Source organism: Lotus japonicus, chromosome 3, assembly GCF_012489685.1.
Source record: "Lotus japonicus ecotype B-129 chromosome 3, LjGifu_v1.2".
Lineage (NCBI taxonomy): Eukaryota > Viridiplantae > Streptophyta > Magnoliopsida > Fabales > Fabaceae > Lotus > Lotus japonicus.
In genome coordinates this window covers 94205511-94484155 of record NC_080043.1, presented here as the reverse complement: position 1 = coordinate 94484155, position 278645 = coordinate 94205511, and the positions used below count along the sequence as shown (strand labels likewise).

The 278645-nt window shown below is 35.4% G+C and overlaps 40 protein-coding genes, 1 long non-coding RNA gene and 5 other non-coding genes across 76 annotated transcripts in view; 18 read left to right on the top strand and 28 right to left on the bottom strand.

Annotated features, from left to right (window-relative positions):
• The window catches only part of LOC130747671 (MAP3K epsilon protein kinase 1-like), a 21879-nt gene extending 457 nt beyond the window's left edge, over window positions 1-21422 (bottom strand). The window contains exons 1-24 of the mRNA XM_057600675.1: window positions 21162-21422; window positions 20238-20372; window positions 20030-20050; window positions 19382-19455; window positions 19200-19290; window positions 19029-19112; window positions 17350-17451; window positions 16863-16994; window positions 16711-16782; window positions 15629-15732; window positions 13660-13747; window positions 13131-13520; window positions 10184-10525; window positions 10051-10095; window positions 8250-8429; window positions 8053-8136; window positions 6103-6194; window positions 5934-6017; window positions 3634-4466; window positions 2620-3008; window positions 2386-2520; window positions 1573-1979; window positions 779-893; window positions 1-15 (exon numbers count right to left, since the gene is read on the bottom strand). The exon at window positions 1-15 is cut by the window's left edge and continues 457 nt beyond it. Of these exons, the coding sequence (XP_057456658.1) occupies window positions 1-15; window positions 779-893; window positions 1573-1979; window positions 2386-2520; window positions 2620-3008; window positions 3634-4466; window positions 5934-6017; window positions 6103-6194; window positions 8053-8136; window positions 8250-8429; window positions 10051-10095; window positions 10184-10525; window positions 13131-13520; window positions 13660-13747; window positions 15629-15732; window positions 16711-16782; window positions 16863-16994; window positions 17350-17451; window positions 19029-19112; window positions 19200-19290; window positions 19382-19455; window positions 20030-20050; window positions 20238-20372; window positions 21162-21221 (4074 nt within the window). The 5' untranslated portion in view covers window positions 21222-21422. The remainder of the gene's footprint in view (window positions 16-778; window positions 894-1572; window positions 1980-2385; window positions 2521-2619; window positions 3009-3633; window positions 4467-5933; window positions 6018-6102; window positions 6195-8052; window positions 8137-8249; window positions 8430-10050; window positions 10096-10183; window positions 10526-13130; window positions 13521-13659; window positions 13748-15628; window positions 15733-16710; window positions 16783-16862; window positions 16995-17349; window positions 17452-19028; window positions 19113-19199; window positions 19291-19381; window positions 19456-20029; window positions 20051-20237; window positions 20373-21161) is intronic.
• A 1480-nt stretch (window positions 21423-22902) lies between these two features.
• Window positions 22903-26695, bottom strand: LOC130747669 (GTP-binding protein BRASSINAZOLE INSENSITIVE PALE GREEN 2, chloroplastic). Its single transcript, XM_057600671.1, has 3 exons — window positions 24000-26695; window positions 23682-23849; window positions 22903-23528 (listed from the first exon to the last, which is right to left on the bottom strand). Exons 1-3 carry the CDS (start codon window positions 25206-25208, stop codon window positions 23181-23183), a joined length of 1725 nt encoding a protein of 574 aa, XP_057456654.1. The 5' UTR covers window positions 25209-26695; the 3' UTR covers window positions 22903-23180.
• On the top strand, window positions 25618-28272 carry LOC130745067 (uncharacterized). The gene is made up of 3 exons (XM_057597213.1): window positions 25618-25656; window positions 25812-26558; window positions 28264-28272. The coding sequence occupies exons 1-3, from the start codon at window positions 25618-25620 to the stop codon at window positions 28270-28272; spliced, it is 795 nt and encodes a 264-aa protein (XP_057453196.1).
• Window positions 28273-28875: 603 nt separating this feature from the next.
• On the bottom strand, window positions 28876-35741 carry LOC130747670 (MAP3K epsilon protein kinase 1-like). Of its 3 annotated transcripts, none has more exons than XM_057600673.1 (11): window positions 35399-35611; window positions 34475-34609; window positions 34267-34287; window positions 33619-33692; window positions 33437-33527; window positions 33266-33349; window positions 31587-31688; window positions 31100-31231; window positions 30948-31019; window positions 29878-29981; window positions 28876-29298 (listed from the first exon to the last, which is right to left on the bottom strand). In XM_057600673.1, exons 1-11 carry the CDS (start codon window positions 35456-35458, stop codon window positions 29256-29258), a joined length of 918 nt encoding a protein of 305 aa, XP_057456656.1. In that variant the 5' UTR covers window positions 35459-35611; the 3' UTR covers window positions 28876-29255. The 3 variants fall into 3 exon arrangements, with proteins under 3 accessions (XP_057456656.1, XP_057456655.1, XP_057456657.1); XM_057600672.1 differs by having other exon boundaries at window positions 28877-29302; window positions 35399-35741; XM_057600674.1 differs by lacking the exon at window positions 28876-29298 and adding an exon at window positions 29398-29449.
• Window positions 35742-51308: 15567 nt separating this feature from the next.
• Window positions 51309-52755, top strand: LOC130743061 (F-box/kelch-repeat protein At3g23880-like). Its single transcript, XM_057595164.1, has one exon. It carries the CDS (start codon window positions 51466-51468, stop codon window positions 52549-52551), a length of 1086 nt encoding a protein of 361 aa, XP_057451147.1. The 5' UTR covers window positions 51309-51465; the 3' UTR covers window positions 52552-52755.
• A 2529-nt stretch (window positions 52756-55284) lies between these two features.
• LOC130745066 (F-box/kelch-repeat protein At3g23880-like) lies at window positions 55285-56373 on the top strand. Its single transcript, XM_057597212.1, has one exon. The coding sequence runs from the start codon at window positions 55285-55287 to the stop codon at window positions 56371-56373; it is 1089 nt and encodes a 362-aa protein (XP_057453195.1).
• A 4018-nt stretch (window positions 56374-60391) lies between these two features.
• LOC130745065 (LOB domain-containing protein 24-like) lies at window positions 60392-61107 on the bottom strand. The gene is made up of 2 exons (XM_057597211.1): window positions 60952-61107; window positions 60392-60646 (listed from the first exon to the last, which is right to left on the bottom strand). Exons 1-2 carry the CDS (start codon window positions 61105-61107, stop codon window positions 60392-60394), a joined length of 411 nt encoding a protein of 136 aa, XP_057453194.1.
• Window positions 61108-66605: 5498 nt separating this feature from the next.
• Window positions 66606-69220, top strand: LOC130747668 (KIN17-like protein). Of its 5 annotated transcripts, none has more exons than XM_057600667.1 (2): window positions 66606-66745; window positions 67684-69220. In XM_057600667.1, exon 2 carries the CDS (start codon window positions 67753-67755, stop codon window positions 68947-68949), a length of 1197 nt encoding a protein of 398 aa, XP_057456650.1. In that variant the 5' UTR covers window positions 66606-66745; window positions 67684-67752; the 3' UTR covers window positions 68950-69220. The 5 variants fall into 5 exon arrangements, with proteins under 5 accessions (XP_057456650.1, XP_057456649.1, XP_057456652.1 ...); XM_057600666.1 differs by having other exon boundaries at window positions 66617-66745; window positions 67693-69220; XM_057600669.1 differs by having other exon boundaries at window positions 66623-66745; window positions 67746-69220.
• A 1134-nt stretch (window positions 69221-70354) lies between these two features.
• On the bottom strand, window positions 70355-87371 carry LOC130747666 (alanine--tRNA ligase-like). Its single transcript, XM_057600664.1, has 23 exons — window positions 87062-87371; window positions 86434-86672; window positions 85675-85815; window positions 84836-84982; window positions 84542-84694; window positions 83633-83762; window positions 83167-83263; window positions 82800-82920; window positions 82547-82610; window positions 76180-76226; window positions 75990-76085; window positions 75735-75836; window positions 75011-75133; window positions 73725-73856; window positions 73534-73605; window positions 73370-73445; window positions 73155-73297; window positions 72973-73081; window positions 72707-72894; window positions 72013-72102; window positions 71695-71877; window positions 71357-71533; window positions 70355-70755 (listed from the first exon to the last, which is right to left on the bottom strand). Exons 1-23 carry the CDS (start codon window positions 87342-87344, stop codon window positions 70684-70686), a joined length of 2985 nt encoding a protein of 994 aa, XP_057456647.1. The 5' UTR covers window positions 87345-87371; the 3' UTR covers window positions 70355-70683.
• A 296-nt stretch (window positions 87372-87667) lies between these two features.
• Window positions 87668-90950, bottom strand: LOC130747667 (pentatricopeptide repeat-containing protein At1g32415, mitochondrial-like). The gene has a single exon (XM_057600665.1). It carries the CDS (start codon window positions 90908-90910, stop codon window positions 88688-88690), a length of 2223 nt encoding a protein of 740 aa, XP_057456648.1. The 5' UTR covers window positions 90911-90950; the 3' UTR covers window positions 87668-88687.
• A 2484-nt stretch (window positions 90951-93434) lies between these two features.
• On the bottom strand, window positions 93435-95323 carry LOC130747664 (40S ribosomal protein S3-3-like). Its single transcript, XM_057600662.1, has 4 exons — window positions 95177-95323; window positions 94172-94226; window positions 93954-94085; window positions 93435-93804 (listed from the first exon to the last, which is right to left on the bottom strand). The coding sequence occupies exons 1-4, from the start codon at window positions 95257-95259 to the stop codon at window positions 93628-93630; spliced, it is 447 nt and encodes a 148-aa protein (XP_057456645.1). The 5' UTR covers window positions 95260-95323; the 3' UTR covers window positions 93435-93627.
• A 2743-nt stretch (window positions 95324-98066) lies between these two features.
• Window positions 98067-98534, top strand: LOC130747665 (disease resistance protein RLM3-like). Its single transcript, XM_057600663.1, has one exon. It carries the CDS (start codon window positions 98067-98069, stop codon window positions 98532-98534), a length of 468 nt encoding a protein of 155 aa, XP_057456646.1.
• Window positions 98535-99425: 891 nt separating this feature from the next.
• Window positions 99426-103851, top strand: LOC130745064 (disease resistance-like protein DSC1). Its single transcript, XM_057597210.1, has 5 exons — window positions 99426-100484; window positions 100580-100870; window positions 101287-102423; window positions 102824-102904; window positions 103699-103851. Exons 1-5 carry the CDS (start codon window positions 99426-99428, stop codon window positions 103849-103851), a joined length of 2721 nt encoding a protein of 906 aa, XP_057453193.1.
• A 759-nt stretch (window positions 103852-104610) lies between these two features.
• Window positions 104611-118149, top strand: LOC130747663 (disease resistance protein RML1B-like). Of its 4 annotated transcripts, XM_057600660.1 has the most exons (7): window positions 104611-104739; window positions 104853-104930; window positions 105037-105203; window positions 113407-113888; window positions 114544-115645; window positions 115751-116038; window positions 116350-118149. In XM_057600660.1, the coding sequence occupies exons 3-7, from the start codon at window positions 105075-105077 to the stop codon at window positions 117883-117885; spliced, it is 3537 nt and encodes a 1178-aa protein (XP_057456643.1). In that variant the 5' UTR covers window positions 104611-104739; window positions 104853-104930; window positions 105037-105074; the 3' UTR covers window positions 117886-118149. The 4 variants fall into 4 exon arrangements, with proteins under 4 accessions (XP_057456643.1, XP_057456641.1, XP_057456644.1 ...); XM_057600658.1 differs by lacking the exon at window positions 104611-104739 and having other exon boundaries at window positions 104754-104930; XM_057600661.1 differs by lacking the exon at window positions 104611-104739 and having other exon boundaries at window positions 104754-104930; window positions 105024-105203.
• A 3094-nt stretch (window positions 118150-121243) lies between these two features.
• LOC130745063 (F-box/kelch-repeat protein At3g23880-like) lies at window positions 121244-122329 on the bottom strand. Its single transcript, XM_057597209.1, has one exon. The coding sequence runs from the start codon at window positions 122327-122329 to the stop codon at window positions 121244-121246; it is 1086 nt and encodes a 361-aa protein (XP_057453192.1).
• Window positions 122330-129896: 7567 nt separating this feature from the next.
• LOC130747662 (uncharacterized) lies at window positions 129897-135534 on the bottom strand. 7 transcript variants are annotated; one of them, XR_009022452.1, is made up of 11 exons: window positions 135399-135534; window positions 135120-135254; window positions 134690-134834; window positions 134356-134542; window positions 134042-134190; window positions 133845-133934; window positions 132527-133222; window positions 132205-132310; window positions 130651-130878; window positions 130416-130563; window positions 129975-130303 (listed from the first exon to the last, which is right to left on the bottom strand). XR_009022452.1 is itself a non-coding variant. In XM_057600657.1 (2 exons), the coding sequence occupies exons 1-2, from the start codon at window positions 130441-130443 to the stop codon at window positions 129912-129914; spliced, it is 420 nt and encodes a 139-aa protein (XP_057456640.1). In that variant the 5' UTR covers window positions 130444-130994; the 3' UTR covers window positions 129897-129911. The 7 variants fall into 7 exon arrangements, 1 of the variants encoding a protein (XP_057456640.1); XR_009022447.1 differs by having other exon boundaries at window positions 130675-130878; XR_009022448.1 differs by having other exon boundaries at window positions 129975-130255; window positions 130416-130878.
• Window positions 135535-137813: 2279 nt separating this feature from the next.
• Window positions 137814-138209, bottom strand: LOC130745062 (uncharacterized). The gene has a single exon (XM_057597208.1). The coding sequence runs from the start codon at window positions 138207-138209 to the stop codon at window positions 137814-137816; it is 396 nt and encodes a 131-aa protein (XP_057453191.1).
• Window positions 138210-138521: 312 nt separating this feature from the next.
• Window positions 138522-144868, top strand: LOC130747661 (uncharacterized). Of its 3 annotated transcripts, none has more exons than XM_057600654.1 (9): window positions 138522-138861; window positions 138958-139356; window positions 139689-139762; window positions 139876-140271; window positions 140562-141873; window positions 142169-142266; window positions 142865-143006; window positions 143312-144126; window positions 144519-144868. In XM_057600654.1, the coding sequence occupies exons 1-8, from the start codon at window positions 138681-138683 to the stop codon at window positions 143992-143994; spliced, it is 3285 nt and encodes a 1094-aa protein (XP_057456637.1). In that variant the 5' UTR covers window positions 138522-138680; the 3' UTR covers window positions 143995-144126; window positions 144519-144868. The 3 variants fall into 3 exon arrangements, with proteins under 3 accessions (XP_057456637.1, XP_057456638.1, XP_057456639.1); XM_057600655.1 differs by having other exon boundaries at window positions 138523-138861; window positions 142172-142266; XM_057600656.1 differs by lacking the exon at window positions 138522-138861 and having other exon boundaries at window positions 139201-139356; window positions 139689-139769.
• Window positions 144869-146772: 1904 nt separating this feature from the next.
• LOC130745061 (uncharacterized) lies at window positions 146773-147816 on the top strand. The gene has a single exon (XM_057597207.1). The coding sequence runs from the start codon at window positions 146773-146775 to the stop codon at window positions 147814-147816; it is 1044 nt and encodes a 347-aa protein (XP_057453190.1).
• Window positions 147817-148216: 400 nt separating this feature from the next.
• LOC130745060 (FRIGIDA-like protein 3) lies at window positions 148217-149588 on the top strand. The gene is made up of 3 exons (XM_057597206.1): window positions 148217-148727; window positions 149139-149311; window positions 149409-149588. Exons 1-3 carry the CDS (start codon window positions 148217-148219, stop codon window positions 149586-149588), a joined length of 864 nt encoding a protein of 287 aa, XP_057453189.1.
• Window positions 149589-153074: 3486 nt separating this feature from the next.
• Window positions 153075-158142, top strand: LOC130747660 (large ribosomal RNA subunit accumulation protein YCED homolog 2, chloroplastic). Of its 4 annotated transcripts, none has more exons than XR_009022446.1 (9): window positions 153075-153212; window positions 153298-153493; window positions 154684-154875; window positions 155236-155325; window positions 156062-156151; window positions 156397-156477; window positions 156579-156624; window positions 156781-156916; window positions 157685-158142. XR_009022446.1 is itself a non-coding variant. In XM_057600653.1 (8 exons), the coding sequence occupies exons 1-8, from the start codon at window positions 153202-153204 to the stop codon at window positions 156852-156854; spliced, it is 780 nt and encodes a 259-aa protein (XP_057456636.1). In that variant the 5' UTR covers window positions 153075-153201; the 3' UTR covers window positions 156855-157253. The 4 variants fall into 4 exon arrangements, 1 of the variants encoding a protein (XP_057456636.1); XR_009022445.1 differs by lacking the exon at window positions 157685-158142 and adding an exon at window positions 157021-157253; XR_009022444.1 differs by lacking the exon at window positions 157685-158142 and adding an exon at window positions 157005-157253.
• Window positions 158143-162014: 3872 nt separating this feature from the next.
• LOC130743060 (uncharacterized) lies at window positions 162015-165016 on the top strand. 2 transcript variants are annotated; one of them, XR_009021339.1, is made up of 6 exons: window positions 162015-162274; window positions 162350-162425; window positions 162518-162576; window positions 162692-162741; window positions 163633-164093; window positions 164824-165016. It is a non-coding gene; the product is annotated as an uncharacterized LOC130743060 (long non-coding RNA). The 2 variants fall into 2 exon arrangements; XR_009021338.1 differs by having other exon boundaries at window positions 162015-162425.
• A 1906-nt stretch (window positions 165017-166922) lies between these two features.
• Window positions 166923-168570, bottom strand: LOC130743059 (uncharacterized). The gene is made up of 2 exons (XM_057595163.1): window positions 168470-168570; window positions 166923-167653 (listed from the first exon to the last, which is right to left on the bottom strand). The coding sequence occupies exon 2, from the start codon at window positions 167609-167611 to the stop codon at window positions 167069-167071; it is 543 nt and encodes a 180-aa protein (XP_057451146.1). The 5' UTR covers window positions 167612-167653; window positions 168470-168570; the 3' UTR covers window positions 166923-167068.
• Window positions 168571-169672: 1102 nt separating this feature from the next.
• Window positions 169673-173825, bottom strand: LOC130747659 (anamorsin homolog). The gene is made up of 8 exons (XM_057600651.1): window positions 173668-173825; window positions 173373-173523; window positions 172286-172452; window positions 172113-172208; window positions 171217-171376; window positions 171005-171138; window positions 170095-170169; window positions 169673-169988 (listed from the first exon to the last, which is right to left on the bottom strand). Exons 1-8 carry the CDS (start codon window positions 173668-173670, stop codon window positions 169950-169952), a joined length of 825 nt encoding a protein of 274 aa, XP_057456634.1. The 5' UTR covers window positions 173671-173825; the 3' UTR covers window positions 169673-169949.
• Window positions 173826-174061: 236 nt separating this feature from the next.
• On the top strand, window positions 174062-177850 carry LOC130747658 (pentatricopeptide repeat-containing protein At5g15300-like). The gene is made up of 2 exons (XM_057600650.1): window positions 174062-177341; window positions 177716-177850. Exon 1 carries the CDS (start codon window positions 174932-174934, stop codon window positions 176558-176560), a length of 1629 nt encoding a protein of 542 aa, XP_057456633.1. The 5' UTR covers window positions 174062-174931; the 3' UTR covers window positions 176561-177341; window positions 177716-177850.
• Window positions 177851-178520: 670 nt separating this feature from the next.
• On the bottom strand, window positions 178521-183571 carry LOC130747657 (uncharacterized). Of its 2 annotated transcripts, XR_009022443.1 has the most exons (5): window positions 182043-183571; window positions 181366-181805; window positions 179665-181198; window positions 179010-179091; window positions 178521-178916 (listed from the first exon to the last, which is right to left on the bottom strand). XR_009022443.1 is itself a non-coding variant. In XM_057600649.1 (3 exons), the coding sequence occupies exons 1-3, from the start codon at window positions 183453-183455 to the stop codon at window positions 179731-179733; spliced, it is 3321 nt and encodes a 1106-aa protein (XP_057456632.1). In that variant the 5' UTR covers window positions 183456-183571; the 3' UTR covers window positions 179307-179730. The 2 variants fall into 2 exon arrangements, 1 of the variants encoding a protein (XP_057456632.1); XM_057600649.1 differs by lacking the exons at window positions 178521-178916; window positions 179010-179091 and having other exon boundaries at window positions 179307-181198.
• A 2444-nt stretch (window positions 183572-186015) lies between these two features.
• LOC130743058 (uncharacterized) lies at window positions 186016-187739 on the top strand. The gene is made up of 3 exons (XM_057595162.1): window positions 186016-186083; window positions 186665-186782; window positions 187299-187739. Exons 1-3 carry the CDS (start codon window positions 186019-186021, stop codon window positions 187434-187436), a joined length of 321 nt encoding a protein of 106 aa, XP_057451145.1. The 5' UTR covers window positions 186016-186018; the 3' UTR covers window positions 187437-187739.
• Window positions 187740-189696: 1957 nt separating this feature from the next.
• On the top strand, window positions 189697-191413 carry LOC130747654 (U11/U12 small nuclear ribonucleoprotein 25 kDa protein). Its single transcript, XM_057600648.1, has 4 exons — window positions 189697-189957; window positions 190057-190162; window positions 190268-190367; window positions 191059-191413. The coding sequence occupies exons 1-4, from the start codon at window positions 189768-189770 to the stop codon at window positions 191152-191154; spliced, it is 492 nt and encodes a 163-aa protein (XP_057456631.1). The 5' UTR covers window positions 189697-189767; the 3' UTR covers window positions 191155-191413.
• A 416-nt stretch (window positions 191414-191829) lies between these two features.
• Window positions 191830-208453, bottom strand: LOC130747653 (pre-mRNA-processing protein 40C). The gene is made up of 17 exons (XM_057600647.1): window positions 208279-208453; window positions 208075-208172; window positions 207881-207960; window positions 207650-207778; window positions 206209-206827; window positions 205952-206103; window positions 205536-205573; window positions 204287-204365; window positions 203408-203878; window positions 202735-202818; window positions 201883-202023; window positions 201664-201770; window positions 194767-194890; window positions 193748-193891; window positions 193289-193435; window positions 192633-192755; window positions 191830-192427 (listed from the first exon to the last, which is right to left on the bottom strand). Exons 2-17 carry the CDS (start codon window positions 208160-208162, stop codon window positions 192110-192112), a joined length of 2844 nt encoding a protein of 947 aa, XP_057456630.1. The 5' UTR covers window positions 208163-208172; window positions 208279-208453; the 3' UTR covers window positions 191830-192109.
• Window positions 208454-208947: 494 nt separating this feature from the next.
• On the top strand, window positions 208948-211996 carry LOC130747652 (pentatricopeptide repeat-containing protein At1g09820). 2 transcript variants are annotated; one of them, XM_057600646.1, is made up of 3 exons: window positions 208948-209225; window positions 209347-209434; window positions 210107-211996. In XM_057600646.1, the coding sequence occupies exons 2-3, from the start codon at window positions 209401-209403 to the stop codon at window positions 211822-211824; spliced, it is 1752 nt and encodes a 583-aa protein (XP_057456629.1). In that variant the 5' UTR covers window positions 208948-209225; window positions 209347-209400; the 3' UTR covers window positions 211825-211996. The 2 variants fall into 2 exon arrangements, with proteins under 2 accessions (XP_057456629.1, XP_057456628.1); XM_057600645.1 differs by having other exon boundaries at window positions 209334-209434.
• Window positions 211997-213088: 1092 nt separating this feature from the next.
• On the bottom strand, window positions 213089-220149 carry LOC130747651 (uncharacterized). Of its 2 annotated transcripts, none has more exons than XM_057600644.1 (8): window positions 219045-220149; window positions 218534-218775; window positions 217575-217593; window positions 216921-217126; window positions 215808-215917; window positions 215626-215724; window positions 213578-214028; window positions 213089-213456 (listed from the first exon to the last, which is right to left on the bottom strand). In XM_057600644.1, the coding sequence occupies exons 1-8, from the start codon at window positions 219863-219865 to the stop codon at window positions 213368-213370; spliced, it is 2037 nt and encodes a 678-aa protein (XP_057456627.1). In that variant the 5' UTR covers window positions 219866-220149; the 3' UTR covers window positions 213089-213367. The 2 variants fall into 2 exon arrangements, with proteins under 2 accessions (XP_057456627.1, XP_057456626.1); XM_057600643.1 differs by having other exon boundaries at window positions 213569-214028; window positions 219045-220146.
• A 2771-nt stretch (window positions 220150-222920) lies between these two features.
• LOC130747650 (delta(24)-sterol reductase) lies at window positions 222921-226021 on the bottom strand. Of its 2 annotated transcripts, none has more exons than XM_057600640.1 (3): window positions 225873-226021; window positions 224062-225324; window positions 222921-223613 (listed from the first exon to the last, which is right to left on the bottom strand). In XM_057600640.1, exons 2-3 carry the CDS (start codon window positions 225307-225309, stop codon window positions 223158-223160), a joined length of 1704 nt encoding a protein of 567 aa, XP_057456623.1. In that variant the 5' UTR covers window positions 225310-225324; window positions 225873-226021; the 3' UTR covers window positions 222921-223157. The 2 variants fall into 2 exon arrangements, with proteins under 2 accessions (XP_057456623.1, XP_057456624.1); XM_057600641.1 differs by having other exon boundaries at window positions 225878-226020.
• Window positions 226022-226909: 888 nt separating this feature from the next.
• Window positions 226910-232772, bottom strand: LOC130747649 (uracil-DNA glycosylase, mitochondrial). 3 transcript variants are annotated; one of them, XR_009022442.1, is made up of 9 exons: window positions 232453-232770; window positions 232149-232369; window positions 231920-232078; window positions 230870-230900; window positions 230517-230652; window positions 230114-230197; window positions 229093-229243; window positions 228594-228713; window positions 226910-227150 (listed from the first exon to the last, which is right to left on the bottom strand). XR_009022442.1 is itself a non-coding variant. In XM_057600639.1 (7 exons), the coding sequence occupies exons 1-7, from the start codon at window positions 232739-232741 to the stop codon at window positions 229177-229179; spliced, it is 981 nt and encodes a 326-aa protein (XP_057456622.1). In that variant the 5' UTR covers window positions 232742-232772; the 3' UTR covers window positions 228784-229176. The 3 variants fall into 3 exon arrangements, 2 of the variants coding, with proteins under 2 accessions (XP_057456622.1, XP_057456621.1); XM_057600639.1 differs by lacking the exons at window positions 226910-227150; window positions 228594-228713 and having other exon boundaries at window positions 228784-229243; window positions 232149-232363; window positions 232453-232772; XM_057600638.1 differs by lacking the exons at window positions 226910-227150; window positions 228594-228713 and having other exon boundaries at window positions 228784-229243.
• A 611-nt stretch (window positions 232773-233383) lies between these two features.
• LOC130747647 (60S ribosomal protein L7a-2-like) lies at window positions 233384-237025 on the bottom strand. Its single transcript, XM_057600637.1, has 7 exons — window positions 236918-237025; window positions 236718-236768; window positions 236421-236622; window positions 234197-234366; window positions 233976-234104; window positions 233788-233880; window positions 233384-233705 (listed from the first exon to the last, which is right to left on the bottom strand). The coding sequence occupies exons 1-7, from the start codon at window positions 236918-236920 to the stop codon at window positions 233574-233576; spliced, it is 780 nt and encodes a 259-aa protein (XP_057456620.1). The 5' UTR covers window positions 236921-237025; the 3' UTR covers window positions 233384-233573.
• Window positions 234708-234831, bottom strand: LOC130709683 (small nucleolar RNA snoR77). Its single transcript, XR_009010160.1, has one exon. It is a non-coding gene; the product is annotated as a small nucleolar RNA snoR77 (small nucleolar RNA).
• LOC130709680 (small nucleolar RNA snoR77) lies at window positions 235034-235157 on the bottom strand. The gene has a single exon (XR_009010157.1). It is a non-coding gene; the product is annotated as a small nucleolar RNA snoR77 (small nucleolar RNA).
• Window positions 235334-235457, bottom strand: LOC130709684 (small nucleolar RNA snoR77). The gene has a single exon (XR_009010161.1). It is a non-coding gene; the product is annotated as a small nucleolar RNA snoR77 (small nucleolar RNA).
• Window positions 235659-235782, bottom strand: LOC130709682 (small nucleolar RNA snoR77). The gene has a single exon (XR_009010159.1). It is a non-coding gene; the product is annotated as a small nucleolar RNA snoR77 (small nucleolar RNA).
• On the bottom strand, window positions 235986-236109 carry LOC130709685 (small nucleolar RNA snoR77). The gene has a single exon (XR_009010162.1). It is a non-coding gene; the product is annotated as a small nucleolar RNA snoR77 (small nucleolar RNA).
• A 2296-nt stretch (window positions 237026-239321) lies between the features above and the next one.
• Window positions 239322-243053, bottom strand: LOC130747646 (E3 ubiquitin-protein ligase complex slx8-rfp subunit slx8). The gene is made up of 6 exons (XM_057600636.1): window positions 242874-243053; window positions 242019-242370; window positions 241854-241908; window positions 241271-241386; window positions 240467-240690; window positions 239322-239714 (listed from the first exon to the last, which is right to left on the bottom strand). Exons 2-5 carry the CDS (start codon window positions 242331-242333, stop codon window positions 240469-240471), a joined length of 708 nt encoding a protein of 235 aa, XP_057456619.1. The 5' UTR covers window positions 242334-242370; window positions 242874-243053; the 3' UTR covers window positions 239322-239714; window positions 240467-240468.
• Window positions 243054-244553: 1500 nt separating this feature from the next.
• On the bottom strand, window positions 244554-248982 carry LOC130747645 (transcription initiation factor TFIID subunit 15). Its single transcript, XM_057600635.1, has 8 exons — window positions 248832-248982; window positions 248365-248527; window positions 247506-247870; window positions 247210-247395; window positions 247029-247112; window positions 245843-245921; window positions 245641-245767; window positions 244554-245018 (listed from the first exon to the last, which is right to left on the bottom strand). The coding sequence occupies exons 2-8, from the start codon at window positions 248473-248475 to the stop codon at window positions 244795-244797; spliced, it is 1176 nt and encodes a 391-aa protein (XP_057456618.1). The 5' UTR covers window positions 248476-248527; window positions 248832-248982; the 3' UTR covers window positions 244554-244794.
• Window positions 248983-250568: 1586 nt separating this feature from the next.
• On the bottom strand, window positions 250569-252735 carry LOC130747644 (60S ribosomal protein L7a-2-like). Its single transcript, XM_057600634.1, has 7 exons — window positions 252629-252735; window positions 252493-252540; window positions 252205-252406; window positions 251384-251553; window positions 251163-251291; window positions 250976-251068; window positions 250569-250890 (listed from the first exon to the last, which is right to left on the bottom strand). Exons 1-7 carry the CDS (start codon window positions 252629-252631, stop codon window positions 250759-250761), a joined length of 777 nt encoding a protein of 258 aa, XP_057456617.1. The 5' UTR covers window positions 252632-252735; the 3' UTR covers window positions 250569-250758.
• A 1694-nt stretch (window positions 252736-254429) lies between these two features.
• Window positions 254430-261896, top strand: LOC130747642 (uncharacterized). 2 transcript variants are annotated; one of them, XM_057600631.1, is made up of 12 exons: window positions 254433-255189; window positions 255731-255847; window positions 255934-256111; window positions 256470-256636; window positions 256741-256912; window positions 257611-257672; window positions 258378-258459; window positions 259155-259212; window positions 259386-259510; window positions 260305-260388; window positions 260476-260546; window positions 261310-261896. In XM_057600631.1, exons 1-12 carry the CDS (start codon window positions 254693-254695, stop codon window positions 261419-261421), a joined length of 1725 nt encoding a protein of 574 aa, XP_057456614.1. In that variant the 5' UTR covers window positions 254433-254692; the 3' UTR covers window positions 261422-261896. The 2 variants fall into 2 exon arrangements, with proteins under 2 accessions (XP_057456615.1, XP_057456614.1); XM_057600632.1 differs by lacking the exons at window positions 260305-260388; window positions 260476-260546; window positions 261310-261896 and adding an exon at window positions 259810-260208 and having other exon boundaries at window positions 254430-255189.
• A 137-nt stretch (window positions 261897-262033) lies between these two features.
• Window positions 262034-265528, bottom strand: LOC130747643 (uncharacterized). Its single transcript, XM_057600633.1, has 6 exons — window positions 265319-265528; window positions 264040-264322; window positions 263363-263497; window positions 263114-263170; window positions 262656-262790; window positions 262034-262410 (listed from the first exon to the last, which is right to left on the bottom strand). Exons 2-6 carry the CDS (start codon window positions 264313-264315, stop codon window positions 262345-262347), a joined length of 669 nt encoding a protein of 222 aa, XP_057456616.1. The 5' UTR covers window positions 264316-264322; window positions 265319-265528; the 3' UTR covers window positions 262034-262344.
• Window positions 265529-266244: 716 nt separating this feature from the next.
• LOC130747641 (DNA repair protein XRCC2 homolog) lies at window positions 266245-271402 on the top strand. Of its 3 annotated transcripts, none has more exons than XM_057600629.1 (11): window positions 266245-266577; window positions 266655-266797; window positions 266906-267012; window positions 267362-267417; window positions 267762-267824; window positions 268080-268223; window positions 268876-268975; window positions 269792-269828; window positions 269910-270194; window positions 270504-270628; window positions 271033-271402. In XM_057600629.1, the coding sequence occupies exons 1-9, from the start codon at window positions 266399-266401 to the stop codon at window positions 270056-270058; spliced, it is 978 nt and encodes a 325-aa protein (XP_057456612.1). In that variant the 5' UTR covers window positions 266245-266398; the 3' UTR covers window positions 270059-270194; window positions 270504-270628; window positions 271033-271402. The 3 variants fall into 3 exon arrangements, with proteins under 3 accessions (XP_057456612.1, XP_057456610.1, XP_057456611.1); XM_057600628.1 differs by having other exon boundaries at window positions 266247-266577; window positions 266644-266797; XM_057600627.1 differs by having other exon boundaries at window positions 266245-266797.
• On the bottom strand, window positions 271367-273597 carry LOC130747640 (BTB/POZ domain-containing protein At1g50280). Its single transcript, XM_057600626.1, has 3 exons — window positions 273359-273597; window positions 272082-273248; window positions 271367-271918 (listed from the first exon to the last, which is right to left on the bottom strand). The coding sequence occupies exons 1-3, from the start codon at window positions 273419-273421 to the stop codon at window positions 271514-271516; spliced, it is 1635 nt and encodes a 544-aa protein (XP_057456609.1). The 5' UTR covers window positions 273422-273597; the 3' UTR covers window positions 271367-271513.
• Between the last annotated feature and the right edge of the window lie 5048 nt (window positions 273598-278645).

The window sequence follows — 278645 nt, the reverse complement described above, 5'->3', positions numbered from 1 at the left end:
ATGCTCATAAACAGCCTGCAAAAACAATGTGCAGAGATCCATTGGATGTCACATTCATACATATTTTATACCAAGTAATGTCTAGGGGAAAACAAAATAACCATGTTTCACTCTATCTTGAGAGGATATCAAGATATGATTGTCTTTTAAGCCCATATGGTTAGATATATTTGAATTATTAATACGCTCATTCAATTTTAATATTCCACATTTTGGAGAAGGCTTATCTAATCTATCCACAAATCATCTATCAGGATCAAAAGACACTGGTGTTTATTATAAATGAAATGATAGCACCTTCGAATTTATATAATGACACTAGAAAAAAAAGGAACAAAATAGGAGCATGTTATTTGAAACCATATGTTGGAAACCTGAGATATCTGCATCAGGAGTTTACTTTCTCACGTTCGAAACTTAATACGCTCATTCAATTATTAAAACTTATCAAGTTAAATACAACTGCAGAGAAACCAATTTCTCAAATGAAGCTCTTATGGAATCACTACATTATTACTATCTAAAGAAATATGCATAATATGGATGTAGTTTAAGACTTTCTTCAGTATGTGAAGCCACACATACATGAACATCATACTTAAAAGGTTTATAGTTCTAGAAGTAAAATCCTGCACCAAAGTTTGGCCACCTTAGTTTTTTACCTTGTTTCATGACTGAATTTAAAGCGTCTTAGACTAAAGCAATGCTTAAGGTTGGTTAACGTGTGGTAGGGCGCACCAGAATTCTCAAATGTATAACAAATATCATATATGCATACCTTTATTAGCCTGAGTAAATTAAGACGAGCTATAGCATCCTGATGATCAAGCCTTGCAATGAGCAATGGTGTTAATCCGTTAACAGCCAATGTGGTATTGATCCGGGAAGATTTTCTGCAATATAATTATATGAAGAAAAGAAAGTAAGAATGATAACATTTGGAGAAAAAACATATAAAATGATTTTCTAAGTACTTATAATTCTCTGGGCTAGAAGTACGTATAAATCATCTCTAGTATAAACTATAAAAAAATCCCTTACTACCTGACAGTAAGCTAACAACAGTAGGCTAAGCTAATTGTGCAACAGACTAACAGTAGAGACTAGGCTATATCTCTAACGACCGGGGACCCAATCCTTGTAGAATGTTTGGTGCACATACCTTGAACAAACAGTTCTCTTATACTACATTTACTATATAAGTATTTGGCCTAAAGATAAACAACACTCTCATTTTGCCCCACCATATCTTATATTTCTTATTAATCATATGCTACTAAATCTAACTTCTAATGGCATCAGGTCCTAGATATAACAAGGCTGCCAATTTGGTGGAATCCTAATTCATTCTCTGCTATCCGTAAATTTAGCACCTAAAGTGAAAACTTGTCCATCTTACATCCAGTCAACTTCACAATAAGAAAAGAAACTTTGGTGCAACAACCTAGACATCCTTAGTTTATAACTTATCAAACATCAACCCAAAGACTACTTTATCAAATAATTAAAGGATCTAAAACCAAATACTTAATTAACTGGACGGAAGAAATAAAAGGACTTAGAATACTATACGTGATGATTTTCAAAAATGGCTCCAATATGTGTACAAAATGTTGCTCAGGACAGCTCTGGAAGAACTTCACAAGCTTCTGAACTGCGTCCTTTTTCAGCAATGATTGTTCAACCTTCCTGTTGTCATTGTCATGGGCTAAGCAAACAGCAATTGAATCTAGTGCTGTCACAGACCAAAGTTCATCCTCAAGAAGGTTCAAATAGACATCCAAACCACCATGAGCCCTTAACTGCTCCCTTGAGTTGCGAGATGCATGAGCCATGTCACATAGCAGAGGCAACGCATATTGTTTCAGGGGAGAATTTGATGTGATGAATTGCATCAAATGGGGAATGATTCCATTTTCAGCTGCTTGTTCCTGTCTTCTCTTATTTATCTTGCATAAATTGAACAGTGCGTTCAGAACCTGTCAAGAGTTGAAAGGTGAGATTCACGCCAACTTTGGATATCTGCCACAACATGACAAAGGACAAAAAAATCGCAGATAACCACACTTGTAAATTGGAAAAAACAGTCCAGAAGCCAATATATTTATGCTAGACTTCAATACTGTTGTCTTTTTTGGATGGTAAAAGTAAAACAAACTTTTAGTTGCTACATGACTACAGCAAAGTTTATTCAAACTTGTTACAAAAGACAGTGAGAAATAATTGAATAGAAAATTAATGAGTAATAAAAGTATGTTTTTTATTACCTACCAACTAATCACATTTGTTGACAAAAAGGTGTTCAAATATTGAATAGCACAATGAATAGAAGCTTTTAGTTCAAAACTAACTTTTAACAATATTAAGAAGGCCAGTAAGACTCACTTCATGATGTATCTCTGATACAAGAGTCCCTTCTTTGAGTTCAAGATTTGGTATCAAGTGTTTAATGGCTTCAGCACGCTGAAGATTTTCTAAGCAATTTGGATCAGTTGACAGATGATTGATACACTTCAGTATCTAGAAAATATGCCAATACATAAATGGTAAGAAATTATAGATGTAGTATATAAGCTAAAGTTGCTTAACAATAAATAGCAGATGAATTTTGTGTCACACCTTCAACAAAATAGGAGGCTCCACCCTATTGAACATCTGGAAAAGACGACTAAGCAAACTTTGGCTACACATGTACGACTTCACTGTTGTGTCAGCTTGTGCAAATTCAAGCAGAAGATCTGCCACTTTTTCCAGGTACTCTCTTGCAACATCTGCATTCAATGATGAAACCATGTGGGAAAGTAGCCCAGATGAAGTAGCACTACCTGGTCTAGCATTTAGAACACCTGAACCAGACAGTACACCTGATGCTGTCTGAGATACAATCCCAGATGTAGAAGCAGCTCCTTCACTAGAACCAAAAGTCCCTAATTTCTTGGGAGCAACTTTGTGAGACACTCTAGCACTGGAGTCAAGATTTCCATTTTCCCTCCCACGTTGAGAAACATCTGCATAACCACAAAATTACTGTGCCGTTCATAGAGAAACATAAATGACTTATAGTTTATAAACCAGACAAAGATAGCAGAAAAGAAGAAAATGGGGATTTTAGAATCATCTAATGTTTTAATAGCCATTTGACTATAAGGTACATGGTTTAAAACTATATCAGGAATGGAATACCTTTTAACTTTTAAGTATCAACAGTATAAAACCAAAACCTATTCTGTAACCAATAAAATACCCGTGTAAAAAATATTCAAGATACCAGACAAAGATATATTAGTCCAATTACGGCAATTATAAAAACTAGAAGCAAGTAAGCAACAAAGCATTGTTACTACACATTTGCACGAGCAGTCTGGAAACCAACAATTCTTTGTGATGACAGTTTAAACTTTAAAATTACCTATTCTTTTTGTAATTATTATGAGAAATGAGTATTCCAATAAAGGCTGAAGGGTCTTTAAAGTTTAGACAGCATATTTTAAGGGATTTGAAAAGAAAGTCAATTATAAAAAAATTAACCATGAAATTTACGGTGAATTTTAATGATGGTTTCTATAACATGTAAATTTTGGTTATACAAGTTAAAAAAAGCTTCATCAAGAGAAGCAGATAGATCCTTATTACCTGCAAATTCTGCCATCAAAAAGTCTAGTTCACCATTTGTTTTCTTTTCAGTGGCATGTAACAAAGGGAGTACACTTTCATGTCTCTCTAATCCTGAAAACTGACGGACATACTCAAGCTGTCCTGAAAAGCGTCCAGATGGAGGCTCTTTCTCCAACAAGCTAAGAAGAGGCCTAACTTGTTCTTGCTGTGTAGCTCCTGTCATTGATAGCCCATTCGAAGAAGGTTCTGCCAATTTTGGAGGCCTATCTGTTGATGTCCTGTTAGCAGAAATACTACTACGCTGCTGTCTGGGTTCAACTTCAGCCCGAGAAGGATCAGTTTTCCAACGATCCACATTCTCTCGCTCTTTCAATGCAACTACTGAAGATTCCCTCGAAGTGAGATTCAAACTCTTCCCCAGTGACACAGCTTCAGCTGCTGCATTGCTCGATTGAGGTCTATCAACATCCGTTGGGTAGTTAGCATCTGATCTTCGAGGATGGGAAGACGAAGCATGCATAGGCTCTAAGTGATGATCCAGCACACCACGCCTCACTTTAGAGAGATCTTGCTGATCTGCTGAAGATAGCTGTGCATCGTTCTGATTCATAAAAGGGTGTGCAGGATCCAAGATACCAGAACGTGGCCGTTGAGCCGAACCATCAGCCAGAAATCCACCCCCAGCAGACATAGAAGCTAATCGAGTTGACTCATTTAAGCTATAAAGGGTATTTATAAGCCTAAGGAGTATCCCATTTTTTGCAGCTATCCGACAAAAATCATTTCTAGGCGTTGTCTGCTGAAGTTTAAACACCTGCCACATGCCATCAATAGCCAGATGAACCATCTCCCTGAAGCAGAAGTTTTGTTAGTATGTTTTTATTACAAACTTTGAGAATAAAATACAAATTTGAAGCTCATATACACCAAGAGAAAAGAAGGAAATAGACAAAAACAGGGAAGTCTGTTTTTCACTCAAATTATAAAGGAAATATAAAATATAGTAATAACTTAATTATAAAGATTCATACATTATCTAAAAATTTACAAAGAGCATCAAATCAGAATCAAATCAATCAATAGCTTGAGAAATTTCAAGAAAGAAGAAACAAATAAACCCAAAAAACTTAAGCCGTTAGAAGAAAGCCAGCAAAAGGCTTTATAAGAAACAAATATCCTCACAAAAGCTCTGGAGCTTGAAGCAGGGACAAAGCACATGTTTATAATAAAAGGGCAACCGAGGGCTACTTAGTATACTTTCCTTCTTCGACTCCACCTTCTAGCGTGCCCATCGCCCTCCATAAAGGTAGACATTCTACTCACAACACTCATCACATTTATAACTTTCTCTCATATCATCCTTTGTCTCCTACCTACTGTATTTTTTTGTCTTTACTATTTTATCTATTATCATTCCCAACGACAGTAGAGGACGCTTTTTTTATCCAAGATGGTGATAACCAATGACTTATTGGATTGTGGCTCTAGAATCCAACAATGCAAGAGTGTTGGTTCCCCCTCCCTAGAGAAAATTTGCAGCTGGCTGTTTCGGATGATTAGGTGCACCAAAGGGTCTCATCTACAATGACCAAGGTCATACTCACATTGTTGGATACCCCAAATGCGGAAAAATAGGTGATGCGAGTGACATGCGCTCCCCTTCAAGATATTGTGTTTTTTCTCAGTGGAAATCTTATCCCTGGAAGACGCAGATTGTTGTTACCAGGTCAAGTACAGAAGCTTGAGTATTGGGCTATAGCTCACACAATATGTAAGCTCCTATGACTGAAGCAATTACTTCAAGAGTTGTGGTTCTCCAAGGTTGGTCCCAAGAATCTATTTTACGATAACCAGTTAGCGTTATACCTCTCCTCACATCCAGATTTCACAAGAGGGAAGTATATAGAATATACTACCATTTCCTCAAGAGAAAATCCTCTCCGGCATCATCAAAACTTCCTCTATTTGCTCCAAGGATCAGCTTGAGGATATTCTCACTAAATCTTCATGAGGGGCTAGGGTAACATACATTTGAACAAGCTGGATGCATATGATAGCTATGCTCCAACTTGAATGGGGCGTTGACATACTATAACTATTATGGTTTTATTGAGATTTGATTTTATCCTAGTTTCCTTAGTTAGCAGATCTTAATCCCTAAACTTAAGGGATTGATTTTCTTGACTTTGAATATACATAAATAGTGTACAAATTATGATTTGAAATACATTGAAAATTTTCATTTATTCATATTTAAATAATTTAATTTTAAATGTATAGTAGTTCCATATAACCACTATTTACAAACAACAACTAACCTGTACTTGGCATAATCAGCCTCAAGAAATCCCACCAAAACAGGTATCCCACGGCAAGCTATAAACATTTGTAATGTCAAAGAACTGCATCAAGTGTTAACAATTAATTCTTTGCTTTACTTTCAAAATAGAATGCAAGTAATGATAACAAAAAAAATACACTCAAGACCTTGACTGACAAAGCTGCTGTAAAAAATAAGCCGCTTCCATACGAATCTCTCGAGGACGATCAGATACTGCAAAGCTCATGACTGCCGGAATCTGCCATAGAAATTTTCATTAAATATAGCTGAACCAAAATAATTTAGGACACTAAGTGATACAATCAAGCATCAAGAAAACTCAAACTTCAATGCAGTCATGTTTCAGTATTTTGGCCTACTTATGATAATTGTTTAGGGTTATCAAAGACTTGAAAAATGTTACCGTAGATAACTTATATCATAATTCCCAGGAATACTTCACTGTTATTCATGCTCTCAGGTCATGGCATATTAATTTTTTGATCGAAAGAGACATTTTGTTAAAAGAAGTTAAGAAGATCACAAAGCCAGATGATAAGACATCGTCTGAAGAGAATTACAAAAGAAAAACCTAGAAACTAAGACATTGAGTTATGTAAAAATTCGTGAACAAAGCATCAGTAAATCCACAAGCAGAACACCACGAGCTAAAAAAGTAACACTGTCCAAACAAGTTTCTGATATTTAGGTGACACCATAGTAGTTAATAGCACGCTCGCTAAAGCGCAGAGTTGCGGCATGCAGGTTGCTTTCGCATCGCAGTGGGCAATAGCATCCAGAGCGGCCGCGTTTGCGGCCCAACTAGTGCGCGACATAGCGGTGCGACTGTTAAACTCCTAAAATAGAAGATAGACTCTTAACTAAAAGCTAAAAATAAAATAAACTAAACCTTTAATATTTAAAACCCTAACAGCAACTGTGAGGGGGGTAGGGATTTGACAAAAAAATCCTCACTCTAAAAACGCCGGGTGACCTTTTTTCGGAGCAAAATTGGAATGTCAAGGGGAAAAAACTTAGGTCAAAAACAGAGACCTGAGAAGTGAGAACTTCTCCCTCCCACGGCCAACATTTGTCCCTTCTTTTTCAACTTCTTGCCTGCAACCAGCCCCCTTCTCCGATGAAACTCTGTCCTGTCTCCGGCGAACACAGTGGGGTGACCTCCGGCGACTGCTGCTTTCAAGTGGGCTTGCTCTGTTTTTTCCCCTTTCTATTCCTCTCTGGGTTTTTATCTTTTCCTTTCTCTTCCTCTCTTTTTTCCCCTTCCTGTCTGTTTCTCTTCTTTGTTACCCACTTACCCTGTGATCCTCTCCTCTTCCCATCATGGCATCTAATTCTCAAGCTCAACCAGCCAACACTCCACAAGAGTTTTGACTTTTATTACTCTTATGAATGTTATGAATTTTAAGTAATATTTATCAGTTTTGAATATTTAAATGTATACGAAAAAATAGCGTAGCAGTCATCCCGCTGTGTGCTATGTGCTATACTACTATAGCATTTTTGTCATATAGAGAATCTAAATGCTAATGGGAATGGGATTCTATTCTCAATGCTTGTAGGATAAATTAAAGAAAATTCATTTAAATAACATCAATTTTTCCTTTAAAAGGAAATCATCATTCCATGAATTCTGTCACAAATAGCTTTCTTATTGGCTGTGTTACGCAATCATACAAGAGGTGCAATGTGACCCACCAAACTGAGAACCTTAAACCAGCAAAAAAAGATTGCTGGATTGCACTAGCATATGCACTGCAACAACAACAGAATGTCAATGATGAAAAAGACTGGATGAAGTTTACGAATTAAATATCCCTTCAGCCAGCAGCGAAACAGTGAACTTGCTCACTATTGGTTGATTTCTTATCCACTGAACTTGACAGTAGAAGATACGTAAAATTCTTCCTCAACACGTTATCATTGTAAAAAATAAAGGCCACTAAGGGGAACCAACAATTAACAGAATTAGCCTCCGCACGTTAATGAGATGAATTGTAATTTACAATTTAACCTAGTAATTAGTAAATAAGAAAGAATAAAAGAGAGATAAAGAGGGAAGAGAGAAGAGAGGAGCATACTATTTACAGCAGACTTACCAATCCAACAAGACATGCATTTTCTTGAAAATCAGTGTTGTCTTTAACTATTTGATTTATAAGCTGAAGCACAGAACATATGACCTGAAACATTCATTAATTTTAACATGTCATCTCCCTTTTACTAAATTTTCAGCTATGCCCATCAACAACAAAAATTCAAATGAAGTATCAAGATGGACGTTGGTGAAACATACGCGCGTTTTAGGAACTTCTAGCAAGTCAGTCAAAGGAAGTAAACCATGCTGGGTAACAAATACAATCTTCTGCTCTGGGCGTTGATGAAATATACCAATAAGTTTCTGACAAGCAGAGACAATCACGTCTTCTGATTCTTCTGTTCTTAAAGAACCAACTAATTTGCTGAACTCAACGGCCTACAATATCATAGAAAATAAATGAAAGTATAAGTACAAAGCATATCTAATTTCAAAATTATACTGCATGGAAGTATGTTTCACATGCAAAGGACGAATATTGAACATTTGAGGCCAAAATGGGGCAACAGAAAGAATTCGCCATAAAACCCAAGAATGTAGCAGAAACAAGTCATGGCGGAAACTTCGAACATTTTGAAACCATCATGGTAACATTCCAAAAACTAAAGCTTTTGGGATAATTGGTTGCTTGATATGGTATCAGAGCCTCTATGACTAAGTGTCCTAGAGTTCGATCCTTGCTGCCCCCAATTCTTCTAATTAAAAAAGATGCATTTCAGCATATGCTATAGGTGGGCTGTGCATGGTCCACGCTTCAAGCCCAAACAGGCTCTTGCGTAAGAGGACCTAGTGAAGGGCTTGTTTATATGGACAGGTCATACTAAAATCATTCCATATATAGATGCAGATTGGGAACTTGATACTAGTCAATGTTGGATCTAAACACAATAACCAATCAGCTTTGTATCTCTTCAAATACAATCTTTTCATGAAAAGACTGAACATATAGAAGTTGATTGCCACTTCAACAGAGAAAAAGACCCTCCTAGGTATCATCCAGACTACTTTTGTGAATTCCAACGATCAGCTTGCAGATATCTTAATAAGTCACTCCAGGGTCATAATTTATACATTTGTGACAAGTTGGATGTATATGATATGCATGCTCCAATTTGAGAAGGAGTATTAGTTGTAACCAGGCTTGTCAATAGTGCGCTATAGCGTAGCACCCTGGGGGTTCATCGCTACTCCACTATTCACCGCTATTTGTCGCAATAGCGCTAGAAATAGCGTTTTTTGGGCTTGTCGCTACACTACGCTATCCGACATTAACAACCCTGGTTGTAACCATGATTAGTATTTATTATTTTCTATTATTTCTTGATAGACTTTCATAGTTACCTACCATATATACCCTAGGCTTTTTTATTTGATTCTAGGTTGTCAATTGTGCGTGATCGCGTGAGATCCCTGCGGTGCCTCACGCCGCGACCATAGGTTGGGACGGCAAGCTCCACCGCGTCCCACTTCAGCGCTGCAGCCGCTATCGTCGCTCCTTTCGTGGCCCTTCGAGTGTGATCTCAACGCGATAGGGTTTAGGTCATGGACTGTACGAAAATCACCTTGACTTTAAAAAGTTAAGTGGTTATCTTTAGGGCTTTTTTGGAATTTCCATATGCAAAAACCCTAGATGAGAAACAGAGTCCTGCGCCTCTGGCTTATTTCATCTTCTTTCCCTCTCAAGCACAAACCTACAGAGACTTGGCCTTCTACCCGGCGAACCTCCGGCAACCACCATTTGGAGGCCATCCTGCTATCCACCATTTGTGACGCGTCGCGATCTGGGATTGACTACTGTGATTTGATTAGATCTGATCCCAAATTTTAGAGATCTTTGATAATGTCTCTTTTGTGATTGTGTGGGTGTGTACAACCCTTTGTAAATACTATATTCACAATAAACCATTATTCAGATCCGTTTCAATTGGAAGACTATATCAGATGTCAATATATAAATAAAATAAATAACACTGTGTGAGAGACGGAAAAGCCTTTGTACCTGTAGAGGAAAAAGGTTTTCTCCAGGAAGTTTGTCATCAAAGACCTGATAAAAAATTGAGATAATGAGGAGTCAAGAATATAAACATGGGATTTTAAAGAAAGAGCTTAATTATCCAGATTCATAGACATACCAAACCATCTATATCAATAACATCGTCTTTTAGAACACCTATCATCACTCGGTGTAAAAGGTTCCCACCATTGTTTTCCTGCCCAATTTCACTCTCCTTCTCCCATTGCTTTCGAGCAATTGTAGCCCTCAACTCTTTGGCAAGGTCATTCTTCCCACCATCATTCATAGATACATTACCTTTAGCTATATGTGAAGTAGATGTAGATGTGGATGCCTCAGCCACAACCTCCCCAGATTGCTTATCTGATGGATGAAATAAGTCATCTAAGTAGGCATCTCCTGGAGGGTCACTAAATCTACTCAGCTCATTTCCTTCCACAGGGGGCGGTATCTTCATTGCCTTCAGATAAAAATCAGAGAAGTCTGAGCTTTAATTTATATCCAAAAGAGAAATATTTTCAAAATGAATTATAGCATCAATAATAAATGCAGCGAAGCTTTAAGCCACGTCAGTAGACCTTATCTCATCTCATACCTAGTGACTCCAGAAAAAAAAGATCATCATGTTGGACAAAAACTATAAGTGTTGTTCGCAAGCACTAGATGTCTATCTAACTCAATTTCAAAGGGAGTACAACAGAAATGGAAGTCCATGCAACCTTATTATACATATTGTTAGGGTTTGATAACAACCAAGAATCAGGGGCAATAAGGTAATTTACTGATTTAAAAATACTGATATTATTTTTTAAGTGTTGCCAATCTCGAATAGGGGTGCGTAGCGACTGGCCACAAAAATGCTATAGCGATAACGGGATGGTTGCTATGATGAATTTTTTGTATAATTTATATAATATAACTATATACATGTAATTAATAAAAAATACTAAAAATTCATGGCACTCATAATTAACATTAAAAAGTCATAGGTATCTTAAACAAAACATACTAGTACCTACAGAAGTCAAGGTAACAAGGAGGTTTAGGTCTCTATTTCCTAAACTAAATTGTCTTGTTAGAATATAATATAAAACCATTAAGGTGACCCTTACCCAACAGCTTAAGCTTTTGGGTTAATTGGTTGCTTGACATAGTATCAGAGCTTCTATGACTTAGCGGTCTATAGTTTGATCCTTGCTCCCCTCAATTTCTAATTAAAAAGTGGAATTTAAGCACATGGTAGGTGGGCATTTTGCATTTATCCACGCTTCAAGCCCAAAGGGCTCTTGCGTGAGGGGGCATGTTAGAATATAATATAAAACCATTAAGGTGACCCTTACCCAATAGCTTGAGCTTTTGGTTTAATTGGTTGCTTGACATGCCTAAAAAATGAAAGTTCTAGATCAGTTCCTCCTCATCCTCGGCAAACTAGACCATTTTCAGTATGTTTCCGAAGAAAAACTCAGAAATACCTCCCAAAATACCCTAACATGATATTTTTAGGGTTCTTTTTGGGTTTCTATCAATTCCACCAAATAGCGGTCAAATAGCTGCTTTAGCGGCCACTGCACCACTACGCTACGACTAGGAGCGGCCAAGGGCCGCTACATACGGCTACGACACAATAGCACGCTATTGACAACCTTTAAAATAGGAAAATAAAAGACACAAAGGAAAATCCTTCTTTTACAAGGGAAAATCCTTCTTTTACAAGGAAAAACCCTTCCAAAGGTAAAAACCTTTCACTAAACTCTAATAAAAAACCTACCCCTAATGAGAGAGACTCTTAAACTAAAAGATAAAAATAAACTAAACCTAATAACTAAACACAGGCCAATAATCAACAGGGCCATATATTTAGGATCCTAACACATGGATCAGAAAAATGTTTCACTAAAATGGCTAATAATATCAAAAGCAGGAAAAGAAAGTGCATGATTGAAACCCAGTTAAGGTGATTCGGTCATGTTAGGAGAAGACAATTGAGGCATAGTTGCACGAAAAAAAATTGATTACATTATTAAAATGGGATGAAAAAGAATAATGAAAACTTTAGGAGAAACAATTAAAAAGACAATACTTAAATGGATTACTTGAGACTTTGGATTTCAATAGACCTAATACTCTAATTGGATGTGAAGATGAAAATGAGAGGAAAGAATATGAGCGAAAAGAATATAAGAGAAAAGAAAAGAAAATGAGGTGATTTTTGAGTTGTCTGGATTAAGAGAAAAAGAATAAAAGAATGAAAGTAAAGAAGAGTGGGTATAAGATAATGTTACTATTATACCCCTGTTTAAGTTTAATGAAGTTCCAAAAAATTAGTACAGAACTTTAAGATTTTATTTCACTAAAAAAAATTAATTAAATAAATAAATAAAAATGGAAGCAAATAACTGCATTTAATTAAAAAATACAATAATACACACATACTGTTTATCCATTATAAATACTATGTGTGATTTAATACCATATTAGACAGAATAAATAAATTAATTTCCAAAAACTTAGAACCTACATTAGCGTGGCTGATTTATTTAAAAGGAATTAAATAAGTGAATAAGTAGTCTTCAATTTTTTACGTTAAGTTTGAATAAGTACTAAACAAAATAATTGTGCACGCAGGCTACGGCAAGACCGCACCAAGAAGGGTGTTGTATAAAATCACAAGGATATTATTTTCTTTTGAACTAATTCTCTTTGCCTTTTCTGTTTTACTGGCAGGGTTGAGTGGAAAAGGAATTTGGCACTATTCACCTTCCATTTAACTTCCCCTCCATTTTATTATCTCTCCCAAACAGACTAAGATTCCTTTTTCCGTCTCTTTTCCCATCCATGCTTATTCCTTCCTCTCTTTTTTTCAAAATAAACAAACATTGTTTAAGTGTATCATTTGATCTACAATACCAATCTCACTTAATGAGACAAGGCTTGGCTTTATATTAAAAGATGTGCATAAAAAAATAATCATACTTGAAATCTGAAAAAAAGATGAAATCAATATTAACCAAGTCAATGCTCAACAAATCTTTCAATCAGCCAGCAAAAATATGAAGCAACTTTACCTTTAGGGAACCACTATCTTGTCCTCTTGGTTCAAAAGCAAATGGTTTAGTGCGATTATTGATAGAACTGTCTTTTCCTACAGCCATATTAGCCTTTCCTCTTGATTGTGGAGATTCAACTTCTCCATTCATTATGACTTCATGAAGGTCTTTAGCATTTGAAGTTTCAGTGCCAGTTGGCTCAGCACTAACCACTTCTATACTAGAAGAGAGATTGCCAGAACCAGTTCGTAGAAATGACTTCTCACGAATGGCTAAAGTAAGAACCTGATCTGATGGAATATCATCTTCCTTCTCTGTTCTCTCGTTGGAAAAATTAGAATCTGAAGCGTTGTCTTCATGAGATTTCCTGCTATTAGCTTCCCCAGTTGAAAACTCTTTTGCAGAGTCCTATAACATGCGAACTGAAGATGAGAAGATAATAAAAATATAATATAATGCATCCCATATGTAGATTCATCATTTATGGTTACCAGTTTCAATTCTTAAAATTAGTGGTATATTCTCACAGCTTCACATCAAAACTAACCTCTTTCTCCACAGAAGATCCTTCACCAGTGCTCTTATGGTCGCCACCAGAAACTTCTGCAACTGCAGAACCATCATCCTTTATAGTTCTGCAAGTGGTAGCATTCATCTTAAGAAGAAAAAAAACAATTGCTGAACTGAAAGTAAATGAAACTTGAGCATCATTCAAACAAAGGAATAACAGATATCAAAACAATAAGTATGTCCAAGAACTAATAGGCATTCCATTTCTAAAAGCACATGAATTTATTTCAGAAGTACCACCTGTAATTGGTAGGTTTCCACCACAGATATAATAGAAATCCAGTGGAACATTTCTGAAACATATAATGTGTTCCAAGTTACTTTTTCCCCATTCTTCTCAGAGAATAAGAACACTAACTAGAAGTTTATAAGCACCTATCCAATGCATAAAAATATTATTATGTCAAGCCCATCTGTCACTGGAATCAGACCAAAGCACTTCAAAGAATTCATAAAGAAAATGCAAAAAACTATAAGCAGAATGATTATGTGTGTGCATGTGTTCCCTTGACCAGGATAGTCCCATAGGCATAGCTGTGAGACTAACTCTTGGGCTAGGGTCAGGGATGATAGTATAGCAAATCCCTCACCAAAGTACTATCTGCGGAATTGATTACATATACTCTTTGAGAAAGAGTTTTAGAATTCTAAGAAGTAGAAAAGATATATATATATATATATAGAGAGAGAGAGAGAGTTTGATAATTGTGAATGAATTGTAATATTTCTTATTATCAATTTATTACAAAACTGAATACATTTAAAGTTTGACAATTCTGACTAAATCTTCTAACAGAAGCATGAGGTTGGTTACAACTAACCTAACCATTATTAAAACAGAATAAGCAAATCTAATGGATCACTTAACTATAGTTGGGTTAGGCCTAACGGTATTAAGAAGTCTGAAGAACATACTTCTAACAAAGAAAAACAGTTAAAGTATATCGAGTGTTGCCAATCCTGGATAACACATGCATCCCAAGCATGCAAGAATCCTATGCCAAAAAGACTTGGCCACCAATCAAAGATAACACAAATGGCAATTTAAATCTGAAATTTCCCCACATATATCAGGGGAGAAAGGGAAAAGGTTGGACCATGACCACGTATGGAACCTTAATTAGATGTTCAAAGTCCAAACAAACTTTTAGATGGAAAAGCAATGTTGTTGTTGCTCTCAAATTCAAGGTATAGACTTTCACTCACGAAACAACAGTAGTGTCATAACTTTCAACTTTTCATGCAGATTAACAGAGATAAAATCTCTTAAATTTTAATATGAAAACTGTTGGACTACTTGGCCAACAATTGCTACAATGGCAGTTCACCATCTGTAAGCAATAGCTAACGTTTGCAAGACAAGGCATCTTCCTAGCATGTTGTACAATAAAGACGAATAAGATTGGATGTATATAGTCATGTGGTCAGTATCCAAAAAAACAATATTATAAAAGACAGAGCAATGGAAAACATCGGCTCCTTTATTTAATATGATGCTTCTTCTGTACAACAAAGATACTGGAAGAATAAGATTGAACGTAAATTCATGTGGTCCGTACATACAATATAGGAAAAGATAAAGAGCAAGACCAATGGAAATGTCTTTCACTGCACTAACTGTCAGTCTCCAGGAAGACAAAGAAAGGAAAGACAATATTTTAAGAGTGTACAAGTGTACTGCGTAGGCATGGTTTCAAATTACTTTTTCTTTAATTCAGATAGAAATAATATTAGAAGACAAAAAGAAAGAAGCATAAGAACAGACCATTCCATGACTTTTAAGCCGAAATTGAAGTGAAATGGGTAGACAAGATAGCATCAATTGCTATCAGTACAACTAAAGCAGATTATGTGAATATTATGGACTACAAAGTCAAACAAAATATCTAGATGCCTAGATTCAACCATTTATATAATATAAAAGGGCAATATATCATGGTATCTACCTTAATGTTCCGCTATGACGAAGAGAAGACTGCAGGACACGTCTACAGTTTAGGATCCAGGGGTGAGACAGCAGCGTTTTCGCATCAGGCCTTTGTCTTGCATCCTTACATGGGAAAAAATTGGTATTTAAAACAAGTGTTAGTCACTAGTTTCATTTGAAATGATTCAAAGTCTGTATGAATACAAGTATCCACCTCGCCTGTCCTATCAAGCTAGAGTTAGAAAACTACATAGTCAATAATGACAGCATCACTTTACTTCAATCAGGGAAACAAACATACAAATAATGCACTAGTAGTCATCAACCTAAAAACTGATATTCTCAAGATGATCTCCATTTGTAAGACATGAAAAAATACATCAAGTACTCACATGCTGCTTCTTATCCCTGTTTTATTTTCTGGGTAAGTTTATCTCATACTCATAATAAAAAAAATATTTGTAAGTGAAGCAAATGCAGAAAAGTCATGCAGTAATGACAAGCCAAAGAACAACATTAAATTAAATATTTAGAAAACAACCTAAACTCCACTATACCTGCTGTGTCTAAACTCCACTCTACCTTACTTATATAATTTTTGGAAATATTTAAATTATACAGACATACAACTACGTGACCAGACTGCTGCCAGTACTTAAGAAAGAAATGTTCGGCACACATGGCCCCAAAAAGGTTAACACTAGATCTGTGTCATTTCATCTGTAGCTACCTAATATTATTAGAAATAATAGTGCAGTATTATTTCTGTAGGGTTTACGGTTCCTGTGGTAAAGCCAATTCTCTCCTTAACCATTATGTATCAATGAACGGTCTGACACAAACTATATACTACTAAACCATCTCTCAACTTTTTTGTCTTGTATGGAGAGACCAGTGCAGTAAAAAAAATCCTAAAACAGACAATGATAACTCAGTCAGGTCAGGAAGTGGGTAGGGACTGCCATATGGAACAAGATAGACTGAGAGAATTCAACGAGAGAATTCAACAAGAGAATTGACACCTGGCCACACTAGCATCTAAGTTAATATACCGTTTGCATTAATAAGCATTTTCCATTCATTAGTTAAGATCAAATTTACCTTCTTAAAGCACTGATGCAGAAAGTCAGTAATGTTAGGTGAAAGGCTATCAGGAATTGGAGGTTGCTCATCCTGAGAGAAAATTCAAGGGATATAAATCAAATTATGATTATTTAATTAGCAATAAAAGATAGAATAGAACATAAGCAAACCTGTACAATTCGGAAAAGAGCTGGCATAGGCTGCAAGTCATAGTAAGGAGGAACACATGTAAGAAGTTCAATAACCGTACAGCCAACACTCCAAATGTCAGAAGCTGCGCAAACCCCGGACATTTCTATAACCTGAAATATTAAACCAAAAGTATCAGTGGGGTCCCTAATCAAGCCCAATACATATTAAAAGACCCTTTTCAATCCACAATTGTCTTTATAAGTTTGCAAGTGCCAGTTAGGTTCTCAGCTGAACAAATAAGCTCCTTTTTTCATTCAAAAAATACATTATTCAAATGAGAGAAGGCACAGAGCATTTGGAAGAGGATGAAATATCCTCCTACAAAAAAGAGTAAGTTGCAAAAATGTAACAAAGTAGTCTAATCCCTTTGCATATCAGTTGGTGTTAGGAGACACTTTAAGTAAGGCAATGATCAAAAGTTCAAATGAAATGGTTCAGCAGAAAAATATCACAACTTTGTCACACCTCTGGGGCCATCCAGTATGGTGTTCCAACAACTGAATGGGTATTAATATCAGCCTCTGTTAATTTTGTTGCCACACCAAAATCAGCAAGTTTGACAAGACCCTGAAAGCAGAAGTTAAGATGTAATTAGTGTGAACTAATGCAAACTTTCTAGACCAAAACGAAGATGAAGGCAATAAAACAGAAAATTAGAGCATGGTAAAAAATGACAGGACCAAAAGTGATGTGGAAGAAAACCTATGGTGAACCTATGGTGACATTGTAAAACTAGAAAAAAAAGTTTATTAGAGTAACAAGTGTGGCTATAAGAAGTCTCACATTGTATAGATAAGCAAGTGTACAATAGTATATAAGTTAAAGGACCCACTCACCCATTGCCTTAGGGTTTTGTGATGAAAGTATGTGGATGATGTCCTAATCACTTATAGTAAATTCTATTAAAATAGACCATGGTAAGAAAATGGTTAATAAAAGAAGAAAAAATTTTATTGGAGGTAGAGGTACAAAAGGTTGGAGGATAAGAAATCCTCAACTAAGACAAAAAAAAAGGAGGAAAAAAAAAGCAAAGACAAAATCAGATTTCCCAGAAAAAAAAAGATAATGTAGGAGAGCTGTCCAGTCTCTTAACACCAATGTTTTTACTGTTTTTCTGTGTAGTTTTCCCCCCTTTTTTCCTTTGAAGAGGATGCCATATCCTCCATATTCCTTGCTACTTTCTTCTCTTCGTATTAAAAAATAAATATGCGGGGTTTTGATTAAATGCAAAATAACTAGTAGTCATTATAAAGCTCAAAACTCAAAAGGCTTCCCACCTTTTCTACTAATTTCCACAGCCTTATTTTGTAAGTAAAAAGGGTTAAATTCAAAGTTGACCCACATTCTAAATATCGAATTTCCTGGCATAGTTCAGCTAACTGAACCAGTGGCTCAAATAAAATAGTCAACTGTCTTTAATTAACTATAAAGGATAAACAGAATACCAACAAAAACAAGATTCAGCAGAGTAAAGAAGCATGATACAAATAGCACTTAAAAAAGCAAAAATGAATGCAGCAGACAATGAAACGGAAAAGCAATGATATGCAGATTGTACCTTTTTTCAGAGAGTTAGAGTGGGAGATGAGAGTTAGCTTGTTTGGTATGAGGGAGAGAAATAGGGGAGACAGAGAGAGAAAATCATGGGACCCACCACCTTTTATGAGTCTTCTCAATTTGTTGAGAAGAAAGTGTGGGAGAGAGTTGTTTTATTCCTCTATCATTATCATACCTATTAATAAATAGTTATATATTTATGGTAAAAATGACATTTTACACAAACAATCTTCTCACTTCTCACTTTCTATTCAACCAAACGAGAGGAGAGAGTTTCTACATCATTCTTTCTCTTCTCTGTCTATCATACCAAACAACCAACCAAATCTACTCTATTCCACACCTCTTTCTCTCTACTCATCTTCTCTCTTTTCTCTTTCTCTTCTCAACCAAACAAAGTCTTAGAATACCGGGAACAGCCATATACATCCAGATGCAATTAAGTCCGATCAAATAAATGGAGGCAAAACAGATTGCTCAGATGCATAGTGATGAAATCAATTTGCACATACACAGCACAACAAGAAGAATCGCCGAAACACAAAGCCCTGGCATATAATAGGATCCAAATAAAATAGAAATCTTGCCTCTTTAGTTGTCAATATGTTTGCACCCTTAATATCCCGATGGATAACACCTTGCTCGTGCAGATAAACCAAGCCTTCCAACACCTTTCTCATCATAAAATACTTTTAGTATAGAATTAAAAAATAACCAGGCCAGGAAAAGCAACAACGGACACTCTTACACAAACAAACCTGGGCAATATAAACAGCAACCAATGATTCTGGAAAGGGTCCAAATTTATTTGGCTTGATAATATTTGCAAGTGAGCCATTCTCCACATACCTACAAATTTGCGAGCATGTAGCAAAATCCATTAACTATAAATACCCTTCAAATGATGCTATAACAGCGCAAAAGAGTTGAATTCACTTACTCAAGAATTATGTGCAGGTGACTCTTTGTCTTTAAGGATCCAAGATACTTTACAATGTTTTTGTGGTTCAAATTCTGTAAAATATTAATCATTTCAAAAACATGAATGATGAATCGTATAGTAAGTCAATACCAATTATACAGGTGTTAAAAATCTCAAGCTTTTAAGCTAATTTAGTTCAAATGAGAGAGGAGAGAGGAGGAGGAGGAGGAGGAGAGAAGAGGGGAGTGATTTCAATTTTTATGATGATTGGATAGTAGGAGACGAGGGGAGGGGAAGGGAAGGGAAAATTCATGATTCTCTTCTTGTTTAGTTCATGAGGGGAGGGGAGGGATATCAAAACAAATTTACTTTCATTGCCCCTGCTTCCAAAATAGAATTTTTGATTTCAGAATATGAGGATTAATCTTTTAGTCACACAATTCATCTCCCCTCTAAATCCCCCAAAATTGGAGGAAAGCCAAAATTAAGTTAGGACTTAGGAGGGTTGTGGCCCCCTTAATCCCCCCCCCCTCTCCCCTCCTAAAGTTTTAACCAATAGCCTTACAAAAATGGAACACTTACAGACTTACTACCACGACAGATATTAACCAGATGAGATTTCAATTGATAATATAGTGCAAATCCAACATTGAGGAAAAGAAATACCTTTAACAAATCAATCTCTTGCTGGAACATTTAGGCATCACATGACAGTACAGCCACAAGTAAAAGAGCATCAGTAGATAGATAGATAGATAGATAGATATAATGTATTATGAAAGCAAAGCAACAAGCTTTCACGTTTATAATTACTAGCGAACATAAAATAGAAAATTGGAAATGAAAACAGATGGTTTTAAGACACATTCTATACCATAATGATGTTAAGATCCTCCTGAGCAATATTCTCCAAAGAAACTTGCTTAATTGCAACAAAATCTCCATTCTCCAGGTCCAAACCTTTGTACACTCGACCATAAGCTCCTTTCCCAATCTCATCTCCCAGCATCTGCTCCGAATCTCACATGCAGGCAAAGCAATCAACCATTAAAATATGAGCCAATCCCATATGAAATTTGAAATATATAACCAAGACAAGATGAACCATAAAATCAAACATTTGCAGATAAAATTCAACAACTACAGCATATATATAATCCTCTCAGTACACTCCCTATGCGAACCCTAAAAAATTAACTAAAACACGTAAGCAATGATAAAAAAGAATCAAAAACATCTAACAACCTAAGCAACTAGCAACTGCCACCATCAAGCACCATCCCCCCACATCTGGCCCTTGCCCAGCATACAGACCTTGTTTTAACCTCATCTTTGCAACCACCATCACTATATCATTTTTCCACCTCCCACCACCCCACATTACCCCTTCACCCCAACCCAACCCAATGCCGCGCTATCAGCTACACCACACCATCACCCTGAATTGACTAACCTTACTACCATCCACATTTCCTAGTACACAACCACTGCATGTCAAGTCTCAACTTCTACAGTAGCAGCCTCGCCTTAACTATAATCATCATCATTTCTTAGCTTCTAATAAATCACCCTAAGTTTCTTAAACAACATAAACCTAAAGCTTCCACTAATCAGAATTTTTCCAGTGCACAATTCAAGAGTCTAGAGAGCGATAATTCAGCAAATTGGACTCAAACAAAGCAATTAACTGTAACATTTCAAGCAGCATTTCTTCGTTTTCTTCTCAATTATTCAAATTAATCACGAAACCGTTGAGATCAACAGAGAATGAGAGTGGAAGAGGGAAAAATGGGCGTACATATTTGTTATCGAGCGTCTTCGATTTGGTGAACGCAGACGACGTCGACTGGCGCGACATCTCTGCGGTGGTGGTGGTGGTGCGGCGGAGATCGGAGAAAGCAAACCCTAGCAGAGATGACGACGGAGGAAGCCACGCATGGCAAAGGAATTGAGAATTGACGCCGGAGAAGAGAACGCACGTTAATTAATTAATTAATTAATGAGAATGTATATATATATATATATACACATAAACTGATAATTTAAAATGAAATGAAGAAGAAGAAGGAGATGATGAAGAAGAAAAAGGAAATATATATATATATATATATATTTCAATAAAATAGAAGTATGTTAAAGTGCACAATGGTCAAAATGGAATGTCTTAATTCCTCTTTCTCTTTGCTAGCTAGCTGGCATTGGGATGTCAAGGATATTTTCCATTTCTAAAAAAAAAAAATACTTTTTATGTTTAAAGAAACAAAGAAATTAAGAATAAGGATTTTTTTTTAATTTTACAGTTGTATCCAATCAATCTTAAGGATAAGATTATTAATCAATTATGGATAGTTTTTACTTTTTTTCCCTTATACATGTGTAATAGTTGTTATTATTTTAAGACATTCATGTTGTTTTTATAGATTTGGACAAAGCTTATGGAAAGAGTATTAACTATTAAGAGAGGTTTTATGGAAAGCTCTAGTGAAGAAATGAGTTTTGGATTATCCATATTAAAGCAATCTAAAATGTAGATAAAAGGAAATTTTGTGATTTATGGCAAGTATCGGGATGAATAAATTTTGCTTAAATAGAAATAAAAACAAAATATATGAAATGCAAGTTTAGAAAGAAAAACAACAAATCTAAGTTAAAGCTGTACTCATTAAAAACGTTTATCATGATTTGATGTTATTAAACTCTAAATAATTTGTATTTTATCCTTTAAAATTTTTATTGAATAAAAATATAGAAGTTTATAGTTAACCATCACTTTATTATTGTTTTAAATAAAACCAAGGCTTTTATAAAATATTTATATCATTCTCTCTTTCAAAAAAAAAATGTATTCTCTTTGTGGACTTTTATTTGTCCAAAAACAAATATAAAAAATATAAGACTTATATTGATAAAAAAAACTATATGTTAATCTTTTAATTTCTATTTTCAAAATTAAATATAACAAATGATGAATTACATGTGTGTGCACCTTAGTGTAAACAAAATTTGCACAGTTATTCAATTAAATTCCGTCACATCATAAAATATGTCTTTATTTTAATTGAAATGTTAATGTAAAACTATTTTACATCGTGTACATATCCATTAAACTCATAAATATTAAGAAAATATATATTTTACCAATAGATTTTAGCTGAATAAATATAAAATAAAATAAAAAACCACCAACCAACTTCTACTCTTCTTTAAAGCTTTTATTCTGAATTTAAATTAAAAGTATCTTAGCCAAACAAAAACTAGATCAAACACTACTAAGACTAGAATTAGTTGATTAATAGTTTACAATTACAATCTTAAGGCACGTTTATTGTAATATTTACTAGGATTTTTTCCCGTGCAGCGCACGGACTTAATTGTGATGTATTGTCACTGTACACAATTTTACAATGATTCAGCCATACTATGTCACATAAGATGTTACTACAAAACTTTCTTATGCCAAATTTGATCCTCACCCTAGCTTGAACCTGAGATATTGATAAGCTGGAAATTCTCTTTAGTTAGCATTCCTGAGTCATCTCTTGAGAAAAAACTAAATGGCAATTCAATTCAATTTGCTTTCTTTCAAACACCACCATCAATCTATCACGAAGCCTCCATCAAAACTCAAAAGTCAGTGGAGATGACTAAGAGTTCATTTATATACGCGTTTCCAGGCGTGTTTTCTGGAATCAATATATTGGAGCTTCTGGAAAAACGAGCGTCAAAGGTAAGAAGGATGCTCATACAAACCGTACATTAAACAAAACTGGACAAAAACATCAACTAACACTCGTACACTTATTGTTATTTAACAAAATTAGGTGTTCACAACTACTTCCGACTCAATTGCCTTTGCCTTTTTCTCGTTTCGTTGATGTGACTTGTTCATAGCTCGGTCAGAGTGCGACACTATCTTGGATACTGTAAATCCTGTATCTTCAAAAGTATGTGATCTGTAGGGTATTAAAGAATTGCGAAGAACAACATCAACTCCTTCATAAGTCCAAACACCTAACACTGCATCTCCTTTAAGTCCAATGGCAAACCAACCAAGCCCTGCAGCAGCTATGTCTACAGAACTCGAGTCCCAACTGTTCCCACTAACACGAAATTCCCTTCTCGCCCAATTCCCCAGTTCTTGAACTCGTTCTTTCCCGATTGGTGGCTGCACAAAGAACAATTCAGACTAGTGTTATAATAGAGGAAATGGTAATGTCCAATGAATGATCAATACTTGTGAATCAAAAGAGTAACTGGTGACTTTTACTTGCAAGGAATTGCTAAATATATAGTCAATTAAAATGAACATAGAGAATACCTGTAACTGGCGTCCAAAATGGTCTTGAAACATTTTATCTGCATTTTCTACTTTACCCATGTGCAGGGGAAGATAAGGAGATGCCCACACTGTGACATAAATAGTATCCAGAGACGTTTCTTCGATATCCAGTCTCATTAGACCGGCTATGTGAATCGAATGACCAGCCTACCACAATAAATTGGCAGAAGAATGAAGTTACAGTAGGTTTTAACAACAGACAAAACATACAAATAAAAACCACGGTGCATCTTAGCGTACATGTATTAACAAAAACATAAGATTCAGTACCATGAATTAGCATTTCAGTGCACTAACCTTAATTCTGTATGTCCTAGGTTTCAACTCCTTGCTCACGTGAACAAGCTTTTGCTCTTCCCTCGTCAACCTTGTTGTAATTTGGTGAGGATTAAGAAGGCCGGGTGTATCAAATAACTTTGCCTGACTTGGAAGAACACCTTCCACCCTAACAATGCCCAGTGTAGTCCCTGGAACAGGTGCTTCTGTAAGATGTGTAACCTTCCCTTCAACATAGTTCCCTATAGAATTTATCAGTGTACTCTTTCCAGCGTTCTGCGCCCCAACAGCCCACACGTTACCTCTAGGTCCAGCCAATTTAATTATATCATCTATAAGATTCATCAGTCCCCAATCTCTCAAAGAACTCACCATGTGCAAGCTAGTAATCTTATTAATCCCACCCTCTCTTGCTCTCTGCCTAATCCAGTGCTCAAGTCTTGTTGGTGACAATGAGCTAGGTAACAAGTCAATCTTCGTCACAACAAGTACCACTCTAGGTACATTCCCAGACTTACCCTTCTTCCACGCAGCAGAATTATCCTCAATCGTCTGCGAAACCAATTTTGCAACCTTCCTCGGAAACGACCCATCAAAATCCGCCGCATCCACAACCATAAGCACCACCGAACGAGCCCCCGTCGCGGACGCCAACTTCCTCCCAACAGTATGATCGAAATCAAAATCCGGAAGCAAGTTTTCCACGGTCGGATCCTTCACCTTCCCATAATGCCGCAACGAATGGCATCGTGCGCACACCACCGGCTTCTCCGGCTTCTTTATCACTTTCAAATCATCATCATTAAGCTTTTCCGGTTCGATAACAAGTCCCTTTTTAACCGAATTCGAGAACTCAGGCTCGTGCGCAACCGCTTCAAGATGGTTGTGCAATCTATAATTCATGTCTTTCTCAGAGGGTTTAACAAAATAACCAGGGTGTTTTGCATTACAATCCTGCATATAAACCCCACAACCAGGACAAACATGAAGAGATTGCGATGTTCCTTCATCATAATTACCCTCACGAGATAGGATCAACTTTTGCTTCAGAGCTGATTCTGCAGGCTGTGAAGAAAAAGACCTAAACTCTGGGAAGCTTTGGAAATGGATTTTCGAGCATGGTAAGATCGAGAAGATGCTTGACTTGGCATCGTTTTTGCACTCAGAAAGGAGTGATAAGTAAAAGAGTGGCTTAAGCTTCGAAGGGGAGAGTTTTCGAGCTGCGAGCATTTCTATCAACTGTTCAATAATGGTGAAAACACGTAACGGAAACTAACGAGAAGAGGCTTACAGAGTTTAGGGCGGAGGCGGCGACGGCGATGTCAGTACTCTCCGGTGCCGGTGGTGGTGGTTTTAATCACAGACACCGTGCGGCTTGGTGGTTCCGAATTACGAAGGCTAGGTTTTTCGTTTGACTGAGATTTTTTTTTTATTTGCATCAAAGAATCTGAGATAGAAACGGAAATGGATTTTTTTGTCAACTGGCTTTTTTTAACATGCACCAGTTTTTTTTTAACTCAGTGTCAGCCTCTAAGGCCCATTATATTTTTTTAACCAGCCTAACCCAAAACCGCCAGAGCTCCTCCTGAGGTTGATCATTATTGCACTGACCTCCCCTCTATTAATTAACAAGACACTTATGGAGAGGACGTCTTTGGCTGGCCTCACTCTAAGGATGGTCAATACTTAGTGAAGTCAGGGTACCAAATTGCTCAGGAAATAGCTCACCCTGATACTCCTCCCTCCCAACCTTCTGCTCCGGATGATTCCTCGATCTGGATTTATATTTGGAATGTACAAGTCCCACAAAAGATAAAGATGTTCTTATGAAAGGCCTGCTCAGATGCTCTACCTGTGAAGGCTGCCCTGTACAGAAGAAGGATTTCCCCCGACCCAACTTGCAACTTCTGTGGTCAGGATGAAGAATCTATTACTCATGCGCTACTCGATTGTGAATGGACCAGACCAGTTTGGTTTGCGTCCCAAATCCAGCTAAATCCTTCTGCTCTAGGTGCTTCCTCCTCTTTCAAAGGTTGGCTGCTGGGAGAGATCAAGATCCTAGAGACAAATAAAGATTTTTTCCAGCTTGGAATGATGATACTAGTTCACACTCTCTGGGGATCATGGAAAGAGAGAAATGATTGTTACTTCCAGAGAAGACAACCTGCTCCAGGAGTTGTGGCCATGAAGATTAACTCACACATCGAGGAGTCAAGCACCATGGTTTCTTCCACCTCAGGACGTGCACCGGATCTGAACAGTGCCATGAATGGTGGAAGCCATAGAGACCCGCAGTCAAGAGCAAACGAAAATCTCTCCCTTACTGGATACATAAGGATAAATATGGATGCTGCTTTTAGCAACTCTTCCTGCAGGGGAACACTAGGAGTCATTGTCAATGATGAGAGTGGAGCCCAAATCCTGACCCATGCCAATAGCTTCTTTGCTATTTCTCCTCTCGCAGCTGAGGCAAATGCTTTGAGAGAGGCTTTAGTTCTCGCCTCCAATCTACAGCTGGGCAAATGCATCTTTGCTTCTTACTACAAGGAATTGATCTCCTTAGAGCATCTCCAATGCAAGGTTGTTAGTTGAGTTGCTTAAACACTATTTTGGTGGGTCCAAGCTGCCACATAAGATTTAAGCAATTCATAAGCAATCTATGTTGATTTTGCTCCAATGCAAGGTTGCTTATTTTACTTTTAGTAGGGTCCCACTATACTTTATATTTATATTTTTTACTCCCACATTTAAATTTAAATATTAATTTAAATGTAACTGATTACTTTTTTTTAAATGTAACTGATTACTTAATCACTAATTAATTTTTTTATCAACTAATTTATTAATTGAGTTAAAGAAAAAACTAATTTATTAATTCAATACAATTTTTTCTTTAGGCCCAAATACTTACGAACCCTCATGCCTCAGCCTACCACGTTAGTTATTTTGCTTTGATTTTTTTAACATTATAATAAAAGCCCACTTGCTTTTGTGTTAATATTTAATAAGGTTTAGAAAACAAAACCTAATCTGATCTTCAACCCTTATCAGAAGTATCCAGAAGCAGTTTCTGCAAGAGAGAGGAAGAGACGAGAAGAAGAAGAAAGAAAGAAAATGGATCGTAGATTCAATCACCCCTTCGTCTCTCTCACACCTTCCTTCATCTCTCTCACACCCCTGGTCTCTATGCTTCCCACACAATGTTAATCAACTCTTCCAGCAACAAATCAGACCTCCCCAAACCCAGATCGAAGATTCAATCTCCATACCGGAGGTTCCAGCAACAAATCGGAGCTTCCCACAACCACATCGGAGGTTCAATCATGAGATTGTGGGTTTACAAAATAGATCGGAGACATGCAATAAGTCATTGTTGTCGGAGTCGTTGTTGCGCCGGCGGTGCTCACCTCACATATCTGTCTCCGGTTCTCTCTTCTCTTCTGTAACAAATTTTTGTTTTGTTTTGTTTTTTTCTTTTGTTTGGGACTTTCAACAATTTGTATTTTAAATTTATTAAATTTGTGCTCATCTCCCTTCTCTTCTGTAATAAATTTCTGAATTATTTTTTTTATTTTTTTCTACTGCTTGTGACCTTTATGGATTATCTCTGTTTGTTGCTTCTGCTTGTTCTTCCCTCTTCTTTTAACGAGAATTCTGTTGCTGGTTGAGAAAGAGAAAACAATTTTTTTAATAGCTGCAGCAAGTTAAGGAGCGTTGCTTATTTAAGCAACGTTGCTTAGCTTTGAGCTGTTAGCAACGCCACCTCAGCAAGCTCCAATAGGGCAGAAAAATAAGGAGCGCACCTTATTTTAAGCAACCCCATTGGAGTTGCTCTTATGCACTAACTTTGACCATCCATAATTAGATTTAACAGTCGTGATTTATTCTCATTTTCTCACATAAGATCATCTTTCTCATAGGATACATCCCCTATATATATATATATATATATATATATATATAATTACAAAACTACTATTATATATATAATTTAACAACTTGATTTGTTAATAATTCGATCATATTTAAACAATAAGATATCATATTTCTTTGCAAAGAGATATAAAACGGTTTTTTCATCACAAAATAATATAAGTCGCGTTTTGTTTTGCAAAAAAAATCCATCAATCAAGTTAGGTTATAACGTGTGTTTGAGGCAACAACGGGTTTGGATTTGGGAAAGACAAAACATGAGCTCGACCCGACCTGTTACCATCCCGAAACACGCCCCTTGAACTATGGTGCTTTTCTATCCGTTAATGTTTAGAGTTTTGTTTGTTATTAGGGTTCTTGAGGTGACATGCATTATTTGTATTGCAAATTATTTTGAAAAAGATTGTTATGACCAATTCATAGTATTTCAATTATTTTAAGATTTAAACTATTTTTAATTTGGACCTAAGTGGACTTTGTAAGACTGCCTAATGCTAACACTTTGATAATGTAACAAGTATAAAGCAAGCAACAAATTAATCAGCACATTATTTCAAACTACAAGTATCAACCATTGAACTATTTAGGGGATGAGAAATGAAGGGATTTGTAGGGTGAAGTGTCAGGGCTCAAACTCAGGTGAAAGAACTAATTTACTAACAATTAACCATTAACATTTGTCTATAAAAAAAAACTATTGAACTATTTCAAACATCTTTCAAAGGTTTCCCAAAATAAAAAAACTCCAAATCAATTGAGTTTCTAAATATGCGCATGTAACATAAAAGAATAAGATCGAGCAAACAATTGCTTTTAGACTATTGCAAAGCAAGGTTTTAATCTAACCATTATTAAAACAGAATAAGCAAATCTAATGCATCACTTAACTATAGTTGGGTTAGGCCTAACGGATTTAAGAAGTCTGAAGAACATACTTCTAACAAAGAAAAACAGTTAAAGTATATCGAGTGTTGCCAATCCTGGATAACACATGCATCCCAAGCATGCAAGAATCCTATGCCAAAAAGACTTGGCCACCAATCAAAGATAACACAAATGGCAATTTAAATCTGAAATTTCCCCACATATATCAGGGGAGAAAGGGAAAAGGTTGGACCATGACCACGTATGGAACCTTAATTAGATGTTCAAAGTCCAAACAAACTTTTAGATGGAAAAGCAATGTTGTTGTTGCTCTCAAATTCAAGGTATAGACTTTCACTCACGAAACAACAGTAGTGTCATAACTTTCAACTTTTCATGCAGATTAACAGAGATAAAATCTCTTAAATTTTAATATGAAAACTGTTGGACTACTTGGCCAACAATTGCTACTATGGCAGTTCACCATCTGTAAGCAATAGCTAACGTTTGCAAGACAAGGCATCTTCCTAGCATGTTGTACAATAAAGACGAATAAGATTGGATGTATATAGTCATGTGGTCAGTATCCAAAAAAACAATATTATAAAAGACAGAGCAATGGAAAACATCGGCTCCTTTATTTAATATGATGCTTCTTCTGTACAACAAAGATACTGGAAGAATAAGATTGAACGTAAATTCATGTGGTCCGCACATACAATATAGGAAAAGATAAAGAGCAAGACCAATGGAAATGTCCTTCACTGCACTAACTGTCAGTCTCCAGGAAGACAAAGAAAGGAAAGACAATATTTTAAGAGTGTACATGTGTACTGCGTAGGCATGGTTTCAAATTACTTTTTCTTTAATTCAGATAGAAATAATATTAGAAGACAAAAAGAAAGAAGCATAAGAACAGACCATTCCATGACTTTTAAGCCGAAATTGAAGTGAAATGGGTAGACAAGATAGCATCAATTGCTATCAGTACAACTAAAGCAGATTACGTGAATATTATGGACTACAAAGTCAAACAAAATATCTAGATGCCTAGATTCAACCATTTATATAATATAAAAGGGCAATATATCATGGTATCTACCTTAATGTTCCGCTATGACGAAGAGAAGACTGCAGGACACGTCTACAGTTTAGGATCCAGGGGTGAGACAGCAGCGTTTTCGCATCAGGCCTTTGTCTTGCATCCTTACATGGGAAAAAATTGGTATTTAAAACAAGTGTTAGTCACTAGTTTCATTTGAAATGATTCAAAGTCTGTATGAATACAAGTATCCACCTCGCCTGTCCTATCAAGCTAGAGTTAGAAAACTACATAGTCAATAATGACAGCATCACTTTACTTCAATCAGGAAAACAAACATACAAATAATGCACTAGTAGTCATCAACCTAAAAACTGATATTCTCAAGATGATCTCCATTTGTAAGACATGAAAAAATACATCAAGTACTCACATGCTGCTTCTTATCCATGTTTTATTTTCTGGGTAAGTTTATCTCATACTCATAATAAAAAAAATATTTGTAAGTGAAGCAAATGCAGAAAAGTCATGCAGTAATGACAAACCAAAGAACAACATTAAATTAAATATTTAGAAAACAACCTAAACTCCACTATACCTGCTGTGTCTAAACTCCACTCTACCTTACTTATATAATTTTTGGAAATATTTAAATTATACAGACATACAACTACGTGACCAGACTGCTGCCAGTAGTTAAGAAAGAAATGTTAGGCACACATGGACCCAAAAAGGTTAACACTAGATCTGTGTCATTTCATCTGTAGCTACCTAATATTATTAGAAATAATAGTGCAGTATTATTTCTGTAGGGTTTAGGGTTCCTGTGGTAAAGCCAATTCTCTCCTTAACCATTATGTATCAATGAACGGTCTGACACAAACTATATACTACTAAATCATCTCTCAACTTTTTTGTCTTGTATGGAGAGACCAGTGCAGTAAAAAAAAATCCTAAAACAGACAATGATAACTCAGGCAGGTCAGGAAGTGGGTAGGGACTGCCATATGGAACAAGATAGACTGAGAGAATTCAACAAGAGAATTGACACCTGGCCACACTAGCATCTAAGTTAATATACCGTTTGCATTAATAAGCATTTTCCATTCATTAGTTAAGATCAAATTTACCTTCTTAAAGCACTGATGCAGAAAGTCAGTAATGTTAGGTGAAAGGCTATCCGGAATTGGAGGTTGCTCATCCTGAGAGAAAATTCAAGGGATATAAATCAAATTATGATTATTTAATTAGCAATAAAAGATAGAATAGAACATAAGCAAACCTGTACAATTCGGAAAAGAGCTGGCATAGGCTGCAAGTCATAGTAAGGAGGAACACATGTAAGAAGTTCAATAACCGTACAGCCAACACTCCAAATGTCAGAAGCTGCGCAAACCCCGGACATTTCTATAACCTGAAATATTAAACCAAAAGTATCAGTGGGGTCCCTAATCAAGCCCAATACATATTAAAAGACCCTTTTCAACCCACAATTGTCTTTATAAGTTTGCAAGTGCCAGTTAGGTTCTCAGCTGAACAAATAAGCTCCTTTTTTCATTCAAAAAATACATTATTCAAATGAGAGAAGGCACAGCGCATTTGGAAGAGGATGAAAGATCCTCCTACAAAAAAGAGTAAGTTGCAAAAATGTAACAAAGTAGTCTAATCCCTTTGCATATCAGTTGGTGTTAGGGGACACTTTAAGTAAGGCAATGATCAAAAGTTCAAATGAAATGGTTCAGCAGAAAAATATCACAACTTTGTCACACCTCTGGGGCCATCCAGTATGGTGTTCCAACAACTGAATGAGTATTAATATCAGCCTCTGTTAATTTTGTAGCCACACCAAAATCAGCAAGTTTGGCAAGACCCTGAAAGCAGAAGTTAAGATGTAATTAGTGAGAACTAATGCAAACTTTCTAGACCAAAACGAAGATGAAGGCAATAAAACAGAAAATTAGAGCATGGTAAAAAATGACAGGACCAAAAGTGATGTGGAAGAAAACCTATGGTGAACCTATGGTGACATTGTAAAACTAGAAAAAAAAGTTTATTAGAGTAACAAGTGTGGCTATAAGAAGTCTCACATTGTATAGATAAGCAAGTGTACAATAGTATATAAGTTAAAGGACCCACTCACCCATTGCCTTAGGGTTTTGTGATGAAAGTATGTGGATGATGTCCTAATCACTTATAGTAAATTCTATTAAAATAGACCATGGTAAGAAAATGGTTAATAAAAGAAGAAAAAAATTTATTGGAGGTAGAGGTACAAAAGGTTGGAGGATAAGAAATCCTCAACTAAGACAAAAAAAAAGGAGAAAAAAAAAAGCAAAGACAAAATCAGATTTCCCAGAAAAAAAAAGATAATGTAGGAGAGCTGTCCAGTCTCTTAACACCAATGTTTTTACTGTTTTTCTGTGTAGTTTTCCCCCCTTTTTTCCTTTGAAGAGGATGCCATATCCTCCATATTCCTTGCTACTTTCTTCTCTTCGTATTAAAAAATAAATATGCGGGGTTTTGATTAAATGCAAAATAACTAGTAGTCATTATAAAGCTCAAAACTCAAAAGGCTTCCCACCTTTTCTACTAATTTCCACAGCCTTATTTTGTAAGTAAAAAGGGTTAAATTCAAAGTTGACCCACATTCTAAATATCGAATTTCCTGGCATAGTTCAGCTAACTGAACCAGTGGCTCAAATAAAATAGTCAACTGTCTTTAATTAACTATAAAGGATAAACAGAATACCAACAAAAACAAGATTCAGCAGAGTAAAGAAGCATGATACAAATAGCACTTAAAAAAGCAAAAATGAATGCAGCAGACAATGAAACGGAAAAGCAATGATATGCAGATTGTACCTTTTTTCAGAGAGTTAGAGTGGGAGATGAGAGTTAGCTTGTTTGGTATGAGGGAGAGAAATAGGGGAGACAGAGAGAGAAAATCATGGGACCCACCACCTTTTATGAGTCTTCTCAATTTGTTGAGAAGAAAGTGTGGGAGAGAGTTGTTTTATTCCTCTATCATTATCATACCTATTAATAAATAGTTATATATTTATGGTAAAAATGACATTTTACACAAACAATCTTCTCACTTCTCACTTTCTATTCAACCAAACGAGAGGAGAGAGTTTCTACATCATTCTTTCTCTTCTCTGTCTATCATACCAAACAACCAACCAAATCTACTCTATTCCACACCTCTTTCTCTCTACTCATCTTCTCTCTTTTCTCTTTCTCTTCTCAACCAAACAAAGTCTTAGAATACCGGGAACAGCCATATACATCCAGATGCAATTAAGTCCGATCAAATAAATGGAGGCAAAACAGATTGCTCAGATGCATAGTGATGAAATCAATTTGCACATACACAGCACAACAAGAAGAATCGCCGAAACACAAAGCCCTGGCATATAATAGGATCCAAATAAAATAGAAATCTTGCCTCTTTAGTTGTCAATATGTTTGCACCCTTAATATCCCGATGGATAACACCTTGCTCGTGCAGATAAACCAAGCCTTCCAACACCTTTCTCATCATAAAATACTTTTAGTATAGAATTAAAAAATAACCAGGCCAGGAAAAGCAACAACGGACACTCTTACACAAACAAACCTGGGCAATATAAACAGCAACCAATGATTCTGGAAAGGGTCCAAATTTATTTGGCTTGATAATATTTGCAAGTGAGCCATTCTCCACATACCTACAAATTTGCGAGCATGTAGCAAAATCCATTAACTATAAATACCCTTCAAATGATGCTATAACAGCGCAAAAGAGTTGAATTCACTTACTCAAGAATTATGTGCAGGTGACTCTTTGTCTTTAAGGATCCAAGATACTTTACAATGTTTTTGTGGTTCAAATTCTGTAAAATATTAATCATTTCAAAAACATGAATGATGAATCGTATAGTAAGTCAATACCAATTATACAGGTGTTAAAAATCTCAAGCTTTTAAGCTAATTTAGTTCAAATGAGAGAGGAGAGAGGAGGAGGAGGAGGAGGAGAGAAGAGGGGAGTGATTTCAATTTTTATGATGATTGGATAGTAGGAGACGAGGGGAGGGGAAGGGAAGGGAAAATTCATGATTCTCTTCTTGTTTAGTTCATGAGGGGAGGGGAGGGATATCAAAACAAATTTACTTTCATTGCCCCTGCTTCCAAAATAGAATTTTTGATTTCAGAATATGAGGATTAATCTTTTAGTCACACAATTCATCTCCCCTCTAAATCCCCCAAAATTGGAGGAAAGCCAAAATTAAGTTAGGACTTAGGAGGGTTGTGGCCCCCTTAATCCCCCCCCCCTCTCCCCTCCTAAAGTTTTAACCAATAGCCTTACAAAAATGGAACACTTACAGACTTACTACCACGACAGATATTAACCAGATGAGATTTCAATTGATAATATAGTGCAAATCCAACATTGAGGAAAAGAAATACCTTTAACAAATCAATCTCTTGCTGGAACATTTAGGCATCACATGACAGTACAGCCACAAGTAAAAGAGCATCAGTAGATAGATAGATAGATAGATAGATATAATGTATTATGAAAGCAAAGCAACAAGCTTTCACGTTTATAATTACTAGCGAACATAAAATAGAAAATTGGAAATGAAAACAGATGGTTTTAAGACACATTCTATACCATAATGATGTTAAGATCCTCCTGAGCAATATTCTCCAAAGAAACTTGCTTAATTGCAACAAAATCTCCATTCTCCAGGTCCAAACCTTTGTACACTCGACCATAAGCTCCTTTCCCAATCTCATCTCCCAGCATCTGCTCCGAATCTCACATGCAGGCAAAGCAATCAACCATTAAAATATGAGCCAATCCCATATGAAATTTGAAATATATAACCAAGACAAGATGAACCATAAAATCAAACATTTGCAGATAAAATTCAACAACTACAGCATATATATAATCCTCTCAGTACACTCCCTATGCGAACCCTAAAAAATTAACTAAAACACGTAAGCAATGATAAAAAAGAATCAAAAACATCTAACAACCTAAGCAACTAGCAACTGCCACCATCAAGCACCATCCCCCCACATCTGGCCCTTGCCCAGCATACAGACCTTGTTTTAACCTCATCTTTGCAACCACCATCACTATATCATTTTTCCACCTCCCACCACCCCACATTACCCCTTCACCCCAACCCAACCCAATGCCGCGCTATCAGCTACACCACACCATCACCCTGAATTGACTAACCTTACTACCATCCACATTTCCTAGTACACAACCACTGCATGTCAAGTCTCAACTTCTACAGTAGCAGCCTCGCCTTAACTATAATCATCATCATTTCTTAGCTTCTAATAAATCACCCTAAGTTTCTTAAACAACATAAACCTAAAGCTTCCACTAATCAGAATTTTTCCAGTGCACAATTCAAGAGTCTAGAGAGCGATAATTCAGCAAATTGGACTCAAACAAAGCAATTAACTGTAACATTTCAAGCAGCATTTCTTCGTTTTCTTCTCAATTATTCAAATTAATCACGAAACCGTTGAGATCAACAGAGAATGAGAGTGGAAGAGGGAAAAATGGGCGTACATATTTGTTATCGAGCGTCTTCGATTTGGTGAACGCAGACGACGTCGACTGGCGCGACATCTCTGCGGTGGTGGTGGTGGTGCGGCGGAGATCGGAGAAAGCAAACCCTAGCAGAGATGACGACGGAGGAAGCCACGCATGGCAAAGGAATTGAGAATTGACGCCGGAGAAGAGAACGCACGTTAATTAATTAATTAATTAATGAGAATGTATATATATATATATATATACACATAAACTGATAATTTAAAATGAAATGAAGAAGAAGAAGGAGATGATGAAGAAGAAAAAGGAAATATATATATCTGTCTATCTATATCTATATCTATCTATCTATCTTTTATATCTCTCCATAGGGCACATTAAATATTATTTCACTCAAACAAAAGAAAAACACATCACTAACCTTTTCCTATATAACTATATAAATTAGTCATAAAGCTCATTTAGAATGTGTACTTCACATAGTGTGTGTTGAGGTATTTGCTTTGATTTTTTCAAATGCTCAAAGTTTGAGTCATTTTGCAAGTACTTATAATGTATTTTTCAATGATTAGTTTAGTTTACCAGTTTGATATTGATTTTCCATCTTGATTTTCTCATAATTTTTTTCTTTGTTTTCATCCCACTTTTTCATGAACAAGAATCTCAAGGACCCGTCTTTCTTCAGCACGAAGTTAGTTGATCGAGAAAGCAAGGACTCATATAGAGAAAGGCCATGAGTAGATCGAAAAGGCCTCGCGAAGTCGGTAATCCTTTGTCCAGGCTCCTCTTGAACTGAAGAAGAAATAAAAAAATCTTTGTTAGTCTTTCATCTTTCTCCTATGCATCTATCTATCAATATCTATAACTATATATTATAGGGGTTGATGTTCTTCAACATCATCGTCCATCCGGTAAGATCTTCATTTTTCTTTTCCTTTTCTCTCTCACTTTTGAATTATTTATTATGATTTCAACATCATTTCTTCTTCACATTTGTTCTGTCTCAACATGTCTTCTTTTTCCATTCATTCTTCTCATTCCTCATTTTTCACTACGGTAAGAGATTCAGTGTTTATTCGTAATATGTATGTTGATATCACTAATTCAATCGGTGAAAGTTACCCATTTTATGTCACTTTCGTCATTGATGCATGTTTTGATAATTTAATCTTTAGTTGATGTAAGTTTCTTGAATTTTTTCCATTATTTTATTATCAACTTAATCAATCAAATGATTGTCCTTTCTTCTAATGTAGTTCAATGGAATCTATGTTATCCTCTTACATTTAACTGATTTCGTTTCCATTTTTTTCTTGCAAGTTTTGCAGCTAATGTTTCCGTTCTTCCAATGTATATACTATCTTGAAAACATGTAAGTTTCTTGCATTTTTTTTACTTTGTATTGTTTCATTGTCGAATTGGTCGATCAATGAGAGACATCTTTATTTTATTTAACAATTTTATGTGGTGTTGTCATCTTCATCGAGGTTCTTCTCTTCTAATACATTAAGTTTATTTCTACTTATGGCATTTTTAGGTGCCACTTACACTATGAATGTGGTCACTAATTTTACATTATTTTTTCAATTTTTGATTTTGTTATGCCTTCTTATTCCTTTTATCTATCAACACTATTTAATGAGGGTACTTAATTTTTGTTTATCTTTCTATTGAAATCAAATCCTTAATATTTTTTTAAAGAAATTGAAGGAATAATGAAATTCAAGTTAAATTATTTAAATTGTCCTTCAATTAACCATGACTCATGAATATATTTTTTACCGTGGATATTTTTGTAATTGTGTAGATTTATTTTATGGGAGACCAATCATGATCGTTCGTTGGTTTTCATCTTGAACGTTCTTTGTAACCTTAATAAAAAAACCAATTAGGAGTTAGATAGAAATTGTAAATTTCAAGAATGAATTTAAAATGTCAATTCAAAGTGTCAATACATCATTAAAAACAAAGAACTAAATCCATGAGGCAAAAAAAAAAAATTCCCTGCCCAACTTTATAAAACATGTGTAACATTTACATAAATTTAATTAATATCTAAAAAAACATTATAATATGACGAGTGGAAAATAAAAAGAATTAACAAATTAAAAAAATAATCTCATTTTTAAACTTAACAAAAGGAAAATTTCATAGAATTGTACTTCATTTATGTTCGCGGATAAACACACATAAAATACATATTTTTTTACATATCTATTAATTTAAATTATAAAAAAAGTAACAGTTACAAATTATGAATTTGAAAAGTAAAAAAATGAAAAATATATCAAAATTTTATTAAAATTAATCTTAAAATTTAATATTGTGAAGGCTTTAGAAATTTACATATCTATTGATTACAGTATATATTAATAATGGTTAATATTATGCATTAATATCATTTAGGAGTTACGTAGAAGCTCAAAAGGTAAAAATATTAAAGATTGAATTTAAATCAAATTTTAAAGTGCTTAATCATGACACAATTCAACATTTAAATTCATGAGGTAAAAACTTTTCCACTTCTACAAGTCCATTTACATGTGCTTACTATTATACATAATTCATAAAATTAAAATATATTCTTAACGTGGTACTTCCTTTTATTTGTGAATTAAAAAATAAAATTGAACAATAAGTTAATCTCAAATTTTAATTTAAAATTAAAAATATAGATTGAAATGATTATGAAATTCATCTAAACAATATATATTGGCTACACATCATTATCATAAACATAAATAAGTATTCTTTGCTTTACTCACAAAAAAAAGGACGGTTACATATTATGAATTAATGTCAATAAGTAGTTATATAGAAGTTGAGAAGTTTATAACTTTCAAGATTGTATTTAAATCTTACATGAAAGTATCAAATCATGACACCAAATTTAAGGATTAAGTCCAAGGGGCAAAAGTCATTTCACTTTTACATCTTCATTTCCATTTGCATCCTATATAAATGACTGAGATTGTTCATCCATCTCAATGTACGTATAAACTTCGTGCTCTTTGAAAAAATTTCTCTCATATAAATTATTTATCAATTCAATATCTTCATTAAAATTTGACATTATTTCCAAGCCTCTACAAGCCTTCAACAAATTAATATTACTAATGGTATGTTTCAAATAAAAAATCATCAAATTAAAATTTAGTTATATAGTGTCAGAATTCAATTAATTATATTATTTTTGTATATAAAGATTTGTAGGAAATACGAGAGGGGATCAAAACACACAAGTGCGTCTCTCTTATATAAAGTCTTAAGAGAAAGTAGTTTGAAAAATTGACAGATATAGTAGTCATGAATGTTTTTTTATCATGTATATCTCTCTAACTGTGTAGATTTTTTTATAGGAGACTTCATTAGTTTTCATCTTTGTTGTTCTTTGTAACCTTTTAAGTGTTATATAAAAAAACTGTTAGGATTTAAATAGAAATTAAGAAATTTGTAACCTTCAAAAATGAATTTAAACCTCACTTCAAAGTGTCTAATCATAAAAAAAAGAAATTAAATTCAAGAGACAAAAAAACTTTTCACATCCATAACTCCATATAACATGTGCAATATTTACATATATTTCAAAAAAAAAAACAGTGTTTCATATTATGCATCAATATCATTTAATAATCATAGACCAAATAAAAAAATCATATTTTTATGAGTTTAAAATAAATAAAAAACGATCCAATAAAAAGTAAACAATGTCATTTTAAAATAAAATAAAAACAATTCTTATAATGGTGTTTTACTTTGCAAGATAGAAACTTACTATGTAACGTAGAAATGAGTGCATTTAAAACAAAGATTATATACAAACAACATTATTTATAATGCAATAGTTTTATTACACTATCATTTATAATGTTGTAGATTTAAAACTTACTTAGGAGCAAATAAAAGTTTATGTATTTGCAAAAAAAACCACTTTATTGCAGAGCAACAACATGCCATTAGACGACTTCCCCTGAATGACTCAAACTGAGAACTTTTATTTGGAGAGAACAGAGAGAACTTTTATTTGGAGAACATTAACAACAGTTATAAGATCAAAACACGAAGAACCCATTACTCACAAGCATTATTTTGAAGTTGTAGACTGAATACCCGGAGATATTATAATATTTACTAATAAGCACAGTTTCAACCAACCTTTTGGAGGAGAAGTTGTTGTTGTGGAATGACAAGAACAACTGAAAGTTTCAACACAAATTTCAACAAAATATTAATTCAAAACAAAAATATGGACGCATATTGTATCAAAATTGACTTTCACCACATCTGGAGGATGTCGAGCACGTGCCGGGAAGGAAGCTCCCTGGAGGTTTTGGCGCATATGAGGTATTTGTTGTCACCAAATATGGACACAATGCAGTAGCATGTCACAACAAAAAAGCTCAATGTGACGAAACATATTATTTGGATCCTCCCGAATAGTGTAGAAAAAAGACATGAGAATACCTGCACTACAGTGGCGGAATGTAACGCCCCAATTTCTCAACTGAGGAGTCACATTAGTAACCTAACAAGTCTAAGGACTATTCTGTAATCCTAAGAAAACACAATATATTTTTTTCTTTTTGAAGCAACTGAACATAATTGAATATATAACATAGACTTTATTCAACAACCCATTCCCGACATAATAATAATAGTGTCTTACATCATCATGAACAAGTTTCCAAAATAAGTACGCTCACTTAGACAAGTGACGAAAATAAGGTTTGACAACAGAGTTTTCATAAGGAAAAAGAAACTCAGACATAGTCCACCAAAAAGGGAGAAGCAACTGCTTCATCCACCTCTACTCGACCGCCCACGATCACGGTCTCCAACTTGAACAACTAAGCTTCAGCGGAAGGCTCTCCATCGCCTAATAGCGTTAAGCGCCCAAACAACAAGTAGCAAATAGAAAGGGTTAACTCCATACAATGACCATGTATGAAAGAGAAAATCATGCTATTCAAATTTAACTACCTATCATGGTAAATGAACCAACAACATAACTAAACTCATTTATCAACAACCTAACATATAACATCAATTCGGATATCGGCAACCTAACATATAACATCAAATCAGATATCAATAAACTAATAACTAAAATCCAACAACATAGGGTTAGGTGTTAGTTCCCTATAATGCAACTATATGCTTCTACCAAAATGGATCGATCAGCAACGTCTCTCAAGACGGGACAATCACGCGGGACCACACCCACCTCATTGCCACTTAACGCCACTCCGGACGGGACAATCGCGTGGGACCACACCCACCCCATCGCCACTTTAGAACATCTCGAAAGATGGGACAATCCCGCGGGACCACACCCACCTCATTGCCACTTTATAACGCCCCGAAAGACGGGACAATCACGTGGGACCATACCCACCTCATCGCCACTTAAGGACCAAAGCCTATATGCCAAGTCAGTCAACAACAATGCCCAAACCAATGATTAATTCGGAGTAACCACATGTTATTCCTATTATCAACGAACATAACTCAATTCAATTGCATACCAACACAGTTCAATGACAGAAACCAGTAAACGGCCGAAGCCTCTCAGAAAACGGAGACACACGTCTCAATAAGTTTACTCGGCCGAAGCCTTCAGAAAACATTTGGCACAAGCCTCAGAAACAGTCAATATAAGCAAGCATACAACATTGCAAGCATAATAATCATAATCCAATGCCAATCAATATAAACATCTTCATCTCAAACGCATGCAGTGCGATAAAAGCAGGCAAGACTCAAAGACGCTCTAAAACTGAGTTACCCTTACCTTCGTGAGTAGAAGTTGGGCATGGAAGTTGTGAACCTAGAACAAGGAAACACAATCATCAACACAAGCTTCACTAGGAGCAACACGATCTACTAATACTAATCGAAATCGTAAAGAAAGCCTCTAAAGCTTCAGAGTTCCTATTTAGGCACAAATTGACAACGGAGACTTCGTTCGCTAAAACGAGCATAACTCGAGCTACAGAACTCAGAATGACACGAAACCGGCGCCAAAATTTCGACAATTGAAAGAGCTACGCAATGGCTCAGGTCATAGAGACCCAAAAATTATTTTTGGACACGGTACCCTAAGCAATAGGTTTCGGCCACTATGTAAAATAGGGTTCCCGAACTTTTCCTTCGATCTAAATCGATTTCTAGGTATTCTTAGGCGATATCTAGGCCAGGGAAACTCTCAGAAAAATTATCGGATCGAAAACTGTCACAGGGGTATTTTGGTCAATATTTTTAGCTCGGAAACTCAAAATCAGAATTTCGAAAAACAAATTAGATGGGGTCGACACCAACGACGATTATGACGACTAATCCTACTAACGCTAAGCTCAGTCGAGAGTTTTAAGCCCAAAGGACGGAACTTTAGCCAAAAATGGGTATTTCCTACAGAAATGAATTCCAGCAGCATTTCGGCGACATTCGGCAAAATGTAATCCGCTAGAAGTACTCTTGGGTACGAAGAGAATATATTTAGACACTAAAATCAACCTATTTGGACAGTTTTACAAAAAGCTCAAAACTTGGAGCACAGAAAGACATAACAAAAAGCGACGGAATTTAAGATCAGAAGAAAGAAATAACATCAGTACCTCGAGGCCTACGCGTAGCAACGAACAGAACGACGATCAGGCAAGAACCGGAAAAAAACTCTTCCTCCTTTCTCCCTCAAGCTCACCCACAACCAACAAAGAAAATGAAAAGAAAAAGAAAAGAAAGACCAGAGAACGTGGTCTGCAGAAGAAGAAGAAAGAAAATGAAGGTGTGATTTTTTCTTAGTTTCTGAAGTCCTATATATAGGAAATTGAAAACGCGAGAAAATGATTATTTCGCGATTCCGATTTTTCCTACTGATTCCAACGTATTTTAGACACGATATTCTTCCCGCTGAATCTTCTAATTCTTCAAAGAAATATCAGTATGATTTTTGGTTTTCGAGGCTTGTTTTTAATGTTTACTGGCTTAAAATGCACTTTATGCACTTTTTGATTTTGACCTCGGATGCAGAAACTTCCTTCTGAAGAAAGATTTGGAACGTCGATTAGAGTGGGCCTACGCGTGTGGAATCTTCGTTTGAAGCTCCGAATAGAAAAAGTCTTCATTGTCGGGTGATTCTAGGATTTTGAAATACTAGGGTTTCAGTTTCGGCAAACTTCCGATGATTGGAATCGGACGTTCGTAGATCCTAGAGTTTCGCCTCGAAACGATTGTGATATATGGAAAAAGAGAAGTTCTAACATTTCTCTGAAGATTTTTGGACTAAATTCCTACAGTGTTCCAAGGGTGGAAGATTGTTGGAAATTTTATTACTATAGTGTTCCAAGGGTGGAACATAGTCTTTTCCTAAGGTTCTTATCCTAGGTTTAAGCGAATCGATCGTGCTATACCTTTTTATCGATTTTGATACAATCCTTAGACTTTTCCTGAACTTTCTCCTTCATAAATTTATTTCATCCGATAAACTCTTGTTCAGGTTTTTCCTTCGCGATACATCAAGCCTAATCGTAAATGGAAGTCTCTTCCACTTATTCTAAGCTTAAAACTTGGGTCTTACACGGAACTTCAACAAGATTTATGGGGGAGATCAAATAAATTTAAATATATAAACTAGTGCTTTTTTACCCGCGCGTTGCACGGGGAATATGTCTATTGTATTTGATACATCGATTCATATTTTAAATTATAAATATTTAAGATGTTAAGAATATAAGAATAATCATAATAAAGATGTAGATATTTAAAGAGCACAAATTTTGAAAAACACAGAAGTTAATAAACCAAAAACTTTAATTTTTGCATATGTGAGGTATAACTGAATTTTGTTTGTGAAGATGTATACTCGTGTTGCATAAAGGGTAATGTTTTTGTGTTTTAGATATATAACAATACATAAATATATAATTATTTTTTAAATTATTAAAAATACACTTAAGTTATAGAAAATGAATTTTATTTTTTTTTAACTCGTACAAATTTTCATTTTCATGTAAAATGTTTCTCCTCGTGAGATCTCGTAACTCTAATTTGTTAGCACTAATAAATTCAGGTCATAATTTTATAGTCCATATGTATTAATATTTTGTATTCCTCGTACTTTTCTTACTATCAAATTATTATAGTTATATACTTATATAAATATACACTCTTTAAATTTTGAAAATAATACTAAAGTTAATTATATTAAATTTATTCTATTAAAATAATATCAATTAATTAGTTTAGAATATAATGATTGTATAAAAAAAGTATAATGATACTTTTTATATAAAACAAAATCTCACGTAGATAGCATTATAGTACTTTAAAATTAAAACATACAATTGAAAATTATACGCAAATACAAACAACAACCGCTTTTAGGTTTCAGAGCAGACTTAGATGCAAATCATCTTACTCAATGGATTCTCATTTATCAGAGAAACAAAATCTTATAAATTTCATAAATCAATATAGATTTAAAATTTTCAAATTAGCCAAGATAGATTTGTTTTGGAAATGAATTTTAGGTACAGAAATTTCTCCTCGTCATTTATACTCCCTCAGTCCCCTATTATAAGTCACTTTTTGTGAGTTTTTTTTGTCCCAAAATATAAGTCACTTTACAATATCTATGCAACATTAATTTTTTCTCTCCATGTGTTACCCTTGTAGCATTTAAAGAATTTTCCTACTTTCCAATATTTTTCTTTATTATCGAGGTCACTTTAATTTATATCTACTCAAAAAACTTCCAAAACTTATTTTTTATTGGTGGAAGGGGGTTTTCAAGATAGTGGAACATTAATATGGAGAGAGAGGTAGATGAGATTCATTGAATTGATATACTTTTAAATGTGGTCAGTTTAGGAAAAAAGATACAAATTTATTGTAACTAACTAATTCTAACCACTTTTCTTAATCCTAGAGAATTAGGTAAAAGTGACTTATAATAGGGGACGGAGGGAGTAACTGAATGCATTCGGTTGGTATCTCATTTGATTTTATTTGAAATTTGACATAATATCAATCAATTAGTTTAGAATATAATGATTGTTTAAAAAAAATATAATGATACCTTTTATATAAAACAAAATCTCACGTAGGTAGCATTATTGTAATTTAAAATTAAAACATATAAATTGAAAATTAAACCCAAATACAAACAGCAATAGCTTTTAGATTTCAGAGTAGCTTTAGATGCAAATCATCTTACTAAATGGATACTCATTTATCAGAGAAATAAAGAAGTTAACTGTATAGAGAAATCCTTGAGGTTTTACAAAATCTCACGTTACATAAATAAATCTCTAAAGTTAAAAAGAAGATTTTACAATGATAGTTTTTATATAAAACAAAATCTCACGTTACATATACATAAAAAAATCTCTATAATTAAAAATAAGATTTTAAAATTAATAATGATTGCATTCACATTAATAATGGTTGATTTGCCGGAGTAATATCCTTTCACCCTCCATAAATGTACATCAAACCTTATATGCAGTAACATATGAGCTCTAGTCCGCAGTTAATGAGAAACTCTGCCAAATTCACCTAGCAACCATCAAATCTCTGCGTGTCCATGGTAGCTCTGTGGTCCCTCAGCACTAGATCAGCTCCATTTTCCTGGAATTCACAATAAATAAAAATATGACAAATTAAGAAAAAATCAAGAATTAAAGTACCTAAATCCTAATCAAATCTAAAATTTAAAAATGTACTAATTAAATATATATAAAAACTCTCAAAATCTAGCAAATTACAATAAAAACTTATAAAATCATAAATTAAATAAAGACCTAAAATTCAATAAAGACACCATAAAAATTAATTAATACTCTCAAAATAAAATAAAAGATTCAAGCTAAAATCAAGAAATAAACAACTTAAATCTTAATCAAATCTAAAATTTAAAACGGTACTAATTAAAGATAGATAAAAACTACCAAAGTCTAGCAAATCACAATAAAAACTCATAAAACCCTGAATTAAATAAAAATCTGAAAATTCAATAAAAATACGATAAAAATTAATTAACACTCTTAAGGGAATATGTAACTATATGGTTTAGAACTTATGAAAGGTGCTGGTAGACTGGCGGTATGTTTTTCACGGGAATTGAAAACCTTTTACCATGTACATTATGAGAGGGAAGGTAACGTTTGGCACAAAGAAAACTTATATAAGAACAGAGAGGGAAATATTGAATGGTGACATATTAACCATGTAATCAATATTTTAATTGTAAACATAAACGGGATGCCAATCATAAATAGATAAATATTTTTAATTTAAATTCACTTTAAATCCTTTGAAATATTAATAAAATATACAACAAAAAGTTCATATGCAAACAAATAAATGTTCTCAAGATTTAGCTTAAGCAAATAAGGGACCATAAAATTCTAGAGAAAATTCACCATTCCAGAAAAAAAAAATGCAATTCAATAAAAATACGATAAAAATTAATTAACACTCTTAAGGGAATATGTAACTATATGGTTTAGAACTTATGAAAGGTGCTGGTAGACTGGCGGTATGTTTTTCACGGGAATTGAAAACCTTTTACCATGTACATTATGAGAGGGAAGGTAACGTTTGGCACAAAGAAAACTTATATAAGAACAGAGAGGGAAATATTGAATGGTAACATATTAACCATAATCAATATTTTAATTGTAAACATAAACGGGATGCCAATCATAAATAGATAAATATTTTTAATTTAAATTAACTTTAAATCCTTTGAAATATTAATAAAATATACAACAAAAAGTTTATATGCAAACAAATAAATGTTCTCAAGATTTAGCTTAAGCAAATAAGGGACCATAAAATTCTAGAGAAAATTCACCATTCCAGAAAAAAAAAATGCAACCTAGCAATAGGATTTGGCAATTCCAAATTAACACTAACCTATATGTATTCAGTTGTAGAAGAATCCCACCAAAACTATGAAAAAATCTAAATTGCAAGGTGAAATGAATCACACTACTTTTTCACATACCTCGATTAATTAAAAAATATATATTTTCTATTGTTTTATATGCACAATATTTTTTTTATTGATCTCAAGTTAATTATATTCTCATAAAAAATACCTTTTTAAATTTTAGATTTGATTAGGATTTAGATTTTTTATTTCTTGATTTTATCTTAATTTATTTTTGATTTATTTCTAGAGTATTAATTAAATTTTATGGTATTTTTAGTGAATTTTTCTGATTTTTATTTTATATGCACAATATTTTTTTTTATTATTCTCACCTTGCTTATGTTAGTCACTAAGACTATGTTTGTATAAATGTTCACATACATTCAAATGCACCTATATCTCAATCTTTGTTAGTAGTACATGCCTCAAATTAAAGTACGTACTTATGGTCATTAACCTTAAGATTTGGATAACACACTGCAGTAAGATCTGGTTAGCCTAATTCATAAGCTTACAACATCAAAGAAACTTTTAACCCCCCCTTAAAAAGTGAGAACAGATGGAAAACAATTCACCTTTCATGACCAGTGAGAACAGATAAATGTTGAAATAACATACATAACAATGAAAAAAAAATAAATTGGATGTTCATCTATCAATGTTAATTTTTTTTATCAACAAACACATTAATACATGAACATTACAAAACAATAATAATGAAACATAGAATGGGTTAAAACATGCTTTGGCAAACAAAAGACACTTCTAGAACTACATGAAAGAATCATTAAAATTGAAGAAGAAGGACTACCAGATATATGCGGAAAATGATATGCCTTTGACTTTTGAGTGATAACAATTCTTAGTCTACAAAGTCACAAAGCATTGTTTTTTACATACCAGAAACTATCTAACAAAGATACATAAAAACAAACAACCTAAATCCTAATCAAATCTAAAATTTAAAATGGTACTAAATAAATATACATAAAAACTATCAAAATCTAGCAAATCACAATAAAAATTCATAAAATTCTGAATTAATTAAAAATCCGAAAATTCAATAAAAATACCATAAAAATTAATTAATGCTCTAAAAATAAATTAAAAATAAATTAAGATTAAATCAAGAAATAAACAACCTAAATCCTAATCAAATCTAAAATTTAATGTGGCAAATAGGGCCAAGGTGGAAAAGCTGATGTGTAAATAAAATGAGAATTAATAGGTGGAAAAGCTGACGTGTAAATAATTAAGTGAGAATTAATCTCGGAGCGACACGTCACTAACTTGGCCTGTGAGAGCGACACATCATGCTAGAAGTTCTTCTTTTCTAATATATATAGATTTTGAAATATTTTGTTAACAATGAAAAAAATATTTCATAGAAAATCATATAAAGTGTTTTAATTTATATATTGATATATGAAATTATATACTAAAATCAAAATCACATAAAGTGTTGCTAAGCATAATGACATAACTAAATTTTCTTACATAAAGTAGCATAATCAAAGCCCAAGTTAAAAAAATTGGTGCTGTGATGTTGACATAAGTTTTATATTTTTTTCTTGTGTATTAAATTGCTCTCACAATTTAAACCCGTGTGTGGTGAAGGTTAAATATATTTTTAAAAGTGGGGCTTCTAAGAATCAAACACTCAATATATAATTTAAACAATAACTTTTTACCACTGCAACTGACACTTATTAGGTATTATATATGTGATTTTACATAGTATAATAAATATCCTATATACTAAAATATTTTTTTGCCAAATCTCTGACGGAGCTACGGCTCCCCTATGTCAACCATAAGGTCCGCCACTGCTGCACTACCAACATCAGCCAAAGTAAAAAAAAAACATATAAAATCCTGCATATAGGTAATACAATCCAATATATATATTACCAAAGCAACACACAAACGACAAACGACAAGGGTTTTTGTTTTTTGATAAGCCAAATTTGTATTGTAAAGAAGTACAAAACAAGACAAGTTAAAAGTATGTGTTATGTCGTCTTAGGGGAGACAAGACACCACAGACACATTAAATCTATTATCATGCTACAACCAAACAAAAAAAACACATCTATCAAAAAAAATTCTAATATAAAAATAATATATTAATACGAAAATATATTTTAGAAAATAACGTAAAAATCATAAAAACCCACAAAATAAATTAAAATGAATATCCCTGTGCATCGCACGGGTAAAAGCACTAGTATTTCAATAAAATAGAAGTATGTTAAAGTGCACAATGGTCAAAATGGAATGTCTTAATTCCTCTTTCTCTTTGCTAGCTAGCTGGCATTGTGTTGTCAAGGATATTTTTTCTATTTCTAAAAAAAAAAATACTTTTTATGTTTAAAAAAGCAAAGGAAATTAAGAATAAGGATTTTTTTTTTTAATTTTACAGTTGTATCCAATCAATCTTAAGGATAAGATTATTAATCAATTATGGATAGTTTTTACTTTTTTCCCTTATACATGTGTAATAGTTGTTATTATTTTAAGACATTCATGTTGTTTTCATAGATTTGGACAAAGCTTATGGAAAGAGTATTAAGAGAGGTTTTATGGAAAGCTCTAGTGAAGAAATGAGTTTTGGATTATCCATATTAAAGCAATCTAAAATGTAGATAAACGGAAATTTTGTGATTTATGGCAAATATCGGGATGGATAAATTTTGCTTAAATAGAAATAAAAACAAAATATATGAAATGCAAGTTTAGAAAGAAAAACAACAAATCTAATTTAAAGCTGTACTCATTAAAAACGTTTATCATGATTTGATGTTATTAAACTCTAAATAATTTGTATTTTATCCTTTAAATTTTTTATTGAATAAAAATATAGAAGTTTATAATTAACCATCACTTTATTATTATTATTATTTTAAATAAAGCCAACGCTTTTATAAAATATTTATATCATTTTCTCTTTAAAAAAAAATGTATTCTCTTTGTGGACTTTTATTTGTCCAAAAATAAATATAAAAAATATAAGACTTATATTGATAAAAAAAATTATACGTTAATTTTTAATTTCTATTTTCAAAATTAAATATAACAAATGATGAATTACAGGTGTGTGCACCTTAATGTAAACAAAATTTGCACAGTTATTCAATTAAATTCTGCCACATCATAAAATATGACTTTATTTAAATTAAAATGTTAATGTAAAACTATTTTACATCGTGTACATATCCATTAAACTCATAAATGTTAAGAAAATATATATTTTACCAAATAGATTTTAGCTGAATAAATATAAAATAAAATAAAAACACCAACCAACTTCTACTCTTCTTTAAAAGCTTTTATTCTGATGCCTTGCCTTACGTGGACGGGGGAATGAGTTTGGCTCAGGTATGGTTGTCCGAGATCATGAGGGGCTTGTGCTCGCTTCTGCTGCAGATTTTTCAGGTTTGGCACTGTCGCCAGTTGTGGCGGAGGCTTTGGCATTTCGATGGGCGATTATGTTGGCCACAAAGTTTGGTTGTCGCACCATTTGTTTTGAGACGACTTGTCTTCAATTATTTCAGCGGTGGAAGAAACCCCAGATGGTGGTTCCTATTTGTCTTCTATTATTAGAGATTGTACTTTGCTTTGTCGTTGTTTTGATTCGATGTCTTTAACCTTTGTGCGCCATCCAAGCAAATACTGTTGCAAATTTTTGGCCAAAAATACCTCCTCTTTCGCCGGGCTAGTGTGGAAGTTGTTCGTATTGTAACTGCGGACCTTTTGACTTCAATGCCAATTTATGCCTAATATAATGCAGATTTCCTTTAAAAAAATATTTGAAGATTCACACTATTTTAAATTTGGACCTAAGTAGACCCCCCCCCCCAAAAAAAAGAGCGCATAATGCTAACACTTTGATTATGTGACGGGTATAAACTATAAAGCAAGCAAAAATTAAGGGGTTGTCTAAATGACCCATGATAAAGTTTGAGCTAAATAACCCATCATCCAATTACATTGGAGATAAGTGAGTTAGAATTTCTATATTTTATTTATTAATTTATTTCCAACTCATTGCACTTTTGGTCCCTCAAACCGTTAGATTTTGGATGAAAAATATTAAAGGGACCAACATAGGGTAACTTCGGGGATACTTTTTGCTAATTCCTTAGTTGGGGGACGGTTTTCTCAGAAAGAGCAAAGTTGGGGACCAAAAGCGCAATTAAGCCTAATATTTATATATGTGAAAAATATATTATTTTTTTTTTCAAAATAAAAAATATATTATGTTAACTTCAATTTTAATGAGTATTTTAAGTATTAGAAGATTTGTTTATAATCGAAATAAAATGAATTATACTTTGATTTGTTTTATCAATTATTTCCTCATGTGTTTTTTTATTGTAAATGGATTGATTTATAATTTTTTTTATTCAAGAAAAAATTGTACATTGATCCTAGGAACACTAACTATACAAAGAAATATATCAATGTATACCTTTTTCATAAAATTCACTGGTTCATCGAGATTGGAGGATTTCGTTGGCTTAGGTTGATCGTGATAGGAACGCATCAGCGGATTGGCTTGCTCGTCAAGGGATGCTTTCTCCCATTCCTGACTCTTTACTTGTTTTGAATCCCCTCCTTCATAGCTTCAAGTTCTGTTGTTGAAGGATTCTCTAGGTGTTCCATAATTTGTTTGTTTATGTTGTTAATTTTCTGAAGCATAAAAAATGAGCTTGATTTTATTGAATTAAACATGCTGACTTGTGATTTTATTCTAATCATTCTAGATTTACCAAACACACAATACAAAGAATATTATAGGACTATATATTTTGTTATGATCAGTGGGTTCTGTTCAGTTTTGTTACAATTCTGTTTCCATATAGAGTGAGAATAAGAGCGGGGGAATTAATTAGGTTGGGATTAGGATAGAGAATTTCATAATATAAAAAAAGTAAATCTTAAGAAGATAAAAAGATTTATATATATTTTTTTGTCTATATCGGAAAATATAAAAGGATTTATGTAGAAAACAATAAGATTTGCAAAACAAAAAGATTATCTTAAAATTTTAGGATTATTTATGCATTGCACTGGATTAATTCCTTGCTATTTAATATCCTTTAAAATTCTAAAACCTAACCTATAGCATCGCTGCTGCAACAACATGGAACCGCCACAGTTTCTCCCTGAAGAACTCCGGCTAGAAATCTTGTCATGGCTTCCGGTGAAATCTCTGGTGCGATTCAGGTGTGTGTCTAAGTCATGGAAGTCTATCATCTCCGATTCTCAATTCATCAAACTCCACCTTCATCGATCATCTTCTACAACAAGAAACACAGATTTCGCCTACCTCCAATCACTGATAACTTCGCCACGGAAAAGCCGTTCAGCCTCCACTATAGCAATCCCCGATGACTACGACTTCTGTGGAACCTGCAACGGGTTGGTTTGTTTGCATTCATCCAAATACGACCGTAAAGATAAATACACCTCTCATGTCCGTTTATGGAACCCAGCTATGAGGTCAATGTCTCAACGTTCGCCACCTCTATATTTGCCCATCGTCTACGACAGCTATTTTGGGTTTGATTATGATTCTTCAACTGACACCTACAAGGTGGTGGCAGTGGCAGTGGCGCTCTCTTGGGACACATTGGAGACAATGGTGAATGTTTACAACATAGGCGATGATACTTGTTGGAGAACAATTCCAGTTTCCCATCTTCCCTCTATGTATCTTAAAGATGATGATGCAGTTTATGTGAATAACACTCTTAATCGGTTAGCAATTCTACCAAATGTTGAAGATCGTGACCGGTGCACAATTTTGTCATTTGATTTTGGGAAAGAAAGTTGTGCACAACTACCATTGCCTTATTGTCCTCAAAGTAGATATGACTTCTACCGCACTTGGCCAACTCTTGGGGTTTTGAGAGATTGCTTATGTATTTGTCAAAAAGACAAGAATATGCATTTTGTGGTTTGGCAAATGAAAGAATTTGGACTGTACAAGTCTTGGACTCTCTTGTTTAACATTGCTGGCTATGCATATGATATTCCCTGTCGCTTTTTTGCAATGTACATGTCTGAGAATGGCGATGCCTTGTTGTTGTCAAAATTGGCTGTGTCCCAACCCCAAGCGGTTCTCTATACCCAGAAAGACAATAAATTAGAAGTCACAGATGTTGCTAACTACATCTTTAATTGCTATGCCATGAATTACATTGAAAGTTTGGTTCCACCTTGTTGAAAATAAGTTAGTTATCACCATTAGACCACTTTCTTCTTAAATCATGTACTTTCTTCTTAAATCATGTATCGTTTTCAAATCTTCATTGGGAGAGATAAATACTGCTCAATAGACTATCTAAGTGCTTTTAGTGGTGCATTATGGGTTTATGACTAATTAGCATCTTAGCCTGTGTGCACTGCACGGTAAAAATAATATAGACCAAATTCTATGATCCTTGTTCTGGATTGCAACTACTTCAATGAAATCAGTTTTCTTTCTTTCTTCTTCAATCTTCAATGTTTGTTTGTATCAATTTGTTTTGTTTTTATCCAGATTCACATGTAAATTTAATTTCAGAGACTGTTACAGTGAAGGTTGAAGTATTTATAGGTCATGCGGGCAAGTTGAGGAGATAGTCTTAGGTTGTATTTTTTATACTATAGTATATGTTTGGTTGTATACGTTTTGGTTGTCTAAATTGTGTTAACTATACAGGTTAGGAAATGAAGCATCTATTTGGAGTTCATTTAAACAAGTGAACCATGATGAAGTTCTGAAACATCATCAGTTACAACTACCTTATTATTTGGTTCAATAAAACTATAATAGCTTGTAATATTTTCCTTGTATAAAGACTTTCAAACCAAATGACATCTTAATATGGTGTAAATGTGAATGGTCAGCAGCGCTTTTCTGGTTGCAAAATTTTGTGATGCTATTTGGTTTGACCATATTCTTTATTTACAATTAAGTATGGCTAAAACAAATAAGCATACCAAGTTTCCTTGACAGAACCCTGCAGTTTTAGCCATGCTTAATGATGAGAACATAGTAGGCTGTCATATTCACATCACTTAATAACATGGTTTTGTTCTTAATGCAATTGGGGCAGATTGCATATGGTTATTACCCACTTCAGAGTGTTCGCTTTTCTAATGTTACTGTTTTTTAGTGAATTCATTTTCTCTCATTCATTGTTGAACTATTGTGCAATTTTTCTCTCTCAATCTAGGCCTGATACCTTACATGGTATCTGAGCTAGCACAATCCAATTCTGCTACAACTCTGCATAGCTTCTCTAATCCAATTTCTTTCAAACTCCATGAAGACAACTATCTTGCTTGGAAGCGTCAGGCACAGGCCACAGTCAAAGGTTACAAGATTATCAGATTGGAGAATAATCTTTTGAAGAAGAAACTTCAGAGTTTGATTTATGGGAATGAATTGGCTCTTTCTTTGCTTCTCTCATCTATGATTTGTTTTTTCTGCAATCGTAGGGGTGAGCTGTGAAACTTCTCAACAGCTAATTCAGAATTAACATTTCTGAGTCTTCCATGAATTTCTCATTTTGATTACAATAACACATTCCTCCAACCAACCCAAGACTCATCTTAAAGGAGGAAACTGCATCCTACCCATTTTCTACTCTGCATTTGTACCAGCGAGAATTCAACAAGTAAATTTATATACCTGTTGATCCTCTAGAGAGGATAAACTACACTAACAACCAGAAGAGTTTCACAGCCTCCAATTGCTAGAGTTGTGTGCAAATTATCCTATTTCTTAAAAATTAAAAGACGACAAAATCCGAATATATGATTATTTTATTGATCAAAATCAATGACACATAATTTATTTTTTTCTGGGATCAATTTTGATTTTTTATTTATTTAAATTCTCCTTAAAAAAGTTGTGAAAAAACATATCTAAGCCAAGTAGAAAGTAGAAATTGAAAGAGCACTTAATGCCTAACACTTTGATAATATGACAGGTATAAACCAACCAACAAATTAATCATCACATTTTTCCATACTACCAAAAAAAACTCCAAATCAATTGTGTTTCTGAATATGTCTGCATGTAGCATCAAATTATAAGATCGAGCAAACAATTGCTTTTGTATCTATTGCAAAACAAGGTTTTAATTTAACCAAGGAAACTGCCCCATGCAGCTGATTTGTACTGCTTGCAAGTTTGTTCAGCTTCAACCTCTGAGTTTTGGAGCTGCTTATGACGAGTAATCTGAGTTTGAATTCTTGCTAGCTCAATTTCGGCACAGTGGAAAGAATTCCCACACACATAAACAGGGTCTTCAATCCTACATTTTGCTTCAAAATATAAACTATGTGCTGCTTGTTCTCGTAGATGAGGTATTTACTGCACATATGCAACATTAAAACGTATCTTTATAAAGATCTCAAGACATAATTTCAGTTTTTTTAGCACTTCAGAAATATAGTAGCAAGCTCCTCACACAAATTTCTTCTAATTTTAAAATTAATTATAATTTTTTTTAAAAAAAATTCACGATAACATATATATCATATATGACTCACATCATGTCAAAGCAAAGTCAACTTCGACGCTGGGTGGACATGGGAGGATGCAACTGGCTTTGGGTCTCGTGGCAAAGGCTCATGGTCATGGAGGTGAGTTTATGGTGGCGGCTACACAGTTAGAAGTCATAAGGCAGGAGCCATTAGTGGCCGAGGCAATGACTTTAAGGTGGTGTGAATTAGAGCGGGGGAATTAGGATAGTGAATTTCATAATTTTTTTTTTTTTTTTTTTGAAAGTAGTGAATTTCATAATATAAAAAAGTAAATCTTAAGAAGATCAAATAAAAGGATTTATATAGAAAACAAATAAAATTTGCAAAACAAAAAGATTATCTTAAAATTTTAGGATTATTTATGCATGGATTCCTTACTATTTAATATCGTTTAAAATTCTAAAACCTAACCTATAGCAACATGGAACCGCCACCGTTTCTCCCCGAAGAACTCCGGCTAGAAATCTTATCATGGCTTCCGGTGAAATCTCTAGTACGATTCAGGTGTGTGTCTCATTCATGGAAGTCTACCATCTCTGATTCTCAGTTCATCAAACTCCACCTTCACCGATCGTCTTCTACAAGAAAAGCAGATTTCGCCCACCTCCGATCACTGATAAATTCGCCATGGGAAAGCCGTTCAGCCACCACTGTAGCAGTCCCCGATGAGTACGACTTCGGTGGAACCTGCAACGGCTTGATTTGTTTGTTTACATTATTAAAATATGACATTGAAAATCATGAATTCTCCTACCTATTCCGTTTATGGAACCCAGCTACAAGGTCAATGTCTCAATATTCGCCACCTCTACGTTTCACCCGCCCTTGTTATTTTGGGTTTGGTTATGATTCTTCAACTGACACCTACAAGGTGGTGGTAGTGACGCTCCAAAGGAATGGGGTGAGAACGGTGAATGTTTACAACAAAGGTGATACTTGTTGGAGAACAATTCAAGTTTCCCATCTTCCGTTTATGTATCCTCAAGGTCGTGTAGTTTATGTGAGCAACACCCTTAATTGGTTAGCAATTCGACCAGATGTTGATGAGAACGATCGTGCTCAACTTATCAACTCGTACACAATTTTGACATTTGATTTGGGGAAAGAAAATTGTGCACAACTATCATTGCCTTATTTTACTCGACTTAGCGTCAGATTTATACCAATTCTTGGGGTTTTGAGAGGTTGCCTATGTATTTCTCTTATGGACACGAAAATGTCTTTTATGATTTGGCAAATGAAGGAGTTTGGAGTGTGCGACTCTTGGACTATGTTGCTTAACATTACTCTCTCTGAAAGCATTTTTCAAAATATTAATCTTTGGCCCGATTTCGCAATGTACATGTCTAATAACGGTGATGCCCTATTGATATCAAAATCGTGTCAGACCGCACCCTATGCACTTCTCTATACCCAGAAAGAAAACAAATTAGAAGTCACAGGCATTGCTAACGACATCGTTGATTGCTATGCCCATAATTACATTGAAAGCTTGGTTCCACCTTGTTGAAAGTAAGTTATGTTTTAGTTATCTCCATTAGACCACTTTATTCTTAAATCGTGTATCCTTTGGAAATCTTCCTTAGGATTGATAAATACTGCTGAAGACTATGTAAATGCTTTTAGTGGTGGATTATTAGTTTATCAACAATTAGCATCTTAGCCCGTGTAGTTGAAATATGATAGACCATATTCCTATGATTCTTGTTCTGGATTGCAGCGCATTTGGTGTGCTTATTCAACTATCCTGCTTTGTTTTTTGTCCTATTTTGTGTCTTCTTTGATATGCTTCCCATTAAGCTTTGCATGTTTTTTTGTTGAGTTGCATTTGATGATAGGCTCTTAATCTATGATGTTGTATATATTGTTTGAATGGATGTATGCCTCTTCAGTTTTCCTTTGAACAGAGGTCCATCCTTTTCTGATTGGTTCTGTTTTCTTGCAGTGTTGTTTTGTTACGAATATATGTTCTTTATGTAATAAGGACAAGAGGCTAACAGTTAAGTCTGTAGTTAAAGTACGCTAATTAGTTTGAACTTTGAATTATGAAAACACATGTAAAACTTCTTACCTGGTTGATGAGTTTGAGGTGTTTTTTGTCTGGTAGAAACTTGCTTGGCACAAAAAGAGTGACAACAAGAGAAATGCTAGTAACACTCAGTTTCACACTATCTCTTTCATTTTGCCTCATTTTAACTCTTTCAACCTAGATACTTCGGCCTCAACTTGACATTATAACTTATCTGTGAATTATGAACTATCAAGAAATATAATCATTACAATCAAAAAAACTAATAGCTCACACAATTGTTGAAGTCAAGGAACAAAGTGTTTGGTTCAGTTATTTCATATTCTAAAGCATCAATATTATAGGTAACATTTGTTGTTCTTAGATATGGGTATGGGGTATCCATCAAGTTCCAGAGCTCCAATATTGTTGTTGCAAGATCTTGGAGCTGCCAGCCATAAGTTATTTAAACCAAAAACCAGAGGAAAGAACACTAAATTCTTAATACAAATGAACACTTTATTTCAATACAAATGAAAATATTTATTTTTAAATCATTCTTTCCCATTCCCATTCTCTACAATTTAACTTCCCTCAGTTCTTGTATAGCCATAGCCAATTGTCGTATAGTATTATTACTTACACTCTTAGGTCCTTCAATATAAGTCTCCCAAATTCCATTGATTGTCTGCTAAGTCTAACCAAAGAGAGTTTAAAGTATATAGGTGCTGCAAATTTCTAGCTGTCTGCATAAAAGTTCAAGTACACCTTCGTCCATTCTACTTTGTATCCAATACTTGCAATCTGGTCTTGATAGTGTCAAGGGGCATGGTCACAATTGTAGAGACCCCAGTAGCCACAACCGTACTTAACCCTTGGACAGTTAAAATTTCCTTTGAATCATGACTAAAACCACACCCATTAAGAAAATAACTTTCATCCCTTTTTTCATATATATGGACCAAGCACACCTTAGAGAGCCATGAGCCTATGAACCATAGTCCATAGACTAAGAGGTCCACCAAACAGAATTAGATAGCGCATAAGTCAGCAATGAAATGCTAAATCCCCTGTAGAATCCAAAGTTAGATATGACAAAAAGACTAAGTTATAGCAAGTACCAGCCTCGCCCCACCAAGATGAACCATCCATCAATCATTGAACCGTTTTTCTTTTCCTTCAATTTCCACCCTGGTTTGCAAGTTTAATCAATGAGAGCTGGGAAAACAAAAAACAAAAAGCTTTAGAATAAAAAAAAAGAATAAACAATTGAAAGAGTACTCGAAAATTCATGTTTTCTTCTGCATTCCTATTGAAGGTTTCTTCTCCATGAACTCTGGCGCCTTCACAAGCACGTTTTGGAACGTCTCCTTCATCGTCCCGTGTAGATCAAATCTCGTAAGCTAGTTCCTCGAGAGTCAAGCCAACTAATTGACGCTGAACTTGTGCCTGTCACTGCAAACGAACAACAGCATGACATACTCCTCGGTTCCGACGAACGGTTTGGAGCGCTCCCTATTGGAGATTCTCAAACTGTGTTACTCACATTGAAAATCTTATTTGATTTTGTTGCAACTCATTGTGCTTGTGGTTGCCATTTTACTTTCCTCTGTTGTGAAAGAGAGAAACGTATCTCCTTAAGTTGAAATTTTTATTGGAGGTTATTGTTCTTTTATTTTCATTTCCCTCTGCTATGAAACAGAATAAACGTTTACGTTTCAATTTTTATTGCAGGTTATTGTGCTTGTCTGTGCACTTTTCTCTTCTGTAAAGTGAACCGTCTAAGGCAGTGAGGCTTTAGTTGTAGTACTTGAGAAGAATATAATGTTACACATCAGCAAAAATACTTAGTTGGACAATGTTGCAAGGAGTATAATTGATGAGGTGGCGGCCTTATATTGTGTGCTTCACAATTCCTATATTATGATAGATAGATAGATAGATAGATAGATAGATAGATAGATAGACAAGTGAACCAGAATGACGTTCTGAAACATCAGTTACAACTACCTTATTATTTGGTTCAATAAAACTATGATAGCTTGTAATATTTTCCTTGTATAAAGACTATTTCAAACCAAATGACATCTTAATATGGTGTAAATGTGAATGGTCAGCAGCGCTTTTCTTGTTAATTGCAAAATTTTGTAATGCTATTTGGTTTGAAACATTCTTTATTTACAATTAAGTATAGCTAAAACAGATAAGCATACCATAGTTTCCTTGAGAGAACCGTGCAGTTTTAGCCATGCTTAATGATGAGAAAATAGTGGGCTTAATGCACATCACTTAATAACATGGTTTTGTTCTTAATGCAATTGGGGCAGATTGCAGATTGATTTTACCCACTTCTGAGTGTTCACTTTTCTAATGTTACTGTTTCTTAGTGAATTCATTTTCTCTCATTCATTGTTGAACTATTGTGCAATTTTTCTCTCTCAATCTAGGCCTGATACCGTACATGGTATCTGAGCTAGCACAATCCAATTCTGCTACAACTCTTCATAGCTTCTCTAATCCAATTTCTTTCAAACTCCATGAAGACAACTATCTTGCTTGGAAGCGTCAGGCACAAGCCACGATCAAAGGTTACAAACTACTGGATTATCACACTGGAGAATAATCTTTTGAAGAAGAAACTGTGGAGTTTGATTTCTGAGGACATCAAGATCAATTGGCTCTTTCATTTGATTACGATAACACATTCCTCCTGTCAACCCAAGACTCATCTTAAAGGAGGAAACTAAATCCTACCTATTTTCCACTCTGCATTTGTACCATTGAGATTTAACGAGTAAATTTATTTACCTGTTGATCCTAAAGGATAGACTCTAACAACCAGAAGAGAGTTCCACAGCCTCCAGTTGGCAGATTTGTATGCAAATTAGCCTATGATCACCATGAAACAGTTTTACACTCAATTAAACAATATCACAAACGAAACGGCTATATTATTTTTTAATTTTAATTAAAATAAATATAGTTTTTTGATGTGGTCAGTTAGATGCATTTGTAAAAAAACATTACACTCACTGTGCATTAACTTTTTCTTATATATATGCGAAAGGTTCATTGGTTTTTTCATTGGTCAAAACACATAAATTTTTTTTTTTCAAGGAATCAATTTTGATTTTTTTTAATTTAAATTCTCCTTTAAAATTTTGTGAAAAAACATATCTAAGCCAAGTAGAAACTGAAAGAGCACCTAATGACTAACATTGATAGTATGACAGGTATAAACCAAGCAACAAATTAATCATCACCTTATTTCAAATATTTTTCAAAGGTTTCCCAAAACAGCAACAAAAAAAACTCCAAATCAATTGAGTTTCAGAATTTTTTTTACCAACAAAACAGATTTATTGAAAATGAATTGATCCATGAGAACACCCCTCTCATGGTAGAGATTAAGAGAAGAACACTTGAGAATGAGCCTCATTAAAACCTTAACAAGAAAAACCATTAAGATAAGATCGAGCAAACAATTGCTTTGTATCTTTTGCAAAACAAGGTTTTAAATTTAACCAAGGAAACTGCCCCATGCAGCTGATTTGTGCTGCTTACAAGTTTGTTCAGCTTCAACCTCTGAGTTTTGGAGCTGTTTATGATGAGCAATCTGAGTTTGAATTTTGGCTAGCTCAATTTCTGCATCGTGGATTTGTTGATACAATTTAGAAAGAATCCCCACACATCCATAAATAGGGTCTTCAATCCTACATTTTGCTTCAAAATACAAACTATTTGCTGCTTGTTCTCGTAGATAATGAGGTATTTCCTACATGCAATACAAACTGATTCTGATTTAAAAATCAACTATAAAATGATTTCTAAAATTTCAGTATAACATTTTCCATCTTAATATAATTTGAAATTGACAAATTCTTTCCATGTTATGATGAAATATATAGTAGTAACACATTTTCAGGATTGAACAAAATTTAAACAGGTTTACTTAATTAGAAGCTATGACTTATACATTAACCAGAAGTGATTCTATAGCATTTTCACCAAAAATGAAATCAGATATGGTAGATATTTTTTTTTTTGATAACAGATATGGTAGATATTAAAAGTACTTACCTGAAGCATTTTCCCAACATTGCTGCAACCATATATTCTGTGAACACAAGCAAATCTTTCAGGATATTGGGGAGGGAAGTATGGAGAGAAAATGCAATCTGAAGGACACCTTCTTCTCTGACTTCTACAAGCTGCACACCTACCACCAGAAATCATGATATCAAAATTAAATCTGGTCCTCTCAAAAAACAAATCAAATCCAAAGACAAAGATTTCTGAATCTTTTCTATATTTTGCTCTTAGCTTAGGGAATCTTTTACATATAGGAGGGATATTTGTATTGGAGAAGATCCTAGCTAACGGCTATATTGTATGATAACAATGCAAATAATTAAGGAAAGTTTCATGCATGAATGAAGAGAATGAAAAGAGAGGCCAAGCATCAATCAAGGTAATTTATGCATATAATGATGAGAATATAGTATATATTGACTGATAAAAAAAATTTGCAGGGTCAATTACATTGCTAGAATATAATGAGACGTGGAATAATGTTGACTAATTTAATTGCTTATACTAGAAAGTTATGGAATATATATTTTGCTCAGAATTGCATCTATATTACTTAATCATCGGCCAATGTGACGAAGTGGAATAATCACACTTCTAAAAGTGATAAAATTTCCCGTTATACTCTTTCATTCCTAAGTTAATTAAGACATATATGTAGTGAAAAAAAAAAGTTAATTAAGATATATATGATTCATCACATCATTCAACCTTATTTCTTATGTTGACTTTTAATCAATTTCTATGTAGTGAAATAGAACATCTACTTAGTTTCAAAAAAAAAAAGAAATAGAATATCTACTTTTAAAAGCGACAAAAATTTAATTTCCTACCATCCTATCTTACCTTTTTTCTTTATACATCGGAAATCTCCTATCTTACTATTAAGTAATTTTAAATTTAAATTAAGTTAATTAGTTTACAGTCTTAATAATTCATGATCTTTAAAAAAAAAAAGTATCAAAATTTCTCTTTTCCTTCGAACGTTGGTTACTTAATTTTTGTTTTAAACAGCTCGTAATATTTTAAGATGATAAAAATGAATCAATAAAAAAAAGAGCAACACAAGTAAGTGGATCATTCCACCACATATGTGAGGGAAACTCATGTATCGTCAAGGCTAGGCTAGAATATGAGCAACAAACACCATTAGTAGTTCAAATAAAATATGAAGTCAGACATATCAGTGGGGGCTAATCAATTAACTAATGGAGTGTTTCTCTAATCAAACAATTATTTGAGGAAGAAGCAAATGTTATTTGTTAGAAATGTTAGTAAATTAATTTTTTCTCTGGGTTCAAACCGGGGCCCTTCACCCTTCATCATCTCAACACAATCCTTATGTTCTTAACTCTTCCCATTTAAGGAAGACATAATGTTCCTATCTGCGCCTTCTAAAGGTGCTCAGAAAAAAATTTAGGTAGTATTTAGTAACATAACTAAATAGAACATAACATAACATAGTAATAGTGTTTTGTGTACTATGGTTGGTAATTAACTCCAGGTTATTAGAAAAAAATCACAAATTTAATTACATATATAACCTAATCTTGAATGTCTAATATTTAATCAACCATAAAACTTGAACTCAACATAATATATTTTTCATATATATATATATATTATAATAGAATCATAAATATAATTTTATAAACGTATAAAATATTTAAAACTTATTATTAATATTTCAATTTATAATATTTAAATCTTTGATATTTTAGTTTTGGTGGTTGCAATGGAGGCTATAACGGTCGCTTGACTCTGCTCTTGTTCCATTTTAGGGATGGCAACGAGTCAGACTCGGGTTTTGCCTATCTCAAATCTAAACTCTCATATTAAACTCAAACCCTTCGGGTTTATCAAAATGTAAGACCCAGGATTTTAGAATTATAATAAAATAATTAATTTCCAACTCACACATAGGATTATGTGTAAGCGTGAGAGGAACTTGACTCGTGTTTAATGTTTGGATTAGTATTATGAAGAAGAAAATTTAGGAAACGACATAGAATATTACTAAATTCGCTATAGGTTATAGCACGACTTTCATTCACTTTCGCCTTAGGGCAAAAACGTTAGAAAATGGCTAATCTGCTCTTAAAGCACTGTAGAAACGATATTCAAAAATATTCAGAGGAATATAACAATTTCTCTTATTCCTTCCCACGACGAGGGTTTCGACAAGAAACCCTGGATTGTACGAACGATCGATTTCGATTCTCGGAAGTTTGCCGAAACCGAGATCCTGTTAGCTCAAAAACCTTAAAGTAAACTGTTAATGAAGACTTTTTCTATTCGAAGCTTCAAATGAAGATTCTACACGCGTTCACCCATTTCTTTCGATGTTTCCAATTTTTCTTCGGAAGGAAGTTTCTGCATCTGACATTCGCTGCAAAAAGTAGTTTTTTCGGGTAAAATAGATTTACACCGACTTTGGATCGTTTGCTTTAATTCTGAGAAAACTGTTTTGAGTTCTGGAATTCTGTCGCCAGAACGTATCTTAGAATTCACGGAGGAATGTGCAGGAAAAATCGGAATCGCGAAATATTCATTTTCCCGCGTTTTCCATTTTCTATAAATAGCTTGAAAAATGAAAAAAAAAATAAAAATAAAAAAACATCACCACACACACACACGACCGTGGGGTTGCAAGGAGGAAGGAGGAGATTTGATTTTCGCCGATTCTTGTCTGATCGTTGCACAGTTCGTTGCTACGCGTAGGCCTCGACCTCTGATCGTAAATTCTGTCGCTTTTCTCTATGTTTTTCTGTGCTCAAAGTTTTGAGCTTTTTGTAAAACTGTCCAAATAACTTGATTTCTCTGTCTAAACTTATTCCCTACGTGCCCCTGAGCATGTTTAGCGGATTACATTTCGCCGAATCTCGTCGAATCGCCGCCGAACTTCAATTCTGCTCAAAATACCCATTTCTGACAAAGGTTCCGCTTTTTGAGTCAAAAACTCTCGACTGAGCTTAGCGTTAGTAGGATTAGTCGTCATAATCGTCGTTGGTGTCGACCCCATCTAATTTTTTTTTCGAAATTCTGATTTTGAGTTTTCGAGCTAAAAATATTGACCAAAATACCCCTGCGACAGTTTTCGACCCGATAATTTTTCTGAGAGTTTCCCTGGCCTAGATATCGCCTAAGAATACCTAGGAATTGATTTAGATCGAAGAAAAAGTTTGGAAACCCTATTTTTGAGGGTGGCCGAAACCTATTTGTTAGGGTACCGTGTCCAAAAATAATTTTTTGGTCTCTATGACCTGAGCCATTACGTAGCTCTTTCAATTGTTGAAATTTTGGCGTTGGTTTCGTGTCATTCCGAGTTCTGTAGCTCGAGTTATGCTCGTTTTAGCGAACGAAGTCTCCGTTGTCAATTTGTGCTTAAATAGGAACTCTGAAGCTTTAAAAGCTTTCTTTACGATTTCGATTAGTGTTATTAGATAGTGTTGTTTCTAGTGAAGCTTGTGTTGATGATTGTGTTTCCTTGTTCTAGGTTCACAACTTCCATGCACAACTTCTACTCACGAAGGTAAGGGTAACTCGGTTTTAGAGTGTCTTTGAGTCTTGCATGCTTTTATCGCACTGCATGCGTTTGAGATGAAGATGTTTATATTGATTGACATTGGTTTATGATTATTGTGTTGAACTGGGAAAATGTTTTCTGGAGGCTTCGGCCGAGTGAAATTATTGAGACGTGTGTCTCCGTTTTCTGAGAGGCTTCGGCCGTTTGCTGGTTTCTGTCATTGAACTGAGTTGGTATGCAATTAAATTGAATTATGTTTGTTGATAATATGAATAACATGTGATTATGTTAATTTGATTATTGGATTTGAGATTGTTGTTTGAGTGACTACTGAGTTGGATGAGATGTTTTGGTTTGCTTGAAGTGGCGATGAGGTGGGTTTGTCCCACGGGATTGTCCCGTCTTTCAAGGCGTTATAAAGTGGCAATGAGGTGGATTTGTCCCACACGATTGTCCCGTCTTTTGAGACGCCAAAGTGGCGATGAGGTGGGTTTGCCCCACGGGATTGTCCCGTCTTTTCGAGACGTTATAAAGTGGCGATGAGGTGGGTTTGTCCCGCGTGATTGTCCCGTCTTTTGAGACGTTAAAGTGGCGATGAGGTGGGTTTGTCCCACGGGATTGTCCCGTCTGTCGAGACGTTATAAAGTGGCGATGAGGTGGGTTTGTCCCGCGTGATTGTCCCGTCCTTTGAGACGCTAAAGTGGCGATGAGGTGGGTTTGTCCCACGTGATTGTTCCGTCTTGCGAGACGTTATTGTTTGATTGATATTGTTGAGGTTATTGATATCCGAGTTGATTATATTGTTTGTTCTATTGATATCTGGGTTGGTTTATATTGTTGGCTTGACGATATCTGATTTGATTTATATTTTGGGTTTTGTTGATATATGAGTTGATTTGTATTGTTGGTTTTGTTGAAATTTGATCTACATCTATACTGTTGAAGTTATTGTTATCTGAATTAATCTATATTGTTAAGTTGTTGATTCCTGAGTTAATCTATGTTAAGTTGTTGATATATGAGTTTAGTTATATTGCTGGTTTTGTTGATATCTGGATTAACTTAAGTTGCTAGTTTATTTACCATGCTAGGTAATTAAATTTGAATAGCATGATTTTCTCTTTTATACGTGGTAATTGCATGGAGTTAACCCTTTCTGTTTGTTATTTGTTATTTGGGCGCTTAACGCTATTAGGCGATGAAGAGCCTTCTGGCGATGCTTAGCCATGCTGAGATGGAGGAGGGATAGTAACCGGCGGAGCAAGGATGGAAGAAGCTGTATAGTTTCCTCTTAGTAGTTTATGCTTTGAGTCTTCTTCGTTATCTGAAAACTCTGCTACTAAAACCCTGTTTTCGCCACTGTTTAAGTGTGCGCACTTATTTTGGAAACTTGCGTATGCTATTGTAAGACACTATTATTATATGTCGGGAACATGTTGTTTAATTAAGACTATGTTATGTATTAAACTGTGTTTAGTTGTTTTGAAAAGGAAAAAAATTATCGTGTTTTCTTAGGATTACGAAATAGTCCTTAGACTTTGTTAGGTTACTATTGTGATTCCTCAGTTGAAAAATTGGGGCGTTACACAAAACATGTTGTAGCCTCAAATTCACGTCCTAACCTAACTTGATTTTAGATTTTTTTCCAAAACAAAATGCAACTTGTATTATTTTGTTGTAAAAAACTTTTATATCTTTTTTGCCAAAAAATATGATACCTTAATATTCAAATATAATCAAATTGTTAACAAATTAAGTTGTTAACATGATATGTAAGAGTAGTTTTGCAATTTCATATATATATTGTTCGGGTTCGGGTGCAAGTTTCATCAATACCAAACTCAATCATATCGGGTTTTACTCGTAAAATTGAGTTCAGGTTCGGGCGGGCTCCACAGGTTCAGGTTCCGTTTCCGTTTCCATCCCTATTCCACTTCCTTAGGGACTAAATGAGTGTTCCTGATAATGGATTGGAGTTCATATTTTCTCTGCCAAAGTTTTTCTTCTTTGTATAATTGATTGATTGTTTAACAATAAAGGACCTAAGTGAATAACGCAAAATACTCAGGGTCATTTTGGCATATTGCACAATTTAGGACCAAAAGTAAAAATATATTAATAACATGACCACATCAAATTTTCTTTTGGATTCGATTCCACCCAAATTCACAAGGCGGTGCTCGCGGTTAGGGTAGTTTCCTCCGGTGGCGGTTTCCACAGCCAACCATCGCGTTTTCCATTCACTCGCTCAACAGTTAGGTACCTTGCTCATCTTCTACTATTCAATTTGATTCGATTCAATTATCTTTTTCTATTCAAAATTCCTAGTTTGTTCTTCCTCTAATTTGAAGCTGAAATTGAAGTAATTCTATGGAATCATAGAGCCTTTCTGTATATTCATAACTTTACATGAACTTCAAATTTATGGGACCTTGTAATTGTGATTGTGATCGAAGAAAGCGCACATATTGATTTGATTTGAATTGATTGACACGCGTTGTTTAGGGTTTCTGTAAATTTGGGAATTCAATTCTGTTTAAGATTTTTAGGGAATTTTTCGTTCTGTGTCTCACTGTTTATATTGTTCTGTTAAGCCTGGTTCAGCATTTCCCCAATTCTTGCATTTGAAATGTTATTTATAGTGTTGAATGAATTTGGTCTATTTCATTGCGGTGGTTGGAAACAAGTAATTCAATGCTAGTGAGGAATTTGATGACTTCAACTGGAGATTAAGTTTAAAGGTATATCCAAGAAATTTTTAGTTGGAAATTATGTAGCTAAAGAGGAAAAGCTGTTAAGTGAGAGAACCTCATTTTCTGAGTTTAAATGAATATTCGAGAGATTGTCTATACATGTGGCAGCTTTATCAAGTTTTGCTCGTTTTCTTCATTCATTGCGTCCACCTTGCTTGTTATTCGAAACTGAAGTCACTTACATATTTCTATATGTCAATCACAGAAGGTAAAACAGATAGGTTCTAGTGCAAAGCAAATGTATTCATTTATCAGTGTACTTGTCATAGTTATCGGATATTTGCTGATTATAGCTGTAGTTCAGATGCTTGCTAAAAAACTCTACTATTTCTTGTTCTAGTGTTTTAAGAATATTAGCTGTTGTTCTGATGCTGATTTTGTTGCTGCTGATGATATTGCTGTTTTTGTGTTTTATGTTTTATTTTTTTTCTAACATAGTGTCAGTTTGTATAGGAGGAAGTAAGCACTAGGTGGGGTTACTTATAGCATTTTGACATTTCATCCAGATTTTCAATGGGGAAAAATGATTTTCTCACACCTAAGGCAATTGCCAATCGAATCAAAGCAAAAGGACTGCAGAAGCTTCGGTGGTATTGCCAGATGTGCCAGAAGCAATGCCGAGATGAGAATGGGTTTAAATGCCACTGCATGAGTGAAGGGCACCAACGTCAAATGCAAGTTTTTGGGCAAAACCCAACTCGGATAATTGATGGCTATTCTGAAGAGTTTGAGAAAACATTCCTTGAGCACATGAAGCGCAGCCACCGATTCAGCCGCATAGCTGCCACTGTCGTGTATAATGAATACATAAACGATAGACACCACGTTCATATGAACTCCACTGAGTGGGCTACGCTTACTGATTTTGTAAAGTACTTGGGTCGAACTGGCAAGTGCAAGGTTGATGAAACACCCAAGGGATGGTTCATAACATACATAGATAGAGATTCAGAAACCCTTTTCAAGGAGAAGATGAAGAATAAGAGAATCAAGGCAGATATGGCAGATGAAGAAAAGCAAGAGAGGGAGATAATGAAACAGATTGAAAAGGCTGAGCAATTGATGCAGCCACCCAATTCTGATTCTGATCAGACTTCACTAGCTGAGCCTCCAAGGGAATTTAATGTAGAGGATGGAGTTAAGATAGGATTTTCTCTTGGGACATCGGCAAGACCTGGGACCAAGGAAAAACTTGAAGAATCGAGGGTGACATTTGATGAGGTTGGTGAAGAGAAAAATGAGGAAAGAAAGAATGGAAACAATTTGAAGAGGAAAGAAATTGGTGGTGGAAAATCAGCTTTGGATGAAATGATGAGGGATGAAGAGAAGAAAAAGGAGAAAATGAACAGGAAGGATTATTGGTTGCATGAGGGAATTGTTGTTAAGGTTATGAGCAAAGCCTTGGCAGAGAAGGGTTACTACAAGCAAAAGGGCGTAGTGCGGAAGGTGATTGACAAGTATGTTGGGGAAATAGAAATGCTTGAAAGCAAGCATGTGCTTAGGGTTGATCAGGTTGAACTCGAAACTGTGATTCCACAAGTTGGTGGCCGTGTAAAAATAGTCAATGGGGCATATCGCGGATCACTTGCTAGGCTTCTGGGGGTGGATACAGATCATTTTTGCGCTAAGGTGCAGATAGAGAAAGGTCCCTATGATGGTAGGGTCCTTAAAGCTGTGGAATATGAGGACATTTGTAAAGTAGCCCAGTGAGTTTGATCAGTGATTCTATAAGTTGCATGAATTGGAGTTTTGTTCTTATGTACCACCTTCTTTTTATATAGAAAGGCCATGTAACAGGTATCATTTTTGCTTGTTGTCTTTGGAAATCAAACTGCATGTCATTTGAGTACTGTAAAATGGACATGTACTTCTCTTTTGTTTTTTTTGTTTTTTTTTTCTATTGGCTAAAGGACCAAAATTAATTTGGACTTGGTTTTGACTATAAGGAATTAAATCAAATATGTGCCTTTACATGGTTTAATACGTATTCTCTCCCTGTCTCTCTGCAGTATAATTTCGTTATATATTGCATATGGGGTTGTCTAAATCACTAACCAATTTTCGGTATGATGTGACCCAATAATATTTTGACACCCTTCTTAATATATTACATGTGTTCTTATTTTTTATTTCACAGTAACCCTTTGTTGAATATTTCATTTGCATATTGATCCAAACTAATAAAGATATAACAAAGAATATTTCCTCAACATACAGCGGAGAATTCTAATATCAATTTTTTGTCACGCAAATTGTGGGTGTTTCTCTGCTTCTCTTGAACACTTGGATGCATGGAAGTGTTGTGTTGTTTAATGGAACTCACCTGTATTGGAGAACTGGTCCATGGAATAGTAAGATCTTTATTGGGACAGCACCGTTTATGTCAATTGGCCATCGTGAATAAACAAGAGTGTCCTACAATTTCTAGTTTCAATTCACCACCATTTTTAAGCATTTGGTATGTAATCCTGATGAAGATTTCATAGCTTTGGAGTTCGGATGATTGAAATAGCTAATTACATCTACCATTCCATTGTTTTCTTATATTCTCACCGTTTCTATCATTACATTGTTTTTTTTTCTAATCTTGCTCTTTTTTTATCTCCAAAGTTTTTCCCAACTGAATCAATTCTTTTCGAGATATACTGAATACTAATACAAATTTTCCCATTTACAAAATCTGAAATCTACCTCTTATCAACATGTTTGTGCAGTAGTTGTTGGTATCTCTTTTATACAACCATATATAAAAGGTCGAGTGTGCAGTTGTCGGTATCCTATTTCATAAGATTTGCATAAATCAAACCCAAATAAAACTTAAATACAAATAACCTTGTCAATTTCGTTTGGATTAAAATATAAAAATGTTGATTATGTTTTACCTGTCTACGTGAAAGTTCAAATTCAATTCCGTGAAAACCGAATCATTAATAGAAATAAAAGACGTAAACAATTCCAGGCAGAAAATGCGCAATCAAATATCAAATACCATATTGTATCAAACTTTTGTTTTTGGGTCTATAATTTTATTGTATCAAACTTATTCTTGTACAAAACTCAAGCATCTACCTACTCGTTTCATTTTTAGTTTAAAAAATGAATATCAAATACCATATTAAATACAAAGTTTCTAATGGAAAAATTGCAATGAACACAATCGTTGATGTACAGTAAAATCAACATGTTCAAATCAAATAACAACAAAGCTAAAGGTTTAAATTTTCAGAATATCTGAAAATATATTGCCTGCTAACATCAAAGCAATTTCTAATGTATTGTGAAATAATACATGCTTCTATAATAATAAAAAAACTCTAAGGCAATAACCCAAGAAAATATCAGGCACAAAAATTAGAAATCTGTGATCTTGATCTAATAGTTACCACAAAGCCCCCTTCCTTCTGAATGATTATACGAAAGATAATGCATTCACCACATATACCATTAAGTTAATTTCATGGATGCAAATTTTGTAGCAAAGTCCATAGCCTCATTTACGTGTGAAGCATCGGTACCCTGGAAAACAATAGAGCGTAAGCAAAATCAGTATGATCTCTAATACAACATGCCACATGCGAAATTCATGTACATTTTCTACATGTTTGGTACGAAATAAGGATAACTTCCAGTCAACTCATATTCATGGTAAATTATATTAAGCCAATTTCAATTTAACATTTCTGAACCTACTAAGTAAGCAACCAAATTGCTACTATGATTGTTGAAATCAAGTCTAAAATACAATCGACAGCAATATCATGACCATATTCTTCATATCATAAGCAAGAAAGATTAACACAGTCCATGGCGGAATTGGAGGATTAGATCCCAAAAATCATTTAATCGAAATGAAAGTTGTTTAGGAGCCTAGTTAAATATTTGATGCTGATATACGTGAGAACCGTATTTTAGGGAAACCCCCCAACCCTTTTTTTTGAAGTTCCTCCTACAAGCAGATCCTGAGCACAATCCTCAAACCACTACTTCTAATGCTTAAAGTGGTATAAATTATTGAATATCAAAGATATATGCAAGAATTAAATATTCCCATACCATAATAGCAATTATTAGTATATTTACTAAAAACGTGACAATTTGTAATCACACAAATACTTACCTGTCCTGTTGCAAGACCACCTTTTCCTTTACCACATCTCCCTTTTAGTGGCTCCAAAGCATTACTCAGCCACTCTGACACATCTAGCTTACCTTTATCTCCTTTCTCCGGAACCCCAGCACAAATAACAGCCTTGTTGGTAGATTTATCAGTGCTAAAAACCATCACGGATAACCCCTGTTCATAAGCCAGCATAGCTACAAGTTACTATTTGAAGTTAACAGGAAATATAATTGCTGAGGACACAAGGTGACTTCATGGAGTTCCAAAACAAGACCAACATAATACAATGCTGAAGACCAAGATAGTTTCTAAATACATTAAAAATAAGCAAATACCTTCTGGTCCATGACTTTCGTAACGGCCTCACGAACTGCAGCTACATCCAGACCAACATCAACATGAGATATGCAGAATTTTTTCCCGTCTGAAGCAGCGAGTTCAGCCTTCTCAACTGTGATTGTTACAGCTTTACGTTTGTTCTCTTCGGCAACCTGCTTTTGTGCTTTTCTCACTTGATCCTACGTGAATTATGATATTATTATAATACAAGACTTCATTCATGAGCAAATGAAAGCACATCAATTAAAAAAGATACAATAGTGCAACAGGGGAGAAGGCATAAAGACCATAATTTATTCCATTATATATTATACCTGAAGCCGGGCTATCTTGGTCTTGATGTCAGCTTTCTTGGCTGCTGGAATTGATAATGTTTCCACATTGCTTTTCAGATATGAAACTTTCTGTGACAAAAGGGAAAATAGCAAGTCCACTAATTACAATTTTGGAAAAGAAGCATACTCTGCAAATCTGCCTGCTACAAAAATCAGTGTCAATAATGCAAAGAAAAAGAAAGAGAGCAAGAGAGAATCATGTGAGTGTGTTCAGGTGTTACCAGCTTCGGTCATCATACTCCCAAAGCCCAGCACAGACAAATCAATTAAAATACATGTTCGAATAGAGTAAAGGAGTTGGGAAAAAATGTTGAGTTTATTAGAATACATGATAGTCTAACTAGAATTGTTTAAAGGTTTTGTAAAAGGCTCTTGAAAAGAAAAATGTTTGGACTGGTTGTATTTGAGCAATCAAAGAAATGTATAAGGGAGCAACTACTAGTGTCTCAGGAACGCAAAACGATGAGGTTTTCATTTTCGTGAGTATTTCAATGCTTTCCAGTATATTGAAGAGGCTCCAATAGACCTTCTTCATCTTAGGTTCAGAGTTGTCATTTTATGAGTCCGTTTGAATTCAAGGTCCAATTGGTTGAACAGGCCAAAGCAACTAGAATGGGAAAAAACACAAGCCTAATGCAATAGAACAAAAAGAAACCACACACAAGACACCAACCTCTTCCAGCAAACTTCCTTCTAATTTAGCTGCATGATCTACTTCCTGCTCAAATTCATCGGCCGTTTTCATTGCGTCATAAGCACGCTCAGTTGTAACAGCTGTTATTCTGCGGATTCCTTTTGCAATTCCCTCCTCAGACAAAAGTGCAAAGGCTTTAGCCTCACGTGTGTTTGAAATATGGGTACCTAGATCAAGTAAAAATGAAATCTCAAACAGAAACTCAGAAAGGAAGTTTCAAAGGAAGTATTAGCTATCATATTTACCGCCACATAATTCTGATGATATCGATAACCATTTATCATTCCCGGGATCAGCAAGGAGATCCTCAACTTTTTCTCCAACTGATACAACTCGAACCGGATCAGGATAGACCTACATCAGAGCAGAATATTGAAGAACAAGATCCTGGATGAGCAACAACGTTCAGTGAAATTATGTTACTTACTTCTCCAAAAACAGCTCGCAAACCATTGATTCGCTTGGCATCGGCAAGAGTAACCTCCTTTGCATTTACATCCAATTCAGCTTTTATTTGCTCATTAACAATTGACTCGATTCTCCTCAAGTTATCAGCATCAACAGGCTTGCCTATTATTGCAGCGTAGTAAATAATAACTCTTCACAGTCACATTATTCTAACACCTACTGAATAAATCTTACCATGAGAAAAATCATATCTCAATTTTTCAGGAAGAACAATAGATCCTTTCTGGTCAACATGATCACCTAGTACTTCCTGCATTCATCATTTGAAATTTCAACAATCACCACACAGGTAAGTGAAAGTATTAGTGAGGCTTCATTGAAGGGCACTTTCAACATACCCGAAGAGCAAAATTTAAAATGTGTGTGCAGGTATGGTTTGGGGCTATAAGGGCACGTCTTCCATAGTCAACCTGAAACAGCAATGAAAGATCATACATAAATAAAGACAACTACAAACCATCAAAAAAGTAACAAAAATAACGAAAGAAAGAGGAATTTGAAGCAAAACGGGGAAAAGGAAAAACAATACCTTACATACTACTTTGTCACCAACAGAGATACCAGTTCCATTACCAATGTGAAGGACAAAGCCTCCAAAAACTTGAACATTACGAACTTGAAATGAAGCATGTTGACACTCAAGTGATCCAGTGTCAAAAATCTGAGTAAATGAAAAGGGAAAATGCATCACATACATAATATTGATAAATTTTGGGAGTGGAATATTTTCTTTATGTTTTTCAACTAGTGGTCCTTTGTCAATTTGTCCACATTGAAGAATATAGCCAATTTGCTTAATTTCTTTTAGCAAAATCAATAGTATCCTGATTTATCATAATTCAAAACGTCTTATAAACTTATATTACAAATGTTTTAGTTACATTTAAGTTTTGCATTGCCAAAACACTCTTCTATTATATTACAATGATTTCTATTGCTTGAAATTTGCTACGTTAATTGTTAAACTTAAAATCTGTTTGTGTAAGCCTTTTTCTCGAAAAAAAAATATTAAAAAATTTGTTTTGAAATTTTTTAAGGTGTCTGGATAAGCTTTATTCAATAAGATACTTTGAGTAGTTTTCAGAAAAAAGCTGTTACAATATATGAGAGACAATATTAAGGGGAAACCATATTTATTATAATTATAACAAAATGTAAAATAGCTTTTGGTTTACATAAATATCAAAGAAATAAATCACTTTATATACCATAATCATTAAATCCTTTAAAAGATGAAATCTTGATGAAATAACTTCTACACCAAGTATCCAATTATTACTTTCTTCTATCATAAACGATGTCATACTTACTAATTTTCCTCTAAACTTAGATTTTTATAATAAACTCTTTAGCTCATCATACAAGCAAGGTAATGGATACGAATAACCACAGTAGGCCAGCCATTGTCCTTCTTAAGATTCATACTCATGCATCTACACTATTTCATGAACAAGAAAGCAAAATGCTACACACAAAGATGGCTGACAGCAACACCTATACCATTCAAAGAATTTGTCAGCCATTCAATATGATTCCCATTATATAATATATTATGCAGCTGTTAGTAAAATCTGTTGACTGACTTCATCAAGAGGAGGAAGTTAGATAAATTTGAAAACCAGATGGATTAAAACTATGTATAAATTGTAGAAGAAAACAAAAATTTAAAAATAAAACAAATATGTTCCAGAAACTTCATCATATTTAATTGCCAAAAGTAAGTTTATAAGTGAACAAATGACTAACATAACTTTTAATTAAAGCAAATCAAACGAACATGCAAAATAAATATAAACTATTTGCAAGGCTTAATACCTGACCACCTTGCTCAGCATAGAAGCTTGTAGATTCCAGAATAACACCGATGTCACCATCAGTATTAACAGAATCCACAAACTCAGAACCAGTATATATTGCTTTTACCCCACTCTGATGGTCCTGAGAAAAGAAATGGAGAAGACTATATATCAATGGAAGGCAGGGTAGTCGGTTTATAAAGAATATCAAGTGGATAAACAGATAGCGTGGAGTCTAATGCAACGGCTCAACCTATAACCACAAGTCAATACATAGAGAAGATCAAAACCTTCTACATCTAGTATACCTTCACGCTTTTCTATATTCAATAGCTGATATATAATAGAGAAGATCAAAAGCGACTTCCTTTTGGTAAGGGGCTGGGATTTGGGTACTAAGAGCAACATTAAGTAAATTGGGAGGCTAGTTTTAAGTCCAACAAAGAAAAGGATTTTGGCTAGAACAAGGGGCATAAAAACTTCAGTTCACGTAAATGCAGTACTCATAATTGACTTTGGTGTCAGTGGCTGAAATGGAGTGCTTGTAGTTGTATAAGTTAGGCATTCAGAATTGTTCTAGTGATGTTCACATTACGTGAATTCAGGAAGCCTCTTATGTATGACTTCACTCTTAAATTTTATGGTATGGTTATAAATGGAAAAAAACTGTTCTTATCCCTTGGTCACCTCCTTCACTATTAAATTGTCTTAAATCCCCCTCCTAAAAAAAACAAAATTCTTACCTTGAACCAAACATATTTGAAGCTATCATCTGTTGGGAGAATGCCTTTTTTGTGCAATGCAGAGGTAGCATCAGCATCCATGACAATGGCACCACCAGCTTGCTGAAAATAACACAAGAAAGTTTGAAAGGGAGCAGGGGAAAAAGAATGAATGAGTTTAATTTTTAGTCATTTTTTTTGTTTATACTTGAGATTTGATGAGTGTCTTAAAAATTCAGAAGAAACTTCAAAGATAAATTCAAAAAACCAAGATACCTTTGTTTGAGCATTTCTTGATCTCTCTCTTGCAGCTTCCATGGCACTATTAAAACCTTCCACATCAACAAGTAATCCCTTTTCTTCAGCCATCAACTGACAAATAGAAAATTGTTAAGGAAAAATAATAAGGCATAGTAGATCTACAATTCCAATTCCATATGTTATTACAGTGAAACAAACCACCTACCTGAGTCAGATCTAACGGGAACCCAAATGTATCCCACAAGACAAATGCTTCCTGTAATCAAGAGACAGCTGCATGAGAAATAGCTTAGGGTGGGCCTATTCACAAAAAACTAAGGAAATCAATATATTAAGTTATATGACACATTGACACTTATTCAAATGGAATCAAACACTTGTGTAATCATGCATTATCAGGTATAAGATTCAACTGCAACTTCGTCACCAATATGATAAAATATGTGCAGTTGTATGTTTTGGATAAAACATCAAAAAAAAAATCTGTTATACTCAGGGCCAACATATGGGAAAATTATAATGGCATAAACCCTGGAATCAGAGGAAGACACTTGCCAAAAATTTGCAACAATTAGAGAAATGTCTGTTTCGACAATTTGTTAACAACACAACGTTATATTTTGATTTTATTATGGGGGGATATCTTGACATCTTAATTGTACTTTCCTTGCTGTTGAAAATCTTCAACTGAATTTCATTGATTGAAAAGATGATGAATACAAGAGAGATTACAGTATTTATACTATGAGATTTGTTAGCTTGCAGAAGAAGCTAACTCTAACTAACCTTGACAGCTAAGCTTTGACAGCTAAGCATGTAACTAACTCTCTAACAAACCTGCCAGCTAGGCATAACTAACTGAACAGAACACAGTCAGCATTTACCTAATAACACTAAACAGTAACACTAACATAGCAGTCAGCATTTACCTAATAACACTAAACAGTAACACTAACATAGCAGTAACTATATTACTCTAATAGGCCCCCTCAAACTCAAGGTGGGGGAGAAAGTGATTTCTCAATCACATTGAGTTTGTCACGAAGAGTTTCAAAACGAAGTGGTGATAGAGCCTTGGTAAACAAATCTGCCAGCTGATCAACAGAAGGAATGTGATGCACAAAAAGAGACTTGTTGAGAACTTTTTCCCTCACAAAGAAGATGTCAAGCTCCATATGTTTAGTGCGAGTGTGAAGAACTGGGTTATGAGTCAAAGCCACTGCACCCATGTTATCACAAAACACCCTAGGAGGAGAAAAAGGAATCTGCAACTCCTGCAAAAGAGACTGAACCCACAACAGTTCAGCAGAGGTATTAGCTAGGCTCCTGTATTCGGCTTCAGTACTCGATCTAGCCACCAGGGTTTGCTTCTTGGAGCTCCAAGAGACAAGGTTTGGACCAAAAAAGACACAAGAGCCTGAGGTGGATCTCCTGTCATCAGGATCTGATCCCCAATCTGCATCACAAAAGGCCACAAGAGGGACTGGAGTGTGCAAACTACAAGGCTTGAGGTGCAGGCCATGAAAGAGAGTACCCTTAAGGTATCTTAGGATTCTTTTAACAGCCTTCCAATGCTCTTCTAGAGGCTGACTTAGAAACTGACAGACCTTGTTAACTGCAAAGCTGATCTCAGGTCTTGTTAAAGTTGCATATTGGAGAGCACCAACTATTGATCTATAGAGAGTTGGGTCAGCAAAGTAATCTGCTCCATATTTGCTGAGTTTTGCTCCACTAACCATGGGAGTAGAGATCCCCTTGGCCTCTCCCTTTTCTGCCCTTTCAAGAAGGTCAGTTATATATTTAGTTTGTGTCAAAAGCAAGGACCTGTCCTGAAGATGATGCACCTGAACACCAAGAAAGTAGTCAAGTTGGCCTAATTGCTTCAAGGAAAATTCAGAGTTGAGGTTCTGCACTACTTTCTGAACCAGAGGCAAGGAATTGCCTGTAATGATAATATCATCTACATAGACTAGTATGTAGATGCAGCAAGTTGGAGTGTAGAAAGTGAAGAGAGATGGATCACATCTACTTGGTTTAAAACCATACTTCACAAGGGCTGACTTCAATCTGTCAAACCAAGCTCTTGGGGCCTGTTTAAGGCCATAAAGAGCTTTGTTAAGTCTGCAAACAAGAGATTTGTCTTCATGCTGAAATCCACTTGGTTGCTGCATGTATACCTCCTCTTGAAGAGCTCCATTTAAAAAGGCATTATTCACATCAAGTTGATGAATATGCCACCTCTTAGTAATGGCCAGGGAAAGAATGAGCCTAATAGTTATAGGCTTCACCACAGGGGAAAAGGTTTCTGAATAATCAAACCCCTTGACTTGATGGTAACCTTTGGCCACAAGTCTGGCCTTATACCTATTGATGGTGCCATCTGCATTTTCCTTCACCCTAAAAACCCATTTACAACCAATTGGCTTCCTATCCCTGGGAAGTGGAACCAATGTCCATGTATTGTTAGCAAGCAATGCATCATATTCAGCCTTCATTGCAGCTAACCACTTAGGATCTTTGAGTGCTTGCTTGGTGGTAGCTGGTTCAGCTTGAGTAAGCAGTAAAGTTGGAAATAATCTGGGCATGACTATGCCAGATTTTGCTCTTGTCTGCATAGGGTGAGTATTTCCCACTGGCTGAGGAAGAGGAGCAGAAGAGGAAGAACCAGTTGAAGCTACTTCAGTGGCAGTAGCTGCTGGTGTAGGTGGAGATTGTTGCTGAACAGAAGCTTCAGCCTGAGAAGAATTCCCAGAAGAAGAGGCTGCAACCGAGTCTTGACCTTGAAAGGGCTGCTGGTGCTGAACAGGAACTTGAGAAGCTAAAACAGGAATTTCTGAAGTGATTCCATGTGCAGATGAATCAGACCCAGCAGAGGAAAACAGGGTAGGATAGGGGAATTTAACTTCATCAAAAATAACATCCCTTGACACAAAAATCCTACCATCACCATCCATGCATTTGTACCCTTGATGAGATGATGAGTAACCAACAAACACACATTCCTTGGACCTGAGTGACAGCTTAGAGTGTGTATAAGGCCTTAAGTGAGGGTAACAAGCACAACCAAACACCCTAAGTATCTTGTAATCAGGAAGAGTCTTGAACAACTTGAAATAAGGACTCTCATTGGCCAAAACAGTAGTAGGAAGACGATTAATAAGAAAAACTGCAGCCAGGAATGCATGATCCCAATATTGAGAAGGCATTTTAGCAAAGGCAAGTAATGAAAGGCCAGTTTCTATGATATGGCGATGCTTCCTTTCAACACTACCATTTTGATGGTGTGTGTAGGGGCAAGTCAATCTATGCACTATGCCAAGCTTAGCAAAATGAGATTGTAAAGGTTTAAATTCAGTGCCATTATCTGTTTGGACAGCCTTAATTTTCAGATTAAATCTTAACTCTACCATAGCTTGGAACTGAAGAAAAACAGGGGAAGTTTCAGATTTGTGCCTAAGTGGATAAATCCATGTGAAACGAGAGTAAGCATCAACACAAGTTAAAAAGTAAGAGTAACCACAAGAAGACTCAATGGAGGAAGGGCCCCATAAGTCAGCAAAAACAAGCTCTAAAGGTGTAGCATAAACAGTAGTAGAAGAGGAAGAGGGTAACTTGTGAGACTTTGCTACACAACAAGCTGAACATTTAGAAAATTTTGCTTTATTAGACAAGGATATATTACATTTGGACAAAGCAGAATGTAAAGCCTCATGATGAGGATGACCTAGCCTACAATGCCACAAATCATAGGCAGTAGGATCTACATTATTAACAGAAGACACAAGAGAAAATGAACTAGCACTAGGTACACTTGAAGATGAACTAGCACTAGATACATTTGACAAAGGAACTGAAACAGAGAAGACAGATGGAGCAGCTACTGGTGAAACAGATGTAGATGAAACAGATGAAGCTGGAGGAAGGGTTGGAACATGCATCCCTTCAAAATTGTATAAACCATCAGGACCAACAGTTCCTTTGAGCAAAACCCTAGAAGTTTCCTGACATTTGACAACACAGTAGGATGAGTGAAACTCAAAAAAGACATGATTATCTCGAGCAAACTTGCTTACACTAACTAAGTTCTTTGTGATGTTAGGAACTAGAAGCAAATTATTCATAGTGAGTGTGGTGTGTTTATGATAAGGAGATGGAAAAGAGGCATGTCCAACAGAAATAATAGGCAAACCTTGTCCATTTCCCATGTAGATATGATCATTACCATTTAGGGAAACACTGTCAGAAACAACTGAGGCATCATTGGTAACATGATGTGTAGCTCCAGAATCTGGAAACCATGAGCTAAGATTCGCTGCAGCAGGAGTGTGAGAACCAGTAGTAGATGAAGTAGGTCCAGTAAGCATAGCCTGTGGAGCTCTAACTGGAGGATTTCCAGGTCTTGATCCACCAGAAAACTGAGAAGAGTTCCACTGTGAACCTCCAGATGGTTGGAAACCAAACTGCTGAGCAAAATTTCCCATGCCTAAACCTTGAGGAAATTGACCAAACATGTTTGGAAAGCCTCCATACTGTGATGTACCAAACTGAGAAGGTACACCAAACTGTGGAACACCACAAAAGGGAGAGAATCCAAACTGAGGCATCATCTGAGAATGCATAGGTAGTGGCATACCAAAACCAGTTGGCTGCATGCCAAACATGCCAGTAGAACCAGTAGAACCAGATGATGAACCGCGATGATAGCAAACACTAGCATCATGCCCATACTTCTTGCAAATCTGGCATTGAACACTTCGATTTCCTCCTCTTCCACCGCGAGAGTTGTTACTGCCATTGCGACCACCATAACCACCACGAGAACCACCATAACTGCCGCGATTATCATAGGAACGATCATCGTAGGTGTTTTCAGAGGAACCTGAAGCATAGTTAGCCTCAGAGGTCGCCGGCGACGACGTTGATGAAGAAGACGACGACGCCGGTGCAGGTTGCGTCGCCGGTGGCGCAGCTTGAGAAAGGAGCGCTGACGGAGGATTCGCACTCAACTGACGCGTGCGAGAACGCTCAAGACGCGCTTCATGCGAGATAACCATAGCTTCAGCTTGCGAGATCGTGCAAGGGAACTCGCGACTGTAGATGATAGTCATGAGATGACTATATTCATCGGGAAGACCATCAAAAATCGCTTCAAGGTGCTCGCGAAACGATACAGGATCTCCGATCGAGATCAGAGCATTGACGATGGCCTTGATTCGCTTGAGGAACTCAGACGCAGTCTTTGATCCCTTGGTTATGGATCTCAATTCCGATCGCAACTGCGTCGATTGTGCAAGCGATTGTGCTTGAAAGAAATCAAGCACAGCTTCCCAGATCTGCCAGGACTGAGTGCAGTTGACAACAGTTGGAAGCACTGATGAAGACAGAGACGAGAGAAGCCAGGTGAACAAAGCAGAATCCTGTTGATCCCATACCTGATATGCAGGATTCTCTACTGCATTCACGCGATCCTCCTCACTGAGAAATCGAGGAGGAATATCAGGATGAACAAGAAAATTCTGCAATCGATGAGTTCTAACGATGCCTTCAACGTGCTGCTTCCATGAGAGAAAATTGGAATCATCAAGCTTCAGAACAAGCTTGTGAACCAGAGAAGAAGAGGCCAATTGTGGTTGAAGAACCGCAACTGGAACAGGAACTGCAGTTCCTTGTGCATGACCTTCATCAGCCATGGTGATTGAAGAAGAAAGAAGAAAAACGAAAATCTAGAGAGAGAGATCTTCAAGGATCGTACTCAGCTCTTGATACCATGTTGAAAATCTTCAACTGAATTTCATTGATTGAAAAGATGATGAATACAAGAGAGATTACAGTATTTATACTATGAGATTTGTTAGCTTGCAGAAGAAGCTAACTCTAACTAACCTTGACAGCTAAGCTTTGACAGCTAAGCATGTAACTAACTCTCTAACAAACCTGCCAGCTAGGCATAACTAACTGAACAGAACACAGTCAGCATTTACCTAATAACACTAAACAGTAACACTAACATAGCAGTCAGCATTTACCTAATAACACTAAACAGTAACACTAACATAGCAGTAACTATATTACTCTAATACTTGCTCTTTCATTACAACAGTCTTATACTACCCAAAAAATGAACTCATTAACACAGCCCTGGAGAGAACTGAGAAGTTATCTTAAGAATTTGGGCTAGGTCAAGCTCTATACTAAAAGCTAGCTTAGGGGCGAGAATCCTCTTGCCCTTTATTAGGACTACTTTGGCAATATCCCTAGTCAATGTAGGATCTTAACAAGTTATAAGCATCAAATTATTAACACCTAACTGCAGTATGCCAAAAAGCAGTACTGATCCCTAAAAAAATTAGAATTTCATTTAATTGACTTTCCAAAGACAATAAATATTAATACACTATAAAAAAGTAGAGCAAAGAAAAATTTCAGAAATTTATTTGTTTGATTAAAGATTAAATGTTTTCTGCATATACTTGCAAAAACCCAAGAAAAATAAGTAACTAGGAAAAGTGAAAAAAAATGTAAGAAAATAAGCAAATATGACAACTAAGTAGCACTGAAAATACAGATTCTACTTGCCTCCCCACTCAGAAGCTTTCCCTGAACATGTCGAACAGATGACTCAAATTTTTCAATCCCCTGGAGAAGTAAAAACAGTTAGGTTTTGCTTTATTTTTACTTTTTAAACATATAATGAGTAAAGGAAAAATCAGAAAACAACCCACTGACAAATGGTAAAACATCAAGTTTTCAAGAAACTAAATAATGACGTCAAGGATATTGACAAGTGAAAGCCCATATAAACATCTTGATGTATATGCCCCTCACCTTAATTAATGTTCTGCCAAAACTTTCCTCCTCCTCTTTAACTATGTCCCTAATGTGCGCTTCCTGTTGTTTTAGCTCAGTAAAAACATCACCCATCACATTCACCACAACGCTTACAAGCCTAGAAACAGCAAAATTGAGGACAGAAAAGCATTTTACAAACAGAATGTATGTTAATAATTTTATGCACACCTGGAATCAATGATCAGATACCCATAACAAAATGGATTTTTTAAAACAAATAAATTTACAATAACAGATAATATAAGTTTCCACTATTCATATATCACTGGGATGAAGGATCAGGCAAGAACGTTTTAGATCTAGATTCTGACAACAGCTTGAAGTGCTTAACCCTTGTACATACCCATTGAAAAATCCCTCTTTAGCTTTTAGCACTTCACGTCCATACCGAACAGCTCGACGGAGTATACGCCTCAGAACATACTCACGGCCCTCATTACCTTCAAAGAAAAATAAATAAATAAATAAATAACATATTTAAGATGGGAAGTCCCTCTATCATTAAAAAAACATACAAGGTAGAGATGCTAATCTTCAAAGAAAGAGAGTTAAATAAAGTTAAACAGACAAACTGTTCTGCAGCTTGTAACATAGACAACTAAAAATATAGAGGTCAAAAGCTTAAATAAATGGGTTAAAGGGAATATATCATATTAGTGCATCTCTTTACAGGGTACAACACTATCTTTGAAGAACAGGCCTCGCTCAAGACGAGGGGGGGCAGCAAATTGATGAAGCCAAAAAGTCGAAATTTATGAACTGTGAAGGGAAAAATTGTCAGCAAAGGTAGCAGGTCTACAATAACCTACCAGGGCGAGACCCATCAGCAATAGCAAATGACAGAGTTCTGATGTGATCGGCAACAACTCTGTATGCCATGTCAACTTTATCTGCATCATCTGCTCCAACTTTCCCAGAATATGGCCGAGCACCAGTTGCCTTTAAATGTTTTACACAAAAAAAATTCAAATAAAAAACCATACAACCATTAATGGAATTTGAAAAAGTACATTGAGTTATAAGCCACGACTTGTCAAAACAATTGAGTGTCAACTATATATATAGGTAGCTAATAACACTGAAATAATAAGGAGCATTTGACAATAGCAAGTAGAATTTACAATTTGCTTAATAGATTCTCTTTTAAGGTAGACTTTAAGAAGCTGTACAAAGATGTAGAAATATCACAAGAGGCAGCAAGAGTGAATGCAAAAGTAAATCTAGACACAGGTAGTGTAGTAAAATGTAAGTTGTAACAAGGTTCCACAGACAGAAAACAATGAGAAAATCAGGCATGGAACTTATTGTGGTTCGACCTACGGGGAACTACATGTTTTTTATGTCCAAGACAAAAAGCTGCTAAACAGGGGAAAAAACATGGTGACAAATGAAGATTACAAGGAGTATGAGCTCAACACTCATGTAATTACTCGTTTATATCACTTCAAATAAACTTGCAAAGATTATATATTTGAAAGTTTCACTAAAACTTATTTCGGGAAAGGAATAATTGTTGGTCCAGACAAATCTGGAAATCCTCTCTCGGCTCTCTACCATGTATATACTATATACACATTGCTTTATCAAGGGCAATAAGTAACACTCCATTACAAGAATTACAATTCAAAATTTCAAATTCAGATATCATACAGTTAAAGGCTAAACAAAATTACTGATAAAAAAATGTAAGGAAAGTTTTAATGCCTATATCAACTTACCAGCTGAATAGCATCAAAGATAGGCAAGAAGACGTCGGTGTCATAATTGCTCATTTTGTTCTGTAGTATAGAGGTCAATCGTTCAAAACCCATTCCTGTATCAACATGCTTTGCAGGCAGAGATTTAAGAGAGACATCAGCCTCCCTATTGAACTGTAAGAGACATACAAAGAGAAACAAATTAGATGCATTTTACAGGGATTGAAGAAGTTGCATGCTAAAATGGATTCTAGTAATACAAACTTCTAAAGTACATTTGAGGGAGTAAGTCCCCCCTATAAATCAATTAAATACCTGAATAAAGACAAGGTTCCATATCTCAATGCAGGTAGGATCATCATTATTAACCAATGATGCAGCGTCACGGTTACCGATTCTGTCAAAATGTATTTCTGTGCAAGGTCCACAAGGACCAGTATCACCCATCTCCCAGAAATTGTCCTATCAAAACATACAAACCTAGTTATATATAAAGATACACTCCAGAGACAACTTAGTATCAAAGTGAAACTTTTTTAACACAAATTTAATCCCAGACACTACAAATGGCTCTAAAACTGGATTGGTTTGTGAACTAGTGAAAACCCTGTTATTACTATATATTATATATTATATTAAGAAATAAATTAACATGAAATATTAAGAAATCAAGCCAAATCAAAATTTAAAGTAATATAAAATGAGCATATTGCATGTCTTATAAGATAAAAATCAATAATCATGTCGTCGTATCTTGGCATTGCATTGGACATTTATTTGACTGCAAAACATTTTAAGTTAAATTAAAAGTTGAACTGATTGGTTCAAACCAGGGCTGAACCACCAGTTTCCACATATTGTGGACCATTTCTGACTGAATCTGAATCAACCGGTTTTTTTGAATTAAATGGACCAAATACCTAATCAGTTCCTAGCTTAACCAGTCGAACCGGATAGTCCAATCCAGTTTTGATAACAATGCTTATGCGCAGCTTACAAGTTACAACAATCTTTTCAAATATAGAAATTGCAAAGTATTTTATCAAAATATTGCATATAATGTTCACCATAATATTAAATATAACTTGCATGTGTTATCAACATATTCCACTCTACATACTTAAGAGAAAACATAGTGATTAACGAAACCATACTTTACAGCCAAAAGGAAGCACCCGTCCAGGTGGCAAAAACTGTAACCATATATCTCTAGCCTCAGTATCAGGGGCAAGACCAGCCTTCTCATCACCACCAAAATAGGTTGCATAAATCCGATCTGATGGTAATTTATAAACCTGCAAAAAACAAGTAAAAGATACAATCATACATTACATGAATTGAGGTATTAAATAGCTATCAACTTCTCCATTTGGTTATATTGCATACGACACTACCACAAAAAAAAGGTCACCTAAAACAACAACGACTAGCGAGCATATCAAATTGAATAGAACATTCTAACTAACATTTTATTTGGATGAGATTACTAATTTAAACACAATTAGCAAGTGAACATAAAATTCAATCAGGATTTACAATTTCCCAACTGATATTGATCATTATCGTATATAAGTCACAAATGTCATTCTTCCTCAAATGAAACCCAGTGCAGTACAGGTAGGCATGGTGCAATTGGCACAATGGAAGTAGAGGTTAGTTACACAATGATGCAATTACCAATTGAAGAACATTACTACTAATGAGATCTGAACACCAAAAGGCATTTAAGCAGAACAAAAGCCTGGTAACATAGAAGAATCAACCTACATAGCCCATTATGGTTAGCTTCAGTTACTAGCTACTAGTTCCTTAGAAATCATTCACAAGCACAGAACACCTTCTGTCGCGAAAGGGATCATAATTCAAGAAAGCAAGATTTAAATCCCAAAAAAAAACTAATTGATAAAGCATACTTTGGTTAGAAGTTCCCACGCCCAGCCAATGGCTTCTGTTTTAAAGTAATCCCCAAACGACCAATTGCCGAGCATCTCAAAGAAGGTGTGATGGTAGGTATCTTTTCCTACATCGTCAAGATCATTGTGTTTACCACCAGCTCGTATGCATTTTTGGGTATTGCAAGCACGAGACAGCTTGCTCAAGTCAGTGTTTGGATCAGCAGTTCCCAGAAATATTGGCTTGAACTGGTTCATACCTGTCATTCCACGACGAATCCTTAATAATCAATACTGTATATATTTTTTAAAAAATTAACAATATACAATCACCAATGCAAGCTATCCACAACAAATTAATACAAAAGGAAATCCTCATCCCAAAATTGATTTTGATAAGCTTCTTCCCATAATCAATTGTAGAACTAAAGTATTTCCAAACATGCCACAATTTACACAGAACACAAGGCATGATTACTAAGAAGCTAATAGATTATCATATACCAATTCAGGGTACGTTACACGATTGACACAGACTTTGGAAAAACAAATAGAATTCTGAAAATCGACATAGTTAATTCATTTCATTCAGTCACACACACAGACACATGAGAGTGATGCAATAACAGAGGGAAGAGAAGAAGAGTACCAGCGTTGGCAAAGAGGAGGGTGGGGTCGTTGAAGGGAACGACAGGGCTAGACTGCCAGTACACATGGTTCTTGCTTTCCTTGAAGAAGTTGACGAAGGTGTCTCTGACGCGCTTCGCCGGCCACTCCAAATCGAGAGCGTCTGGTCCAGGCATGGCGGTGGCCGGAGATCTGGAAGAGGAGGAGACGCCGCGAAAATGGAATGAAGGTGGCGGCGCTAACGGAGGAGGGTTACGGTTACGAAGAGAGGATATGAGCAGAGTCAAGTAGTGTCCTCTTTTCATTCACTCGCTCATAATGTGGCCTCTGTCTTAATTTGCGTTTTTATTTTTAACGCAAAGTGAAAACGTTATGGAAGTGAATATATTTTCATTAATTTTTAACATTCTCATATCTTGGTTTTAATTGTAGTGAAAACATTGGAGAATCCTTTCAAATCATTTACTTCTATATTTTGCATAATTTCTCTCCTTAGGTAATGTTTCTCATAAGACAAAATGGTATTTTGCATCTGTTGTTTTTGTTCGTCGTTCAGGTAATATGGTCGCCGACTCTCTAGCCCGATATACATCTTCTTTTCCAGGATTTGTCTGGATTAAAGAGGTTTCGGCGAAGATTCTTCCGTTAGTAACTACAGATGTATAGGCGTTTATGTCTTTTATCATTTAATCAATATATTTGATCTTTTTTTTTAAAAAAAAATCGATACAAATGGGTGGTTAGTTCTTGATTCCCCTTAAGCAAGTCATTTTTCATACACATGACGAAAGTTCTAAACCTTACCTGTATGTTTCAAGGGTTTCCGATATTTACCTATAGTGTCAAACTATGTTGATAGAGTTAACTCATATTTTAGTTCTTCAAATATATATTTTTTCAAAAGCAAAGCGAGATATATATTGATAAAAGTATAACCCTCAAAAAAAGATTTTAAAATACAAAGCCCCAACGAGTTACAATCTATAATGTAGATCAGACAAAAATACAAACCACGAGAGATGAAATGTCCAAATAAACAAAAAAAAAAAACCTAAAAAAACTAATGAATCGTAAAGTAAGATCCAACAAAAAAAAACCCTACTAGCATGAACGCATGATTCAAGCCAAATAAAACTTAAAGTCAAAAATCCAAAATGTTTCCGCCAACCACTAGGAGAAGGCCTCCATTCGGTAACAAAAGACGACGACAAGTTCAACCAAAACTGGATCATACAAGACGCACCAAAGTCAATAAAAAACAGAGACCCTTTCCAACAATGAAAACACGTAAGAACGACAACGTAACATCGAAACAACGATAGAGAGTTAAGAAAAAAACAAAAAAACACAAAGAACCAGAAGAAAAAAACGAGACATACAAATCGAAAAAGCCACATTGAAGTAGCACCATCGTTTTCACCTTCTACGCCTCCATCATCTACACATTCACCATGCTACTATCGTTCTCCAAATATATACTACCATTTATCACTTTTATTCTTAAAAGATAAAATTATAAATTTATGTGCATCAAAAGCGTAAAAAGTTTTCCACAAATATCAAATTTAACTCAAATTTTGATTTTTTAAAACAATGAAGTTATGATAATTGAGGGGCGGATTAAGAGTCCAAAAAATCATTTTCTATCTCAAATTTGTAGTAATATATCTTCTACATGTGGTTCTAATCTGTCTCCTGACGAGAAAACATGAACTCTACCCTTAACTAATATCCAACTACACCCAGGTGCCTTCCTTACACCTTTTATCCTCATTTCTTTTCTTAAACTTGTCACCTCAATATGTCTATCATTTGCAGCATATATGTTACAAAGGGTAACATGACCCGGTGCGTTCAAAGGATCCAACTCAAGCAGTCGTTTAGTTGCACGACTAGCAACATCTGCATCAGTTTTACTCAACCCACAGACCCCAACCAATGCCCCCCATATCGCATGATTTGGTTCAACAGGTAGCCTCAACACAAACTCCTCTGCATCCTTCACCTTCCCAGCCCTACCCAGAAGATTGATGATACTAATATAATGGTCAAAGCCAGGTTGAAGTCCATAAGAATTGACCATAGAATTAAATAACTCCCACCCTTTATCAACAAGACCCGCATGAGCACATGCTGTTAGGACACCTAGGAAAGTAACAGTGTCAGGGTAAAGTCCAAATTCAAGCATAGTTTCATACACCGTTAAAGCTTCACTGGCCCTCCCGTGGTCTGAGAGGCCCATGATCATGGAGTTCCATGAAATTTTGTCCCGATAAGCCATGTTTGAGAATATCCTATAAGAATCATCTATCTCCCCACATTTTGCATACATTGAAACCAGAGAGTTCTCAAGAATCAAATCATATTCATATATTGTCTTCACCTGCATACCATGTAATTGCCGCCCTTGATCAAGATATGCAACCGAACCCATGGCACCAAAAAGAACAGCAAACGTGCCATTTAACGGAGAAAATCCATGAGCCATCATTTCACCAAACAAGCTGATGGCTTCGGCGATCAGCTCATTTTGGACATACCCAGAAATCATTGAAGTCCATGCAATGTAATCCCTATCAGGCATGCTGTCAAAGAGATCGCATGCCTTGAATACTTGCCCTGCACTAAGATAGCCGGAAATCATGCAAGTCCATGCAATTTTGTTTCGGATAGGTACTGTGTCAAACAACTCTTGAGCCTTTTCTAACTGACCGGCTTGTACATAACCATTTATCATAGAATTTAAAGATTGATCATCAAAGTTATTCAGATCACCTTCCAACATATTGCTTGCATAGTCCATAAGACCAAACACTGAGTACATCCTAACAAGACTCCTACGTAACCTACCATCATAATCATCAAGCTTCCAGCCATTAACAATCAGCTGAGCGTGCAACTGTCTGCCGAGGTAAGGGAAACTAAGACCAGCACAAGCATAGGCAAGAGAAATAAAGGTCTCCCCATTGGGTTTGGAATCAGAAAGTGACATCTGAAGAAAAAGCAACAATGCCTCTTCATAAAAGCCATTCCAAGCAAACCCACCAATCATGGCTGTCCAAGAAACAACATTCTTCTCCGGCATAGTCCCGAACAAACCATAAGCCGCTTCCACATTCCCCGCACGACAATACCCAGATATCATACTAGTCCAAGTAATCACATTCCTAAACTCCATCTGGTCAAACAATGCCCTCGCCTCATCCATTCCACCATTTTCAGCATAACCCGCGATCATAACATTCCACGACACCACATTTCTACAAGGGGTCTGTTCAAAAACCATTCTCGCTCCCTCCAAATCCCCATTCCTAACCAACCCACCAACCATCGCATTCCACGACACGACATTCTTCTCCGGCATTACATCAAACACCCTCCTTGCATCCTCAACCCTCCCCGCATCCGCATACCCACCAAGCATCGCGGTCCAAGAAACCACATTCCTCTCCGGCATGCTCTCGAAAAACCAGCGAGCCTCGTCGAGCATCCCAGATTGCAAGTACCCGGACAACATAGCATTGCAGGTGACGATGTTTCTGTGCGGCATTACGTCGAACAGCATCCGAGCTTGGAATACATGACCCTTTCGGGTGTAGTTGGTGAGCAGCGAGGTCCATCGAACAACACGGGCGTGGAGGTCTCCGGCTGAAAAGCTCTGAAGAAGAAGGTTCCGTGCTTCGTGATGCCACCCTTTGGTTAGATAGCGGAAGAGCAGAGACTCGTCGCATACGGTTTTGGCAGTGAATGCTACCGGAGCTTGAGAAGGGTTGGTGCATGAACAATAGCACTGGTAGTGATACTGATACTTGAAGCGCCTCAATGCCAGCATCAACCGCTGAAGAATTGATGAGTGGTGGTGAAGAAGCATTGCACATAAACGACAAGCCGTTTCTCATTTTATATCCCACTTTAATTCTACTTTTTTCAAATGTATTTTATTAAAGGAGTTATATTATTAATGTATTGTGATGTAACTACTAACTAGAGTACAGGTGTTTGTATCACGAGTTGGGATAAGATTGTGCTTGCCATTCCCTTGGCTGAGCCTATTTTTAAACTCGACTTTGTTCATATACTCGAAGAAACTCGATGAGGTACAAGTTTAACAAAAATTAACCATAAAATGATGAGTTAGAGTTTGATGAAGTACGAGTTTAACAAAATTTGAGACACACGTTAAAATGTAGATCAAGGAAATTAGAACAAGAATTAAAGAATTCATGAATGAGAGCCTAAGAGGAATGTGACTGTAGGCCATAACTATTGAAAATAAAAGAATCGTATGTATCACGAGCAATAAGGGAGAGATGACTGTATATTTTCAAAAAATGGTGAGGTGACTAATTGTTAAGAAATTAAATGAAAAGTGAGATTTTCTCACATCCTTGAAATCTGATTGGTTGACGGTGTAAAAAAACTTTACACCGTCGGTGGATCAAACTTTTTCTCTTGTTTGACTACAATACTCTCCATATTGTTTTTTGGTACATACTCTCCATATTGAAGACTTTAACTTTGTTTCTACAGCGCAAATTTTCAGTTTTGATTAGAAATAAATAAGGGTTAAATGACTTTGGAAAATACTTAGATCAAGTTCCTTTTATCTTTTGCATTAATTTCTTCATTCAAACAAATGGACTTGATTTCATTTATTAAAAATTTATTGTTGAGTTCACATAAAAAAAATTGATCTCGTAAAATAGTGAAATATTGACATTAATCTCTCGATGAAGTACAAGTTTAACAAAAATTGAGACACACGTGAAAATGTAGATCAAGGAAATTAGAACAAGAATTAAAGAATTCATGAATGAGAGCCTAAGAGGAATGTGACTGTAAAAGGTCATAACTAATGAAAATAAAAGAATCGTATGTATCACGCGCAATAAGGGAGAGATAGACTGTATATTTTCAAAAAATGGTGAGGTGACTAATTGTTTGACTACAATACTCTCCATATTGTTTTTTTTTAGGGGTGAACATGGGTCGGGTAGATCCAATGAATCCGTCCAACCCAATCCGATCCAATAGGAAAAATGCGGGTTGGATCGGGTAATCGGGTTAATCGGATGGATTTTACTACAACCCAACTAAGTTCGGATCGGATTTCGGATTCAGTTCAAATCCATCCAACCCAACCCAGAATCCATACATATAATAATAAAATTTTTTATAATTTTACTCATACTTTGAGTGCTAGTGTCGGAGTGATGACTTTTTGAAACTTTGAGACTTAAGTATTTGTAGTTATTTGTCATATTTGAACTTAGAGTATTTGTTTGTAGTTATTTACTACATATCTTTATATATTATTTGGCATGTTGGAGACATATAAGTTCTAAGTGTCATGGCATGACATTTAGTGTTACTTTTCACTTTTTAGGTACTATTTATGTTAGATTGTTTCATGTCATCTGGTAATGAAGTTTTATATTTCCATTATATTTGGCTATATTTCATTTATGTGGTATTATTTCATGCTATTTGGTATAACTTTTTGTGTCATTTTCATACTATTTAGTATTATGACATATTTAATATTTTTTATAACTTTTTCTGAATTTATAATAATATTTGCAAGATTTTTTAATATTTCAGATATATTTTTATTTTAATAGTGACCCAATCAATCCATCCAACCCAATCCGAACTTCGTCGGGTTGGTTTGGATCGAATCTGAAGAAGAAATTCGTGAAATCCAACCCAACCCAGACAATTTTGATCGGTTCGGATTTTATTTTGACCAAAATCCATCCAACCCAACCTATGTGCACCCCTAGTTTTTTGGTACATACTCTCCATATATAAAGACTTTAAGTTTGTTTCTATAGCCCAAATTTTCAGTTTTGATTAGAAATAAATAAGAGTTAAATGACTTTAGAAAATACTTAGATCAAGTTCCTTGTATCTTTTGCATTAATTTCTTCATTCAAATAATAACAAATGGACTTCATTTCTAAAAGTAAATGTCATTTATTAAAAATTTATTGTTGAGTTCACATAAAAAAAAATTGATCTCGTAAAATAGAGAAATATTGACTTTAATCACTCAAAATTAAGCTGGGTATTTTAAGCTGTTGCCAGTAAGAGTGTCCGGCTCAGTGGCTGATTTATGCAATTCTTGAGTGCAGGATGAGAAACCAAACACTGTTAAAGTATGAGCTTTTGGAAAGAAGATCCCTAGCTCTCATCACCATGGTTCATTAAGCTTTTGTTTCGATGTAAACTTACAAACAGTTTTGAATACCCTCTAAAGTGAACGGAAGTTAACACTCACTTAGAGACAAAAAAATGAACAAGTCTCTTATAGAATCATATGAAATTATATTTGCGTTCACTGAACTAGTATCCAAGCACATCAAGTGACGGGTTTCACAAATCAACACCATGAAACGCACTGAAAATTCTAACTGCTTAAGGTAATAAAAAAAACAATCAATGCAATCCTTGTAACCAACCCCAAGTATAACAACTTTTACAACAGTTGAGAAACTACAAAATTTTGATGAGGTTTTGAAACATAGCATAAACAAAAACCAGACACTCGGCTACAGTGAATTACTACTCCGGAGAAATAAAAACCTTTTAAGCAACTGCAACTGGGACCTCAACATCCTCTGCCAAAGCAGCAGCAGGTTGGATGTATTCATCCTCCTCTTTAGGAGTGTGGATTGTGACAATATCAGGGAGGGGAGTTTTAGGACCCTGTTTCCCTTTAGGATCCCAATCAAGCATTATCTTCACCTTGATACCAAGTACACCCTATAAGATAGTAAGGAAAATTTTCATCAGTGCCATCTCTACACGTAATAAAACAATGAATGAATAACTTCAAAATGTTGGCAACAAATAAAACTCTATCAGACGTCTAAAAAGAAGAAGCAAACCACATCTACAAAAAAGAAGCAAACCTGTCTAAGTAGCACATGTCTCACTGCAGAGTCAATGTAATCCTTGACTGGCTGCCCAGAAGAAATCATGTATCCATCCTTGAACTTCATGGATTTAGCTCTCTGGGCTCTCAACTTTCCACTGACTATGACCTGCTCAAATCAAACGACCATTACAACCAACTCATTAAAGAAAGCAAATAATAGCAGTAGTTCAGAGCAGCTGCAACAGAACGAACCTCACATCCCTTCGCGCCACTCTCCATGACAAATCTCAAAACACCATAGCAAGCCCTGCAACAAATGGTTTGAGAAATGGAAGAGTTCTTAATGTCCCCACAAAACACATCAAAATTGTATTGATGCAAATAAAAATGGGAAAATCTTAAAAACTACCAGTCCACAATACAAAGAGGTCGTGAAAATACAGAAAATTTAAAAACTACCAGCCAACATGGTGAAATATAAACAAATGCAGCAGAAACCCATATTTACAAAGAAAAAACAGTGACACACAAACAATATACATACTACAATACAGCATTCTCAAAACTCAGCTTAAACAAGCTGGTTGAACCAGTCAGGAAGGAAACCCTGTCACCTTAGACAGTCCAAGCAGATAATTAGATTGGAAAAGGGTTGCATACAATGATGTTTTCAACTTATTGGTGACTTTTGTTGGAAAAACCTTCTTTCTTGGTTGTTTAGCTATGTAATTGTGTGATGGTAATGGTTTTTAATTTCAAGTATGAACTTGTTAAACAATACTACCATGCATTATGAACTTTTTAGAATTGTTCAACATACACCGTCAACAACCAGTTACTCGAGACTCACTAGTTCAATGAGTGATCCATTGATCACATTACCCGAACCAAGTCATAACTGGTGAAAACTGATAACACTGCTGCTACAATAACAAGCAAAATTCTTTCTACCAAAGATAAAATCATGTTTAGCCAAAATCAAATCAATATAAAAGACACAGAAATTCTTAAATGATAGTGTATGTTCCTCTTATCTAAACAAGAGTGATGCTATTCGTTACTGGACAAATTCAACGAAATATAAGAATGAGAATTTGTTTTCAATACATAATGTTATTCACATTCAATTGCCTAAACTTAAGGAACTATTAACCAATCATTTTAATTTGAAAACCATTCGTTTCCGTAACAAGAAGCATTATTGTCAAAACAAATACATACAACAAAGGAAATTGACGAAGGGGAAGATGGATTTACCTTTCGCTTCTTGCTGATTGTCGCGAATGAGAAGGAAGGTGGAGAGAGAAGAGGCGCGAGACAGCATGTATTACTGGTTGCATAGTGCAGTGTAGAGTTAAGAAGAAATAGATTATCAATAAAATTGTCACAGAGGTGATTGTTGTTTCCCCTATACAATTTGACTTTGATCTACAACTCATATATCTGCTGGCTCATTTCTGATGGCATTTCCTTTTATTGTGATGTTTTCATGTTATAATGGTTATATGGATGGATGAAAAAATTTAGCTTGTGGTATCGTGTGGAAGAATTTATGGTTTTTTTATTTCTGATTCAATCTGTAGCTGTTATTTCTCTGTTTGTGTTGTGGCTTATTTTTGGTGTTGTAAATTGCACTTGCAATCAAACTCAGGTTTGGTGAAGACCAAAGGTATTATCAAGAATAATACTCTTTAGGAACAAAATTTCTATATATAGATTCAAACAATCACTTTTAATCCATATGATTACCTATTGAGTTTGTTGGGGGAGACAGGGGAGCCCATGAGCCGAGGAGCAAGACACCAAGAGATATCGACGCCACATCTTAACCTAAAACCTTAAGACATTAGGTTTATGAGTCACATCTCTTATAAAGTCTTCTCCTCACCCAAACTTAACCAATGTGGGACTCCAACTCCGCACTTGAATTTTCAACAATCTGCCCCTCAAGTGCGAGTCACCTCCACATTATCATGACCCCCTCTGCGGAAGCTTATCCACCATTGTACCGTCGTTCGTCAACGGAACCCGCCGCCTAGCCACACTGCTAGGAAGACTTTCGACACAAGGAGTCGTTACCATGGTCTCACGAACCATCGGCTCTGATACCACTTGTAGGGGATTCAAGCACCTCGACTTTTTCGATGTGGGACTTGACTCCAACACTTGATTCCAACAATCTCCCCCTCAAGTGTGAGTCCCTCAACCACATCACCCATTGTCCTCCTGTCTGCGGAAGCTATCCACCCTTGTACCGTCGTTCGTCAACGGAACCCGCCGCCTAGCCACACTGCTAGGAAGACTTTCGACTGCTAGGAAGACTTTCGACACAAGGAGTCGTTACCATGGTCTCACGAACCATCAGCTCTGATCCACTTGTAGGGGATTCAAGCACCTCGATTGCACTGAGTAGTAGAGCGAGAAATCACAGATAAAGCACACAACATCTTTGGTCACTGCTGAACATGATACCGCGATCCGCTGTACCCTTCAAGTACCGCTGGATCCACTTGACTGCTTCCCAATGCTGCTTCCCTGGCTTGGACATGAACTTGCACACTTGACTAACTGCTTGTGCCAAATCCGGTCTAGTGCAAACCATAGCATACATCAAACAATCAACTACACTGGCATAAGGAATCTTAGACATACCTTCAATTTCTGAGTCTGTCTTCGGACATTGTTCCAAAGAAAGCTTAAAATGATTCACCAATGGAGTACTCACAGGATTTGCCTTGCTCAACCACATCACCCATGGTCCTCCCGGCGGAAGCTATCCAACCTTGTACCGTCGTTCGTCAACGGAACCCGCCACCTAGGCACACTGTTAGGAAGACTTTCGACACAAGGAGCCGTTACCATGGTCCCACGAACCATCAGCTCTGATACCACTTGTAGGGGTTCAAGCACATCGATTGCACGAAGTAGTAGAGTAAGAAATCACAGATAAAGCACACAACATCTTTGGTCACGCAGTTCGGCCAAATTGCCTACCTCTACGACTATCGAGTAGCTATAACTCCTTTGTATTACTTGTGGCATGAAGCATGTGGTACCAAGTACAACTTTTAGGGTTACATTGTTATCATATTTATAGTGGATTCTATTGATCTCTATTTTACAATAAAATCCTAATAAATCCTATAACAATCCCTTAAAACCTTTTACAATCCACATTAAATCAAATCCTAATAAACTAAAGATTTTAGCCCAAAATATAATGAGTCAAATCTCAACAGAGTTTAAACACAGTTTAATATCAAGTTATTACATTGACGAGAAAAAAAAAGTTATTACATTTTACATTGTGTTTTTTTGGGTAAGTAAAATAGTATAAAAAGAAGTACTCAGTGGGGTACTTCAACCTAATATAAGAGGGGAAGAAAAGAGAACAAATAAAAGAATAGATACTATAATAGAAACAAAACCATGAATATATATCAACCCATTTCCCTACACTAATTCACTCTAGCATTTTACATTGTGTGACCAGTGACTAGACGTCATGCTTGGAGGCTCTATTAAAAAAGGTACACATATTAACCAGATTATAAATTACACCTAGGATTTATATAATGTTCTCAAGGATCATTATTGTGTCTTTGATTTTTAATAATACACCACCAGCTTCATAGCTTCTTCCTTTTATTTTATGAAGAACTTGCAATTTATTTCTCAAAATTACTTTCATTTTTCTCAATTTCATGTGTCAAACAATCCTGTATTATTACTTGAAATTTCTTATTGGACATGCAACGTGTTAATTTATTTACTTTTTCAAATTTTTATTTTGATTGTCCATTAGTTAATATCATTTTAGAAAAAAATATATGAAATTTAATTTGCATGTTAAAAAGTTAAACAGTAGCATTTTTCATGTACTATGATAAGAGTAAATTAGAATATCTTTAAATGTTAAAACAAATAAATTAGCAAAAGTTTTAATTGTTGCTGATGATATGATGTGATCCTATTACACTTGTTATGTTGGTTTTTATAATAACTTCATTTTTTTACAAATTAGTAAACATTTTTCAACTGTCGATGTATTATATATTTCACATATGCTATAATGATCACTTCTTAGTTTTCATGAAGATTTTAACACTTTAATTTTGACAGTTTGAAGGGTGTGGCGGCAAAGCTGATGTCGAACAACACTTCTCAAATAAGTTATGATGTTTTTGTGAGCTTTAGAGGTGTGGACATCCGTCACGGTTTTCTTAGTCATTTGACTAAGGCTTTTCCCCAAAAGCAAATAAACGCTTTTGTAGATGATAAACTTAAGAGGGGAGATGATATATCGCCTGCACTTCTTGAAGCAATTGAAGGATCATTCATTTCATTGATCATATTCTCAGAAAACTATGCTTCTTCACATTGGTGTTTGGATGAACTTGTGAAAATACTTGAGTGCAAAGAGAAATTTGGACAGATTGTAATACCTGATTTCTACAAGTTAGACCCTTCAGATGTACGACATCAAAGGAAGAGTTATAAAAATTCACTCGTTGAACATAAAAGGAAGTATAATTTGTACAAGGTGGAGCTATGGAGGCAAGCTTTAAACAAATCTGCTAATTTATCAGGAATTAAGTCATTGGATTTTCAGTAAGTTTTTTCACCATAGTTTCTTAAAAAATTTCAAGCTATTACTTATGATATTGCTTAAATAATAAAATACTTGAGCTTAACTTTTGTGTATAAAAAATGGGCTTGGAAGAGCTAGGCCCCACCAAAATGTTGAAATTTCTGGCTTGAATCTGATTAATTACCTCTAGTGGAGCATACTTGTGTCAAATGGAATACTTCCTCCGTTCTCATATACAAGTCACAATTAAGTGAATTAACTATTTATCTTATATTAAGAAAGTAATTAAAAAAGTTAAATACTAAGTATTATATATATGGGTAAATTTGAAAAATTGCATTCGATGCTCCCTAGATATCTAAAAAGTGACTTATATTTTAGATTTTTTTTCTCAAAATGTGACTCTTATATGAGATTGAGAACAGAGAGAGAGTAATTAGCAAAATACTTACACTCCTCTAGATTAATTTTAGTTTAATGCAGGAAGACAGGAACTCATTCATTCAGACTATAATTTAGTGGTTATTCAGGCCCATAATCCAATTTAGTGTAATTAGGCCCAAGAAAAACAATTAACCATACTCCAATTTTCAAAGCATATAAAAATGACACTTTTCGGAAGACTACTAGTTATATGATCCGCATAAGCCTTCTATTTGTTGTTGTAGTTGACCTTCTTAAAAATATAACATGATTATGGCTGTTTAACCTGAGGTTTTCATGGTAACTACTATGGAGAAAGGGAATGTACAAGAAAATGAACATTCTATCATTCTTGTTGAGCTCCTATATTACAAACTTTCAACCCATTGTGATTTATAGTAATGCCATTAATTTTCATACATTTTCTTCTTTTTCTTGTTTAGGAATGATGCTGATCTGCTGGAAGAAATCATCAATCGTGTGTTGATGAATATGCCTAAGTATCCGGTTAACACAAAAAGACTTGTTGGAATGGAAAAACCAATTGCACATTTGGAATCATTGTTATGCCAAAAGTCAAAAGAAGCGCGTGTTATTGGAATTTGGGGTATGGGTGGTATTGGCAAGACAACTATTGCAGAAGAGATATTTAACAAAAAACATTTTGAGTATCAAGGATCTTGTTTTTTGGAGAAGGTAAACGATGAATTACAAAAACATGGAATAAGGTATTTGAAGGAAAAACTTTTTTCTACACTATTAGCAGAAGATGTGAAAATTGACACCCCAAATAGATTGTCCAGTTATATTAAGAGAAGGATTGGTCGTCTGAAGGTTCTTATTGTTCTTGATGATGTGAACGGTACAGATGAGGTAGAAAATATATTTGGAACTCTTGATTGGCTTCGGGCATGTAGTAGAATAATAATAACAAGTAGAGATAAGCAAGTACTTATTTCTAACAAAGCTTATGACATATACCAGGTCGGGGCATTGAGTTCTAGTGAAGCACTTGAGCTTTTCAATTTTAATGCATTTGACCAAACTCATCTTGACATGCGGTCGTATAATGATTTGTCGCGAAGGGTGGTCAATTATGCTAAAGGCGTTCCATTGGTTCTTAAAGTTTTGGGTCATCTTCTTTGCAGAAAAAATAAGGAAGTATGTGAAAGTCAGCTAGACAAACTTATGAAAATGTCAATTAAAAAAGTTCATGATGTAATGAAACTAAGCTATGATGATCTTGATCTCAAAGAGACAGATATTCTTTTAGATATTGCATGTTTCTTCAACTGTATGCAAATGAAAGTGAGCTCATTAGTGGAGTTATTGAAAGATCATGAAAATGATAATTCAGTGGTTGTTGGGTTAGAAAGACTAAAAGACAAAGCTCTTATGACTATTTCTGAAGATAATGTTGTTTCTATGCATGACATTATTCAAGAAATGGGTCGGGAGATTGTTCGCCAAGAATATGAGAACTCTGGACGCCCCAGTCGACTATGGCATCAAGACGATATTCATGAAGTATTGGAAAATAACAAGGTCAAGGTCCAAATTGAATGTGTATCTTTTGATAACATTTGTTTTTTATGAGAAATGTGGCTTTTTAATGGTGTTTAAAATTTGTTATGTTTTCATGGCAGGGGACTGAGGCTATTAGAAGCATAACTATAGACTATTCATTAATTATTCATCTGAAGTTGAGCCCTTACGTATTTGCTAAGATAATCAAACTACAATTTTTGAAAATTCAAGGGAGAGGTCGTGTGAAGTGCTATGATCTTTTTCTTCAAGGGTTTAAAGTTTGGCCTCTAAAATATTTGTTGTGGAGGGATTGCCCTCTAAAATCACTGCCAGAGTGTTTTTCTGCTAAAAGTATTGTTAGATTGGAGTTGCCAGGAGGTCAGATGCAAAAACTTTGGGATGGAGTGAAGGTAAATACGTGTCTTTTTCCTATTAATATTTTGGATCCTGATTTGAATGTTTTCATAATATAAGTTTTTAGCTATGGGTTTAGAATTTAGATGTATGAATGCATGTTGTGCCAGTGCCACTTATCTTGTAGAAGATTTGATTTTTCATGCACATTGAAATTGATTTATTCTTTAGATGATATAGTAGAAATGAAATATGATTATGATTTTCCTGATAGGTGCATACTTTATCTTTCTAAGATACTTGTCTTTTCCTCTCAGTTTTGTTGTTGATGCGGCAATTTATTCTAGGGGTTACATATTAATTTTTAGAAGGTCTCCGACTCCAAGTAATATAGTTTAAGATGTACTTTGCATAATATTGCTTGGAAGGGTTGTTCATTTTGCTTATATTTGGTTTCTTCATTTTGTTTCAGAATTTGGTTAATTTAAAAGAAGTTCTACTCGCTAGAGGCTATTTCCTGGAGGAGCTTCCAGACTTTTCAAAAGCCATAAATCTCGAGGTTCTGGATGTCTGTGATTGTGTGAGATTGAAGAGTGTCCATCCATCTATTTACTCTCTCAACAAGCTTCAGATATTCAAACTAAAAGGGTGCGAGTCCCTTACCGAATTTACAAGTGATACTCGTTTAAGCTCCTTGTGGTATCTCGACCTTACAAGTTGCACAAGTCTAAGGAAGTTGTCAGTGACCTCAGAGAATATCACAGACCTACGTTTGGGGGGAATTCCTGCCAATGTATTGCCGTCATCATTTGCTTGTCAAAGCAAGCTAGAAATCTTGGATTTACGCAAAACTAAATATGAGACTTTACCTTCAAGCATCAAGAATCTTACAAGATTGCAATGTCTACTCATATCTGGCTGTTTTGAACTTCTGTCAATACCGGTGCTTCCCCTGTCCCTTGAAACTCTATCAACTGATGGATGCAAATCACTAAAGACAATATTCTTCCCTTTAACAGATGCTGAACAATTCAACGAAAAAAGGAAAAAAGTTTCATTCTGGAATTGCTGGAACTTGGATGAACGTTCACTTAGGGATATTGAGTTGAATGCACAAATCAACTTGATGAAACTTGCATATCAACATTCATCCACACCACAACATAAAGATGACCATGTCTTTCGAGCATCGTACTTGTATCCTGGGTGGTGTCGGGTTCCAGAGTTGTGCAGGGGTCCAAAGTGGTTGGAGTACAAGACAACAAATGATGAAATGATTATTAATCTCTCTTCTACCCAACTCTCCCCTTTGTTGGGTTTCATTTTTTGCTTCATCCTCGCTGGGGAGGACTCAAGAGAATATGGTGGACCAGTTAAGTTTGATATCACTATATTTGATGGTGAGAGTGAGGATAAAAAGGGTTATGTGATGGATTCATATATTGCAACGGGTCATCTATGCTTCATCTACGACAAAAAATGCTCTCACTTCATAACTAGCGCAACAAAAAATAAGACAAGGTTTAAAATTAAGGTTGCAACACGGGCAGTTAAATCCAAAATGGGTCGAGTGATGAACTTGAAGATCATAGAGTTTGGAGTCAGCCCCGTAAACACCTTGACATATCACAATTTCAATCAGCAAATGAAATTTTGTGATTCCATAATCAAATGCGCACCTGAATCATTCGCAACATCATCCTATATATTTCCTTCCTGCAGTTGAAGATGAAGAATTTGATTTTTACTAAGTCCATATTCCAATGTAAGTAGATATGGTTAACATTTAAGTCATCAACTTTAGTTCTTATAACATTATATAGTATTATTGAACTATTATAAAAAAACACAATTTTCATTGAAATTTTGTAGACACAGGATAGTATCTAAAGAGGTTTTGTAAGATTTAAATTTCAGCATGCGCAAAAAGTCAAGTTTGGGAGGGGCTTGGGTTTTAACTCTTATATATCCGCAATTCTTTGATTTGCATGATTATCTCTTCTTCTTAGATTTGCATTGAGCACCGCTCCTTTGCAAGGGAAGCCAGGATGTTATCTCTGTCCGATGATATCAAAAGTTCGCCCTACCAGGTTGGTTCGTGGGAAGCTGCTGACTAGATTTCACAGCAGACACTGTTGTTGGAAGCTAGGTAACCCTGGCCTTAATGATTCGGAGGGATGACACTTAGAACTCATGGTGGAAACTGATGAAGGCGATGTTGATGCATCTCTATTCAAGCAATTTGTTGGTTCACTCAGATATTTGTGCAATTTAAGGTCTGACATTTCCTATTGTGTGGGACTCATTAGCAAGTTCATGAGTGCACCTAAGAAATCACATTTAGCGGTTGCCAAAAGAATTTTGAGGTATTTGCAGGGTACTACAGACTATGTCATATTGTTTCAAGACAGAAAATAGTTGGAAAGGAGCTGGAGCTGATTGGTTTTACAGATTCTGATTACAATGGTGATTTTGATGATAGGAAAAGTACTTCTGAGTACTTGTTTAGCTGCATGGAGCTCCAATTTCTTGGATCTCAAAGAAGCAACCTGTCATAACTCTTTCTTCATGTGATGCTGAATAAATAGCAGAATCTTTTGCTGCCTGTCAGGTTGTTTGCCTTGAAGAGTTGCTAAAAGAAATGGGACATGACTTGGACATTGAGCCGACACACCTTTGTGGCTGGAATGGATGATGGGGAGGTTGCTGTTGATGAGTTGCTAAAAGAAATGGGACACGACTTGGAAATTCTTCTGCACCAGAAATGGATGATGGGGAGGTTGCTGTTGATGACCCCCCGGATGCACAACAGCAATAATAAAAGGGCTTGATGCTATTTACAAGTTTAGACACCCAACATTGTATTTACAAGTTGTATTTTCAGAATGTGAATGTGGTGGAGGCTGCTAGTCCATGTCAAATTGCACAATCACTTCCACCAAGGCCAAGGGTGGCTAGGTTGATTCCATCTAAAACAGCTATGAATTTAGCATCAGCATCTGCTGCAGCTTCTCTCAATTTCAATGCTTTTCAATAATAGTCTTGGCTGTTAATATAATCAAAACCTCATTCTAAGTTTGCAATATGAACCGTTTCTTCAATTACAATACACAAATGAAACTAGCTTATACACTATTTCATCTTATTAAAAATGCTACAAGTCCCCCAACTCAAGTTTGCTGTATGAAAAAAATAAAATGACTAGAGGCCATATATTGCTGAGAGATTGTTTGCTTAAGGCAGGGTGGATTACTTCCTTTTGATAACTGTAAAATAAATTTAGAAGATTAACTTGTTGCAGCCACATAAATCCATGTTTTGGCTTGTGGTTGTCGAGTCTTTTGAAAATGTGTGCATGTATTGGTGATCGAGTATGTATGACTCTGTATATTGAAGTATCAATAGCTGCAGATGTACCAAGTCCTTTATCACATTTGTCAAAGTTTATGCTAAATATGAGTCTTGTGTTGACAGGAGGATTGTGGTATTGTATTAAAAATCTGAAAATCATGGGAGACTTTGAAATATTAATTTTGAATTAACCAGAAAGGAAGAAACAGAAAACTTTGTTGCAATTTCACTGTGGCATGCCTTACATTCATTAAGACTAATCTTGTTACAACAGTTAGTCTCAATGTATTAGTATGGCCTGGGATACCTGATCTAACACGGAATAAAGTAAAAATGTTCAATAAAGATTCATAGATATATAAACAATATAAACACCCACAAATATCTTATTTTTATCTTTATTTCTCACTTCTTGTCAAATCATATTATATATCACATTCATTACTTTTATGTCTTTATTTCCTTTCTTTTTTAAGGTATCTGCCACTGAAGGATGTATATGAATCATAACTCAATAATGTTCATTGCGAGATATTAAAGTTTTGCAGAGGAACAATTGCTGGATGGATAACGTGTGAGTGGTTAAAAAGTTAAGAGGCACTGTTGAGCATTATTGTGTGAGTTGGTACTTTTAGACTCGAGTCAAGTCAAGTGATATTATTGCTTCTTCCATCTATTTAACTTCAGATCTAGATGATGCTGCAACAACAACATATTTGAGCAAGATTAGTTGAATCAGATTTCTCATTCTAACAGCCAGATCAGGTAAAATCTGTTCAATTTCAGATTTCAAACTTTTTTTTTCTCTTTCTTTTTCTTTCCACTAATCAGTCTTGTGTTGATTTCCCTTATTGTGAGACTCTGATTGTAGAGATAAGTTAAAGAAAGATTAGCACTTGTTCCAATTCAATGGCATCTTCTTCCGGAGCTTCTCAAATAAAATGTGCTGTACTGGTTGCATGTATTACTGGTTGCATACTGCTCTACTTTAGAGTCAAGAAGAAGAGACAAATCATCAAGAAAGATATTGTCGTAAAGGTGAATATTGTTAGACTTTTATCTAAACCTAGTATATTTGCTGACTGCAATTCAATTTATAAAGTAGTTAATACATTGACCAGAAAAAAAGTTATTGCATTTTACTCTGTATTAATTTTGAAGGAACCTGGATTAGTCATGCCTCTATTCATAAAGGCACACTTTTATTCTAGGATTTTTTTTTTAATGTTTTCATATAGGACACAAACTTCATAGCTTCTGCATTTTATTTTATCTAAAACTTGCATTATATTTTATTTTTCAAAATTATATTCATTTTTCTCAATTCCATGTTAATCATAAGAGGACACACCAATGTATTAATATATTTACTTTTTAAAATCGTGATGTGGGTTGATTTTTCCCACGAGCTCAAGTTGGCATATTAATTAGTATCATACTAGCTAGTAACCCGTGCTATGCACGGTGCCATTTTTTTCCCAAAATATTTTATTATAACATAATATGATGTGATTTAAATGTCTTAATCCAATCAAAATATATTGAATTAAATTGTACCTCACATCTTATTTTTTCCTATTTTCTTTCTAATTTAATTTAATTATAATTTCATACGAAAATATAAAGAAAAACAAATAACAAAGTATCAAAACAATATCTATAAAATACCATGTTATCTTAATTTTTTTCCAAATATATTACAATGAGATATTAAGTTAACAATAAAATAAAAGTAAGTGTCCCTATTTTGACTTTGGTTTTTTATAAATATAAATAGAAGACTCATCCTATCATAATATAATAAATAACAATCATACCAAATAAATTATTAAATTTTTTACAATTAATTTCAACTTGAATCAGAAAGCTCTGGTACCAACTTGAATGAAATATTCTGATTGATTATTCCATGAAGCTGAGTACATATATATATACAAGAGTTTAGGGATAGCTAAATAAGGAAAAGATCTATCCTCATAAAAGATAAAATATACTAAATATATTTATCCCTATTTATTTTATCTACATATCTCAACAGACTTGTTCCAACATCACCAAAGACAACACCAAGAGTCTGAAAAGCCAATACAATTTTCTTTCCCAAATTGATATCCTGCAATAAAATATAATAAAAGACAACAAACATAAAACATTAATACATAGCTCGCTAACTCTCCACTACAGCTTACAGCTATAGAATTTGATGATTAGCAGTGCAAGGTTTTTAAGGAGCAGAAGTGAGCTCAAGCCATACACAAGTGAATTACAGACTGAATTTCATATTATCCACAGGACTAAATATCCTTCCTCGTAATTTTAAAATTGATGAGGTAGAATACAATAAGTAAATTGCACAGACATTAAGTGAATCAGCACATGAGCAACTCAAAAATCGGTGATTGGAAGCCAACGCAAAGATGCTCAGGGAGGTGATTAAAATGACAGTCACAACAGCAGGAAATGCACCAGAGGACCTTCAAGCGAAGTGTTACAAGCCAGTGACATCTCCTCAATAACCACCTCTGGATTCCATAGAAATTAACCAGTGGATCTGATGCTAATAAATGGCTGTGATGTCCATTAATAGGTTGAGAAATGAAACCCTTTCACCCTTCCACTAAGCCATTGCCAAGCCCTGAATTGTGCAGTTTCAAGTAGAGCCAATGCGTCATCTCTATTCCTTCCATTGAACACCACCTGGTTTATGTGATCCCAAACTCACATAACCAGCAATGAATGATGTCAGAGCATAACATACAATGAAGGTTGTGACAATGGTTCCTCGTATGCACATGTAAGGAAATTCACATAATAATGAAGGGGAAACAAAATGGACAAACAAAATATGGTCAATAGGAAAGCTAGACAACAATAGTTGTGACTTGTGATATATGAGAAGAAAATAACAAATGTGTATTGCATTAAGTCTCTTTTGTGCACAATCACACTATCTCAATAAAACCATTATTCAGAGTAACATAGTAATAAGTAATGCACTTACCCAACATACAACATCCCAACAATAGCTAACAACATGACAACAAGCACCAACGTTGCAAGCTGAGCACCTATGCCAACAACAGCTGTAAGAAGAATCAAATAGCGAGGAGGCCGAAAAACATCACCATGCACAGATTTCCAGCCAGATTCTTCACTAATATCTCTCTCCTGAAAAATTTTGAGAATTGACCAAATCATTTTTCCGTGAAAAAGGAATGGATATTCCACAAATAAATAAAAATTTACAGACAAAGTCAACAAAGGCTCACCAAAGTTTCCAAATCATCATCTTCCCGAGCATACTTTTCATAATCATTTCTCAAAGTTCCATTAATATCATTGACACCAATCCAGTTAGAAATATGACCATCATGAAAGAGTTAAAAATGGAGAACCAGTGAATCTACAGAAGCCAAAATAGCAAAGTTTTTTCACTGACAAGGCCACAAAATTAAATGCATAGCAGATAATCAATGATAAACACCACTTCAATCTAAGATATGAAGCTGGCAACATTAATTTTCACCTGATGCTCAAAGAACGGATAGTCTAGATATTGAAGGTGTGAAAAACGACTAGAAGGGGGGGGTTGAATAGAGTTTTGAATATAAAAACTTTCCCCTTAAGATTTAAAGTAAATCTTTTCGGTTTCTCTAAGATAGAAGGTGCAGCGGATAAAGATAGAGAGAAGAGAGAAGCACACAAGTATTTTATCCTGGTTCACTTGATAAATCCCTCAAGCTAATCCAGTCCACCCGTTAAGGTGATTTCTTCCTTCTTAGAATGAAGGCAATCCACTAATCAGATAATTGTTACAACTGCACTTGAAACCTACAAGTGACTAACAATACACTGACTTAGCTCACACTAAGATTCACTCTCTTAGTCTTCTCTAGGATCCGATCAACCTTGATCTCCTAAAGGAATCACCACTAAGATTCACTCTCTTAGTCTTCTTAAGGATACTGACCTACCCGGTCCCTTAAGGAAAATCAAACATCTTCTGATCTTCTTAAGGTTTGCTTCTAAATAAGCTGAGTGTAAACTAAATAAGAACAGATGAAGAAAGTAGAGGCTGAATCTTTTCTTGTATTGCAACTCTTGGTTTTTCTCCCTTGTTCTTCACACTTCTTTCTCTTCTTCAGCCTTAAATAGTCCAAGGTGCAAAGGATATTTCTGTTGAGAGAATATGACCGTTGGAGGGCATTTCTGGAACTTTCAGAACCTGCTGTGGCTGAACCTTGGTAGGTAGGCTTTTCAGAATAGTACACTGCTCTTGTACTTCTTGATAGAGACATTTGCCTTTAACCAATGACTTCTGATCAGAGGAATGCTTCGTGTTGGAACTTGTGAGGCTTGGTGATCAGAGTCAGAGGGAAGCTTGGATCCTCTGACCTTCGTAACTTAAGATCTTCTGGACCTTCAGAGCCTCTGATCCTTCAGATCTTCTGATCCTTCAGAGCTTCTGTTCCTTCAGATCCTCTGATCCTCAGATCCTCTGATCTTCAGATCCTCTGATCCTCAGATCCTCTGATCCTCTGATCTTCAGATCCTCTGATCCTCAGATCCTCTGATCCTCAGATCCTCTGATGAATATATCTTCTGGTGTCAGAATCAGAACCTGTTTGTCAAAACACTCAAGACAAACATTAGAGTATCATAGTTGTTCATCCACAAATAAATACTTGTTATCATCAAAATATAGAGTTGTACCACATGACCAAATCTTGATCTTACAGATATAACCACCTAGTGATCCAGATAACAAGTAGCAAACAATAGACAACATGATAATGTGAATGAGCTTTGTCCAACAACAACCCAATATCACACCCTTATATAGCAAAATTTTCAAGTCAAATTCAAACACAACACATTTTATGTCACTTTATCCCATTAAAAGTTTCTGGAAAAGCAAACTCTGCCATAAAGTGATCCATTTACTTTACACTGCAAATTGAAGATGAAAAAGTAAAAACCTGAAAAAGTGCATGAAAAAGGAATAAAACTCTAACATTCATGAAAAAGTTGATCAAAAAGCTGATTGAAATCTAATTAATTACTCTCTTATGGTTCACCTTCATAGGAAAAGTTACATCAAAAGTAAATTCTGCTTTTCCTGCAACTATAAAGTTCAAACCTGAAAAAGTACATGAAAAAGGAATGCAACCCAAAAATTCATGAAAAAGTTTATTAAAAAACTGAATAAAAACAAATTAATCTCTCCCTTATGGTGCACCTTCATCACAAGGGCAAGAAACCCTTATGTGAATAGTAGCCAAAATGCTTCCCCTTTGTAGTAGTTTAGACACACAAAGGGGAAATACATATTTTCTCTAACTAAAAAATATGTATCCTAGATCAAATGATTATTAATCTCAATACTTAATTTCATAATTTTTTATTTCTATTATTTAGACACACAATTATTAATTTCGTATCATATATCAAATTAATAATAATCTCAATACTTAATTTCATAATTTTTTATTTCTATTATTTAGGCCTACAATAATCTATACTATCAATATTTTTTTTTGAATACTCTATACTATCAATATTAATATCCACATAATAAATATTAACAAATATCATCTATTAAAAGAATTATTACATAGAGCTAAAAATAAACAATATGAAATTATTTCCTTCAGATCTTCTGATCTTCAGATCCTCTGGTCCTCAGATCTTCTGATCTTCTGATCTTCAGATCCTCTGATCCTCAGATCCTCTGATCCTCAGATCTTCTGATCTTCAGATCCTCTGATCCTCTGATCTCAGATCCTCTGATGAATATATCTTCTGGTGTTAGAATCAGAACCTGTTTGTCAAAACACTCAAGACAAACATTAGAGTATCATAGTTGTTCATCCACAAATAAATACTTGTTATCATCAAAACATAGAGTTGTACCACATGACCAAATCTTGATCTTACAGATATAACCACCTAGTGATCCAGATAACCAGTAGCAAACAATAGACAACATGATAATGTGAATGAGCTTTGTCCAACAACAACCCAATATCACACCCTTATATAGCAAAATTTTCAAGTCAAATTCAAACACAACACATTTTATGTCACTTTATCCCATTAAAAGTTTCTGGAAAAGCAAACTAGGTCATAAAGTGATCCATTTACTTTACACTGCAAATTGAAGATGAAAAAGTAAAAACCTGAAAAAGTGCATGAAAAAGGAATAAAACTCTAACATTCATGAAAAAGTTGATCAAAAAGCTGATTGAAATCTAATTAATTACTCTCTTATGGTTCACCTTCATAGGAAAAGTTACATCAAAAGTAAATTCTGCTTTTCCTGCAACTATAAAGTTCAAACCTGAAAAAGTACATGAAAAAGGAATGCAACCCAAAAATTCATGAAAAAGTTTATTAAAAAACTGAATAAAAACAAATTAATCACTCCCTTATGGTGCACCTTCATCACATGGGCAAGAAACCCTTATGTGAATAGTAGCCAAAATGCTTCCCCTTTGTAGTAGTTTAGACACACAAAGGGGAAATACATATTTTCTCTAACTAAAAAATATGTATCCTAGATCAAATGATTATTAATCTCAATACTTAATTTCATAATTTTTTATTTCTATTATTTAGACACACAATTATTAATTTCGTATCATATATCAAATTAATAATAATCTCAATACTTAATTTCATAATTTTTTATTTCTATTATTTAGGCCTACAATAATCTATACTATCAATATTTTTTTTTGAATACTCTATACTATCAATATTAATATCCACATAATAAATATTAACAAATATCATCTATTAAAAGAATTATTACATAGAGCTAAAAATAAACAATATGAAATTATTTCCATCAGAGCTTCTGTTCCTTCAGATCTTCTGGTCCTCAGATCTTCTGATCTTCAGATCCTCTGATCCTCAGATCCTCTGATCCTCAGATCATCTGATCTTCAGATCCTCAGATCCTCTGATCCTCAGATCATCAGATCTTCTGATCTTCCGATCCTCTGATCCTGAGATCCTCAGATCCTCTGATCCTCAGATCCTCTGATGAATATATCTTCTGGTGTCAGAATCAGAACCTGTTTGTCAAAACACTCAAGACAAGCATTAGAGTATCATAGTTGTTCATCCACAAATAAATACTTGTTATCATCAAAACATAGAGTTGTACCACATGACCAAATCTTGATCTTACAGATATAACCACCTAGTGATCCAGATAACAAGTATCAATGATCCATCTTTAATATCAGGGATCCATATAACTTTGTTAGGCTTTGAATGGTGCAAATAGTTTACTCTAAGCTGACAAATATTTGTATAAAAAGTACCTAAGCTTAAACAAAATAGAACGGATAGGTATATCAATACTTAGTTGAGGGAACGGACTACTGCCTCAGTAGTTGAAGCATCTCTTAATGCTTGAAGGGCAATCTTTTTGAAGAAACACAGATTCGTCATAAATTTTCAGAACTTAAGAAATTCCATGATCCTCCTATAATAAAATAAAGTAAATCCACTAATGATCAAAACAATAACTGCCTATTTTATATGGGGAAAAGAAACAAACGAATTTTGATGTTCAATATAGCAGGGTCACACTACAAATAATGAAATGTCCTCTAATGACAACAAAATTGCAAATCACTTAAGAGTACATATCTTCAACCGATTCAGGTTTAATTTTGACCAACTTCATAAGCCCTGCTCTTCAAGATCACCATTTTTAGCATATTCAACAGCTGCAGCAGCCATGAGCTCATCGAAGTTTGCTGTTTTCCCAAGTACTATTTCAATCTTGGCCTTTTGGACAGGTCTACCTCTAGAATCATCCTTGATGTCAGCTGTTGATGTCTTTCTTTTCAACAGCAAGCCCGTTATTCTTCAAAATTTCAGCAACAGTTACCACTGTGGCAATAGCCATTCTTTTGAGCCACTTCTCTTTGCTGCACAGCTTCCTGTGAAGTAACATAAAATTAAATGTAAGATTATTCTTCATCAAAGAATACAAAAAGAATGCAAATAACAGATAGCAAACAATAGACAACAAGATAATGTGAATGAGTTTTGTCCAACAACAACCCAATATCACACCCTTATATAGCAAAATTTTCAAGTCAAATTCAAACACAACACATTTTATGTCACTTTATCCCATTAAAAGTTTCTGGAAAAGCAATGAAAATGAAAAGTGCTCAGAAAAGTACTGAAAGGGAAAAGTAGCCATAAAAGGTAAATAGAAAAACACAGCGAAAAGTAAAAATGAGAATGATTTTATAACCATTAGATTGAAATCAATGGCTGAGATTAGAACACCTGATTATTGAAACTAAATAGAAAAACCAAAAAGTAATCCTTATGGTGCACCTGCGAAACATTTTTTAAAAACCCTAATGTGAATAGTAAAAAAATTCTATCTCTTTGTAGTAGTTATAGATTAGAAAAAATATATCATTAACCATTAGTTTGCATGCTAAATAATGAAATAGGAGTGTAGAGAAAAGTTGTACATTGACGGGAGATAAGACCTAGATAAGCTCTTATATATGGATAATAGCCACCTCTTGAGTTAGGTTTCCCAAATTCTAATATGCATCCACAAATGTTCATCCATGCTCTAGAGCCCCATTAGCGTTTAGTCATATAACTTATATAGAGGGGTGTTGAAAAGTCTCACATTGACTAGATATAACCCATATAACCCTTATGTATGAGAAGACAATTCCGACCTCTTAAAGATTGCTTTTTAGGTACAGTTAGACCTCTAAAATTCATTTTCAAGTACTATAGGATTAAAAAGAGTAAATTATTATATCTTTAAATGTTTTAAAAAATAAATTAGCAATTTTTTTAATGGTTTTGATGATATATTAAAATGTTTTTATGATTTGATTCTAATATATGATACTTTAATTTGTTAAGATGTTAGTTTAAAAAGATTGTACGATTTACCAACAAGTATGAGCACAATTTGTTTATAGTTGAGCGCCTTAAACATTTAGTTGAGAGTCTGATCTCTAATAGTTTGTATGGAAAAATATTTTTTGGGATAGTGTACTCACTTAATGTAATCTTAAACTCGACCTCGTGGTGATTAGTCTTATAACTAACTGCCAAAAAGAATTTTTTTTATAATTTAGTAAATATTTTTCAACTGTTGATGTATTCATTTATGTTATATTGATCATTTCTTAGCTTTAATGAGAAAATAATACTACTTTTTTTTTTTGACAAATTGAAGAGTGTAGAGGGAAATCCAATGTCAAACAACTCTCCTCAAATATATCATGATGTTTTTGTGAGCTTTAGAGGTGAAGACATTCGTCACGGTTTTCTTAGTCATTTGACCAAGGCTTTTATTCAAAAGCAAATACAGGCCTTTGTGGATGATAAACTTAAGAGAGGAGATGATATATCCTCATCACTTTTTGAAGCAATTGAAGGCTCGTCCATTTCATTGATCATATTCTCTGAAAATTATGCTTCTTCACATTGGTGTTTAGAAGAACTTGTGAAAATACTTGAGTGCAAAGAGAAACATGGACAGATTGTAATACCTGTTTTCTACAAGGTAGACCCATCAGATGTACGACATCAAAGGAATAGTTATGAAAGTGCACTTACTGAACATGAAAAGAAGTATAATTTGCACAGGGTTCAAATCTGGAGACAAGCTTTGAACAAATCTGCCAATTTATCAGGAATTAACTCATTAAATTTTCAGTAAGTTTTCTCACCATAATTTATCAATATTTTTCTAGCTATAACTTATGATATCTGAATATTGTCACAAGCTCGTTGCTTAAATAGCAAAAGACTACGATTAATGGGTGGTTGTTTCAAGTGATATCTTTTATTTCTCTTAAGTAAGATGTCGAGTTTGAGTTTTGTTAATGAAAATATTCTCTATAGTGAGAGCCCCACCAAAATATGAAGTTTCTAGCTCGAATGAGATTGCCTCTAATCGAAGATACTTGTGTCAAATAAATTAAAATAAATTGCAAAAGATATTTACTTATTTATTTTCTAGATTAGTTTTACTTTGATGCACACGTTTTTGTTATTATCTTCATGTATTAGTTAACGTCGCAACTCATTCAGTCATGGAAGAGCTTGACATGATTATGGTTGATACCGTTTTCCATGATAGCCTGAGGTTGTGACGCTAGCCACATCTGACGTCACATTTGTAATCCATTGTTCCTACTAAGGAGGAAGGGAATTCACAAGAAAAGGAACATTCAAGGATGTTGAACTCCTATAGTATTGCCATTAAATTTCAACTAACCACCCTTAGATTAGTTTAAGTGTTTTTGGGTTGATGTCCTCTCTATTATAAAAAAAATAAAAAATTCAACTATCTCTTTTTGTTGTTTAGGAATGATGCCGATCTGCTTGAAGAAGTCATCAATCATGTGTCCACGAGGTTGATGCCTAAGCATCCAATTAACACAAAAGGACTTATTGGAATGGAAAAGCCATCTGCACATTTGGAATCATTGTTATGCCGGGAGTCAAAAGAAGCACGTGTTATTGGAATTTGGGGTATGGGCGGTATTGGCAAGACAACCGTTGCAGAAGAGATATTCAACAAAAAATGTTTTGAGTATGAAAGATCTTGTTTTTTAGAAAAGGTAAATAATGAATTACAAAAAGATGGAATAAGGTCTTTGAAAGAAAAACTTTTATCTACACTATTGGCAGAAAATGTGAAAATTGACACTCCAAATAGGTTGCCTAGTGATATTAAGAGAAGGATTGGTCGTACGAAGGTTCTTATTGTTCTTGATGATGTGAATGATATCGACTTGGTTGAAAGTATATTTGGAACTCTTGATTGGCTTCACGCAGGTAGTATAATAATGATAACCACTAGAGATAAGCAAGTACTTATTTCTAATAAAGCTCATGATATATACCATGTTGAGGAATTGAGTTTTAGTGAAGCACTTCAACTTTTCAATTTGAATGCATTTGACCAAAGTCATCTTGAAAAGGGCTATTATGATCTATCACAAAGGTTGGTCAATTATGCCAAAGGTGTTCCATTGGTTCTTAAAGTCTTGGGTCGTCTTCTTCGTGGAAGAAGTAGGAAAGAATGGGAAAGTCAGCTAGACAAGCTTACAAAAGGGTCAGTTAAAGAAGTCCATGATCTCATGAGACTAAGTTATGATAATCTTGATCGCAGAGAGCAACAAATTCTTTTAGATGTTGCCTGTTTCTTTAATGGTATGAAAATGAAAATGAGAACGTTATTACCGTTATTGAAAGATCATGAAAATGATAATTCTGGGGTTGTTGGTTTAGAAAGGCTAAAAGATAGAGCTCTAGTGACTATTTCTAAGGATAATATTGTGTCTATGCATGACATTATACAAGAAATGGGCCGGGAGATTGTTCGCCAAGAATCTAAGGACCCTGGACAACGGAGTCGACTATGGGATCACAACGACATTTATGAAGTATTCAAATATAACAAGGTAAAAGTCTGAATTGAATGTGTATCTTTTGATAACATTTGTTTTTTTTATGATAAATGTGGACATTAATGATGTTTAATTTTTTTTTGTCTATTTACATGGCAGGGGACTGAGGCTATTAGAAGCATATGGGGAAACTTTTCAGAAATTAGGAATCTGGATTTAAGCCCTGACGTATTTGTTAAGATGAGCAAACTCCAATTTTTGTGTATTTATGAGGAAGGTGGTACAAAGTGTCGGGATCTTTTTTCTCAGTGCAGGGGTCTTTTGCTTAGTCTAAAATATTTGATATGGACTGGTTGCTCATCATGGCCACAGTGTTTTTCTCCCGAAAGTCTTGTTATATTGGTGTTATACGAAGGCAAGATGCAAAGACTTTGGCACGGAGTACAGGTAAATATGTGTCATCTCGCTATTTATATTTTAGGTTGCAAGGAATATTTTCAGAATATAATTGATTTAGATATTAAAAGTTAGAAAGTTGTTGCATGTTATTTTGTCGAAGTGTTTACTCTTCCTGGACTTAGAAATTAATTTGTTCTTTAGGTTGCAAGTAATGTTTTCAGGATATAATATAATTATGTTTTTCCTGATACGTGTTTTATCTTTCTAAGGAATTTGTTTTTTGTTGTTATTGCGGCTGTCACAAGGTCTCTATTTTGTTCTAAACTTGCTGATGTTTGATTTCTTCATTTTGGTTACAGAATTTGGTTAATTTGAAAGCAGTTTTCGTCGAAAGATGCTCTTTCTTAGAGGAGCTTCCGGACTTTTCAAAAGCCATAAATCTCGAGTTTCTATCTCTCTGTGATTGTGTGAAATTGAAGAGTGTCCATCCATCTATTTACTCTCTCGACATGCTTCTGATACTCAATCTAGAGGGGTGCAAGTCCTTGACCGAATTTACAAGTGATACCCGTTTAAGCTCCCTATTGTCTCTCAACCTTACAAGTTGCACAAGTCTAAGGAAGTTGTCATTGACATCAGAGAATATAACACACCTATATTTGGAAGGAATTCCTGCCAATGTATTGCCTTCATCGTTTGCATGTCAAAGCAAGCTAGGAAAGCTGGTATTACGGGGAACTGAATATGAGAGGTTACCTGCATGCATCACGAATCTTACAAGATTGCTATACCTTGACCTAACTTCTTGTGCTAAACTTCAGTCAATACCAGTGCTTCCCCCGTCCCTTGAAGTTTTATTTGCTGGTGGGTGCAGATCACTGAAGACAATATTCTTTCCTTCAACTGCTGCAGAACAGTTCAAGGAAAACAAGAAATTTGTTTTCTTCGATAATTGCTGGAACTTGGATGAACGTTCACTCTGGGGTATTGAGTTGAATGCACAAATCAACTTGATGAAACTTACATATCAACATCCATTCGCACCAGTGTATGATGATCAAGTTGACAAATATGAGAATGGTTTTGTTCGAGCAATATACGAGTATCCAGGATGCATTGTTCCAAAGTGGATGGAGTACAAGACAACAAAGGGTGACATGATTATTGATCTTGGTCGTGCTCCTTTGCTGGGTTTCATTTTTTGTTTCATCCTGGCTGCGGAGGAGGACCCAACAGAAGTTCGTGGGGAAGTTAAATTTGAGATCACTATAATTGATGGTGAGGGTGAAAAGGGTTGTGTCATGATTTCATGGATTTCAACGGATAATGTTTTCTTGATATATGACAAAAAATGTTCCGACAACATAATTAGCGCAACCAATAATCAGACAAGGTTTAAAATCAAGGTTGCAATACTGGAAGTAAGATCCATAGCTGGTCGAGTGATGAATTGGAAGATCAAAGAGTTTGGAGTCAGCCCCATAAACACCTTGATATATGATAGTTTCAGGCACCTCGCAAGGAACTGTGAATGTGATGCAGCGGAGGCGTCGGCTGTTGTGCATGAGCAAGCACGTGAAAACCCTGGTGAGCCAGCCGCCACAGAGGGAAGGATGGGTTACGGCTCCACTAATCGCGGCATAGAGCATGCAACTCGTGGAAAAGAGAGTGAAGAAGGCATTGATGGATGGACCACAGTCAAGGGAAAGAAACCAGGGCCAGGAAAGATTGTTGAGGAAAAAAAGGGCATTGTGATTAATGAAGGCCACGCAGGCCCTTTCAGTGCAATCACCAGCGAGCCCCCTCCTCACACACCGCTTGGAAATTCTTCTGCACCAGAATTGGAGGATGGGGAGGTTGCTGTTGATGACCCCCCGGATGCACAACAGCAATAATAAAGGGCTTGATGCTATTTACAAGTTTAGACACCCAACATTGTATTTACAAGTTGTATTTTCAGAATGTGAATGTGGTGGAGGCTGCTAGTCCATGTCAAATTGCACAATCACTTCCACCAAGGCCAAGGGTGGCTAGGTTGATTCCATCTAAAACAGCTATGAATTTAGCATCAGCATCTGCTGCAGCTTCTCTCAATTTCAATGCTTTTCAATAATAGTCTTGGCTGTTAATATAATCAAAACCTCATTCTAAGTTTGCAATATGAACCGTTTCTTCAATTACAATACACAAATCAAACTAGCTTATACACTATTTCATCTTATTAAAAATGCTACAAGTCCCCCAACTCAAGTTTGCTGTATGAAAAAAATAAAAGTACTAGAGGCCATATATTGCTGAGAGATTGTTTGCTTAAGGCAGGGCGGATTACTTCCTTTTGATAACTGTAAAATAAATTTAGAAGATTAACTTGTTGCAGCCACATAAATCCATGTTTTGGCTTGTGGTTGTCGAGTCTTTTGAAAATGTGTGCATGTATTGGTGATCGAGTATGTATGACTCTGTATATTGAAGATGTACCTAAGTCCTTTATCACATTTGTCAAAGTTTATGCTAAATATGAGTCTTGTGTTGACAGGAGGATTGTGGTATTGTATTAAAAATCTGAAAATCATGGGAGACATTGAAATGTTAATTTTGAATTCACCAGAAAGGAAGAAACGGAAAACTTTGTTGCAATTTCACTGTGGCATGCCTTACATTCATTAAGACTAATCTTGTAATGCCACACATGAGCTCCCCCAGAGCTCTGACGTTGATCAAAACGGCCGGAGGGACTAAAATCAAATATTTTGCAAAAGGATAGGAACACATCCCAACCTTTACGCCGGCGAGGGACTAAAGTCATATTTATGTAAAAGGTTGGGGACCAAAAACTCAATTAACCCTAAAATATACTCCAAATGGAGCTCTTGGAAGAACACACACTAGTCAAGGAGTAATTTACAAAAAGTTTTCGTAGGTTTTTATAAACTCCTACATAGAATTACACTATCAAGAGAATTGTCAAATATACACTACACTACACAGCCTTTCTAACACCCCTGGGATGTTATACAAAAGTAAATAACTACCGCTTAAAATTATATACAGCTGAGAGATTATTTGCTTATGAAGAAGGGTGGATTACTTCCTTTTGATATAAAAAGCAATATATTTCTTTCTTCCTTAAGCGGTCAGAAAGTTTCATCACGAAAAATATGATGTCCGATTTGTTAAATTTAAAGTTTAAACTCATCCGCTCAAAAGTTATACCCACATCATTTGGTTAACGGGAGGAATGTGTTATTGTAATCAAAGGACAATGTGCATACAACTCTACCAATTGGAGGCTGTGAAACTCTCTTCTGGTTGTTAGAGTCTCTCCCTTCTAGAAGATCAACAGCTATAAATTTGCAATATGGATTTACTTGATGAATTGTCACTGGTACACGTGCAGAGTGGAAAATGGGTAGGATGTAGTTTCCTCCTTTTAAGGTGAGTCTCGGGTTGACAGGAGGAATGTGTTATTGTAATCAAAGTGTGAATTCATGAAAGACATTGAAATGTTAATTCTGAATTAGCCAGAAAGGAAGAAACTGAAAAGTTTGTGGCGGTTTCACTTGGCATGGCTTACATTATCGATTATAATTAAAACTAATGTTGTTAGTTGTTACAATAGTTGGTCTCAATGTATGTACCTGATCTTACACGGAATAAAAATAAAAATGTTCATATGGAGATATTAAAGTCCTGCAACGGAAAGAAGAAATTAAAAAACAGTTAAATGTATGTACTAAGAAGTGTCTTGATGACAAGAACATTAATTATTGATTGTAAAGCACTGACCGATGAAGAGCCTGAATGCGCTTTGTGAGTTGCAAAATTTTATGCTCTAGTTTTGAAGCAAATATAGTTTCAAGTTTCTTCCATAGCTGTTGAGAAGTTTCCCAGCTTATACCATACGATTGTAGAAAAATCATGTCCAGATGAGAAAAGCCATGAAAGAGCCAATTGAACATGCTGTTCCCATAAATCAAACTCTGCAGTTTCTTCTTCAAAAGAAGACTCTCCAGTGTGATAATCGAGTAGTTTGTAACCTTTGATCGTGGCTTGTGTCTGACACTGCCAAGCAAGATAGTTTTTCTTCATTGAGTTTGAAGGAGATTGGATTAGAAAAGTTATGAAGAGTTGTAGCGGAATTGGATTGTGCCCCACGGATCAATGCTAGCTCAGAAACCATGAAAGGTATCAGACCTAGATTGAGAGAGAAGAATTACACAATAGTTCAACAGTGAATGAGAGAAAATGAATTCACTAAGGCAATGATTAACGGTGTACAAAAGTGGTTTTATGCAACTGTTACTATTCACTAACTAACTGAATCAGTTGATTCTAACAGTTGTATCTAATCTAACAATGAATATCCTTTACAGGATTATTTTAGCATACATATCTATTTTCTATTACTGATAGCATTCATCAATGTATAGCTTCGATCAATCGAGAGATGCAAGGAAACAAAAGTGCGAGATCCAATATGCTTTTCTGAGTGACAAAGTTATCCAACATCTAAAGCAACCATTCCTATCAGTAAACCCACAAATTAAGTCAACTAACCTTGGCCTCCATTATCCCTACATTTAGAAAATAGTGCAACAGTAGAAAAGTGACCACCAACAATCTGATTTCAACCATTTATCAGGAAAACGTGAAACAAATTAGAAGTGAGTAAAAACCATCTGCAATCTGCACCAATTGCATTAAAAACATATATGAAACCATGTTATTAAGTGATGTGAATTTTTTTTTTATAAGCAAGTTATGTGAACATGAAAGCCCCATATGTTCTTATCATTAAGCAGATGGTATGCTTATTTACTCTAACAAAAAAACTTTAGACAACCAAACATATATAGGATATAAAATACAACCTAAGACTATCCTCAACTTGCTCGCATGATCTATAAATACTTCAACCTTCACTGTAACACTGTCCCTTGAAATGAAATTTACATGTGAATCTGGATAAAAACAAAACAAATTGATACAAACAACCATTGAAGATTAAAGAAGAAACAAAACTGATTTCATTGAAGTAGCTGCAATCCAGAACAAGGATCATTGGAATCTGGTATATATTCTTTTAATCGTTTAGTGCACACAGGCTAAGATGCTAATTAGTCATAAACTCATAATGCGCCAGTAAAAGCATTTACATAGTTTATTGAGCAGTATTTCTCTCTCCCAAGGAAGATTTGAAAACGATACATGATTTAAGAAGAAAGTGGTCTAATGATAATAACTAACTTATTTTCAACAAGGTGGAACCAAGCTTTCAATGTAATTCATGGCATAGCAATCAAAGATGTAGTTAGCAACGTTTGTGACTTCTAATTTATTGTCTTTCTGGGTATAGAGAACTGCTTGGAGTTGGGACCAACCCAATTTTGACAACAACAAGGCATCGCCATTCTCAGACATATACATTGCGAAAGAGTGCCCGCGCATAATATTTTTAATAACATATGGATAGCCAGCAATGTTGAACAACCGAGTCCAAGACTTGTGCACTCCAAACTCCTTCATTTGCCAAACCGCAAAATGTATTTCATTTTCGGCTTGATAAATACATAGGCAATCTCTCAAAACCCCAAGAGTTGGCTTAGTGCGGTAGAAATCATATCTACTTTGAGAACAATAAGGCCATGGTAGTTGTGCACAACTTTCTTTCCCCAAATCAAATGACAAAATTGTACACCGGTCACGATCTTCAACATATGGTCGAATTGCTAACCAATTAAGAGTGTTATTCACATAAACTGCATCACATTTAGGATGCATAGAGGGAAGATGGGAATCTTGAATTGTTCTCCAACAAGTATCGCCCATGTTGTAAACATGTACCGTTATCTCCCCAGACTCAAAGTGAGACAGTGCCACCACCACCTTGTAGGTGTCAGTTGAACAATCATAACCAACCCCATAATTCCAGCTGCTGGTGCTGGTGAAACGTAGAGGTGGCGAATGTTGAGACATTACCCTTGTAGCTGGGTTCCAGAAACGGTACAAGTATTTAAAATTTTCACGGCCATATTTTAAATACGTACACAAACAAATCAAGCCGTTACAGGTTCCACTGAAGATGTAATCATCGGGGATTGCTACAGTGGTGGCTAAACGGCTTTCCGATGGCGAATTTAACAGTAAGCGGAGGTGGGCGAAATCTGTGTTTTTTGTTTTAGAAGATGATCGGTGAAGGTGGAGTTTGATGAATTGAGAATCGGAGATGATAGACTTCCATGACTGAGACACACACTTGAACCGCACCAGAGATTTCACTGGAAGCAATAATAAGATTTCTTGAAGGAGTTCTTCACAGAGAAACGGTGGTGTTTCCATGTTGGTGCGGCAGGGATACTGAGTTAGTTAGGTTATGCTTCTAACTGATATGATTCAAATATATTGGAAAACTTTCTTGCAACGTGGGCTACCATTAGATAACAAATAAGTATAATAACTGATATTGTTTTTTTTGAAAGGTAATAACTGATATTGTTTTTTCTTATATATCTACACACAAAAAAATCTGCATGTTATATAATCCTAGGTTAAATAAACTTTTATTAGTCATGTATAATGACCGTTTTGGTTTTCAATCCTATCGGAGTAAAGTTGAGGGCCTCTAACAACGCACAATTTTTTTGTGTTGCAAAGTTACATAAAACACTTTTAACCTCCTATCACCGATTTATCAAGTTAAATATTTTTTTAAATAAAATAAATAGTTTAAATTTGACCACAAATCTAATACGAATGGTTGAGATATAATGTCATTAAATGGTCATGTGACTTTTTATTTTAATCTTAACCCTTCGTGTTATATTCAATAGTCACGATTTAATATTTTCAACTCTCACAATAAAATTGCATGACTCTCACTTGATACGCAATATATATATATACTAGGCTTTTGGCCCGTTTCCGTGCGATGCACGGACGAGTAACTCTTCAATTTATCATATGTATTCATTCATTTTACTTACTTCTACCTACTTAACTTACACAACAAATTTTAATAAATCAAATCAACTCAAAACCTCAAATGTTCACAATGTCATAAACTAAACATAGGTGACAACAATTTGATTATGAACATTAATATCTACATCAATGATATAATTTAAATTATGACTATCTACATAAGTTAAACACAATTACACTTTTATGATTTTATTTAAACATACAACAACTTAAATTATAATTAAAAATATATTTAACCGAAACATAAACTCAAATGGTTTAAGATGAGTAATGTATAAGTTACCCTAAACGATGGATGTTTAAATTGACATCCACTGTTTTACCATTCTGCCTTAGTATAAATGTTGTAGAAGCTGGTCCTAGATAATAAATAATGAACATAATCTCAACCAATACACATATAATTCAACATCAATGATTCCTCAATCCTAAGTAAAACCATAGCATACTCAACATATCATTATCTACTTGGACAAAGAGAATATTACTAAGAAAAAATAACAACCAAAATAAAACTTAGTATTTCACACCACAATTAATGTAAACACTGAAATACAAATAATAGTTCAAATCATGAAAAAGAAGTACTACAGCACAATACTTAAAAACATAAAACAAAATCACACATCGTACACATAAACGATGTAGTGATCAGCCAAAGATGACTCCCACAACTCAATCCTATGAACTTGCAGATAATTGTCATTATTGATGATATCATCCACATAGAAGTCACACCACCCTGCACCCAACTGACCAATCCTTCCACCACTATTAGATGCCCCTACACTCGGCTGACATCAAGTCTAAAATGCAAAGTCATATAACTTAAAATATATTTCAATCCTCAAAGTGAATCAAGAAATACTTAAAAATAATAGTTCAACTACTTAAATATAATCAAGTCAAATGATAATCTAGCTTAAAAGTAACTTACACATATCAACAGGCATCGAACCTTGTCGTGTTCAAATTAACCCTTCTCAACCCCTACGCAAATTAGTCGTACCACTTAGGCTAACATTTTCAAAAACCTAACATTCACTTTAAATTTGAATTACAGAACTAAATAATATAAATTCTAAAAGACTAAGACAAATAAATTCCAATCTTCAAAAGGAATGAAAAAAATACATAAAAATAATATTTTTTTAACTATTTAAATCAAATCAAGTCAAATGATAACCTAGCTTAAAAGTAACTTACACAGATCAACAGGCATCGAACCCTGTCATGTTCAAACTTAACCCTTCTCAACCCCTACACAAATTAGTCGTACCACTAAGGCTAACATTCACAAAAACCTAACAATCACTTCAAATTTGAATTACAGGACTAAATAATATAAACTCTAAAATACCACAACAAATAATAGCAAATATATTCCAATCCTCAAAGTGGATCAAGAAATACTTAAAAATAATAGTTAAACTATTTAAATCTAATCAAGTCAAATGATAACCTAGCTTAAAAGTAACTTACACGGATCAACAATCATCAAACCCTGTCGTGTTCAAACTTAACCCTTCTCAACCCCTACGCAAATTAGTCGTACCACTAAGGCTAACATTCACAAAAACCTAACATTCACTTTAAATTTGAATTCCAGGACTAAATAATATAAACTCTAAAGTACCACAACAAATAATAGCAAATATATTCCAACCCTCAAAGTGGATCAAGAAATACTTAAAAATAATAGTTAAACTATTTAAATCTAATCAAGTCAAATGATAACCTAGCATAAAAGTAACTTACAAAGATGAACAGACATCGAACCCTGTCGTGTTCAAACATAACCCTTCTCAACCCCTACCCAAATTAGTCGTACCACTTAGGCTAACATTCTCAAAAACCTAACATGCACTTCAAATTTGAATTACATAACTAAATAATATAAATTTTAAAATGCATCAACAAATAATAGCAAATATATTCCAATCCTCAAAGTGAATCAAGAAATACTTAAAAATAAAAGTTAAACTACTTAAATCTAATCAAGTCAAATGATAACCTAGCTTAACAGAAACTTACACAGATCAACAGGCATCGAACTCTGTCGTGTTCAAACTTAACCCTTCCCAACCCCTATGGAAATTAGTCGTACCACTTAGGCTAACATTCACAAAAACCTAACTTCACTTCAAACTTGAATTACATAACTAAATAATATAAACTCTAAAATACAACACCAAATAATAGCAAATATATTCCAATCCTCAAAGTGAATCAAGAAATACTTAAAAATAATAGTTAAACTACTTAAATCTAATCAAGTCAAATGATAACCTAGCTTAAAAGTAACTTACACAGATCAACAGGCATCGAACCCTATCGTGTTCAAACTTAACCCTTCTCAACCCTTACGCAAATTAGTCGTAGCACTAAGGCTAACATTCACAAAAACCTAACATTCATTTCAAATTTGAATTCCAAGACTAAATAATATAAACTCTAAAATACCACAACAAATAATAGCAGATATATTCCAATCCTCAAAGTGGATCAAGAAATACTTAAAAATAATAGTTAAACTTTAAATCTAATCAACTCAAATGATAACCTAACTTAAAAGTAACTTACACAGATCAACAGGCATCGAACCCTGTCGTGTTCAAACTTAACCCTTCTCAACCCCTACCCAAATTAGCCGTACCACTTAGGCTAACATTCTCAAAAACCTAACATTCACTTCAAATTTGAATTACAGAACTAAATAATATAAATTCTAAAATACAACAACAAATAATAGTAAATATATTCCAATCCTCAAAGTGAATCAAGAAATACTTAAAAATAATAGTTAAACTACTTAAATCTAATCAAGTCAAATGATAACCTAGCTTAAAAGAAACTTACACAGATGAACAGGCATCGAACCCTGTCGTGTTCAAACTTAACCCTTCTCAACCCCTACGCAAAATTGGTGGTACCAATATGGCTAACATTCACAAAAACCTAACATTCACTTCAAATTTGAATTCCAATGCTAAATAATATAAACTCTAAATAATAAGACAAATAAAAGGAAATATATTCCAATCTTCAAAATAATGAAAAAAATACTTACAAATAATAGTTGAACTATTTGAATCTAATAAGTTAAAATGCTAGCCTAGCTTTACTACTAATTTAATCACAACCACCAGCTTACAAAGAATAGAAAAGTTACTTACCATTAAGTTATACGAATTTCCTTTTGTATTATGAAAATTTTGTTTACTAACAAATATTACAATGCATTAACATTTTAAAATAACTGGAACCAAAAAATATACTTAAAGAGATAACTAAACACTTAGAATTTTAAAAAATAAGTATAGGACAAAGTTATAACTAAAATTAAAATTAAAAGTTAAGGATGCAACCCTAAACAACTTAATAACAAACTGTAAGAATTAGGCAACTACAATTCCAAACATTACTTACACAAACGATTTTCAATCTATATATATAAGTAAAGCACACTTGAACCATTACATTAAATACATTAGTAAAGATTGCAAGTATTATAATGCATTAAGTAATAACAAATTATCTTTGTAATAAATATATTAACTAATAAGATTAAAAACTTAAGCAAAAAAATTGTATTGTCAAAAACTATTCAACTTCCTACATTAAATATTGAAAAAATACCTATATTAAATAATAATAGTGGAATTATATTTGAAAAGATATACACCTCTGTGATGAAATTTCAAGCACTACGAAAATCGATTGGAGAAGTACATGACATGGTGGCGAAATTCTGCATCACTAATCATCCAAAATAATACCAAAAACAGCACCCCTTTCTGATCGTGCTCTCATTGTGACGACAGATGGTAGGTACTTCCCCAATCTCCTTGAACAACCTAACCCTAATCCAGCTCTTTGTGACCTGACACGAAATTGACCTCACTTATGAAATGCTTAACATTGGCAAAAAAATTCAATCACAATCACTGGAATGAGTAATCAAAGAAACTGGCTTCTCCTTCGTCGAAATCGCAACAACTACGATTTTCATCAACTGCTCCCAAACATCAGAAACAATACAAATCCTTTTACCCCTGCTTTCATTTGAATCTGTTCATAATATGCAAAATATCAATAGGTCATACTTTTTTAAAATTAACCAAATTTAGTTAACATATAGTAACTAATTAAAAATTGAAAAAGAGATATTCAGATAGAAAATTATACCACTACTATTATTCCCTGTACATAACTTGAGTACTGAATTTTGTTGGTAATATCTACAAATTAATCAAAATAAACAGGAGAGCACACAATTAGTGCAATTAACAAAACAATAATAATTTCAAAAAAAAACAAAACAACAATATTAAAATAATGCATATAATATTAAAATTTTAACACAAACTTCTAAATGGAGAGCCCATGTCGTTTACGGATCCCAAATTTCCAAGCTTGCTTCCTTTGAAATACTTGCACCAATTTTATGTCTTACGGTTGATCAAATTTCCAGTCCCAATACCTGCAAGTAAAAATTAATTTAAAGAATGTTTATATAAGTTTAATTTAAAATTAATATTACTTAATATTTAAAATAATAAAAGCTATTTAAAGGGAGAAAACCGGTCAAAACTTTAAAAAAACCGGCTCCAGCCGGTTAAAACCGGTTTGGAACCGGTCCACAACGGATGGATGACCTGCTCAGCAGGTCACCCACTATATAATGATCATTCCTCTCTTCCTCACCCCAAAAACCCTAGCTGCTCACCTCTCATCTCTCATTCTCTCTGAAACTCGTCTTCGTCCTCCTCTCTTCTTCTCTCTTCGTTTCTTCTTCTTCCTCTCGTTCTCCTTCTCTCTGAAACCCTAGCCGCTACTCTTCTCGTTCTTCCTCTAATCCTCCCTTCCCCATCCTTTTCTTCCTCTGATTTTTTCCTCTTGATCTGCTGTTCTTCAAACCCAATTTTGCTTCGTCCTCTTTTCTTCCTCTCCTCTGGTCCCGTCCACCATTTTCGCCCCCAACCGATCCTAAACCCTAATTTTCGCCCCTACCAATCCAAAACCCTCATTTTTCTCCAAATTCGAGAAACCTAACTTTAACTTCAAATTTGAACTCCAAATCTAAATAATATCAACTCTAAAATACAAAGACATAGAGTAGGAAATATATTTCAATCTTCAAAGTGAATTAAAAATATACTTAAAAAAAATAGTTGAACTATTTAAATCTAAAAAGTTCAAATGATAGCCTAGCTTTACAAATAACTTACTCATATCCACAAGTTTTGAACTTTGTCCTCTTCCCATCCGCTACGCTTAATTAGTCCTATAACTTCGGCTAACATTCACAAAAACCCTAACTTTCACTTCAAATTTATATTGGCGGTGGGTACATGAAAATCATGACTACTGTTACTTTTGTACTACTAATTAGTACATTATATGTACTGATAAGTCAAATAAGTAAATATCATACTTGGATGCACAAAGAAGAAGATATTAGAAAATAAAATATGATAAATACCTACTTGGCACATGATAGAAGATATACATAAAGAGAACTGAACGTCTCTTCTTCATGTTCGGCAATTAGCAGCAACAACGACGCTAACGCGAAGCCTAACTGCTACACAAAGTGGGACGAACACAAGTTTTTCCATTGTTGAATAGGTAACGAAACAAAGCTCAGATCACAAATAATGGAAGGCTGAAAAGGGAAGGAGAGAATGTGAATCCAAACTAAAAGGGAGAGAAAAAGACAAATAATTTTATTATGACCAATTCACGTCCCTGGGAAAAGAAAAACAAAGATCATAGACCTGCCTAAACATTTAACAAAAAATTAAATTTCTTCATTCAACAAAAATATTGGGCCGCCCAGAGTTTCAAAAAATCAATTGGCCCACAAAGCTAATTTCTAGTTAGCCAAAAAATATTAACATACTTACCAAAAAAAAAAAAGAAAAATAACATAAGTATCATAAATAAATAAAAACTCTACACAATTAGGACAAATGAAAAAAATCATACACCACTCAATCCACATGAAATAAGTAAACCATCACAACATTCAAGTAAAACAATTATCTTACTTTTTTTTAGGAATATCCTAGTTATCAAATAATGTTAATACATAATTCATCTACAAGTTTCGAACCCTGTCCCCTTCACACTTAACCCATCTCATCCCCTACGCGAAATTAGTCCTATCACTTCGGCTAACATTCATAAAAAATCCTAACTTTCACTTCAAATTTAAACTCTAAAGCTAAATAATATCAACTCTAAAATACTAAGACATATAATAGTAAATATATTTCAATCTTCATAGTGAATAAAAAATATACTTAAAAATAATAATTGAACTATTTAAATCTAATAAGTTCAAATGATAGCCTAGTTTTACAAATAACTTACTCACATCCACAAGCTCTGAACCCTGACCCCTGTCCTCTTCACACTTAACCATTCTCATCCCCTACGCGAAATTAGTCCTATCACTTCGGCTAACATTCACAAAAAACCTAACTTTCACTTCAAATTTGATCTCCAAATCTAAATAATATCAACTCTAAAATACTAAGACATATAGTAGGAAATATATTACAATCTTCAAAGTGAATAAAAAATATACCTAAAAATAATAGTTGAACTATTTAAATCTAATAAGTTCAAATGATAGCCTAGCTTTACAAATAACTTACTCACATCCACAAGTTTTGAACCCTGTCCCCTTCACACTTAACCCTTCCCATCCGCTACGCGAAATTAGTCCTATCACTTCGGCTAACATTCACAAAAAACCCTAACTTTCAGAATGACACATATATAGGGGCTACCCTTTTTAGAAAGTAAATGATAAAGTCTTGTTAATAAAAAATATGTATGAAAGAGGAGGATTACAAAATCCATGGAATGCAGAAATATATAGAAAATGAATCAAGTATTCATATAGAATGTAACCTAACCACTTCTAAAATTATATTTGTGAAGCTCCAATCACCTTAAGGTACATGTGATTGGAGAATAACATTATCCAACCAGAAACAAAGACGTAAGTGATAAGTACATAAAACTGGTAGCAACTGCTCCAAGGGGCACCTTTATTCAAATATCCCAATTCTCCCTCTGATGCAGCACTCACACCAATTTTTCTCAGCAAAATGGTGACACACTCACAAACCCACAAAAAAGAGTTGGCCTTTTCATTTTGTCTACTTCCTTCCTCCAATGAAGTCCTTAAGTTCAAGTTAACAGTTGTGAACTTGCCATCTTTTGTGCTTGTTATTTCCACGCAATAATTGGAATCACTTTCTGTAAATACTGCAAAATCATTCATAGGATCATATCCAAGTATTTTTACAAAAAACCCTGCCATAAAACCACATGGAAGTTGAACTTATGATACTATCTTAAGCTAAAATCCATTTCGTTCCTCCAACCTCAAAAACTAATAAAAATGAATAGCCAATAACAATTTTACCTGTTAGGCCACTGCTTTCATCTAACATAGTGTAAAATAATGAATTTGCATCTTGAGCCCATGCCAAGCTAACACCGCTGAAATTATACTTTGGGATCTATTAATCTACTTTAGAAGTCTTTCAGACAAAGCATAAACAGTTCACCACCTGAAATTTCAACCGTGTAAGCAAGCGAGTTGTGACCAAGAAAAACTTTAAAGTAAATATATAAAAGAAGGAAAATAAATTCACAACAGGGATTAAAGTAAGGGTTTGGACATTGGAGCATTCATCTTGAGAAGATGGCATAATTGGTTTCTTTTAGCCAGTTAACGGACCGGAAGGCAGCAAAACTACAGGAAGAGGGGTATAGTGTATCAATGTATCAACAGTAGAGAAAATTGATCTCCCTTCCTTTGTAGTGTTGTTAATAGATGTCTCCATGTCTCTGGCCAATAAGGATTCAACCTTAGCTCTGAAAAACTACATGATAAATAAAAAGATAGACAACAATTTACAACCATATTTGAAATCTCTTGCATCAAGCGATTAATTTGAATGAAAATCTTTGAAACAAAGAGGACCCAAAAATCTTATCTAAGAAGATGATTATTTCAAAAGGATTATGGGAAATGAAAGAAAGTACTCCCTCCGTTCCTTTTTATTTGTCTTTCTAGCACAATTTTTTTGTTTCCTTTTATTTGTCATTTGGTGATTTAAGGTTACATTGTACCAATTATACCCCTAACACAATCTCATTTATTCCATTAAAAGTTTAGTAGTGGAAAATTGAATTTAATGAGCTTCCTGAAAACTGTGTTGTCTTTCTTGCTTCAAAATTTCATTGTCCAATCTGATTTTAGCTTTAATTATTCATATGACTATTCAACTTGACTATAAATACATACTCCAATGTTACTTTGCGGTTAATTATGGAGTACATTTCATATAATCACATCATAAAATTGCATGATACTTAGTGGTTCAAAAAAAACTGCAGTAGAATTTGATTGAATGGAAACTAGCCTTTCAATTTAAAAAATAAATGAATTCAAATAATATTCCCAATATAGTTTTAAATTCCAATGTTACACAAAAAAAAAAAAGAGTGTAGCATTAAATTCTGTCATAGGAAAAAAAAATCATTTGAAGACTTAGAATTCTATAAAAAGAAAACACATGGTGAATTATCAAGTGCACAATTAAAAAAATCTGATGGAAAAAGCAAGAGTGGAAGACTCATTGGTCTCATTGCAATATTTGAAGACTCATTGTTTATCAAGTGCACAATTCTGCGTTTCCTTTTTTTTTTTTTTTTTGAAGTCTTTTAGTCTTTCTTTGAGGAGTGCATGAGACAATGTAAGATTAATGTTGTTGAAACCTGAAATAGTTTAATGATATGAGAGAGAGTGTTGTGGGAAAATTAGGAAATTAATTATTGGAGAGAGAAATTTTATGAATGAAGATAAAGTAAATAGTAAATTGAATTAGGGTAAAATGGGAAAATTAGCTCTAAAAGTGCAATACCTTGGTGGAAGAGCTTTGTACTAGAAAGACAAATAAAAAGGAACGGAGGGAGTAGAAAATAAACAAAAGTCTCGATTTACTTCATTTTATGTAGAACTTAAACTTAAGACTGCAAAACATAAAATGTACTCATTGCATTAGCTTTTAAGTAGCAAATCTAATGATGGAGGGAAAAACGAAAACGTCATTCATTATTAAACTTCGCAAAGCTGGCTTAAAAAACACACTAGACTTCCAATTCAAAGTACAAGATGCTAGACATACAATACTTCCATTACAGACCTTCTAGCTTATCAGGTGTCTCCTCATCCATCTCGCATCCAAGTCTAAAGGACATCTCACAGTCACGGGAAATACTGAAAAAATATTCTCCTTAGTTTCCTCTTCACTGAAAACCAAGAAAAATGTAACTTGGACAAAACTAACAACAAAACTGGTTTCTTGCTTAAAAAAGTAACCCAAAAAAACACAATCAAGTTGTTTGAAAGCAATTAGCTAGATGAGATTGACTTTTGGGGAGCTTGATTATAAAAGGTTTGAGACTTTGAGGGGAAGAGGAAACTAATTCAGTTCACTCATAATAATTGTTTCTAAAACAACAAACCTTAGAATGTCTTGGTTCCTGGTAATTTTGTTTCAGTCTCACTCGTGGTAGTCTTCTAGAAGCTAGCCTTGACAGCAACGACCTTCTTCCTTCAGTTGTGGTGGTTGGAACTGTGTACTGTGGCACATGTTTTCAACAGGATTTCTCCATGGGAAGCCACTTCACTTCAGATCCATTTCTTGCAGTGGTTCCACTTCATATCCTTAAGTTATTGTCATAATTCTGAGGCTTATATGGTTTATGCCCAATATTTGTGTAAAGGTGCATCTATAGCTGTAGAATGCAAAGAGGGAAATTCCAAACTGAAATTCAAGAAAGAAGTGAAAACAGATAAGCATGGGGATTTCAAAGTGCACTTGGTTTTTCAAGTGAGCAGTGAGGCTCATTGTGTTGTGTCATCAACTGCTACTTCTTTTTCACTAAGCCTTAAGTCGAGAAGGCAGAGATGAGACATTCCCAGAAAGAATTTTCTCAATCAAGCCTATGAGGAAACCAAACCTCTGTAACAAAAAACAAAGTACCTCAAGTTCTTTTTGACAAATCACAACTTTAAACACAAAACATTGATTATGTTACCATTTTAAAATCCGTTTTTCTTCCTACGGGGCTTCTTGCAACCTTTTTTTCAGACTGAGCCTCCACTCCCTCGCGGCCAGTGAAGGAACTGCTCACCTCTACAGTCCAGCACTGATGAACCTGCAATAGACAGAGCACCCACCATCTTATCTCACTAAGCCAACCTCAACAACAACTCCTCTCTAAAACACACCTCAGTGGGAAGTGTTCTCAAAGAGAAAATGAAACACAGTTAGTAAATTAATGCTAGAACTGTTGTGCAATATAAAGGTAATTTCATGCACATAGGCTTGGATCTAGTTGGATTTAATTTAGAATTGAAGCAACCAAATATTCCAGCAATGATGCAAATGATAGAAAGTAAATTAGAAATTGACCGCGCACAAAACAGTGGGAATGCCACCAAAAGTTTGGAACCTAATTTAACAAATAGCCAGATCAATTATTTCTAAATGGAAACTCTCATTATAGCAGATAAGTGCCATTTTTCTAAATGGAAACTCTCACTATAGCAGGTAAGTGCTCACTTTCAGGACCAATTTATATGCTTTACTCAACATTTGTTACCAAACTAATGAATTCTACATTTATATTTGCATCTCTTGTTCCATAGCGAGTTACAAATTCCGACAAATTGATAATAAGAATTAATAATTAAGGATAAAATAACTCAGCTTATTTTCTAATTTACCCTCAAACAATAGCATGAGGAAAAAAAATAAAAAAAGGGAAGAAACCACACCTACCCATTGCAGTCCCTAAGTATTCGTGTCTGGTATCCTAAATTTCCAAGCTTCTATCTCAAAATCAACCCTACATGATGCTCCAAAACCTGCAAATTAGGAAAGGATTCAACGCAAAGCCACTGGAGGCGAAGGATCTGACAGTGCCACCATCAAAGTAAGATGAAGGGATTCAGACTAAAGGGGAAAAAGTTACCTTGTGGTGATGTCGAAGTCTTCTTGAACATGAAAGTCTAACATGAGATCAGTATTACTTGTAACTTGTCTTCAAATGGGTCTAGAACGCAATCATACTATTTACTAAACCCTCTTCTAGATTGTGGCAAAATGGAAACAAAAGGAGTTCTAAAAGAGAAAATTATTGTAAATGGTAAGAAATTGAAAAGATTAACTATAAAAGGGTCAATTTCGCAAAAATTGAAAGAAAAAAAAACAGACAAAAGCACCCAAACATAAGAGGACAAACACAAAACATGCGAGGAAGAAAACAGGGTTGCGATGTTCCCTTACAGAATAGTGAAGCAGCAAAGGGTTGCAACACTTTGTTTTTTCTTCCAATCCTCCATCTGTTCCTTCCATGCAACACCATTGTAATACTCATGATTGACCAGGACAAACTGAAAAGATAAAATGATCAATGCCAAGAGAGCATCATTTTCTATTCCCGTTTCTACAAGCTGTATGGCGAAGTCTAGCACTGCAAGATTCAGTCAAGAACATTAGACAATGGAAAGAATGTATGTAATACAGCACATAACTCATAAATGTATGAAAAATCAATAAATTCTATATTACAAAGTTAAAACCAGCAAGAACATATTCAGTAAAAAGAAAACAAATTTACCCCACTTTCATAAGACAATTAGTAAATTCCCACAACTTTTTTACTTTGTTGTTTCTTCCAATCCTCCATCTGCTCCTTTCACGATTGGAAAGACATCCATTTTTGTGGACAATCTTCCTTCGCCTATTTCTTCTTCACTCATATTCTGGACATTTAAGATTGAAAAAACAAATAGAAAAAGAAATAACCATCAGTTTTATCTATCTACATTTGTAAGAAAGAAAAAAACTGGCCAGATAAGATCAGACATGTATATTTGTCAAGGCATAAACTTGGAAGAGGATTGAGAAGGCCAGCCTAACGCCATCAGTAAGATCGGGGGAAAGACCAATTCTCAGATATGTAGAGAAATAGCAACAGGAACAATGAAAAGCAACAAACTAAGGCAGTATTTATAGACAATTGGAAAGGGAAAGCCAACCCTTCTGACCTGACATTAGGGAAAGCTTCAGCTGACGAAGAAAATGACGTCTTTAGCTTCTGATTTTGCTCTACTCCTGACAACAAACAGTGAGCACTTCCCCAATCTCCTTCAACAATCTATTCTACTCCTTCTCATTGTCACCTAACCAAAGAGGGATTGAAGAAACATATGTCACAATGACGAAATTTTGCATCAATTGTAAGCACCCTAATTATTTTGCTAGAAATATAGAGTATTATTCACCTATAAAGAAACTCAGAATTCAGAAAGCATTAAAGTTGTTACCTTGTCATTAAAGGAGAGCAGATGGCACCCTAAATCAAAAAGCTTGGACTGGAACGAAAACTAATTATGCAATTGATTTAAACTTCCCATACAACAGAGCAGTGAAACACGTGCACAACTGACTTCCTAGTAAAAAATATATACACAGAAGTTGGTTCAATTACATAGCAGTGTTACTCTTGCACAAATAAAGGAATGATTAATACCAAGTGAGCATCAAGATGTGGAGGATAATCGTAAGTGTCTGTGTCAAACCAACTGACGAAGAACACGAACCTTAATTTTCCATGTGTCTTTTCCCGGCAATAAGCAACTCAGAGGGTTGAACGGACCAGCAGTAAAGGCCATGATTGAGATTAAGGCACAAGACAAATATCAGATATCAGTTATGAAGATAGGTAGCAATGAAGCAATAGCAATATCAAAATCAAACCAGGATATGAGCAAGAGCAACAAAGAGACCACAATACACCAGTATTTATAGACGGATACAAAGTGAGACAGGTAGGTCATTACAAATTTCAATTTCAAATTAATTAAACTGAAGGATGCCAGCAAGTAAATTGCTGGAACAATGCCAAAACCAAACCTCTTGTACTAAGCTGACATCAAAACAGTAACCTGACAAACATTGCTTCTAATTCTTCTCTTCTACTGACAAAAGAGAGTAACAAATCAAATCAAAGTTCTACTTCAACAAAAAATTGTCACCCTTCTCATTTTGATCAAGTAAAACAACATGGATTCAACAATTCACAACAAAAATTAAAATCACACGAAATCTTGCATCAATCACAACACAGTACAACCCTAATCAAAGTAACTAACCTTCTTCTTCATTGAAACTGCAACAACTACAATTGACACCAACTGCTCCCACACATCAAAGCGTATACAGTGAGAGAGCCAGCTAAATGTGACGATCTATGTCGAAATCAAACCAATGCCCACAGTCTTCACCTTCCACCAAAACTTCTCCAACGCAAAAGGTGAGATCATCAAAAGTGCAAAAATTGGAGAGCAAAACGACTGCAGCACACTGTACTCCTTCAGCAGAAACATGATCGATGCAGGCGATTAGGTCATGGAAGAAGAAAAAGAGGAAAGAAAGACGCACTTAGGTCAGAGGGGGAGACAACAGTTACGGTTCTGCCACAAGGACCACAGAAAATTCGTGATGATCTATCCTGTCATCTGAGCTACCTCACCTAACCATTCACAAGGGAAGACTGGTCCTTTTCCTTCTCCCTCTGAATCTGATTCTGACCAAACACTATCCACCATGAGGAAAATTTTGTACTTTCCATCATCATCATTATCTCTTGTCCTTCTCCTTGCTTTCTCCTCAACAAACTGAGAGTTGAGACCCCACCTCTCCTTCTCCTTCTCTCTTTCATTTCCACAAATCTTTCTCTCTCTCTCTCTCTCTCTCTCTCTCTCTCTCTCTCTCCTATCACACGCCTCTCTGTTCCTTTCTTCTCTTCACCTTTTCCTCTTCTGGCATACAGCACCACCACCATGAACAAACCTTTAGCCTCAAAGGCTTTTCTGGACCAAGATTTCATGTTCTGAGCGAAGGAGATGAAGAAAGGTGTCTGTTCCGCTAAGGGCCGCCGGCGAAGGCGATTTCCGACGACCTCTCCGGCGACCTCTGATCTGAAAAATGAAGGTTCTTTCTCCTAGATCTTCACCTCCTCTCTTCAAATCCGAGGTCAAACCACCAACCACCTCTTCACCGCCGTCAGAATCGCCCCGCCATCTTCTCCGTTCACTGAAGCTGTGCCGCCGTCATTCAACCGCAAACACGCAATTAGGTCAGAAAGGGGGATTGAGAAACGTGAGAGAAATGTTATGGTGGGGCCACCAATCAGCTGCTATAAAGCAAAGGCCAAGATTGATTCAGAATAAACAAAATAATTTTAATAAACGGTCAGGATTCAAACCTTTCTTATGAATAGTGTTCTTCAAGGGATAATTTTAAGTAGTAGTAGATACGTGTGTTAATTAACTTAGGAATTAAAAAGCATAGCAGGAAATTTTATCATTTTTAGAATGTGATTATTCCACCATATTGGCCGATGATTAAGTTGAAACTCTGGGAAAAAGAAATTAATTACAATAGCTAGGAACGTAAACAGTCACAATTAACTAAGAATCGGACTAAGAATTAATTACTTGCAAATAATAATAGATATATAACAAATACCTTTTGTAAATTGTGATAGAGGGAGAACTGAACATAACTATCTCCACTATATCATAAAATTAAAAACACAAAAAGACACTACAAGTCTAACACATCTCTAGTTAAGATGGAACAAGCGAAAGAGGCCTCCGGAAAGGAAGAGAACACTGAAGAAAGATAGAGTCTTTTTTTTGTTACAAGAGGAAGGCTAAAAGCAAAAGAAAACTACGCTACAACATATCTTTATAAAGAGCTTCAATAACAAACGAGGGTGGTAAACGCCATTCGCGTCTTGCAACGCCATCCCTTGAAGCACGCTTCGCAAAACAATCCGCCGCATTGTTCTTCTCCATGGGCACATGAGCTAGCTCCACATCCCAGCCCCACTGAAGCATGGTCCTAACACGAAGTATTGCATCTCTTGCCCAATAAGTGGATACATTTACCTGTGAGAAGCAAACAATGACGACTTCTAAGCAATCGAAGAAGCATGACAGCTCCCGAAGTCCTAAGTGCCACGCATGTTGGAGTCCCAGTTCAATTCCTGTAAGTTCCGCCATGAATGCATCGCCGCCAAGGGAGAGCCAAGCACCTGCGACATCTTGAACTACCGCTGCCGCGCCCATGCGTTGCTCCTCTACCCGCCAACTACCGTCAACAAAAACCGCAGGACGTGGGGGTGTTGGTTGCTGTGCAGCGGACTGATGAAGACCCGATGTAGAGGGCAAGAAAGAGAGTGTGTTTAGAATAGATTAGAATAAATTTAACATTTTAATAACTAGATGACCGAATTAATAATAAGATTAAAAATTAATCTTTTGAAATAATAAAAAGAAAAATATAACATTCTAAGTGCAACTGAAAAAACTATATCATATAGGACCTAGCAATTACATTCATATTTCATTTTTCAATTGAATATCTACATAAATAAAATTTGCATGAATCCGAAAGCAGGTTAGCATAAATGGATAATAAACAAATCCGACCCGGTCCACAAAATGGTATTACGGCGCGAAATGTGTGAGTGTGAGTGTGTGACGGTGGTTGTAGTGGTTGCAGCGTGCAGTAGCAGCTCCAACTGAAAGCAGTTAACGATGAAGTCTCCATCGACGGTGGTGGTAGCGGCGGCAATAGCAATCGCAACCGTAACGTTATTCTCCCTCGTTCCCTCCTCATCGTGCCACTCCCACTCCCAATGGCAGATCCTCACCAAACACAACTTCTCCTCCCAGATCCGTCTCCACCGCCACATCCTCCTCCTCGTCACTGTCCCCTGTAACCAACTCTCTCTTCCCTCCTCGTCGCTATGCATATTCCATTCTTCCAAATTCCAATCCTAACATTTTCTCACTTCGATTTTTGTAACCGCAGGGTCTGGCGAATCTCGCTCCCTCATGAACGATGTCTCCGTCGAAATCGCCGATAACCGCCGCGAGTTCGCCGCTCTGAAACTCATGGTCATGCACAGGAACGCGGAGAAGGTGCTTGCGGATTCGGTTGGTGCTGGTGAAGATGGAACGACGGTTATTTACTTTCATGATTCGGTGTCGTACAAGTACCGGGGAAGACTTGCGGCGAAGAATATACTGTCTTCGTTGCATCACTATGTATCCCTAGCGCCAGAGGAGGTTCCCCTCAAAGCCCTGAAGAGTCCTCAAGATCTCAGAACTTTCATAGATTCAACTGATCAGGCTCTGGTTCTTGTTGATTTTTGTGGATGGACGCACAAGTTGGTCGCCAAGAGCAAGAAAAACAATGGAACAGAAAATGGTAATTACTCTACTCTATCATATTTATATTTTTCAGTTCATTATTTTTAGTGTTTGTGTGTGAAGCTCTAGAATCAATTCTAGGGAGAAGCTATAAAATGTAGCTTATGTAGTTATGGTGCTTTGGGTTGTGTTCCACAAGCAATCTAAACAAGCTGTTAGATGTAATTTTCCTTCTAAACGAAGTGTAGCTTATGAAGTTTTCGTGATTTGGATTGTGTTTCACATATATTTTTGTATGCTTATATGTGTAGCTATGTTAGTTGGAGTGTTTCCATCTTCAATGGTTGTAGCTTTTATCAGAATTTTCATTATTGGGCATATTCCTTGTAGGGGATGGCATTGGGAAGGGCTTTAGTGAAGAGGGTGATAAAATACCGGTGTCGAGGGGGAAGACTAACCAGAAGGTGGCTGGTACTATCTAAGTGCATTGACAATGTGATTCATTTTTAGCTTAAATAATAAAGTCATCATTTCATCCTTTTTTTCTGTTTTCTATTTCTTTTTCCTAAATTCGAAGGAGGGCATGTGCAAGGCTGAACTCAGCATCAATAAAGGGTTTTGTGAAGCTCCTAGGATTGGTGAATTTACCTCAGTAAATGATGGTCATTTGGAGGGCTGCAAGAATAAGAATGGCCATGTACTACATTCCTGTTCATTTGAAGATTATGAACGTTTCCGTTCTTTCTATGTGAAATTCATGAATGTTGTGAGAGAATTCTATCTGCCTCTGGAGCGCCATAGATTTGGTCTGGTTTCAGATCAATCGATGCTTTCATCCCTAGGTGTTGGTGATTCTGGTGGTTCGTGGTTTGCAGTTCACTACCTAGCTGGATGTTCACGTTGTTCTAGTATTATTAAAGAAGAGGATAGCTTGGGCAATGTTTTACGGACGAATAATAATTTTGTCAAAGAGGTGAGCAAAATCTTTCCAACGTTTGTTCCACGTTCTGCAATGTTTGTAGTTATGTTATATGCCATGGCTCCCTTATCCCATCTCTTGTATCTTGCCTTGACTCAATTATCCTAAAAGCTTAAACAGATACACATGAGTGGTTTTTATATTACAAATTTAACAGTTATATTGTAGACTGTAAAGTAGTTTATTTAACTAATGTTGGCACACCATCAATATGCAGCTATACATACTTCTTTTAACCAATTGATCCATTTTTGGACTTACACTGTTTTATTGTTATCTTTTAGCTGGAAGGTAATCGATTTGATCAAGAGGCCATTCTACCAGCAAATAAGCCATCTGTACTTCTATTTGTTGACAGGTCATCAGACTCCTCAGAAACTAGGGGGAAAAGTATGGAAGCTCTTAAAGCTTTTACAATATTGGCACAACACTATGTGAATCCAACTGGTCAGATGAACAATGGTAATCATGGGAAAGTTTCAATCCGAGATTATCATGGCTTGAAGAGTACATATGATCTTCTAAGGTCAAAGCTCTCTATGCAAGCTCAGAAGATTAAACTAAACGACAAGGTGTCTTCCATCATGATTATAAATGAGGGTAAGCAAGTTAGTTTGGATAATGTAGCTTCTGATCTACAAGGGAGTTCTTTGAATGAGATCTTGGCTAACCTTCTCCGGAAAAACAAGGATGGAAAACTAAGCTCTTTAGCCAAGGATTTAGGTTTCCAACTTTTATCTGATGATATAGACATCAAGTCAGCTAATACACAACAGCAGTTGCATTCAGAAGTTCAGTTGAATCACGTTTCGACAGAAACTTCTCAAGAAAGGCATTCAGATACCGTAATACTGGATGATGATCCGTATAGATCTGCCACAGAGCTTGAGGAAAATCCCAAACTGACTGAGCTAGATTCTCTTCGAAATGAAGTCAAGAGAACTTCTATTGTCTCAAGTGAAGAAATAAAATCTGTACAATCTGAAGAACCTATTGCCGATCATGAACTTCCTAGTGCTGAAACAAAGAGACCAGAAAAAGATGGTTCTTCATATGGAAATGAGCACGGAGGAGAACAGGCTCGTTTTCGTGGTTTTAATGGTTCCTTTTTCTTTTCTGATGGTAATTACGAATTACTTAAAAGACTCACTGGTGGTTGTAGAGTTCCATCGTTGGTGCTAGTTGATCCCTTTCAGCAGCAACATTACGTTTACCCTGAAGAGAAAGGTTTCAACTTTTCTTCACTGTATGTTTTTCTTTCTAAGTTTCTCAATGGTACCCTGCTTCCATATCAGCAGTCAGAACACGTCCTTCAAGGCCAAAGAGATGCCCCCCATCCTCCATTTGTTAATTTGGATTTTCATGAGGTGGATTCTATACCTCGAATCACGGCTCACACTTTCTCTGAACTCGTGATTGGTTTCAACCAATCTAACAAAGATAATACTTCTAATGTATGGAATAAAGATGTCTTGGTCTTGTTTAGCAATAATTGGTGTGGATTCTGTCAGAGAATGGAGATTATTGTTAGAGAAGTATATCGGGCCATCAAGGGCTATGTGGATATGCTGAAGAGAGGATCTTGGAACACGAAAGGTATTTCTGATCATATTTCATCCAGTTAAAATGATTGGGCCTTGTGACTTTGCATTTTAGTAAGCTGGTCAGTAGCTTCTATATTAGCAATTAGCTTTTGCTGTTTCCTTTGCACATACGTGTTCCCATATTTGCATGATCAAATTGATAGTTACTTGATCATGAAATGCTGATTATAACTTTTAATTAGTAAATGAGTTTGACTCTGCACCTCTGATCTTTTCATGAATCTTATTGGTTCCTATTTGGTGGACATGAGAGAGCCAATCTAACAGTTTGACCATGATTTACATAGCAGAAAGTTTGGATTACGTTACGAAGAATCTTCCTGTAATCTACTTAATGGACTGTACATTGAATGACTGCGATCTGATACTGAAGTCAGTAGATCAGGTACTTGTTGAACTATGTTTTCCTGGCATTCGTGCTCTCTCTTGTTTCTATTTTCTTCATGTACTATTGTCACTTTTTCCCCTAAGCATCTTGAGATTACTGGTGGGTTGTATTCATTTGGTAATATTTGGAATACTTGGAATATCAATAGAAGGAATAATTCCTGTCTGGGACACCTGCAAGCATTAAAGGACATAAATGCCTTGGTGAAAGTTTTCTTTGGTTATTTACCAAGTACTGTAATAGTAATTTGCATGTATGACTGTTGTTCATTTATGTTAGTATACTTATAATAACGGAGAATTCTGGATAAATTAGAATAGAATATCAGATGAGATTAATTTAATTGCACTGCAAAAACTAGAGGGATGTTAACATTGTTTAGAATTTTATATATTCATGTTATCAGCAGGATATCATGGAGAAAAATGAGGGTTATTATCTATGATTTATTTGAAACATGCAACATTGAATGAATTTAAGTAGTTAGCTGTCTAGCCTGTCAATTTGAAATGTTATACAGTTAAAAGTTCAAGACATTATAGCCATCTGTTTAAAGTCTCTGGTTAATGTTGTTGAGTGTGCATTTAATATGCAGATGGGGGTTTACCCTGCTCTGATTTTATTTCCAGCAGAAATGAAGAAACCACTTCTTTATGAAGGAGATATGGCTGTAATTGATGTTATGAAGTTTTTGGCCGAGCATGGAAGTAACTTTCATCATCTTGTCAAAGAGAAAGGTAAAATTGGTTGCGATATACTACTACTTTTGTTTGTATGGATTATTAAAAAGCATATGAATCAGATATCCTCGGTGTCAAACTTGGATCACACTGTATCCTATGGCCATTGCCATGTCCTTGTTTCCTATTCCTTTTTATTCCTAGTATCTACTTGCATTGGCCGCCTTTTTTATTCCTAGTGTATCTTCTATTGTCTTTTGCTTTTATTAGCAATGACTTTTAATTCCTTGTCTCCTGTTTAGGCACACACTTAAACATTAACTATCGTTGTCTAAATTCTTGACTTTATCTCATTGTTCCAGTTGCTGTTCTGTGGCAAACTGAAAGAGTAGTCAGGAATGAGAACATATATGATACTTTGCAACGCGATATCCATGAGGAATCACTTCATACACGCAGCAAATATCATGCAGCCACAAGTCAAGATAGGATGCTGGACCTGGTGGTCAGACCTAACCTGATCGATTCACCTTTATCAAATGGACGACTGCATGAAACATTGCCTCACGTGGTGATTGGTTCAGTGCTAATCGCGACAGAAAAGCTTTTGGGGATTCAACCATTTGATGGATCCAAGGTTCTCATTGTGGCAGCCGATCAAATAACCGGATTTCAAGGTCTTATCATCAACAAGCATCTAGAATGGAGCACTGTGCTTCGTAAAATGGAAGGAGGCTTGGAAAAATTGAAAGAGGCTCCTTTGTCCCTAGGGGGTCCAGTTATGAAATCTGGAATGCCTCTTTTATCCTTAAGTAGAACAGTTTCCAGTAATTATTTGCCTGAAGTCCTGTCTGGAATTTACTTCCTTGATCATGTAAATACAACCCGTGCAATGGAGGAGATGAAGTCAGGAAATACACCAGTGGCTGATTACTGGTTTTTCGTGGGATACTCAAGTTGGGGATGGAACCAGTTATATGATGAGATGGCAGAAGGAGCTTGGAACTTGAGTGAGGATGGAATGAGACATTTAAATTGGCCATGACCAAATTGCGGGGTATCCATCATCATATCTGATGTATCCTTTATAGAAATAAAGCACATATAGTAGAAATCCAGCATAGGAGATTCATAAAAAAGGCTTTACAGGTGCAGAATGAGGAAAATGTGTGCCAGGGTAAGTAATTTAAAGTTTTGTATAGAAATGGTTGCTTACAAATTTACACCACGGCAATGCCTGAGTGTTTACTCGGGGATTAGGATCCTCTCATATTGCATAGTGAAACATTGTATCTATCTCTCTCTTCATTAATATTCAAAGGATCTCACCTATTTAATACCATGTAAAAAGAGAGATAGATATAAAATTTCAACATGAGGAAGTTTCCACGTGAGAGGATCCTGACCCATTTACTCCTTTCCTTTACACTAAAAAGGCTTCGCAGGAAATCTAGCATGGATAACTATTGAAAGAAGTTATTTTTTCCTTGCTGAGATTTGTCTTTCTTCTTACCACTAGAGAGTTTTTTCTTGTATATCTATGTTTATTTCAAGTGTTTCTATGCACAGATAGGATCATAGGATGGAGCAATTTGCTATGGCAGCAGTTCTGTTATATTTTTGCGGGGGAAACTTTACTTGAGTCGCCTAGGTTCACAAGCTGACGATGGAGATGGGAAAAAGGATTGCCAAAATCTTGATAGATTTTTCGGTTTTCCATATTCAGTGAAATGATTTCTGCTGAAGTTCCTTGTTACCTTATAACTTAAAAGAGACACACAAAGCGAAAAGTGCATGTGTAATATTGTTCTTTTTGACAATTTTGTATCATAATTTCTTGCGCAACTAGTCAAATTAGTATATCATCGCTCACTAGTCCTTGAATTGTGGAAATGACACTAACTCTTTTTGGGTCAACACTAACTTGAATACCTGTTCAAGTCATATTGGCCAATGAATGTATAGTTTGTTAGCCACATTCAACTTCAACAACCCTTCAAAGTTCTTTCACATTTTATGCTTTCACAGTCACGCATGGGTGCTTCAACCCAAAAAACAAAGATATATCTCAAATCTCAATACATAGATTCCTAACACATCCAAGCATATTCTCCGTGATTCGAAAAAAGTAGAAATCTCCTTGAGCTATTTTTAGTAATTTTAAAATAAGTAATTATTTCTATATTTTTAAGTGAAAAGTAATTCTTACATTTGTACACACGCGCAAATTAATTTTTACTTTTTTAAAAAGTCTCTTAAAATTATATTAACCTTTTATTCAACTTTAAAATACTTATTATGACATTCCAAAAAAAAATACTTATTATGAAGTAGACATAAATGGTCTTTTTTTTTTTATAATTAATTGAAAAGGACATAAATGGTCACAACAGAACAGAATCGCCATGGGCCACACTAAAATAGTCCTTGCAGAGCCACACTAAAATCGCCAGAACATTCAGTAAAAAAATTAAGAAAAATACTAGTAATTCAGAACAGAAACAAACGACAAAATGACAAAATATATTCTTTTTTTTTTGGTGAAAGAGAAATATTTAAAGTTATTACCTTTTCCATAATATATCATGGGCAATATTTTCTATAAGAGGACATTGTAGATGCTAACACATTCCTAAGATTTTACATCACATCTCCCTCGTACACAATTATAGCTATTGGTTTTTACAATCAATAGATAAAAAAATAAATTATTAAACTGAAAAATATTTGGTCATCTGACTCCTGCAAAAATGCTATAAAGGATCTAAATTTCATTCCTTACACGTAATCCACTGTTGAATCCAAATTATATTTTATTCGATTTCCAATTTTACACTAAACTAAAAATATTGATAACGATTCCTTCCTTATTTACTTTTTTTTTTTTTGAAAGATTCCTTATTTACTTAAAACTTAAAGATTTTTGTCTTTCGAAGAAGAAAAAAAAAACTTAAAGATTTTATAATGACGGTCTTGGTACAGTAAATATCTTAAATTTATATTTTTTAAGATAGAAATATAAAGTTTACAAATTAGAATATATATGTACCAAAAAAAGAAAAGAATATATATATATGCTCCAAATCTACGAAAACAAAATGAATATATGTACCAAAAAACATTAGAATATAAATTTTAAAAAAGAAAATTTAGATATAGGTAAGAAAAGTATCTTAAATTAATTATGTTTTTAAGATAAAGATTGGTCAAATCAATTACCTCTGCAGCCAAATCAAAAATAACTAAATATGTGTTGTGAGTGTGATTTTATCTATCTTTGCTATACTCAAATGAACCCTACTGCCAGTTGCCACAGCGTTCTTTAGGACTCGTTTGATCCGTTTTCCTCTCTGTGAGTAACACTTTCTGAGACCTCTCCGTGCGTAACACATTCTTTTTCCTTCATCCTTGGTTTCATAATTCATATGCATTGTGATAATATTAATGATGATGATGGTGATGACATGTTTACTAGCTCTGTAGTGCTTGATGCTGTTTTCCCCTGTTTTGTTGTGTGATTCCTAGTTGAAATGTCTATTTTCTTGTTGTTCAAGTTTGTTTTGGAAGTTCATTGTAATACTTGATTTTTTTTTTTATCTAAAACTTTCTTTTTTGCGTTTGCATTTCCGTATGTTAAAGCCAACGTGTCAAAATCCATCCACGTGTCAAATTCTAGTTTATTTGTTGTTTGTGGCTTGAGATAAGTTATGTGAAGTCACGTTTACGTTGGCTTTGATGCCAAAACAAACACGCGCTAAAATGGAATGTTTTTTCTTCTTCACAGGGTGGACACGCCATTGCCAAAACATTCAATAGTTGAATAATGGCTGGTGAGGCTTCTGGTGACCTAAACTTGTCACGTGGTTCTAATTTTGGAGATGATGGGAGAGTGACTTTGAAGCAGGATTCAGAGACCACGAAGATTCCTACTATGCTGCCTGTTAAGAAGAGACCACTAGATATTGATAACTGCAATTCCTCGCACAGTTCAGCTAAGAAATCAAAGGTGTCAGTATGTGATGATGATGATGATGATGATGATCATATGCCTATTTCATGCATAGTGAAAAGGTCGTCCATTTCAGCTGATAAACCACTTTCCGTGATGAAGAAGCAACAAGAAGTCAGGAGTAATGAGAGACCACTGGATACTGATAACTGCAATTCCTCGCACAGCTCAGCTAAGAAATCAAAGGTGTCATTATGTGATGATGATGATGATGATGATGATGATGATATGCCTATTTCATGGAGAGTGAAAAGGTCGTCCATTTCAGCTGATGAACCACTTTCTGTGATGAAGAAGCAACAAGAAGAGGAATTTGTATGCCCAGTCAAGGAGGAATCAAATCTTGGGAGCCAAGAAAACGACATTGAGTTAAGAGAGAATCGACTTAAAGGCCAACTAGAAGAGTTCAAATCAAAAGAGAAGGAATTTGAAGGTCGAGTGGAGGAGCTTGAGTTCAAAGTGAATCAACTTAAAGGCCAAATTAAGGAGTTTGAATCAAAAGAGGAGCAATCTGTAGAACAAGTGAAGGATCTTGAATTGAGAAATAAGCATTCTGAAAGCCTAATGGAGGAGCTCAAAACCAGAGAGAAGAAACTTGAAGACCGAGTGGAGGAGCTTGAGTTAAAAGAGAAGAAACTAGAAGATCGCGTGAAGGAATTTGAATTAAAAATGAAGGAATTCGAAAGCCAAGTAAAGGAGCATAAATCAGACAAGAGAAGAGAGAAGCAAAATGAAGTATCACTAAAATCAATTGAAGAGGAAAATGAATTGGGTAAATATTCTTCTTTATCCAGCATCTTCATTTCATCTGTTTCTGATATTGATATTTCTAGTCACCTGATCTGCCTAATTTGTTAAAAATATCATTTGTTAGTCAAGTAGAAAAGCTTCTCCAGTTTTCATGTGCACTGCACGAGCATGGACACATGCATTATCAAACTTATTAGGATATATTTTCCTCCCATTTTAAACATTTTCAGAAGCTCTTAATTTGAAAATCTATGATATTGTATCTTTAGCTAAGTGTTGTAAATAATGTTACAGCACTGCAACATAATGAACATATAGATTAGTAGAGTAATGTAGTTTTACTGCTTCAGTTCTAGTGATATGATGATATTTATTTTAACTGAGTACAGAATGGTTTTTCCCCAGTCCCTATGCATTTCAATCTGGGAGAGATTTTTCATTCTTTCATGTTATATTCTATTTTTCAAAATTTCTATTATCTACTTGATATACTGATGCTCCTATAAATATGAAAGAGCTTAATATGCAGTTACATCGATCTTACACAGATAATCAATTGAGTCCCACCATCGATGGAAGGAGTTTGCAGTTGCCACCAAGTGAGAGAACAGATGAACCTGAATCGCTTGAATATAGCATTCTAGATGTGCTCAAAACAGCATCAGATCCATCAAAAGTCGTTTTGGATTTTATACAGAAACCGATTGTTCCACCATGTATGAAGGGAGATAATGCTATAAGCCACATTTTTGTTCTAGAACAACTGATGCATATCTCGCCACATGTTAAACCTCATTTAAGAGAAGAAGCAATGAGGCTAGCACATGATCTGAAAGCTAACATTAGAGAAATTTCTGAGAACTCTTTGGTGGCTCTGTGTTTTCTACAACTCCTTTCAATTTTTGGATTACTTTCTTCTTTTGCTGAAGATGAAGTTTTAGAGATTTTTGAATTTGCTGCTCATCACAAGCAAACTGTCGACCTGTTTCGGACCCTGGGTTTCGCAGACAAAGTCTCTGGTATGTTTACTGAATTATACTTTTTTCATCTCACTCAACTATAGGTTCAATCATATATCAAATGTGTTAATATCAATAGACTAGATTATTAGCTATCTCTGAAATAGGATTTTGTAGTTGATTCATAATATATTGACATTAAAGTGAATATGATGGTTGTATTAATTCTCTAAGCCCAAGATTTGCCTTTGAGAAAGAAAACTAACAAATGTTCATGAAACAGAAATCATATTTGACCTTCTCTTGTTCTCTTTCCTAACCCTTTAGTTAAAGTTTGGCACATAGCTAAAAGAAAACTAACAATTGAGAAAACTTCTATGGTCTGAGTTGTTGGGAGGCTTGGAATTTTAAATTAAGTCCCTTTGCTTAGTTATGGTTAACTATAACTAATTTTCTGGCTGTAATTGTCAGATTTTGTTCAGGGCCTTATTAAGAAGGAGAAGTATTTTGGAGCTGTTAGATTCATTTGTGCATTTAAGTTGGAAGAAAAGAATCAACCTGTTGATCTCTTGCGGAAGTACGCGCAGAATGCAAAACTGATGACTGAGCGCATTTGCAAGAACGCCAAGTCTCTTGAAATCAAGGTTAATTTTTTCTGATTCAAATTCTAGTTTATCAAGTATTCTATCTTCATAGTTCCATGATAGCTAACTATATATATGTTGAATAATGTGAACTCAGGATAATGCCAGAGATCAAGAAATTGCTAGCCTGAAAAGTGTTCAACAATGCATTTCAGACAATAGTCTAGAATCTGAGGATCTAAGTAATGAGATTCAACATCGCATTAATGAGCTAAATTGGAACAAAGGCACTGGTGTTTATAACCTAAGGAAAAGAAAAGCTTCTAATGGACACTAGTTGGGGTACATTAAACTTCTCTGGTGAATTAACAGGATTCTCTATACCTATGCAAATAGTCTGCAAAGAAAAAGTTGGAGACTGAATAACTCATTATAAATTTTCACGGTTATCTTATCTCTTTCTTATTATTTTATCTTTCTTTTGTATTTTGGTTTATTCTGATTTGCCAAGGGCTTAGCTTTGATATGAAGAAATTTTAATAGTAGTACTTATAGATGCAAAGTAGTACTTATCCTCTTACTTCATTCTCCTACTAATATCCTCATACATACGTGTAGAAGGAATTAAATGTTTTGTACACTTCTAAAATACCAAACACAGTAACTTCATTTAATCCATTCTTCATTTGGTGGCGTATAGATGATTTAAAGGAGAATAAATCATTACTATTTGTATTTATAACTTATAAGACTCGATGAAACTTCGATTATTTAAGGGTAATCAAGCTTTATGATGGGTGCTGATACAAGGATAATTTTTTTTAAAGGACAAGTAACATATTACTCTCAATGTAATTAAAACAACTCTCATACACAAATTTATCATAAACACACGGGAATTGTACAGGCTAATTAGATTCAGAAATTTAACAATTTCCCGATGTATCGAAAAAAGATTCAGAAATTTAACAAATTGTTTTAAATGAGATATTCATGCAATGAACACTACACAGTTCTTTTCTTTTAATTTACATTTTTTTTGGGCATGAAAGTATCTCACGGTTAATAGTCATGAGATTTATCTCCTTAAAATTCTAAAATCATGTCCCAACTTATTTTTCTCCATGCATTTCGGATAAAAAAATACCTTTAATTTCAAGGAAAACCAAATTTTTTTAATCAAATTTGACATACCCTTAATTTTATTGAAACTATTAGTTCCTTAACTAAATCCACCCCTCCCCCAAACACACAAAACGAAAAAATACACAAACAACACACAAAATGGACGTGTTATAACCAATTCTCAATTGTTTACAGCCGATCAAATAACCGGATTTCAAGGTCTTATCATCAACAAGCATCTAGAATGGACTCAACAACCCTTCAAAGTTCATTCACACCATTGGTGATTATTGGACCACCAAAAGGTGTCCAGACACCGATTTTTGTGGCGGTTTAAGACGGTCACAAAGTTGCAACCTTGACAAAAATGTATTTGTTGGCAGTTTCACAGTTTTGTGGCGGTTTAAAATCGCCACAAATATTGGTGTCCATGGGTGTTTTTACTGTAGCATGGTTTACTATTTTTTTTTAGGTTTCTGTGATGACTCATCTGTTGAGTCAATCTATCACCTGGCAGTTAGTAGTTAAGCATATATAAACGTTGTACCTTGTAACGAACAACTTGAATGGGATTAATTTAATTCATTTAGAAAGCTTTTAATCACGAATTTGATTAACAAATCAGCTCTAAATACATAATTTTTGAATATTAAGTTCAAACATGGAAATTATTTTCTAAACCAAATCAAATTAATCCAAATCAAATTAATCCTATACTAGTGTTTTTTACCCGTGCGTTGCACGACGATTAAACTTATTGTAAAGATGAATAGTAGTAATATGTTTTAACTTAGTCAATGCTCTTTTCAGTAAGTATAACAGATATGAAACCAAACATATGTTCAAAACATGTAGATGAATGGACCACAGTAAATATATTAATTTGATAAAGTTGTAGATACCTCACAATGTCAACACTTGAATAGTAATAAAAATCAAGTTTTTAAGTAATGAATTACATTGAAATTGAAATAAGATAAACGTAACAATGAAAGCAACATGAACCCTTATTAGAAGTTGTAGTCCATGATTAATGATAAAAATTTCATAACCGATCTTGTTGTCAATCAAGTATATTTGAGCTATAGAACCTACAAAGGAAAAAAAAAAATTATAAGTGTAATAATCAGTAACCAATACAAATATAAACTGTGTATAATTTGAAAATGTTAAACTAACTTTATAGAAACGTCAATAAACCTTCAAATTAGATGATCAATAAACTGCTTGATATCTTTTTATGCTGTCAACAATAAAGAGAATAACCATATCAGTTTTCCTATTACTAAAAACTAATGGAGTTTTGTCAATAATGCTGGATCCTAAAACAAAAAATTATAAAATCAAAGATATGGATTATAACCACTCTAAAAAATCATATACATTACCAATGATTGGAGAATTTTCATTGTTTGAATGGGATTGACATGCTTTAGCCCTTGATTTTTTTGCACTGCTATTGATAACTTGTTGGGAGTGGTGTTTCGAAGAGCTCTTTGTAGGAGTTGAGAATAATTTTCTTGAAATTGAAGCAGGTGTATGTAGAGCTTGAGTATTGATATCTAAGGTAGAACAATTGGGGTTGGATGAACTTGATGATGTACCACAATTTCTTCTATTTGATAATATTGCCTTTCTCTTTGCCCTAGCCTCACCAGAACCCCCTCCTTGCTCGGTTCCATGGAGTACGTGAATGCAGAATGATGCTTACCACCGTGTATTTTATATATTTTTTGGGACGAAGTTTTTAATTGATTCCTAAACGCTTTTCCTTTCGTAATTGATTCCTTACATAAATGCATTTATTTGTTTCCATAATTAAAAATAGAAATTATGGAGTAAATTTTGTTACACTAATTGTGGCTATAACTTATGAGGGACGAAAATTTGAAATTAATGACTTTTAAAATTGTTTCCAAAATAAATTTATTAATGAAAGATTTGTAACAACAATATTATTCTCTGGTCGTATTAATTTTTCCTTAAATTTTGAACTTGATTATTTCAATAAATTAGTTTTTATTACAAAATACAATTAAGAGCATTTATAATTTTACACATAACATAATACTAATACTATCCCACTGATATTGGTGGCACATCATGTTATGAAACTATGATATGCAGGTAGCAAACTTTTTTTTTAACTTGACACATTGATTTTCCTGAGTGAAGCTCTATTTTTAAGAATTTTTCCGTTTTTTTTAATTTAAAATAAATCAAGCAGAGATCAGATTTTGAAAAAAATGCTTTAATTCAATTTTTAATAAAATATTTAAAAAACGAAAATTTATGTCAAATCAATTTATTAAAACAAAAAAAGTTCTTTAGTCTAATATGATAGAGTTCATGACCCAACATAATGAGTAATTATAGGAAATGAGAAGTATTTCGAATTTTTTTGAAAAATGATAATCAATGATATATGTATTCAAATTTTATGTTAACAATTAATGTGGGCTAAAAAACAATAAAAATAAAATCAGCATTCAAAAGACTTTTAATAATGGGTCTCCATAAAAAACTGAAATCAAAATGAGCTTCTACTATTTTGGTCCAAATTAATAAGAAAGTGACACTTGTCAGACAAAGAGAAGGGTTGAGGAAGGATTATTCTTGGAGTGCTAAATCATGTAGGTAGGGCTCATAACCTTCCTCTTTTCTAAAGTATATAGATTTGAATGGGTCGCAGAAAGATACAACATGCACTGAAAAATCATTTTGCGGCTGAAAGATGATGAAAAGAGAAAAATAGCTTGTCAGAACTTAGAAATATATGGTCTCAACTCTCATGTGTCCTCTAGAAATAAACACGAGCCACACACATGAAGATAAGGTTAAAGTGTTAAATCAAATACAAAATTGAAATATCCATTTTCTCTCAATTTATCATCCTAACAGTTGTTAAAAGCTGTGTTCAGCTCAGGGAGTGCTATGGAGAAAGCTGGGAATTTGGTATCCTCAAGGAACTTCAACCCAATATTCAATCCATGCCACCCTGCTGCATCCAATTCCAAGGTCAAAAGCTTCAGGTTGCTCTCTCAATTGCACACTTACAACAACAATTCCAGTATTACAGCTTCTACCAAAAGAAAGGATAACTTGCACTCTCCATTGGTAACTAACTTTTCTCTCCCATCTCTTTCCTTTAGGTCCTTTTGGCTGTTTGGAATAGCTCATTTTATAGTATAAATGCTTATGCAAATATTTGGGAGAGCTTAGTATATAGTTTACAGTCTTCCTTTAAGTTGTTTTGCGCCTATTTTTATAAGTTGTTCAGATTAGCTTATGAATAAGAACTTATATTTATTCATAACATGTTTTCAGCTCATTTTAGTAAGTTTCCAAATTAGCTTATGGATAAACGCTTATATGATAAGAGCTTATTGTCATAAGCGCTCTTAGTTCCGCGTCTTATCTAAACCCCACTTTTCATGATCTTGGCATGAATTTTCTTATATCTATGATCCTCTCATAAAAAATAAATGTCTGTCTGATTTTAATTCTGGGAAAGGGAAAGCAAACTCCTCTATTTTGCCTCCTATCTTTTCTCTTGAACATGTTGAATATCAAATAGAAGTTTCAATGAACTGAAGTTTTATAAATACTGTGTTGGGATATCTGTTGGCACCAGTACAAATAGATGTTAGCCGACACTTTAAGACAAAAAATGAACAAGGCTCTTCTTATGGATCGAGATTAAAGCTTGTTTTATTGCACTTAAGTAGTATCCCAACACAAATTTGGATATTTTGCGGTTGAATTTTCCTAAATTCACTGAAGTCACTGTTTCATAACCGTTTGTTCAAGATCTGGCGTCTTATATTAAAAGAGATTGGTTATACATCTGAAATTCTAAACTATCCGATCTATCCAACGGCTGATTGTAGTGAATTTCGGAAAATGTGACTGCAAGGAAGTTGCATCCTCCAAACACACACTATGTGCTGGAAATAAGTTAGAGATACTTTAAAGGACTTTCCAGCCAAGGGATCCATCAAGTTTCTCTTACTTTTTCTCTCAAAATCCCACATGAAGTGCTTTCAAATCGCCGATTTCCAAACATTCCTGTAATAAGTGTAAGTTCCTTTTACTATTCCTTTTGAAATCCGTGTGAATATGCTTTCACATGGAATTTAACAGGTTCCGACATCTAGCCTAGAATAAGTGAGGTTAATGTGCATAACATATGTATGTTGTAAATCTTGTAACACAGCTAATGTCTAAGATTTATTTACTATTCTTCCTACAAAGTAGTTTGCAGTTAGTCATTTTTTTAATGGTATTTGCTCTGGGATCCAACCCAGATTGGGAAGAAGAACACGAGTAAGGCTGCTCGCCGTCTGATCACAATATCACCAGGCGATGGCAAATATCATGAAGAATGGACTAGTGACTATCTCGTGTCTTTGCAAGACCTGCAGTTGCAGGACTTGATTGAAGTAGAAGATGATCCAAACAAGGATGCAGAAGTAGTCATCAACCTCTCCATCCAAAAGGTAGTTCTGCTTCCAAATATTTTATTTTGATAAGTGAATGAAAAACTGAGATTTACATTGTGATTGTAAGGGAATATGAAACAAAAACAAAAGTCTTATTTCATTCAGTGAGGTCCGCTATCTAGATCACTGATTCATTTTCATGATATCAGTCAGTTTTACATCGGTTACCGAAAACCTAACATAACCTGCCTCCTTTATCCGGGCTTAAAACTGGCTATAGAAGCAAAATAAATGTTTGTGCATTTTTTCCCCTTTTTATGTATTGAATTGTACTCTCTATCTTCATTGACTATAATGCTCCCAAATTTCAAATTAATTGTTTAGTCACTTGTCAACTCTTCTAAATGGTGATACCAGCATGCTAGCTTTGGCTTGTCGGTGGATGGAAGAGTCACAACATCCTTCACTAGAAAATGTAGCATCTGTTCTTCCCCATATTGCCGACAGGTATTTCTTTCATCATGAACTGATACTAATTAATTTCTGTATTTCAGGTTTCTTACTTGCCCAGGGAAATGAAGATGTCTACTTTCTTATTCAAATTCTATGCATGAGTTTTTTTTATTGTAGTATCTTTGATATTGTGAATTTGATCTCTATCTTACCCTCTTGTGCTTCTTTTTTCAGATTTGTAAGACCTTTTATAAAATATGTATTCATAAAACACATATAGTAGAAAACCAACTTGAAGTTCAAAACTTGAGCTAGTACTTGTTGCGAGGACTTTTTACTTGATAACAAGTCATTGTGATTGTGCCTGCAGGATTAGTCTCATAGCTATAGTCATGAGTGTATTTGATCAAAGACTAGAATATCATGAAAGCCAATCATTTATTGAAGTTTGTGGGCAATTAATTAATGAATAATTTGGTGCAAGTCAAAATTAAGCACATTAAGAAGAAGGCTAGACTAAGCATTTTTTGGAACGACTAAGTACACAAGTACATATAAGAATATCTTGGAATAAAAATGTGTTATTTGGCTTCTAAATGTAATAGCAATTTGATGTTATGCTTCCTATTTGAATATCATGCATATTATCCATACACAGATAATAATTCTTCAATTTATGTATTCTAGGCGATATCCTCCAAATTGTGATTCTGTGAAATGCTGTTTTGATGTGTCCTGCTAAATTTATTCTATGTGAATAACTGTGTTCCTTAACTAATAATGGCTACAGATTGACGCAAAATTTAATGTATGGGTTCTCATGGAAAGTAGAGATAATCGCAAGATACAGCAGCTACCTGAAATTGGAGGTGACCCTTCTGTAAGTCTCTAAGCTCAGTTAGTTTCAATTTTTGTCTCTATTTTTTGTATATAGATAGGAATGCTCTAAAATACTTACCATCTAAAATCTAGCTTGTGCTTTCTTCTGTAGAACACCAAAAATCATTTGAACGTTCCAAAAGAATACATTTATGGTTAAACTCATGTTCAAAGCAGATTCTGTTCTGTGAATGTTGTTGCCAAAATAATAAAGGTTAACCTAACACAGCTCTTCATGCAATACAGGTGATGTATGTTAGACCAGGATATGAAGTTGATCTCGATTCTCTTGTACAAGACGCCATCCGATTAAACTCCTCAGTAGAAGTATATTAAGCACAATTAATCATGATTTATAAGTTATGTTTCAAAATGCTTACAACTTACAAGTTGTACCCATAGTTTTACATTTATATTATTTTTTGCAGGACACATGCTCGGAGTTATGCGAGAAATCTGAGTATACCATACAATGTAAGCATTTGTTATCTGAAAACTTCAAGGCCACCAACACGGCCATGGTTGATTACTTTACTTTCTTTTACCACCATTTTCTTCAATACAAGGAACTAACAAAACAACTTTAAAAAAATCAACAAAATCTTACCAAAGGTTGTTTTAATTTTCCAGTTACAACTGGACAAAGTGAGGCTTCTATAGACAGAAGGTGGTCTAGACTATTGGAACTGAAGAAAGCTTTATGATTTATCATGGCACAGAATAAGAAGTTTCATGTATAGAATAATCGTCAGTTCACGTATAGATTGTAAGTATAATGAATTGATGAACAATATTCTCCTTTTTGAAATGTACACCATTTCTTTTCTATTCTTTTTTATACTAAATTGTCATAGCAATTTGGACGTGAAGCGCCGAAGGCCAGAGGTCTACCACAAAGTTTCGACCTAGGGTCACTTTTAACCACTACAACAAATAAATGTACACCATTACTGATGAGTGCTGGGATAATCAAGTTTACATAAATCTGAGTATGAACACTTCTGCAGACAGTGGACAATATTAATTTATGAAACAGTTCAGGTTTTTGGACTCTCAAATACAAAGGAGATTCTTTTGAAGTTTTATTAAACCATGACTTTTCAAGTCTCATGCATCTATTCTATTATAATATATTAATTCTGAAGCGCAAACCATAACGATACCATATAATCTCTTTACTTTTATCTAAATCTTCCATGTCAGCATTTAATCCTGGTTGGCAATCAGAAAATATGTATGCTTCCCTCGACAGTAGCTTGCTGACTGTGATTGAATCATCTTTGCACTCACTATTGGATCTCTTTTCAGGATTTATACTTTGGTTCACTTTTTAGGCTATTGAGCAAACCATACATTTACATGTACCCAATAGGCAAGAACAGTATGCAACATGTGCTAATGGCTTCATTTTCAATTTCTCAATAATTTAGGATAAATGATTAATTGAATTATCTTTTTGCCTTCTCTATCTTTCTCGATGTATTTTTATCTTAATACAAGCAGTTTCTCTTTATCTCTTCATTCTTTTTAATAGCTTTACGTTCGGTTTGCAAAATAAATGGACACCACCACGGTGCCTGAAGTAATTCTCCAATCCTCCGTCGAGCAGCGGAGGATGCAAGTGATGGACCTCAGCACGTACTGCACCAGAAGCAGCAGTATGTTTAGTACATAAGGTGCAGTCCTTGAGGCCGTCAGGGTTACAAGCATGTTGATGCTGCTGCTGCATATGAAGTGGAGCAGTCTGTAGGAGTAGCCATAACGCCTTAACAGAAGCACTCCAACTTGGACTAATTGTATCCAAAGATGACCTGTTTGTTAATTCCAAAGTGTGGGTTATTGACAACCATCCTAAACTCTTTGTTCCTGCTCTGTAGAAATTTCTAAGGTGATGATCACAACTGCTTTAACTTTAATTTATTAATTGGAATGATCATTTGTATGATTTTGTACATCAATTTATACTTCATCATTTAATTTTTAAAAAGCAAAGCTGATTTTCTGTTTATACAACTTAACCTCATTTAAATAAAGAAAGGTAATATTGGGGTGAGTAAATAGTATAAATATATCCATTAAGTCTAAAAATGACATAAGTAAAAATGGGGGAAAAGTAGCACACTTGGTGAATTAAGGGAAATGAAGGGATTTGCAGGGTGAAAGACGAATGAACTAATTTACTTACAATTAACAACTAATTTTTCCTATAAAAAAACATAAGTAAAAACGAAAAACTATAAACAACTAGAAATGTGATGAACTCTTATTGCACATTCGCGTAAAATGAGGATGATAAGTATAATTACGCCAAAACAATTTTTTTTTCCAGATTTTAGAACATAAAATAGGAAGCAACTTAAAGTTGTGTTTTTCCTTTTCCCCTTGTAGTTTTTGCTTTAATAATGTTTGGTTCACACATGATTTCCATCTCTATCTTGGGTAAGTATGAAGAGAAAAGTGATAAATAAGTGATATGATATGTGATATGACAAAAAATGCAAAAAAAGATAGAAATAAAAATATGTGGAAATATGTAAAATGAAAAAGTGGAGTGTGAATGTATAATTTTGTTTTTTTTTTTCTTCTTCTCAAAACAGGAGAAACACGTAAAAAGAGCACATTTTCATTTATGGAACTTGTAATCATGGTGTAGTTTGGTACTAATGGGCCATACCATGTGGGAGTGTTTTTGAAAAAATTAGTTGGGGAATGTTGTGCCAATCAAACTATACGTCGTACCAACAAGCTATCTTACACTAGTAGCTAGTGTATGCTCAGCATACGAGTACAGTGTGTATTTTATCTCACTACGAGCTATCCTTTATTGCAAGAGGAAATACAAGGTTAATTAACTATGTATTCCCCTTTCTTGAAAGCATATACTCACTAATTAATAAGAGATGACCATAGAAATCGTATAACAGTTTCCTCTCTCTGTATTTGATTTAGTCAAGCAAGGAAATACCTTACCTCATGAAACTATGTACTGTATAACTTTTATCATGGTTCTTCATGATCAAGATTCAGAGTACAAATTATTTCAAAAAAAAAAAATTCAGAGTACAAATAGCTGATGAAGGGATCATTGGATAAGGCCCCAGATGTCACTACCTCAGGGGAGGAAAGAGATTTCGATAATCTGAAGTGGGAGGAAGGTGAGATAAGGCAAGTTTACAAATAGTCTAAGATGATGATGTGTATATTTTGGAACATCAACATGCATGTGTCCATCAATATTTATTATTCCAGGACCAAGACCACCAGGACACAATTTATTATGTCGGATTTTTTCGTGGAGGAAACGCATAACAATTAAGTCCAATGATCCACACCAATAAGTAAGCATTAAGGTGGGCACAATGATTGTCTTGACTGAATAGTCAATACATGTGATGATGTGAAGACTCATCAGAACTTTAGCATTGGACACGGCACATGAAGGTTGAACTATCCAACCGACTTCCATTAGTATAAATAGGACATGCCATAGGGCTTGGAAGAAATAAAAACAGTGTGAGAAAAATTAGGGAATAGCTCCAACGAGCTTAGTAAGGTTAATGAGAGGCAAAGTGTGAGAGAAAAATGTAGAGTTTGTGTGTGTGCCAGGTCCATGTTCCTGAGCACGGTAAAGGTGCAAACAAAAGCGCCAGAGAGTGTGAGGTAGAGAAATTGAACAAGTTTTAGCAAGCTTGAGTTCTGTTAGATCCGTGTATGTAATATGGCTATGAACAAAACCAAAAATATTGTGTTATAAATTAATTGTTCCCTCATCTCATCTCGTCATATATTTTTCAATCCTACAATTATAGATCCCACGAATCTGCTCTTATCTTGGTCCACTGAAGAAGATTGCTGCAACTAGAAAGGTGTTCAATGTACACCTCTCTTGTTTTGATTTTATCTATCCGGATGAGTATGGCTATGCAACTTTTCGTGTCAAATGTTTAGGGGGTAAGATCAACTGCTCTCTTGAAACTTGATTTCCTAACCTTTTTAGACTTGAGTCAGAATGCCTTCCAAGCTATTCATTTTGAATTTGTCCTTAGATTTGCAAATAGTAAGAGATCTCCTAAATTGTCACTTAAAGCCTTCTCCTCCCTAACAAAATTTTTCCAGTCTTGTTCACCTAGATTTATCATACAATAATAACCTCCACATGGACAATCTTAGGTGGCTTCCAAGTTTTTCTTCTCTGAAATATCCTTGCTTGAGTGGAATAAATCTCTCCACCGAAACTCTTTGGCTTCAACAGATGGCTATGCTCCCTTCACTCACGGATCTAAGGTTAGATGAGTGTGACCTTAGTCGGATTAATCCAACTCTTGGGTATGCCAATTTAACCTCACTTGAAGTACTTGATCTTCCTTATAACCGTTTTTACTTCGAGATTCTAAAATAGTTGTTTAACCTTAGTAGAATTTCTGAGTTGTACCTTAACGACAATGATCTGAGAGGCCAAATACATGCAACAATGTTGAATTTCCAACATCTAAAGTGTTTTGAATTGTCCCATCTACTTTGGAATAGACTCACTTTGACTATTCAAAACACTTTAGATGTTGGAAATTCAACATTGGTGCAGGTATTTGGTCTCTCAGATCATTGTCGTTAAGGTACAACTCATAAATTCTACTGAGGTTAAACAACTATTTTGGAATCTCGGAGTAAAAACTGTTATATGAAAGATCAAGTACTTCAAGTGAGGTTAAATTGGCATACCAAGAGTTGGATTAATCCCAACTGAGGTCACATTCATCCAACCTTAGATCCGTGAGAGAAGGGAGCATAACCATCTGTTGAAGCCAGAGAGTTTTGTTGGAGAGATTTATTTCACTCAAGCAAGGATATTCCAGAGAAGAAAAACTTGGAAGCCATCTAAGATTGTCTATGTGGAGGTTATTATTGTATGATAAATCCAGGTGAACAAGACTGGAAAAATTCATTAGGGAGGAAGAGGCTTTAAGTGGCAATTTAGGAGATCTCTTACTGTTTGTATATCCAATGACATATTTAAAATGGATAGCTTAAAAGGCATTTTGACTCAAGTCTAAGTAGATTAGGAAATCAAGTTTCAAGAGAGAAGTCGATCTTTCCTCCTAAACATTTGATACAGAAAGTTTGTTGGATTAAAGTTCAACATATAGGGTCACACATGTAATTATTAAAATGTGTAGTCATTATTTATAAAAATATATATAATGTGATCTATTTGGAATTAAGGTTTTAAGGACTAAAGGGTATAATTGTCATGGAAATTAATGTGTAGAGGTAGAAGTGATATTTTAATTTGTTGAGGGGCCAACTTGAAATTATCACAACTTATAGTCTACAAATAAGGGTCATGGTCCCCAGATTTCATTGTCATGAAAAAAGTCTCTCTTTCCTCTTCTAGAGAACATCAAATAACTTTATACATTGAAAATCTAATAGATCATCCCTTCTTCTTACATTCAATCTCGGACTTCATATTGCAATTATTTACAAACAATTGATTTAGGTACGCTTCTAGTTTTTCACTTAACCTTATGTGATGGATGAAGTTGATTTTGATTCAGGCTCAACTTTTCTTGGAAAACAAAACAAAACTTTTCATTTAAAAAATGTTTACAATCTCAATAGTACAATCAATATACTCTAAGAAAAGAAACCCCCTTCTGGTGACGTGTCAGCACCTCCTTTTTTTGGCTTATTTTAATCTTTCTCCTCCTTTTCTCCTTCCCGCTCTTCCTTCTGTTTCCCTCTTTGACCTTTTTTATTTTAAAATTTAAACTGTAAAGTCTATCTCAATTGGAGAGAGAACCAATAAAAAATTTGAGAAATTCTATTTCTATTGTACTTCAGATTTCCTATCTCACTAATCCAAACCCTATCTTTGATCACAATCTCTTTTATCACAATCTGCATCTTCTACACCCATTCGATTAGTTTCATCTCCTCTCTTCATGCTTAAATTCTATCTCTTTGAAGGCTTACTATTTGACAAAAAAATGAAATTTCATTCGTTGTTCTTCTTCCTTGGGGTCCTCACATTTTCATCAGGCTTGATTTTTTATGATTTTACTGCCTCTTTTGTTCTTCTTCTCTGTTGTTCTTCGTCCTCCCTCTTGCATGCAAGGTGTTTGAGGTATTGTTTTCATTCTCTACTTCTACTAAATGTCTCTCTTTTCTCTATACCCAAACCCTTCTCTCTATTTTTCAGACCCTTTCTCTTCTTCTGCCTCTCCCTCTTCCTCTCTAAGCAGCCATCCAACTACTTGATCTAATCATCCTCCAAGGTTTGATTTTTATTTTGTACTTCAGTCTGTATAATTTTTCTTCTATTTTGTTGTGTAATTAGTCCTAAAGAAACGATTTTTTCTTTTTGTAGCACTCTACCTTGACTCTTCTCTGGAGTTTTGATCTGATGCAGGTCTCCACTAAATCAAGGTTAGTTTGTTTTATTTTCTTAAAGGTAAATAGATTTTGTATCTTAAAGTATTAAGTTTTATTGTTATTCATTTCAAAAGAAAAGTTTGTTATTGAAGTTGTTTTGTTTACACAGGGTCTAGCATTTCTTGAGTTTCAATTTGTTGGAGGTTTCCACTAATCAAGGTTTGTTCTTTGCATTTTAAGGTTTACATTTTGTTATCAAAGTTGTATTTTTTTCTTCTTGTGATATTTGCATTTTGACGTTTTCAATACCCTGAAATGGTGTAAATTGAATAAAATGGAAACCCCAAGGAGTAGTACAGTACATTGTTTTGGTAGTAAATTTGAAGTTTCTAAAATGTGAGTGGATGGTTATTTGTGGCCTTACTATTTCTCTTGAGTTACAAATCATTGGAGGTTTCCACTAAACCAGGATTGTTCATTGAGTTAAGGTTTAGATTTTGATTGCACGTTTTTTTTTTATCAATTTGTTTTGTTTTTCAGATTTGAATTTGTTTAAGAGCTACTTTTAGAGATTTTGTTATTGATTCTGTTATCAATTCTTTCTATTTTAGTTTTATTATTTTATCTTCTCAATTTTCAACTTAACACTGCTTTTTCTCCCTCTTCACTCTTGAATTTTTAATTATCTGCTATTCCTTTTTGGTTCTTTTTTCTTTGTTGTTCCTCATTCTTTTTCATTCTACCGCCTGACTAATTCTTTTTTATTTGAGATTTTGAATCCTTCAACTTTGAGCTTATTTGTTTTCTATAATGCCTTACTCCTGCTCTCATGCTTTACTCTTGCTCTCACTATTTTGTATCTGAAACAGTTTGCTACAACTTCTTTGAATATAAATCTTTGATATTTTTTGCGTTCTATTTGACCGGTCAGATCTGTGTTCTTGTCAAGATTTTATCTTTTTTTTCTATTTATATTCTATTGTCTCTCTATATTGCTTTTGTTTTCTTACATGGATTGATATTTCGAAGCCAACGAAATGAGTATGTTTTTGCCTTCTTGTCTTTTATGTGCTCCAATCATAACATACATGTTAACCTTTTCTCTGTTAGGTATGGCACGTAAAGCTAACTCGATCGCTGGAGTTGATGAGTCATAAGAAACATGGAAATCAGGAGTCAGAATAACTAATCTGTCAAATCTGGAGTTGATGAGTATATGCCTTTTTTATGGTTCATCTGGGCACCAATATAATCTTGAGTTGTGATCATGGCTATATTTTCTGTTGTAGGACCAACCCAAATATACTCATTTTTTGTTAGATTGAATGGATTTTGATTCCATTTTGACTTAATTTTGGGCTTTCATTTATTTTTTCTTTTGTATATTTTAATTACTTCCGGTTTTCTTCATTATTTCTCTTATAAGTTCCACTATTGTTTAGATTTTTTATTCTTTTTTTTTATCATGCTTTACTAGAGGCTATGGAGCAACTGAAATTAGTAGCAAGTTTTGAAAATAGTCTTAACGAACCTGATGCCCTTTTCGACAAGCGAGTTCCAGAGCACAATATGTTAGTAAGTTAACTCATGTCCTGTTTTGTTTCAATGCTTGCTATTACATATGATGCGCATACTTCATTCTTGGTTGAGGGATTGCAAATGTTTTAAAATAAGCTTGGCTTTGTTCACCACTTAATGGATAAAATGTATCTTCTAGGAATATGTCTTAGTCATTGAGGAGATCTTCAAATGCAAAGTTACAAATGTGATGTTTATGGGAACACGTCTTGGCATATTGTGGCGAACACGTCTTGGGCAGCCATTGATAAATTTTGATTATGTATTTTGGTTATGATTTAATCAATTCATTTGGATTATGCATACTTTGTATTCATTTCATTTTGCTTTCATCTCTTAATTATTTTTCTTTTGTTGATACTCATTTTTTTGAGCCATTGATAAATTTTGGATTATGCATACTTTGTATTCATTTCATTTTGCTTTCATCTCTTAACTATTTTTCTTTTGTTGATACTCATTTATTTCTTTAAGAAGAGGAAAATAAAAAAGAGCTTACTGCCTCTTCTTGGCCTGTCCAATCTAACTCTAGCTAAAGAGTGAATTATAGGAGTAAAATTTATAACTGTGCTCTGACCTTAACATAAGGACCCCTAAAAAAAATTAGTTATTGATATTACTCCATTATCAGGATTACATAGTTAAACACATAACTATCACATTGTTGATCTATTTCTGGAGATGATTTTGGTTTCACTATAATGTTTGATTGTGTTGTGCCAGGGAAGACTGAGAGCATGTAGAAGAAGATGGTTAGGCATGATAAAGAAGATAATGTGCTGTTAGGAGCGGATGGTATCTTCAAGTACAACACTTATCTGTGGAAAAATATGGCTCTCTTAGAAGGATATGCTTTCTATTTGGTCATCAGTATACCTTTAATTGGAAATCTTATTTTTGTTTTTAGTTGCCGCTATAATTTATATTAATCTTACAAATTCATTTTTTGCCATTCTCCTACCCTAACATCTTTAGAAATAATTGATTCGAAAGATGACTTAAATTTAAGAATATACCAACATAGTTTTGTCAATATCGTCAAATAATGTGATTCTTATACCATTTTTTGATTAAAAATTTAAATATACATTTCCCTACTAGAATTCCAAATAGTCATGGTATTTTGTTAATTAAAAAATATTTGTTCAACTTACGTGATAAATATAGTATCTCCTATCAAAAAGTTATTGGCTAAATAATTTTTTTTCACTGTTTAAATAAATAATATAATTAATCAACGATGAAAATATTTGTACTAACTAAAATAATTTCTTTTTTATAATTACTTTTTTATAATTATTACAGAATGAACTTTTATGTCATATAGAGATTAGTTTTATTTCCATTTATATGGAGTTAATTTACATTAACTTTTTTACAAAATACATTTTTCAATGTTTATAAATAAATAAATAATTTCATTAATCAATGGGGAAAATATCTATGTCAAGTAAAATTATACTTTTTTAAAAAGGTCTTACATAATAAATTTATATAATATATAAAGATTATTTATATCTTCATTTATACAAAGTTAATTTACATTACATTTTATTATAAGTAAGTAAAATAACTAAAATTAATTTGCTAAACTAATAAATTATTTAAGTAAGATAATTTTCTAATGCTTAAATAAATAATTTAATTGGTTAATGGGGAAATATATATAAGCTAACTAAAATAATATTTTTTTAAATAATCTTACATAATGAATTTTTATTTTATAGAGATTAGTTATATCTTCATTTATACAGTTAATTTACTTTAAATTTAAGTGTAAAATAATTTAGATGTTTGAATAAATAATTTCATTAATCATCGGAAAAATATCTATGCCAACTAAAAATATATCTATAGTAATAATTTTTTTAAAAAGTTTTTATAATGAATTTTTATATTATATGGGGATTAGTTATATCATCTTTATACAGAGTTAATTTATAAATCAACGGGGAAATATTTATGCTAATTGAAATAATAATTTTTTTACTTATTCTTACATAGTTAATTTTTTTCATTATACAGATATTAATAATATATTCATTTACACAAATTTTGCATCAAATTTATTATTATATATAAAAAAATTTATTATAAGTTATTTTATGTTCAAATACATAATTTCAATATAATTTAAAATATTTTTCTAAACTAATAAATGATTTAAATATATTTTATTTTCATAGTTTAAATAAATAATTTCATAATCTACGGGGAAAATATCTATTCTATCTAAAATAATAATTTTTAAAATTCTTACATTAAAAGGTTTTATTTATTTAGAGATTAGTTATATCTTCGACGAGGAAATGTCTATGCTTACAAAAATAATTCTTTTTTTAAAATTATCACATAATGAAGTTCATAATATATTGAGATTAGTTATGTCTTCATTTGTACCGAGTTATATTAAATATTTTTTTACAAAATTAGTTTCTCGATCTTTAACTAAATAAATTCATTATAATTCTTGCATAATAATTTTAATTTATTATATAGAGTTTTGTTATGAAAAGAAACTCAAAAAAATATTATTCAGTCATAGATTTCTCATAAACTTAATCAAACCTTTACTATATTATATAGAGGTTACGTTATCTTCATTTATATTGTTCCAAAAAAAACTTTATCTTCCTTTATACAAAGTTAATTTATATTAAATTTTTGTATAAATTATTTTTTCAATTTTTAAATAAACATTTTCATCTTAATTTTAATTTTTTTGGTTAACTAAAACTTATTTAGATTAAATATTTTTTAATTTTTTTAAAAAACAATTCATTAACCAACGGGGAAAATTTCTATACTAACAAAAATTACAATTTTTTAAAACGATTATAATGAATGTTTAATTATAAATAGATTTTTTAAATAAAAATTGTTGAGAAAAATTGATCGCGGTCGACCGACCGCGACCCGTGCATCTGCACGGGTAACTTACTAGTTCATACAAAAAATGTTGATAATTTCAATGGTCATCCGTACTGAGTACCAAACGAGCTTTTAATGAACAAGATCCACACGGAAGAATCACTGATCCTGGTAAAGTATCAACATTGAGTATAGATATGTTGCTTCCTTCCCTGAATAAGGAATACCCCATTTTCTGCAATTCCAATGAGTCTATAGAGAAGTAATCACCACAGCGGCACTGATAAAACAGTTCCAATGCTTCATCAGCATCTTCAGCTATCATATCATGTAAGCTCAAATCTTCTGCAACTTCAGCGGCCAAAGCATCCCTATCCCGCCTTGAGCTTTTCAACTCATTATCATACGATGAACGGGAGCTCGAATCGCTTAGAACTTCCCATGCCTTTTGTACTCTGAGAAATCTCTCTCCAGTTGTTTGATCACTGCTGGATGTCTCGGGTGTCTTCAATAGCTTATCAGGATGTAAACTGAGTGCAGCACTTCGGTAACCGGCACGAATTTCTGTATAATTTGCATCTTCCTTGACATTAAGAACCTCATAATGGGTTTCCTGAATGCCATACCTATCCAGGAGCATTTTTGGATGTTGCTAGTTCTCAAAATTACTAAGAGTGCAAGGCTGTATGCATTCAGCAGAGAAACATCAGAAACAAGCAAAAGGTCATACAATAATCACATGAAATGCACTGGTCTAATTATAACTACACAAACCATAATTAACGCAAATTTTATTGTTTGGAACAAATCTTAAAATCCATCCAATTGGAATCCTTTTATTTGGAGTGTATTTTAAATTAATGTTATTCTGAACTCCAATTCAACCTATTTTACTTTACTGTATAGTAATTTCTCAAAATGCAGCAAGTTGTTATAGTCTCTGAGATCTAATGACCACAAACCAGAAGAAAATAAAACCCGAAATACTAACCAAGATTCATATTCACCATTTTGAAAGACTCTAAATAATCAAAAAAATTGATCAAGGAAAAGATTTTGCTGCAAGCCTAGCGACCTTGGAACTATATCTCAATCATCCAAAATAAAGTCTGAGGTCACAAAACCAATCTAACCATCAACATTCAGTGCTAAAAACCTCGTGCTATAAAGCTCATGCTATATGCAAGGTCCCGAGAGAGGCCGGACCCACTTTGAGAATCTAATGTAGACAGTCCACAGCTCAAACCTGTGAGTGCACATTCACATGACAGTAACCTTACCGTTGCGCGCCTTCAACCCAATCATAATGAAATATTAAGACCAGGAGCACAAATCAACCAATCAACTCTCTACATTGTACAGCACTCTAAGAGCTTTCACTTAACAGTATTTTCTACGCACAGACAAATGAAAACAAACTTGAAACCCTAGAGAATTGAAAGTATGCAATGCAACTAAATTGTAATTCAACAGTTGAATCAAAAATAGCAAAGCATACCTGGCGAAGATTCAATCTCGCAGCAAACGGAATCGCAGCAATCCAACCCTAATTTTGCGAGTAATCAAAATCTCCGTCTTTGTTTTGTTCAATTGGGGAAAACTGAGATATTAGATAATGAATCTTGATTATTAAAATATTAAATACCTTATTCGTAATAAAACTTCAAAATTATAAGTATGTTAAATGTTAATTTTATTTATGTCTGATTAAAAAAAAATTATGCCATTGGCAAAACTACTACTTAGAGCCCTCAGTGTGGGATGACGAATTAGTCTCACGGTCACGGCTACCGACCGTGAGAATACCTTATCCAAGAAAAAAAAAATCAATCAATAAAAAACTATAATCTAATATAATATACTCAATTATCTTATATACTTTTTGTAATTAAAAAACTATTACTTGTATGAACTTTTTAAATTATTTAGGGCTTTTATTCGTATAACTTAAGAAATACATAGCAAAGGTCATTTTTTTACTTTCATAATTTTTTTTATTACAAGAGGAAAATTAAAAGCTAACCAAAACGTAGTTGCTTAGTTTGCTTGTCTTTTCTTTTCCTTCTTGTAACCAACAAAAAAAAAACTAAGGAAGTGTGTCAAGACACAAGGCCTGAACGACAGAAGAAGGAAGCAACCTCCAAACACGATGCAGAGAGCAATCCATACAAGCTTCACGAGCTAAGGCATTCACTGCACTCTTGTGGCACGTAGTCAATATGAACATTCTAATCCTAACTAAGAAACACTCAAACCCGCGTAATAGCATCTCTTGACCAGAAAAGAGAAGAGTCAAGATTCTGACAAAAGGTATCCACCGTATGCACACAATCTGGGTAACGAAAAAATCTCCTTATGCCCAAGCTTCCAGGCGTACTGCCCGGAAAGCATTACCAAAACCATCTCACAGAAGTGCCGAAGACCCAATTGCCAAGTTCATTGCGCACCCCATGCACTCCAAAACACTTCATAATTTGTTTCAAATGAATTTAGGAACATGCCTATTTTATTAATATTATTTAAATCTTTTAATTGTTGAGTTGATATTAACTTCATAAGTTCAATCCATCGTTGAATTAGCATATCATTTACAGAGCATTCAAGATTTAATTGACACTCGCATATATGAAAGTTTTAAAATGTTAAAATATTCAAATTAAAATTTAAATAATCAAATCATCACAAGCTCTAGTGGCATCACTTTTATAACCCAGCATACACAGCCTACAACCTTATCATAAAGAGAGAAATTATTTTTTAAGCATACATTTAGAGAAGCAAGGAGAGACAATGACATTGAACATCTATAGTAGCTGTAAAAACATGAATGAATCTCTCATAAGTCACCACACTTGAAAAGGCATCCAACAATTTGGACTAGTTGGTTCTTCAAGTATTAACATAACTTATAACAACCCCATACATCTAAAAATACTGTTTTACCCTTCCCATGTCAAAGCCTAATTCTACTTCATCCATTATAAATCTGCAGCAAGGAAGTTACCAGAAATTGCCACCTGCAAAAAGAAAAAGAATGACTTATGCAACAACCGTTCCATGAGTATAGGAAATTCCAAAAAAATGACACCAAATAGCTCAAGAGAGGGACCAAAGAAAATGTACCTTCTCGCCCAATTTGAAGGCAGGAAGTCCCTTGTAAGGGCAGGTACTGCACCTGAAAGCATCCCCTAGCCCACACTGCAAACCAAAAGCAACTTTTCAGGGCAAAGCCAACTATGGAAGAAAAACTGAAATAGCATTGAAGGCTATTCTATAGTCTCATTGTCCAAGTCACATTGACCACAATTCAAACCAATCTTAGAATTCATGTTCCGTTAAATATTGAATGGTTAGTTGAAATTAATGTTCAATGATTGATTCGTCAAGTCAACCCAACCCTACTTAGTGGGAAAAGGCTTGATGACAATGACGATCAAGGTTCAATGTTTCCATTTTCTTAAGTACAAGATATTAAGAATCATAGATACAATAATATAGTTGGGTTTATGGGCAGCGACAGAATTTAAAACAACAGGAGTCTTTTCCAACTAGGTGAGGTTGGTTACATGAATTTAGAAAACTCACTAATGCCAAAATTGCACACTCAGCCAAGCTTCCATATGTAAATTGAAAAAAATGGCAGTAGAGCAAGTGAGCGTTAAATCCATATCACTGAGCTATATGAAACCAAACAGGTGGGAAAAGAGAGGGAAAGGGTTTATGATGCAGCGCTAGCTCTTTTGTTTCACGAAATTTAATTATAAGACATGAACAGAAGGCGGGGTCGTTACTACGCTTCTATAAATCATCTAAGCTAAAGTAAAAAAGTGGAGCTATCTAACCAAACCATTGTCAAACTCCGAAACTCTGTAGGAACAAGGAAAGAAAACATTATATAAATCTAAATTTCTAAGGAGTTATAACTTTTTATCTTAAAATGCACATACAGCAAAAATGAGTTCTTATTGAACAATACAAATGTAGATGAAGAAAGCATAAATGAACTGTGTTGCCCAAGAAAAGAAAGACATACACTGCCACAAGATGATTGAGGATTATTAATCTGTTCTGCTGTCAATCCTAACTTCAATACTTTTTCCTCTTCTTCAGCCCTCCCACAAGAGCAATTTTTGCAGGCTTTTCTAGTACTTCCAATTTCACAATCACCTAAAGCATAAACAAGTTAGCTAATGGCCTTATATACATACTGCTGATTGAGGACAGAAATAGAAAAGTACTCTTTACCAAGCGGCAGCTGTGGTTTCTTTAGATCATCTTCAGTCAAAAGACTATCTTCATCGATCAGATCCGAATCAAAATCAATTTGCACTTTAGGTGAACTCTTCACCGCCTTCTTTAATGCAAAAGATGAACCAATTTTCCATGAAGGCTTTTTAGCTTTCACCTATGTAATAATACAGAGCATATTGTGTTACAGGTAAGAAAATGAAATAAGAAAGAGACTGATTATATTCAAGAACAATGGTTCAGCACAGGACCCAATGTAGGTTCAAACTGAATAAAATGAATACAAAATGTTGATCACACTCAGAGCACTTCTAGAGGCTCTGTCTCTCCTACTGTCCTCACTTTCTGCCAAGAGTCCCCTTCCTCTCCCCTCTTCCATAGAACAAATAGGGATTCACATAACTACTTCTAAAAACCCTCCTAACAACCTGTCACTAACTCTATTTTACAAACGGGCCTAGCTTATCCCCCACCCACTCTTTTATTTTCTACTATACACCTGTTTTTTTAATCATGGGTCTGCTACCATATTGATGGTTAGAATTTGTAAGGGGAAAAAAAAAAAGACTTTAGATGACTCATGCCTATACTCCACTCATCCAGAAACAAGAATACAAACTTTCTGGAAAGACAACAAAAAACATCAAGATAAAAGAAGAAGGTCCAAGCAGAAATTAATGACTACTCAAAGTGAAAAACATGTCAGACTATTATTCAACTTGACCCATGCATTTCGGTTGTATTCAACCAAACACGAGAAAACAATAAACCATTCATGAAACGTTTCAAATGTATTCTAGTGTACAAGAAACCAAAGATGAGAAAACAATGAAAAGATTGATTGAAGAAAAAACAACAATGAATAAAGATGGACACCAGAAAATGAAACTTACCCAAGAAGATTTGCTGCCTGACGGGACAGTTGATTGTAAAACCTGTGTCTCTGTAAACCCTCCCAACAATAACTTGCTCTCAAGATCAGATATCGCCTGTAAGGACAATGGTAAAAAATCAGACCATGTACAACAACATAAACTCAATCAGGCACAATCTATGCTGCCATTACCTTATCAACTGAACCCACACCAGACTGAGATGACTTGCGAATAAGAGTTGTCCCACCTGCTTTTAGCACTCTAAGAATTTCTTGAACCAGCTGATCCACAGGAGAATCAAGTGACTGCCAGATTAAAATGGCCACATCCACAGAGGAAGACTCCACTGGCAGCTTGCCTGAAGTTGCAATAGAATATAACAAAAATTGGTTTCTTTGGCTACAATTAAATAAAAGATAATATACATGCAAAATGTAAAATTGTATATTTTTTAAGCGAGAAAAACAATACCATAGTCCATCCAACAAACAATAAATATGGGTTTATACATTATTGAATGAATCAGATAGAACACAAGAAGAACTGGCTATTTCCAGTTTTCTCAGACCCACCACCCCAAGCATTAAAATCCTATATCACAATTCACAAGCCATTATGCATCCTCATCCATCAGCATTTTAATATGTACTAACTACAATAGAGTCAGACATCAACTCCAGGAACAAGGCAGTTGAATTATAAATTTTAAAACATAAATTGGAGCTAAATTGTGTAGAAGCCTAACTTATATATTAATTCACAGCATGAAATTTGATTTCCAAATATTATGTTACAAGTAACAACAGAAGCTGATAGTAAAATCCCTTAAAAGGGGACATAGGCCCCGTTTGGAAGAGCTTATCTGATAGCATAAGCGCTTGTGTATGTGTTTGGGAGTGCTTATGCAAACAGCTTATGACCTACCATCAGCTGTTTTGAGCTTATTTTCATAAGCTACTCAGGAATAAGTGGTGAAATAGTTCCCCTTGATAAGGGGTGAAACGCTTTCTAGCTTATGAAAAAGAGCTTATACTTATATATAGTTTATTTTCAATTTATTTCAATAAATTTTCAAAAATAGCTTATGAATAGGCGCTTATGTCATATGACCATAAGCACTTATAGTCAAGCAAGATGTAACCAATAGCAACATATAATTTACTGGTTTTATTTAAAAAACGAAGTACCCTAAAAACAATATCACATATATCACAAACAAAACCAAACCAGCATAGATTACTAAGAAAAACAACAATTAAAAGGAGGTGAAGGAAATACTGAGTGATGATGCAGATGTGATAACGAGAGGATTCCATTGCTCATCAACCCCTTGATTCCCAAGTTCTTTGATTGCATCAAAAACTTGACTGACAGGGAGAACCGCTTCATCAGTACAAGCCAATAAAGAACCACCGATCTTTGCAGCGTCCTACGAAATTCAAAAATATTGCAAGATAAAATTGAATCCAGGGTAAATTAAAACTGGTATAATGGCGTCGTAGCGCAAAAATTTAGGGATTTGAAGGAGTAGATGAATGTCCACGAAATCGAAGAGGAGGGGAACGAAACGAACCATTGCGATTGTTGGAATATGATGGAAGCTTCGAGACAGAGGAAGAGAGATTAGAGACCGACTCGACTCGACTCGACTCGCTGCTGAAATTTAATTTGAGAACGCAATCATACCGTGTGCGGGTTGAATTTATATAGGGCCGCGCCACACGTGCAAATCACGTGAGCGTAGTGGTTTCACTTTTCAATTAATATATATATTCACACCCTATTTTTTATCCACCTCAATTTCTCGTATTTTCTCTATTTTTTCCTCCTACTTATCTCTCTCATTTCACATATTTTCCACCTGAGAGATTGTGTGAACTAAACATTAATCTTTTTCAATAGACTCGTCACACCTAATAGCTAGCACCACCCTAGTTCCATCGGTCACAACGACATTTCTCGGTTAAATGCTTAATGAAAGAGTTTTTATATATTTACACTTTACATCTCTTAAATCTCATGTTCACTTATTTTTCTTCCTATTTATTTTTTGTCTTTTCTATCACATGACACATCACATACCGTGTTACTCATTTATTTCTTTTCTTTTACTATCTCGTCTAAGTGTGAGTATATTTGATTTTTTTTTTTTTTGAAATGAGTATATTTAAATTGTGAAGATAACTTTTTCTTTAATTAGTCACACACGTCGAAGAGAGATTAGAGACCAAAGGCTCATGCTTACCTCTTCAAATATGGTGGGAATTGCACGCGAAGACCTACTAGAGCATAGAAAAGCAAAGATGAGGTTGTCTTAAACTACGGGTCGGGGGTGAAAAGACGATAAGGATGATAGTGGTGGAGCGACGAGTGAGCCACAATAGTTGCACTTGAGCACAACTGTTTCTTTTCAAGGAATGCAAACGAGTTAGTTCAGATCAGTTTCTTTTATTTGGTAACAATAAATTTAGGGTGAGGGATGGTGCCCCAGTCTAAGACCGAGAAAACTATAAACTTACAGTTACCTCACCTCAAGAGAACTAGGGGGAGCTCAAACCTGCGACCTATCAGTACGAGACTCTATCATGCTCCACTAAACCAACCCCTTGAAATTATTTGGATAGTGCTGCACCCCTATTATTTTCTTTGGCTTCCATAACAATGAAAGCTCTAACTTTCACATGTCAATTGATTTACCTCCCTTTCCAACGTGTGCACCTGACGTCCTGACTAAGCTGAGCTGAGGTGGCTGGGTGGAACTGGGGTGGTGGCTTAAACCGGGTGTGAACGTACACATTTCATATCTGTGCTTAATCGTAGGTAGTGATGGCAATGACATGATGGGAACCACGTTTTGGCGTGTGAGCAGCATCCTAAGCCAACTCTCTTCCATGTCGGAACTGAAACAACTTCAAGCCATGATCACCAAAGCAGGCTTCGACACTCACATTCCTTTTAACACAAAGTTGATATTCTTTTCAGCACTTTCTCCAATGGGAAACCTCTCCTATGCTCATTCTCTTTTCCAACAATCTTCCATGGTCAACAACCCCTTTGCCTGCAACACCATGATTCGTGCTTTCGCCAACAGTCCCTCCCCTCTTCAAGCTCTGCACATTTACAACCACATGAGAAACACCAATGTTGTCTCTGACAACTTCACCTACAATTTTGTCCTCAAGGCATGCTCCAAAGCTTACAAGTTCATTCAAGAATGTGGGCAGTGTGATGAGGTGGCTGTTGTTTCTAAAGGACGTGAAGTTCACTGCACTGTGGTTAGAATGGGGTTTGAACAAGACCCATCTGTTCAAAACTCCTTGCTTTATATGTACTCTCAATGTGGGTTGGTCCCGGTTGCCCAACACCTGTTTGATGAAATGAGTGAGAGAAGTTTGGCTGCTTGGAATATCATGATATCAGCGTATGATCGTGTTAATGATTTTAAATCAGCAGATTACCTTTTTGAATCAATGCCGCAGAAGAATGTTGTTTCGTGGAACACTGTGATTGCGAGATACATTAGGTTGGGTGATGTTGAGGTTGCGAGAAGGGTGTTTGGGTTAATGACGGAGAGGGATGCGGTGTCATGGAATTCGATGATTGCTGGTTGTGTTTCTGTTAAGGATTATGCAGGAGTATTGGGGCTATTTTCTGAGATGCAGAATGCTGAGGTAAAACCAACAGAGGTAACACTTATATCAGTTCTGGGTGCCTGTGCTGAAACGGGTGCACTTGAGATGGGTGAGAAGATACATGAGTCTCTCAGAGTGTGTGAGCATAAGATTGAAGGGTATTTAGGTAATGCCCTGGTGAATATGTATTGTAAATGTGGGAATTTGAGCTCAGCATGGGAAGTATTTTATGGGATGAAGATGAAAACTTTGAGTTGTTGGAATGCAATGATTGTTGGTTTGGCTGTCCATGGTTACTGTGAGGAGGCCCTGGAATTGTTTTCACAGATGGAACAGAGGCTTGGTAGTATTAGGCCGAATCGGGTAACGTTTATTGGTGTTTTGGTTGGCTGTAGTCATAAGGGTTTGGTCGATAAAGCAAGATGGTATTTTAATCGGATGGTAAACCAGTACCAAATCTTGCCTGATATCAAGCATTATGGTTGTATGGTTGATCTTTTAAGCAGATGTGGTTTGTTGGAAGAGGCCCATCAGATGATAAAAAATGCTCCTTTCCAAGATAGTGCTGTTTTATGGAGAACATTGTTGGGTGCTTGTAGAACACAAGGTGATGTGGAGTTGGCTAAGATATGCTTCCAACAACTTGCCAAACTGGAGCATCTAACAGATGGAGATTACATGTTGTTATCTAACATTTATGCTGAAGCTGAGAGATGGGATGAGGTTGAGCAACTAAGGAGTGAAATGATAGATTTACATGTTCCTAAGCAAGTTGGCTACAGCCAAATTGGTATAAATGAATCTGATAAGGTTCCCTGCACAAGCCATTGCTGATTGCCCTGTTTCTTGAACTCAATATTCATCAGCTTTCGCAATTGCGTGGACAAACTCCAGGCTGTCTAATGCTACAGACAATTTTTAACCTGTATGCAAAGTATGTCAGCCATGAGCCTTTATCTGAATAGCATGTTTAGTTCTGCAGTTAAAAGCCTTATAATCACTTCTGAAGAGAAACTACAAAGTGTAGCTTCTGGTTACCGCACTTTGGACAGAATCTAAGTCTAAATTAGAAAAAGGATCCACAAGAACGAGCAACTAATCCCATTCTTGATCCAGCTGAATGGGAAGAGCTCTTTCAGGAACATATAAAGACGCTTCAGCCTTCAAGAAGTAAGTGATAAGAGAGCTTAAAGGAAGGTGAAATATTGTATTAAACTTAATGAATGTCCAATAAGTGACAGTGTCTGCTTGAATGGTGGTTTTTTATGGCATTCCCTTTTGCTATGCCTTTGCTTTCTCTATATATATTCTTCAGTGATAAATGACAGAATGCTTGAAGTGTTAAGAGAAGGATTAAGTGACAGCATGAGCAGTATTGCATTTTTGGTTAACATGTGTGCTACTCTAACATCAGCACACGAGTTTAGAGTTCACGTCTTGACTTCTGAAGCTGTATCTGAAGAAACTGGCAATGGGAATACAGTGCTTAATTCATGGTCTAAAGCTAAAAGTCGTTTAAAAGTTGATTATATAACAAGGTTCCAGGAACAGAAAGAGAAGGTGGCTCCGACATGCACTCATCTCATAGTTCAACAGAAGAGAAGATGCTCATAGGGTACATCTTTTGTTATGTTTTTTCTCTCCTCTCCTTTGCCTTAGACTAGGTTACTTTACTTCAAAGTCTGATAGTATAATTCAGAACAGAATAACACCGCACTGAATCGTCCATAATAATAAGTGGAGATTTTACGACCCATTTATTATGTTCTGTTAGTATAATTTATTTTAGCAAAAATGCATATGGTTCATCATGTTCTTACCATTCTGTTCACCAATGTTAAAGAAAAATATTGAGCGAAAAAAAAAGATTAAAACTTCTTAATTTATTTTGTACTGCTTTTCAATTTTTTATGGAATATTACTCTTATTTGTTCAATTACATTCATAATGACATGTATTATCAATTTATAAAAAAAATTATATTTATAGCTGAGATGAAGTTGCTGGAAAGAATAGACCACATCCAGGAGAAGATCTGATGTCGCAGAGAACCCTGTGAGTAGCTTGTTCATGAATATAATGCAGGAGATGACAGGAATTGACTTAACTGGTTAACAACAAAGGCGATGTCTAGCTCTGTTGTAGTAAGGTATAATAATCTCCCTATCAATTGACGATATGAAGCAATATTTGTCTATGGAGTGCCAAGATTGCTGCTAAGATCAAGAGAACAATGCATAGAGGGGTCTTAGCAGGTTGGCACCCAAGTAAACCAGAAACAGATAACAGCTCTAAAGGCATATTTTCATTGACTAAGAACAATGCATTTGGAAGAGGTTATGTGTGTTATCCAAGGTGTGTTGAATTATACGAAGAGGGAACACATGTTTATGGAAGACAACATTGCGAGAGACAAGAAGTTCTCTAATTTTCATGTCATACGCAATATATTCTTTTGTTCCAGGCCTGAAGCCTAGAAAGACACTTTTTGGCCCTAGGATCTAGTTTTGTTCTATGACTTGAAAGATGAGAAACACAATGACCTGAATATGGATCATTCAGTCCTCTTAGAAATTGAACTACATAATTCGAATTTCATTCTTCTTGAACTTTTCGAATAGCTCAAGATGAGCATTTTGGGTTGCAAGTGCAAATAGAAAGCGGATTCAAGACTTCTAATTCATCCCCGAGAATTTTCATAGCAATATAAAATTTTGAAAATCATTGCCCCACATTCATTGCAGCAGTATCTGTCCGTAACTAACCATAACATAATTGAATATGAGTAAAAGAATGAAGATGGAAAGAATCAATTTAATTACATGATTGAGTTTACAGGGGCATTTATACAGAATAGTTGTAACTCAAATCACAACTAACTGCTCAGTTATTACAACAGAATAACCGTACTATCTAACTCACTAATTCTCATTACACTGTATTATTACAAAGCTTACTGCAACTTAGTCCCTTATGGGTTTGGATCCTCTCATGTGTAAAAAAACTTGAGAGTGTCAAGTTTCATCATCTCACCATTAATTTTATTTTATTTTATTTTTCATTTATTATCTACACAAAAGTTAATGGTGAGATGGTAAAACTTGACACTCTCAAGTTTTTTTACACGTGAGAGGATCCAAATCCGTCCCTTATATGTCCACAGCAAGGAAGTTACCGGATCCGTTGCTACCTGCATAAAAATAATGATAGACGTGAGTAACAAACGCTACATGCCATATGAAAGAAAATGACACCAGGCAGCGAAGAGGAGGGAGAGAAATACCTTTTCACCCAATTGGAAGGGAGGAAGACCCTTGTAAGGACAGATACTACTGCACCTGAAAAGCATCCCCTAGACCACCACACTGCAGATAAAATACAACTTTGAGAGAGCATGTTTGGATCAGTTTATTTTTTCTCAAAATCAATTCTGGCAGCCAGAAACTACTAAATGCACTAAGTGGGAAAAAACTTGGATTATGATTATGAGCATATCACAGAATCTGCACGTGGGGTTGGCTTACAAAGATTTGGAAATTCATTTCAAAATTACAAACACAGCCAAGCTTCAAGAGCTATAGGTCGAAAGAAAGGGCAGAGATAGGAAATTATCATTTCTCCCGTCCATAAGCATCTAAATACATATCACTGGAGCTATAATTAACCAAAAAGGAACGGGTTTAGTTTACCCGACATGAACTGGGGGAAGGGTTGTTTTACTTTTAACCCTCTTCTTCTGAACTAAACAAAACAGCTACCTAACCAAGCTCAAGCTACAAAACTGCCAGTATGGAAAAAATGGCATAAATTTAAATGTCTCAGAATTATCTATCTTAAAAATGCATATAAAGCAAAATTGTGTTCCTACTGATACTGAACAACACAGCCACAGTACACAGATAGTATGACTGTACATTGCAAAAGAAAAAAAGACATACATTGCCACGAGCTGGTTGAGAATTGCAAATCTTTATGCAGCATCGATGTAACTGAAACAATAGCTATTATGACAGGTATAAAGCTTCTAAATAATCATCAATGTAGGCTAAGCTAGGCCAGTGATCGGTGCGAATACGAACTAAAGTTGAAACATCACCAACTTCCATTTGGAAAAGGAGATGGAACCGCGGTGGAAGAAATATCAGAACAAGAAAACAGCCAAGGTTTCTTTTTCTGCTATAGCTAATAACCCCCTTCTCATGCTGCTCTTCACCACTGTAAGTAAGACGAAGTGGACCGGTATCGGGATTAGTAACTGTAGCATCAGAGGAAGCATCTTCCCAAATGACATTCTGAATGATTCCCCCTTCCAATACAACATCAATAAGTGGCTCCCCACTCACACCTACAACAAAGCGAGCCAGATGGTACTCAGTTGCCTGGATCAAAGAGGCTGCGGGAACATCAAGAAGTTTCACAGATTGAGTTCCACTGATGGCAGCAATCCCTTTCCCCCCCTTCAATTGAAAGGTTTCGCGCCCAGTGCTGGAGGATGAGCCACATGCCTCCCATAACGCAGCGAACAAGTCAAACTTGTATCGAGGCATTGCATTTTCTGGGATGTCTGGTGGAACAATAGCCTTGAGAAACATGTCTTCTATGCCTACTGTGATTCCCTGAAGTTGACCCTGGACAATCTGACCATTTTCTGCATTTGTTTCAATGTGAACATCAACTATTCCCGGTGTCGGTTCCCTGGGTTCCAAGTCAATCATAACAGGGGCTCTATATTTTTCCTCTCCTCTGGAATCATTTCCAACTGGAACAATACTTAGCGAGCCATTTTGAGATGCATCATCTTTACTGTGAGGATCACCAAGAAGAAAAGGTATATGATAGGAAGGAATCGACCCATAAGGTGCAGAAGATGAGAATTTTAACACAGTAGCATATATAGCAGGAAGTGAATCTATCTCTTCCAGGGGTGTGGCAGCATCCTTGATTCCCAACATCCGATTGAAAGTACTAGATTCAAAACTCAAACTGCATGATATTCTAACTTTGAGTCCTGGCACATGTCTGAAGTCAGGAATGCATGAAAAGTACTTCCTTAATGTGTTCAAAATTTCTGCAACTTTAGAATCCATAACTCGAAGCAGCTCTTGTGGTTGATTAATTCTTCCAGTTTCAGGAATGATCTGTGCATTGGAACTGTCAGAAGATTCTTTTTCCTCAACAGGGGCTTGTAGGTCCCTGATGCCCTCAAGATAGGCAGGTTTGGTGTTACTTATGACTAAATTTGACAACGACAAAGACCAAAACTGTTTAACAAGCAATGGGGTCAGACGCTCCAGGTGAATGCAGGATGGTAAGTTTTTTATTGTCTTGAATTTCTGAGAAGCTCGAGGTGATTGAACATTGAAAAAAGAGGTTGAGTGGGAAGATGGTGAAATCCCAAGGATCATGTCCTCCACGCTTAGGATGTCTCTAAGCTTCTTCCCTGGAATGCAGACCAGCATACGCAAGTAGGTCCTACAAAACACCACACATCAGCTAAGCCAAGTAGTCATTTTTGCAGATACTCTGGACTTTCCCAAGCTATCTTTAATTTCAAGAGATAATACACAAACTAAAAGCGAATGGAATAAAAATGGAAAATAGATTATATCAAAAGCAGAAATCTTTAGAACAATCAATACCTTGAATTATCACGGACTTCCAAATCAGGAAAGTAGAGACAAGTAAAAGCAAGCAGGCGAGATAGTCTAAGGAACAATCTAGAACTATGGTGGTGCATCAACATAGTTCGACAAATTCCAAGAGCTCTACTTCCCTGGGACCAAGACTTCATCCATGTATCCGGGCCATGTTTCTCCACCAGGAAAATCATGAAATTTGTTAGCAGTTCTATCAATCCACGCGGAGGTATTGTCTGATTCTGTGCAATTCTATCAAATATTGGGAAGAAATAAACCAACTTATAATCCATCCCCACTTTTGGAAGCAAGTGCTCATCAAATTTCTGAAGTAAGCGCTCACCCAACCAAGAATGCTTTTGACAGGAGAGTAAACGGTCAACGGAAGTAACAACAACAGGAACCAGTTTCCGACTCTCCAACATCATGTTCACAAGCATCCCCTGAAAAAAGAAACTTGAATATATCATGCCTATAGACATGACCCACACATCAACTCAGCAGTAAATTCACCTAAACCATGGACTCTGATCTCTCTAGTTACTAGCATATAAGTGAATAATAAAAGAATATTAAGCTTAGAGCTGTAATACAAGAATCCCACTGACAGGGATGTGATGCAATGCAACCAATCCACATGGGAGAATGCAGATTCTAAAGTCGAAAATGATCTTAAGCACCTGCATAGTACAAAATATCATGGAGTCCAACAGATTTCTTGTGGTGGAAGGATCATTGTCAGCATGAGGAGAAGCAGCAATGAGAAATTTATGGAAGGCACGGAACGCAATGGCAATCTCTGTGCTCCCCGGAGGCAGCGATTTGAAAGATGAGACACAAAGGAGACCATGTTCAAACAGCTTCACTGGATCAATGAAACCATCCTCAACATGATGAGAGTCATTACCACTTTTGAGTCTCAAGACATGAACACACATGGAGCAAAATGCAAGAAGTTCAAGCTTTAAGGCCTTCAAAGACAGCGGATCAAACAAAGCCGGACCAAATGCAGAGCAAGCTTCAATGGTGGGCTTAGTCTTCTCAACATTTCTACTGAAAATCAATTGATTGAACCCCAACAACCACTCAACCGCCAACAAGCGAAACACCAAAGAATGCTGAGCTTCTTTCGAAATCAACAAGAGCCTGCGAGAAACCTCTCCCTCTTGACCATCAAAAGCATCTAAAAATTGCACATACATGGTCAAAACAACATGGCAAAGCACAGGGTTATAGGAATGAATCATTCCAAACAACTGCACCTTGAGCATGGAGGGCTGCAATTCCAACGCCACAGCCACCGGTATCATCATCGACACGAACTCCATCATCCCACAAGGGGTCATCACCTGAGGCCACTCAAGCAAAAACGCCAACGCCCTCCTCAACTCCTTGTAATTCAAACCCGCACCGGAATCATCTATCTTCGGCATGTTGAAAGGAATCATAGGAAGAGAGGTGTTGAGAATGGAAACACTAAGCTTCCGAGCAACGATGTTGTGAATGACGGTGGTGAAGAGCAAGATGTATGACTGAGAAGCGTGCGTCCGCTCGTTCTGGCAGAGGCTCCACAAGTGCCCCGCCACGTCGGAGAGCAAGCACAGCGTCGATCGTTCCAACTCCCTCAAGCACTCGCACGCGATGGATCGGGTATGCCGATCCGACCCGAAATTCGGGCGGTTGATAACCGTCAACAGCAGCTCCACCAAACTCTCCGTGTGAGCCCTAACCGTATCGTTTTCGGTTACGCAGATGATGATCGAGGTGGCGGAGACCATGAATTGTTCCTTGAAGGCGGGGGTTATGTGAGCCGCGTCGGGTGGCGCGTGGATGGTGGTTCGGAGGGCGTCGAGGAGGCGGTCGAGGTGGTTGTGGTGGTGGTCGGAGAAGAGGGAGGTGGAGAATTCGTCGAGAAAGATGAGGAGCTGGAGCTTGTGGTTGAGGGGGAAGTCCTTGCGGAGAAGAGAGGTGAAGAGGAGATCGGTGAGAGGAGGATCGAGAGAGCGCCATTTATCGCCGGCGTACTGGAAATCGTCGATTAGGGTTTCCCAGTCGTGAGGAGTGAGAGGCTTCGACGGTGGTGGCGCCGCCATGGCTTGCCGGAGGAGTTAACTGACTCAGCTGCTATCTTGTTCTACATAGAATAACATCAACAACACTGTTTGGGTAGGAGATGTTGAACCGGTCTGAACCGGATTAGTCCAGCGTGTCTTGTATTTATCATTTAACCTCTTATCCATTTTCTACTTTAGATTTTAACTAAAGAGTAGTTTTTCACATTTTATATTTTATTTCATGTTAACTCATCTGAATTTTATTATTATATATTTTCTAACATACTCATCTGTGTTGGCATCGAGGGCTCCGCAAGGTCCTTTGTGAGTCGGATTGTGGGAGAGCAAATCTCAACTCTTCAGAATAAAGGTCTTGGTGCCCTTCACATTTACTCCCCTGTCATTGTTGCAATCTTGCAGCTCCTTCGTCTGGACTGGGAGGTCTCTCTACTCCTAGTTTCCCGTAGCTGCAACTCGGTGAAGGACAAGATGGCCAAGCTCGCTCATGGTTCAAATTGTTCCTTCACCTGTTTTGATTCCCCTCCCCCAATAGTGTTGTCCTTTTTAGCCTTTCACAGAGAAATTAGTTAGTTTTTTTTCCCTTTTGTTATTTTCTTGTTGTTTTTTCTTTCCTTAGCACCAAATAAAAAAGATTTCAAAAAAAAAACATGATACTATTGTGATGAAAATAAAAATTGTATTTTGTTGAACAATCAATATATTATGAGTCTTCAAAATATGATGATGAAAAAAAATATAAATAGGATAAAATAGAGGTTTGATCGTGAAAAATTCTTTCAAGATTAGGCCAAAAAGAAATTCCTCCTTTCTTTCTTAACTTTTGTTAGCTTTTGATTTTTATTTTTACAAACCCAATAAAATTTAGTTGATTTTCTTCCATCAATATCTCATTTAGTATAACATCTCTCACCTAACACCACTTATTTTCACCTGTCATAATTTTGTTTGATTATTTACCAATAATTATCATCCTCATTCTTTAATATAACGAATCTTTAAATAAAATCATTTTATTAAATTATATATCTTTAAATTTTTTTATTCTAATTCTACTATTCATAAATCAAATCTGAAATATCATCATATTTTTCCAATCAAATTTTTATTTTTAATTACAAAATTTATTTCACTCTTATGAGTTATGATTTAATATTTTTAATACTGCTATTATCAAAGTATTTATTTTTTTGACATCTACTATCAAAGTATTTAAATTTTATTCAATAGCTAAACTTAATTTGTCGTCAATTGAAAATTATATGGTTATTCTAAGATTATATGGTTATCCTAAATAAACTTCAATTCACTTTTCCGATGTACCGCAAAAAATAAACTTTAATTATTTATTCTCTTTCTCAGATTCTAATATTTAATTCTAAATTCAAATAATAATTTTACTAAAAAATTGTCACAAGAAATATTATTTATTTTTTAAAAATTTAAAATATAAGAAATATTTAAAATGGAAGGGAGGAAGACAAAGTGTATTCAACCATCATATTCACAAAAGAGTTAACAAAGTGTATATGACGATATGAATGTACTACTAGTACTAGGGTTGTGTGCGTGTTCTCATGGTATATACATTGATCATAAGCTGCAAAAATGATCAATACTGGATATCAAGATAATCGGTCTCTCAATATTTACCCTGAAGCCTAAACCAAAAAAAAAAAAAACCCAATGTACTAGAATGGTGTCTAGTGTCCACTAAAACTCTACAACTAGATTTATTCACGCAACTCTGAAACCATTTGCCCTGTCTTCAATCTTCTGCGTGAAACATTTCTTCCACAAAAGAATGGAAACTAGCTAGCTCTAAGAAATGTGTCCTATATGACTCATATACAACTCAAAATCTATCTCCGTAACTTACAATCAGACAACCTATTCCTGAGTTATGCTTAATTGCATATTCTGCTCTGACGGAATCAAGCTTGAGACCAACACCATACCACAGTCCCTGACCAATCTTCCTCGAATTTTCTGTAGGAATCCCTGTATCACTTAATGAACAGCAAAGATCACTTCCATGCTCTCCAAAGGCATACACACACCCAACCCCACCCTTGAAAGGGATTCTGGACTCAGCAGCCAGCTGTAGAAATAGCAAGTTAGTAACATGCTCTGAAAAAATAATTTTTCTTAGAACCAATTCAGGGCACACCAAAGTTATTCAGAGAAGCACTTCTCACAAGAATATAAAATTTGAATAGTATTTCTTACATGTTTGTGGCAGATCCACTCACTCCTCTTGCGGAATAGGGACCTTTCCAGAGTGAAAGCATCATATGAGGGGCTTAACAAATGCAATATCAGAGGAGAAAAGGCAATATCTTGAAAATAAGATAGCGTGCTTAATATTATTTAAGATCATTAAAAAAGATATGCATCATGAATTTAAAAGATTTTAATTTAAATTAAAGATTATATTAAGATATGGTGTTACTCTTAAACTCTAATTATTAAACAGGTATATATATGTGGACATGCCAAGTCAAAGCGTGTTTGTTTCCTTGCTTTCCAAGGAGTAAGCCCTATTTATACAGCATTCTAAGCCTGTAGCACTAATAACGAAGTCATGATGATGACCTGGTGTGACCATTGTTGCAGGGAAACTCTAACCAGATTTGAAGTGATTGTCATGTAACTAATTTCATATTCTTTTCTCTGTTTTTTTTTTCTTAACGGGTGTAAATGCGTGAAACTGTTACCGTCCCTCCCAATAGATGATGATTTTCTCCTTCGAACTTATGTTATAATCCTTATCGGATCTAGCTTGTTTATCTCTCTATTCGTTTTGGGTTTGATTATTCAAAAAGTGCACAACTTCACTAGTACTATTTGAGTATTTGATTATCTTATTCGTTAGGTTAGTTGTATATTGTGGAAAGAGGGGGCAACCACATCTCTATGTATGATGTTGTTATTGATATTTGATTATTTAGAAAAGGTCTTGATCAAATTAGTGCATGTTTTTGAAAATTCTTCTAAGATTGATTCTGAAAGTCAAAATCAATTCTTGGGAGTAGTTTCTATGAGTAGGTTCTAGGTATTACAATTGATTTTGGATAAAGAGAAGCTGATCCAAACATGCTATTAGTAGGATTGTTGGGAATGTTAGATTTTGATAACAGGATTAATTGCTGAGATTGTAGGATTTGAGAAAATAATTATGTTACTATGTCATTAATTGTTTTATGTGATTTTCAATGATCTTATTACAGGTCATGTGACTACTGTGGTAAGATTCTAGCAGACTTGTATCCACAGTATCAAAACCCTAGAACAACCAGGAGAGGGGAAGAGACTGAACATGGGAAAAAGCTAAAGATAAGTGAAGAAGTACGTATACACACTGTCTTCTCCTTAATTTTGTTCCCATAATTTTTACCTTCCTTTTTTATTTGCTATACACAAGTATGGTACATGCTGGTATCAGAAATAACTTCTATAAATCTGCACTCTTGATTATTCTATATCTACTGTTTCTCTTTTTTGTAAATTGTATCTTACTTTACATGAAAGCAACAAATTTTTACTTTTAATCAAACACATAGAGTGTGTTCGGATAAACATTGAAAATCAGTTCAAGAAGTGCAGCAAAAGTAAAAGGAAGGAATTGTCAGCTGCATTGTTCTGTCTTTGTGCTTTTATGTTATGTATGTGGTCATTTTTCTTGCCTCTCTGCCTCCTTTTTGTGATTATGTTATGTTCAGTTCTTAGTCTCTTAAACTATTGGTTACATTTCCGTGTGTTTTGTGTCTCCTATTTTTTATTTTTCTTTTATTCAATCTACTATTTTCTCCAGTTCAATTAGAAAGTTTAATTGATCATATGTTGTGTGGATTCTTCTTTCAGGATAAAGCTTCTAATTCTATGAGTTCTCATATAAAGGAATGTAGGCAAGAAACATGTTCCGAGACAGGTTATACATCTGAAAATAAGAACTGCGTGCAACAAATCAGTCTTCTGATAGCAGCCTCTGAAAATAAATAATACAAGTACCTGCAGCGAGGAGATCAATCACTATTGTCGGTGGTGGATATTTTTGGGTCCAGTGTGACTCACAATAATATAGATTAACTATTTTGCTTGACATTGTTTAGAGTAGGGTGACTCTTCCTAAAAAAGCTAATATTTGTTTCCATATGTAGGATAGAGTTTACTCTGTTGTATCTAGTTTTCTTGTACTCTTCTATAAAGTCTTACTACAAGCCTACATTCAATTTTATAATCACTTAAGTTTTAGGATTATAACCATTCTTGTTTTCATAATATAAGGATTGTGGTAGAAAATATGTCTTGTGATTTATTCTATTCATGAATAAACTTCTTATCAGAAATGCATTACACTTAAGGTTAAAAGTATACTTTATATGCATCAATTGGAGGTGAAACTTGTAAGACCCAGGGTTTTAGAATTAAATAAATAAATAATTTTCAACTCACGCACAGGATTATGTGTAAACATGAGAGGAACTTGACTTTCGTTTGATGGTTGGATTAATATTATGAAGAAGAAAGTTCAGGATATGGTTAAGAATAGTTATATAGTCGCTATAGGCTATAGCACGAGTTCATTCACTTCCGCCTTAGGGCGAAAACGTTAGTAAACGACTAATTTGCACTTAAAAACACGATGGAAACTAATTCCAAAAATCTTCAGAGAAATGTTAGAACTTCTCTTATTCCTTTCCATAACAAGCGTTTCGATACGAAACCCTGGAATGTACGAAGGTCAAATTCCAATACTCAGAAGTTTGCCGAAACTAAATCACTGATAGTTCAAGAAACCTAAAATCAACCGACGATGAAGACTTTTTCTATTCGGAGCTTCAAACGAAGATTCCACACGCGTACACCTATTTCTCTCGATGTTTCTAATCTTTCTTCAGAAGGAAGTTTCTGCATCTGACATTCGCTGCAAAAAGTAGTTTTTCGGGTAAATATATTTACACCGACTTTGGATCGTTTGTTTTAATTCCAAGAAACCTCTTTCGAGTTTTGGAATTCTGTCGCCAGAACCTATCTTAGAATTCACAGAGGATGGCACATGAGAAATAAGAATCGCGAAATTTTCATTTTTCCGCATTTTCCAAAACCTATAAATAGCTTGAAAAATGAAAAAAAAAACAAAAAAATCCCCAACACACACACACCCAAACCCGCGGCTTCAAGAGGAGGAGGAGAAGAGTTTTTCGCCGATTCTTGCCTGATCGTCCCACAGTTCGTTGCTACGAGAAGTAATATATTTTACTTCTAAGAACCACTAGAAGGTTAATTAAAATATTTCATCTTATCATTACAACTCTAACTCTAAAGTATGATAGAATTATCAAACTTTAATAAGTTGTCTCAATGACGTAAGAAACATCTTTCTTCTTTCATTTTAATATCTTGGCCAAGGTCTTTAAACTCATTACCGATGGATTCCATTTTTATTAACCATTAATTCTATAAGCATTTAATTGGTATTTTTTATATAAAGAAATTAATTCTTAATATTCATTATTTTTCCAAATTTTTGGTGGTTTGTAATGGATGGAGGATTTTTTTTCTTTCATTAGAAAGATAAATATCCTCCACTCAGACAATTTTATTCCACCACTATAGGTGGTAAAAGCATTCCTATAAACAAAACTCCAATACCTTTATTTCGCTAGAGTAATTATATGTCTGTGTTTCTTTTATAGACATATGTTAATTGTTAGTAAATCAATACATATTTCTCCTTAAAGTTCGAACATCGACCATTTACATGTAAATTACCTTTAGCTCAGCTATGTGAGTTACCCACCTCACGAGATTTAAGATTCGTACCCCAACCACAGGATTTGGTACCCCAACCATTAAAAAAATGCCAAAAGTGCCCTTGGTTCGAGATTTTAAGTTTCAAATCAGTTCGAGAGTTTAAGTATCGAATCAGTTTAAGAGCTTAATTTGAGAGTTTCAAATTAGAGTTTGATTAGAGATTCTAATTCCCTTAATTCGATATTTTAAGTTTCAAATCAATTCGAGAGTTTAAGTATTGAATCAGTTCGAGAGTTTAATTTGAAAGTTTCAAAATGAAAGTGAAGGGGGTGAAACCCCATGTTCTGTTCTAATAATAAAATGATTCGAAAAATTAACTTTCGGAATGGTCCGACTATTAAGTGGGGTGACATTTCTGGTGCTTCGGGTGCGAAGTCCCCCACCTCACCTATGGTTGTAATAGATGGATGAATATAACGTAATTTATGAAGTCCAAAATTGAGAAATTTAGTGAGAATTTCATAGTTAAGAAAGAGGAGGGTTTAAATCTAAAAAATTAGAAGAACAATACATGAGATGGGAGAATACGAGGAGAGAAGGGACAAGAAGGCTAGGGTACAGTCAATGCTAAAAGCATTGCTAGATGATCCAATACTCTCTGATGTTCCCAAAAACCCAACATTGTACGATGTTGACACTCTCATCGGTCTTGAATTGGGCAGTGCCATGCGCATTTCTATCATCAAATTGGATGCAACTTCTTTCGGTAAGCAACTTCATCACTCACTCGCTTCCAAATTGTTCTGCAAATTGCAAATTCAATTCCTCACTCACTCACTGGTTTTTGTTGTTGTTGTTGGTAAAGATGTTACAGTGATGAATTCGGCCACAGTCAAGGATTTGAAGCTTGCCATCAAGAAAAAGGTGAATGACATGGAACAATCCAACATGGGTCATCGTCAGATTTCTTGGTCAGTTCCAATTTCTCCGTTTTTGATGTTTGATTTGGCTGCAATAGTTCATCTCTGAATCTGATTTTGTGGAACTCTGTGTTGCAAAAATTGATGTAACTGCAGGAGGGGAGTGTGGGCAAAATGTTGCTTGTCATACAATAATCACAAGCTTCTAAATGATGATGATGCACTGCAGAATTTTGGTGTAAGGAACAACTCTCAGGTTTGTTCTCTCATCTTCATTATTGGGTAATTTGATTGATAGATTGGGAAAAAGAAGCAAACATACACACATATCCATGCCATACTCTCAAATTGGTGGAAAAGAAAAAGAAGCTTTGGGTATATTGATATAGAGTACATTCCATCAGATTCAGTTCAATTCTGTCAATCACTCCAAACACCAAACTAAGTTTTAATGGATTTTGTAACTCTTCTTTACTAACTTTTCCTGCTACATTCTCCTTTTGCAATGTTGAATTTTGGGCATTTAGTTAGTAGTAGTATACTCATTCTCATGTTTATGCTCAAAGCCTCAAACTAATCTTAGGAAAAGCTTTGATATTTTTTTTTTACTGTGGAAAGTTAAATGGTTTGCTAACATGTTAATGGTTTGCTTAATGGTTGCATATAAATAACTCAGCAAGTAAAGTGCATGCCATTTCCAGTAGAGTTATGTTGCTTAGTATGCTTACCTTCTATAGTGAAATCAGAGCTTGAGTTCAAGTAAATCTGATCTTTAGAAAGCTGTTGTACTCGGTCAGTCAATTTTTTGTTCTAGTAATGGCATTCTTTGCGTCTTCAAAAATTTTCCGTTACGAATTCATTAGTATTTTCAGTCTTCCGGAGTGATTGAGTGATGCATTTTGTATTGGGAAAACAGTGTTGCTTAGTGGTACTTTATGCCAATGCAGGTGCACTTTGTTCCATATGTCATGACAAAAGAATCTCGGAGCCACTCAACAAGGAGAAAGCACCGCTTTTTCCATGGCCTTAATAAGCTTTCCTGATCAAACAAGCTTTCCATGACAAATGTGCAATGGTTGATCCCATGGTGTATGGCATGCTCTGAAAATCTTTGATGTTTGAGTTTTCAATCTCATTACATGTACTAAAAGGGTAACTGGCAAACGGAGCTTCGACAATCACTCTTGTTTCAACTTGTTTGGGATCTTAGACGTTGGTCATTCCAAGTGTATAACTGAATAAGCAACTTTCACCTTAATTTATTTTTTGAAGCTATACTGAATGGAACCTTTAGGCTTATAATTTGATGGAGGAACATGTTGTCGAAAATTCCCATGTGGAGCTGCACCTAGCTTGTGGGAGGCCACTAACAGATTGTAGGTGTAGAATTGCTAGCCTATCATCGAGCTGATGCTTATTTTGGTGGTAGTTAAAATGTATTTTATGCCAACCATGGTTACCAAGTCTCTTAAGAATTTTTTTCAATTTTGGTTCAATACAGCTAACTTGAAAATATGAAGACAACCCCATTGCAGAACCACAAGTTCTTTAGTAATGAACGTTTTAGTGTATTACTATTTGATGAAATGACGTTGTAAATGTTTTTGAATAGATAGCTAATGTTATAAAAAAAATTAATTTTAGTTTCATATTGATTGGTGGACAGAAATGAAGTGTACAATAAACTTTATTTAAGTTTTCTACTCCTTAAAAACAAGTTATACCTGAACAAAATAACAAGTGAATCATAAATCTCAAAAAAACAATTGTACAATACTACAATGCATAGAAAAAGAAAAAAGCTTAAGGGCACCGCCCATGTTAACGATTTCTCGATTACTGCGGCATGATGAATTAAGAGTAATATGCTAAACACTAAACAGAGCATTCAGAAAACATTTCTATTCTAATACTAATATCAGGCTTCAAAGTTAAGAGACCTAATCTCTGGAAAACCAGAGGAGAGAGACTCGTAATACAAAAGAATTACAAGTAAAATTATCTTCTTTCATGCGATCTCCCTGACTCTGGTGGAAGTTTGGACGATTCCAGGGGATTTCTACCTTTTGCATCTGTATGTTTTTCTTCCCTTGAATCATGAGCCGACTTTTGACGCCGCACCATATCCTCTGCATACCGGCGCCACAAAGCTTCTCTTTCTTTTCTCGGAACCTTGTTATATCTCGGATCAGATTTTAAACGACGTTTCGCCGTAGACCATGAATTAAGCAGTGTTTTCCCATCCTCGGTTTCTTGAGATGCGGCTTCAGAAGTCAAGACTTCAGCTAAGAGAGCTCTAAACTCGTGTGCACAACGCTAGCCAAATCACAAAGTTTGATGATGTCAATAGTACATATTTTAACCAAAAAAAATGTAAAATACTACTCAAGCTGTTACAGAATGCTTCTACTCATTCATATGACACTGCATCAAATTTAACTCTAGAACATACATACAATCATACACCCAAAATATAGCAAGGCAGAATGCCACAAAAACCATGAGTACCAGATATACTTACTTCCTGAAGCATCTTAATGTGTTCCCGAAAGAGTTTTTCTGTGTCAGCTGGATCAAGGTCAGAATTACTTGCACGTCCTTGAGGATCCTTATCTAATTTAGGCTTAGATTCTGTCCATGAGGCCTAAGAACATTGGCAAATAACATTATAATTTCTTTAATGAAAGAAAATAGGATGTAAAAATCATCATTCACAGTTTCACACCCAGCTTCTTGATAACATAAGTAAATATCAACAAGGAATCTTTAGCATAGTTCAGCATGCAAGTCTGAGAAAATTATTTGCATTCATCTCATTTTTGTTTAAAATTTTCAATATAACCTTCCTAACATCTGACTGGATGCAATTTAGTCCGTCTATTCAAGATATGACTTAAGTTAAGTGCATCTAAAGCTGAAAAGATATCATTAGTCAAGAAACAAAAAATAGAAAACTATATATATATATATATATATATATACATATACACACACACACATGAGAGCACTTCAGGTTAGAGGAGTTTCTATTGTAAGAGATGAGAAAAGAAGTCATTCTCACCTGATATATATATATATATAACTTCAGAAACCAAAAATATTCTAATCCTTCAAGAGTTCGAAAATGAAATTGCTCTTGATAAGAGTAACAGTACTGAATAAAGAAATAAATTTTACCAGAGGATCTTTGATTGTCTCCACAAGTAAAGCTTGAAAAGAAGTAACAGCCTCCTTCCTTCGAATTTTTAATCGGACCCTTTCCATTTCCTGTTCTTCTCTTTCCTTCCTTTTGCGCGTCTCCCGTTCTCTCTCCCGCAGCTTATCCTGCAAATCATTCTCAGGAATTTTAATCTGCTTCATAACAAGTTGCTAAAAATGAGCTGTGAGGAGAACATACATATACAAATCAATTAATAAACCAACTTAAACAATACCCTCTTGTATCAAACAGAAAAGTCATCACAAAAAAGACACCTTATACCATTGCTTACCCACTAGAAACAAAACAGGAGCATCATGTCAAGGCATCATTAAAAAGAACATGTGGACTAGAGTTATTCCTTCTTCTATTTAGCATATAATTTGTTGATTAAAAAAACATTAATCATCAAATTTAACATATGAACCAACTAATACCTGCTCCTCCCTTTTAGCTTTGATCTCTCGTTCTGCCGCATGTTCAGCAGCTTTCAATTCAGATATATACTCATTGAACATAACTTCCCTATCCTCATGTCTCACAGATTTATATCTTGGGTCATCCCTTAAACTTTCTTTAACCTGCATCAACCAATCACTAAAACTCAACAATACATCCCAAAAAAAGAGATTAACATGAACCATGCTTTCACCAGTGTGTGTAAATATGCATCCAAGCACACGAGCGCACATATGAAAATAGAGATAATAAAGAAAATCAATGTTCGATTTTGCAACTGCGAAAATTATCCTCAGTAACATATAAGAACAAACATCCTCTCTTCTTATCAGTGCAAGAAAATGGTCACTTTGTGAAGTAAGCCTTAATTTCTTGTCACACCCGGCTTTTCAGGCATCATTGAAAACACTAATCACCAAAAATTCTTACATGTAAGTAAACATAACTCATAAAAAGAGCAAAACACACAAGCTCACTTGTTCATGGTCTCACGAAAAAATGCTTCAAGTATCACATCTTATGGCTTCAATGTCTCCTTAAACATACAAAAAAAATACACATGATTGTGCTTTGAAATATTTCAACATTTATAGACTATTAAAAGGATGGTTTTCATGAATTTTGAAGGTAGAATCAATCGAAGTTTTCATTTGGAACATGCCTGATCATGGTGTATAAGCACCAATCCTCTTTCTCATTCATAGGCAAGTCCTGGAGAAATTGGAATGATCCATGATTTGCCTTTTTTGTTTCAAGAAACATCAATCATTTACCATTCTTGAGGCATATAACAAAAACCAAAAATCTCTTTAGTAATCACAACATGAGGGATCTCAAAGAACTCAACCAACAGTCATTAAGCCTATGAGTTGGGCTAATGATTTGAAATTAATAGAAAATAAACTGAATTTTTTATTTAAATGTCACACAGACGTGTTTAAGACAGATGTGTTTCAAAATCCTCCAACTCAAGAACAGAGGTGTATGTAACACATACCCTGGACCAACGAGAGTTAGAAGTTATATCTCCTTGTTCCTTGAGCATTGACTTAAAACTGGCAGAAGCAGCTGCACGTATTGCTCGAGCTTTTTCATCAGCAGCTTTCTTCAAAGGAAGCACCCTGAAACACAAACAGGAATCCCATCAACCAGGATTCTGCAAATATCACATTTACATAAAGAAACCATTTACCATGCAAAACCAAAGAGTTCAGAGGGCATAAGGACACACCCAAGTGAATCCGAGAGTCTGTCATTAGCCTACTACCTGCTGACTCATGTTGCTTTCAAGGATTATCAATAGAAATCATTTCTGTCTAGGAAAAAGTTCAATATCAATGCAAATGAGGATCTAAACCAAAACAATATATATATAGAAAGGAAAAAGTTTAGCTGAGTCGAATGTACCAAAATTTGATAAATTCAAATCAAAAGGGTTGGCTGGAAATGCGACATTGATTTTGGACAATATGTTGCATGCAACAAGTGCTGATGCTGGTGAAAGAAATAGCCACCCGGATGCAACAAGCATGGCTTGGTTTGTTTACCTTTTATGCTTTTTTGTTATAAGGAAATGAGTTATATCAAATGTTAAAATTCTAACTGAATTGTAAACTGAATTGTATTTCTGAAAAGTTGAGTTACAATGAATAGCATTTAGCTATTTATAGAATCAGAGAAGCTTGCGTAGCAAGCTGTTACTAAGAGAGAGAGAGAGAGAGAGAGAGAGAGAGAATCAGTTACTGTGTAACTAATTCTGTTACACCTAATAACTAATTCTGTTACAGATTGACATGTCAGCAATGCCATGTCAGCATGTGACTACATATATCCTAATACACCCCCTCAAACTGAAGGTGGGTGAGAAACTAGTTTCTCAGTCACATTAAGTTTGCTTCTAAGGTCTTCAAAACGAGTAGGAGAAAGTGCTTTGGTGAAGAGGTCAGCAAGCTGATCAATGGAAGGAACATGATGAACAAACAAAGACTTATTCAGCACCTTCTCTCTAACAAAGAAAATGTCAAGTTCCATATGTTTGGTGCGGGTATGCAATACTGGATTATGAGTTAAGGCAACAGCTCCCATATTATCGCAGAAAATTCTGGGAACTGTGAAGGGAACATGCAGCTCTTGTAACAATGATTGAATCCATAGCAACTCAGCTGAGGTATTAGCAAGACTCCTATATTCTGCTTCAGTACTAGACCTGGCTACCAAAGTTTGCTTCTTAGAGGTCCAAGAGACAAGATTAGGACCAAAGAAAACACATGACCCTGAGGTGGATCTCCTGTCATCAACATCAGATCCCCAATCAGCATCACAGTATGCCACTAGAGCTACTGGAGAATGCAGAGAACAAGGCTTGATATGCAAGCCATGATGAATTGTACCCTTTAGATACCTCAATATCCTCTTAACTGCCTTCCAATGTTCCTCCAAGGGCTGACTGAGAAATTGACACACTTTGTTGACTGAAAAGCTTATTTCAGGTCTGGTAAGAGTGGCATATTGCAAGGCCCCAACTATGGACCTATAGAGTGTAGGATCTGCAAAATAATCTGCTCCATGCTTGCTTAGTTTGGCACCACTGACCATAGGTGTAGAGATGCCTTTAGCTTCAGCCATGTCTGCTCTTTCAAGAAGATCACCAATGTATTTGGTCTGAGTAAGTAGGAGAGACCTATCTTGCAAGTGATGGACTTGAACACCAAGAAAATAGTCTAACTGACCCAATTGTTTTAAAGCAAATTCAGAATTAAGCTTTTGAACAATCTCTTGAATAAAGGGCAGAAAATTCCCTGTGATAATGATGTCATCTACATAGACCAAAATATAGATGATACTTGACTTATGATGGAAAGTAAAGAGGGAAGGATCACAACAGCTTGCCCTGAACCCAAATTTGATTAGAGCTGTCTTCAACCTATCAAACCAAGCTCTTGGAGCCTGTTTGAGCCCATATAAAGCTTTGTTCAGCTTGCAAACTAGGGTCTTGTCTGAACTTTGAAAACCAGCAGGCTGCTGCATATATACTTCTTCTTGGAGGGCACCATGAAGAAAGGCATTATTCACATCAAGCTGGTGAATATGCCACTGTTTAGACACAGCCAAGGTAAGAATCAAACGAATTGTAATAGGTTTAACTACAGGAGAAAAAGTTTCTGCATAGTCAAAACCTTTCACTTGATGGTATCCCTTAGCCACAAGTCTGGCTTTATACCTATTAACTGAGCCATCAGCATTTTCCTTTATTCTAAACACCCACTTGCACCCTATAGGATGTCTTCCCTTGGGAAGAGGCACCAAAGTCCAAGTATTGTTGGTCATGAGAGCTTCATATTCAGACTTCATAGCTGCCAACCACTTAGGGTCTTTAAGAGCATGCTTAGTGGTTGTAGGTTCTGCCTGTGCTAGAAGCAAAGTGGGAAAAAGCCTTGGCATAACAATGCCAGACTTTGCCCTGGTTTGCATGGGATGCACATTAACCACTGGTGGAGGCTGAGAAGACTCAGTGGCAGGGACTGAATTGGAAGGTGCAGATGCAGTGGTTGCTGAACCAGAACCAGGAACTGGAGCTGCTGGAGTGGCAGAACTGTTGACTGCAGAAGCTGGACTCTGCTGTGGAGACTGAAGTGGTGCAGGAGATACTTGAGATGTGCTGCCAGTAGACTGGGAAGATTGGTGACTAAGAACTGGTTGCTGCACATGAGGCACAGAAGTAACAACAGGAATAATAGAGGAAATATGTGCATTACTGGAATCAGGACAAGGAGGAGAAAATAAAGTGGTGTATGGAAACTTGAACTCATTAAATTTAACATCTTTAGAGATGTAAATTCTACCATCAGCTGCTAGGCACTTATAACCTTGATGAGAGGAGGAATAGCCAAGAAACACACACTCCTTAGACCTAAAGGACAATTTAGAGGAATTGTAAGGCCTAAGATGAGGATAGCATGCACTTCCAAACACTCTAAGGATAGAATAATCAGCAGGAGTGTTGAAAAGCTTATGGTAAGGACTGATGTTATCCAAAACAGGAGTAGGTAGTCTATTGATTAAGAAGGTAGCAGTAAGAAAAGCATGGTCCCAGTAGGAAGTAGGCATGTTAGCACAAGCTAGAAGAGACAATCCAGTTTCTACAATATGGCGATGCTTCCTCTCAACACTACCATTTTGATGGTGTGTATGAGGACAAGTAAGCCTATGATTAATGCCTAGTTTCTGAAAATATGGGACTAAAGGTTTGAATTCAGTGCCACCATCTGTTTGAACAGATTTGATTTTTAAACTAAACTTCAATTCAGCCATAGCTTGAAATTGAAGAAAAACAGAACTGGTATCAGACTTCCTCTTAATTGGATAAATCCATGTAAACCTTGAATAAGCATCAACACAAGTGAGAAAGTAAAGATAGCCAGTAGAAGACTCAATGGAGGCAGGACCCCATAAATCAGCAAAAATTAATTCTAAAGGTGCAGTATATATAGTAGTAGAGGAAGATGAAGGCAATCTATGAGACTTTGCAACACAACAAGATTGACAAATGTTATATTTTGATTTATGAGGAACTGGTATCTTACAAGTGGATAGTGCTAATTGCAGAGCCTCATGATGAGGATGCCCTAATCTAGAATGCCACAAGTCATAAGCTGTGGGACTAGGTACATTATTTGAAACTGAAACAGAAGAAGTAACTGCAGAAGATGCAGGCTTGGACACTGAGAAGGCAGATGGGGCAGAAACTGGAGGAGAACCCTTGTTGAATGTTGAAGAGTGCATGCCATCAAAGGAATATAAGCCATCTGGACCAAGAGAGCCTCGGAGAAGAGTCCTAAAAGTATCCTGAGATTTAACAGTGCAATGAAAAGGGTGAAACTCAAAGAAAACACCATTATCCTTTGCAAATTTGCTAACACTAACCAGGTTTTTAGTAATATTAGGAACTAACAATAGATTTTTAAGTTGAAGAGTAGTGTGTGTGTGAAAGGGAGAAGAAAAGGAAGCTGAACCAATGGATGTGATAGGCAAACCTTGACCATTTCCCATGTACACTTGATCATTCCCAGTCACTGACACACAATCGGAAACTGCAGAAGCATCATGAGTAACATGATGAGTTGCACCTGAATCTGGAAACCAATTTCCTAGAGTGGAAGGTGCAGAAGTTAGCATAGCTTGTGGTGCACGAGGCTGTGGTGGTGGAGCTCGAGGATGGAAGCCAAAACCAAAGGTGGATGATGCTGGAGAAGCATATCCATAGCCAGGGGCAAACATTGCACCAGATGCAAGGGGAAAACCAGATCCACCAGCAAAAGGCATGCCAAACTGTGCAGGTGCACCAAAAGGTTGAAATCCACGAAAAGGTGAGTATCCAAACTGAGGCATCATGCCATAAGATGAGCCAAAACCATAAGGAGAAGGCATAGGTGTGTTGGAAGACACGTTTGGCTGAGCATTCTGTGCAGGGGAAGCAGAGTTGCCTCGATGATAGCAGATGCTAGCATCATGACCATACTTATGGCAGATCTGACACTGAACTGAAGATCGATCACCACCGCGTCCACGGTTGTTGTAACCACCACGTCCACCGCGTCCACGGTTGTTGTAGCCTCCGCGATCGCGATTGGCACCGGAGCGAGAACGATCATCATCGCGATCTTCATATGCACGATCCTCTGAATCAGTGCGAGAGGCGTAATGAACCTCAGATGCGACTGATGAAGGCGGAGGAGGCGGCGCTGGTGATGGCGCAGGAAGTGGCGCAGACGGTGGCGCTTGCGGTGGCGCTTGCGGTGGCGCTTGCGGAGGCGCAACTGCCTGAGCAAGGAAAGCAGACGGAGAAGTCGCAGGAGTCTGACGCGAACGCATACGCTCCAAACGTGCTTCGTGTGCGATGACCATAGCTTCAGCTTGCGAGATCGAGCACGGAAACTCGCGACTACTCACAATAGTCATGAGATGACTATACTCCTCAGGAAGGCCATCGAAAATCGCTTCAAGATGCTCACGATACGTAACCGGATCTCCAATCGAGATCAAAGCGTTCACAATGGATTTGATACGCTTCAGATAATCGGAAGAACTCTTCGATCCTTTGGTGATGGATCGCAACTCAGATCTGAGTTGTGTGGACTGAGCAAGCGAGTGTGCGTGGAAGAAATCAAGCACTGCTTCCCAAACCTGCCATGACTGAGTACAATTCACAACAGTAGGAAGAACAGTAGGTGAAAGAGACGATAGAAGCCAAGTGAACAACGCTGAATCCTGTTGTTCCCAGGCTTGATACGCAGGATTTTCAACCACATTCTCACGATCCTCATCAGTGAGAAAACGAAGAGGAATCTGCGGTGCTGTGAGAAAACTCTGCAAGCGATGAGTTCTCACAATTCCTTCTACGTGTTGCTTCCATGAGAGGAAGTTCGTATCATCAAGCTTCAAGGTGAGCTTGTGAACCAGAGAAGAAGCACTCAACGATGGTTGAGCCACTGGCACAGGAGCTTCTGGAGCTTCACCAGCCATGGTGAAGAAGAAGAGAAACCAGAGAAAAAAGATCAAGGATCGTTCCCTGCTCTTGATACCATGTTAAAATTCTAACTGAATTGTAAACTGAATTGTATTTCTGAAAAGTTGAGTTACAATGAATAGCATTTAGTTATTTATAGAATCAGAGAAGCTTGCGTAGCAAGCTGTTACTAAGAGAGAGAGAGAGAGAGAATCAGTTACTGTGTAACTAATTCTGTTACACCTAATAACTAATTCTGTTACAGATTGACATGTCAGCAATGCCATGTCAGCATGTGACTACATATATCCTAATATCAAAAGAACTACCCTCTCTTGGCTTCCTTTGAAGAGGTGGAATATAAAGAGGGACTCGTAAGAAAGGAAATACTCTGATCTCATTCCTAGACAACTGCTAGAATCCATCAAGCCTAGAGGGTGGGAAATGAAAAAATGCATTTCATTTTCAAACATAAATGTCACTACCAACTACCAAACAACTATATGACTATTTGCATCCCAAATTCTCAACCAAACTATTTCCCACAGTACCAATTTAAGCAGAACCATACATGAACATAATAATTTCTTCCTTTAGAAGTATCAATCAAAAGACCATAGAAAGCAATACTGTAGCAATAAAAACTCATGTGGAGCAGCACGAACACCATGAGTATCAGAGCAAATTAACACAGGATCCAACAAAAGCTTTTAATAGAAACCAAGACATTAACTTGTATATCGTACCCCTATTTTGACAAAATATTGAAGATGCAGCTGGAAAGATAACAGAATATTAGATATCAGTAATTCCTGTTATTAGTCTTATATAAAGCACAACTTTGAACACTGTCATCAGTCATCATACTGAGGCTGTTAATCAACCCTGCCCATCTTTGGACGTGTGGCTTCTGAGTCTATTGATTTATATTTGTCAAGGTTGTTGCAAATCTGCCAACATCGTACTGTCTCAGACAGTGACTACTTATAGATATCACTCTCTTAGCCTGTATATTATTTCTCCTGAATTTGTTTGCTACGGAAGAATGCATTGAAATCATAATTAACTTTAAAAAAACAAGCCTATTTTTAGAATTTTAACCAAACACCAGTCTTTTCTATTTTGTATGCCCAACATCACGTTAAGAACACCACATATAGAAATGAAGACTATCAGTCATAAAACCGTCAGAATACACCACATGACGTGTAACTCTTTGGTTTAAGACTGACTAACATGACGATCAGGCAAGCAGATCCCAAAGCAAGATAAGTGTGAAAACTACAGAAGCAAATAACATGATAGAAATAATGCTTCTTAAGTGAACACATCACATGCATAGAAAACTCAGTTAGAAAGTAAAATAACCTATTAAATGGGAAGTGGTACCTTTCATTCAATAGGTGCTCCCGTTCCTTGCGGTCCAATACCTCAAACCGTGGATCGTTTCCCCATTTCTTACGAAAAGTTTGATAATCAGTACTTTGATTAATATCCTAAAAAAATCACAGATGATGCTTAAGCATTACGCAGTTTCACAAATTGAAGGTAGATAGACTGAATACAAATAATAGGAATGAGTAAGCTTCAAATTGAGGCAATATTAACCTCTGAAGCTTCATCCAGTAACTGCTTAAATCCCTCAATTGCAGCCCTCAGTGCGGCACGTTTTTCTTTGCGTTCTTCTTCAGCACGAGTTTTAACATAATGCTCAAACAAGGATCTCCTGGCAGAATAACTTGGAATAGCCTGCATTTACATAGGTTATCAACAATGAAGCCTTTCCAGAAGACAGCCTCAATAAGAAAATAAAATGACAAAAAAAGAATATTTTGTGAGACTAGGAAACAAACACAAAGATGAAGGGTAAGACATCATCTTTTGAGAAGAATAGACTAAACTTAAAATTAGACACATCATAACAAACAAGCCTTCTAAACCTAATGCATATTCAACAGAGAAATGTCCCTAAAGAAATCATGTGCTGAAACCCACAAGGAAGCCATGGAAGATAACTATATCCCATAAATTCTACAATGAAAAAATTTCCAGCAAGAGTCTAATGAGACACTAACCAAAGACACCGAATTAAGTAGCAAGTTCTTGAAACTGGAAATATGCCGAAGCATTTATAGTATACACATGAAAAAAATTTGCAATTATATCTCACTACGTTCAATCAATAGATGTTTAAAAAAGACTAAATTCCACAAAAAGCCTTTCCCCCCAAATTTACACTTTCTGGCAAGTCAATCAAATGACACTACTAATTTACACATGAGAAGCATAGAATGGATATCAATCAGGACCCATACAGCATGACAGACTTAAGCAAAGTTGAATCAAATTTCCCCAATGCATTTGTACATATTCATGCATAACTAATTGTTCTAAGAATTTCAGTAGATGAAAAGCCACTAATTCCCAAACTAAATAAAGGAAAATATTTTGTCTCAAAACCTTAAAACGCGGATCAAATACTATCTTTGGCAGTTCTTTCTCCCACTTTGAGAATGGTGCCACTCCACGCTCCTTAAGCATCTCCTACAAAATTCATAGGCACAACACAAAATAACATCAGATGTCGGCTAAGACACATTCGAAAATGCTTCATTGTTCATGGTATGTATTGCTCTATGTAGAAAATGCATGAATATGACCAGATATTGTGGCATATCTAAATGTACCATGACTCTCTCTTATATCCTCCTTTCACAGCCTTCCTTTCTAACAAAACTACTCAGATATTATGGCATATGTAGATGTACCATGAATTTAGAATAGAGCTACTTCTGAACTAAATGTTCCTAAAAATTATAGTTCTCGACTCAAATGGTGCAACAGGGTAACACAAATATGCAGCAATTTAAAATTCTTCCATGAACTAATTTTATGATTAAAACCAATAAAACTTCTAAAATAAAAAAACAGCAAATAATAACATCCAACCCAAAGTATCATCCAAAACTAAATGTAAGGGAAGGAGAAAAAATAGAAAAATGGAAGTCAAAGGTATATTGCACATGATAATTTAAGCATAGTTAGCAGAAAAACCTCATAACAGAAACAAAAATAGCAAAAGGAAAGAACTAAAAAAGAAACTACATCAGCTAAAAGAAAAAGACAAATATACCTTAAATTGAATTATGCACTCCTCTTTTGAAGGTCCACTATCTTCATCTTCAGAATCCGAGGATGTATCAGAGACGTTAGCATCACCATTAGCATCTTTTTGTTTATCCTTGTTGTTATCATTCTGCAGGCCCTTAGCTGTTGTTTCAGTTGCTTTTGAACCATTCGTTTCAGATCCTGTTTGCACAGATGGCACAGGAATAGAAGAGGAAGCAACAGGTGCTCCTGAGTCCTGCAGCTTCTTCTTGATCAAATCCAATGCCGATGGTGAACTCTGTACACTAGAGGGTTTAAGAGCTGCAGCATCACGACCACCAGTATTAATAGCAGGAGCATTCAGAGTAACCATTCCAGACCCTCTATCAGACAATACATTAGTATTTGGAACTGACATTAAATGATCTTTTGTAACATCACCATCTTGCTTCTTCTTCAATTCAGCCACCTCATTTGGGATTTGCCAGCAGCTTGTCTAACACAGAACAAAAGGCCATAAAAATAAACAAATCAATTAATAAAGAAATGTCATCACAATTGAAATAAAAAGTAATAGCAGTATTTATAATTATATTTATGTGTTGTGTGTTAAATAAAATTCAGCAAAAATTACAATTTGAGAACTTCTAGTGAATAAGTTTCTTATTTAGGAAAATTATGGGTGACTAATGTGTCCATAATATATTGACTATACCAATGTAAGTTGATGTTTAAGAAACACGAATATCAACAATAAAATCAGTCTCCTAGTTCTGCAAGGTAGGACACACCAAGGACAAGAACTAACGACCCCCCCCCCCAAGAGACGAGTACACTAGTAAACTGACAGGGGAGTAGAAAAATAACGGACCATATAGTTGAATCGTGAATATATGAATCATACCTTGGTTTGATTGTTGTAGTAATATTTTTTACCATCGCTCGTAGAAATCAACATCCAATCAGTACCAGGCAAATCTACCCTGTTACAGGAAAACATGACCAAAGTAAAGAAGGTAACATTTTAAATCTCTGTTTCAAAAAAAAAAAAAAAAACTTTTCAGACCCAACAATAAACCAATAACAATATACCATATTAACTCAAGATATTCAAAATGTAACTGAAAATACTTAAAAGGCCACACCTATCCCATGAACAGAGAATCTGAAGAATATCCACTAATTACTAATTGAGCAATGTATTGTAGAAAGACATAATGTGTGGTTAAATTCTAGCAATTATGATTCTATGCAGTCCAACAGTCATGATACTGAATCTCCCAGGTCATGATTTGTCAATAAGACCATCAAACATAAATCCATATGTCTACATGTAGGGTATAAACTTCCTTAGGAATATTGGCGTGAGTTCAATTTTTCAGGAAGCTACAACTGTATAGTCACATTAAGTGAGTATATAATAACAAAGGAAAGAATAATACATAAAATGTACTGCAACTAATTGTTTTTCATTATTTAACCCTACATTTCATTCTCTTTATTCATTTTAAACATCCAAAGGGAGAAAAGTAATTATCTTCCCCCCTCCCTAATTTATTTCTCCTGTCATTCTGATATGCCCCAAGTTGATGCAAGGGCTTGATGGAACGTCTAGGATGATTTTAGGTGTCCTCATCACATTCCTTCCCCTTCCCTTTCCTTCAAAACTTCCAAGGATATCCTTTAATGCCAATAAAATCAAGGTTTTAATTTTATGAGTATAACACAACCCACCTTACTTAACCCGCAACTAGTATAGTTTTTTACAGTACCATCACCTGCAAAGTGTCAATGACACCTCTAAAGTGCTCAACTATAAGGGCCTGTCTGATTACAGTTTTTAGGCTCTAAAAAAAGAAAAAAGAGACAAACATGTAATGTTCTGAAAAGCTTATTTTAAAAACAATTGCCGATTTCTAGTTTTTCAAACTAAAGTTGAAAAACATCAAGGATGTTTTATGTTTTGTTATTTTAGTTTTCAAGTCGTAAGTCTTCCAACCTCACAAAAATCATGTTCAACAGTTATTTTTATTTTCTTCTTTTGAAAAATAGATTTTAAAAATTGTTTCTATAAATAATTTTTTATAGGCCTCTTTAAGGACATATAGGGGGTTGTTTTGCAACCATACCTAGTAGACAAGCAATGAACTTACATTGAAGCTGGAGTTGGCTGCACAGAAACTTGGTGAGGCTGCATAAATATGCAAAATATCAACAAATTGCATTGAAGAAACAAATATGAACCATAAGTTATACCATTTATGATAATAGATGGTTTTTTGTTCAGTGAAAAATAGGCATCCAAAATCATTTGATAAGGCTATGCCATTACAGGTTTGGTAGTCTACAAATATCTAGTTTTTTACACTTCCTAATTACAATTGGTTAGGGTATCCAGCATCCATTATTTAAATATTCAAGTACTATATACTAATAACTTCAAAGAAATTTCCTTTTGGAATATTTTAAAATTATATGTTAATAAAAATTTATATAAAATAATATTGTTCAGTGACGAATGGCACAATAAGGTATATAATTGCTAAGAGGGTACATGGTATTACAGTACCTCCCCTTTAAAGCCAGCAGGTTTATCATACGTTGATTCTCCTGTCAAGGCATTATAATAGTATACAACTCCTGCTTCAGTCTTATGAGCAGTCCAGGCATCTAATTGATCATTAGCAGCATCCTCATTCTTCGTGACATTCCTCTTGTCATCTACAATCATAAGAACCACAAATGTAAGGAACATTATTCGTATTTTCAAACCACATCAACAGATTAAAACATGTAAGTGGAGCAGTAACACAGCAATGGGTATACCTGGTTGCAAACCAGCTGTTCCCACTGGTTGATGATTGGAAGCAGAAGAGGCGGGAGTGCTACCGGCAGCACCCGCAGGAGTAACACCAGGAGGATAAGAATCAGGTACTGAAACAGCAGAGGGAGTAATACCACGTGCTTGGAATGGAAAGGGGCCAGGAAAAGAGGCAGGATATTGAAAAAATGGTGGCCTTACTGCACTCATCTGTGGAGGCTGTAACCAAAATCCCTGAGGGGGAGCAACCATGGAAGGTATGGATTGATAGGGTAAGCCTTTCGGTGGGGCAGTGGGATCTGAGGCAATGGCTGCAGCTGGCATATTTGGTCTTAGTACTGTAGCTGAGGAAGAATCTGTGCTTGTGGATGGTATAGATGCATTAGAAGATATTATTGTTGCTGATGCCAATCCAGGGGGGCCAGGATTCCCAGGAGCTCCAGCCATCACATGATGCATAGGAAAAGTTGGGGGAGTTGGCATCCATGATGTAGCTGGCCGATAGTTAGGGGGTTCAGAGGGTAGCGGCATTGTGGGTATAAAAGTATGAGCAGGGGCAGGATGTCGGATACTTGATGCAGATGAAATTTTACTAGCATCCAGTGCAACAGAATCCGGTATGTTCTGCCATAAGCAAACAAAAGTATTAGGAAATTATTATGTTTCGCTTTTCTTTTTATGAAAAAATTATTTTTGTGCCAATAACATGATACCAAATGCTCATCATCTATTATTTAAAAACTCATCACTGGATAGGTGAATACCACATGAAATCCATTCTTCACTTTAGAAGGTCAGAGTGCTAACATTTCACAAATTTGAATGACCCCGTCTTTTTTTGTTTCCCAATATGGCATGACAACCAAAGATAAAACTAGTACAGATAGGCCCCATAATGTTACTATACAAAAACATGACCCCGTGTAATGTTTTTAACCAAACTTTTCATTATTGTAATATTTAAAGTTTTGTGTACATTAAAGTTACATGCATCCTTTACTTCAAGCACATTCAGTTGCACTCAACCACATGTGCTACTGCTCTCAATGCTAGTCCCAGCTTTGGTCAATGATACTTAGTCCACAGGGAGCATTTAAAAGGAACTACAGGTGCTCATGTTTGAGTAGGTTAAGTGAAAAGGTAGCAAACAGGGGGAAGGTGCGACAAGGTTTTGCTATTCACTTGTAGTTCATGGTTTCTTCATATAGTCAGAAAAATCACTTTCATAAAAGAGGAAAGGCCAAATTAACAGGGTAGAATATAAAAGGGTTGCTCTCCATTTTCAACTGCCTCATATCTTTTGTCAAACTTATCTAAGATTTCCACCTTATCAATCAAGCTTAACTCCATGTTTAAAGGAATCACTAAACTCATCCCCCAGCAATCTACTCAATCTCAAAAACTACACTCTGTTCAACGTATAACTAATAAGACTACGAGCCTTACAGTGGTAGATTGTGGATGCTGATTACTAGGAAAACCTGCGCCAGTTTGGGAAATATTATATGAAAATGAAGGGGCCGCATGTGAGGGGTGACCAGGAACCGGAACATTCCCCGCATTAGACTTGACCACCTGCATTAAAACGCAACAAATAAAATCAACAAAGAGCTCATGTTTATGAAAGAAGTACAATATCATATCACCATAAACTACACAAGTCGGTACTACACTTACAGAATGGGACGGAGACTGCTGAGGAGTCCCAGAAACGTTGACATTTTGATGCGCGCCGTAAGGGAACGGTGCGGCCGGCGCTACAAAATACAGTTGAATTAACTAATTATGCATGAGCAGTTGCTGAAATTGATGATTCAGTAATTAACAAATTCTCAGTAGATTGAAAAGCGTAAGGGCTCAGCAAGACATACCGGGAGCGGAAGAAGACGCAGGCGGAGGTGTTTCAGCAGATAACGGCGGGTTCTGTGGCTCCTGGGGCAGCCACGCAGGCGAAGCCATTGAAATTGATCTGCATTGAAAACAAGGAGTGAGAATTAACGTGAAATTGCATAAAAGGAATCGAGGTTTTTGAATGCGAAATTGGAAGAGAGAGAGAGAGAGAGAGGGATCTTAACCAGAGAGGGGAGAAGGAAGAGGGTGAAATTGGAGTTTGAGAAGAAGAGTGAAGCGAGGGAGGGAAATGGAAAGAGGGAGTGAGCACAGAGCAGATCAACACAACTACTACTACAAATCCAACCAACGCGGGCTAGGGCTTACTTCTCTTCTGCCCAACCTCTCTATTCTATTTCTTCCTTTTTCTTTCTTTATTTTCGATTTTAATTGAGTTCATAAAAAAAATTGTGTGTGCTATGTTTTATTTATTTATTTATGGGTATACATAATATGTACTCGTAAAAAAAAATTAAATTTCGATTGTAATTTTTACTTGGTTTCAAACGGTCACATCTCAACCAAGTGGGTTGGTGTAGTGGTTCAGCACTTCATCCTTTAAGTAAGTGGTTGGGGGTTCGAATCTCAACTCTTGCGAATAGAAAAAACTCCTTGGTCAGCCCCCTACTGCTTAGTGCGCTGACTGTGGGGCGAAGGATTAGTCTCACGGCTGTCGGCTGTAGGGATACCTTGATCAAGACAAAAAAAAACGGTCACATCTCAATCCCCGAATAATAGCTAAAGTAGAAAAAATTAGGGGACATGTGGGTTGAGTAGGGGAGATCCAGAGATCGATACCTAAAGAGTGCAATTTATCTTTCCAATATAAAAAACCTAAAGAGTGCAATTTATCTTTCCATCTGATTCCTTCCACCATTGGACACCTTTAACCATCACCTAATAGCCTACATTGTCACCGTCACCATCATTTAGTACACTCCATAACAACCGTCACCACATTTGCACACTCACAACTACCCAACGCCACCCAATACAAATACGCAACACCCATAACTTAGCCAAAATACCATGAAGCCAGCTTGTTGCACTATTCCAGTCTAGAGTTAAAGCCTTGTAGGGGGATCGATCGCCATCGAGGTCGCATTAGCTCGAAGCCTGCTTTCAATTCTGGGTACGTGGAAACTGCATCTTTGATCTCTGACAATTGTGTTTTTGCCTGTCTCTTCATCCTTTCTCTCGCGCATTTCATCGAACACCTAACAATCAACCAATTGCACAGACCCCACCATCAGCTATGGTAGTCACTGTTTATTAACCAACATTTGAAGACAAGGATTCTGGGAGCAATGACTATAGATAAACTTGCTCGATCTGTACAAGGTGATAAAGCTCTTTTTGCTTGTAACTTGTAAATTTGCATACAATTCTTGCAATGAAGAGGCTTTTAGGGTGAATTTGGATAAATAGCCTAATTAAGCGCTTATGGCAATATGCTCTTATCGCATAATTGCTTATTCATAAGCTAATTTGTGAAACTTATTGAAATAAGCTGAAAACAGGTTATGGATAAGCATAAGCTCTAATTCACAAGCTAATATGAACAACTTATGAAAATAAGCTCAAAACAGCTTATTGGTGGTCATAAGCTATTTACATAAGCTCTCCCTATAAGATCCAATGAGCTCTTCCAAATGGGGTCTCACTCTTTTTTCAAATTCCATATGTATGATTGTTATTACATTTTTCAAATTGTTAGCCTCTGTTTGTATCAGTTTTTGGCAATATAATGTCCTTAACTACTCTCGTAACTTTTAATCTCATGTGTCTGTTTTTTACTCCCTGATTAGTTCAATTACAAGCATATTTAAAATCTGGTTTCTCTTAAGTATTTTTATTCTCTTTACCTTCAATCTGTAAAAAGGGAAAATGTTTATTTATTAATTAATGTCCACTGAATTCATGTAAATGCATTCTTTTAGGGATGAAAGATCTATGTCTCATTATCAGCAAATAATTTAGTTATCCTGCTCGTGCTCCAATTTCTGCTTACAGGTCCAATCTCCCAGTTATTGGGCATATCTACAATTTCAGAGCTGTTGAGTAAACGGCACTGGTCAGGGCTCAAAACCCATCTTTGTGCGACCAAACCTGCAATAGTTCTTGACCAATTGCTAAATGCTGGAGTTGATTCAGAACTTGTTTCTAGGTTCTTTCGATGGTCTCAGAAAGAGTTCAATTTTTCATATGATCTTGAAGCAACTGGCAAAGTTTTGCATTTTCTGACAAATTCAAAAAGGTACTCTAAAGTCAGGTCATTTTTGGATAACCTTGTTAAGAAGAAGAAACATACAGTTTCTTCTGTTTTTCACTACCTTTTGTTGGGCAGTAATCGATCTTGTGCAAATGCTCTAATAATTGATATGTTGGTCCTAGCTTATGTTAGAAATTTAGAAGTGCACTCTGCTTGTGAAGCATTTAGGCGAGCTCAAGATTATGGATTTAAATTATCATTGACTTCATGCAATCCGTTGTTGAGTTCTTTGGTGAAGGAGAATAACATTGGTGAAATGGAGTTTGTGTACAAGGAGATGATAAAGAGAAGAATTCAACCTAACTTGACCACATTCAACATTTTCATTAATGGTCTTTGTAAAGCTGGTAAGTTGAATAAGGCAGAGGATGTTATTGAAGACATGAAGGCCTGGGGAATTTCCCCAAATGTAGTTACTTATAATACTCTTGTTGATGGGCATTGCAAGAAAGGTAGTGCTGGAAAAATGTACAAAGCTGATGCTATTTTGAAGGAAATGCTTGCGAATAAAGTTTGTCCAAATGAGATTACCTTTAACACTCTTATTGATGGGTTTTGTAAGGATGAGAATGTATTGGCTGCGAAGAAGGCTTTTGAAGAGATGCAAAGGCAGGGACTAAAACCTAATTTAGTTACTTATAACTCACTGATAAATGGTCTATCTAGTAATGGGAAGATAGATGAGGCTATTGCTTTTTGGGACAAGATGGTTGACTTGGGCTTGAAGCCAAATATTGTTACTTATAATGCTCTTATTAATGGGTTTTGCAAGAAGAAAATGATGAAGGAAGCAACAAAACTCTTTGATGATATAACTAAGCAAGATTTGGTTCCCAATGCAATAACATTCAATACCTTGATTGATGCGTACTGCAAGGACGGGATGATGGAGGAAGGACTGGCGCTATTTAGATCAATGCCAGATGAAGGGATTTCTCCTAATGTTTCTACATATAACTGCTTAATTGCAGGCTGGTGCAGAAGCCAGAACACAAGAGCTGCCAATGAGCTTCTCAGTGAAATGGAGAACAAGGGCTTGAAAGGTGATGTTGTAACTTACAACATCTTAGTAGATGGATGGTGCAAAAATGGTGAATCAAGAAAGGCAGAAAAACTACTTAATGAAATGCTCAATGTGGGTGTGAAACCTAATCATGTGACATATAATACTTTGATGGATGGCTATTGTGAGCAGGGAAATCTCAAGGCGGCGTTGAATGTGAGGGAACGGATGGAGAAAGATAGGAAGAGGGCAAATGTTGTGACATATAATGTGTTGATTAAAGGATTTTGTAAAACAGGGAAGCTAGAGGCCGCAAATGGCCTTCTTAATGAGATGTTGGAAAAGGGTTTGAATCCAAATCGTACTACCTATGATATTGTAAGACTGGAAATGTTGGAGAAGGGTTTTATTCCAGACATTGAAGGGCACTTGTATAATATCTCTAGCATGTCTTAACATGAACTTGATGTGCTAGATGGAATTTTTGGTATCAATGTAATTATTTGTTGTTTAGAGTTCGATCCGGCTCCTTACTAGACCTCTCGCATCGCGGGAGCTTTACTACCATTTTGTAGAGTTGTTTATTGTTGGCATTACTATCACCTGAGTAAAATGTAAATTATTTGCATATGCTGTTCTTAAGTTGAGTTTGATAATCTGGCGTTATTTAGTTTCAGGCGTGCTGAGATGAGTAGGAACAGGGCATAATACTTCAGCTTTTCGGTAGTTTATTTATTTAAAAAATTCCCAAAATTGTAATCTAAGTTAATAGCCTGAAGGAATATCTTTTCTTGAGTTTCTTCGATGCATTCTTTTAATCATAAAAAATCCGTTAGAGCACATAATAAAAAGTTAGGATTGGTATTTCATCTCCATGAAGCTAGCTCATGAATCCAAGGAAAAGTACTCTAACTTGTAATTTGAAAATATTCATCCGTGAGATGGTTATCATTAGAAGCTTTTCACAATTATCCACTAAAAAATGAAAAACTAACTTAGTAATTTTTTTTTGAATGGTGCTATTCAACATGAATAATAAGCCACACAAACCATATGAATAACTATTGGATTGAATAACTATAGTAAGAATAAGAAAAGAATTGCACAAAAGCAAATGCAGATTGCAATTGGTGTTTAGAAACAGAAAAGAACCACTATCAGTAGCTTGTTCGTATTACTCTTCAATTCATTTGGATCTAGTGGTTCTGGTTATGATTTATGAATTATAGATAATAGATTGCTTTGAAAGCAAGATAAAAAATAAATAGCCGAGATGGTAGAATTGGGAAGGAAGATGAGAATCAATTGTTACCTAACAATGATTATATTGGCAAAATTAGGCTTCTATTTTTCTCATCTATTTTATTTTCTTTCTTGTATTCAAATGAAGCCATCACAAAATAAAAGAGAAACGGATAATATTTCTCTCAGCTCCCCACATGGTTATTCTCTCTTCTATTTCTTGAGCCATCACAAAAACATGAGAAAGAAATATTTTCTCACGTGAATCCAATGTCGCTTATATGAGTGGTAATATCAATGTTTATCTGTTATCTCCACTGGAGCAGAGAATTCTCATGCGAGTGCCACTTTTTTTCCCCTTCCATTCATGGTTTTTTCATCCCCCAAACACCAGCATCAATAACTAATACAAAGATTTTTTTGCCATTCTTCATCATATAATGGAATGTGACAAGAAAAAACTTCCAGACAAGAGAAATGAAACACCTGTAATTCTATTCTTCTATTATATTATTGCCAGATAGAAAACAATATCCTTGCATTTGCATATAAACAATTAATGCATTTTTAAGCTGAAATAAAATTTGGGCTCTCACATCACAAAGCCAAAAATCATGTGCCGCCGGTAGATGTTTTCCTCCATCAGCAGTAGTCATGGATATACAAATACTATGCTAGTGGATAAAAGAAAAATTATTCTGATTAAAACCTACAGCAAAACCTGCCAGCCCAAGATTATTTGCAGCAGAATACCATGCTATGGATTGAAGAGATTTGAACCCCCAATGTTGACAGCTATTAGTAATGCTATGCCAGTAATCACAGCAAGCCATATTAAGGCTGACCCTGCAATTGAAAGTTTTGATTGTTATCATGAACATTAGAGATTTCATAAATCTTATAAACCTTCAGATAATACATATACTAGGTGAAAATAGAGATTATAAAAACATGGTACCTCCAGAACCTTTGGAATTATCAGAACTGGAAGGAATTGGTTCAGCATTCACAACAGGAGAATTTGATACGTTGGAGAGTTTGGACCCTATATTTGAGCCATTATCCACAGCTTTGGTAAACCCTGCTTCAGATGCTACTATCCCTTGGAATTCTTCACTAACAATCAATGCTGCCAAAACATCCATAAATGATTCTTTGTCTGCTTCGTATGTAGGGTCCCTAACACCCTTCTTATTACTGAGACTTTCTTCTTCTGAATCAGACAACTCGTCATCTGACACATCAAGATCAATGGAATCCAACTCAGTCTTGTCATCTTCCTCATCCTCCACGTATGCTTTATATGTTAGCCGGAGTAATATCTCCCCAGAGGAGCCCTTTCCTAAAAAACCCCAACCTCCTTGTAAAACTACAATTCTATCTGTTGGTACAGTGTCTTTAAGAGATCCCAAATCAACCTGAAAACATTTTCAATTAAGAAACATACACACAGGAAAAAATACAAAATTAACTATGAAATCCATATACTTACAATTTTTATTCAACTACTAACACATTATGATGGACACAAAATTGGTACAACATTAAAGGAACAACAGAAATGACACTAGGGAAAAGAATAGATTAGATTGTAGCACACATGTCCAACTTTGATTCAAGGGATTGGGAAGATAAAATTTACTTCGCAACCACTTATCTATTGACATCACAATAAATATGTTAACAGATACCATTCAGAATACTCAGATTTCCTGTGTTTTGTGTCAGAAGAGTAGTATTTTGGGGAACTATACTATATGAATAGCAACAGTAAATATGGTGGCTACAAAGCCGAGCAACATTGAAGATGGAGGACAGACACATGTCTATTCTCTCTGTCAACTCAAGTTTTTTTAATTTGGAACCAAAAATATCTATCCAACAATAAGGGAACTCTGCTCCTCGGAGCAGAGAAAATCCTCTGGAAATCAGAGGCTCAATAGCAAAAGGATAACAATAAAGAAAGATACCCGGAGACTACAACAAGCAATCTCCACCCAAGCCAATGGTCATCGACTTTAGCTCTACTATCCTCCCCTTCCCAAGACCCTCTATACCCTCCCCAAAAGCATTCAACTTTCTACCTGCCAGGAACCTCTCTGTTCACAAACTGTCAACTGTAAATTCTGTTATATTCCAGGTTTAGTAAACATATCTCATAGCCTCCTTCTTCATAGTCCTAGTCCGCCCCTTTTTTCTCCTAGTACAAAAAGTTTCAGAGCCTGACATTTCTAAGAAAGCACATGCCACTGGAGAGGTTACAATTCTTTCTGTGACGAAGTACAGTAGAAAATTCGAAGAAAACCATCCCAAATACACACATTCCCGACATACGCCAAAACATTCAGTATACATGCTGAAGGAGAAGCCAGTCCAAGCGGCAAATATTATAAAGGGAAACCATAAACAAAATCCTTCAATAAGATTAAAAATTTAACCGCTGAACCATTAAAAAAAGCGCCAATCCCATCTATAGGTAATCTCACTCATACAATCCAAATCACAAATTCCCATGAGGTCTAATCAGCTTAACCCTATTCAACACATGAAAATCAACCTACACCAGCCTACATCAAACTCCACCAGCAAATGACAAAACTGCTGCTGATTAACAGCCAGCATCATACCAGAAATATAATTAACATCCAGAAAGCCAGTCAATCAAAAGCAAGTTAATACAAGAGAAGAAAGAACGGGAAAATCCGGTAAGCACATCTTTGTTCAAGACAAGTACTCCAGGTGCATCAAGATGACTTGGACAACATACTTGAAACATGACTGGTAATGAAAAAATATTAGAGAAGGCGACAACAAAAAGACATTACTAATATTTGAATGTTAACAATCAGCGTTATTGACAGAAAGGTATAACAGAAGCTAGGTAGCAAAGCCAGACCCCCTTAAAAAAGTGAACCACATATACGCACAGTACACTGTGAAAGAAGTTTAAAACTAAGTAGAAAATTTGCGAAATAAAGCGCCACTAAAATAATTTTGGCATTGGATACTTCATACCTCTCCCGTACCAATAGTCAAGTCTGCAAATCCCAGTGCGTCCTTTACTTGGATACTCAACTTCTGCTTTCTAGGGTTGCTAACAAGCATATGAAAATCCTGTAGAGCAAGAACACATGAGCTCAATGAAAAATATAGACACAACATAAACAAAGACAAATCATGAAATCCAAAAACAATACCTGATTCCAAATTGGCATTCCAGGGGGCCCAATGACAGTAGTTTGACTGTTCTTTTTACTGCGTATAATTTGATCTCCAAGGCTAAGAATGACATAAGGATCTGTCTTGCCTGAAAGAACAGCAAGACAAAAATTAATTGTGGTGGATAAGAGAGCATATATACTGCACACCATTTTAAAACTAAATTTTGTTGTAACGGAAACTGGTATGAAAAGAAAACACAACTAAGAGAAAAAGGAGTACACACACTTGATGTCTACCGAATGCTGCACAAAGGGGGGGGGGGGGAGAGAGAGAGAGAGAGAGAGAGAGAGAGAGAGAGAGATTAAGTACTAAAAGTACCAAAGGATACTAATTACTACATATGAATGAAGAAAAGTCTAAACCCAGTGAAATGCTACATTTATTTTAAAAATCTCATCACAAATGTCATTGACAAACAATGTCATGCTGGAAAGGTCATTGACTTTCCTCATTTGCCAATTTAAAATAAAAACTAAGATTCAGGAAGGCCTAAATTATGTATGATTTACAGATCTACAAACACGAGCACCGAGGTAACATTTCACTTCAAAATTTACTTCATTATTATTGATATTTCTATTTTGCATCTTCTATGATGAAAGAGAGTGAGCCTTAGCGCAACGGTGAGGTTATCGTCATGTGACTTTGCGGTCACATGTTCGATTCGTGGAATCAGCCTCTTGCAATAATGCAAGGTAAGGCTGTCTTGCATTATTATTAATATTTCTATTTTGCATCTTCTATGAAGGAGGGCGAGCCCCTTTCCGGACCTAGCATCTTCTATGATGCAAGGTAAGACTGCTTACATTAGATCCACAAAGTGGGTTCGCCCCCTCCCTGGACCTCGTCCACAGTGGAAACTTTTTAGCACCAGATTTGCCCTTTGTCCTTTTGCATCTCCTAGGATGAGAACAAACTACTTTAGGTGGCATCTGTTTTAAGCAGGCAACTATACCACAATTTCCCCCTTTTTTCGTTTCCTCCACCTCTCCTATAGAGAAGATTCATCACTCATCATATAAAAAGGACAAACAGACAGTTCACCGATACAATTTATTAAAAAAGAAATACAAGAAATAGAGTTATACCATAGAAGAGATAAGGAAGCTTTCGAGCATCAACAAGAGTAACAGATAGTTCACCGACACAATCCTTGCTTCCTTCAGGCATTTCTCCAGATTTAATAATATTAGGAACAGGACCAACAGCTTTTCCCTTCTGGAAATCCAAAACAATTTTATTTGGCCGCACAAATAGTTTAGGCAAGTCTACTGTGAGAAGTTTGGTCAAAAACCTACAGAGAAAAGCCAGAATAATTGCATCAAAACTAGTAAGTAGTGATATTAAAAGAAAAGAAAAAATTCACAAACAATCTTTGGATAATAAATCCATAAAGATGAAGAGAACTTGGAATATATTTATTTCAGAAGGCATTGAATGTTTTAATGAAATAACCTCATTGGCATTGTTCTTTTGGGAAAAAATATTAATAAAGAGATACCAAGGAGAGGGATCATACTTAAAAAATGTGAAACCATTTACTAATAACTAAAAACTTTTAATCAGGAGAGCTTAAGGCTTCTGAAGCACATTTAATTGATGTCATTAGTAACATCACCATCAGATGCATGCCTGATACTCCATATATCACTTTTAAAATGGATTAAAATAAATGTACTCATACAGCTTCAAAAGCATAGTAGAAATGAACTCATAGCAGTAAAAAGATACATGGAACTTACATCGAGAGTACTGGAATTGCTGGTCATGCCCAACGATGCACAAAAGAAAAAAAAAGAACATAGATGTCAGCAACAATATAAGAAGAAAATAAAATAGATGTCAGCAACAATATATTAGATATTTTTTAAAAAAATATGTAGTTGATATTCAAGGAGATAATATGTTGCCTTTGACATATCTGAAACAGTAGAAGGAACTTCACGACGTTATACGAAAATTGAAATTTTAGCGGGGAAATCACACTATATTAGATATAAAACAATTGATGAGTAAACATAATACATTAAGCTTTTAGGAGTGCTGGTTCTTCACGCGGTATAAGAGCGCTAGAATCAATTAATCAAGAGTTTGATCCTTTTGCTATCATTATTGTAAAAAAAAAAATCAGCACAAGGTAGATAGGCGCATGCAAACTAAAGGACTCTTGCAAGAGATAAAGCCATTCTAGACCCTTCACCTAACATCTGAAGTTTTTGGATTATACGGTTCTTAACACACTGTAAGTTAGTTGTGAAAATGGAGGATCCAGGATTTATTAGTTAAATTGATTGCTAAGGCTTCCCTAATCAAACAAGTATTTATAAGAATTTAAAATAACCATACTAACCAATATAAAACTCTCTTCATCACCAACAATCATTTGTGAGGCCATTGTCAAAAGATACCTCGAGAATTGGTACAAAATTAATACACTATTACAATAATGCTATTCTTTATCTAACAGTTCTAAGAAGTAAGATGATAATCACTTGTTTTTGTGTAAGCTAGCGGCTTTTACTACAGAGCAGATTATCAGTTTGTGTCAAGGAGGTTTGGTCCATATTCACACGACATTTTGTTTGTGCAATCAAAGTTCCCAAAAAATGCGTTTTTAGTTGAATTGCTCGCAGAAGCATTTGAATCCAAGTAAAGATTAAGGATATAACTAGTTAGATTAAGAAAATTATGACATACATACCCATTAGATTAAATAAACGGAATGGAGACAGTTCAAACTTGATCTTTGGAAGGGAAACAAAAGCCCATGAAGCAGCTCCAACCCAAGGTGCTGTTGGTATTAGTCGTAATTTCACCCAAAGTTCTCCATCAATGTCAAAATCTCGAACACCAACAGGCACAACAATTGGAATAATGCCAAATTTCAGAGAAAGCATTAACAGCATACGAGCACCACCAGTATACCTAAGGCCTATCTGGTACCTAGAATAGATAAAACAAAGAGAAATTAATTGGTTATATTAAGAATATGGTAACAAAAACCTTAAAACACTCACAAGTAACTTAAGTCCAAACTTGTCCACACTACATAAGATATGGTGACTAAAAACGTTACCGAAACAGCAATTCAAATTCAATAGAAACATAATAAGCTAAAAGATCAATTTCAATATTTGATAGCCAACATATAATTTAACTTGAGCTATTACCAACCAAAGCACACAACAAATCACATGACAACAAAAACATACTGCAAATCATTCACCCGGCGAGAAGTCCTGCGCTCGACATTCCTAACAGACAAGGGTTCATCCCCCAATGAGAATTGCTTAATCTCAACCCTCTCCACATAATCAGGCTTCTTCAAGTCATCAATAACAGGCTGAAGCAACCCAATGATCCAATTCTCAAGCCCACCTCTATAAACCTTCCAGAGCTTCCCCAGCACCATGTTGACCCATTCCACAGACTCCTTCCTCTGCAAATCCTTCTCCAAAAACAAAGAGAAGCTAGTAGGCACCTGAGGCCACACACCACGCAAACTATCCTCACTGTTAACCTTGTTCCTCCTTGAAGTCCAGAGCTTATCAAACACAACCCCAACAAAGAAAAAGAACACAAACAAACCAACCACGTTGCGGTTAATCGGAGGCGATGGAATCGGGTGAATCACCCCCAATTGAGTTCTGAGCTTATCCACAAGCGGGTCTTCTTGGAATCTAGTAGTGAAATTGGAACCCAATTGAACTGGCGATTCCTGCAACTCCTCGCTGGTATCATCACCGCGTTCACCTTCAAATTCATTGGGAATCCGGTTCAGAACGACCCTTCTCGCGAATTCGGCGTTCAAATTCCGGTTGGAAAGGGCACAGAAGGTGAGGGTTGGTTTTCTTCGGAATTTGCTGCGATACCCAGAATTTGAAATTGAAATGAAGCGGTTTCTTCTCCTTCTGGAGATTGGGAATGCGGCGAAAGCGTTCACTACTTCATGAGTGATGGTGGTGTTGTTGCAGGGGCAGAAAATGTGAGAGAATTGGAAGTGGAAGGTGGAAGAAGATTGTTGAAGAATCATCTAGAGTGAGATGATGCACAGTGGAAGATTGTTGCAATAGCATTATTGAATTGGAACATGAATAATAATGGTGATGAATTATGATGGTTGTTCGTTCCAGGTTTGGGTGTTGGAGAAGAATGGTTATGGAAATGGAAGTGAAGAAAAGTGCATGAAAGGGAGAGAGGAAAAGCGTTGAACGGAATTGGAAGCTAGATTTATGGCCTCAGAATCACGACTACGTGGATAATCAACAAAATATGGAGCTGGAGTTTCATTCATGATCGACATCCCATTTCTGAGGGTTTTCTGAGGAGTAAATATGATAATGTTACTTAAGGGGTTTTGGATCACATGATGAATGTTGATTGAGATAGTTAAAAGTAGTTGTTTAAACTTATGAGATCGAAAATTTGATCATTTAGACAAACACTTTTGAAGAGATTTTTGGTTTTTAACATACTCGGGTTGAATATAAATGCCAGAAGATATCTGTGATTAAACACAAAATAAATGTTTCGGAATATTCATATGTTGATTTAGTAGTAGTAGTAGTAGTCAAGTAAAATCCAGGTTAAGTTAAGGCTAAGGACACAAGTTTAAACTCTGATAATATTATTTGCGAGAAGAAACTACTTTAATTTCTAAAATGGATTCACATTCATCAAAGTCAATAAGGGATTAATTTATTGACATTAGTTGCTATTTTTTTTTAGCACATGTATGTTAGTTTGCTACTAGTTGGTTGGGTTAAATTAATTTTGGTATCAAAAAATTGAGAAAATATAGGTATATTTTGAGGATCTTACACTTAACTAATTTTTCTAAAAAAATAATAATATTTTACTTCTGTTAAATGTAATAGAAAAAGTCGGTGTAAATTACAAAACATGTCAAGTGACATGTATGGTCACTCTAACATTCCATCGACCACATGAAAATTTGTTATCTATATAGGAGTAATTGGTTAATTGGAGTAGTTATTTTCATTAATCTATTAAATCATTTTATGTTGATAATTTTGACCAGAATGTTTTTTAGTGTATTTCTTCCTCGTTTTTATATTTTAATCCTTTTTAGGTTTTTGCTTAACACTATTATGTTTTTTTTTCTGTTGTTTTGCATTACGCACGTGGGTCGGAAGGTCGGAGCAAACACGGTTCACTGGAGAGACTATTCCTCTTATTCTTTGTAGTCAATTGACTGATTTCATCATTTTCAATTTTTCATGCCTCTTTTTCGATGACTTTTTCTTTTTCTTCTACAAATAATTTTGAGTATGAAAAACGTGATCACTTTCACCTTTCAAGATTTATCAACTCTTATGTACCTACCATACAGATAGATTTACGTAAACTTCATGAATTCAACTTTCAATTGTAATTATTTTCAATTGCATGTAGAACTAGAAGACTTGCATCTATAAATGCACTGTCTTTCTAGCTGTAAGGGGGGGTACTTTGTTTCATTGTGTTAGGGTATATGCTTCATCTACCTAGAAAAATGAAGATTGTTGGCCACATGCCAAATGGTAATCTATCACTTGATGTAAAATATTAAACATGTATTGATTAGATTAAAGTTTGAATCATGCGATAGAGTTTATAATAGAAATCGTCTCCAGTAGTGTCTCTTTCTCCGATAAAATCTTAACCGTTCATTTATTTTGAATGACTAAGATTATTTCATGATTAATAAATGTATTTTGATTGTTACTAGAGAGGGATGCATAGAACATTCATCCGCAGAGGATCCAAATTCATGAAGTTCGATGGTACGAGAACATCAAACTTTCATGTGACTGAAATAATTGATTATTAGGTATAGCTTGGTCTCCTCTTCCTCTCAAACACACTCACTAATGTAAACTGTTATAGTGTTATTTCAAATGCTCAACAGAGAAATTCGTTAGCTCGTGTCCACAATGTTTTTGTTCATGTGATCAAGAACTTCTATAGAACTGAAAGAGCAACCAGAATAAGTCTATGATCACTATAATCCTTTGTTTTATTAGATTCAAGCTATTAGTCAGTTTGTTATTTTTACATGTTGATGAATCCCGATAACTTCAAGTTGGTGAATCAAATTGAAATTCCGAGAACCACAAACAATGTAAAAACTCAAATTTTGCTTATGAATATTTGACTAAAGAAATTGTTCTTGTCATTCCTATGGAGGTCTCATGCTCTAATGGTGCCAAAACTGATGGTTTGCAGCGGATATTATTTTCTGGTTGTTGCAATATTTTTTTTACTGAGTTACTTTTTTATTTATTTTGTAACAATTGCAATTTAAGAATTCTTGGCTACTTTACAATCATAGTTACTTATTTTGTAACCATTGCAATTTAAGAATTATTGGCTACTTTACGATCATTGACATCAGTTCATCTGTGTTTGCTGTGAAACTGTTTTCTGGTGTCCAGAAATGTTAAAGTTGGTAACCTATGAATTGAAAACCTCATTTGTGTTTTGACAATTGGCGCTCTTCTCCTCATTAGTTTTTGGGTACACATGATGAAAGATGGTGATTTCAACTAAACATTTATATCAATGTGCTAATCACAAAACTGACACATTCACAAGTTAATTTGAAAATCTTAATAAAGCAAGTTCCAAATAGTTTAGAGGTAGCATAAGTGCTTATTTCTAAGCTAATTTAAGCAGCTTATAAAAATAATATCAAAACAACTTATAAGTATGTCATAAATTATTTTCAAAACTATATTGTATATTATTCTTACAAGGGTTATGCATGTTTACTAATAAATATAAAGCCAGAACTTTGTAAGAACATCTGGCGAAACACTTGCAGAAACATTTATATAAGACAAGCTCAAATAAATCATTCCAAACATACATTAGTCCAAACTCAAATCTCTTGCACAATACTGGTAGTTTAATAATGCCTGCTTTCTAGTTGAACAAAATAGCTACCTCTCATTCAAGTTACACTACGGGTCTATACTAGTTTAAATGGAAAACTCAGTTCATATTTCCGAGGGCTAAGATTATTTGAGGCTCTGGGAATGCAAGTTCTGTACGTGCAATAGCCTCGTGTATGTTCGGCTAAGCTGTTGAATTTCAAGGACTAGAGAAATTTCTTGATTCTACAAAGCCATTTCAGTCTCAACCAGTAACAATCAACGTGTTAGGTGTGTTAGGTCCACATAACTCGTGAAAGACATTTAGAAAATCCAAAACATAATCAGCAACTAAGGACTAAGCCAGAGATCCGAAAATTCAAATGCAAAATGATAAAATTCAGAAACAACATGCAACAAATTCTACCATCAGACGAACCAAATTCAAAATCAGTCTACTGGTTGATCAACTTCTGCATATGCAGTTTCAAGGTGTGCTTGCTCCGCTTCCTGCACCTCCTTCTCAGTCTTCCTGCCTTTCTTTGATTTGTAGTACACACTCATGAAGGTTCCAATAGCTCCATACTTCCTCCTAGCATGCTCATATAGACCTGCATCAAACATTCTCCAGAAGCTTTTCTCGGACAGCTCAGACACAGCATACTGTGGCTGGAAACCGTGATTTTCAATCAACCAGTCCTCCATCTTACGCACTGCTTCTGCGCCATCAAATACCTCACCCCTTAAAACAGGACCTGGTGCATAGTAAACTCCAACATCTGTGTACATTTGAGCAGTTTGTGTGTCTCCTTGCCTGCGATGCAGTTCAAAGCCTGGTTCTGGGTAAATCATGGTCTTGACTGGCAGCTTGAACAACTTGTGTGGGCATAGCCAAAGGGGGTATACCTAATATATTTACAGTCACTAATAAGAAACAAAATGCAGGCCAGCACCAACTGAATTATATATGAAAACTGGATCCCTGAGAGAACTTACTGATGTATCAGCTTGAATTGAAATAAATAATAGCATAATTTTTATGAAATTAGCACTACTTATCAGACAATAAGTAACACCAGAAACTTGGGAAAGCAGAAAACTCAATAACTTCTAAAAAGGTAAAACTCCTTCACGAGTTAAAAAAGACCATGGGACCAGTAACTTTATGATAGATCATAATGGAAAATGAAAATGGGCTTTAACTGCAAAACAGCCGTGAGAGCTTAGCCCTAGCATGAGCTTTTTGCACGTATGAAACTAGAATTTTAAGTTTTAAATGACTTACCCTTGAACAAATAATGTTTGAAAAAAAACATTTAAAGTGTTATTAAGGTTAATAAAAGGAAAAAAGTACCTCCATCTCACGGTGAACCCATTCCATCGCATCTCCCACCTTGTACAAAGGAACAAGCATGTCCTGGATGACATGCATATCATGGTAATAGTTTCTTATAGCTTCGCCCTGAGTTGCCTTGAGCAGAGAAACCTTGGGTGGCATCAACCAGCCAAACAGATACCTAAACCAAAATTGATCACCAAATGGAAGGATAAGCTTTCCCTCCCAATACAAACACCTTGTGTGCCTGTGGTAATATTCTCTGGTAGGAATGTATTCTACAAACAATCCTTTCTTCAGTGCTGACTGTGCATGTTGATAGAACCAGGGTTTGAACCACCACCCCACACTGTTAATCTTATTCCCCTTCTTCTTGGCCTCCTCTTTTGAAGCATATCTCCCTGTCATCATCACAGCTTCTGTTGGTGTATAAACCATTCCTTCAACAAAGTCTGGAACCTTCTCTTCATTATCCTGGTCTCCATCTCTGGGACAGAAAGAATCAGTATATGCCTGTGCAATCTCTTGCAGGTTACCAACAACAGGTTGATAAGTCAACTTCATGTACTCCTTAATGGGTATAAGCTTGATCTCAGCAGCAACAAGAAACCCAAGAGTTCCCTGAGACCAAGGAATAGCATGAAATAGATCAGAGTACTCATTCTCCTTGGTGGCTCTAACAAGGGAACCATCTGCTAGAACAACTTCAAAGGCCACAACGGTATCAGCAAACAGGCCATATAAGTGGGAGCTTCCTTCGATCCCATAGCCGTTAATGAGGCCACCAACAGTAAGATCGTCCAGCTCCGCAACCACAGCGAGGGCAAGATTCATCGGCACAGTCACCCTGGTGATCTGCCCCATGTTAACAAGAGGCTCAACCCTAGCAATCATCCGTTCCTGGTCGATCTCAAGTATGTTACGGAAAGCAGACAGATCAACTTCAAAATGGCGAGCCCTCTTGTAGTCCACATTCCGCATCCCAACCGCAATCCAGGGCTTACGAGCCGTGCAGACAAGACCATCCTTGGACGGATTCCTCTGTTTGAGACGCTTGACAACCTTCTTGACATTCTCATCATGCTCCTTCTGGCGCGTCTTAAAGGACTTCCACTCAGATTTCATATCCCCAAGGTATATGAGGAAGTAAATGGTGAAGGAAATGGGAAGAACCACAAAAATGACAAGGATCCATCTAAACTTGACAAAATAGTCCACCCAAACCTTCTTCCTCTTGGGGCGCAGCGGAGCCTCAAGATCCGACATTGCTAAGGTTTCCTACTGCAAGATAGAAAATAAAAAGGTGTTCAGAACTCCTTTGAAATTGTACAAACTATAACTCTTCACAGTGAGCTGGATACACACACAAAAACCATAGAAACAAAAATTCAACAGAAATTCCTCAGCAAAACCAAAGAAACACAAGTTGAACACAAATTTCTCAGTATCAAGAGCTAGGATTACTATCACTACACAAAATTATGAATATATCTAGGTTACAAAATGTCAGATCAGAGATTGCTTATCAAAATTTCAAATCAGAAGTAAGGTCAATCTGCATGCATTTGCACAGAACAGCTAATAATCCGAAACTTTCATGAAAATCTAGCAGCGATTAACGAAGATCTGAGAAATTAACTAGTAGTTTATCAGAATAATCAGCAATTAATGATAATTCGTTTTTTCGAATGACATGTATGAGAAACCGTTGAGAAATTGAAGGTAAAACTAGAGAGGAAACGATACAGAGAAACAGATCGAAAGCGTGAAATGCAGAATTTGAGCTCAGTAGAAGAAGAGAAACAGAGAGAGAGAGAGAGAGAGAGTACCTGACCTGAGGTTTGAGAGTGGGAGAGTGAGCATTGCACTCTCTCTCACAGTGAGGTTGGGGTTTTAATTGAAGTCACTACAGCGAAGCAATGCGATACAACTCGAATACCCTTTTGTCCGTTTCTAAATTTTTGCTAATACAAAATAAATATGTTCAAAAACTATTTATGTGTGTTTATAGTATTTTTTAGATAATAAACTTTAGGTATTGACTGGTGTAGGTAGTAGGGATCCATCCTTATATACCATTGAAATATGTACATAAATTATAATTACTCAAACAAATTTAAAAGTTTAATTTCTATATTACATTTCAACAATTAGATTATAAAAATGTGGGAAAATCAGTTTTTTTATTTATTTAATTTAATTAGTTAATGTAGCACCTTCTAAAAATCTGATTGATGAGCAGTGTGTACGAAGAAATATTTAATAGAAGAGGTTCACTCACATAATATGACTTTAGAGTTTCGAGATGATTAATCTCATGAATGTCGATCATTCATGAGGTATGATACCTCATGTCACTAACTTAATATGATCCAAGAGATTTAAGATGATTAGTGTCACGATTGATTGTCATCTATGAGAATACATCGGTATACCGACAAGGTTGAAGCATAGTTGATAGACATTTATGCTTCTTATACATATAATCAATGGTTTAGACGATATGTATAGATAAATATTTGTTAAGAAAGACTCACTCATTTATACAATCTCAATGAAATTAGTTTCATAACAACTGACTCTGAAATTTGACTCATTTATATTTTTCTTTATTTTTCATCGTATTTCGACTAACTTTCTCTTTATTCTCTCTTGTTTTTATACATTAGTACTTATCATATTTTTCATTTCTTTATTTCTCTCACTTATGCTATGTTTGGTTGGAGGGAGAAGAAAGGAAAGGGAAAGAAAACACGGAAATCGAGGAGTGAATTTGGACTAAGGTTTAATCCAAGTTCACTCCTCGATTTCCGTATTTTCTTTCCCTTTCTTTTCCCCTCCCTCCAACCAAACGAAGCCTTAATATTAGTGTGACAAGGGGTGAATAAAAACTTTTAGGAAAAGATTAATAATGCATTTAAAAAATAAATAGGAGTAAAACAAAAGAGCCAACAAATCGAGGAGATCGAAGTCAGATAAAAAAGATTAGAATCCCAATGAGGTTTTGGTCCTACACAGCTGCTACTGCAAATCAGATTCCATTGAAGCTCACGTTTGAATCACGGGGAAAGTGCCCCATTCGCATCTCTGACTCACTTGCAGGCAACCTGACATTTCATCATGTGTTTCCCAATTATTTTTTAGCTAAACAGATACTAGTACACTATTTACTCACCATAATTTGATAAATTTTCAAAGAAACTGTTTTAAGAATATTGAGATCTGAATTCTGAGGGGAAATTAATACAAAAAAAGTTGCTTGAAGCCATTGCTATTCAATTTATTTTTTTATAATAGTAATATAATATGTTAAATCATGATGAAAAAGTCAAATCTCTTAAACAGAAAATTACAAGAGACACTATATTTTTATTTTAACAACTAAACAATTAGAAGCCGACGATTGTTGATTTCAATAGTCAAAAAATGGTTGTTGATTCCAATAGTCAAAAAATGGTTATTTAAACTTTTAAGTTGAGAGTTTGATTTTTATGAACCGCAAACCTTTGACATTAACAATACCCATATCGGAATTGCATAAGCAAATTAACACCAAAAACAACTTAAACCATTATAATTGATTTTTTTTGTTACATTTGAAAAAACCATTATAATTGATTAAATTTAAGTAATGGTATTCATTTGTAAAAAGAAGAAAATAAAAAGAATATACTTGATTTTTGAAACTAGAGAAGCAACATAACTTGTTACAAAAATAAGAAATATCTCGGAAAGAAAATTTATATTTAATATATGAAAACTAATTACTAATAAAATTTGTGTTTTTTTCGATAAAATACACTTTCTTTTACAAACCAATAATACATTGCTAGCGCCAAATAAAACCAACACACATTGCGGGCGATATTATCAATGCCATGTGCTTGTCATTTTCGCTTTATTTATTATTACTATTTAAATATAAATAATGGGGCCATTGTTAAAATATGTTGTGGAGTATGAGGAACATCCAAGCCATGACGAGTACCACAAGGGAAATATTTTTTTGTCTGCCAAGCTACAAGCAATGCCCTCCAAAGAGATTTTCATATCACATGTCAAAGAATATTTCATCTTCCTCTTTTTTCTTCTATTTTTTCTTTTTTCTTCTTCTCATCATTAATGTACAACTTTATACTAGTACTAGCAGTAGTATTTATGAGTTGATTTCAAACAAAAAAAGTAGGGTTAATCCTCTAATTGGTCCCTGTGGTTGTGTGGCCGTCTGAAATTAGTCCCTCCCGTAAAATCTAAGTCCTCGCGTTTGAAAAAGTGTGTGTAGCAGGTCCTCGCCGGAGGGACTAATTTCCACACACTTTTCAAACGCGAGGACTTAGATTTTACGGAAGGGACTAATTTCAGACGGCCACACAACCACAGGGACCAATTAGAGGATTATCCCTAAGTAGTATTTATGAGTTTTATTCATGAGGGAAATGAGAACTGTGTGGGTTAGTTTTTTAAAAGACAGTGTACTAGTAATAACTCATGTGATTATTAGGAGGATTTCTAGGACCATAAAACTCAACTCATTTGATGCAATTAGATACCTTATTATCACGTGCACGCTATTTGGTTCAGACTTTACAAATTTAGATCGAACTGGTGAGCTGTGAAGACTGACAATTTTCCACTCTTCCAGCAAAAGAAGTGATGAATGGTTAGTGTCACTGCAAACAAAAGAAAGCGGTGAGTAATGTGCAACTTTTGACAGCACATGGATAGTACACCAAATTAGTATTTCGATCAATTTCTATTTTCTCATAATCAATTCTATCAGCTAGAAACTACTCATATAAGCTTCTCTCCAAGATCATTTCTGGCTTTAGAATAAGTTATAGCATAATTTCCCAACATACACTTACTATCCCAGAACATTGTTATGCCAAAATGCATTATAGTAATAATAATGTTCAGTAATGAGTACTGCAGAATCTCCGGGGTAACAACATGCAGAGTCAAACTATCCACAAAAGCATATATTTTTTCCTTGGCAGATTTGGGAATCAATCAATGGAGCCATCTATGCATCAAGGAGAATGGACTCACGGAAGCGCCCCAAAACTTGTAGTAGTAGACTTCAAAATTGATTCTGATTAAAGGAAATAACGGTTGATACTCTCTACACATAAGTTATAGTTGCCAATCTATAGGACCAGTCCCCATTTTCTCCAGAAGTTGGTTAGTGCGGGAGAAGTGCCTGCTCAGATAAATTCAAATAATCAAGATGATGAGTAAGAATAAAAAACTCCGTAGATTCATGAACATTGATTAGCTGGTTTGCTCAATATAAGATCTGATATAATAGTTTCAGTTCATGTCACAAGTGTAAAAACAAAGCTAAACAAAATACGGCTCAATTCTCAATATATCAGTGGCACGCAACATGAATAATGAGAACCTTAGTGGTGGTGAACTGTTAAGGTCCGTGTAACCTTCCCAAATACAATAAAAAAATATACAGTATACACAATTTAAGTGACAGATTGATTCTGAAATGCTAAGAGTTCTTCGTTCAGTTCGAAAGAAGTGCATTATAGACTCTGGTGACCAAATATACTAGAGAAAATTACAATCCTATTTCACGAGAGATCCTTAGAGAGTTAGAGTACACCGTGCTCCCTTTCACTCAATTTTTTTTTTACCCCAATGGCTTGATAGATGAAAAATTGTCACACTTTAGTCCATTTTAATATACTTAGTAGTGGTGAGAAACTATAAGCGAGCCTACCTAGGATACTTTTTTCCCTATGACTCCCAAGTGACTAATTCTGAACACACTTCCATTGATTTTGAGATTTAGAAGATGAAATGACTATAATCTCTGAGAAAAAGTTTTTATTCATCTTATAGAGTCCAAAAGTATGAAAGCAATAGTTCAACATTAGCCCCCTAGGGAATCTGACTTGCAAAGAGACAAACAAGAGGGCGTAAGATGCTCATTCACCTTGAAATGGACTAGCGTGTAACCTGGATTAATTTCTAAGGAATTGGGAATGCAATTATTCAAAATAAAGAGGGGATGACTAGATATTTAAGCATTTCATAGAGAAGGAGAGTGTAATCTTACCTGCAGCCAAAGAAGCCCCTATTTGCAGACAAACCAGAAGGATGTGCAGCTTCTAGAATGTGATGCTTTGTTGCATCGATTAACCTGTGTATATGACAATCATGTACAAGCTCATCAACAAGTTTTCACAGAATTTATCTTCCAGGCAAGGAAAGGAAAGAATGCAATTTAGTTAAAGAAAACCATTTCCAAAATGCATCTTGCATTTAACAGATGTAAACTTGCACCAAAACTTGCTCGTCACCCATTTCCCAAAATAAGAATATACTACTGAAGTTTTACTTTTTAAGGTCAAGTTGATTTTGGAAAGCTATCAAAATGACTATTGCAAGACTAAGTCACTAATTCCAAATTTGGTTTCCAAGGCTTGTTATAGAGTTTTACAATTGTAGACTTGTAGTACCTAGATTTCGCGCGAGCAGAGTTTCCCCACAACAGAAACACAACCCCTTCATTCTTCTGTGAGATTGTCTTGATAACAGCATCCGTAAAATGTTCCCAGCCTTTTTTCGCATGAGAATTTGCTTGATGCTTCTTGACTGAATTCAAAAAGTACACTACTAGTTAGAAACCACAACCGGTATACAAGCATAAAACACCAAACACAGTGAAGGACAGTATCATACTATAGATCACCCTATAACTCAGAAGAATAAGTCACAGATAGACTTCATTGGATATGAAATACAAATACTACGATACCTAAACGTCACATATACACTTCATTAGAAGTTCACAAAAATGTAAAAATCTAACCTGTGAGAACAGCATTGAGTAAGAGAACACCCTGAAATGAAGTTGAAATCGTGGTCAGAGAATTTTATTTTAAAAACTCCACTTACTATGTAGAGTCACCCACTTTGTCAAAATGTGTACCAATGACATAGAGTACATTATGACATCCCTCTGCCTTTAGGCGACAAACATACCAAACTTTCCCGACAACACATCCTTATTTTCAATAAAATTAACTGACACTCGTTTAAAGGGGTGATAATTATTGATAGATTGTTCTTATCCCCGATACCATTGAGCATTCATCAATGAAATAATTGTGTAAATTAATCATCAACAGTGTTAAACTATATATTGATTGCATAACATCATTTTTGGAAAAGAAACTTGATGGTTTTTCATTCTAGAGGCTATTGGGTAAACATTATTAAGAAACGTAATGCTGCTTATTGCTTTAACTTTCTCCGTAAATTAGGATGGATCAAAGAGAAGGAGGAAGAAGGAGAAGGTTAACCAATGAGGTTCCATTTATTCAAAGATGCCTAAATGTGATGTTACAGTAGTATTTATAGAGATGAATAAAAGCTTTAACATTTACCAACCTAATTAACTAACTCATCAATAAACTAACGAAACTCAAAACAAACGCACTACACTCAACTGACTCAGTTCCAAGTCTATAGATCTTTAAATCTTCATTTCAGCAGATCTGATTATGGATTCTTACACCAAATTGAGTGTGAAACCCTACATCATTTTAGTTCCATTTGAAATTATTATTCACGAACCATAACCCCTTACTGAAGTCTCCGAAAAAAATCCACATACATGAAAGAGAAAACAGGACAAACATCTTTTTTTTTCAGTTGTTATATGATTAAACTAGGCTCAACAAATTCCTACCTATAAGTCAAGTTTAAGTCGAGATTGTTCGAAACAAATGATGATCATCACACAAACCCAATTAGTGTTTGAGGAAATGCTAACTTACCTGCACAGCCCATTTTAAAAACAAAGCATGGAACAAAAACTGCAGACTTTCTAGTTCTAGTAGTTGCAATGTTTACTCACCTGCACAGCCCATTTTTCCAGATTACCATGAGACGGAACGGAGCAGCCAACGTCTTTGTGAAGCTCCTTGAATATATTCACCAAACTGGAAGGAACTTTGACTCCCTCAGGGACTGAGAATGAAAGACCCATTGCTTGACCAGGTCCATGATAAGGGTCCTAACAAAAAACCCCAAGTCAAAAGCTGTATAGCGAAGAGAAAAGGGTAACGAAATCGAAATGCACAAACCTGGCCGAGAATCACAGCCTTGACATGATGAAAAGGGGTGGAGTTAAGGGCGTTGAAGATCAAGTGCGGCGGAGGGTACACATCGCCACCGCAAATCTCCGTTTCAACGAATTTGGAAAGATTGACAGCGTAGGGTTTCTGGAGTTCGCCGGGAAGAGCTTCCAACCACGATTCCTCCACCAGCAACTCCTCCAATTTCACAAAACCGCTACCACCTGAGGCTGAGAATGGCGATTATGCATTTTCGTCAACAGAGAATGATCCACGCTATGAATCGGAAAATAGCAGCTAGGTGCACACATACCTTTGAATTTGGAGACTCTTTCGAGGCAGATTTTGAGGTTCCGCTTGGATTTGGCGAGGAGTTTGTTGTGTTCGATGCGCGATTTTTGGTCAATGGAAAGTGAGGAGCCATTAGCGGCGTTGTCGGATTTGCATGCGGTGGTGGTGGTGGTGGTGGCGGTGGTGAGGGTGGGTTTCATGCGCTTGGAAGCGGGTTGGAACATGTCGAGTAGGGTTTTGGAAGAAGCCATTTCTGGCGTTTGCAATTGCAATGGTGGGTGTATGTGGCGGGAAAGAGTGTGTGGTAGCATTTTATATGAGCCGAGAGAAGAACTTGTGGGAAGAAGAATCATTTGGTAAAGTTTTTGGAGAATTGGATAATATTTTAGTTTTATATTTTTAATATATCTCAATATGAATTCTAAATTTTTATATCAGTCTCATTTTTATTCTAAATTCATGTTTTATTCAGAAGTTTGGTGCAAATTGAATATATTAAGTGGAGTACATGCATCTCCCTTCAAATAACTTTTCACACACATCACCGTGGATATTGAACTAAATGCTTAAAAAACTCAATTATCCACAATTGTATTTGACCTTGTTGGTTACTTTTAAAATAGAATCAAGTGTTTAAGTATTTTAGTAAGTGGTTTCAACGGGTGATTAAAAGATTATTTGGTCAAACGGCTTATTGCACGGCTAAAGGATTAGGAATTGGTCTCATAGCCACTTGTTAGATACCTCATACCTTGTTAAAAAAAATTGAAAATAAAATTAAGATTAAAATCAAAACCCTATAATTTCACATCTACAAGGCTACAACACACTTGATCACTAGCTCTTCTACAGCTTCGTAACATCAACTTAAATAATTAAATAACTCAAGCCCGCAACATACATACCAATGGAGTAACATTAATGAACGAACAGTAATGACTACGACAAATTGATTGTAGGAAAATCACACCAAAATTTACTGCCAGCAGCAATCTAGTTTAGAACGACATACACTAACTCATGTAAATGAATGTTTCTGTTGTGAGAATACAGCAACCTGTCTTGTAAAAGTAACCTTAGATTTAAGTTAATAGATGACATTAAACAAAACCAAGGACAAGGCAACAAAAAATTGTTGAACGCCTAATTCATCCTTTGAGCAGCCTCCTTGGCAAGAACGCGTTCCTTCGCCTTGGTTTTAGCTTGGGATTTGGAACCCATGATCCCACCGCCCCACTTCTTCCTGTACTCTTCATATTTGTCGTTGAAGTTAGCCTGAAAATGCAGCCACAAACAATGAGTTCAGTTTTTTACTAGTATTAAAAGCAGATAAAAGGAAAGTTCAATTCCACAGTACCTTGATAGCTTCCAAGACTCTGCTGAACTCCAATTTATCTTCGTTCTTCACACTTGTCAAGCACAAAACAGAAGCAGTTTTCTTGTGGACAATCTGTTAAAATAAATTAGATTAAATCAGCCAGTTTGATCAGGTCAACAAAGAAATTTCTCAGACAAAAAACAGTGTAGGGATCAGATAAAAATTACCGATCCCAAGCGTGCCTTTCCCTTGACAATGCAATAAGGAATTTCCATCTTCCTGCACAAGGCTGGAAGCCAGACAACCAATTCAATAGGGTCAACGTCGTGAGCAATCACAACCAGCTGGGCCTTATTCTGCAAGGAAAAAATAGATTAACAAGTCATTCATCAACGTTACCAAAGAATTGGGAAAAGTGCAAACAAACAAAGATGAAATAGACAACAACCTGCTCAATAAGGTAGGTAACATGATTGAGCCCATACTTCACATTGATTGGCTTCTCAGTCTTAACTGTTTTGTTTTCAGCCTCGGCCTGAGCCCTTTTCAAAAGACGCTCTTTCTTTTCTGCCTTATCTTCAGGCCTGTACTTCAGAAGTATCTTGAACAGGCTTGTAGCTGCAGGTGAAATTAAGAGACAATCAAAACAACAATACACACAATATCCACATATACAGAACATTAGAAGTTGAACATAAAAAGAAGCAGTTCAACACAATGCACATAAAAACCTAAAGAAAACACAGCTACAGAGTAATCAGAATAACTACCAGCCTCTATGTAGCAAATTAGACTTGATTTTATTTTTAAAATCCATAAGAATTTTATTCTTCACAACTCACAACATGTGAATTTCAAATTAAAGCTTCTCAGATTAAAAAACAACTGAGCATCAAAACAATTACTATGGTAAAAGGTATTTGTAAAATATTTGCATAATCAAAATAGTTTATAAAAAAAATGTACTAGAGCTTACTAGACCAGCTTCAGAGAAAAACTCAGCAAATCTGAAGAGCAAGAGCATTTGATTTACGAGCAGTTAAACACCTTTCATGCCATTGAATCATGGCAAGTAGGCTGCCTGAATTACCACTCAATACAAGAACCCTAAAAATTCTCCAAATTTTCAAACACTCAAACACAATACATCAAATCAACAAAGAAGGGGGAAAACAATTTTATCAACTTAAAAAAAGAGATCCGCTAGGTTCTTTATCAAACACTACTTTCAAGGGCATGGTTGAAGTTTTTCAATCTTGGCAAAGACAAAATAGTTTAGGAAAAAAATGTGCTAAAGCTTACTAGACCAGCTTCAGAGAAAATCTCAGCAAATCTGAAGAGCGAGAGCATTTGATTTACGAGCAGTTAAACACCTTTCATGCCATTGAATCATGGCATGTAGGCTGCCTGAATTACCACTCGACACAAGAACACTAAAAATTCTCCAAATTTTCAAACACTCCAAAACAATACATCAAATCACAAAAAAGGGGGAAAACAATCTAGGTTCTAGATCAAACACTACTTTCAAGGGCATTGATAAAGTTTTTCATTCTTTGCATAGACAAAATAGTTTAGGAAAAAAATTGTGCTAGAGCTTACTAGACCAGCTTCAGAGAAAAACTCAGCAAATCTGAAGAGCAAGAGCATTTAATTTACGAGCAGTTAAACACCTTTCATGTCATTGAATCATGGCAAGTAGGCTGCCTGAATTACCACTCAATACAAGAACCCTAAAAATTCTCCAAATTTTCAAACACTCAAACACAATACATCAAATCAACAAAGAAGGGGGAAAACAATTTTATCAACTTAAAAAAAGAGATCCGCTAGGTTCTTTATCAAACACTACTTTCAAGGGCATGGTTGAAGTTTTTCAATCTTGGCAAAGAAAAAATAGTTTAGGAAAAAATGTGCTAAAGCTTACTAGACCAGCTTCAGAGATAATCTCAGCAAATCTGAAGAGCAAGAGCATTTAATTTACGAGCAGTTAAACACCTTTCATGTCATTAAATCATGGCAAGTAGGCTGCCTGAATTACCACTCGACACAAGAACCCTAAAAATTTTACAAAGTTTCGAACACTCAAACACAATGCATCAAATCACAAAAGGAGGGAGGGGGCAATTTTATCAACCTAAAAAAAGAGAACCACTAGGTTCTTGATCAAACACTACTTTCAAGCGCATTCATAAAGTTTTTCAATCTTTGCATAGCCAAAATAGTTTAGGAAAAAAAATGTACTAAAGCTTACTAGACCGGCTTCATAGAAAAACTCAGCAAATCTGAAGAGCAAGAGCATTTAATTTACGAGCAGCTAAACACCTTTCAAGCCATTGAATCATGGCAAGTCGGCTGCCTGAATTACCACTCGACAAAAGAACCCTAAAATTCTCCAAATTTTCAAAACGCTTAAAAACCAATAAATAAAATCACAAAAAAGTGGGCAAACAATCCTATCAACCTAAATAACGAGACCCGCTAGATTCAATTATCAAACCCTACGTTCAAGAGATTCAACCCATTTTGCTACCAATTACCACAATGAACATGCTCTTAACAAAATGAAATCAAAGCAATCAAATGTGCTTAACAACAAAGACTACACATCACAGAGAGCAACACAACAAAAATTAAAAACAGATTCAACGATTTAGTGAAGATTATCTTACCGAGGTTCTTGTCAAGGGTCTTTGTGAACTGGTTCAAAGCTGGTGGAACCTTCAACCTCTGCTTAAGGATCCTCTTCTTCCTTTGAATCTGAACGACCTTAGGCCATTTCACAAACCTTGTTAGGTCCCTCTTGGGAGGCAACGCTCCTCCGATTCCAAACTGCTTGGGACGCTTCTCGAACAACGGGTTCGTAACCTTCTCCTGCGATTTCAAAACACGATATCAGAAATAAACAACAGTACAAATGAAACCAAAAATGGATCATGAATAAGATTCATTTTCAGGAAAATACATACGGTTTTCTTCTTGGAGGCAGCAACTGTAGCTTTTCCACCTTTTTTGGGAGCCTACAAAGAAAAACGACGATTAGAAGTGATTATGCTGCAAAGGGAAATCGCCATGGAAGTTGAAATCTAGTGGCTGTTTTGTGAAGAATCAAATAAGGATGAAGAAATTGCAAAGAAGTGGATCTGGATTCGAATGCAGTGTTGCTCACCATCGCCGCCGATGCTGGTGTGTGTGTGTGCCGCGACGAGAGATGATGCAAAACCCTAGCTGAATCAGTGTTTATATGGAGACGATGGGCTTGGTTAGACCGGTCCGTTCCATCATGTCTTAAGAATTAGGGCGTTAGCCACAAAAAAAAAAAATCGATTTTCCTATGTACCAACAAGAAAAAAGGACACATTAACATTAATTTAATTTTTATTTTTAATTGTACACTTGTTATCTAAATATCAATAAAAATTATGTGTGGTCAAGACACATGACAATGTGGTTGGAGCTCAGACTTCAACGATGAGTAAAATTTAGTTATCTCATACAATACACGATTAAAGAGGCACACACCCTTGCATGACATGTTAAACTCAGCACAAACACATAAATACATTGGTTGTGGGAGTCGTGTGGGAAGACTCTCGTTGCGTGAGCATTACCCTATTACATAATTTAGGATGATGATTTTCTAACTTTACACTGACAATGATTAGAATCAAAACTCGTTTAATCTAAAAGGACTTAGAGTCTTGAAAATATTAAAATGTGTGTGTATTTGCCCTTCTTCTAAAAAAGGGTAAAGGTATTAAAGTAATGATGACATATAAGTTGCACATTTAGATTTTTTTTTAGATAATTGTGATTTGTCATCTTCAACAATTTTCCAAGAAATTAATTTTCTTGCAATGTAACCCTCTTGATCATTTTAATTCTATTTTTTTAATACATGTATTCTCTCTACAAAAAGCAATCATCTTTGAGTGGATAACATACAAACCATAATGGTGTTAACTCTTATGATACATATTTATTTCAATATTTCAATTCTACTTTAAACATTTAAATTGTAATTTTTTTTTTACCTAAAACCATAAATTAAATCAACTAGTTTATATCAAACTTCCTTCGTTGGGGACGGATTGCCCGACGCTCCACACTACCTGGGGACAGAGAGATACTAGTTTCGTTCACTTAGAAACGGTGGTGAATGATTGTCGTTTGTTAGTTTCACATTTCGATGTTTTTAATTTTGTGTTTGTGCGTAGAACTGGCAACTGTGCTGCTGACGTTATTGCTAAGTTAGCTTTTCGTTTGGGATGTCTGGTTTGGATTGAAGAGGCTCATTTGAAGGTTTCATCTCTCATCCAGATCGTTGTTACTGTTTCTGTGGCATCTTCTCAAATGAATGAATTCCAATTTCAAAAAAAAAATCTTCCTTCTTTCCAAATGACTACTTTAGACTAAACATCTACATAGCCTACGGTTCAACCAGTAGAGTATTAGAAGTCACCAACCAGCGAAAGAAGCTCATAATTCACCTGTCATTGCTAACTCTTCGCACTTTCCCTCAATCAGTTTGACTTCCAAATAAGACAGACCCATTAACATTGAACTTCAGTCGCCTCAGGACGTAACCAACGTAACCAACGCCTGACCATAGAGAAATCATTATTGGACTCCTCTAGATTACCTCCCCAATCATAAAAATGATGGATTTAGCGTACATGCAATTTATTTTTATACATTGGAAAAATAAATTGCACCCACCAGGAATCGATTCTGAGACCTCCCCTACACAATCCATATGTCTCTCAGCTCCTACCACTTGAGCTATTCCACGGGGACGCGTACATGACAACTAAGCTATCAAGGTTAAAAAGAAAATTTTAATGTTATCCCAACCAAACATGAACGAGATTCTCCGAAACTAGAAAAATGACACTGCGCTCACGTAGACTAGATAGTATCACTAGCGACTCACCATCCAATAGTATCACAATGCGTATGAAAGAAATGGGCTCAAGACCATTAGGCCCAAGCAATTTAAGAGCACCTAAACGAAAGACAACATGATTTGACCAAAAAAAAACGAAAGACAACATGATTGATCTCTGAGAAATGAGCTAAATTATGTCTAGATCCCTTTGGCCTAATTCTCAATAATGCACTATTAACATGGAAATCACTTTCGTTACCTCTAGAATGCTACAGACCTCCAAAATCTGAGCATCCACATCCGTCACAACTCACAACCACCTTATCATCTGTCAATAGCCTCAATTCTATTCAAGTTATAAGGCAATCCCATGAACGATGTTTTAAAAAAATATATATTAGTAAAAATTTGCACTAGCGGCAGATCGATGCAAAAAAAAAAAAAAAAAAAAAAAACAAGACCTGTTATTTCACGACTCATTTGCTAGCTTTGAAGAAATGACTTTTCATATGAAAATACATGTACAGTAACTATAATTTTAATTTGGTTACAATTGTTAAATTTTTTATTATTTTAATTTCCCCCACAAACTACTTAAAAAAAAAAAACAGAATCAGACTTCAAAATTTAATAAGTTTTCAAAATAATCGCGAGACTACTTCAGTATCTACAAAGATTCATCCACTGACTAACAAACATTATCAGCAAGTAAATGAAACTAAACATGAGTACAGCAGAACAATTTGCAACAATTTTTTCATAAAACTAAATGGTATCTAGCTTCCCTAAGGGTGGAAGGGAAGGAACCCTATCAATAAACTCATGAGGGATAAATATGCATACATTAATCCCCAGAATCAAGAATGAGTCATGACTGGCCGCTCTGGCCGGTACTATCACTAAAAAAAGGACTGATGGTTCATGCATGAAAGGGGAAAATACTGAGCAAGTTATTTATATCTATCTACCAAGTATCTTTGGATATGATAAATTAAATAAGAGAATCAGAGAAACCAAAATGCCAGAGTACAATGTTTCTTCCGTTCTCCATCCTCCTCAACACAGCTTACATGGGAACCTGCAGCATGGCAAAAGAGTACCCTTCAGTAAAAAGATTTACAGATGATTTATAACGGAAGACTAATGAAAACAGTTTCTTCTATTTCTGTGTGTGACTTTCTAACAATGGAAGGAATGCAAGAATTTTGATACTAAGGCCTTGACTTAAGTTGTACAAAGGTGCAGCAGGATATATCATATAGAATTATAGATATATATAAAAAAGAAATGAACTATGAGATAGATATAATCTCACACAATATCAACTAAATTAAGCAGGTTGTTTCATTTAGCAGCAAACTAAACGACTTAGTAACAGCTTGTTTTATACATACAACTTGTACTCGAGAGATACATGAGCATAGGGCACCATATGTTCAAACAAGTACAGGAACCAGATTAATGACTACAATAGGTACAGCAAACGTTTAGAAGTACTTGTACATCATAGCATAAAATGCATACATCCACGTATTATCACATGTTCTTTACTTGCGTTTCCTATGCTGATTGAAATCTCCAGCACACTAACTGTCAGATATCTCATTTCCTCTCTACTTGCTACACCTTAATTTTATATACACAAGTATTTGGGACCATATTTTAATCTTGATAACAATAAAGGCAAAGCAATATTAATTGAAACACACAAAAGAAGTTCACAAATGCAAGCAATGGCGACACTTTCTAGACCTACTACTAATTACATCAATGTGACAAAAAGAGAACACTTCAGCCAACATCAACAATCATAAGTGGTTTTGGCCATACCTTTAGTTAGTAGATGGGAGAAACACTCTTATAAGCTCTTTCACAGTAACCTTTTTTCTACAAGTAGGACATTTATTCTGGGCACTTATAGCAGCCTTGATGCAAGCCTTGCAAAAAATATGACCGCACCTTGTTGACATTTCTTCTACCAAAGGACCCATACATATTGGGCAGCTAAAGACAGGCTCCTTCGGAGGTTCAGGTGGCTTTTTAACAGTTTCCCTCTGCAAAAGGGATATCCAAATCAAGTCAGAAATTTGAAGTCCATTAATCCTTCATGGTCATCAATGATGATGTCGTTATTTGATAGGTGCAGCAATCAAATGACAATGGGTAAAAAACTTAATAATATAGGGCCTACAACAAAATAACTACAAGGACTTCTGCAGTACAGCAAAGTGAGCAAACAGGAGGAGAATTAAAATAGGCACAAAAAACTAGCATTTTGTCAAAAGCATTGACAAATATTGATTCTCTGGTGGCAAGTATCTTGTTGCACATTACAAAATATGGATGAAGGAAATCAAGTGATGCTTGAAATAAAGAACTGCTCCACCAACACCAACACACAGCAATATTAAGCAGCAGAGTTTGCACCAATTCCAATATTACTAGCAAAAGATTAAAAAAATGCAATTTAGGAACTTCATAAATTCTTGTAACTGATATTTAAAAATTTGCATTCAGTAAAAAACAAATGATAGAGGTAAAATCAAATTATTTATGAGAAGGATGAAAATGTAATTACAACAGATCTGGCAGCTAATTTATTAACATAAGCAGTGCAGCAGAGGATTCTTTTACCATTGAATTGCTAGTGCCTTCCAAATTTATGAAGAGATCGCAATTAATGATTGTCTGGTTAGAGGTTTCTCTTCTGCGTTTGTTGCGATTATTGTTGGTCACCCTGGTCTGATCATCTGCAATAATCATGAATGACAGAGAAGTTGGAAACCATATTAGATTTATAATCAATAATAAAAGAGTAAAGATGATATCAGAAAAAGACAACTTCAATTGACATGTAAAGCAGAACATAAAGTCCCTATACCAAATGTATAGTGCCAGTAAACTAGCATCAAACAAACGATAAAAGCAGAATGAACATTATACTCAGTACAATATCACATACTTGCAACTTTTTTTTAAAATAAGAGATGGTATAATACAGAGTTCAAATTCACCATTCATTGCTTGAGCAAATTCTAAACCCTGGCTTTATTTCGAGCCACATGAAGAATGGATTACATGTATGCCAGTCACTTACCCAACCTTACACTAAAATTTGGATCATAGGGCTTCAATTTAAAAATCTGGAATAGGTAGTTGGGAAATAGCTGAGTTTACTAGTGTTACCAAAGTAGAGGAAAGGAATAATAAATTTTACCTGACTCCAAATCAACTACAGCCCTTGCACGATTTCTTCTTGAATTGTTTTTAGCCTGGGATGAACCACAAACGAGCAGATGAGACTAATTTCCAACAAGCAAAACTAGTAGACTGAAACCATAACAGAAAAAAAGACTACACAAAGAGGGAAGATAAACCTCACCTCAGCAAAAGCCCTTGGGCTAGATTCAATAACATCATCATCATCAATGGCCTCAACATCAATCAGTGGAGGCTGCGCAACCTGTGGCTGCTGTGCAACCTCTGGTGGCTGTGCAACCTCTGGTGGCAGTGCATCCTGTGGCGGTTGTGCAACCGGTGGTTGCTGATCACCTTGAACTTCTTGAGTCACCACCTGACTGGAAGGTCCTTCCTGCTCGCGATTCTCAGTAACCGCAGGAGCAAGGTTGAGATCAATTAAACACTTCTTCCGTCGGTAGCTTTTCACAGCAGGCCCCTTGCCAGCCCGAGAGCTCATCTTGGTTCAAATTCCCCTTATCCAACCAAGTCACAACCTGAAAAGCCCAGTGTAAAAATTTCAATCCTCACAGCAAACGGAACGACACAAGTCTACACTGCATAATAATCACAGTACAGTAAAATTCGAGGCCAGAAGAACACAAGCACGAAAACGATAAATCGAAAACCTCAGAAAATCAAAAAAATCAAAAGCACAATGCCAGCATTTGAATTTGCACAACCCTACAGTGATAACAGAATTGAAGACTAAGCTACTAACAAAAGTAAAAACAGTGCTAGAAATTATAAAACCCTAAAAATCATCAATCGATGTATTGAATTCAGATTATATTCAAACAGCACAAATTCAAAGTTGATGAAACTAAAATCAGCAAAAAAAAAAGGATCAAAGCAGAACGGAACTGCTTGAGGAAGAGATTGAGAAGAGAGGGATGATCGGGTTATGATCAAAGGATGATGAAGCGAAACACAGAAGAATCAATGAATGAATGAATCAAGAGAGAGAGATGGAAACCCTAAGAGAGAAAAGGGAACGAACCGTTGTTGGTGGAGAAGAACGATGAGCGAGCGAGCGAGAGAGAGAGGGGTTGTGAATTGTGATGATAAGTTAAGTTAAAAGGGTTTGGTTTGGTGTTGGTTGGGAACGGAAAAGGGAAGATTATGAGAGAGAGAAAGGTGTTAGCCGGTTAGCCGGTGAGAGGGAAGGGAAGAACGAAGTGAGCTAGAGGAGACAGAGATAGAAGAAAAGGACACGAGTGCTTGAGATACAAGACCCGGCCCTACCCGCCAACCCGTCCCGGCCCAAGCCTATAGGGCCGGGTTCAACCCGGCCCGATCAATAAAAAGGCCGGGTTCGGGTTGATCTTTGAGTTACCCGACTTCGGGTTCGGTTGACACTCGGGTCACCCAGCCCGTCCCACTTATATATTTTATAAAATTTTAATTTGTTATAATGATTAAAATGTGATACATGGTGCTCAAATTTATCTTACCATGTGGATGAGAATAAAATGTTTAACATCTACCTTATGAATTCGTTGATCAAACTATGGATATTTTCATGCTCTAACAAGAGAAAATCATTTGTGTATTATGCACATGTGAGACAAGTGAAGAATGATCAAATAAAATGAGTGACACGTGTATATAGATCAAACAAAATGTAAACCTCATAAGTGCAATAGATTATGAAAAAATTTGATCATTTCAAGTTTTTCTTCTAAAAAATAGTTCCAATTTATAACTCTATTAATATGTTATTATCTTTAAATTTTACAATTAGTATCAAATAATCTTAGATTTATTGTCCATCGGGCCAACCCGGTCCCGTCCTACATAGACCCGTCCTAAATTGTACCCGCATAATGTCGGGTTGCTTCGGGTCTAGGGACGGGTTAGGGTCTATGAATTGACCCGTTAAATATTTAGGGTCGAGTTAGGGTTAACCAAAATCCGTCACAACCCGTCCCTTGTACACCCCTGTGCTTCCATTGCATTCACATTCACCATGTGCCTCTTCCCACGTGTGCTTCCTTCCACACGCGTTTCTGAATTTTTCAAAATTAATAATTAACACTTTTTTTTGGTTGTTGGGAGGCCAGAGGTCCAAAACATATAGCAACTATACCAGGGCACATTTAGGGAAAGACACAGATCTAGGCCCAATACACATACTAAATCTTAGGAGGAATTTTTTTTAGGAGGGAATCATTGATTAGAGAAGTAAGTTAAAGAACCTACTCCGGAACTTAGCCCTTGTTTTTATTATACATTGACGGTTGAGATTCGTGTTTAAAATTTGTTACGTGATCCTCGGTTGGTCTCTTCCTCCCTCATTCTTCTTCACAAGTCAATTGTCCGCTAAAAGCACAATACCTGAACGTCCGCAGGATTGATTGTTTTAGTTTAGGGACTAATTTGACAGCGCATGATACTTTTAGAGACCAAAGACCAGTGCGAGCATTTACCCATTTGACATGAGAGTAATTGTTGTTGGAAGGGTATTTTAGCCATGTCCCCTTCCAATCCCCTCCCCTTCAAAAAATTTAACCAAACAAGAAAAGATTTTAAAAACCCCTTCCATCCCCTGCATACCCAATTCCCATCCAATCAAAGGATCATTGTCGTATCAGGTAGTTCAACAAACCTATTACTTGTGAACTATTGTTGATTCATCCAGATTACTGCTCCATATAAAAAATTGTATGACTACAACTAGTGATTCAAACTGCTGTGAAACATACTCGAACAGAACATGTCCTTGTAATGTAAACACCAAAAGCATGAGTATCTTAGGTAGTTAGGTTGTACAACAGGTCCATGCCAAGTAAAATGAACAGCAATCATCAGCTTGCAGGATGTTTTTCACCAAGTTTAAGAATTTAAGCAACTGAAATCCAGACATAAGAACCAACTCATCATCGTAATCAAAACATCAGAATGCACTTGTGCTAGAATTTTTAATAACGGTGTCTATGTCGATCCCGATCCCGATCCCGGTCTCGCCCATAGTCTCTATCACGATCAACATGATCCCAGTCTCGATCTCTTCCCCTGTCCCTCTCTCTGTTCCGACTGCTATGCCTCTCCTTTTCATCTCGCTCTCTGCTGTTGTTCCTGTTCTCTCCATCATTATGTTCCCTTCCTCTGTCTCTACTTCTTTCTCTAGCATCCCTGACAATCCCTGCCATAAGTATTATAGCACAGTAACTTAGTTATGGCAGGCCCAAACAATTCAGAATTTCATACAAACACATCAACAATTCAGAATTTCATACCATAACAAAACCATTTAGGGTGTGTTTGGTTGGGTAAACAACTAAATTAAACGTTTATCGACAAGCAAAACCAGCAACCAGTTCAGTTTAGATTTATGCAGGACATTGAAATTCAAAAATCTGGACAATCAACCAGTACATTTATAAAAACATCAAGACAACCTATAAGCAGTTTTGATTTAGTACGTAGGGTTTAAAAGTAAAAAGTCACATGATCAAACGGTTGCATAAGGCCTGTCGAGCAAGAATGACAAAAAAGAGAAATGAAATAGAAAAAAAACAAAAGGAAAAAGAAGACATATGGAATTATGAATCATGATTTTAGGAAAATGTGTATTTGAAAATGTGAATTCCATCAGGCCCATAATGATCATTTAAAAATGTAACCATGCAACGAAAAATGTGGGTAAAGAAGTGAGGTGGAGAATGCAGGGGGTTTAGCTTGACATGCTCAGGAAGCCCTGGTGCAGCTTCAGCATGCTCTAATAAATTTACGGAGAATAAACCATTCAAGATATGCAACAATACCTAGTTCCTCAACCTCCCAACCAGCACGCCCTGAACCAGGAAGCACACGTGCAGCTTCAGCTTGCTGTGTTTTAGCACGGAATTTCTTCTTAAGATTTCCAAATTCATCATACAGCTCCCCATCATCCTGAAAGTAAAGAAAAGATTATAAAACCAAGGTCTCATTAATAGAATGTATGATCTGACTTTTAGACAATCTTACTTCAGCCTCCCGCCTACGACGTTTAGTTTCTTCAATTTCCTCTTCATCAAGCTCTTTGTAACCTCCAGCTCGCCCTCCTCTGCTCAATTAGAAAGAATAACACAAAGTTAGCAAGGAAATTTCAAAAATAATACTAAAAAAGGAATTTTGCATAGTAAAGGAAGACACCAAAATGAAGGGGGAAATTATGGTCTCGTAAATACAACATTTTCTAGTTCGGAACCAAAATAAAAAATAATGGTCATACAAACCACACAGACACACTCATCAAAGCACACAAGGGATAACGAATATGAACTGATGGTGAAAAATGTCCTCAATAATTTGCTTGCAAAGATGCTTTGCTGACATTTGGCATCACAAGATGCTTTACGATGTGAAATGATAGTAAAAAATATCTTCCTAATATTCTGACGAACAAATTCTAAGCTACATTTCTATTTGAAAAGTTTATTGGCGAACTGTTGTTCTGCAATGACAAATAAACACAATGCAATAATTAAGACCTCGCTCACGTGACTTATATTACAACTTGGCCACGGCCATAGTTGTTGTCTAATCGTGTAAGGTAGCATATAATACTTCTTCAATTTTTCCCACACATCAAATTGTTAAGCGGGAAAAGATGCACCAATTGAAATAAACATTTAACATAGATATACCAGCCCTCTAAAACTAATTTCTTACTTTTCAGTGGACTAAAATGTTCAATTGCCATGAAATCACACGTACAATGGAAATAGACAAACCACGTTTAGTACATATGGCAAGATATTTTTGTAAGTGTGTAACTGCATAAAATTTGATAATCACACAAATACATAGACATGTATCTCTACTACCATAGAAAGGGGATTTCTTACTGCCATGCCTTTTTTAGAGACCCGTGCCTTTTATATTATGATTGAAAGAAAAGGGAAATTTGGCAGTTCAACATAGTCATACATTTCTATCTCTTACATGTGTATTTTAAGGTAATTTCTTTTTTAAAATTGTTTCACAGATCACAGCTTTTATGTCAGTTTGAATTCATTTTAAAAAATGTAAAAAGAGAGCATTTGTTTGAATAAATATTTCTTTTTTACAACAAAAAAATGTATTTTCTCCTTATAGTTGCATGAGGGTAATGATATAATATGTATTTTGACTAACATTTAGAAGGTATCAAAAGTATCAAATATAATACCTTACACCACCCTCATTATGCCCAGGCTTATTTGTATTGCAGATATTGCATTTCATCCGTTTTGCCCAGTTGATATTGCCACACCTAAGCAAAAAGAAAATAAAAAAGAAAAAGAGCCTAGTTATAAAGAAACCAGACACAAAAGAAAAGAGAACACAAGGACAGTGTGACACAATCGTACATTGGACAAGGCCAGTCATTGGGACCAAAGAGCCCTCCACCAGCTGGACGGCCAATACCACCTGCCTCTTGTCCAGCACGTCCCTTGCCACGGCCCCCACCCCCTCCAGCACCAGCAGCACCAGCAGGTCGAGCACTTCCACAGCGATTACACGCACCGCGAAAGGCAAAATTCACATTGGAGCAACTGCAATGATGAGAAAAAGTTGTTATTTCTCTAAAACAAATCATCTACAATGACAGAAACAGTGAATGCAAGAGCAAGAAAGAGCTGCTCACCAATCTCATATCACAGACCTTGTATTCGGACACATCCAATCGCCCTCTTGTTGCCAGGGTTTGCCTGAGGCATCATGTTGACCTCTACCTCTTCCACTACCACCATTAATATCCCTGTCAGTTTCCTCTAGTTCACCAACAACATCAACAGCTACAGGCACAGCTACAGCTACAACTGGATCTGCTACTTGATCATCTTTGTTTTTGGACTCTGCTATAAAAACTCCAATTGTATTACCATGAAAATCTTTGTTGTTAAACCATTCAACAGCAGCCGAAGCAGCATGTGGATCCTCGTACGTCACAGTAGCATCCCCCTTTGGTTCATGAGTCTCTTTGTCTCGATATAACCATATTTTCGGTCTCCCTGTACGTTTATCTTTCTGCAAAGCATAAATCCTTAATGAACTAGGACTAATAGCTTCGAAACAGAACATGGCACACAGAAAAACAGGAACCACATGAAGACAAGAGAGAAACACAACAAAAATCAAATTAATCATTCATTAAAAATCTCAAACTAATGTTCACTTTAAGTCTTCATGTAGAGAATCCCAAATAAACTAATTTTATTCGCATACGTCTTACATCTAAACATAAAATTCCAACCTGAACATACATCTTAGAATTCAGGTCTGAGCTTAACTCCCTAAAAGCTATCTTAGAAGTGAGGATTCCCTGCTATTTATAAGGACTTAGTAGGCCATATCTCTAGTCAATGTCGACATGTCGTATATTAACAACAGAACATAATAAAAATCCCAAATATTAAAAATATGAGTTAACGTGTTCATTTCTTTTACCCTAAAAAATGAAAGAAATATGGACACTAAGATTACGCGAATTTGAAAAATAGAAACACAGACATGGTGCATACCTTGATTACTCCAATAGTGCCAAAATATTCAGCCAACATATCTTCATCAGTCCCAAAAGGCAAATTGCAGACATAGATAGACCCATTAGCAGTGGCGAATTTCCCAGCCATGGGGTCTTAATCTCATGAAACACAAAGCAAAGAGAACCAGCAACACAGAGCTCTGTGAAAAAACAAAGAAACACACAAAACTCTTCAAGAATTGCAAAAGAAAAACTCAGAACTGAAACACGCGAAAAACGTCTACAAAGAAATCAAACCAGTAATTAGCCTAACCAAGAGCATTCTACTATAATTGACAGCGAGAACAAACAAACATTTAGATTACAAAAATTCAGCTCTGTTGAAATGGAAATCGTGCAATGCGAAGTAACAGAAGCGATTGTGGAAATTTGAAATGGATACAGCATGCGAGAGGGAGGGGGAAAGAAACGAAGGAAATCGAGGGAGGAATGAGAAGGTTTTACCCTGAATCGAAGGAGGAGGAGGACGACGATGAATCGATAGATCTGCAATGAGATTGATTTCTCGCTTCTCCCTCTTCTTCTGTGCTTCTTCTCCTTCCTCTACTGTTAATCCTTAACCTTAATCCCTTTTTTTTCATTTTTTCCTCTTTTTTATTCACGTTTTCGCCTATCCCCACTCACACTCTAGCTTCTTTCACTGCATTTTTAAAATTAAAATAAAAATTACAGTGAATAAATAATAAATTCAAGAGAATGTGAAAATAATACTACTTTCAAAAATAATAAATTTATAATAGAGTTAATGGTCAAATTAGTTTTGAGTTTGTAATCGAGTTTTATTTTAGTCTCGGACGAAAAATGACATTTAGTGGCGGTAAACATCATTTTTCCACAAATAGACTAAAATCAAACTAGATTACAAACTCATAGATTAATTTGATCATTAACCCTTAATAATACTATAATCGAATAAAATTTATGCCCGACTAGATTCATTGATATTTTATTGGTTATATGCTTTCACTAATTTATATTTTAATTATTAGAATACTTAAAGTATTGATATTATTGTTTATTTATTTAAATCTTTTTAATCATAGTTTCAAAACGCTTGAAAATTGAAACTTAATGAGTCATAACCATTGATACCTGATAATTTAAAAACTAAATTAATAAATAATTGATTAAGTATTAAAGTTTCAACTGAATCACCGAATCCGGCTCCTTCCAAATGACAAATTCACTTTAGAAGGTAAAGCAAGTTATCAATAACTCGATAAGTAATTAAGTTGACTGAGTTGATAACTGACCTCAACTTAATTCACTTTTGGGGGTTCGTTATTTCGTTATTACTCAAAGTCTCAAAAACCATATGATTTTACTTTGTTCTTGTTCTGGTAATAAACACTGAAAAGAGGGTATAGGCCCCAAACCGTACCATAGCTTAGGAATGATAATAGTTTAATCCTTTAGATATATAAGCAAAAGTCCAAGTACAATGAGTCTCAAGTTCCCTTTTATAGAGGTTACATGAAGCACTAGTTCTACCTCTAAAGGGGATTGTTGGGCCGTACTAGCTAGGCCCAACCCCCTTACATATGTCACTTGCCCCCGGCGACTGCCCTAGGGGGGTTTCACTAAACTCCTAAAGTCTATCATCTTGTCAGTGGCAAGTCACCTTCTCTCGAGGCCTTACTGTTCCTGGGCGAGTCCCTATTGGGGGTGAGTGACTTGCCCGGTCCATAAGACACTGAGCTCAAAACATGAGAGCGTAGTGTGTGTTTAAAATGTCTTTGATCGCCAATTCTTCTTAGTTTCTACTAAATCGCCTACTGGGTGAACGTCTTTCGCACAATCCAGATCTTCTGTCTTTATACATTCATTTTTCTTTATCCCACTTGATCACTAGCTCTTTTCCAGCTTCGTAGCATCAATTAAAATAATTAAATAACTCAAGCCCGCAACTTCGATACCAACGAAGTAACGAGCAACTGCAAGTGCTTCTAAATCAAGCATATAAATACACTAGCTCTTATTACTTCTCACTTATATCTTGATAAGTCCCTTTACATATAAAAAAATTCTGACAGTGATTCACTAAAACATGATTCGTGATTTTTTATAAATTTTTTTGAATGCTGCGTAATCTTTTTCAAGTGAAGTCTTATATGTTAGTATCAATGAATATGCCGTATCTTGGTGTCTGTCAAAACACCAAAGAAATCTATGACAAATTGATTGTATGAAAACACACCAAAATTTACTGCCAGCAGCAATTTGTTTTAAATGAAATACTCTAACTCATGTGAACAAATGTTTGTGGTGAGAATTCACCAAGATGTCTAATAAAAGTAACCTTGATTTTAAGTTAATAGGACATTAAACAACCAAAAAAACAAACACAAGGCAACAAAACAGTGTTGAACGCCTAATTCATCCTTTGAGCAGCCTCCTTGGCAAGAACCCTTTCCTTGGCCTTGGTTTTAGCTTGGGATTTGGAACCCATGATCCCACCACCCCACTTCTTCCTGTACTCTTCATATTTGTCGTTGAAGTTAGCCTGAAAATGAAGCCAAAACACAGTGAGTTCAGTTTTTTACTAGTATTAAAAGAAGAAAGGGAAGAATGATTCAGTTCCACATTACCTTGATAGCTTCCAAGACTCGGCTGAACTCCAATTTATCTTCGTTCTTCACACTTGTCAAGCACAAAACAGAAGCAGTTTTCTTGTGGACAATCTGTTGAAAATAAAGAAGATTAAATCAGCCATTTTGCTCAGGTCGACAGAAATTTCTCAGACAAAAACAATGTAGAGATCAAATAAAAAATTACCGATCCCAAGCGTGCCTTTCCCTTGACAATGCAATAAGGAATTTCCATCTTCCTGCACAAGGCTGGAAGCCAGACAACCAATTCAATAGGGTCAACGTCGTGAGCAATCACAACCAGCTGGGCCTTATTCTGCAAGGAAAAAATAGATTAACAAGCCATTCATCAACGTTACCAAAGAATTGGGAAAAGTGCAAACAAACAATGATGAAATTGACAACAACCTGCTCAATAAGGTAGGTAACATGATTGAGCCCATACTTCACATTGATTGGCTTCTCAGTCTTAACCGTTTTGTTTTCAGCCTCAGCCTGAGCCCTTTTCAAAAGACGCTCTTTCTTTTCTGCCTTATCTTCAGGCCTGTACTTCAGAAGTATCTTGAACAGGCTTGTAGCTGAAGATGAGAATAGCAATTAAAAAATAAAATCATGAAACAAAATGAAGTAGCAAAACTTGAATACAATAGATTAAAGGTTGCATAACAGTAGGTAGATAATTAAGCACATAAAAACAGAAAAATCTACGGCATCCTTATAGTATGCAGTCCTTCCACTAACATAATGACCCAAGTGACCAGTCTTTTTCAGATCAGTTTTTCCTCTTTTATGATTTCTTCATAAAAACAAGAAGCATACGAGTCTTCAATACTACAGAAGTACCGAAAAGTTTCCTGAAACAGAGTAACACATAAAGAACAGAGCGCCGTTGGTGACAACAAGAGCCAAATAACTAATGCTTGCATGCCACCAACCTCCAATAATGATAGTTAGTCTGAAATCTAAAGTATGCATGTTCTTGACAACATTATTGAATACTTCAAAGCAATACAACGCAGGTTTTTTTTCAAATTAAAATTTCTATAGACCTAGGAAATGATATTGTAAGTTGTAACTATCCAATTGTCTGAAAATTAAGGAACACTACAGAGCATTGCAATCATAAATTAATATAACTAACATGTTCTATGTAGCAAATAAAACTTCTCAACATTAATTTCACGAGAATTGAAAAAACAGATACAGAGATTTAGTGAAATTTGTCTAACCGAGGTTTTTGTCGAGGGTTTTGGTAAACTGGTTCAAAGCTGGGGGAACCTTCAACCTCTGCTTGAGGATCCTCTTCTTCCTCTGAATCTGAACAACCTTAGGCCATTTCACAAACCGGGTAAGGTCCCTCTTGGGAGGCAATGCCCCTCCGATTCCGAACTGCTTGGGACGCTTCTCGAACAACGGGTTTGTAACCTTCTCCTGCGATTTCAAAAACAAGAAATCAGATAACAAATAATCACAGAAAATGGATCGCGATTGAGAATCATTTTCAGGAAGTTACATACAGTTTTCTTCTTCGAAGCTGCTACTGGTTTGCCACCTTTTTTTGGAGCCTGCGAAATCAAGAAACAACGATGAATGCAAGTTACGAAGCGGAAATGAGATTGAATCGGCTGCGAAGTTAAACCCTACAGTACTCACCATTGTTGCTGCGGCTTCTGTGCTCGGAGTGGCGTTGCGAAACTCAGAAAAACCCTAATTGTTGGAACCGTGTATTATCATATGGGGAAGGATGGGCCTGGCCAGAAGTCTAGTGCAGGCCCGGCCCGGATTTTGAGGCCTTTTTTCTTCTTGATTTTCTATATTATCAGCATTAGTTGTTGACAAAAACAAAAATAGTTTATTTATTATTATTAGTAAATTATATGAGTAGAAGAATTGCTTATAAAAAAAAAATATGAGTAGAAGAATTATTTTAATTGATAAGTAGCAAATAATAAGGAAATATTTGTATGTTTTTTGGGTCTCCTATCTCCACCTACGCTGGTGTTACTGTCGCTTGACATCCTGCATTACTGTTAATGTCATTGACTAGTCTCTATCATTATTGTGACTGCATAACACCCTACAACATCATCAATGGCACTACCATTAAAAAATCACCACCACTATTACCGTTAACATGGAACAACGTCCACCGCCTAACACCTACCATCAACGCATGTAACGTTGCGTGCCACCATCCAACCCTTTTGCCACTACTTTATAACCTTTGTCAATGGTGTTGGTTCAAGGTGTATGGCGACTCTATTGTATTAAAAAAGATTTTTATAAGCGATTACTACAGTTAGGTGGCCGGATCTTGGGGTTTGTGGGATTTATTGAGATTTCAAATATTTTAAAAGTTTGATTACGTGCCATTTTCCATGGACTTTCTTTTTGGTGGGATAGAAATTTTATGAGATTGTGGTTTTTTCAGTTTCTACTATGGAGATTGGGTTGGTGCGTGATGAGGCCACTGAGTTTCGTTTGTATGCAGCTATTATGCATATATTCATGTGTTGTTTACATAGGTCATAGCGTGTGGTTAAGGACCATGCTATTTGGGAGAGTAATGTTCCAACGAATTTTATCTTAAAGCAGGGTGCAGTGTATATAAAGACATTGATTGTGTTGAGTCGGGATGCTCCTCAAAGGGTTTTTCCCTTGCTAGTGGCAGACTATCGTAGTGCGCCTATAGTTAGTTTTTTTAATAGATCTAAGTGTTCCTATGTTCTTTTTTTTTCGAGAATAAGTGTGTCCATGCTTAGGATTAGCCTTTTTCCTTTTTTTTTTCCTTTTCTTTTGGCGTGATATACCCCAAAACAAGTCATTCGGGATTACAATTTCACACTAACCAATAACTTTTGAACGACATTCATACATATAAATTTTTTTTTTGATACATTCACGTTTCAGTTTCTCTTACATCTCATTTTCAATATTTTTTTTTTCATATCTCTTTTCTGTAGCATTTTTCAATTTTTTTTTATAACAACAACAAAGGGAAGAAAAGAAGAAGAAGAAACTAAGGCCTTAAAAAGATCACCCCAAGCACATCAGTTTGCATTAGGGACATAACCTCAGCTAAAGGAGATCTCCAACAGGAAATATCACTCAAGTTGAGTGGGTTGAGCCAAGATTGGCCAGATAATCAGTAACAACATTTCCTTCGCAAAGCAAGTGACGACAATGAACAACTCAACTCCGACGAAGAAGGTTCTTAATGCTACTAATAATGCAAGCGTACACATGAAACAGATGATGAATTGTCGTACTAAGACCCAAAGCAAGCATCGAGTCCGTGAAAATCTTCACACGTATGTGACCAAAAGCTCCGCACGAAGACTATCACAAACACCCGCATTTTTCATTTGGTTGGTTATGTTTATTAATTTTATTTTTAAAAAGTCAAATCAATAAAATCAAAGAGATTTTTGTATGAGTTAAAAAAAAAAACGATTTTTTTGTATGGAAATGGAGTCGCGTGTTACTCGATTGCCATCTCCACTCTCGCTAGCTCCACCTGTGCTGCTCTTAACTGCTCCAAAAACCCTGATACTGACACTCACTCCTTTCTTCTCCGGCAACAGCATGGATCACCACCGTGCCACCATCACAATCGATCACCAAAAACACTCCGACGAAGCTCACCACAAACCCTAACCAACCAGTGAGCACTACTCCAATTCTGAAAGAAAACACGGTTCAGAATGATTGATACTGATGATGGTGATCATGCAAGACCATCAACAACAACAGCAGCAGCAGGATCCTCCTTCTGCACTGGTGCCACAACTCAACAACCCCCAATCTTCCTCAACCGCCACCACGCTTAGGTCACCTTCAACCACCGCAACAACCCAGCTTTGTTCCCCTCTTCCTCTCTCTCACCGCCAACCACTGCTCCCTTCATTTCCGCTCCCAATCGCGTCTGCGCTTCCCGCCGGGGACCCTGCTCCGCCGGCGGTGTCCCCGCTTGTCAGGGTCCGGCTGTCGGACATTGCTCCCTATGATGGGGCGCCGGCGGGTCCGTATGTCAGAGCGATGGAAGCGCTTTCTGCTTCTCTGACGAGGCACAATGCTGCTTTGATCGAGCTGGGGAGTGAAGACACTGCTCTCATGCGCTGCGGCTTGGAAGGTGCCAGGTTGTTTTTCAGGAGCAGGGCTCATCTTGGTGTTGGGAAGGGAAGCCGCGGGGTTTATACGTACAGGGCAGGGAGGTATAAAAGCTTATCTGTTACTAATTCTGGTTTAGAGCATGTTCCATGGGGAGTTTTTGTTTTGACAATGATGTTAATGTGATTTAGGTTCTGTTTGGAAGAGTTTATTCGAGCTTAATCTCATAAAATAACCGTGTTTGGATGAGATTACGAAAACCACTCACAACCGACCTACATATAAGCCGTTGCGGCTTATTTCCATAAGTTCAGATTAGCTAATGGATAAGCACTTATACCTAACTAGACACTATTATGAGTTAGTTCAATAAGCTTGCTTAGCAAGTTAGCTTATAAATAAACACTTGTTTGATAATAAATGCATTTAATTAAGTTGTTTACCCAAACACATCATCATTAGGCTAAAACACTAGTGTAGATAGGCACAACCAATAATAAAAGGACATCAAAAGTTATGCTGAAGCTATTTTAATATTATAATGAGCCATTTGATCGGTTGTGAATTGTCATTATAGACACTAGGCACATGCAATAAAATTCTAGCTTCATTATAACTGTTATTTATTTCTGTAACTTGTTTCAGGGCTTTAGAGGATTGGGATTCATCTCCTCCTTGCATGGCTGATATTTTTAGGTGCATGGGAAAGGTGTCTCGTTCTGCCTTGTGTGCTATTGCAAGGATTTTGCGCCTTAGAAGCGAGTATGGACTATTAATGAGGAGCTCATTTCTTCCTTTTCCACTGTTTCCATCTATATTGCTCACAAAAAGATAGTTGATCTCTGCAGTGTTTTCACCCAATTGCTTGATGATGCTCCGTTGCCTGCTAACGAGGTGTCTTCATCTGTTCTTGTTGTGACCTACTCACATGCTTCTTTTCAAAATGGAGGCGGTAAGCCCACCATGAATGGTGAAGTTGAGAAGGGATTGCTGACATTGATATCTTCTGACACTCCTGGTCTCCAGGTTTATTTTTAATTGTTTTGTGTAATTTGTAGAAGAGAGTTCAGGTGAGTTTTAGATCATCAAAAGAAATCAATTAGCTATAGGTAAATCCATCATTAACGTTGGGGGCTATATCTGAGACTTGTTATTGCGTTTTTGGGGTTTACATTTAATGGTAGTTAAATCTTGTTAAACTAGTGTTTTTACCCGTGCGCTGCACAGTGAAGTTTAGTATTGTATTTTATACATCAATAAATACTTTGATTATAAAAAATGTAAGATACTAAGAATGAAAAACATAAAAGGGTGATCTGAGGATGTAGATATTTAAAATTGATTTATCATCCAAGTTGTCTGAATATTCTGTTCTGTTCTCTAGGTATGTGACCCTAATGGGCGCTGGTATGCAGCAGACAGTGGGTCTGGGCCTGGAGATCTTTTACTGATAACAGGCAAGGCGCTTAGCCATGCTACTGCAGGCCTACGTCCAGCCGCATCATATAGAGCTTCTCCTGATTATTTTCCGGGTCCTAATAGTGGAAGAAGGTACCAAATTTATGTAGTTTTTTTTTTTCTTCTTTAATTTTTGAAAACTGATAAGATTCCCAAGGAAATTATCCAAGGTACCTTATTGAGCTCTGTGCTTGTAGGACTTGTCTTGCATATAGACTCATGCCACAGGGCAATGCTATATTAGACTGTTCTCCAATTGCGGCAGCAGGCCATGCTATTCCTCATAGCTATGGTCCAATATCTGTAAGCCAATTTATGGATGACCTTGCTGCTGAAGAACTGATAGACAACAGATGTGATATTGCTGATGTAAGTCACACACTTACCTTAAAATCTTCACATCTCCAACTGTAACTTCTGAACTTCTCTGCTGCAATAAGATACAGGAATTCCTATCCAACCAAATTGGCCGGGATATTTCACTTCCTTTTCTATAGTATTATTTTTTCTATGTCCTAATGCCTTAACTAAGACTTGAATATCATTGCAATGCAACTAAACAACTTTGCCTTTAAACGATATGTTGAGACACAATGTGAATATTGAGGATGAGTGCATGAACCAGTTGATTATGACCTGCCAATATTTTATTGCTGATGTTCTACTATAAAACTACTACTGAATTGTAGTTCTTATGATGAGATGTGCAAACTAATTTAAGTAGTGTTAAAGCTTAGTCTGTGTAGTCTTAGCATTGGTTGCCCTAAACTGAGTTCCTGATTGAATTGATCTTTTCAACAAATTTGATTATGTCTCGCTTGCTTCTCTCTCTTATTTTTAAGCTTATTTTATATGTAGTCTTTTTGTCTGTAAGTTTGTTGGCTTTGGCTAACCAGCCATTGAGGCTTCAGAAGAAGATCATAGTAGTCTTTTTCTCGTTTCCCTCATTTGTAAATCACTTTCACATTAATTGCAATGGCTCTTCTTGTAAAATTCCAGTATAATTTCCCTTTAAGAAAATAGTTTTCTTCAATTTACGTGGAAACTTATGCATTTTTTATTCACAGGTTGCTCAAAGCAATGTGAGTAAGGAACCATCATTGAGAAGTGTTCTATCAGATCCTTTGTCGTAAGTGTAGTTTAAGTTGAAATATCCAATTGATTTAGCATGTTATTGATGCTATGTTGTTGGTCATTGACTGCCACACATTATCTTATTCAAGTTTTCTGATGATAAAAAAAAAAGTTCCCGACTTGCCGCAAGTTGTTTCAGAAGAAAAAAATTAAAAAACCATTTTTTTGTGAAATACATACAACATTCTGTTCTGCTAATCCTTGCACAGTTGCACTTTATTGTTCACAGTGCATGAAGCAATGCTATTTGAGCATAGCATGGTCAATGCTTTCATTGCTTTGTAACAGTTCCCTGGTCTGGAGTCTGAGTTAAAACTGCCAGATAGATAGTATATATTGATCTCTATGAGCTGAGTAAAATTTCATTATATAATATTGAGAAGAGGAAGGATTCTTTTACATTGCTGTAACTTCAAACTTTTTATAATTAAGCTCTTGATGACAACATATTAGGAAAACTAAAAAATTGGGCTGGTTTTTTGACGTACTTGATTTGTAACAATCTAAGTTCTGAATGTCTAAATGTAAACTTGTCTTTTGTTGATATTGTTTTTACATGTAGACCTTTTCTTTTAAATTCACATATTGGCTTGTTTTGGGCAATTTTCATTTATTAGATCAGAAAAGAGAGATATGCCCTTCACTATGTACTCAATTTTATTCTATTCTGATGTCTTTTCCTCTTCAATATATTTACTAGTGGTGCATTCCTTGAAGATGCAATGCTGGTCTCGTGTGGACATTCTTTTGGTGGTGCCCTGCTGAGGAGAGTCATTGAAACAGTAAGTAGGACTCTTTCCTATTTCAATCTTCTAAGCAGATATAGCTACTTTTTTGCGTTAAGAAACGATAGCCCCGGCTGGCAGAAAAGGATGTTTTGCTTTTGAACCATAGTTGGGCATAGGATGACGAACTAGAGTTCAAAGATTAAACTTTCAAAGTTAGGTTCAGGACTATATGCAGGCTAACTGGCTAAGGGTAAGAAATCCATAGATTTTTTAGGGTTCCCTACTATATGATAAGATATAGAGAGTAGGAAGTGAACTGAATTATATTATTAAGGTAGAGACGAAGAATCTCTACAGAAACTGGTACAAACAGCAGGAATTCGAGAGTCCTGTTCTCTCCATTACAACAACAACTTTCTAATTTCTGAACAGCAACCTAGAGGGGGCGCCTAGGCCTATATGTAACTGCCTAGTGCAGTTTTATTTTGAATTTAAACTGAAACACACATTAATAACTACTAACTTCTAACGGCTTCTAACCTCCTGCCACATTTAAATTCTCCCTGCCCTCTTTCTGAGTATTGAAGCTTGTATTTTCTTTCCCTTTGTATCCTGCATGCAGTCTTATTTTGGATGTACTTGTGTTGTGTCCTTTATATTACCTTTTTTCACTTTCATTATGGAATTATAACTGTTAGATGGGAAGACGAGGATCCTAATTACAATTATTGTTTGACTTTCTGTCACAGTCAAGATGCACTCTCTGCAATGTCGATGTTGAGACTGGTTCTCTGATCCCTAATCTCGGTATCTTCTTTTTCCTGTATATTTTTGCTCTGTTTCAGCCATGTAAACACAAATGGCTATCACAAGGCTCTATCTTTGGGCATGCTATATCTTTCTGATGCATTTGGTTCCTTGTTACTTTTATGTATTTGGTTATTTTTTAGTGACAAAGTCTAATTTGATTTCCTTTTCAGCTCTGAGAGCTGCAGCTGCTGCTATCAAGCATGAGGATGATCGAAGGTTATTTCGTAATGCTTCTCTTCGAAAGCGGCGTAAAGAAATGGGTGACCAAATGGATACAATGAGAAGAGTGAACAGGGTAACATAAGACTGCCTTTGATGTTTTTGCTTTTTTAATTGAAATCTTATCACATGTTCAGTGAAAATATATTGGCAGAAAACATGTTTTTCTCTTAGAGTTCAAATCACAGTTGTCAAACTATATGTTAAATGTGGGACAGTAAACAAATATATGGTGATTATATTTAATAAAAAAATTACTTAAAACAATGACAAGGAGATATCATAGCTGAGGTCAATGAATAATATGATTTACCTAGTATTGTCCCGGAATGGACTTCATCTCATCTTATTTATGAAAATGTGAATCTTTTTTAGCTCCACTTAATAAAAGAAAAACACGAAGAACATTTATATTCAGCAGAAGAGTGTCTGTGGATTCAGGTGAAATTTTCATTCAGCATTAAATTAATGCTTGAAGTTCAGAACTTATTTTTAATACTACAAATGTGCTCTTTTTTTCCTTTTTATGACAGTGTCAGGCTCCTTTCTTAGTTGTCTTTCAAAGTGTGGTGGTAGTGAACTGTATTTATGTGTGCTCTGTTAAACACCTCCCCCAGCAAGTGTGTTAAGTTGTGCTACATATAATAATTGCTGCCATAGTTCTTCTAAATTTTAAAATATAATTTTATTGATCTCCCTCCACAATGTACGTGTGTTTTTTGAAGAGACTGGCCTGTTGGCATGAGTAGCAAGCCAGTAGTGTTGTATAAGGCTATAAGCATTAACTAACTGATTAGGATATCTTTTTTTTACTAAACAAAATGTTCAAAGCAGTAAGGACTTACATGTATTAGCACTTAAATGTTTCAGGAAAATGGAGAATTTGCTGCTGCTGATGGTCTCCAGCGGAGAGTACAATATCCATTTTCAGTAAATGAGAAAGTTATTATTAAGGTAAAAATATTCAGTTTTACTTTCTCAATAATTTGGCCATTACTGTATTAGCTGGTGAGGTAAATTATGGACAACCAATTTCTACAGGGTAACAGAAGAACACCAGAAAAACTAGTTGGGAAAGAAGCTGTCATTACTTCCCAGTGTCTCAATGGCTGGTTAGTTATCAATAATTAACTTATTAAATTTGCATTTAGGCTCCTGATGTATTATTATGATTTATATATCATATATGTGCAATTTACTTACTATATCATATATGTGCAATTTTCTTACTTAGGTTACTTTTTGACTAGCTAATTTTGTTTTGTATATTTATATGAAAGCTAACACTGTCATAAATCATAATCAACATTCTATATTTTAAAATTTTACTAATTCTTTTAATCTGGTTTCATCACTCAGTTTAAATGGGAACCTTAGCCAACTCATTATCCTGTCTAGTTTTTAACAACATTGTACATTGTAGAATGTGAGGCAATTAGGGTGTTATATCTAATGATAGTGTTAGGGTTCTAAATTAGTCAGTGGTCGTTGTCTTTGGGGTTCTACTTCTTGTGAATCCATTAGGATTGCTTTTCATATCCCTCTCTCTTTGTTTCTTCTCTCTTATTGTTTAATTTCCAGTTTTGAATATTCAAAAATACCAAAAATTATTCCTATTTCCCCTCCTTTTACCTTGGGGCTGTTAGGGTTTCTACATCCTAACAGATAGTGTACAACATTATTTGGGGCTATAGATGGGGTCTGGTGGCTTATAAAGTTTTTTTATTCATACACATTCTATGGGCTTAATATATAAAATTTATCTGATCATATATTGTTGACATTCTATTATAAAATATATAAAATATCAGATTTGATTAGTCCTAACTGAACAAAATGAAAATCTCATTTAATCTCAATCTTACTTTTGTACAGGTATTCGCTCAAGATTATTGGAACCGAAGAGATTGTCCGTCTGCAGTACCGTTCTCTTAGGAAGCTCCCAAACTCACCAACCACGGAGCCAATCCAAAATAGCAGCTCTTAAAATAGATTTTTTTTAGGTTTTTCCTTCTTTCATTTTTACACTAGAAGAAAAGGAAACTTTTGTAGTCTTGATCCTTCAAATAGATAATTTTAGAATCATGTTGTGACTGGTCTGGCTCCTTCCAGCTTGTGATAGAGGTTTTATGCAAGGAGAAACCCTATCAACACACTATAAATGGACACACTCCAACACACTCATTATGATTGGTTTATTTTTCAAAAGTCCACACATTTTTTAAGAAGAGAGAAATTTGTTGACTTTCCAAAGAACAATCAATCACAATGAGATTGAACTGTGTCCTTAAAAGTGTTGGTCGCACTCCTCTTAATGTAACTTTGTAACTTTGTAACTTTTGATTGTATCAACGAGATTATTTGTGTAATGTTAGGTCGGCATATATTTTTTTTGTAAAGAAAGCAGGCAAAGATGGATTGGATAGCATGTAAATTGTAGTTTGCAATTACTTGGTTCATAACTTTATTTTTGCCACAATGCCTTTTTTTTCTTCTTTCCAGAATGTGTTGTTTCTGGCCTCTATACTTTTATGTTAGTGAAATAGAAGATGTAAACACTGACTTGAAAAGAAAGTAGATAAGTGCTGACCAACACAACTACTAATATCTCCTCTAAATTGAAGAGAAGTTTATAAGAAATTTTTCCTATATTGACTCATTTTAGTTACATCTGTAGTGTACACTTCAAAGGACAAGAGAAGGGGAGAACCAAAAATATAGTTGCCTTGACCTGATGCCAACTGAAACATTAGATAGATTCAGTGGATTTTATCAATGTCCATGTGTAATCAATTCCAAACAAACCAAGTTTCAAAAAAAGCTATGGCCCTGCTGGCTATGGACTCCTCCCTCATTGTTATCTTGATTCTATTGATTGACTTGAGATGAATTTCAACTCATCAATGCAATCTATTTGTAGATCCACTCGTTTGCACGAGCACCAGATTCATCCATATCTATAAAAAGGCTTACAGCCTGCAGCAAATAATAACAAAAAATTAGAAAAGAATGTTGATAGGCCACTGCATCGTTTCTCGCTTTATCTTTCATGTTACTGTCAGCAAAAAACATCAAATCAAATTACAAAAGTTCTGTTATTGTACATTGCAAATTAAAATTACACCATGAATTAAAATTGAAGCACAGATCAGGTTACCAAACTTCAAATTTCCAAGACAGCACCTAGACAATAGTACAATGATAGAAGAACATAATTTTACCTTCCCTATCCGAGGTCGTTCTTTCGACTTTGCTAGGCTGTTCCGAATATGCGAGACAGCTCCCCAACATTTTAAAGTGTTTGCAACATCATCAAGCCTCAAAATATACTCTTCTTCAGTCAATGGGAAGGATCTCTGACAGCAACAAAAAATCATTGGACATACTGAAATAGGCTTACCAGATAATCTCAATGTATACTACAAAAATTTAATAACCAGGTACTTGAAGTGCAACTAAATGCAAGGTTTAGAGACTCAAATCTCACTTTACAGTTTACAACATTGCAATTATTGAAATGGCGCCAAATGACAAAAATTATGGCAAATTGTGTTTCTAGTACTTTCCATTCTTCTTCTTGATTTTTGATAAATTGTACATTCCAAAACAATCCCCTTAAATATGAATTTAATACCAAAAGGGTTATACAACAACAGATGTTGTAAAAGAATTTTCATACCTGCTCCATGTACTTCCACATGACATTCAAAGCAAGGAGATTTCTTCCCATGAATTCCTAGCACAAATCATGTAACAGCAAAATAAGGAAAGGCGCATATGATCAAAAGGAGAAACACAGATGATAGCGATTATGTTTCAAGTCAGTAGGAATATGCAAGATCAAACTGCAACTTAAATTCAAGAATTATATAATTCAAATTCTTCATGCAAAACTCAGGACAAGTTAATCTTGTGTAAAAAAATTTACCTTCTTTATCAACTGAACATCATAAGACCTTCCATATTTGTTCCTAATAAGAGTAGCAAGGTCAAATCCACTAAACGCGGAATCATCTGTACCAACTATTTTCTCCAGACTCTCTCTAAGCTTTTTACTATGCTCCTGATCCATATGTTTTTTTAAAAAAAGTCAGTTTCAGAGGTATGCATAACAATAGAAAGTTGAATCTCAATATATTATTCTTAGGAATGAAGCCTGGAGACAATCTGATTAAAGAAGAACTTCAACATAAACATACAATTAAAGAAGCAAGAAGCATTTTGCTTAATTATACAGAAATATTTCACAAAGAACACTAAAAACAGAAGATAGAGTACGAAAGACAAGAATTAATAAGTCAAAAGAGTTCCCTATAAAAAATGGGTCAGAACAGAAGTATCTGCAAGATATTGAGACATACTAAAACAAGGATTCATATCGAACAGGTTCATTAGAAAAGGAAAAACAAATGCTTCAAGTGCCCAAATGTTAGCTTGGCCGATATCTTTAATATGGATCAACACGGCAGATGTTAGCTTGTTGACATACGCCAAAAATAACATGCAATGAATTGCATGCATCAAAGGAAATTGAGAGGTCAACATACTCCAAAAATAAAATGCAATGAATCACATGCACCAAAGGAAATTGAGAAGTCAACATACATCAATTTCACCATTCTGAGGTATGTTCTTGTCTTTGTCATCTGAGTCATAAGGATCCAAACTGTCACTCACTAAACTGGAGAAAACAGGCCTGCATTTTCTGGCATTATGATGACATTTACCGGCAAGGTATCCTACATTACGGGAGTCCAATCCTCTGGATGTAGAATAAGTCCCGGTATATCCTGGAAAAGGAGCCTTATGAATATTTCCTCTGTCAGGATTATCCGGAACTCTCAGGGGCCAACCACACTGGTGGGTGGACATAATGTTCATTGTGCCCCTGCACCCAGTGTCATTTAAAGTAAAAGGAAACTTTGTTAGACACCATAAACAGAAATACTTGTTCTCAACCCAAGAAGGTTTTTTTTTTCCTTGTTGTGGATAAAAGGCAAAATGAGCATTTGATAATTAGATCATGGACATCATGCACAGAATGTCATAAGATAAACAGATTATCAACAACATGAATCATATATTTAGACTTCAATAACCATACACGGTATACACCTACAAGTGGAAAGATACATATGTTCAATTATGTCAAACTTATTGAACTCATCACAAACTTATATGATCATTAACATTCTTTCAAATTGATTTAACGTATAAGCAGGAATTAGTTAGCTAACCATCCATGGTTCTACACTTCTACTTCAAGACCAGTCTTGCTATTTCCTGATTCTAATTTAAGACCAAGACAACCAAAAAAGAGAATTAAATATAATCTAGGGTTATGTTTTTGTGTCAAAATGAAACATGCTTTAGGCCCATAATCTGTTTCAAATTGTGAATCATTTCATTTCCATTCCCTAGGCTTTGTGTATATAAATTGGGCCTCAATGTCATTTCAAGTCTGTGTCTCCCTCTCTTATTCAGGCGCGTCTCTAGACTCTCCACTCAACATAAACGCATTGAAATAAACTCAAAATAGTTTAAAATATGTTTAAACACTAATTTAAGTAGCTATTAAAAATAAGCTCAAAACAACTTATGGCCTGCTTGGAGGAGCTTATTGAGCTTAACTTACAAGCTAAGTGCTTATGCAAGTATTTGAGAAAGCTTATGAAAAAGAGCTTATGCTTACCTATGAGTCAAATCAATTACAGGAAGAAGCTTCTATGAATAGTTTCTAAGTGCCAGAATTGATTTAGAGAAAAAAATAAGTTGATCCAAAGTCAACACATTCTATAAATAAACTCTAACAAACTCAGTATTAGTTTGGCAAACTACAGAGAAATGGTAAAAGGCACAGAAACTAGTAAAGTTAACAGCAAACCTGGTAGTATGTGTGAAAGATTGAAGCAGAGAGAGATTTGGAGCAATCACCAGTTTGGTTTGATGGTTGATTATTGGTCTCCACTCTCCGATGAGAGGAGCATGTAGTTTTGTTTTGTTTTGTTATTATTGATTTTGTTACAATGAAAATAGAGGTTTGATCGTTGAGAAATAGATAACAAGGGACTGGGACCGCTAGTTGTGGTGGATATTGAATGTTCTAGTGCAGTGACGGCAGTGACAACCTTACATTTTCCTTGTACGTGTTTGTTGCCCCAAAGCAAAGCTAACCACAAGCTGCCATGTGCATGACGCCTTGTGACACATTCATAACAAGCCACGTCATTTTCTCAATTCAAAGAATTTTCAGAAATACCTTATTGCACATCAAAAATAGTTCCTAAAAGACTAAGGTAATAAAGAGAAGTAATGGATGTCTCTGAATAATAGCTCAAGTGGTAAGAGTTTGAGACATAAGGGTTGAGTGAGATGAAAGGTAAAGGGTGTAGGGTTCGAACCTTAAGGATGATTAATTTACTAACGGCTAGCATTTGCCTATAAAAAAAATAATAGATATGACTTAATAATAAGTGAAAGATAGAGAGAAAAATTAAGTTTTGGTGAGGGTTAGAGGGTTTGTACTTTGTAGTTCACCTATCATCCCCAACTGTACATTTTTTTGCTTTAAACCACATATATCCTCTCATTCGATCCGGGGTTCCTAGTATGACTATATGGCCGACAAAGTTGGAGTTTTCAATTTGAGTTCCAACTCGCGAGCTAAGCAGACTCATCTACATGTTAGGTTGGTTAAAATATAGTTCGTTTAGACTCAAGTTAGCTTGATCCGACTCATTTATCTCGATAGTCAAATGTAATTTTTTTAGAGGAAAATTATTTTAGTGTTTTTCCATGAAACAATCATTTTTTAGTCGGGTAGGGTTAGATTCGTATTGAGAAGAAGGTAGCCATTACCGCCAAGTATAATAGAAATGAGCGGGAACGTGTATATGAAAGACTAAAAGCGAATGAGAATTTGAGAATTGAGATTCAGAAGAAGAAATGAACGAGAAAGACAGAGATGAAGAAGTTCAAAGGTGGATTCGCGTCGACGAAAGCGGCAGTGACATGCTACGCAGAGTCCAGAGAGTGCGACCTTTCTTGCTTCCACCACCGCTTCACCGTGTTCCTCTCCGCGCCGGCAACGTCCTCGAACTCCTCGGTCCCTCCCCTTCCGCCAAAACCCACATCCTCATTCACGTCAGTAACCACTTCTCCCCTTCCTTCATCGCAATCCCCCAATTTCACTCCATTCTTCAATTTCAGGTCGCAATCAGTTGCATTCTTCCCAAACACTGGAAAGGAATCCACTACGGAGGTTTCGACCATGCCGTGCTTTTTCTTGATCTCGATTGTCGATTTGATATTCTGCGTTTCTCACAAATCCTCATTCATCGGATCACTCAACCTCGCCATCAGGGTAACCCTATTTCCTTCTTGCGTTTCGAATTGTGAATTTTAGGGTTTTTCACTTCCATTTCTTGTGTTTGGTATGATAAATTTTGCTATGCGCTTTCTAATGGAACAGGGGAAGAAGCTGGTGAGAATTATGATAAAGCTTTGTATGATATGTGCATGACCCGTTTTCTGTATGTTCGTTGTTCCGACAGTTTCGAGTTTCTTCAGACTCTCAAGGTAATGGAATGAGTTTCCTCTCTACACTGTTTCGACAAACCTGTTTGGAAACAAACCAATGAACACTAATTGGGGCTTATTTTGTGCATTTTTCTAGTAGACATTAAGAAGCTTTTAGAGAAAATGAATGTTCTGGAACTGAATATGTAATTGTATTCTCAAAAAACAATATAGTTAGAGTGTACTCTAACTATCGCTATCTAATTCTATCGAAACTGACAGCTATAAGTTTAAAGATCCAACAGAAACTCGAGCTGAGTCAGGTGCTCTAGAGCCTAATACAAACCATCAAATCTTAACAATTTTTTAACTCCTGTTTAAGCATCTTATATCGTTTGTTCTGCAACAGACATTACATCGTCGCTTAGAAAGGGAGAAAGAAGTTCACCTGCTCATGATTGACAGGTTGGTTTCTTCTTGCTTTTTCTTGAAAAAGAATTATATTTACAGCTTGCTGAGGTGGGAGTGGTTGGGTAAAGTTAGCAGACTTGGGTAGTTAAGAGTGATCAACTTCATTATTTGATGAACCTGGTATTGTTTTTTTTTGCGAAAGAACCACATATCTATATAACAACTTAGTTATTTTCAAGCCTACGATCTTTCTATATCCAATTGATACTTTAATTGCCACTGCTTTGTTGATTATGATGGTATTGATTTGACTCCAAATTTATTATATGAAGACCTGATCTGATGTAATAACTAATAGGTAAACTTTAAATGATCAAACTGTGTTTGACTATTTACAGCATTGGGGCTTTTCATTGGATGGATCGTGCATCTATATTCTTATCTCTAAAAGAAAATAACAGGTAAGTATTACTTGTGTTTTCTAGTGGATGGAATTTGTCTCTTTTGCAGTTAGAGTTCCCTTAGGATCAATTTATATTAAGAATTCTCAAATATCAATTTGGATCTCTTTGTTTTTTCAAGAAAGAATGAAAACTTAGATTGAAAGTGAGAGAAAAGATAACACTAAACGGAGGTTCTCTTAATAATAGCACCTATCTGTATCATTGTTCTAGATATATGTTGCTTTTAACTTGCAGATGTTGTATGTAATACAGGAAAAAACTTTTTCTTCAAAGTGTGTCAGAAGCTGTAGTTCAGGATATTAAAAAGCTTCTTCAGGTGCATCCCATGCTCGTTATAGCTACAAAGTCGGTGATTTTTGGGAATAGATATTCTAAAGCTGCAATCGAGGTCAAAGGGTGAGTTCTATGATGGTTATGGGAATCTATTTTTAGATGATAGAGTATTGAAAAGGTTCTTGATTCCAACCTGAAATCTTTTATAGAAGGATTATTATTTTTTATTTGGTACATGTTAAATTTGATAAAACCTTCGTGGAAAGAATATGACAAACTATTTAGGAGAGTTGTGAGATAAAGAAGATTTGACCAACTTCAAGGGTGATTAATGGGAGGGTTCATTCTAGTTGATTGAGTGCTGTATATTAGGAGGAAGATCTAGGAGTAATCCATTGACAATTACACTATTATTTACTCTTTCCTTCAGTATAAACTGCAGGTATAGGCATAGTGGTAATGTAAGCTACTAAGCTTCCTTCCTTTTTACAGTGTCTTCTTTTCTCTATGTAAATCTGTCTCCTTCTACCGCGGTAGCACCTCTGTGCTTGTATGTTCTCTATCTAAAATTTAGACAACTAAGTGAAACCCAATTGACTTTATAGTTTATTAGTGATTTATCATGCCCGTTATGTTTTCAACATCTAATTAATTTTGTTGTCATTTTGCAAACCATCCACCAGTCACTCATAAATCGTAAGGCAGTACTCTGTGTTCTAATCTCAATACTGTTGTACTACTTCATGATTTTATGTATGATGATAACCTAATACAGGAATTTTATGAAAAATAATTGGGAAGAAAGAAGTTCAAGAGGTGTAACGAGAAACCATCAACACTTTGAGTATCGTGAGTACATGCCTTCTGTCTGGCAGGTAAAGGTTTTGTTATTGTTATATCACATGCATGCATACATACATGCATGTGTGTTAGGCTGCTAGCATGTGCAAAGGTTCTTGTAAAATCTTAAGTTTAGGTGGTCCAAAAAATGGTGTTACATCTGAAATATTATTAAAAATATTTATCAAAAGTGGAAGAGCATCAGACAATAATATAGAAGTAGAGGGAGAGAGATAAGAAAATATGAGAAAGTGAGTGTAATTATCTGAAATAATTTTTTGATGATTGTAAAAATAACCTGATGTCTTTTATTAATTCACTGAGAAACATGCCATGTAAAATGAACTTATTAATGATACGAACATCCTTAGGGAACATTTTATGATAGAAAACTATGCAGGGATATCTTTATTTGTATTATAGATAAGGTTTTAGATAATTCTTATAGGATTTTGGATGGTCAACAATCTCACTGTTTTCTGTTTATTATTAAATTTTATTGTGTGGCAATATGACAATCATTAAAACATGGGAGTTCTTTTGTTCAGTTTTTATCTTTCAAGTGGAGCCTCAAGTAACCTTCTCAAGTTAGTTAACTGTAATTTTTTGGAGATGTAAAGCAGTTGTTTACAGAAAGTGCCTTTTCTAAATAATTAAGGTTGAATCTCTCTTTCGGAAATGAGATACTGAGCATGGCTTAAAGGTGGGTGTTCTTATGTTCTCCCGGGTAGATATAAGGAGGCAAAATCCCATTCCTAATGTCGTTTTAGTTTCGTAGTTTCCAATCTACATGCCTTTTTTCTTCAGTATTAAGATTTCTAATTTGCTGTTTGTCCCTTCAACTGTCACAGTCCTTTGTTACACACAGAATACTTGTACGTTCTTCAGGTTTGGTCCCATTGCTACTAATTACCATTGACAATTGCTTTTTCCATCAACCATGATTCCAGCATATTCTTTGCTTTTCAGATGATCATTCTATTACAGGCAGTTGTCAAAACTCCTCATTCTATTTGTTGGAGTGGTTATTGCCAAGATTGAGTTTTCCGGACAAGATTGTAGTGAAAGATGTAAGAACATTATGTTCAGATCATGGTTTTTACATAATTTTAAGGTAATCAAACTTGGGAATTCTATTGGACTCTGTTGGTTGTTTTTTTATTGAACTTGTAGGCCGGTGTTTTTGTCGATTCATAAAGCATATTTGCAGAGGAATGTCCATTTGTGATCCATTACTGCCTCTTTCAATTGAGGGTAACGAAATTCTTCATTTCTGAACTTTCTACATATGTGCTCATCATTATTACTTAAAATAGCAGTCTCTCATTTGCATTCTGATTTATTGTTTGTGTTGCTAGTTGATGTGATACAGATTCAATTAAAGCTCTTCAGCAAAAAAAAGTATCAAAGTCATTGTCAAGATCCATTTTCATCTGACATTAACTAGCTCTTTGTACATTTAAAAAAAAAAACTAGCTCGTGTATGCTACAACAGAAAATGAACAATGTTATATTTAACTTTGCTGTTACGGTAAGATTGACCGTTCTTTTAATCCTATACAGCAGGACAACAGCACTGACTGAGGATATTCAATCGGGAGCACCCGAAGTGTAATTATTGGACAAGGTACAATCATGTGAAAGAAACTCCACTGGAAGATTCGTGAGCTTCCATGAGATATTGACGGGTGAGAGGATTTGTACTCCTAGATCACATGAACCCATTTTAGATTTGGCATCATCAAAAGAAGGACAAGGACCTAATATTGCCAACCTGATTTAGGAAAACATCTAGCATAGCAATCATGGTTTCTAAATTCTATATGCCTACCAAATCCTTTTCTATTCGTGATTTTACTTTCATGAGTAAACAAAATCATTGAGACCCATAGACAGGTTTAAATTCTGATGCTTCTTATCATAAGTAGATCCTGTACAAATATTACATTCTTAGTATAAGAAAAATGTCTGTCCCTCAATTATTATCTTGTCATCCTAAAATAGAACTACCTTTCCTTTTAAAGTGGTCATTGCATTTTTGCTTATCTGTTACGGACCAATTCTTTTAACTTTGTTTGGTATGTCTTTTTAGGATGCACAGAAAAGGTTGGGACTTGGAAGGATGAAGTTCATCCCATGTTTGGCAGCATGTTAGCTAAAAGAAGTAAATGATTAGGGGTGATAGTGATAGAATTTGTGAGCCCCACCACTTTCTTATGTATGTTCTTTTGGAGGGAAAGGAAGTAACTTTGGGGTTTTAGACTTTTAGTACAAACTTATATGCATTTTCACTTCTTTTTTTAAATTTTATGAAACTGACGGAATAGAAGTGTTGTTTTGTTCTCATTAGATGATAGTATACCGAATAGGAGGGGTGATTATTTCTTGTATCCAATAATATTTGTTGTGTATTTGTGTAACTGCAATAATGAAGAACCAAATATATTTCATTTCTTCTATCACGTTGAAATTCTGAACCAAATATATAATAGAAGTAAAACTACAGCTTTTTACAATTCTAGAAATACCAGTTTATGATGGATAGTAATAAACAGGTAACTGGAGGAATATATTCAACACAATCTTGGCGAGGCTCTAGCACGTGCAGGACTACGGAAGAGATTATGGCTAAACAACTTTGAAATCTGACCATTCATTTCTTTGTCTAAGCTCTCCAGTTCTGCTACTTTCCATTGCATTCTCTGAAGGTTTGCTCTATCTTTATTTTCTCGGGAGAAGCTATCTCTGTTGGCTTCATTGTACAAAAATATTTTGGAAGGCTTCTTCATCCTTGGACTCTCAGTTACAAAGTCGCTTGTTGGAATTTTTGATCCTTGAGAAATAAGAGCCTCCATTGCTATTCTTGGAGGTATTCTGGGGTTCTTGGCCAAATCTTTACTAGCTTCAAAGCTGAGTTTACTGCAATTAAGGCATCCACACAATCTCGATCTTTCCTCAAATGTCATAGTTGGATGAGACTGCAAAACATTATTGGTTTCAAAAATGAGAAATTTGCATAATATTATCCCAGTTCCAAAATCTGGTGGGATGAAAGACAAGAATTTTGTTACAACAATACATTCACACTTCACTTTCTTGTATAAGAAAAGCAATAGAAAAGGGCATTTTATATTCACTCACCTCAAGATAGATGTCAATGGCTTTGTAGACACCATCAAAGTAATCCCTTGCAGGGTCTGGCAAGCACTCTGCAACTCCAAGAAATTGAGAGATCTTGAGGTTCTGGTCAGGGGATATCTCTCTCAAATACTTGTCAAGTAATCTACCAACCCTTTTCATCTTCTGTAAATACAATCCATCAGAGCCATTGCTATCAGCAAATAGTCTAGCCAACCTTATCACCAAATCAACATCATAATGAACTCCCATATCATGCCCTGACACCAGAAGATCATCCAGTGTAGCCTGCTCAAGCATTCCACCAATCAATTTCTCCAATTCAGTTCTGCAACCACTACTCATCCCAAACCCAGATAAAATCCTCAATACCCAAAAAAGACCTCTGCAAGAGAACTTCTTCCTACCAACAGATATTACACCATAAGCAGCTGTTTCTGCAAGAGCAGCATACTCACTTCTGTTTCTACAATTAACCACTCTGGTTTGAGTAGCTGTTTTCAGATAAAGCAACAGAAATCTTGTGAGGATTAAATTGTTGTTATCATCTTTGTATGCTCCAGCCGTCTGAAAGAGCTTCTCAATTATATTTGGGGGTAAAGTTGCCAAATCATCAAACCACCATGCTTTGCTATGCAAACCTGACTTGTTTTTAACTGGGGTAGTTTGGGATGAAGAAGAGAACCTCTTGGCAGAATTGCTTTCCGGCGAAGATGTTAATGACAGTGATGATGATGAAGAGGAGTAGCGGAGAAGGTTGGAGTCTGAATTTTGGGAAATCTTTGCTAAGACTGCAGAAATGATCTTCTCCAGGAGACCATAGTCATCTGCATATGTGTAAAACCACTGGCAACTAATGAGGCTTACAAGTACATCATTCCATTTCCAGTGATAGATTTCTTCAAGAAAAGCTTCTGTTTGCTGCAAGAGATTGTTGCTGAAAACCTTCTCAGTCATTCCAAGATAAACAGCACTGCAATGGAGGTGAGGCACATTAGCTGCAGTGATTGGTATTTTCCCATCGTTGTAACAAAACCTTGAAACTAGCTCAAACCCATCTGGGCCTCCAGGGAAATCATTGATTTTGATCCTCAAGTCCTTCACTTGAAACCTTCTCTTTTGATGATTCATGATCTTCTTCACCTTTCCACAGTATTTTGAAATAATCTTCTGCAAAACAAATGAACTAGAGTCACCTCACATATCTGATGTTTGAAACTTTTCTTTGAAATATCTAACTACATCATTCAACAAATATTCAATGAAAATAATTTGAATACCTCTTTCAAATGGAATATCTGCTGACCATTAATGTTGATTTGCAAGTCACAAGGCTTCACCATAGCTATTTCTGCATTGAACAAAAACAGATAAAATTGTGCTTTTATATGCAGAGAGATTATATGTTGATATGGTAAGCTCTATTGTTTTTATGTGGCAATAGGGAAACATCAGACCCCTCTATTTGATTTGAATGGTTTCTGATCTCACTGATTTTATTTATATTTAGGTGTAGATCTCTCTTATTTATTTTGTTTGTTATGGAATCTGTTCTCTGCCGTGAGTCTACAGTGATAATTATTGTACTTTAATTTTTAAGTTTTTGGCTATCTTATGACAGATCCCATGTATATATGTTCCAATCTGTGGCAATTTTTGGTATTATTGTAAACGTGGAGCGGTGGAGGCATAGTAGCTCATACACTATAGTATTTCGCCAAATTGTCCTGTTATGTAGCCAACAAGTTGTTCTATCTTATATATGAAATAAAGTATGAAGGAAATCATAATGTAAAATATGTAGATATGTCATATGTGTGTGTATGTTGGTTGAATGAATAGCAAAACCTTTTGTGAGGATTTTTTGTTTCTTCTGATGCAGGACACTGCGGCTTCGTTTGGTTTGAGGGAGGGGAAAAGAAAGGGAAAGAAAACACGGAAATCGAGGAGTGAACTTGAATTAAATCTTAGTCCAAATTCACTCATCGATTTCCGTGTTTTCTTTCACTTTCCTTTCCCCTCCCTCCAACCAAACATAGCCTGCGTCAACAAGTAGAAAAGTGGAAATCCAAGGCATATTTATTAATATTTTACATCTCTGTCATGTAATTCAACTAGGGTTCCCTGACTCCTGTATTTATATGAGTGATTCACTTTAGGTACACGTGAAAAGGGGTCCAGAAGGATCCGGGATGTGATTACTCTGATTAACAAGTTTCATCAATAACTAGTTTATATTGGAGAAAAAATTGCATAGATTTAATATGTTTAAATTGGTATTGTTAAGAACTCTCACATTCACTAAAGATAAAAATATGATCAAAATATGCTTTATAATTGGCACAACTCTTAACTATAAACTATTTTTCTAAACTAACTTTTAAGATTGTGTTGCATCCCCTAAAAAAAATCCTCTTGTCATAAAAAAAATTAACTTTTAAGATAAATTTCGGTCTAATCCAAATTCTAATATGGTATCAGAGCATATGATAGATCCATGTGTTGGATACTACCCAACATAGAAGTCAATCCTGAATAGCGGCGCGTAAGTGAAAAAAGCACAACTATGTTGTGATAAAAAGTGAGTAAGCCTCACATTAAAAGACAATAATAACTTTGAGCACTTATAAGTGAAAGATATGGTTTTATCTAATATTTTAAATGATTGTATTGATAAAGCTAATTTATGAAAGACTATCTTTTTTTGGTACAATTATGAAAAGACTATACGTTCACGGATATTTTGACATTATTTTACGTAACCAATACATAAATATTGAAATCTAAAAGATATTATTGTATGAAAACTCTCTTTCTTCGTTTTCTTCCTATAGAAAATGGAGGTGTTGTCGGTTACTTATGCCAAATAAATCCGTGGCAAAAAAGGACAATTTTTAATAAAAAAATTATAAATAAGATTTAATTTGAAAGGCTTGTATTTGCCTCCTAATATTTTAAAAATTATTTGCCTCCTAACTCCTAAGCATACAACAAACACAGATTAAGCAAAGAAAGAATCAGTCACGGGTCTTACTATATACATCTATCTACCAAAGCAATGTATCTTTCAATAATCATCTGTCAACTTGCCCACATACACACATATCATCTTACTTTATTCCTAATTCATAATTTTTTAATGGCTTCACGTGTAGACATGATTCTTTTTGTTTTTTTAGTAATAATTTTTCTTAAATTCCTTGTGTTTTGTGGAGATAAATCATGTAGAATTAATTTCTGAGTATAAATTAAACTAATAAAAAAACTTGATCAACAATTAGCTTGCATATTTAACCATCGAAAAAATTAGCTTGCATATTTACTCTGAAGTTTCCAAAAATTATGATACGATGTGACGTTTTTAATACGAAATTACCTTTATTGTTGAATTTTAGAAAATTATGAACATGTCGTTAATTATAAAGACTTTGATGGCATGAATATAATGATTTGATATAAATTCTGTACTTATCTGATATATACTACTTGTACTAGTTTTTAACCCGTGCCTTGCACGGAGAATTTAATTTTGGATTTATTTTTTTTAATTTTTGTTAATTAATTAATATCTTTTTTTATTTATTCTATATAGGTATTTGGTTTATTTTTTCGTTTTATACACATTTGTGGTGTAGGTTATGTTTTTTGCAAAGTAATGTGTTTAAGGGTCAAAAGCACATTTAAATTGACGTATGCACGAATATTTGCAAACATAAAACGATTTATTGAATATTTTAGTAACATGGTCAATATACGAAAAATAAATGTCAAAATGTTTGAAAGTTACCACCGAGGTCAATTTACCAAAAAAAACACATTGTCAACGTGGGTAAAGATATAAAAGTAAAAGTTTAGCACATAGGCTCTTTATTTGTAAACAATCTTGAAGAAATGCTACTAATTATTTGAAAACTTGATCTTTTTGAACATTTTTGCATCGTTACTTCCAACAACTTCTGTTATGGGTCCATCGTCTGAACGACGTTTAATAAGTGTGTTGGAGTCTTCAATTATAGGTGGAGGTGTGTTTCGTTTAACACTTTTAGTGATCGTCTGCAAAACAAACATGTAACATCCTGATCTGACGACTGGCCTCACGGTAACAACACGAGTCTTTTCAGCGCGCTTTGTCCTCACTCGCACGCTTCCCGGGAAAACTTCCCAGGAGGTCACCCATCATAATATTTCTCCAAGGCTAGCACACTTAACCATGGAGTTCTTATGAGTTGGGCTCCCGAAAAGAAGTTGCAACTTGTTGTTATGAGTAGTACCAATCAAATCTTTTATGCCCTCCTCAACTGTATAGTCCATCCCTATACAGTCTCGGAATACCTCTTGTTCGGGTGTGAGATCGGTTCCTTCATGTGCCCCTCCGCCTAGAAGCCTGCCAGGAGCCGCTCCTTGTCCGTGCCTCACTGCACCGGCGATCACTCCCCGCCCTCGTCAGCCCCGGGCGTCACAAAACATATTTTGAAATAGTGATGACCAATGTCTAAAACAAACATATTTGACAATAGTGATGACCAATACCTCAATCAGAGATTTTACATTTGAATCGGAAATATCAAAATTCACTATGTAGATATAAATAATCATTATTTAGCAATAAGAGTTTAAAATTTTACCTTTGTTTTGAATTTTGAAATTATTTGCGGGTCCTTGCAAATTTTCAAGACGTTAAATGCTGATTTAAACCACCTTCCACATCTATCCTCCCCTTCAACCTTGAAAAGAAATTCCTTGTGCACTAAATCTACAATTTCTTGTGGGGGGTCTTCCATGTTCCCGGTCTACATTGAATTTAAATTAAAATGAAAATATTAATATATTATGAATTAAGTGAGCAATGAAAATGTACCTTTTTTTGACATGAGTATGTTTACCTTTTCCATTTTTTCCAATATCTCGTTGCCTTTTTTGTTCATCAGATAACAACCTTCGCGATAAAAAACAGTAAACGTTGCAGATCCAATATCATCAGCAACATTAAGCAACAATTTGTACCTGATGTAAACATTAATAATTAAATAAACTGAATATTTTACAAATTAATTTATTTAGGCTTAATTCCAGTTTAGGTCCCTGATGTTTCAGAAATGGGCGATCTGCACCCTCCATGTCTAAAAGTTGCGGTCAAGGTCCCTTTTGTATCCAAACTGTGCCAACGAAGCCCTTCCGTTAGCTTCCGTCTGTTGACCAAACGAAAATGACTTACGTGTAATTTTATTTTCTTTAAACATTTTTTTTTGTCCAAAATCCTTCCCCTCAATTCATCAAACCTGATTCCCCCCAAATTTTTCTCAAATTGAACCCTAATTTCATCAAGGTCATTTCAGCTTCTGTTCACTGATTCTGTTTCTCTCTGTTTTTTTTTTGTTGACGTTATTTTTGGGTGGTGGGGACAGGGTTTACGAGGTGACGATTGATAAGGAGAAGGAGACAGTGACTGTGAAGGGAGCCATGGACGCGAAGGCAGTGGTGGCGACCTTGATGCAGAAGCTTAAGAGGAAGGTGGAGGTGGTTCCTCCAAAGAAGGAGAAGGAAGGTGGGAAAAAGGAGATGGTGGCAGTGGTGGCAATAAGAAGAAACAGAAGGGTGGTGGCGGCGGCGGTGGAGGTGATGACGACAAGGAGGAGGAGGAGGGCGGCGGCGACAAGGGGAAACCGGAGCATCAGAAGCAGAACAAGATGGTGGATTTGGCACCTGTTTATGGATATGGGCATCAAGGTTATGGCCCTTATTGATATGGCGATGGTGATCTTCACTACATGGGGCAATTGCACGAAGGTTCATGAGTTTGCTTTTGGGCACAGTTTTTTTTTTTTTCTCTTTGTCCCACCCTTTTTCTGGTGTGCTACACTCCACTCCTCATGAAATTATTTGATTTTGTACCTCTTATGAATGAAGAAGATTGATAGAAGAATTAACAGATAAGGATACAGACAAAGTGAAACTAGAATCAAAGGATAAGAATAAAAATGAAATATATTTCCCACTTTAGCAGCTACTTTTTGTGTTAGAAACTAGAATCAATTTGATTTGCAATTGCAAATTCTCTGATGCTATGCTATGATGTTGTAAATTGCAATTGCAAATTAGGGTTCAATTGGAAATATAGGGTTCAATTTGGGAAAAATTTGGGGGGAATCGGGTTTGATGAATTGGGGGGGAATGATTTTGGACAAAAAAAAATGTTTAAAGGAAATAAAATTACACGTAAGCCATTTCCGTTTGGTCAACAGACGGAAGCTAACGGAAGGGCTTCGTTAGCACAGTTGGGATACAAAAGGGACCTTGACCGCAACTTTTAGACATGGAGGGTGCAAATCGCCCATTTCTGAAACATCAGGGACCCAAACTGGATTTAAGCCATTTATTTATCGAATTTGTAGATTATCGTATGTTAGGAGTGACATGTTTGTTACATTTTTCACAATAATATTGTGCTCCGTCAGAGTATGCTGCTGAGTGACATTCGCAGTTATGGTAATACCAATCATTTGTGCTCTAAATTTTCTTACTCGTGGCATATATAATGAATATTGTACGCTGTAAAAATGAATAAAA

Coding starts and splice junctions, on each gene's coding strand:
- LOC130747666 (XM_057600664.1), bottom strand. CDS start 87,344: ATGAAAAGAGGACACTACTTGACTCTGCTCATATCCTCTCTTCGTAAC. Junction 86,673..87,061: donor CCTCCTCTTTGCCAACGCTG/GTACTCTTCTTC, acceptor GTGGAATGACAG/GTATGAACCAGTTCAAGCCA. Junction 73,606..73,724: donor GTGACAAAGTAGTATGTAAG/GTATTGTTTTTC, acceptor TTGCTGTTTCAG/GTTGACTATGGAAGACGTGC.
- LOC130745064 (XM_057597210.1), top strand. CDS start 99,426: ATGCCTAAGTATCCGGTTAACACAAAAAGACTTGTTGGAATGGAAAAA. Junction 100,485..100,579: donor TGGAAAATAACAAGGTCAAG/GTCCAAATTGAA, acceptor TTTTCATGGCAG/GGGACTGAGGCTATTAGAAG. Junction 102,905..103,698: donor TCAAAAGTTCGCCCTACCAG/GTTGGTTCGTGG, acceptor TTGTATTTTCAG/AATGTGAATGTGGTGGAGGC.
- LOC130745060 (XM_057597206.1), top strand. CDS start 148,217: ATGAAAGAGCTTAATATGCAGTTACATCGATCTTACACAGATAATCAA. Junction 148,728..149,138: donor TTTCGCAGACAAAGTCTCTG/GTATGTTTACTG, acceptor TGTAATTGTCAG/ATTTTGTTCAGGGCCTTATT. Junction 149,312..149,408: donor CCAAGTCTCTTGAAATCAAG/GTTAATTTTTTC, acceptor ATGTGAACTCAG/GATAATGCCAGAGATCAAGA.
- LOC130743058 (XM_057595162.1), top strand. CDS start 186,019: ATGATGATGACCTGGTGTGACCATTGTTGCAGGGAAACTCTAACCAGA. Junction 186,084..186,664: donor AGATTTGAAGTGATTGTCAT/GTAACTAATTTC, acceptor ATCTTATTACAG/GTCATGTGACTACTGTGGTA. Junction 186,783..187,298: donor AGCTAAAGATAAGTGAAGAA/GTACGTATACAC, acceptor TTCTTCTTTCAG/GATAAAGCTTCTAATTCTAT.
- LOC130747641 (XM_057600627.1), top strand. CDS start 266,380: ATGAACGAGAAAGACAGAGATGAAGAAGTTCAAAGGTGGATTCGCGTC. Junction 267,418..267,761: donor CACCTGCTCATGATTGACAG/GTTGGTTTCTTC, acceptor GACTATTTACAG/CATTGGGGCTTTTCATTGGA. Junction 267,825..268,079: donor TCTCTAAAAGAAAATAACAG/GTAAGTATTACT, acceptor TATGTAATACAG/GAAAAAACTTTTTCTTCAAA.
- LOC130747659 (XM_057600651.1), bottom strand. Junction 172,453..173,372: donor CACATCTGCATCATCACTCA/GTATTTCCTTCA, acceptor TTGCAACTTCAG/GCAAGCTGCCAGTGGAGTCT. Junction 171,377..172,112: donor CAGGCAGCAAATCTTCTTGG/GTAAGTTTCATT, acceptor ATTATTACATAG/GTGAAAGCTAAAAAGCCTTC.
- LOC130747665 (XM_057600663.1), top strand. CDS start 98,067: ATGTCGAACAACACTTCTCAAATAAGTTATGATGTTTTTGTGAGCTTT.
- LOC130745065 (XM_057597211.1), bottom strand. CDS start 61,107: ATGATTTCTGGTGGTAGGTGTGCAGCTTGTAGAAGTCAGAGAAGAAGG. Junction 60,647..60,951: donor ATGTTGGGAAAATGCTTCAG/GTAAGTACTTTT, acceptor TATTGCATGTAG/GAAATACCTCATTATCTACG.
- LOC130747645 (XM_057600635.1), bottom strand. CDS start 248,475: ATGGCTGGGAAATTCGCCACTGCTAATGGGTCTATCTATGTCTGCAAT. Junction 247,396..247,505: donor TGGATGTGTCCGAATACAAG/GTCTGTGATATG, acceptor TCATCATTGCAG/TTGCTCCAATGTGAATTTTG. Junction 245,019..245,640: donor TTGGGAGGTTGAGGAACTAG/GTATTGTTGCAT, acceptor TACTTATGGCAG/GGATTGTCAGGGATGCTAGA.
- LOC130747643 (XM_057600633.1), bottom strand. CDS start 264,315: ATGAACATTATGTCCACCCACCAGTGTGGTTGGCCCCTGAGAGTTCCG. Junction 263,171..263,362: donor ATGTTCAGTTGATAAAGAAG/GTAAATTTTTTT, acceptor GATTTGTGCTAG/GAATTCATGGGAAGAAATCT. Junction 262,411..262,655: donor AACGACCTCGGATAGGGAAG/GTAAAATTATGT, acceptor TATTTGCTGCAG/GCTGTAAGCCTTTTTATAGA.
- LOC130747661 (XM_057600654.1), top strand. CDS start 138,681: ATGAAGTCTCCATCGACGGTGGTGGTAGCGGCGGCAATAGCAATCGCA. Junction 139,763..139,875: donor GGGGGAAGACTAACCAGAAG/GTGGCTGGTACT, acceptor CTAAATTCGAAG/GAGGGCATGTGCAAGGCTGA. Junction 143,007..143,311: donor TCATCTTGTCAAAGAGAAAG/GTAAAATTGGTT, acceptor TCATTGTTCCAG/TTGCTGTTCTGTGGCAAACT.
- LOC130747662 (XM_057600657.1), bottom strand. CDS start 130,443: ATGTTAGATGAAAGCAGTGGCCTAACAG. Junction 130,304..130,415: donor TGAAAGCAGTGGCCTAACAG/GTAAAATTGTTA, acceptor GTTTTATGGCAG/GGTTTTTTGTAAAAATACTT.
- LOC130745067 (XM_057597213.1), top strand. CDS start 25,618: ATGGAGAGGACGTCTTTGGCTGGCCTCACTCTAAGGATG. Junction 25,657..25,811: donor CTGGCCTCACTCTAAGGATG/GTCAATACTTAG, acceptor TTCTTATGAAAG/GCCTGCTCAGATGCTCTACC.
- LOC130747667 (XM_057600665.1), bottom strand. CDS start 90,910: ATGCTTCTTCACCACCACTCATCAATTCTTCAGCGGTTGATGCTGGCA.
- LOC130745066 (XM_057597212.1), top strand. CDS start 55,285: ATGGAACCGCCACCGTTTCTCCCCGAAGAACTCCGGCTAGAAATCTTA.
- LOC130747668 (XM_057600667.1), top strand. CDS start 67,753: ATGGGGAAAAATGATTTTCTCACACCTAAGGCAATTGCCAATCGAATC.
- LOC130747654 (XM_057600648.1), top strand. CDS start 189,768: ATGGGAGAATACGAGGAGAGAAGGGACAAGAAGGCTAGGGTACAGTCA. Junction 190,163..190,267: donor GGTCATCGTCAGATTTCTTG/GTCAGTTCCAAT, acceptor ATGTAACTGCAG/GAGGGGAGTGTGGGCAAAAT. Junction 190,368..191,058: donor GTGTAAGGAACAACTCTCAG/GTTTGTTCTCTC, acceptor ATGCCAATGCAG/GTGCACTTTGTTCCATATGT.
- LOC130745062 (XM_057597208.1), bottom strand. CDS start 138,209: ATGGGCGCGGCAGCGGTAGTTCAAGATGTCGCAGGTGCTTGGCTCTCC.
- LOC130747642 (XM_057600631.1), top strand. CDS start 254,693: ATGATGGTGATCATGCAAGACCATCAACAACAACAGCAGCAGCAGGAT. Junction 256,637..256,740: donor GGTCCTAATAGTGGAAGAAG/GTACCAAATTTA, acceptor CTGTGCTTGTAG/GACTTGTCTTGCATATAGAC. Junction 260,389..260,475: donor ATGAGAAAGTTATTATTAAG/GTAAAAATATTC, acceptor CAATTTCTACAG/GGTAACAGAAGAACACCAGA.
- LOC130747640 (XM_057600626.1), bottom strand. CDS start 273,421: ATGGTGAAGCCTTGTGACTTGCAAATCAACATTAATGGTCAGCAGATA. Junction 273,249..273,358: donor AGATATTCCATTTGAAAGAG/GTATTCAAATTA, acceptor TTTGTTTTGCAG/AAGATTATTTCAAAATACTG. Junction 271,919..272,081: donor CCATTGACATCTATCTTGAG/GTGAGTGAATAT, acceptor AATGTTTTGCAG/TCTCATCCAACTATGACATT.
- LOC130747647 (XM_057600637.1), bottom strand. Junction 236,623..236,717: donor CTGCCTCCAAGAAGAAAACC/GTATGTATTTTC, acceptor TTGAAATCGCAG/GAGAAGGTTACGAACCCGTT. Junction 234,367..236,420: donor GACCCTTGACAAGAACCTCG/GTAAGATAATCT, acceptor TTTCACCTGCAG/CTACAAGCCTGTTCAAGATA.
- LOC130747651 (XM_057600643.1), bottom strand. CDS start 219,865: ATGATTCTTCAACAATCTTCTTCCACCTTCCACTTCCAATTCTCTCAC. Junction 215,725..215,807: donor GAATGCCAATTTGGAATCAG/GTATTGTTTTTG, acceptor CTTGCTCTACAG/GATTTTCATATGCTTGTTAG. Junction 214,029..215,625: donor TGACTATTGGTACGGGAGAG/GTATGAAGTATC, acceptor AAATGTTTTCAG/GTTGATTTGGGATCTCTTAA.
- LOC130747646 (XM_057600636.1), bottom strand. CDS start 242,333: ATGAGCTCTCGGGCTGGCAAGGGGCCTGCTGTGAAAAGCTACCGACGG. Junction 241,909..242,018: donor GCCCAAGGGCTTTTGCTGAG/GTGAGGTTTATC, acceptor GGTTCATCCCAG/GCTAAAAACAATTCAAGAAG. Junction 241,387..241,853: donor TGTAGTTGATTTGGAGTCAG/GTAAAATTTATT, acceptor TGATTATTGCAG/ATGATCAGACCAGGGTGACC.
- LOC130747657 (XM_057600649.1), bottom strand. CDS start 183,455: ATGGCGGCGCCACCACCGTCGAAGCCTCTCACTCCTCACGACTGGGAA. Junction 181,806..182,042: donor TGATATTTTGTACTATGCAG/GTGCTTAAGATC, acceptor TTCTTTTTTCAG/GGGATGCTTGTGAACATGAT. Junction 181,199..181,365: donor GAAGTCCGTGATAATTCAAG/GTATTGATTGTT, acceptor GGTGTTTTGTAG/GACCTACTTGCGTATGCTGG.
- LOC130747658 (XM_057600650.1), top strand. CDS start 174,932: ATGATGGGAACCACGTTTTGGCGTGTGAGCAGCATCCTAAGCCAACTC.
- LOC130743061 (XM_057595164.1), top strand. CDS start 51,466: ATGGAACCGCCACAGTTTCTCCCTGAAGAACTCCGGCTAGAAATCTTG.
- LOC130747644 (XM_057600634.1), bottom strand. Junction 252,407..252,492: donor CAGCTTCGAAGAAGAAAACT/GTATGTAACTTC, acceptor TTGAAATCGCAG/GAGAAGGTTACAAACCCGTT. Junction 251,292..251,383: donor TTACCTACCTTATTGAGCAG/GTTGTTGTCAAT, acceptor TTTTCCTTGCAG/AATAAGGCCCAGCTGGTTGT.
- LOC130747670 (XM_057600672.1), bottom strand. CDS start 35,458: ATGTCGCGCCAGTCGACGTCGTCTGCGTTCACCAAATCGAAGACGCTC. Junction 34,610..35,398: donor AGACGCTCGATAACAAATAT/GTACGCCCATTT, acceptor GATTCGGAGCAG/ATGCTGGGAGATGAGATTGG. Junction 33,350..33,436: donor TTGCTGTTTATATTGCCCAG/GTTTGTTTGTGT, acceptor ATGATGAGAAAG/GTGTTGGAAGGCTTGGTTTA.
- LOC130747652 (XM_057600646.1), top strand. CDS start 209,401: ATGACTATAGATAAACTTGCTCGATCTGTACAAG. Junction 209,435..210,106: donor ACTTGCTCGATCTGTACAAG/GTGATAAAGCTC, acceptor TTCTGCTTACAG/GTCCAATCTCCCAGTTATTG.
- LOC130747650 (XM_057600640.1), bottom strand. CDS start 225,309: ATGTCGGATCTTGAGGCTCCGCTGCGCCCCAAGAGGAAGAAGGTTTGG. Junction 223,614..224,061: donor GGGTTCACCGTGAGATGGAG/GTACTTTTTTCC, acceptor TAAATATATTAG/GTATACCCCCTTTGGCTATG.
- LOC130747664 (XM_057600662.1), bottom strand. CDS start 95,259: ATGCAACCAGTAATACATGCTGTCTCGCGCCTCTTCTCTCTCCACCTT. Junction 94,227..95,176: donor CAATCAGCAAGAAGCGAAAG/GTAAATCCATCT, acceptor CATTTGTTGCAG/GGCTTGCTATGGTGTTTTGA. Junction 93,805..93,953: donor GACATGTGCTACTTAGACAG/GTTTGCTTCTTT, acceptor ACTATCTTATAG/GGTGTACTTGGTATCAAGGT.
- LOC130747653 (XM_057600647.1), bottom strand. CDS start 208,162: ATGGCTTCGCCTGCGTGGCTGCCCCAGGAGCCACAGAACCCGCCGTTA. Junction 203,879..204,286: donor ACTACAACAATCAAACCAAG/GTATGATTCATA, acceptor GTTCTGTGTTAG/ACAAGCTGCTGGCAAATCCC. Junction 193,892..194,766: donor CTAACTCTCGTTGGTCCAGG/GTATGTGTTACA, acceptor TGGTTGATGCAG/GTTAAAGAAAGTTTAAGGGA.
- LOC130745063 (XM_057597209.1), bottom strand. CDS start 122,329: ATGGAAACACCACCGTTTCTCTGTGAAGAACTCCTTCAAGAAATCTTA.
- LOC130745061 (XM_057597207.1), top strand. CDS start 146,773: ATGGCTGGTGAGGCTTCTGGTGACCTAAACTTGTCACGTGGTTCTAAT.
- LOC130747649 (XM_057600638.1), bottom strand. CDS start 232,741: ATGCTACCACACACTCTTTCCCGCCACATACACCCACCATTGCAATTG. Junction 232,370..232,452: donor AAGAGTCTCCAAATTCAAAG/GTATGTGTGCAC, acceptor CGCCATTCTCAG/CCTCAGGTGGTAGCGGTTTT. Junction 229,244..230,113: donor AGGGGCTTCTTTGGCTGCAG/GTAAGATTACAC, acceptor TTATCTGAGCAG/GCACTTCTCCCGCACTAACC.
- LOC130747663 (XM_057600660.1), top strand. CDS start 105,075: ATGGCATCTTCTTCCGGAGCTTCTCAAATAAAATGTGCTGTACTGGTT. Junction 113,889..114,543: donor ATTAACTCATTAAATTTTCA/GTAAGTTTTCTC, acceptor TTTGTTGTTTAG/GAATGATGCCGATCTGCTTG. Junction 115,646..115,750: donor AAGTATTCAAATATAACAAG/GTAAAAGTCTGA, acceptor TTTACATGGCAG/GGGACTGAGGCTATTAGAAG.
- LOC130743059 (XM_057595163.1), bottom strand. CDS start 167,611: ATGCTCCTGGATAGGTATGGCATTCAGGAAACCCATTATGAGGTTCTT.
- LOC130747660 (XM_057600653.1), top strand. Junction 154,876..155,235: donor TCAACCTCTCCATCCAAAAG/GTAGTTCTGCTT, acceptor TGGTGATACCAG/CATGCTAGCTTTGGCTTGTC. Junction 155,326..156,061: donor CTTCCCCATATTGCCGACAG/GTATTTCTTTCA, acceptor TAATGGCTACAG/ATTGACGCAAAATTTAATGT.
- LOC130747669 (XM_057600671.1), bottom strand. CDS start 25,208: ATGCTCGCAGCTCGAAAACTCTCCCCTTCGAAGCTTAAGCCACTCTTT. Junction 23,850..23,999: donor CTAGGACATACAGAATTAAG/GTTAGTGCACTG, acceptor TTATTGTGGTAG/GCTGGTCATTCGATTCACAT. Junction 23,529..23,681: donor ATTTTGGACGCCAGTTACAG/GTATTCTCTATG, acceptor TTCTTTGTGCAG/CCACCAATCGGGAAAGAACG.